The 243,793-nt window shown below is 41.7% G+C and overlaps 4 protein-coding genes across 13 annotated transcripts; 2 read left to right on the top strand and 2 right to left on the bottom strand.

The window, feature by feature from the left end:
* Positions 1–407: 407 nt before the first annotated feature.
* Positions 408–33,057, top strand: PRG4 (proteoglycan 4). Its single transcript, XM_024103781.3, has 10 exons — positions 408–615; positions 9,885–10,013; positions 12,457–12,621; positions 14,903–18,604; positions 20,234–20,317; positions 22,753–22,892; positions 30,104–30,260; positions 31,082–31,276; positions 31,495–31,620; positions 32,920–33,057. The coding sequence occupies exons 1-10, from the start codon at positions 408–410 to the stop codon at positions 33,027–33,029; spliced, it is 5,016 nt and encodes a 1,671-aa protein (XP_023959549.3). The 3' UTR covers positions 33,030–33,057.
* A 3-nt stretch (positions 33,058–33,060) lies between these two features.
* On the bottom strand, positions 33,061–115,722 carry TPR (translocated promoter region, nuclear basket protein). 2 transcript variants are annotated; one of them, XM_005290696.3, is made up of 51 exons: positions 115,379–115,722; positions 111,388–111,492; positions 107,889–107,962; positions 106,557–106,653; positions 106,091–106,194; positions 103,734–103,898; positions 102,763–102,855; positions 100,725–100,805; positions 94,027–94,114; positions 93,354–93,494; positions 92,543–92,634; positions 91,839–92,036; positions 91,041–91,148; positions 90,180–90,406; positions 85,115–85,278; positions 84,722–84,861; positions 84,480–84,628; positions 83,535–83,697; positions 82,839–82,973; positions 81,791–81,931; positions 81,451–81,619; positions 79,412–79,578; positions 75,094–75,246; positions 74,287–74,403; positions 72,523–72,726; positions 72,225–72,409; positions 71,604–71,751; positions 70,664–70,801; positions 69,280–69,411; positions 67,782–67,912; positions 67,192–67,402; positions 66,360–66,506; positions 65,865–66,063; positions 64,995–65,200; positions 64,097–64,158; positions 58,530–58,738; positions 57,967–58,239; positions 56,852–57,000; positions 55,788–55,871; positions 51,156–51,356; positions 49,406–49,537; positions 48,810–48,900; positions 47,948–48,132; positions 45,599–45,667; positions 45,028–45,122; positions 44,153–44,259; positions 38,673–38,768; positions 38,303–38,459; positions 36,513–36,631; positions 34,255–34,353; positions 33,061–33,271 (listed from the first exon to the last, which is right to left on the bottom strand). In XM_005290696.3, exons 1-51 carry the CDS (start codon positions 115,527–115,529, stop codon positions 33,216–33,218), a joined length of 7,107 nt encoding a protein of 2,368 aa, XP_005290753.2. In that variant the 5' UTR covers positions 115,530–115,722; the 3' UTR covers positions 33,061–33,215. The 2 variants fall into 2 exon arrangements, with proteins under 2 accessions (XP_005290753.2, XP_023959547.2); XM_024103779.3 differs by having other exon boundaries at positions 45,028–45,119.
* Positions 115,723–115,972: 250 nt separating this feature from the next.
* Positions 115,973–154,556, top strand: ODR4 (odr-4 GPCR localization factor homolog). Of its 9 annotated transcripts, none has more exons than XR_010589767.1 (15): positions 115,973–116,112; positions 117,212–117,336; positions 125,029–125,163; positions 125,592–125,687; positions 127,121–127,227; positions 128,614–128,650; positions 128,779–128,919; positions 129,676–129,771; positions 130,710–130,778; positions 132,850–132,978; positions 138,749–138,839; positions 141,037–141,222; positions 144,003–144,247; positions 147,583–147,675; positions 154,199–154,556. XR_010589767.1 is itself a non-coding variant. In XM_065554456.1 (15 exons), the coding sequence occupies exons 2-14, from the start codon at positions 117,238–117,240 to the stop codon at positions 148,195–148,197; spliced, it is 1,359 nt and encodes a 452-aa protein (XP_065410528.1). In that variant the 5' UTR covers positions 115,973–116,112; positions 117,212–117,237; the 3' UTR covers positions 148,198–148,237; positions 150,447–152,799. The 9 variants fall into 9 exon arrangements, 5 of the variants coding, with proteins under 5 accessions (XP_065410528.1, XP_042707203.2, XP_005290751.2 ...); XR_006174693.2 differs by lacking the exon at positions 154,199–154,556 and adding an exon at positions 150,447–151,522; XM_065554456.1 differs by lacking the exons at positions 144,003–144,247; positions 154,199–154,556 and adding exons at positions 148,118–148,237; positions 150,447–152,799.
* A 3,949-nt stretch (positions 154,557–158,505) lies between these two features.
* PDC (phosducin) lies at positions 158,506–162,778 on the bottom strand. Its single transcript, XM_005290693.3, has 3 exons — positions 162,718–162,778; positions 160,910–161,070; positions 158,506–159,172 (listed from the first exon to the last, which is right to left on the bottom strand). The coding sequence occupies exons 1-3, from the start codon at positions 162,776–162,778 to the stop codon at positions 158,645–158,647; spliced, it is 750 nt and encodes a 249-aa protein (XP_005290750.3). The 3' UTR covers positions 158,506–158,644.
* Between the last annotated feature and the right edge of the window lie 81,015 nt (positions 162,779–243,793).

Below are 243,793 nucleotides of genomic sequence, written 5' to 3'. Positions count from 1 at the left end.
TGACACAAATAATTGCTCATGCAAAATGGTGTAGAGATTGAGGGGCCCATTTGAAAATCTGGCCCAGTATAACTTTTTTGTTAAATCTAAATTCAGTCCCTCTTTGAAACATTTTACATCTGGCCCAATATTTCACAGACATCACCTCTGACTAGGGGGAAGGAAATCCTATTCAAAGGAACCTTCTTATAGTGAACTCTGAGATAATGAAACAGCTTCTAGTGAAGCAGAATGTAAATCCTAAATTGTTTCAGTACACCACAATGTGCAAACTGCAGTTCCAGTTACAGCGCATGATTCCCAACCCACTGAAAGCAATGGGAGTCTTTACATTGATTTAAATGGGCTTTAGATCAAACTCAGAGTGACTACGTGCTTATAAGAAGTTGTTCTTTATAGCAACAAAAATGAATGACTTCACTATAAAAGGGTTCCACTGTAGAACAACAACAAAAGCAGGCAATAATGCTGAACCTCTTGCTTTGCCTTGTGCAGAACTCTCCTGTAAAGGACGCTGCTTTGAAACTTTTGTAAGAGGGAGAGAATGTGACTGTGATGCAGACTGCGAAAAATTTGGGAAATGCTGTCCAGACTATCAGAAACATTGTGAAGAAGGTGAGTGTACTTTCCTTATAAATGGCTTTCTGTATTTTATGTATTTAATATAGCTGCCTAAGTGTTGTAGCAGATTAAGAGCGCCACATATGTTGTACTTAATAACGCTCACATTAAAGGAATTTTGCCATTAACTTCAATGGAAATAGGATCAATCATTCCCTTTCATTAACAGAACCCTCGCATATGGAAAACAGGAACTATGAGGAGGTGATTAAATGAATGGTCTGGTTACATTCCTTTATTTGAACATAGATGCTCTGAAATACCTACTGGCATTCTTCTCTGAATTAACTGCTCTGAGCTACCTTCTGAGTCTTCTAACTGCTAATGCTTTCATACAGTCCTTAACTAGTGATAAAAAAATTCTTTAACAAAACAGACTCTCTCAAGAGTAGGAGCTTTATTATGAACAGGAACTGCTGAAATCACCAGAAAGAAAAGAATTTGTAGGGAATGATTTTTTAAATTTGTTTTTTTTTTTTTTTTAATCTTTATATGGAACATCCACACCCCACAATTCTAGGCCCATGATTTATAATACTACTTTCAAGCCTAGATTCTTTGCAGGTATAACTCCACTGACTTCAATGTCATTACATGCAAATGTAGAATTTGAAGGTTTAAGTGTGGGGAACTGGATGGCTCAGAGTACTGGTAATGGGATATAGTCTGAAATTTACTCTACCTGCAGAGAATCTGACTCTATGCACGTAGGGTACAGAGAGGTTAGACAAGGAAAATTCACACCCCCACTCCCCATGAAGGTGTTCCCTGTAGGTTAGGGTTGATATGTATATGTATATGGCAGGGTAGTGTGACAAACCATGTCTTGCTGCTTTCGAAGCTGCACCTGTACTATGGATAAAGGCAGAACTTCATTCTCCAGGGAGATCTCTTCTAAAGCTTTCAGTAGCACTAAGACATGGCTTCAAAGCATGGAAGCACATTCTTAACTTTAATCATGTAAGCAATCCCATCCTATTCTGCAAAGCACTTAAACATACACTTTAAGCATCTGCTTAAGTGCTTTGCTGAATCTGTGCCTTAATAACCTTATCTGCATGAAACTGATATATGCAGCTGGCACTGAGATACTACCTTCTGAGATCACAGGATCTCCAGGGCATTATTGTAGCCAATTTTAAAGTCAGCAGTTCAACAATCAACATGAACATTGTGGAAAAAAAAATTAATTACCATCCCAAATGTTATTCTGTTCACAGAACATTTTTAACCAACCACTACTAGGTTTTTTGTTTTACTTTGTGTGAAAAAGTGAAAACATCTAATTAAAGTCTTGGGAATATTGTACTAACTCATGAACATCACATGAATTTAAGGTCTAAACTACCAGGCTGCTGCCTTTAAATGCTTCCCTCTGTCCATTTGAACTGCTAGGAAGATTCTGTGCATCAGGTGACACTGTCTGATTTTCATCACTGATTTGGGTTCCCTACCCTTTTTGCTTTCTGCTTTCTCAGACCTCTGCTTCAACACTGACTCTTTTCAGTTGGTGCTTAAAATAAGAGAGTTGTTATTAACGGTTCCCAATCCTGCTGGAAAGGCATAACGAGTGGGGTACCGCAGGGTTCTGTTTTGGGACCGGCGCTGTTCAATATCTTCATCAACGACTTAGATATTGGCATAGAAAGTACGCTTATTAAGTTTGCGGATGATACCAAACTGGGAGGGATTGCAACTGCTTTGGAGGAAAGGGTCATAATTCAAAATGATCTGGACAAATTGGAGAAATGGGCTGAGGTAAACATGATGAAGTTTAACAAAGACAAATGCAAAGTGCTCCACTTAGGAAGGAAAAATCAGTTTCATACATACAGAATGGGAAGAGACTGTCTAGGAAGGAGTACGGCAGAAAGGGATCTAGGGGTTATAGTGGACCACAAGCTAAATATGAGTCAACAGTGTGATGCTGTTGCAAAAAAAGCAAACATGATTCTGGGATGTATTAACAGGTGTGTTGTGAGCAAGACACGAGAAGTCATTCTTCCGCTCTACTCTGCTCTGGTTAGGCCTCAGCTGGAGTATTGTGTCCAGTTCTGGGCACCGCATTTTAAAAAAGATGTGGAGAAATTGGAAAGGGTCCAGAGAAGAGCAACAAGAATGATTAAAGGTCTTGAGAACATGACCTATGAAGGAAGGCTGAAAGAATTGGGTTTGTTTAGTTTGGAAAAGAGAAGACTGAGAGGGGACATGATAGCAGTTTTCAGGTATTTAAAAGGGTGTCATAAGGAGGAGGGAGAAAACTTGTTCACCTTAGCCTCTAAGGATAGAACCAGAAGCAATGGGTTTAAACTGCAGCAAGGGAGGTCTAGGTTGGACATTAGGAAAAAGTTCCTAACTGTCAGGGTGGTTAAACACTGGAATAAATTGCCTAGGGAGGTTGTGGAATCTCCATCTCTTGAGATATTTAAGAGTAGGTTAGATAAATGTCTATCAGGGATGGTCTAGATGGTATTTGGTCCTGCCATGCGGGCAGGGGACTGGACTCGATGACCTCTCGAGGTCCCTTCCAGTCCTAGAATCTATGAATCTATGAATCTATGAAAAGAACTAGAATAAAAATACTATGTTCTTCTGCAGAATTATTGCCTACAAAAATATTTAAATTATTTGCTCATTTCTAAACTATCTAAGCAAAGTTTTGTTTATAGTGAATACTTTCACTCCACCTCCCCTAATTTCCAAGAGAAAGCAATTGCATCATAGATTTGCAAGTAACATTAGCATTGCATAGCAAAGGAGAAAAATAGGGAGGCAACCACATTTTGCTGCAAAGCTTAGGTGTGTATCTGCTATTCAATGTTTAAATTGGAGGAAATCCATACGAATGGCACCTCTTTTGCTTTCACTGCTCAGTCTGTGAACACTCTTTAAATAGCAAGCAAGCAAGGTTACTTAAGAATAGTTGACCTAACAAAGGTGGATTTTTTTAATGTCTTACCAAAGTTTAATGAATATCATATTGTACCATGTTAAAAATGTCATAACACACATTGCCAAGTCGCATTTTGTAGCGGCAATGGAAAAAGTGACAGAAAATGTACAGAATTGTCTAAAATGAAATTCAGTCAAATTGTTATCTTGGGCTGCAAGTCCCCTAAGAGTTTGACAAGTGGTCAGGGTTATTTGCAAAGGAGCAAAATCAATGACCAATTTAGAGCCACTTTAAGGCCCCTGTACTGTACACTTCCAGCATGATGGGTAAAAGGGTCTTAGTGTTAACAAAAATCAGACCTGACTTTTTTTTTATTAAGAGCACAATCATCTTCATCTGTAGGAAGAAAAATGAAATTCACATTTTTATTTTATTGTATTTCATTGAATTCCCTAAAGCTGTAGCAATAAACTATTTTTGAATGGCTGAAGCTAACTGGCAGTTAGACCAGTTAACATTTATTTGTTTACTTTTTAAAAAGATTTTAGGGGACACCTTGCAGAGTTGGCTATCCTGACCTTGTCGTGGCTGTTGAAATTCAAGCTGCCATGCATGTTGCTCCTGTCTCCTCTCTGCAATGTTGATTCCAATCACTTCAGTCTCTACTAGGCTCTGATGCATTGCTGGGGTGGAGCTCAATAAACAGTTCACACTTCAAACAAATCAGTGTTAATATAGCACTCCCATGTAAAAAAAGATTTTAAAAAAATGTACAACTTCTGAAGTAATTTTTTGTCCTACATCCTCCTCTTTATTTTTTTTTCCCATGAAAAGTCACCTGCCTGGACCTGATCCAACTCTTGCTGATTTCACTAGGAGTTGATCCAGGCCCCAAAGCATTTTCATTCAATAATTGCATACATTCCTCAATATAAATTATGGGCTCTATTCTCCCAGTCTTATTCACCTTGAATACTAGCTTAATGTGTCACCGAGGGAAACGGTGGGGGCGACGGACCTGTCTGGTTTTAAGATAAAGTTAGATAAGTTTATGGAGGGAATGGTTTAATGGTAAAACATAGTAGTCAAGGAAAGCCAAGCAATGGTGGGTAAATAGTATAATGGCTAACGCGGTCGGGCTGGAGACTCTTGCCTATATGCTCGGGGTCTTACTGATCGCCACATTTGGGGTCGGGAAGGAATTTTCCTCCAGGGCAGATTGGCTGAGCCTCTGGAGGTTTTTCGCCTTCCTCCGCAGCATGGGGCAGGGATCTCTAGCAGGAGGGTCTCTGCCGATTGCAGTCACTAAAAACAGGATTGGGGACTTCAACAGCAGAGTCCAGGGAAGGGGTAGGGACGGTTTCATGGCCTGCAGCATGCAGGGGGTCAGACCAGATGATCATAATGGTCCCTTCTGACCTTAAAGTCTATGAGTCTATGAGTCACTAGCCCCGTTGGTTTCCATGGGACTACTTGGGGAGAAAGGGACTACTCAATGAGTGTAAGGATGATCACATGAAAGTTCTAATAGTTAAAAATGCATAAACCACATTTATTTCTCTTATGATATTTATGAGTGTCTTTGATTGCAACAAAAAAAGCTTGTAAATCTTCTGAGCTCTAGCTATTTCTTTCATGCAATTTACACGGGCTCTTATAAGGGCTCCCCTTCAATGGGTGGGGAGAGGTGGAGGAAAGGTTACAGGGATGGACAGGAGGCAGTTGGGTTGATGTCAAGAGAAGGTCACTGCACTGCCCTTCCTGCTGACCAGAAGAGTGGTACGCAAGTGCGCGCATTTATACCCTATGCATACGCAGTGAAGCCATCTTTTACCGACCCTCCCACCTATGAACCTGGCAAAAGGACTGACTCTCTCTTGACAGACTGTGGGAATTACACTAGTTGACCATTTCCTTGAGGAACTGGGAAGGAATTTTTCTCTCTTTGCCAGATTGGCCAAGCAGGGTGGTTTTTTCCACCTTCCCCACAGGAGGTCTGGGGTCCACTGGGGTGGAGTAGGTTATAATTAAGGCTACGTTTTAGTCACGGGTATTTTTTTGTAAAAAGTCAAGGACAGGTCATGGGCAGTAAACAAAAGTTCATGGCCCGTGACCTGTCCATAACTTTTACTATATACCTGATTAAAACTTGGGGAGGGGGCATGGCTGCTGCGGGGGTCATGGCCCGGGGGATGCCATGGGTGCTTGGGGGTGCCGCGGATGCTTGGGAGGGTGCAGCCCAGGAGAGCACTGCGGGTGCTGGGGAGGAGCGGTTGGTGGGGCTGGAGCAGGCTCCCTACTTGGCTTCTGGGAAGCGGTGACCTCCAGCTCCTAGCTCCATATGCTGCCTCCACTCTGCCCCAAGCCCCAGTTCTGCAGCTACCATTGGCTGGGAACCAAGGCCAATGGGAGCTGCAGGGGCAGTGCCTGCAGGCAGAGGAAGCATGTGGAGCTAGGAGCTGAGGGAGGGGAGTTCCTATTGCCTTTCTGGGGAGCCCCCTCCCCCCCAGGTAAGCACTGCCCTGCACCCCAACCCACAGCCCCCCCACAGCCAAACTACTGCTGCTGGAGGATAGGAGAAGGGGAGGGAGAGGGCGAGACTGCCCCAGCAGCAGCTGGTACGACTAGCCCGGGACTGCCCAAGCTGCTCAGGTGGCTCTCGGGCCATCCATACTGGCCACTGCAGAAGTCACAGAGGTCAGGGACAGTCATGGAATCCATGACTTCCGTGACCTCCATGACAAACACGAAGCCCTAATTATAATGTTGCAACTTAGCATGTAAAACTTGTGGTAGATGTCTAGTGCAGGTACTTGGTATAGAAGGGATACGGTTATCGAATAAAGTGGATTGGGAAAGGATTTGAAGGAAAGCAACCCTTAAGAGAGTCGAGTAAGGGAGATTTGATGCGCCTACATCTGGAGCAATGGTGAGCCAACTCCTCTGCTTTTATAGTCCCTTTTCACCTCATATGAGGAGAGGGTGGTAGAATCCTCGCAGCAGGATAGCTGGGACATGGTTGGGGATTATGACGGGGTTGGGACTCACCACCTGGCTCCTCCTACTGGTTGTCTCAGGAATTAGCTCTGTCCAGTGGAGCACCCCCTCCTGGTGGTGTCCCGTCCATCGTCTCGCCCTCGGTTGGCGTATCCGGACCCGCTTTGCTCCCAAGCTCGCGGCGTCCTCTTCGAACCACTGCCCTCGGGCAGTGCCCCTTAGTCCATCCTCGCCCCCTTCCGGGGGGGGTCAATCAGCTGCCTCTCTGCGTCCTGGCCGATGTGGCCAACTGCACCCTCAGTCACTCCCCTCTTGGCAGGGGGTTGGTGCAGCTCTAGATGGCCGCTCCGTCAGCCGGGTGCAAGGCAAGGGGGGAAAAGGTGGGGGGACCCAGGCCCACCCACTACTCTGGGTCCCAACCCAGGGACCCTCTAGTGGCAGCCGTCCTGCCCTCCTTCTCTCCCTCCGCCTGTCCACGTCCCTGGGCCGCTTCCCCTTCGGCCCCTTGCACTGCCTAGGCCCTTCCCTTCAGGGCCTGCAGCCTGAGAGACTCCGGGCTGGAGTTACCCTCTGCTCCCCTGGGCCTGCCCAGCACTGCGCTGTCCCGGGTGCTAGTCTCCCAGCCTGGAGACAGACCTTCCCCTGTCAAAGGCCTGGGACAGACCGCCTGCTCCTGTCCTGAGCAACCTTCTTATAGGGCTGAGCCTGGCCCTGACTGGCTCCCTCCAATCTGGGTCCTGATTGGCTCCCTATAAGGCCTTCCCTGATTGGTTCCCTGTCTGCGCAGGCCCACTGGCTTGTGCAGCCCCAAATTCAGGGAGTGGGGCAGCTGCCCCACTACACACCCCCCCCCTTAAGAACCCTCTCAGGGGGGATTCCCTAGCGCCCCTGTGCTCCTCGCAGCTGGGCCCTCAGGGAATCTTTCAAAGCGCAGGCCCTCCACTAACTGGAGCAACCTGCCTCCTTCCTCTATTGTCTGGGTCCCCACCGTAGACCTCCCTGGTCCTACGTGGGTTCCCAGCTCCGTTTGGGTTCCCACATCAGCCCTCCCGGCCCCTATGCGGGTTCCCTTTTTAAGGTGGGGCCTCCCTACCCCAGACCCCTTCTCTTTGGGGGCCTCAGCCTGGACTACCCCTTCCTGGCGGCTAGTCCCAGACTGAGCCTTGGCTTCAGGCACTCCCCCTTTCTGCCTCAGGGGGCAATGCCTCTTTATGTGGCCCTTGGTGTGGCAGTGGAAGCACCCTTGGCGCTTTCCCCCTGCCACGGCCCTATCCCTACTTGTTCAGGCCCTAGCCCTTCCTTCTGGGCTGGCCCGGGCCTTGGGAGCCCTGTAGGGGCACTCTCTCCTTAAGTGGCCTTGCTCCCCACAGACCCAACAAGCTGGGGTCCCCCCTGTTACTCTCACTGGGGGCGCCTTCTCTGGGTGGGGCCTCTTTGCTCCCTCCCAGTAGGGACACTCCTGGTTGAAGTGGCCCTTTCGCCCATAGGTGAAACATTGCTTGAGCCCAGGCCCAGCCCTGGCCTCTCGCCCTTGGCACCTGGTCCCCTGTAGGGTCTGGATGCCCACCCCCGCAGCAGCCAGAGCACCTCGCTCTGCTGCTCGGCAAGCGGAGCCACCCAAGCCCTCCAATAAAAGTCTTGATTCTCCACCATTTTGTCTGTGTCTTAGTCTCTCGCTGTGGCACAAACTGCCTAGTCCTTTGCTCTGTCCCTTGTGTCAGGGGCGGATCGCTATGCCCACGTTCTTCACCACGTGTGACGGTGTTGGGACTCACCACCTGGCGCCTCCTACTGGTTGTCTCGGGAATTAGCTCTGTCCAGTGGAGCGCCCCCTCCTGGTGGTGTCCCATCCGTCATCTCGCCCTCAGTTGGCGTGTCCGGACCGGCGTTGCTCCCAAGCTCACGGCATCCTCTTTGAGCCACTGCCCTCCGGCAGTGCCCCTTAGTTCATCCTCGCCTCCTTCCGGGGGGGAGATCAATCAGCTGCCTCTCTGCGTCCTGGCCAATGTGGCAGCCTCTAGTGGCAGCCGTCCTGCCCTCCTTCTCTCCCTCCGCCTGTCCACGTCCCTGGGCCGCTTCCCCTTCAGCCCCTCACACCGCCTAGGCCCTTCCCTTCAGGGCCTGCAGCCTGACAGACTCCGGACTAGAGTTACCCTCTGCTCCCCCGGGCCTACCCAGCACTGCGCTGTCCCGGGTGCTAGTCTCCCAGCCTGGAGACAGACCTTCCCCTGTCGAAGGCCTGGGACAGACCGCCTGCTCCTGTCCTGAGCAGCCTTCTTATAGGGCTGAGCCTGGCCCGGATTGGCTCCCTATAAGGCCTTCCCTGATTGGCTCCCTGTCTGCGCAGGCCCACTGGCCTGCTGCAGCCCCAAATTCAGTTTAGATTCACTGCTGGATCCCAAATTATTTTCTGGTTCTGGTTTGAACACAGCTGAAATCTCATGAGATTTCAGTGACAATATATCTGAACCCAAACCCTAATTTAGTCTCAAAATTGAACCTAAGGGGACTAATCTAATATCTGGATCTGACCAGTGGCGGCTCCAGGCACCAGCGCTCCAAGCGTGTGACTGGGGCGGCAAGCCCCGGGGGGGCAGCCTGCCGGTTGCTGTGAGGGCGGCAGTCAGGCAGCCTTCAGCGGCATGCCTGTGGGAGGTCCGCTAGTGCCGCGGATTAGGCAGCAATTCGGCGGCAGGTACGCCGAAACCACGGGACTGGGGACCTTCCGCAGGCAAGCCGCCGAAGGCGGCCTGCCTGCCGTGCTTGGGGCGGCATAAAAGCTAGAGCCGCCCCTGGATCTGACTTTGCCCACTTGCTCCATGTCTACTCTCTCTCAAGGAATTATTAATTCTTGAAGGCCACCTCTCCTGGAAATTGTCATATGTATGGAGAATGAACTAAATAACTAAAAAATGTTTAGGGCCTCTCAAAAGATAACACTCTGACTATAAGTTAGTTCTCATGGAGGACCAATGTGAAAAACATGTTCAAAGTTTGTAGCCCAAGACATTTTTTAGCTAGAGTAAGTGGACATAAAAGTTAAACAAAATTTTAAAAAGCGAACACCCTCCCTACCCCAAAATCCCATTAGTGAAAAGTGTTCAACTGATCTCAATCTTTCAGAAAAAAAAGGCCTTTTCTGGCCTTAGATTAAGCATGAGAAGCTTCAGGCTGAAAATGAACTTGTGTGTGGGGGGGGGGGAGAGGAGGGGGGGGGTTTGCAAAAGTTTGGGAGAATAAAGGGAGTGGAGCAAAATTAGACTTATAATGGAAATGTATTGCAACTGTTCCATATCATTTGCTAATGATTATATGTTTGATGCTGAATGAGAATGGAACTCCCATTAACACACAGTATTTTTCTTGGCTTCAGCACTTACTACGAAATCATCATCATCCAGAACAGCTCCTTTGGTCACCAAAACAACAGCCAAACGGTCATCTAAAAATTCAAAGAAGAGGAAGCCAAAGAAAATAGTACAATCCCATGAAGTTATGGAAGGTAGGAAAGAATACAAATGCAATGGAACTGGGCATTACCTGAATGAATATTAAAGGTCATTCCACAGTTCTGGATATAGAAAGCTAATATGAGACATTACCAGACAGCTACCAGACTTATTTATAAAACTTATTACATCATCTACTTCTTAGAGAAGAGCTTATTGGCTTTTAAGATCTATCCCTGCTAATATAAATGTTAGAAAAGTGTGGTGATCTCTTTTCGGTCCCTAGTGGATTTTCATTCACCTCTCAATAAAGATTATATGAACAATTGGCAATTTCAGGAAGAGTCCAGGACTGTAAAAACAGAAGCACAATAGTTCAGGACAGCAGTGTGTTGACAGAGCTGAGAGGGGAAACTTACACAGCAAGGGTCTGATGCTCCAGTTAAGCCAGGCTGCATAAAATTTCAGAAAATACCCATAACTTTGTGGAAGGTGCAAAATACCTTTTTTTCCTAGCGTTGTTATAGTATATTATAACTTGTTAGATTATAGGGTGACCTTGAAGTTCATATGCTTATATTGACTGGGACAGATTCAAACTTGACGTAACTCTATTCACTACAATAGTAACACCAGGGGTCAATTATGGCAAATGTATGAGGGTTTTTAAACAGATAAACCTTTAAAACTCCTGCAAAGTGGAGTTTGCAATAATGGCAATAATTTCCCATAGAGAGATAATACAGTGGATCAAAGGTAAAGAAATTACATTCATTTTAACTTTTTAAAAGGCAGCGAGAATCTTTAACAAGGATCCAAATCCATTTATTGTATATTGCAGATGTTAAACGGGAGAAAGACCTAATCTATAATGCTTTGCCAATACAGTATTGTTCCTACAGTACGTTTACAAGTGCAGCGTTTCTCAGACAGTGGTCTGTAGAGCACTTCTAGGTGATCTACAGAGAGACAGATCTGTCAGTGTTGTCTAACACTCGTTAAGCAGCAATGCTTGCTGTTAGCAATAGCCCAGATCTAAAGATTTCCAGTGGCTTTTTTGAGAAGCTAAATGAGCATTGCTCTGAATCACATGCAGACGTTGCATGTCTGTCAGGTTTTTGGAAAAATAGGTGTGTAAACTTAGGTCGGATAGTGGATAACACCAAAATTGAAGCAAATCATATAAAAGGACAGAACAAAACTGTACAATATTTTGGAGATACGATACAATGAAAGATTAGGCATTTATACACTTAAGGCCAATTCCTGATCAATTTAGATATGCAAGTATAATCTGACTAAAGTCAATGGGACTAGTAACAAAGAGTAAGGCAAGCAGGTTTTGATCTAAGTTCATGGAGAGGAAATAAAGCGCAGGATACAAAATGGGAGGACTTGTAACCAAGATGTTACCATGCAGTTGCAGTAAAGTGAGCTAATTTTCCTTTTGTCGCCTTACTATTCTCCTATTAATACTTGTCAGATAACCAAGCTTTATCATAACAACAGGGAAGGTGTGCAGTCGGGATTAGGAGATTCAGAGGGAAGCAGATCCTCCCAGGGATCATAAATTTTATGAAGTGGTCCACTATATGAGAAAGATTGAAAAGCTCTGTACTAGAGTGTTTTCCTGTTTATTAGTTTTAAAGATCTCCAGTAAAGTTTACAAAAAAACTTCTAAGCCAATTTTTCTCAGGTATGGGAGACTCCTTTGAAATGCCTTTAGGCCACAGGGTTTCTGGTTATGTACCACTTATATCTCAAAGGTGTATATTACAAACAATTCTAAAATCAGAAGATAGGGATAAATGTATGTTTAAATATGATTAAAAATTTAAGGGCCAAGCTTTTCAAATGACCCCCTTTTAATATATAGTCTGAAATAAGTTATTGGTTGACAAATATTATGGGCCTGATTCTCCTCTCACAGAATAAATCTGAAGTAACTCCACTGGCATGAATTAGAGGAGGATCAGGCCCTATATCTTTCCCGTGTCCCCATTTTTTTTTCCTCCAAAGGCAGAAAGTCTGAATTTGAACTCTTAGGACTTTCCCTTTTTAGTCTATTCTGCAGGTCCTGTACACTCTTTGTTAGAATCCTGAGCTTTTTCTGATTTTAAACCCCTTTACAGCTGATCTGTCACTGCCTTTACATAGACAACAGCCACCAACTCAGCCATACACACATGAAATGGGGAATAAACCTCAGAACTTTCTGCTCTAAAATCAGTCTTCCAATATTAAAGGAGGCTGCCATGGGGTCATATTTTCATGCAATATGATCACAAGATTTGGCAGCACTGCTACTGCCTGAGTGTTGCTTCCATTCATTGATGGTTAAGGAGGCAAAAAATTTCAAATTACACCTCACATCTTCATCTTATTTACTCCAAATCTTTATCTTTTGAGAGCAATTTTGTTTTAAACTGTGCATTAGTTTCTTACACATCTTATTTTGCATGACTTTCTGTTTTCACCAATTTTACTTGGCTGCAGAACATTCAGAATCTGAGAAACAGAAATCTTCCTCCTCATCGTCTTCCTCGTTGTCATCCACAACAATTCGGAAAACAAAGGCTTCAGCAAGAAACCCCAGTGAAAAAAACCAAACAAATAAAATTAAAAACAAAAACAATAGAAAAGTGAAGGATACGATGAAAGGTATGGATTGTGATCAAATAGCCTAATACAGAAATGAAATTTAAACTGTATATACAGTGGTATAATAGAAGCTGATGCTTAGCAGTGCATGCTTGTCTTTCTGTGTTGAAGGAATTCTTAAGGATTTACCACAAACTCTCCTCTTTGCTAAATTTTTGAATTTAGCATCTGATTAAATTCTTTATGTATTGATCCTCCAAGATGTTCTGCATGGGCAGACCATTAAACCCACATGGAGCTCCACTGAGGTCATGGGGTTCTGTACAGGTATTTGGAACAGGTTGCCAGATCAGGACCTTAGAGAGGACATGTGGGGCAAAGATTTTCAAAGGTTAATGTATTGGAAGCACATTAATGAATGAATCAATGAACTATACCTGTAAAGTCCCATATTTGTGTGTGCATCAGGTTCAACTGATACACATACAGTTTTGGTGAATAAGTTTTGAAAATTTGGCCCATTACACATGAGCAGTAGTATATGGTGAAGCAGCTTCTGAGCAGATTTGCTGTTGGCGTAAGGGACAGCAGGTCAGTTATGGGAATAGCTTTTATATACTGTGCAATACAGTACAAAACAATGCATGTTCAGATTGAACCTTTATTACTGGCAATGTACCTAGCTTGAATCTCAGCGCCTAGGCTTAGTTTTCAGGTCTGGAAGGCAGACAACATACCTAATTTTACTTGTAAGCTGAGAACATTTGATACAGAACTCATTAAGGGACAATAAACATAGAACCTCATGTTGCCATTCCTACAGGGTCACTTTTCAGAGCAGAGCCACCATTTATGGTTCACACAGAAAGAGACCAAAATTAATATATTTCCATGGAAGAATCGGAATATCCTAAGCAGCATGCAGAAGTCTGCTTTTAGCTAATGCAGCATCTCTTCCTTTTCAGATCTTCAATGTGCACCAATAGCTCTATCCCCTTTTTTAAAAATGAAAAACAATCTCCTTCATATATAATAAAGCAGCTGAAGCCAAAAAAATAAATAATAAAAGCCCACCAAAACTACATATAACCAGAGTCAACCCAAAATTTTGTAAAAAAACTTACATAGTAAGTCAGTCACTAGGCAGGCTTAGGTAATCCATATTGAACTTTGGTAGGAGGGAGATTAGACAGTGTGGCACATTGAAATCTCTTTTCTGAAGAAGGATGTGAGTGGGTTTGTCAGGGGAATGGTTTGGAGTGTTTGCTACCCTGACTGAGGAAGGTCACGCCCCTGGAAGGGCCATAGCAGGCTCTCACGCTGGGGTTGACTGCAGGTACATACAGGATAGAATTGCAGACACAGTGTTGCTCTCAAAATTGCTGGGCCCTGTGTCTTTTATATTACAAGTATAATATGTCATTAACCCAGTGAGGCCAGAAGCTGGGGTTTTCTAGAACACATCCTTTTTCCAGCCCAGCACCATCTACATTTACCATTTGTGTATTTAACAACTAGAAAAGGTAAAAAAAATCTAACCTGTCTCCACCAGAACATCTGGTCGAAAAAGGACCTTTCCCTGCCCAGTGAAAATGAGAGAATGAGTGAGGGTGGGGGAGAGCCAGCGATGGAGGGAGGGGGTATGGAGTGAGCGTGGCAAGGCCTCAGAGAAGGGGCAGGACAAGGGTGTTCGGTTTTGTGCAGTTAGAAAGTTGGCAACCCTAGAGAGACTTCCCATTTCCTCACACCGTTTGTTATTACAGTTAGAGAACCAACTGGCATTGGAAGAACACAACATAGTGCATCACTGCATGTCACAATATTAGGATAGTTTCATAAGGACATAAAAATGTAGATGGCATAAGTCTGTGATAATTAAAATAACTTAGGCCTTTCTATTTTCAAAGGTGCACTTACTTAACTAAAGGTGTAATTTTAAACCAATTTAGTTAGACCAATGTAAAATCTTGCATGGACAGTCTTAACACAGTTTAAACCTGGCTTTTATCATTTAGCTTAACTCAATTTCTTTTCTCCTGATGAATTAAACTAAACTGATAAAAGATACGTTTAAATTGAATTAAGATGTCCACAGAGTTTTGCACCAACCACATAGGGTTCTAAACTTATTTAAGTTAAAACAGTGCAACTTTACAGAAAAAAAAAAAAAAAAAGAAAGAGGTATTGGTACAAGTCACAAGAGTTGCAACTATTTCCATCTGTGTTTACAAAAAAAATATGAGTGGTTACTGTGTCAAATCCAAAAGAACAAATGCTAGAATGCTGCATAAATACGAGAAAATAAAAAGTGGTGCTTTAACTTGATATGCACTTCTTGTAGAGCAAGACTCAAAAAACAGAAGAACTTCATCCAGGACTTCTACATCTGATGAAATAAGAGAGATTTCTGAGGAGATTGGCAGTGGATTGGACAATGTGGGTACCAGGCCTGCTCCTACTGCAAAGCGCCCTGACAGAAAAATTTCAAGACAAGGAAATAAAGGTACAACAGCAGCTCCTTTGTCAGAAGAAAGTTTTAGCCAGACCCCTGCCTCCCAGCCAGATCAAGTTACTATGGCCTTCAAAATGAATACTACAAAGACATTAAGTCCGAAGACCAACATGCAACCTACAACTACAAGTATGGCTAAGATCTCAGCATTAACTAATTCAGCTCATGTCACTAAAGCTAAAGACACAAGTACTACAGCTATGAAAAATGCCACAACTACTACAGCTAAAGGGATGACCACAGCTAAGAAAGACAAAACTACTGTAGTGATAGAGACAACAACATCATCTAAGAAATACACTACAAAAACAGCTGAAGAGCCAACAGCTAAAAGTGACACAACTACTGTAGCTATGAAGATAACAACAGCTAAAACAGACATGACTACAACAGCTAGGAAAGCAACAACAGCTAAAAGTGACAGAACTAGTACTGCTAAAATGGCAATGACAACAGGTAAAAGAGTCACACCCACAGCAGTCACAGAGAAGACAAGAGGTAAAAGAATCACACCCACAACAGTCATAGAGAAGACAACAGATAAAAATGATATGACTACTGCAGCTAAAGAGACTATAACAACAACAACAACAGAAAAGCAAGGCACGACGACAGATAAAACAATACGCAGAAAAGACACAACTACTCTAGCTAAAGATACTGTAATGAAAACAGATGAAAGAGACCTAACTACTCTGGGCAAAGAGACTGTAACAACAACAGAAAAGAAAGACACAACAACTGCAACAGCTGGAGAAACAATAACCACAACAGATAAAAAAGTCACAACTATTGCTGAGAGAGAGACTGTAACACCTAAAATAGTCACAGCTGCAGCTAAAGACACTATAAAAACAACAGATAAAAAAGACACAACCACAGCAAATAACGAGATTATACTGACTCCAGATGAAAAAGACTTAATAACTAAAAAAGACACAACTACTGCAGTGAGGAAGACTGTAACAAAAGCACCTAGAACAGACACAACTGCAGAAATTCAAGACACTGTAACAACAGCAGACAAAAAAGATACAACTACTGTGGACAAAGAAAATGTGTTAACAGATGAAAAAGACACAACCACAGCAAATAACGAGATTATACTGACTCCAGATGAAAAAGACTTAATAACTAAAAAAGGCACAACTACTGCAGCGAGGAAGACTGTAACAAGAGCACCTAGAACTGACACAACTGCAGAAATTCAAGACACTGTAACAACAGCAGGCAAAAAAGCTACAACTACTGTGGACAAAGAAAACATGCCAACAGATGAAAGAGAGAAAACAACCACAGGTAAAAAAGACACAACGACCATAGGCACAGAGATTGTGATGACTATAGCAGAAAGAGACACAACAGATAAAAAAGACACAATTACTGCAGAGAGAGAGACTGTAACAACAACAGCTAAAACAGCCACAACTGCTGCAGTTAAAGACACTGTAACATCAGCAGCTAAAAAAGACACAACTACAGTAGGTGAAGAGATTATATTGAGTCCAGATGAAAAATACTTAACAACTAAAAAAGACACAACGACTGCATTTAGAGAGATTGTAATATCGGCTACAACAGCCACAACTGCAGCAGCTAGGGAGACTGTAACAAGAGCACCTCAAACAGACACAACTACAGAAACTAAAGATACTCTAGCCACCACAGGTAAAAAAGACACAACTACCGTGGACAAAGAGACTGTAATGACAATAGATGAAAAAAACAAAACAGCAGATAAAAAAGACGTAACTACTATAGCTACAGTCAATATAATAACAGATGAAAAAGACACAATAGATAAAGCCACAACTACTGCATCCAGAGCTACTGCAGCTAAAAAATCTGTAATGACAACAGCTAAACTGGACACAACAGCAGCAGCTAAAAAGACACAAACTACCACTAAACAGACACCTACTGCTGCTGAAGTAACAACTGTGGCTATAGAACTGATAACTGCAGATAAAGAAGAGACTGTAGATAACAGACAGAAAACTACAGCTACCGAAGAAACAACAACTGAAGAGAAAAAAGAGTTAACTACTGTTATCAAAGAGAGAACTACAGAGGACTCAAAGGGCATGACTACTGCAGCCAAAGAAAAAACCATGAATGAAAAAAGAGAGATAAATACTGTTCTCCAAGAGACAACTACAAGTGATGCAACAGAAATAACTGCTGCTGATAAAGAGATAACTATAGTTGATAAAAGAGAGATAACCACTGTTACCAGAGAGACAACTATGGCAAATAAAAAAGAAACAGATGCTGTCACTAGAGACGCCTCTACTACCAATAAAAAAGAGGTAACAACTGCTACCAAAGAGACAGCTACAGTGGATAAAAAAGAAAAAGCTTCTGATGATAAACAGGCAACTACAACACGTAAAATGGATACAACTGCCAGTACTGTCACTAAAGCAACACTGACTGTCTCTGAAGAGGTGTCCACTACAGCTAAAGGCTCCCAGGGAAGACCTGTGTCACCAACAGAAGATAAACCTGGTACCACTATCACTCAAATCCCACCAGTAAAAGCGACTGCCAAACCCACCATTGAACCTGAAAAAAACACTAAATCTGCGATACAAATTACTGCTACTCCACCCATAAACCTTTCTACCTCTCAACCTAAAGACCTCCCTGAAACAAAAGTCCATTTTGAAACCACAAAAGAAACTTCTACTGTTACTAAAAGATCTACAGCAACTTCCATTTCCAAGGAGACTACTGAAACCAACGACATCTCTGAAAATACATACACTACAGATCCAACCACCCAGAAAAACACAACACAGTTTCCAACTGAAAAATTACAAACTTCCAAGATCATCATCAGTCCTTCTTTGGCTCAGAAACCAGCTACCCACCCAGTCACTCCTGAGCAGGAGAAACATATAGATAATTCAAGCCCCACTGCAATTAATCCAATGACTCTTCCAGACAGTAATTTCCCTCGCAGAAACACAGAAAACCCTAAAGAAACTCCTGTTCCTTATGAGGGACCCAATCAAAATCCTACCTCTTCCAAACAAGTTAACTCTATAGACTACCCAGCAATCTCATTCACAGCTTCTATTGTTCCACTGAGAGGTACACCTAATCCTAATGGCAATGATGAAAACAACAGGTTGGAAACCATTACGAAAATAACATGGACAACAACAAAATCTAATTCAGCTATCCCTCAAAAACAGGAAACAACATCACATGGCATTACAACTAATACCAGCATTGATCTTGTTTCAGATAAAGAAATTACCAAGGAAAGTCCAATAGCTATGAACACAAATACGTCAGTAAAACATTCAATAGTGTCTTCAACCTTTACAGCTGAGAAGGATATGCATCATACCTCCATCTTGCCAAGCGGATTCGTAACCACAAGGCCTGAAGAAAGAAGAGAAGTCACACATTTCCCCACTAAAACATACTCATCAATATCTTATTCAACTAAAGCTCCTGAAAGAAGCCCCACTATACACACAGACTCCAAACTACAGGACAAGATCAACACAACTTACAAAGGTATATTTCTTTACAATTGTAACATTTATATTTATAGGGATGAACAAATGAAATTTCTCAGATAGCCAGAGCATGTCTCCATTTCAGGAACCATATGTTTCACAAGAGATTACTTGGAACATTGACTGTAAGTACCAGGGAACATATGAATCAAAACAGGGTCAAGGAATAAGGATAGAGGGAGATTTCCAAGTCTCATGAAAGTATTCCAGCAAGTCATTGGCTAGAGTTCAACTATTAGTCATGTGACCTAATTTGGCAGCCATTTTGCACTGATACCCACAATAAAAAACAAGACACATCCCACCCCTCAGGACTCCTTCCAGCTGCAATATTGTTCTTGCCCTCACTATCCATTATATTTTAATTAAATTTTAGCCCTATTATTTTCCTTTGACAGTTTTCCAAATTCACATATTCCTGAATATTTTGCTACAAGTAGGCACCACTAGATCTAATATTTAAATACTAGAGTAGAGAATTCTAGAGTATCATAGAGTATCCATCCTTTATGATTACATAACTTAAACCACGCATATACTCATTCTTAAGAAAAAAAAGAGCTACAGGAAACATTACATGGTGTCTGTTTCATTCACACTTATGAGTGGAGAATTCTGATGTGGTTTTGCATCCACTTTTAATTGGTGTGAATGACAGCATGAGGTGCAAGCCAATGGAGAGTTGACATCAATGGGAGTTAGATGCCTAAATACATTCGAGGATCTGAGCCTAAATCTATATCTGCTCTATCTATGTGAATGAAAGAGGAGACAAGAAAAATATGTTCAGGTCCTCTTGGTTTGAGACAGCTCAGATATACTATGAAGGATTGAAAATTTCCTGCGGTTTTTTTGTTTCCCAGCTAAAACCCAGAGTACAGAGAACTGTGAAAAGTTGATTAAAACAAAACAGAAGAGGTAAATTCTTTTTTCAAATTTCTACAAGAGATTTCTGGACAATTTGACTCAGTTCTTATCAGACCTAAATCCATTTACCCAATGCACAATATTTCAGCCCTTTTAGACTTTTTCAAATAAGCATTGTTTTTAAAGATAGTATTTAAACAAAGAAGAGCAATCCACTAAATAGGCAGGAAATGGATACAAAATTAAATATGCGTTTTATGTGAGAGCTAATTAATTTGGTTATTTATTATGGTATACTTAGAATTCTACCCAAATTTTTTTCTGAAATGCAGGTACTCAAAATATTAACAAAAGAAAACTATAGATTTCTATAAAAGTATCGGAGTTTATATTCTTTGGTAACAAATATCAAGGTTAAAACTTTGGATAACATATGTCAAATGAACAATAGCTATTACTTGTAACATAAATATAGGAATCAGAACCCTGGTTCCTGAATAGTCTCAAACACTAGGAAGGAATGGTGCTTGTCTGCAGCATTCCTATTCAAAGTTTTACTTTTATGCTTTTTTATAGTGTAATAAGTTGATGAATACAAAGTATAGGTTTCCCTGTGCACACTCCAATAAATAATGGAACTAAGAGTCTGTTCCATTACCAAGAGGTTTATTTTACCTGACAATCCCAAGGCATTTTAAACTATTCTTTGAGCTTCAACTTCATTTAAATAAAAAACTATACACTAATTATTTTGTACCAGATGAACGAGATAAGAATTTGTGTAACGGAAAGCCAGCAGATGGAATAGTTGCTTTACCAAATGGAACATTGGCTGTATTCCGAGGTGAGTGGTCGACTGGATTTTTATCATTTTCATGCCTTCACTTATGTTTTAATTAAGTACTTACTTTTTAGCCTTTCCTAATGATCAGATAATATATATTTGGCTATTGTCCTTTTAAGTCCCACTTCCTGATGCCAAAAGGAGGCAACAGCTCAATAGTACTTCCAGGGCCTCACAATTAGTGTGGCAGAGGACATGGCATAGTATTTGCCTTTGTGAGTGGTGCTCTGTCCAAATCACTACCAGGAGTGTAATGTAAACATATAATGAAAATGCCATGTGATGCATTTTGCGTGTGTTACAAACAATTGATTGACTCTCAAAAAGTTCAACTTCCACAGGTTCATTTTAGAGTATGTGTTACAGACAGGGACCCAATATAATGTAATTACCGGATACTTATTTTGGTGCATATGGCACATTATTGTTAAATTATTGCAATGTTTATGCTCCAGAATCTAAGATTTCATTCAAAAAATTCTCTAGCCCTTGTAGTGATGAAGTAAACCTTCCAAATGTAACGGAGGGCTTGTCTACACTTACTGAGGGATCAACAAGCAATAATCGACCGCAGATCGCTCTCCCGTCGACTCCTATACTCCACCGGATCGAGAAGAGTAGGGGGAGTCGATGGCAGAGCATCTCTCGTTGACATCACGTAGTGTGGACCCCGCGGTAAGTAGATCTAAGCTACGTCGATTTGAGTTACGCTATTCGTGTAACTCAAATTGCGTAGCTTAGATCGAATTTCCTCTGTAGTGCAAGACAAGGCCTGATACAGGAATGTCTACTTGAGTCTGAAGACTACCTGTAATACCAGCTCTGGGATCAGTGTAAAAAATAAACCGCTTAACAAAATAAACACACATAGGCATTACTGTACTGGATGGGAGCTGGCATAACGATGCATAACTTTGGGGACAACTACACATAAGTTAGTTTTATTGTGCTAAGTAGGATATGGGCTACAGAAAAGCCATGGAAATTTCTCTTTGCAGGAACCCCAGAACACCAATTCATGCCTTTACCCATCCCAATTTCCATCCTCCACTAATAACTTCTCCACTCCCACTGCTGCTCCCTTCTCTAATTTTTTAATTCTGCCTGCGCCTAGTGTTTGATGAATACATGAACATACAGCCCCATTAACAATTATTAAAACTTTGTAGGAAGCAAGGACGAGATGACTTTAAGAAACTAACAGAGAAAAAGGTAGTTAAAATAAGGGGTATAGATAGGAGCCAGAGATGGAAAAGGCATAGAAATCAAAGGAAATTAATATTCAAATAAATTACTCTACAGCAGACACTCTATCCCTCAAAATAATCATATCTCCTCTAATAATTAGATGTGACTGGCGTCCCACAAACAGAACAAAATAATAAAAAGTGAGAGCAGCCCACGAGTTTACCCATAGCCCTTGGAGTGAACCTCTGCGTACTACTACGTGGGTGCTTGGGGTCACCAACCCGAACTATTGACCTCACATGAGCCTGATGGGCTCCAGACTAGCCCTTCACTCACCCCTGATCCCTTTTGTATGTAACACTATATGTAGCATAGCCAGTACTCAGTGTTGTGGTATCATCTCATTTCAGTGCAGATAGTTCGCCTTCTGGAGTGGACCTAGGTTGCTCAAAGCCAGGTGCCTTGATGAGGCCTAATAGGGGAGGTGGGGAATTAGGCCTCCCCTGCTGAATAGTGGAATGTGAGAGTTCCTTGTTGATCGTAATGTGTAGCTTGATGAGTGTGAGGGGTGAAGGGAAGGGCTGGCTCTTCTCCCCACTCAAAGCCTTCTGTACTTCAGCTGTTTGGGGACAGCTAGCTTGGGATGAAGCCTCCCTGTGAAGCTGGGTCTACAGGATGGCACGGTTTCTCTTTCTGGGAACAAAGGGGCTTTGCACCATCTATGCCCTTTTCCCAAACAGCGTGTTTGTGCAGGCTTCATGCATGTGGCTAGGTGATCACAGCCATAGAAAGGATATTCTGAGGTTGTGGTTGGCTGTTCTGTCAAGTCAGTCAAACTCCTCCTCCTCTTTTCTGTCCCAGCAGCATTGCACAGATTTTGCTGCCCTCAGCCACTTAGGTTAGGCAGACTTCCCATGTCCTCCTCCTCCCCCAAGCTTGCTGAATATTACTGTTCCAGCAGATGCTTCTGGGCTCCAGGCACTGCAATTACATGGAGGGTCTGATCCTGCTAAGTGCTGAGCCACCTCTGTTACCTTGGGCACTCAGCCTTGCAGGACTGAGCACTTAGAGAGGATGTTATGCCATTTCAAAGAGGGTGGCTCTGTTGTCCTTGCTTCTACTATTTAGAATTCTTCTATATGTGGCATTGTCTGTACTATTATTTAAAAAAATAAAAGTTTAAGTAGGGGCAAAATGGTGCACATCAGTGAGATTTTTCAGGGCTAGAACTATTATTTATTTTGCAGGTCATTACTACTGGCTGCTGGATTCAGCTAGGCAGCCAACAGTGTCCCCTCGTAAAATCACTGAGGGTTGGGGTATTCCATCCCCCATCGATACTGTCTTTTCCAGATGCAACTGTGATGGCAAAACCTTCTTCTTTAAGGTAGGGAAGTTATCTTGCTTAGTTTGAGTGTTTTAAAAGATTTAATTTCACAGATGCCTCTACAAATGGAAAAAACAAAACAATGAAGGGCTGTATAGCAAAGGGTAATAGTAAAGAAATAGGTTCATGAGCTCAGCTGTCTAATTGCCCAGTTTGCCTTAACAAGTATTCCTGTTGGCATTCTCATGAAAAAGGTCAAGGACTGAAGGGACATGCAGTCTGAATTAACCCTTCTACGGCAGTTAGAGAGGATGCTGGTGAGCCCACAAAGGGTAGCTTTCGCTGCAGAGGCCTGTATTGTATGCATTCTATAGCCAGAGAATATCAGTTCTCAGAGTTGTCAAGCTGGATCCTTTCCTGTGCTCAAACGCTCATTATATAGATGTAAAACGGACTACCGAAACCATGGCAACAATATACTAGAATTAACAAGCTGCAGCTGTATGGGGGCTGTGACACTCAGGCTCCCACTGATGCCTTAACATGGTTTCCTTTCCTATTGCCATGTTGTATGTCTGAGGTAAGAACCTGCAACAGGCAGAATGATCCCAAGTACTATGACAAGACAAAAATCCTCTTTGCAGCAGAGAATGCAGTGCTCTATGATTTGTAAGTTATACAGTACACAGTCCTTCAAGTGCACCGAGCCGGGAAAGAGAATTTCTAAGAAGGGTGCTGAGGTGTGCACATTTTTAGTACCACCTGAGGAAAAACCCTTTCTGAATGGCTGCTTTCTCCATTTGCCTGCCTCCTGAAGTACAGCAGCCTGGTAGAGCTCTCCATCCTCTCACACCAACTTTCATAGGAGAGAAAGGCAACCAGAAAGAGCCCAGCAGCTCAGGGCACCTCCTCCCTTCCTGCGAGCAAGGAAAAGATGGCTCCTCAGCAACACTGAGCCAGGGAAGGTGAAAGAAGGGATCCGGCTACAGGCCCAGGCCAGGGAGGGCTGGCGGTGAAGAACCTCAGGATTGATGGGAGGGTTGGGGGCAGAATTAATTGATGGGGGTGGGGGGTGAATTCAGACCACTTCAAGTACTGGTTATATGTGAACAAACAATGGATATGGGTGGGGGATGCCTGCTCTTTAAGCCATCTGCAGTGTAACAAGCACAGCTATGTAAAGTCCAGTCTCGGTACTTTTAACTGCTCCTAACAGGAAAGGAGTGTTAACGTATTCAAGTGTTGTTTGATGCAATTCCCACTGGAGGATAAGAAATTCCTACAAAACAAGTAGAAAGAGTAAGGCTGACTGTACTACGAACAGAAGCTGCTTACTCAACAAATTGGCTAATTTGTATTCAGAATCTTCTGTTTACTGCAGCAACAAAACAAAGGCTATGGCTACACTGGCGCTTTACAGCGCTGCAACTTTCTCGCTCAGGGGTGTGAAAAAACACCCCCCTGAGCACAGCAAGTTACAGCGCTGTAAAGCACCAGTGTAAACAGTGCCCCAGCGCTGGCAGCCGTGCTCCCAGTGCTGTAAGCTAATCCCCTCGGGGAGGTGGAGTACTTACAGCGACCACACTCTCACTTCAAAGCGCTTCCGCGGGAGCACTCCCGCAGCAGCGCTTTGGAGTTTCGAGTGTAGCCATGCCCTGAGGCTATGTCTACACTACACAGCTTTTAGCAACACAGCTGTATTGCTAAAAGTCACACAGTGTAGCCTGTTTATCGGCTTTCCTGACGATAAAAAACTTGCACCTCCAACAAGCAGAGTTAGTTTTGTTGGCAGGAGAGTGCTCCTGCAGACAAAGTGCTGTTCACACTGGTGCTTGTTGTTGGCAAAACTTCTGTCTTTCAGGGGTGGGGGTTAACATGTCTGAAAGACAAAAGTTTTGTCTTTCAATTGCCAGTGTAGACAAAGCCTTTCTACTTTTTAATCTTGCTGGCTCTGCAGTACCAATGCAGCTATGGGAGTGAGTCCGCTTGTGAATCAACAGAACTTTTAAATATGACCAAACTGCAGCCTTCAGTGAAGCCTCAGGCCTTGGCTACACTTGGGGATTCACAGCTCTCCGAGGGGAATAGCTTGCAGCGCTGTGAGGGAGCGTGCCGCGCTGCGAGGGAGCGTGCCGCGCTGCAGGTGCTGATTACACTGGCGCTTTACAGCGCTGCACTCGCTGCGCTCGAGGGGGGCGCGTTTTCACACCCCTGAGCGCAGCAAGTTGCAGCGCTGTACAGCACCAGTGTAGCCAAGGCCTCAGTAACTTGACTGATATAGTTGCACAGGTGTTACAGGGCATAATTTGAAAGCACTATGGTTACACTCTGGCATACACCCGTGCAATTTGAACCAAAGTTCTTTATTGGTGATGAACAAGCAGGAAAACACACAAACCCAACTTGACTTTTATAGCCTAGAATGAGGCTAGGACTGGCAGTTAAGAAAAACATTACTTGTCAAATGAGCAAATTTGAGCTGGAGATTAAATACAAATATAAAATTTCAAAGATGGAGCCCTACAATGCCTTTTTTAAAGAGGCATTTTTTTCATAACAAAATCACACGAAGGCTCCAAGACCATACTGCTCTTCTTATACAGGACAAGTCAATAGTTTTGAGAAACTGAATAACTGACAAATATTTCAGCATAGGGACTAAAGACCTCACAAGAAGATATGCATAGGTTCATTCTTGTGAAAATATTATTTTGATATTCTTATCGATAAACGAGGCAAATACAACTTAGATGAGGCTACTATAAGGTGGGTGCATAACTGGCTGGATAACCGTACTCAGAGAGTAGTTATTAATGGTTCCCAATCCTGCTGGAAAGGTATAACAAGTGGGGTTCCGCAGGGGTCTGTTTTGGGTACGGCTCTGTTCAATATCTTCATCAACGACTTAGATATTGGCATAGAAAGTACGCTTCTTAAGTTTACAGATGATACCAAACTGGGAGGGATTGCAACTGCTTTGGAGGATGTCATAATTCAAAAGGATCTGAACAAATTGGAGAAATGGTCTGAGGTAAACAGGGTGAAGTTTAACAAAGACAAATGCAAAGTGCTCCACTTAGGAAGGAACAATCAGTTTCACACATACAGAATGGGAAGAGACTGTCTAGGAAGGAGTACGGCAGAAAGGGATCTAGGGGTTATAGTGGACCACAAGCTAAATATGAGTCAACAGTGTGATGCTGTTGGAAAAAAAGCAAATGTGATTCTGGGATGCATTAACAGGTGTGTTGTGAGCAAGACACGAGAAGTCATTCTTCCGCTCTACTCTGCACTGGTTAGGCCTCAACTGGAGTATTGTGTCCAGTTCTGGGCACTGCATTTCAAGAAAGTTGTGGAGAAATTGGAAAGGGTCCAGAGAAGAGCAACAAGAATGATTAAAGGTTTTGAGAACATGACCTATGAAGGAAGGCTGAAAGAATTGGGTTTGTTTAGTCTGGAAAAGAGAAGACTGAGAGGGGACATGAGAGCAGTTTTCAGGTATCTAAGGCTTGGTCTACACTAAACCCCCAAATCGAACTAAGGTACGCAACTTCAGCTACGTGAATAACATAGCTGAAGTCGACGTACCTTAGTTCGAACTTACCGCGGTCCAGACCCGGCAGGCAGGCAGGCTCCCCCGTCGACTCCACGTACTCCTCGCGGCGAGCAGGATTACCGGAGTCGACGGGGAGCACTTCTGAGTTCGATTTATCGCGTCCAGCGCGTAAGTATAGACAAGCCCTAAAAGGGTGTCATAAGGAGGAGGGAAAAAACTTGTTCACCTTAGCCTCTAAGGATAGAACAAGAAGCAATGGGCTTAAACTGCAGCAAGGGAGGTTTAGGTTGGACATTAGGAAAAAGTTCCTAACTGTCAGGGTGGTTAAACACTGGAATAAATTGCCTAGGGAGGTTGTGGAATCTCCATCTCTGGAAATATTTAAGAGTAGGTTAGATAAATGTCTGTCAGGAATGGTCTGGACAGTATTTGGTCCTGCCATGAGGGCAGGGGACTGGACTCGATGACCTCTCGAGGTCCCTTCCAGTCCTAGAATCTATGACACACTTTATTGATCAAAAAGCTTGAATTTTGCATACCGCTGGTTTGGATGGCCAAGGCATTAGTGCATGCTCTGGAAACCTGCAATAACCATTTGGCAATTATTGACAGGATTCTATTGATATAGACATTTGTATTTATCAGTTTGAATTTTTCTCATCCTTTCTCCTAGTCCTTTATTTTTATATTACTGTTTATAATGAAAATTAAATAGTTTATTTCTGGAAATATTGATGATTTTTTTTATTGTTTTACATGGGGGGGGGGGGGGGGGAATTAGCAATGGCTCCTCTGTGACTGGGAGTCCGTAGTCACGAAGTCCACAGTTGGGAATAAAACAGTGGAGGAGAGAGCAGAATACCTATCTAATTCTTGATACATTTCTGCTTTCCAAGGGTCCAGACTTAGGGCCTGAGAAAAGGATGGGCTCGTTTGAAAGCTGAAATCTCTCCTATGAGCTATTCAAGGAAAAATTCTGGTCTGAAATTGTTTGGTCAAAATGTTGGTTTTCAGCAGAAAACTTCAAAAGCAAATAAAAGCTTTATTTCGTTTTTAACAATGTTTGTTTTTGGAATCAGCAAATTGGGGTTCCCATTTTCAATTTAAGGATTTTCAAGATCCCTCCCTCCATTTTTTTAGCTAATGCAAAAGGAAGAAATATGTTAGTGTGAGTAAGTGGGGGGAGATTATTCCAAAAAACAAAATGGAAATCTAAACAAGTTTTTCACGGTTTCAAAATGTCAATTTGAAATAAAGACTTATTTAAAAATTTACTCCAGTAAAATCCACATTTGTGGGTATCAAAGCTTCCTGCTAAAAAGCTTCAGTTTTGATTTAAACTTTTTGGAGGGAAAATTTCTCTCACACACGATTCTGACCAGAGCTCTAATTGAAGGCATAGGACATGTCCATGGATCAGTCTTGAACTCTTTCAGGTCACCTTATGATGCAAGTGAAGGGAAAGCAGCAGCTGCTGTGTTTCAGTTTCCAACTCCCTGCACCGTTAACAGTCAGGGGACATAAATAATAGAGCAGGAAAAATGTTATTGATGCCATGAACCACCCTTCATCCCCCCTCCCCCAGCCCGCACATGTTTTATCAGAAGAGTAATTTATCTGGCACAGTTGACAGCCCCCAGCACCCTTTTGGAAATATACTGCATGTAATGATTACAGCAGTGCTAACCATTGGTGTTTGTTTCCTTAAGCAGAGTAATTTAAAATACTGAGTTAAACATAAAATCTGAATTCATTGGTACATTCTCTCCTTATTTTGCTGGAAGGCACAATGCTGTATGAAAGAGAGCAAAAATTAGTTGTACAAAGTTCCTACTTAATAACATGTAATTGTTTATTCTTTTTTTTTTTCCCCCTCCATCTCAAGCTCTCTGGGATCCCTGCAAGTTCTTAATTGCACCCCCTATCCCTGAAAATCTGCATTACGTATACCTAACAAAGTTATACTAATTTTTCACTGTATTCAGATGCTTTTATATTATATCCCCATCCCTTCATCTGTTTGTGCCTTTAGTATTGTGATTAGCATCCCAGGGGAGCCAATTGAGGTCACTCAATTAGGGTGAACTACAAAGAATAGGGCAGACAATCCCCAAAGTTGGTGGACCTTCCAATACTTAGATTTACCAAGCCAGCACAAAATAGCTTCTATAATACCTCATAGGTTACCCAGAACCCAACAGCACAGTTCCCTTGAAGTAACCCAGGGTTGGGCCTCCACCCAGACACCCAAGTCAAATATGATGAGGATTACTGAAAATCTTAGTCATCATATAAAAAAGTTCTACCATTCCCAAAGGATCAGACACATTACCTCCCAGGTTAATGAATATTTCAGATCTTACCCAAATACATGCTTACAGGCAATCCTTATTAACTAAACTAAAATTTATTAAAAAAGAAAAGAGTATTGGTTAAAAGATCAATATACATACAGACATGAGTACAATTCTTAAGATTCAGATTCATAGCCGAGACGGTGAGCTTTTTAGTTGCAAAGAGTTCTTTCAGAATTAGTTCATAGGTTATAGTCCAATATTTATATTCAGGGTGGTCCAGTCAGGACTGGGATCTCAGCCTTGTGGCTTAAGCTTTCACTGCATGAAGCTTCAAGCAGAGCAGAGATAAAAAGGATTGGGACTCTAGGGTCTTTTATACAGTTTTCTAGAAGCCACTTGATCATACAGTCCTGGGTGAACAATAGGCTTTTGATGTAACCTTCTGTTTCCTAAACCTCACCGGTAATTAACTACATGGATTAACATAAGATCATTTATCCATTAAGCACTTTACCACAAACTTTAAAGAGATATATAGACAATGACATTATTGCACCCAAGATTCATCTAAATATTAATATTCCCTTTTGATCTCTGAATCAATAGCTATAGTGACAAACTTTCTGTTTACATGGCTAACATTTATGAGTGTACACATACAATTAGTATCACCCCTAACTTCTAACAATATAGGTTTGCATTTTCAAAGTTCTAGCCTATTTACCATGGAATGGCCCTAATTACCATTTCTAACATATCTCTACAGGTTGACTCTGGGTCAATTAGCCTGCAGGATGCTTAACCCCACGCATCACACTTCGTGTAAGATTCGTTGCAATTATGTAACAGTGGTAGCAACAATGATTTGCATTATTTTAATTAGCTAATGTCACACGTGTGTAACCCCTTCAGGGAGGCAATTGTCCTTTTTTCTGTGTTGTACAATACCCAGCACAATAAGGTTCTAATCTTGATTGGGGCCTTTAGACATTACTGTAATATAAATATTTACTAAGAGTCTAGAAGCAGTTTTCAGCCTACCATGCCAGGCTAAAATATGCAGACCTTGCAAACAGATTAGTCTGGTAGTTTGGGTGGGAGTGATTTTGAGTGTCAAATAGCAGCTGTGAAACATGGATTCTCTAGAAAGCCCAGCACTTAGCTTTAGCTGAGATAGAGGGAACTCTCTCTATCACAAAAGTAAAGTGGCTGCTGGTAGGTGAAAAGGTTTGTGCGCTAATGGAGGTTTAAGGAGCCTGCAGAGTAATCTCTTGAACATAAGCAACATTAATTTTTCATTTTGACGGACAACAGTAATTAGATGTGGATTTCATAATCACCTGTGTAGTCTACACTGAAACCTATCAGAAATGGACATTTTTTTCTCCTTAAGTAAAAGTTTCTGTTTAAATCCTCAGGGTTCCCAATACTGGCGTTTCACTAACGATGTGAAGGATGTGGGATATCCCAAACAAATTGCAAAAGGATTTGCAGGACTAAGTGGGAAAATAGTAGCAGTTCTTTCGGTAGCACAACACAACAAAAGGCCAGAATCTGTGTATTTTTTCAAGAGAGGTATGTTTCATGTCTACAAATGTTATAAGTATTCAGCTTATTTCTTTTGGGAATAAAACTCCGCTCCATTTTCAAGTAAGACTGCATGTCTGGCAACAGATAAGTGATGACAACAGTACATAGCACCAGAAGATCCTGAGCTAACCTGAGGCTTCAGAGATAGCCTTTGAATGCCAAAGTGATCATGGAAGTTTACTTTTCAGGATAGGGTTATGAGGAGGAGTTTTACCATCATTTGAACGCTATTCCATTCACAAGTTAATGGGGCATGGTAAGGTCTAAAATAGAGCAATCACCACATATCTAGGTATGGAATTGTTTCTCAGTCATGGTTTCTTTCCTTGTAAAGCACTGGATTTATCTTATTTGAATGGTATAGCATCTACACAGGAACATTTGAAGGAGCTATTCAGATTAAAACAGCTAGACAAGTAAAATAGACCCAATCCTGCAATCCTTTCCCTTGAGGAATGGGAATTGTGTAAGCAGAAAACCTGCAGCATCAGGCTAGTGCCCTACAATTTCACCTTTTCTTCTCAAGGGTATTGATCCCATTCACGCTACTCAGAATAGTGCTTACTACCATGGATAGTCTCATTGACTTTAACAGAACTACTCACAGAAGTAAACAAATGTTAGGACCAGGTCCTGTTAGCATCATACTTCCAAGTTATATATGTAATTTTGAGGCATTTCAAGCTGAAAAAGTTTCCTCAATAGCCTTTGGACTCTTATCTTCCCAGCCTAGCAAGTTCATATTAGGGTACTAATGACATTTCTGATTCAACTGTTTTCACAACTGGAACAAACTTCTGCTTCAGGTGGCAGCGTTCAACGTTATATCTACAATCAAGAACCAGCCAAAAAGTGCAAAAAGAAAGCATATGTTAGATACCCAGCTTATACACCCAGAGCTGTGATCAAGAGAAGACGCTTTGAACGTGCAATAAGATCAGCAATCGAGTACCGCACACCAGTCATGTACCACACTCTCAGAATCAACCATAATCCATCTGGTCAGTTATATTTAATGTTAAATGATTTTTATCTTCATTTTAAAATTAATAGTTTCTGAAGGACAGCATTTTTCATCTGTTCAATTTCTTGAATGTTTGCTTTTAAATCTCTTCATCCTAGCAGCTGTTCTCTCTCAGCTTCTCTTCCCAAGTTATAGCTTTGCACAGCCCATGTTTTAATATATTTTCCTAACTTAAAGCAATTTTCTTGTCTGCAGGAATATTACATCATGAGGTTAAAATAAATTCTTACTGGAGAGGATTTCCAAAAGTAGTTCACTCAGCTATATCAATACCTAACTACCGAAGGCCAGATGGCTATGATTACTATGTTTTCTCTAAAGGTAAGTTAAAACTAAAACATGTTAATTCAAATCTCAAAGGCAAGTGTAGTTTTCTGAAATGTGAAGTTACCTACCCTTTTCACTGCAAGAGAACTGCCAAGATGAAGTTAATGAGTACTAGGGTTTAGGCTTAAAAAAAAATGACAATAACTCAAGCTTCGCCCATAATCCCTGAATAAATGGATGTTTCTACTTAAAATGATCAGCAGAGAAATAGCTAGCCTGTGAAACTCAGTGCCACAAGATGTCAAGCAGACAGGATTAAAAAAGGATTGGACATTTATAGGGATAACAAGACTATCTGGAGTGGTCATTGTAATGACAAACCATTCAAGAATGAAATCCTCACACCACTGAAGTGGTAGGAGTTTTGCCACTGACTGAGTGAAATCCTGACTTAACTGAAAACACTTCAGGATTTAAATCCCTGTGCTTCAGGGCATAAGTCAACCTCTAATGGGGTTAAGGAGAAACTTTCCCTTTGGGCAGCATCCCGTAACGGCATAGTGAAAGATTTTGTTGTTACACCTACCTCTAAAGCACTGGATGCTGGACTAGGATCACCACTGCTCTGATCCACTATGACAATTCCTATCATGCCTATAAAATAAGTGAGACAATGCACACCTGTGGATAAGAAGGTGCCACTTTTACAGTTTTAAGAAAAGGCTTAAACTCTTTAGACCCTTCAGAGAAGTGCTGGCACAGAATTCAACTGAGCATGAGATAGCAGAGACAAAGAACATTCTCCCCTTAACTCTCAAGTCTTTAGCTGAGGGACATTCAGTTGTTTAAAACACTATCTTCTGGGATTTTTGAGTGTATCTGAATCAGCTGTGTTTGGGTTTCAAAAAAAGTTCATATTTCACAGGAGACCTTTGAACAGCGTGAAAGCTTCAAAGTAGTATTTGTCAAGAGACTTGACAAGCTGCCAGTATCTTTTTAAAAAGGGAACTGCTTTTATAAAAATGGGGTACTGTGACTCGACTAAGTGGCACTGTTTTCCAGGTGCTAGCTGGCTATAACTGTTATAGGGTAAGATTAGATAATTGCCAATACTCAAATTTGGGTGACTAAAAAAAGTAAATGTCCGAATGAAATGTTTTGTCTGGAAACCGATATTAAAGCCTCTCTCTCAACTACATGTGCATCAAGTGTGATATATGCCAACGTGACAATAAAAAGGGAAAGAGGCATCTGATGTTAACTCAGCACATTAATCAGAGAGCTTTTTATTACTAAAGACTTCCTACATCTGGAATTTTAATTTCCATTCAAACTGCACTTTTCTCATTGCAGATCAGTACTACAATGTGAATGTGGCCAGCAGAATAGCAAGATCAGTTACCTCTCAGACTGGGCAGACAGTATCCAAGGACTGGTATAAGTGTCCTAAAGATGATTTGTAAGACAGGATTTTAAAGAAAGAAGCCATTTTACTTTGAGTTTGTCTAATTTTATTAATAAAGACATTGAAATGTGCGCACATCAATCTACGTACAAAATGCTGCTTTTAGCGCTGCAATCATTACACTTAAGCAACAGTAGCCAATCTGACAGTCTGTATACACAGCTTCAATTACTTTACAGAACTTTTAACTAATATTGCCTCTGTTTAGGCCTCCTCTGCCTCCCATTGCATGAGTTACACCTGTGTAGGGAAAGAGAAGAGTATTAATGCAAGTACTTTTCCCCACTCCAATAATCAAACATTGTCAGTTTGGTACTTTGTTTGGTGATGAGATGAGTGTGCAGTGGAAAATTCTGTTAGCAATCTCTCTCTCTCTCTCTGTGATGGCCTAGCTCAAGGAGGTACTACTGTGGACTTTCATTCCAGGGGCCAGAAGAGTCACAATCACAGCATGCTGAATTACGGGTCGAGTGGGTTACCCTCCTTTTTCAACAGCCAGCCTTTTGGTTAATGTGTGACAATAGATGGGATTGTAATGGAAATTCCTTCTAGTTCTTTAAGTGCATTTTTTTATGGTTAGATCCACAGCATCTGAATGTTAACAGATGTATCTGCACTAGCACAAGTGTATGCAGAATATTTAATATTTATGTTGATGAATAAATTTAATCTGGGTAGGGTTTTTTTTTAAAATGCGGGGGTTGTTATAGTTAAAAATCATTAGTAGCAATCAAAGTAAAATCTGGAGAATACTAACATAATAAGCTTCTGTAATTGCAATCATTTAATTTTCTTTAAAAAGCAGCATAATGATTCCAGACATCATGTCACAAAAATCTTAAATTTGAAATAGGAAAATTGTGTTGGGAGTAATCTTAAAGATCAGAATTGTATCATATCAAGCTTATGTCCAAGCGATAAATTGCCAAAAAAAAAAGTAAGTTTAAAATCGACTGCAATTTATATGCCTTCTAAAATCAGAGCCAGGAGCTACAGAAGGAGGAAGTTTTCTGTAGTTTTTTTGCTTGTCAGCCAAATAAATGCTTTGGATAATATATATTGAAAGCTCTGTGGGGCAGGGACCCTGCATTATTCAATGTCTCATCATGTATACTTCTGGTGGCATTATAGATATCCAGTTTCAAAAGGGTTAAGAAAATTAAGAGGTCATTTGAAAGAGTACAGACATAGTCACAGTAATTATAACATTGACAGCCACTTACCCCTCTGTCTGTTAAACTGACGACCACGGACACCAGTTCTTAATGTTGGTGGCTGAAGTCTGACACGCCGGAAAGGCTTTGGCTGATTACTGCTTGTGTCTGTAGAGAAGGAAGAGTTTCAGAAAGAATATATAAGATTGTTACTGCAGTATAATTTGTAACTGTTAGTGAGTCCATTGCTTAATTAACATACAGCTGTACTTGTCTTTCATATTTTAAAAACTTGAGGGTGCAACATATTTCATTAACATGTTCTCAAATAATAATAAAGCCTCAGATTGAACAAGTATGTTTGTTTTCCTTTGATTTTTTTTTTTTTTTTTACTCACTAGCTGGGTTAAATTACTTGCAGCTAAGACCAAATGCATCTAATTACAATCTTGCCTTTTTACTTTTGCATTGCTTACATCACATCCCTTTAAAAAATTCCACTGGGACTAAATTTTGAATCCTATACTCACAAGAGTAGTCCCACTGAAGTACATAATCAACTCCAGGAAGGGATTCCCAATCTGACCCTAACATTTTCTTTTGAAGTGAGTATCCTTCAAGATATTTTAAAAAGTTCTATTTCCATTAGTTACTGATGACAAAAATATGGTCCAGATACTCACAGTCTGTTGCCCTCACCAAATGGAAAAGGAAATTAAATAGATGAAAAAATGTCAAACTCTCCAAAGATTCTCATGTCCATTTTATTTCAAAATGGAGCGACAGACTAATGGTTGGTAGACCAATGGATTAACAAAAGAACAAAGCTTTGCATCTATGAATACTCATATGCCCATCATGTTACTTGTAATTTGTCACTTAGTAAAGGGATATTTTAACACAGTGGCTCCCAACCTTTCCAAACTACTGTACGTCTTTCAGGAGTTTGATTTGTCGTGCATATCCCCAAGTTTCACCTCACTTCACTACTTGCTTACAAAATGAGAAAAACATGAGAAAGTGAGGAATTTTTTAGTAATAGTGACACTTTTTTATTTTTACCATATAATTATAAAATAAATTAATTGGAATATATTGTACTTACATTTCAGTGTATAGCAAAGGTGAAAGTAAGCCGGTGTGCTGTACCGGGGTGGCCCGGCTTCCCCAGGTGGCAATTTAAAGGGCCTGGGGCAACAGCTGGAGCCCCAGGCTCTTTAAATTGCCACCAGAGCCCTGCTGCCGGAGCTCTGGAGTAGCAGCGGGGCTCCGGGGGTTATTTAAACGGCTAGGGCTGCCGCTGCCTCTACTGCCCTGTCGCTACCCCAGGGCTCCGGGGGCTATTTAAAGGGCTGGGGTGGTAGAAGCAGGGGAGTCCTGGGCCCTTTAAATAGCAGTGGCAACTGGGGGCTCCGGCAGCGGTTTAAAGGGCCCGGGGCAGTAGCGACGGCCAAGCTCTGGGCCCTTTAAACTGCTGCCGAAGCCCCTGGTTGCCGCTGCTACCCTGGCGGGGCAGGGCACTTACTGGTACAGGGTGGGCCGGGGTTGGCTCTGACCCCCCCCCCCATTCCTTCCCCTTCCGCCCGAGGCCCCGCCCTTTCCGGGGGCCAGAGCCAGCCCCAACCCAGCCCCGTACCGTTAAGTCCCTATTTTTACTTTCACCCCTGGTGTATAGTATACAGAAGAGTATAAACTAGTCATTGTATGAAATTTTAGTTTGTACTGACTTCACTGGCTAGTGCTTTTTATGTAGCCTGTTGTAAAATTAGGCAAATATCTAGATGAGTTGATGTACCCACTGGAAGACCTCTGCGTACTCCCAGAGGTACGAGTATCCTTGTTGAGAACCACTGTTCTGGCAAACCTGTGATTATTTATAAGCAACCCAGATGTCTTAGAGGTTTATCCATGTTATCAACTGACACAAAACAAAAATCAATACAAGTTTAAGCACTTACGGTGGAAGAAGTTCCAGATTCAGGATATATGCCACTCATTTGCTTACAAATTGCCACCCTATCTTACACAATGCTGCCATAATGATTAGAATTCACTCATAATTCAATCTGTCAACACACCGGGTGAGAAAGTTGAGTGTATTCTCAATGATGGCCACACCACTAACCTAAGTTTCCTTTTGACCCATTACGGAGACAACAATAAGTATAAATAAAGTGATGCTTCAGAAGGGACATTAAATGTTCAAAATAGTTGGTCTTAGTTTGGTCTCCACTGCCAACAATGTGTATTGCACTGGGGAAAGGCTTGAGGTACAAGCATCCTACAAAAGAGCATGAAGCAATCTGTATTAGGAAGGGAGCCAATACCTGCTGATGAGCTGGAAGGAGGATCCTGACTGGTGGAAGGGAGGTCTGACTCATCAGATGCTTGAACAGATTCTTCTTCTTGCTGGCTATCAATTTCTAGACCAGCTTCTGATGTAATTCTGGAACATAAAAATTCAGGTGTCGAACAATGGTGATAAAACTCAAGAAAAATCAATAATCCCCTGTGAGCACAGATAATTCTGTAATTTAACAGGAAATTGATTTTTGTTTTACCATGGGTATTTTCATACATACACTTCACTTTTTTTCTACCTTGTTACCAGAAATTAGAGATATTAGTATTTTAAAAATAAAGGCAGACAAATCCTCTTTGGCACTCATCTACCCATCCACTGCACACCACCAGGGTGACTGCCTGATCAGAAAAATGAGGAAGAAAAAAATGTTTATTTGGGTGCACTTGAGTAAAAACCATGTGGCATGGAAGAATTTATACACCAATCTGCTCCCCATATTACAGAGGTCAGTGGGTAGGGGGGAAGTAAATATTTAATTTAAATGGAACCCATTAAGACTATGCAGTATGATCCAGTATATGAAATGTAAAGGCTGGGAAAAAGAGATGGTTCCTAGGGTTTTGCCCAAAATGTCCTTTTCAATGCAATATCTAAAAGGCTTGGATGAATGATTTTTCAAAAAGCCAGTGCCAAGACAGTGAAAGACAATAACAAAGCTATCTTAAAGAGCACTCTACAGAGTCCAATGGAAGGACAACTAGATCAGTTGATTACATGGAAATCTGAGGGCAGAATTAACAAAATAAAAATAAAATAATTTTAAACAATCTATGGGGCTGTTTGGTTGTATTTTCTCCTCTTAACTCCCCATTTGTGCTGTTTTATTTCCCCTGCCCGGGTGCAGGACTTTACATTTGTTAATATCAAATTCTACCCTCTGCCAAAAGCCCCACAGCTCTCCAGGTCACTCTTAGTTTGTTTTTGTCCCATATGTGTCTACTTCTGGTGGTGTTCCAAATTTTGCTGACACTTGAACTTCAAACAACACACACAAAAGAAAAAAGCATTTAGCAGTTGAGCAGAGAGATGCTTTTAAAAAAAAAAATTAGACAGGCTTCTGGAAAGCCTGACAGTCCCAGAGTGGACTCCAACTATCACTGAATAAAGCCTGACGGATACTTCACTACTGTTATAGTAACAGATCCACAAGTTAATTGAAGTGCTCAGCAGACCAGTTTTGAGAGCCATTGCATCAATCCATTTATCAAGGAAATGCATGCTCAACTCACTCATGATCTGGGTGTCCAGAAAGGGTTTATATTCTTTTAAAAGATTTACATTTTGTTTCTGTTATTTCTGCAAAGTAGTAAATTAAGTTGTTCGGAAAAAAGGAAATCGGACACTGATCTGTGACCATTTTGAGATGTCTAGAAATTCTAGATCCCACTACCAGCGCCAGAGGTTGAATAAGCCTCTGATTCAGAGTTTAATTCTTGTTTTCCACTGCAAGCGGATTAGCTTGTGAACATCTTCCACCATAAAGTGGAAGCCACGCTAATCCTGTTTTGAAGATGAATATAGTTAAATACAGGGAGACCAAAAGAAGAAGTTGGTATTGAAGGAGGCAAAAGGTCACCAGATTCATTTTACAACTAATTTAGGAAACCACGCAGTGCTTCCCAGCGATGGACCAAATAGAGCTAAGATTTAACAGACAACAGACACACTCAAACAATGAAATGCAATGAAAGCATGTAAAACTAAATCTCAAATACAAAATTAAATCTTTATCCACTGAGTAGTGTATCTTACCCTTCAGATTCTGCCTCCACAAAAACCTCATCCCCATCATCACCCACTCCAGATTCAGTAGTAGTGGATAAACTGCCAGTGGATGTTGTCACCATTGGAACAGACTGAGAAGCATGCTCTGAAGGATCAGCTGAGGTACTTTCAGTAAAAACAGTCACTTTAAAAAACAAAATCAGGAAAAGCAGTTAAGAGAGAAGGTTGTTTTGTACTTATACATACCCAATTTATTAAAATATTGGGTACTACAAGAACTCCATCTGCAGTAATATTTTCATCACAGCAATAAACAACATAACAGTAATATTATGCATTTTGTTAGGAAGTCAAAGCATCTAATATTATCATTACACTTTGCAATACTGATTCTCACCTGGTGCTGCAACTTGCAGCGGAGTTGTTGGGACACTGCGGCCACCAGATTCTTCTTCATGGGCAAGGAAGAGTGGTGTTTCATACATTCCTAAACCTACAACAAACAACTCTTGGTATTAAGGATGTAGTGAAAGCCTGTTAGACAGCAGAAAAGTATACGATTATCTGAAGGCAAACTCGTTACAGTACAATACTAGTCCTAGTACAACCCCGATGTAATCTATTGGTTTGTATTTAAATATTGAGACTGAGTAATTGAGATTACTCAAGAGTAAACCTAGTTTGCACTTATGTAGAACCTTCAGCCCAAAGTTCTTCAGTATTAATGAAAAAGTACACTCTCACTTTAAATAAAATATCTCTATTTTAAAGACAGGGAAATAGATGCAGACGAATTAAGTGACTTGTCTAAGGTTATACAGGGAATCAGTGAGAGCTAAGAACCAAACCTAAATCTTCTGATGACTGACCTGAGCTTTAACCATTAGATAATGCTTCCTTTGACCAACTTGGAATTTTTTTTTCAATTCTATGAGTGAAAATCCTATTAATTGTACATATGCAACTTAGTTTAAGCTACTTAAAACAAAGATAAGTTATTTCCAAAATAAATGTGTCACTCAGTAATGGGAAATTTATTTTACAGAATTTAAGGTTGAACAGTAGTCTGGGCCTTCGAGCAATCTAAATATTTTTTACTCTATTTTTTTTAAAACAGCCCATCCTTTAAGCTTTGGTTCACTCCCACTCGATTAAAGGTCATATCCTTTTCAGATTAATATTGGAAGATCCCATGATATTTACGGTTTACTTGAAATCTGTCAGACTTTTACTACTGCAAGAGAATCTTAACCAGGATCGATTTATGTTAGAGCCAAGTCTTGCCAAAAAGGCCAGAAAGTAATATTGTGCTGCTAAGTACCCAGGTTCGTTAACATGAGATAATTTCCCCTAAATTTATTGAAACCTATGAAAAGAGACAGGCGTTAGGTAATTATGCAATTATGAAAATGTCTCATTTGGCAAGCTTGTGAAAGCCTTACACTTAACTTGATGGCATTTCTGCATGCATGCATGCAATGCAGTAACTTTTAAACTCTGAATCCAATCAATTCCAGGGAATGTTCTCGGCATCAATGGCCACCCTCTTGATTTTGGATAGAACTGAAAAACTCAACGGGTGAAAACTGTGGATACATGAAGCCACTGCCAACTCTTTAGCACAAACCAGAGACCCTGAACACCTCTGCAGTTGTCTGAAGATCAAACTAGTTGACACCACCCATTTATGCCTTCCAGCACAATAATACTCCTATCTCATCTCTGTCTATCCTCTCAGTTCAGTTTAACATGTTGACACACTAAATGACTGATCTTCCAGTCAGGAAAAAAAATAAAGGTGGTGAGGTAGGGGCATACACACAGATCCTGCCATGATGGAAATAGTGTGGGGGGAAACTGGGAAAGCTGTAATAGGGGGCACACAGAACTCTTAGTGGGAGAAAGTTTGGGGACCCTGGTATGGTGGGAGGGGAAAAGAGGGCATAGGGGCGCATACAGAGCCCATGCCATGGGGGAGGGTAAGAAAGGGAGACCCTGGAATGGGAGAGGAGGACAGTATTTGGCACACAAAACTCCTGAATGGTGGGAGGCTGGGGGATCCGGATACGGGTGGTGATGAACACAGATCTTCTATCATAGGAAATGGGAGGCATAGGGGAAGTGAGAATGGGCATGCACATAGAGCAGCTGGTAGGGAGGAGAAAGGAGAAGTCTGGTATGAGAGAAAGAGGAATGCAGGGCACACAGAACACCTGTCTGGGGGAGATTGAGGGAACTGCAGGGAGTCCCTGGATATGAGGGATGAGACAGTGGCACACAGGAGGCTTATAGGAAGATTGGAGGAATGCAGGGAGCCCTTCGTGTGTGCAATAAGATCTGCCTATACAAGCTATAAAATGTGCAATCCCCTAGCAATTTTTCTTTTTCCAAAGCTTATCTTAGTGATGGTGCTATACTTCTCAACAAAATATTACTGCCCTCAGTTCTTGATCTTCTCTCCGTTTTGCTTTTCTGACTCTTCTCAATCCACTACTTTGCTCAGTGCCACCCCTACAATGAGTGCTTTAGCAAATCTCTTACAGTTGCGTCTGTGCTGCCAGGAAGGCATGGAAGGGAGACCGTTTGCTGCACAACAGCAGCAAGGACAAGGATGAGCAATTGCCTGCCCACCATCATAGTAGACAAGGGCATATCTATCTCAAAGACTTGCTCTCTTCTGTACTCTACCACAGCAGCTCTGATCATAAGGAATGCACTGACGCTGGATTTCCCCAGGTTCAAGCTCATAGGAATTGAAAGCATTTTCAGTGGACTATCATATTCAGTCACAGCTTCAGGCTCATCTTTATCTAGCTACCTTCAAGAACACAATGCCAGCCCTATTCCTTTGCTTTGCAATAATGAAGTTAGAGCACAGCTTACCCGACCAGGGGTATTCTATTTGCTACCCAAGATCCATAAACCTGGAAATCCTGGACGCCCCATCATCTCAGGCATTGGCACCCTAACATCAGGCTTGTCTGGTTATGTGGACTCTCTCCTCAGACCCTACGCTACCAGCACTCCCAGCTATCTTTGAGACACCACTGACTTCCTGAGGAAACTACAATCCATCAGTGATCTTCCAGAAAACACCATCCTGGCCACTATGGACGTAGAAGCCCTCTACACCAATATTCCACACAAAGATGGACTACAAGCTATCAGGAACAGTATCCCCGATAATGTCACAGCTAACCTGGTGGCTGAATTTTGTGACTTTGTCCTCACCCACAACTATTACACATTTGGGGACAATATATACCTTCAAGTCAGTGGCACTGCTATGGGTACCCGCATGGCCCCACAGTATGCCAACATTTTTATGGCTGACTTAGAACAATGCTTCCTTAGCACTCGTCCCCTAACGCCCCTACTCTACTTGCGCTACATTGATGACATCTTCATCATCTGGACCCATGGAAAAGAAGCCCTTGAGGAATTCCACCATGATTTCAATAATTTCAATCCCACCATCAACCTCAGCCTAGATCAATCCACACAAGCGGTCCATTTCCTGGACACTACTGTGCTAATAAGCAATGGTCACATAAATACGACCCTATACCGGAAACCTACTGACCGCTACACTTACCTACATGCCTCCAGCTTCCATCCAGGACACACCACACGATCCATTGTCTATAGCCAAGCTCTAAGATATAACCGCATTTGCTCCAATCCCTCAGATAGAGACAAGCACCTACAAGATCTCTATCAAGCATTCTTAAAACTACAATACCCACCTGCTGAAGTGAAAAAACAGATTGACAGAGCCAGACGAGTACCTAGAAGTCACCTCCTACAAGACGGGCCCAACAAAGAAAATAACAGAACACCACTAGCTGTCAACTTCAGCCCCCAACTAAAACCTCTCCAGCGCATCATCAGAGATCTACAACCTATCCTGAAAGATGATCCTTTACTCTCACAGATCTTGGGAGACAGACCTGTCCTCGCTTACAGACAACCCCCCAACCTAAAGCAAATACTCACCGGCAACCACACATCACTGAACAAAAACACTGACCAAGGAACCTATCCTTGTAACAAAGCCCGATGCCAACTCTGTCCACATATCTATTCAAGTGACATCATCATAGGACCTAATCACATCAGCCATACCATCAGGGGCTCGTTCACCTGCACATCTACCAATGTGATATATGCCATCATGTGCCAGCAATGCCCCTCTGCCATGTACATTGGCCAAACCGGACAGTCTCTACGCAAAAGAATTAATGGACACAAATCTGACATCAGGAATCATAATACTCAAAAACCAGTGGGAGAACACTTTAACCTGTCTGGCCATTCAATGACAGACCTGCGGGTGGCTATCTTACAACAGAAAAACTTCAAAAACAGACTCCAACGAGAGACTGCTGAGCTGGAATTGATATGCAAACTAGATACAATCAACTCAGGATTGAATAAAGACTGGGAATGGCTGAGCCATTAGATTCCATGTTTGTAACTCCCCTTGTAAGTATTCTCACACTTCTTATCAAACTGTCTGTACTGGGCTAGCTTGATTATCACTTCAAAAGTTTTTTTCTCTTACTTAATTGGCCTCTCAGAGTTGGTAAGACAACTCCCACCTGTTCATGCTCTCTGTATATATATCTCCTCAATATTGTTCCATTCTATGCATCCAAAGAAGTGGGCTATAGCCCACGAAAGCTTATGCTCTAATAAATTTGTTAATCTCTAAGGTGCCACAAGTACTCCTGTTCTTTTTGAGGATACAGACTAACACGGCTGCTACTCTGACACACAGCTTAACAGTATCCCTCCTGGAAGGGGACTAATCCAATTGGGAAATAGTTTAAAGTGAGACAGGGGAGTAGAGATTTGGTCTTTGGAACAGATTAATGTTTCGTATGTTATGCATGGAAGGCCCATATATAGCAATGTCACTCTCGTGTGTGAGTGAGAGTAACAAAAACTTTCTTGTGGGACATCGAGGCTAATCTACTGAGTACAATAGATCTCGACACACATTAACCAATGGTGAGAAGATCAACAGAGACTCACATCAAGACATGCTAGAGAACTGTATGCTGTGCAATTTGAAAGCATCTGTTATATTTTGTGTGTTTTAATTTTGCTTGAGTGAAATCAAATTTCAATTTGTCACATACGGTGACGCAGGCAGTCTCTGCCTGACAACACAATGGCTCAACAAGCTACCTACTTCACTGCGTTAGTGTTGGTTTTCCCAATACTTGTACATGCTATTCTAAATGGCTAAACATAGGCTTAGCAGAATTAATTTTATAACTTTAACAGATAATATCCATGTTTATTTAAGCAACTTTTTATTTGTATCTATTTATATTTTCACAGTTGCTGGAAATTATTGAGGTGGAGGGTAAGAATTATTTAACGACAATAGATGTTGAGATTCAGAAAAGTTAAAGCTTTATAAGCATGAAATCACAAAAAGTTGTCAACATCACACGTCAAAATATACAAAGTAAACATCCTTAAAACAAACTAAGTTCTCCAAGTAAGAAAAATGCTGCTTATCTTTAAATTTCAGTTATCATCAATTAAAATATTTTTTCATCGGTTTGTGTATGTATGGTGAAATTGACATTTACCTACATTTACTAATAAAAATCGAGTCTTTCCAAGCCTAAACTGTCAATCATCCTTACATTAATAGTAGTTACAAATGACAAAGCTAACAGTACTAGATAAGCAAAACATCTTCTCTGCCTCCTTAGTCCTTTTACCCTTCCTACAACTACACAGAAGTACAGACAAGGATATAGTTGGAATGGAGGTGACAATTACTCAAGCTTGATTAGTTTCTCAAGCTGTTTACATTTTTTCTAACAATCATAAAACAAAGGTATTACACAGATTTACCTCCTTGTGATGCAAGTTGGCCAAGATCGGAGTGGCTGGAACTAGTCTGTGGCATATCTTCTGGAGGCCCAAACCTGAATCTGGGAACTCCAGCAACCTGGGGGGAACTACAAAGATGCATAATGTGCTGTAAACAGTTTAATAAACTAAAAACTATAATAAAATTATTTTAATTGAATAAGGAAAACAAATTATCTATGATACAAATAAGATTAGTATCCAAACATAGATAACACTTAGTTTTATCAGCATTATCCAAAGGAATTAGTTTCTCCATTATGGCTGCATCAAAATGATAGGGTCAAAAAATACTCCACTAGTAAGAAAATAGTAAAATTGCTTTCAATGAATACTGTAACATTTAAATAGCTCCTATGGCTTTACACAACTAATTTGTAAGTGGCCTGCTGAGCATGTCCTCTACTCTCCTCTATCCAAAGTTGGGATAAGCAACTATTCTCCACAGCAGCTTGCTAGTGTATTTTAACTGATCTTTATAGTCAATATTGAGAAAACATGCTTTTGTCACTTCTAGCATTAATGTGAATGTGCAAAAGAGGGGCTCAAAGTAGCATGATAACCCACTGTTGCCCTAGTAATTTAATTGTATGACTTTTTAAACAAATAGGTTACACTACATTAGAATGAGATCAGAAACTTACTTTTCTGAACCCCGTTTTATGATGTACGGTTCAAACATCTCAATATTTGTGACTTTCTCTTAACCATCTAGTAGATGGAATGCTATTTAGTATCTTACTACACAATCATTAAATCATTATATTTTCATTTACCTTTAAGCAAAGAACCATTCAACTGTTATAAAAGGAAAATATACAAGAGCACTTGCTTTTATTATTATGACTTCTACGTACTGAATTGCTTCTGCAAATCCATCTGTACGATGTGGTACCACAAGAGTTGGGGTGCTTGGAACTGTCCTGTCTTCATCATCAAAAAAGTGTTGCTGCTGAAAAAAATATTAAGATCAGAAGCTAAAATATATTCATTATTCCTACTCTGCTTGCTTCTAAATAAAACTCATCTACAAAGGTTGTTCCCTCCCAAAAAAATAGATGCATCAGCTTTAACTATTATTTGTCTAGTCAACAGTGTGAAGGGAACCAATGTCAAAATAAAAAAGTATTTTAAAAGATTTATTCCTAAAAAATAGTAATAAATATTGGCTGTGTCTAAACTGACCCAGATTCTTAAGCGTTTTTAGCTTCATCTTATACTTAACACACCTTGCCTGGTATTCACATTTGGAATAAGTTAAGGGATGGAAGTCCCATTAACACGAAAACCAGAGCTTGACTAAACCAATCTGCAATGTTACACAAACACCCAAGGAATTCTTTACTGCTCTGGTAGTCTTATAAGACTACAAAGTTCAGAGTGCTCTCTCAATAAAGGTTTTTTAGGAGCAGACTGCCATTTACTTACCATGCCCCCTATACCAGGAGTTAGCTGAAGCCCACGTCCCACTGACTGCCTCCGAGTCATCTGGATTCTCTTTATAGTAAAAGGAGGAATAAAAGTGCTATAAATGTTTCCTGGGGATTCTAGCAACATGCAAATATCGTCAGGAATAAAGTTTAGTGATAAAAGATAAATTATTTTGGCTTTCTACCAAAAGCATGACTTGAGTAACAAAACCAGCTAGCATATTTTTGTTTATTGGTGAAAGCCATATTCCAGATATATTTAATCATGCACTTAATTCCTATAGTTAAAGCAATCCTGAATCAGGTGGAATCAACTATTTTACAAAATGAGACAATATTACACCCAAAAGGGGGGAAATTAATATAGGAACTCTGAGTAAAGAGGAAATAGTGAGTGTATCAATGGCATTTAAATCATTTTCACAAGACACAATTTTAGTATAATCTAAACAAATGGTTCAGTGGTTTAGCATTTAGTGTAAAGTGCTCAAAGCGGGTTTTTTGTGCACTTCATCACACACAGAAAGGCTTTAGAAAATAAACAAAATATTATAAACCATATTATAATCTCTTGAAAGAGCACAATAAACCAAATGAAAAATTTATGAACAATTATAATTGTGTTTAAGTTAGAACTATTAAGGTCAGCTTAATTTTTTTCCTAAAAAACTTAAAAAATTTCAAGTTCTGAGCACGGAACTGTCAAAACTTCTGGCATTCATTCTTCCACTCTCTCTTGGTGCTCACTGTACTGTGGAGGAAGCATGCTCAGCATAGCTCACCACTTAAATTCTCAAACCAATTAAGCAGCAGTGCAGACCAACTCTCAATGAGACCTAGTCAAGGCAGACGGAGTAGAAGCCTACTGACAGCTGCATTCAACATTTCTCGGTGTAATAAAGTATGCAAGGTCCCATACAGATTCAGGCCACAGAATTTCCCCAAAATAATTCCTAAAGCATCTCTCTTACAAAAATTAAATCTTGTTTTTAAAATTGCCAGTGATGGAGACTCCATCACAACTTTTGGTAAATGGTTCCAATGATGAATTGCTCTTATTAAAAATGTATGCCTTATTTCCAGCCTGAATTTGTCTAGCTTCAACTTCCAACCGTGATCAATGTGGTTTCTGGTCTTTGTCTTCTTTCTCCATTCTTTCCCCATTCTCCTATCTATCCCACCTCTTTTATCCCATCCTTCCTTGTGTGCTACCTTTTTTCTCTCTGCACTTTGTTTTTTTGATCTTTATTTTTTCTCTATTCTTCTTTTCTATCTGTTCTTTCTTGGGGCAGAGATGATTTGAAATTTGGCAGGTGTTGTTACATGTACTAGCTGAGCACAGGCCTTGCTCCTCTTCCCACTCTGCAATTTGTGCTTCCAATTCAGCTCCCCATCAGGCTACACTGAGGAAAAGAACCCTGATTTTCAAGAGAGGACGAAAGTACAGGGAAAATCATTCTCTCTGTCCTCACTAGCTGCAACATTTTCCACACCTCATACATGGGGCGGGCTCATACACTGAAGTCAAGGAGAGATCCCGTGACACTGCAGGACTCATCTGTGTAGCACTATGCTTTTAAAAACAGCCGCTTTCCAACCTTCCTTACCCACTGCTAGGTCCAACCATGAAATATAAGCATGCTAGCTGAAGTTTCTGGTAAAGTGGAATAGTTAATGTTGACATGTAATCTATCACTAGGGTTCAGAGATAAACACCCCATAGAAATAAACTGGAACAGCGCGCACCTCTCAGAACAAGGGGACTGTAAAGAATAAGCTCACAATCACATCTTTTTGCAACCATAAGGATAAGACTTCTTTTTTTTTTTAAAGTGAAAGCTTAAAATTCTGTAGAATCTTAAGATGTCACGTACAGCTTAAAGGCAAGGCATTGGGCACAAAAAGGTTAGCTGAGACGACAGTGGGAGTTTCCTTATGCCACACCTGCATCCGGGCAAAAAATATTTAACAAAAATCTGAATCAGATCTTGTTGAGTTACAGCCTGCTCAAAAACTGCTTTTAGAGTGGAAATACTGACAAGTATTGACTAGAACAGTGCTGGTATAATCATTTCAAGATACACACCCATCACTATTGCCTTACTGCTTGTAATGGTCATTTCACTTGTACAGCTAGTAAGTAAAATCACTGCCATATTTCAAGAGATGAGAAATTTAAGTTAATTTGCTCAGCTGTTTCAATTAATATCTGTATGTTTCCTTTTTGTAAGATACCATATAAAAGTAATACAGTTGGACCAAATACACAGGACTAACACCTTATTTACAAAAAGCTACATAGTTAAGTAGTTTCCTTAATTTTCTAAAGCGTTGAGTGATTTCCTACCTGTACTGGTGGTCCCAGTTCCTGGGGTGGAGCATGAATAGTCAGTCGTGGAGGTAGAGGATGTGGTGGTCTGCGTGGTGACTGAGGTGGCCGAGGAGCCTGCCTTTCTGAGGCAGATGTTGGCTGCTGTTCTCTTGAACTTTCATGGGAGAAAGTGGACTCTGCAGCACTTGTACTTCCTTCGCCTAAAATGCAAGGAAATATCACACAATAAAAACACTGTACTCCACAAATCTATGACCAGAGTAATTCAGGCAATACTTCTTTTAATTTACTGTCCTTAGTTGCAATGATAGAAGTATGACAACTTAAAAAAATTGATGTACACTGTAATATTTTCTAAAGAATATGGGGTCACTTCACCCATCACCCAAATGGAATCACGAGTAGTTTGAGATGAAGCTGCAATAAAAACTTACAGAACATATACCAAAACTGAAAATAGATTAACATGCTAAAGCAGACATTTCTACGCGTGCAAAAAGCAGTAATTGACCAACAGTGACAATTGAACAGTGCCCGGATTTAAAAAGTCATTTGAAAGACAGCATGTCTACATGTTAAAGAAACAATTAGCACCATGATAGGCAACTGTTCACCAATGACTCAGAGGGAAGAGGATCATCTACTGAATCATCAACAGCTCTTTCTGCAAGTAATGTTTTCCATACAAATATTGAATACACCCAGTGCTAGTTAGCTTATAGAATTTTACTGGAGCACACCTCAAAGTGTGCTCCAGTAAATCTATCTTTTCCACCTCAAATTCAAAAATACATGTTTTAACAGAAAGAGCTCAAAATGCTTGCACACGTCCCCCCTCATAACCAGAGACTTTAGAGATAGCACAGATTAATTGTACCACTGTTTTGAGAGTCTGCTGCTCTCTGGTTGCTTTCTCCACCTCCCATGCTCTCTTCAGTTTCTGTACAAGGATCTGTACCATCAGCACCCTAAAAATACATAAAACAGTGATTCAGTGCAAAACTCCACCCAGGCCAATAATTGAAAGAGAATAGAAAAAGCTCATATAGGAAAGATGAAAACTTAAGAGATTTTATATACCGTACATAGTTGTAAAGAACAACTATGTATACATTTACACAAGTTTTAAAACCTATCAAAATATCATTTATTCAATGTTTCAACTAATAAACATTTGTTGTTAAGAGTTACACTTGGCTAGCTTCACAGCTACCATATTTTAGTATTATAAAGCTTATGCTGTGTCCTGTACTTTGTATTATCCAACCTTTCCACACATTGAAAAGTTTTTTACTGAAGAAAACCAGTTGCAACATGAACTATATTTATCACCTAACCACAAAATCCAATTTACCTGGATCAGTTCAAATTAAGGTTTTCCTTTCTCAACATGTGGATTACAATAGGAACAAGCTGTAACATCACAATTACCTCAAGAGATCTCATATGTCTACAAAAGGTTGCTACTCTTACCTCAGCATCATCTGCTTCATATCCATCATTGCCATCAGCACTCCCAGTTCCTTCATTACTATCATCACCTTCATCCCCCATTCCTGTATCTTCATCATCATCTTCATCCTCCTCTTCCTCATCTTCATAATCCTACAAATGTAGCATAACACAGCTTTAGGAAGAGCCCAAAAGGATAATATCTAGCTCTTATATAGTACTTTTCATCTATAGATCTCAAAGCCCTTTACAAAGGAGGTTAGTATCATTATCGCCATTTTAGAGAATGGCTAAATCATTTTGTAGTGTGCAATGAACAGATAGATTTTCTCTGAAGGTCTCTTTCTAGAGATGTTCAGAATTCATTTTTAGGCATATACAAACTTCAAATGTAGTAGGTCAAGTGAAAAATTTGATTGTCATCTGGAGTAATGTGCAGTGACAGAGATGCATGAAAAAGTTTATATAGTGACTAATTAAAATATGCCTGCTTTAAGCTAGTTCTCTTGGGTTCTCTCAGATTGTGTCATTGTATATATTTGTATAGGATCTGGCATAATGAGGCTGGGATCCTAACTGGAGTCTCAGGGGATCAGGTTGAACCTCGCTAATCCGGCACTCCCTGGTCTGGCAACGTCCATGGTTTGGCATAGGCGCCGACTTAGTGGGTGCTCCAGCCCCGGAGCACCCATGGGGAAAAATTAGTGGTGTGGCACATCCACCGGTGCAAAGCTCCCCCTCTCCCCGCGCCTCTCATGCGCCGGCGGCCCCGCGCTTACCAACTCCACCTCCTCCCTCCCAGCGCTTCCGGAGTACCACAAACAGCTGATTCGTGGCGTTCAAGCTCCAGGAGGGAAGAGGAGGAACTGGGGCCGGCGGCTGGGACCCCAGGCAGGGGGCCAATGGCTGGGACCTAGGGCCGGCATCGGAACTCCCAGGCGGGGGGCCAGTGGCCGGGACGGCAGGTGGCAGTGGGGCACCCGGGCAGGGGGCCATGTTAGGTGCAAAGCCTGGGGGTGCTGCAGCATCCACTCCCCCCCCCCCCACCTCTACTTCCCACGCCTATGGAGACCCACTGGCACTCTGCATTGACCTCCTGTGGTTCAGCAAATTCTCTGGTTCGGCACCGGTCAGGTCCCGAGGGTGCCGGACTAGACGGGTTTAACCTGTATAAATAAGTTACATTAATAACAGAAAAACTCAAGGTATTTGGTAATGTCAGTGTGATATATTCTGGGGGTTGGTTGATTTTTTTTTTTTTTTTTTGTGAAGCAAGAAATACTGAGGATTTCACTTAAGGATAGGAATTTTTTTTTAAAAGCTACTTCAAACTTATTTCTGTGCTGAAAACCTCTCCACAACCTGGCTAGCAGAGACATTTCATTATATAAATAAGTGCTTCAGTCAACTTCACAACAGTTCAAAAAATCAAGCTGAGTTGAGTAAATAAATTTAAATGTCCAGCTGTATGAATAAGTGCAGAATTCCTATTAACAGGAATTGTGTGCTTAGTTTTTCCTGCATCAATGAGAAAATGTATTGTTTTAATTCTGCTCAGGCCAGGTAAATGGATGCGCAGAACTTCTAAGAGTGCATATGCTTTTCTATGTTTATTGCTAAACAGCAGAAGTTTGTAAATTGTGAGTTCGTCTTTACAAAGAAAAAAACAAAACAAAACAATTTAATTGCTTTTTGGTAGCCACCTGCAGGATGAGCTGTTTATTTGCACAAAGACATTGAAGATCACAAACTACAAATAAGCCAGACATACTTCTTGCTCGCCTTCATTTTCCTCATCATCATCCTCTTCGTCATCGCTGTCAATCACAATGACATCATCTCTCTTGGACTGGCCATCCTGGGACGATGAGGTATTCTGTTGATCGGACTGAAGAGGTCCAAGATCTATTGGGAGGGACTGAGACGTTTCTTCACTGTCTTCCATGGGAGCGTACTCTCCCTGGGTGACCCCCTTTCAAAGATAAAGGAAAGTTACTAAAATAAAAGTGATACTTCATATATGTGTTTTTAAAAATGTTTGCCACAGGAGAGATTAAGTCAATTTCCAATTCCATTTAACTTTTAAAGCCCTCCATGAGTGCAGCTAAAAGCAGCTGTGTCACCACTTGTGGTTCAGAACCTAGATCAGATTTGGGTCCACTCTACACTACAGCTGTGTTGTTGTAATCTGTTTGTGACACTCATCTTAACTGGTTGCAACAACCACATTTTTGTTGTGTCCACTCAGTAGCTTTTTGCTGGGTCCACAAACTATGCTACTACATGAATTCACACCTACCAAAGATGGCAATTATATTTGTATTGATGCATTCTGGGACAATCTGGGCATAGTGCCTGAATAAGGAGAAGTGCCCAGAGAATATGTAAAGAGAGCCTCGCTGGTAGCATATGCGTAATGTACTCTGGTTTGCCCTAATACACATACAGCTGGGAGAAAGGAGAACTGGCCAAATCAATTACAACAGCTCTGTTAGAGGAGCCCATCAACATGCAAAAGAGTAGTATGTCAAACTGGTGGTGAGATGACAAGGAATCTGTCTCTAAATAAATACAAAGGAAAGTCTAAGGTACTGAACAGAACTAATGACATTGTCTTCACTGCCTATACCCTTTTGTGACCACCCCCCCCCCCCCCCCCCCCAGTTCCTTGCTGATTGAAACATGCTCAACTATTTGTCACAGAATCTTTCTGCAACATAAAGCCAAAAAAATGAAAAAAAGCAGTGTAGTCTGCAGGAACAAAGCAAGAAATTTAAGAATTTAGAACTCACAAACTCCAATCCTGGCTCTGATGTGACTCCTTTAATCCTTATCTCTCAGTTTCCCCCAAAAGTAAAATTATTACATAATTCAGTGGCAGTACTTAATGTTTATATAGTTCTTTGAAAACTCCACCAGAGTCTCCTTTGGGGCCATCTGCCTGTCCCAGGTCAGGATAAAGGAGGAGGGTTGGGCGTGGGGCTAGCAACTCCACCCCGTAAAAAATTAATTTGCTACAGAAACGCCAACAATAGAGATAACAGAGACTTTTAGCCTGGAAAAAGAAGGGTCTTCAACTCGAAGAAGCATGACGCTGGGTGGTGAAAGTCGTGAGGAAGCCACTAAGCCGATTACTCTTCTTGCAACTAGGAGGATTACCATCGGTACATGGAACGTGAGGACCATGTACGAGTCAAGAAAGACGGCGCAGGTCGCAGCAGAGATGAGGAGCAACAATCTGACCCTACTAGGCATTAGCGAGACAAGATGGACGCAAGCTGGACAGAGACGATTGTTGACAGGAGAGCTGTTGCTGTATTCCAGACATGAAGAGAGCGACGCACCCCACACACAGGGAGTAGGCTTCATGTTGTCCAAGCAGGCACAGAGAGCACTGATTGGTTGGGAGGCACATGGTTCCAGGATCATCACAGCATCCTTCAGAACTAAAATGAAGAGGATTAAGATGAATGTTGTACAGTGCTATGCTCCAACCAATGACAGTGAAGAGGGGGACAAAGACTATTTTTACAACAGACTTCAGAAAATATTAGAGACTCCCCCAGACAAAGACATTACTATCCTTATGGGAGACTTTAATGCCAAAATTGGACCTGACAACACAGGATATGAACTAGTCATGGGGACCCATGCTCTGGGAGAGATGAGTGAGAATGGAGAGAGATTTGTGTGCACTTAACAACCTGGTCATAGGAGGTAGCATCTTTCCTCACAAGCGGATCCACAAGAGTACCTGGGTATTGCCAGCAGGCACGACAGAAAACCAGATCGATCATGTCTGTATTAGTAAGAAGTTCAGAAGATCTTTAGACGTTAGAGTTAGAAGAGGAGCAGACGTAGTGTCCGACCATCACTTAGTGGTGGCCAGATTGAAGCTGAAGAACTGGATAGACGTGTCAGATAGAAGAGCGAAGTACAACGTCAGCCTTTTGAAGGATCATAAGATCAAAGAAGATTTTGGACTGACGCTGAAGAATAAGTTTTCAGTACTACAGGATCGGTCTGAGGAAGAGGAAGACAGTGCATCCAACAGATGGCAGAAAGTGAGAGAGACACTTAGGTCAGCATGCCAGGAAGTGCTTGGAATCAAGAAATACCAGCAGAAAGAGTGGATCACAGCAGAGACCTTGACTAAGATAGACGATAGAAAGAAGAAGAAGGCAGTAGTTAATAACAGCAGGACTAGAGCAGCAAAGGCTAAAGCGCAAGAAGAGTATGCTGAAGCCCATAAAGTAGTGAAGAGGAATATTAGGAAGGATAAGAGAGATTATGTGGATGGACTGGCAGCAGAAGCGGAACAGGCAGCATACAATGGTAATATGAAACAGCTGTATGACATCACCAAGCGACAGTGTGGAAAGTTCAGCAAGCCAGAACGTCCTGTCAAAGACAAGCAGGGAAAGTCTATAACAGAAATAGAACAACAGATGAATAGATGGGCGGAGCACTTTGAGGAACTCCTAAATAGACCAGCACCACTAAATCCACCAGACATTGACGCAGCCAACGAAGACCTTCCAATCAATTGTGATAGACCTACCAGAGATGAGATCAGAAAATCCATCACTATGATGAAGAACAGGAAGGCGGCTGGACCTGACGATATTCCAGCAGAGGCCCTGAAAGTAGATCTGGATGCTTCAGTGGAAATGCTGTACTCCCTTTTTGAGAAGATATGGGAAGAAGTGATTCCGGCAGACTGGAAAGAGGGATACCTTATTAAAATCCCCAAGAAAGGAGACCTCAGCAATTGTGCCAACTACAGAGGAATCCCACTTCTGTCGGTGCCAGGGAAGATCTTCAACCGAGTTCTCTTAGAGAGAATGAAGGATGCCGTCGATCCACAGCTACGAGATGAGCAGGCAGGTTTCCGGCAAAATAGATCATGCACGGACCAGATAGCAACGCTCTGCATCATAGTCAAGCAGTCTATGGAATGGAACTCCACGTTGTACATCAACTTTGTTGACTATGAGAAAGCATTCGATAGCGTTGATTGAGAGACTCTCTGGAAGCTCCTTCGGCACTATGGCATCCCAGTAAAGGTGGTTAACTTGATTAGAACTTATATGACGGCATACGCTGTAGAGTGATCCATGGAGGGCAGCTTACAAACAGCTTCCAGGTGCAAACCGGAGTCAGACAAGGATATTTGTTGTCATCATTTCTCTTTCTCCTTGTCATTGATTGGATTATGAAGACATCCACTTATGAGCTCAGGAACGGAATCCAGTGGACGTTGTGGACCCAGCTTGATGACCTGGACTTTGCCGACGACCTTGCACTCCTTTCGCATAGCAAACAGCAGATGCAAGAGAAGACTAACGTGGCAGCCACATCATCACAGGTTGGCCTCAACATCCACAAGGACAAGACCAAGATCCTCAAGATTAACTCCATCAGTAATGACCCCGTCACACTGAATGGAAGCCCTCTGGAATAAGTGCAGTCCTTCATCTACCTAGGCAGCATCATCGACCAACAGGGTGGCACGGACACAGACATCAAAAGCAAGGATCAGTAAGGCAAGAGCAGCTTTCTTACAGCTCAAGAACATCTGGAGCTCCAGAGAGCTGTCTTTGGCAACAAAGATTGGACTGTTCAATTCCAACGTGAAATCAGTCTTATTGTATGGAGCTGAAACCTGGAGGACAACTGAAAAACCACCAGGAAGATCCAGACCTTCATAAATAGTTGCCTTAGAAGAATTCTCCAGATCTGCTGGCCAGACACCATCAGCAACATCTACCTCTTGGAGAGGACCCGTCAACTTCCAGCAGAGGAAGAAATTAGAAGGAGAAGGTGGGACTGGATAGAACACACTATACGTACGCAAGCAGCCAACCAACATCACTAGGCAGGCATTGCGGTGGAACCCCCAAGGCAAGCGGAAAAGAGGCCGTCCAAGAAACACCTGGTGACGCGACCTTCAGGCTGATAGCATAAAAATGGGCTATACCTGGAACCACCTACAGCAAATGGCCTAGGATAGAGGACTCTGGAGATCTGTGGTTGGCGGCCCATACCCTGATTGGGGTGAAGGGCATGAGTGAGTGAGTTCTTTGAAAATGTGAAGTTATATATACATGCCAACTACTATCTATGGAGGTATGTGAAAATCGCAATCAAAATTAAATATACACTGAACGAAACTTCTAGCCCTAAAAATTGTTATAATCTATACAAACTGATTTCCATTACAAATCTCTAAATTATGACTGACATTTCACAAAGATGTTACCATCAACGGACGCTTTTCTAATAGCGACTAGATTGATATACAATGCTAACTTCCGCAATTGTTAAAATACAAAAGTGGTATTTGCAGGGAAGGGCTGTTCATGCTACAATTAAAATTAAGATTTTTTTTTTTTTTGCTTACTTCTCCAATGGAGTCTTGAGAATCTTGATTGTAAATTTGAGTTTCTACCTCACCGTCAGTGCTTTCTTCTGCCGTGACTTCCTCCTGAAAAAGCATGTATTTTTCATAGTGAGAGCGCCAGTCAAACAGACAACTACCATTTCTACATCAATGAACAATACCTATCTTGTGACTGTTGACTAGCCTCTCTCCATCCAATCTCATATTTCTGCTTTTCTGACATCTCCTCATAAGTGTCATATGAGATTCCATTTTCTCTCTACATCTGAATATCCAGACCATGTCCAAATATTATTGCTGCTTCTTTCTCCATAACTCAAAGACCTGGCCTTCTCTCTATCCACACTGCTAAAACTCTTGCCCACAGCCTTATTTCTCATTTTCAATTTCTGCATCTCCTGCCTTCCTGACACCCACCTCATTCCTTTCAAGGCATATTCAAAATACTGCTAAGCTCAACTGCATGGATTTCAAATTAACAGTGTTTTCCTTAAACTAATAAAAATTCTACTCTTTAACACAAAGCCCCTGCCATTAAATGCTATAACTTTTGCTTTATTTGGAAGTTCAAGGTGTAGCCTATTCTAATGGTATAGAGCAGGGGTTTGCAATCTTTTTCTTTCTGAGCCCGCCCCCCAACATGCTATAAAAACTCCATGGCCCACCTGTGCCACAAAAACTGGTTTTCTGCATATAAAAGCCAGGGGCGGCATTAGGAAGTAGCAAGCAGGGCAATTGCCTGGGGCCCCTATAAAGCTGTTGCTCAGGCTTCAGCTTCAGCCCCAAGTGGTGGGGATTCGGCTTTCTGCCTTGGGCCCCAGCAAGTCTAATGCCAGCCCTGCTTGTCGGACCCCCTGAAATCTGCTCTCGGTCTCCTTGGATCCCTGGTTGAGAACCACAGGAAAAGAGTTTGTCAATTATCATTTTCACAAAAGGTTCCTGACTTTGCCAGCAACAGAATTTTAAAAGCTTTTGAAACAGGATCCTTGTCAAAAGCTTATTCCAATCTCAAATCCTGGGCGGGGTAAAATTATTCACTGGAAGTATTTTCCCTTCTTACAAACCTCAGGTCCAACTCTCTGTACGCTTCTCAGTTTCTTTGGAAGAGGTATATCCACGGTTTCCTCTGAAATTTGTTCCGAGTTTTCTACTGTGCTATCCTCTTCCTCCTCTCGTGGACGCTTGGGCAAGGAAGAACTTGGGGTAGCTGAAACTTGAAACAGCCCTCGGTGTTATTTTCAAGAGCATTATGGCACACAAAAAGGGTTTAGGAAACTGGCAGAAAGCCAGATGATTTCAGATTTTTCTCTGAGGGACTGCCTCTTGCTCTATACTCAACCATGGCACTTGGGACTGGATAGGAGCGTCTTGCTGTTCGCTCCTGGGGATGAACACACTAGTGCTGGCAGCAGAGCTTTCTGAGCTGCAGGCCCCCCTCTGTGAAACTGGCCCCTATTCAAAGTCCACCAGAACCCAGATTTGCTTCAGCTTTTTTGTTTGTTTTTCAGTAGTCTTGTTCCTGACAAAACGTGGTCGCTAACATTTCCGTGCATAGCAGCAAAGACAATTAAAAATAGTCACAATGGGTAATTTTGGGGGTAAATTTTGCAAATAACAGAAGCATCTATAATGACAGATGCTCAATGCAGCAGTAAGATCTAATTTTTTTTATATTGCCACCTAAGGCCTAGATGGGGGGTTTGAAGAAAGTACAGGTACAATCACAGAATATATGTTCAGTTCAGTTGATTTAGTTTGCTTTCCTACAGTAGTCATTTATAAAGTTTAGACCCAAACCTTTATATTAAATTCTGAATCTTCATACCAAAGCAAGATTGAGGAAATTGAGAAGCGAATGAGGGGAGATCCTGCTTTTTTCTGGAGCAAACAAGATTTAACATCCAGCATTAGTTTGAATAGACATGTGAACATTCACTTCTTGTTTCAGCTAGGATACCGTTTAGAAGTGTGCTAGGTCACATTTTTTAAAAGGTAACACTTTGGCAGGTGCAAGAAGGTAGGCCAGAGCTCAGTCTTTTTGAAAGCCTACCCCACAATTTGAGCACGAAGCCATCAGCTGCTATTATATGCATTATGGCCTGATTCAATGAGGATCTGTAGTGGTTTGGGCACACCATGAGATTAGGTCCTGTATATTTATTTAGAGAATGAAACCAACCTGTACCAAACACTGCTGTGGAAGTGGAGGGCCTTTCTATCTGTGAGCTCTGTACGACCTCTACAATGGTGGGGGGTGGCTCTTGAGTTGCTGGCTCAATCTGAGGATGACTTTGCTGAGTGGGCTGCACAAAAGCTGTAGCTTGAGTCTGTTGCTGAACAGTTAAGATGGGTTGAGAGAGAGATGTCTGGACATTAGGACTGGTGGAGCGTACAGATCCACTTGTGCTTCCAAAGACCGGAACATGCTCTACTGGTCCTTCTGACTGCATAGCTGGAAAGCAAATGGTAGCACATTTTAATTGGCTTATAATTATCTAGTACAGTTCACATTACTTTTCACTTGAGAAAGCAGTGGATAGTGAGATTTAATGTTTCTCATGTATGTTAACTGATTTAAAGGTATAAAAACTGTAAAAGCACAAAAAAATTAGCAAGGGGATTCAAGGTCAGGTAGAATAACAGAAGTTATATTTAACCCTGAAATTGACTAGATTTCAAGGTAAAGGAGCCCCTTTAAGGTTATTTTAATTTAGATAGTTGCCCTTTATTTAGAACACTTACCTTCTTGGGTTTCCACCTGTGTTGTAGGCATAACTGTGGCTGTTGGAGTAGTGGTTGGATTTGTAACTGTAGCAGGAGTAACCATTGGACGGATACTTGCTCTTGGAGTAGATTTACTCCCAGGTATGGCAGTAGCAGTCACTTTACTTGGAGTTGACACAACAGGTGTTGGCTTAATGTTTGCTGTTGGTGGATCTGAAGTGCTAGCACTGGAAATAGGACACTGGTTTTATTTGTGCTAACAAAGTCAGGGTCAGACTTACAAGTGTATCAAATTCAGTTTTCTAACAACATATCAAATGTTGATTTAAAAAAGTTTCACAACAACATTTAAAACAGATCATGGCATAGTACTAGTATCCAAGCTAAATTATTATTTAATTGGCATCACAGAGACTTGGTGGGATGCCCACATGGGTGAAAGTGATCATGAAATGATAGATTTCATGATTCTATGGAAAGGAAGGAGTGAGAGTAGCAGAATAAGAACTGTGGACTTCAAAAAGACGACTGACAAATACAGAGAACTGGAAGGCAGGGTCCCATGGGAAGAAAATCTAAGGGATACAGGAGAGTTGGCAACTTCTAGAGGTCACAACATTAAAGGCAGAATGGCAAACTATCCTGATGCAAAGGAAGATAGGAAGAATAGTAAGACGCCAATGTGTCTCCATTAGGAGCTCTTTTATGAACTGAAAAATCAAAAAGGAATCCTACAAAAAGCGAAAACATGGACAAATTGCTCAGGAGTTCAAAAGAATAGCATAAGCAAGTACGAACAAATTCTGAAAAGTTAAAGCACAAAACAAGTTACAGCTAATAAGGGACATAAAAGGTAATAAGAGGCTCTTCAAATACATTTACAGCAAGAGAAAGATGAAAGTGTAGGCTTCTACTTAGTGGGGAAGGAGACCAAGTAAGAGATGACATTTGGAAGACTAAGGTTTTTAATGTCTATTCTGCTTCAGTCTTCACTAAAAAAAGAAGAGTAGTAACCAGATACTCACTACAATTAATATTAACAACAAGAAGGGAAGAATGCAAGTCAAAATAGGGAAAGATTGGGTTAAAGAATATTTGTATAAGTTAGATGTATTAAATTCAACAGGGCCAAAAGAAATACATCTTAGGGTACTTAAGGAACTAGCTGAAGCCATCTTGGAACTGTTAGCAATTATTATCTGAGAACTCAAGGAGGATGAGTGAGGTCCCAAAGGACTGGAGAAAGGCAAGGAGAGTACTTATCTTTAAAAAAAGGGAACAAAGAGGATGCGGGGAATTATAGACCAGACAGCCTAACTTCAGTACCTGGAAAGATACTGGGACAAATCATTAAATAATTTGTAAGCACTTAGGGGATAAGAGGGTCATAAAGAACAGACAGCATGAATCTGTCAAGAACAAATCATGCCAAACCAACCTAATTTCCTTCTTTCACAGGATTACTGGCCTTAGGGTGACCAGATGATAACTCCAAAATATCAGGACCACCATATGGGGAATGCCTTTTCAATTGTTACACTCACCTGGCACGTCTGGGTCTTCGGCGGCACTCCAGCGGCGGGTCCTTCAGTCGCTGACGGTCCTTGGCGGCATTTCGGTGGCGGGTAATAAATCTTGCCACCGAAGAAAGAAGTACCCGCCGCCGGAGTGCCGCCAAAGACCTGGACGTGCCGGGTGAGTGTAACAATTGAAAAGTCACTCCCCCCTGCCTGTCACCGCCGCCTAAGCAAAAAAAGGGCCGCTGCGCCCGAAACAAAATATCAGGAGAAATGGCGTCCCGACCATACTTTGGTCGGTACATGGGACAAACTGTTCAATGTCTGGTCACCCTAATTGGACTAGTGAATTGGGGGAACCAGCAGATGTGATGTGTCTTGATTTTAATAAGGCTTTTGACACTGTCACCACAACATTCTCATAAGCAAACTCAGGAAATGTAGTCTATATGAAATTTCTTTAGGGTGAGAGCATAACTGGTTGAAAGACTATACTAAAGCTGGGAGGGCATATCTTTAGGGGTCCTGCAGGCCTGAGTCTGGTACTATTCAAAATTAGAAGAATAGAATATTAGAAGGATTAGAATTCAAAACCAACCTTGAAAAAATTAGAGAATTGGACTGAAATCAAGATGAAATTCAATAAAGACAAGTGCAAAGTACCACACTTAGGAAGTAAAAAAAAAACCAAATAATGAACTGTGACAAAGTTCCAACTCTATCTTGGTGGGTCCTGCGCTTATTGACGGATTTTCTTGCCTCAGAGATTCACCATGTGGGTTGGGGAACAGCCCAGAGACCTTCCCCTCTGGAAGAACCTACAGTCCAGGTCAATTGGGAGGTTTGGGGGGAACCCGGGCCCGCCCTCTACTCCGGGTTCCAGCCTAGGGCCCTGTGGACTGCAGCTGTCTATAGTGCCTCCTGTAACAGCTGCATGACAGCTATAACTCCCTGGGCTACTTCCCCATGGCCTCCTCCAAACACCTTCCTTATTCTCACCACAGGACCTTCCTCCTGGTGTCTGATAACGCTTGTGCTCCTCAGTCCTCCAGCAGCACACCCTCTCACTCTCAGCTCCTTGCGCCTCTTGCTCCCAGCTCCTCACATTCCCACCACAAACTGAAGTGAGCTCCTTTTAAAACCCAGGTGCCCTGATTAGCCTGCTTTAATTGATTCTAGCAGCTTCTTCTTAATTGGCTCCAGGTGTCCTAATTAGCCTGCCTGCCTTAACTGGTTCTAGCAGGTTCCTGATTTCTCTAGTTCAGCCCCTGTTCTGATCACTCAGGGAACAGAAAATTAGTCATCCAGTGACCAGTATATTTGCCCTCTACCAGACTCCTGTACCCCACTGGTCTGGGTCTGTCACAGAACACAAAATGGGAAATAACTAGCTAGGTGGTAGTTCTGCTGAAAAGTATCTGGAAATTATAGTGGATCACAAATTGAAAATCAACAATGGCTGCAGTTGCAAAAAAAAGCTTATATCATTCTGGGGTGTATTAACAGGAGTGCTGTATGTAAGACATAGTAAGTAATTGTCCCGCTCTACTCGGCATTGGTTAGGCCTGAGATAGAGTAGTATCCAGTTCTGGGCGCCACACTTTAGAAAAGATGTTTATAATTGAAGAGACCAGAGGAGAGCAACAACTGGGTGATGGGGTAACAAAATGGCAGATGAAATTCAATTTTGATAAATGCAAAGTAATGCACATTGGAAAACATAATCCCAACTATACATATAAAATCATGGGGTCTAAATTAGCTGTTACCACGAGAGAGAGAGATATCTTGGCATCATTGTGGATAGTTCTCTGAAAACATCCACTCAACATGTAGCAGCAGTCAAAAAAGCTAAGAGAATGTTGGCAATAATTTAGAAAGGGATAAATAAGATGACAAAAATATCATATTGCCTCTATATAAATCCATGGTATGCCCACATCTTGAATACTGCATGCAGATATGGTCACCCCATCTCAAAAAAGATATATTGGAATTGGAAAAGGTTCAGAAAAGGGCAACAAAATTGATTAGGGGCATGGAACAGCTTCCGTATGAGGAGAGATTAATAAGAGTCATCTCTTTTCCAAGCTGAAAAGTCTGAATAAGGGGGGATATGATACAGGTCTATAAAATCATGACTGGTGTGGAGAAAGTAAATAAGGAAGTGTTATTTACTCCCTCTCATAACACAAGAGCTAGGGGTCACCAAATGAAATTAATAGGCAGCAGGAAGTATTCGAACAAAAGGAAGTATTTCTTCACACAACACAGTCAACCTGTGGAACTCTTTGCCAGAGGATGTTGTGAAGGCCAAGACTATAACAGGGTCCAAAAAAGAACTAGATAAGTTCATTGATGATAAGTCCATCAATGGCTATTAGCCATGATTGGCAGGGATGGTGTCTCAAGCCTCTGTTTGCCAGAAGCTGGGAATAGGTAACAGGGGATGGATTACTTGTTCTGTTCATTCCCTCTGGGGTACCTGGCATTGGCCACTGTTGGAAGACAGGTTACTGGGCTAGATGGACCTTTGGTCTGAGCCAGTATGGCCGTTCTTATGTTCTAACAATAATGATAAGAACGGCCGTACCGGGTCAGACCAAAGGTCCATCTAGCCCAGTATCCTATCTACTGACAGTGGCCAATGCCAGGTGCCCCAGAGGGAGTGGACCAACAGGCAATGATCAAGTGATCTCTCTCCTGCCATCCATCTCCATCCTCTGACAGACAGAGGCTAAGGACACCATTCCTTACCCATCCTGGCTAATAGCCATTAATGGACTTAACCACCATGAATTTATCCAGTTCTCTTTTAAACGCCGTTATAGTCCTAGCCTAGGATAAAATGTTTAGAAATTCTGACCTATGAGGAAAGGTTTAACAAAACTGGGTAGGTTTAAGTCTAGCGAAAAGACAACCGGGGGGGGGAGGGCATGATAAACCGTCTTCAAATACGTTAATGGCTGTTATAAAGAGGATGGTGTTAGTTCTCCATGTCCACTGAAGGTGAGACAAGATACAGTGGCTTAATCTGCAGAAAGGGAGATTTAGGTTACATATTAGGAAAAACTACAAGGGTAGTTAAATTAAGAAGAGGTTACCAAGTGAAGTTGTAAATCCCCATCACTGGATGTTTTCAAAATCAGCTTGGACAAACATCTGTCAGGGATGGTCTAGCTTTACCTGGTCCTGCCTTAGTGCAGGTGGCTGGACTTAACGACCTCTCGGGGTCCTTTCCAGCACTACATATTTATGATTCCATAATCAACAGCTACCTTCAAAGTTTTGTTCACAATTATCATTCTTGCGTATCTCCGCTAGAAAAGATTCTGCAGGGCAAATTATGCTCGGTGCACAACCCCATAGCCTTGATAGATGTGATTAACTAGAAATCTGCCTGGCTCCAGGTGATAAAGCGCTGTCTATACTGGCGCTTTTTAGCACTAAAACTTTTGTCTCACAGGGGTGTGTTTTTCACACTCCTGAACAACTAAAGTTTTAGCGCTGAAAGTGGCAGTGTAGACACAGGCTTATAATTGTCACTGAAGTCAACTGATATGGCTTAATACAGAGGGAGAATATGTGCTGAATAAGAATGATGTGAGTGATTTTTACAGTCACTTCTCAAGTTCAGAACTTTATTTTAAAGAGATACCAGGATTTTAAAAATCAAAGATGTGTATCATTGTTACAAGAACACCCGGGGTCAAAACTGTTCCAAGAACAGAAATGTCAGATTATAAAGCCATAAAGATTATACATCTTCACAGCCTGGCGTAGTATTTGAAACGGCTTATAATTTTTCAAATGGACTAGATTTCAAGTTCACGGTGTACCTAAATGTGACAGTTTAGCAGTAAATGACTTAACTGGTTAGATTTGCCTCAGGAGGCAGACAGTTCAGTTAGTCCATAGCTCAGTATTAGCATTAAGCAGTCAGTAACTTCCAAAAGCTGTTCAAAAATTCTTAAATGCAAAAGCCTTTAATTCATTTTAATTCATTCCTACAGTTCAAAACAAAAAATATAGACATAGCAACTGGACAAAAAAGAACCTGCAACTTACATTCCTCTTTCACCTGAAGCTGGAGTAGATTTGAGTGTAATCTGCCTCTGCTGTTCCGGAACCTATTAGACATAAGTGTTTCTGTACATTATATGATTCCATAGCCAAACATTAAGCCAGCAGGCTCTATAAAATAATCCAAAAATGCAATTCTGATTACTGCTTCAGTAGACAGATCTCCTTAATTACAATTGTTTCAACTATGGATTTGGCAGAATACCAGGTGAAGTTCCATGCTTACTCTCAAATATTCTGAGCTTGCTGAAGCAAGTCAAGTATTTTCTGGGATACCCATGATAATGCAGTTTTTTCAGTCAGCCCAAAAGAGTACTGATTAATTCTGTTCTATTGGAAAGAATCATATTTAATGTTGGACCAGGATGCAAGCTCAAAGTGTTAGCACCATAGTCCTGTGATATTGTATGTGCATATAAGACTGCAGACAGAATCAATGAGAGGAGCACTGTTCGAATGCTCCTCTGGTGAAACCTAGTCAGTAAAACAATTATATGCTTTTGTTAGCAAGGGAAAGTTTGAATCCCACCAGAACGAATTTTTTGTTATTAACGTCTAATGCACCGAAGAGCTGTTTCCCTTCCTTCCAAGGCCAACTGGCTTTGGGACACTGGAGGTGGTATTTACTGTTTTGGGTTTCCAGCCACATTATTCTGGGTATTAAAAAGACTGGAAGCACCATTGGAAGAGGTTGTGTCTGTTGAATTTCCACCTGCTATCAGAGATATGGTATTAGGGAAGGGGCACCACACAGGAACTATTCTAATTCACAACTGCTCCGTTACTGTGAACTCAAACCCCACACATTGTTAGACACAAACCATTCTGTTTCACTACATATGCTAATACAGCTAACAAAAGCTTCACATATCTTGTACCTTACCTTATTAGTAGACTCTGGAGGCTCATCTCGCTGTTCATGGTGCCTCTCTTGTTGCTCTCTTAGCTCTCTCTCCAGGCGGCAAATGCGACCTTCATACTGTGATTTGAGTGCACTCATCCGCACCTCCAACTCAGTCTTTTGCTCTTCTAATGCACTACTCTTTTGTTTCCACTCGTCATTTTCTTTTGTCAGCTGTTCTTTCGTACCTAATCAAGTAACAAAGCATTCCGTTTTTTCACTGTAAAACTGCCTACCAAATATTTGTGCACTGAAAGTCTGTTTGCTTTTATAAGTTAATGAAGTTCTTTAAGCAGAGACCTATGTGTACTAACACATTGTAAGTGATAAAACTATCTCTTAGTGATAGCTTGTGTGATTTTTTTTGAAAACATAGTTAGCAATTGTAAATTTGAAATATCAAAGGACTGTATGTTTTCTCCAACCCTCAGAAAGCAGGCACTAGTAATGTCATTCCTTCCTGATTAACACTGAACTTGCGGAAAGAAAGGAATGTCCTTTGTGCGGGTAACTTATGTGGGATAAATACCTGGGTGATAAGCAAGGACAATATCCTCTGACTCATCTGAAATAACTCTCAGATTAGTTATTGGCCTCTTAACTGATACCAAGTCAAACATTTTTACAGATTCCAACACTGCATAACTAACTGTATATAGCTGAAAAACACGCCCAATGAACAGCTACATTCAAAGTTTAATTTTAGAAACTTACAGTTTACATCATAGTTAATTTCTGGCTGAAGTTTACCCAAGAAGACCACATTTTTCTCCAGGGTTTCAGCCCAGAAAGTTTCTCCATAAAACCAATGAAAAAAATGGAAAACCCTTAAGACAGAGTAGGGTAACTTACCAGCTAACTGTGCAATTTTCTGCTTGGCAGCCAGCAAGGTCTTCCTAGTCTTCTCCTCCTTCTCAGTTATCTGTTGCCTGAGCTGTTCTTCCTGTGTTGTTCTCTCTTGCAAATCTTGATGAAGACGAGAAAGTTCTGACTGTAGCTGAGATATCTGTTCCTGAAGACTTCTGGCTTCACTTTCTTTCTCTGCTATAGTCTGCAGAAAAGAAAAAAAAGAGATAATTTAGCTACCAGCTATAATAAGATACCTTAAAACTAGGTGGTGAGTGCGTCAGACACAAAACACAGCCAATGAGCTGAGGTACTAACTAATCATTTTAGTTAAGATAGTAAAAGTTCTCAGTGGTATAATATTCCAGCTCCTCCAACACAGAGAGAGAGAGAGAGAGAGAGAGAGAGAGAACACACATACTTCACAGGGTACAGTGAAAATTTGTTTGTAAAGTGCTTTTAAAACATATGTAGAAACTAACAATATTGCTCTCTTCTTACCTTCTGTAAATTTTCAATCTGATTCTCCAGGGCTTTTGTCTTTACCTCAGCCTGGCTGAGAGACTCTTTCAGTTCTTGTATTTCCTGGACAGAAGCTTGCTGTTCTTGTTCTTCTGCATAAGACTGTGTTGATGTCTCAGCAACCACCTGAAACATTGCAAATTGGTCAGGTCTGGGTTGTGGGTTTTTTGTTTTGTTTTTTAAAAGGGAGCCATCAGATGTGTATAAAAGTGATAGCTTTCTACAACACTACCAGATGGGCACTGATCATCAGAAATGGTCTAAGCAGGATACAGGCCTGGTCCACACTAACCCCCCATTTCGAACTAAGGTACGCAAATTCAGCTACGTTAATAACATAGCTGAATTCGAAGTACCTTAGTTTGAACTTACCACGGGTCCAGAAGCGGCAGGCAGGCTCTCCCGTCGATGCCGCGAACTCCTCTCGCCGAGCTGGAGTACCGGCGTTGACGGCGAGCACTTCCGGGATCGATTTATCGCGTCTACAGAAGACGCGATAAATCGATCCCAGAAGATCGATTGCTTACCGCCGGACCCAGAGGTAAGTGTAGACCTACCCACAGAAAGGAATTATGATGCTCTCTTAAGAGCTGTTTCATACATCACACATTCAAACAACATACAGCATATTATTCTTTGGACATTTCAAAGTTAAAGCCAGAATTTCATAAGCAAGTTTCTGTATCAGAAGTAATGTTAGGCACGTTTTTAGTTTTTAAAACTAATTCAGATATTATAAACAGTAATACATATGAAGACTCTGCTGAAAATGTACTGTTCAATTTCTTAAATAATCAGAATTTACATCTACCTTGTCATATTGTGCTTTCAGCTCTTCATACTGAGTCTTGTATCGTCGTCCAATTTTCTTGACCTGTGTTATAGTTTTGACTTTTTCTTGTATGTCAGCCACTTTATTCTCTAACTCCTTCTGAAGAGTGTCCTTTTCAGTTCTTATTTTAGATAGCTCATCTCTGAGGGTCTGGACCAGATTCTGGCTTGTAGTCAGAGATGCATTAGATCTAAATACCAAAATTGGATGAAGAGATGCATGAGATCTTGCCAAGAGATAAACAAAGTCAATACATTTTGATATTGCTATATTTTTGTACTGTCATAGTCACCATGAGTGAATATATATTCAAAGTAAAGTACTCATATTGAATCAAATTATAAAAGTTAAATTTGGAGTCATTTGGCTACTTATTTTAAATGTCCTGTTTCCAAATAAATTAACACTTCACTTTTTATAACTAGAAGTATAAAAAGGAGTTAAATTGCTGAACAAACACCAAAGGCTTAACGCTTATATAGGGACATTTAGGAGTTTCATTTTAAATATTACATAGTAAAACAGACTTTTAGTATGCAGAACTTTCCACAAGTTTCCTTATACCGTACCTTGCTATTTCTGCTTTAAGCCTGCCGGTTTCTTCACTCATCTGTTGTATGCGTTTGGTATTTGCCTCCTTCTCTGAAAGGAGTTTCCGATATTCTTCAAGATCAGTGTCTTTCTGTTGGCTCAGTAAATGCTGAAAGATATTTGTAATCTGAATAGTCTTGATTCTTGCAAAAAGAAAACATATTAGAATTCTACAGAATCTATACATGTTGGTGATTGTTGCTTTTGTGCTCTGTCAATGATGGTTTAGAACTGCACTCTAAGTTAGACATGTGATATTGTATAAAAAAAAGATGACCATGTTTACACTAAGGTATCACCACTAATGTATCACCACTGTTGCACAATTGTGATAAATCTCAAACAAAATATACCTTGTAATTTATCATTGGAAAAGTGGTAAGCTGTTGAACAATGTTATCCTGTTTATATGCGTGTAGTATCATTGCATACGAAGTTATGAATCTTTGCTATGTGTTTGTATCTCAAACATGTTGTGTTCCTGGGTAACACACACAAGACAGATTTAAATCAAGACCAGTCAGCTATGGTTGATGGACCATTAAGGAGAATCAACTCTTCCAGTGGACCCCTTCCAACTATGCCTCAGAGAGCATGTAGACAATTGATGCCTCATGAATCGGCAAGGACACGTAGAACATGTGATTCATGACTCATGTTTGAGACTAACTTTCCATGCACATGGACAGAATATAAATGTAGACTGTGACATTATCCTTTTGCCTCTTTCTTGCTCCTCATCTCTGGACTATGATTTCTATAACAAAGGGAAGCTTTAAACAATGGACTGAGGATTCCCAATCATTTGGATGACCCAGAGAGACTTATTACAAACTGGCTGATTTAACATCACTGCTATTATCCTGATCTACAAACTCTGAAATCAACTGTAACGTATATGATTCATTTTAATCTTTTAATCACTCTTCTTTTCCAAATTAATAAATCTTTAGTTACTAAAGATTGGCTGAAGCATGTTTTTTGGGTGAGATCATGAAGTATATTTTGATCTGTGGGTAAGTGGCTGGTTCTTTGGAACAGGAAAAATCTAATATATGTTATTTCTGGTTTTAATAATCATTTATCACAGATAAATGATTTGTCTGGGCAATGCATGAGGGCCTGACGGGGACTGTCTGTGGCTCCATAATAACTAGTATGGTAATTTGGAAGCACACATTTTTACCGGTTTGGTGAAGACTTAGGATAGACTACACCACCAGCCTGGGGTATATGCCCTGTATTCTGGCAATCTGACCTGAGATTGGTGCTCTTAGCTGTGTCCCATATCAGGCAGAGTGACAAGGCAAACTCATGGTATCCTAACAAATTCAAGCTTTATAAATACATATTAATTGGTGATGTTTCACAAATCAAATTCATTTCAGTCTTCCACCACTTTTTCAGGAAATGGGGTTGATCTACGAACATTTGAGTTCTTTTATTTGGATTTCCTCTGTGAAAAGACGCACTCACCTGGGTCCGGGCTTTCCAACGTTTGACATCCTCTTCCAACAGCTTCTTTTCTGCCTGAAGCATTCCACTTTTTTCACTTAGCTCAGCATTAGACTCTTGTAAAGGTAGGATGTCTGCCTCTAGCTTACGCACCTGGGAAATCATCAGGTATTAAAATATACCCCCATCTCACTGGGGGAGCAGCGGGGATGTTGGTCAGACTGGCAGAGTGATGTACAGCCCAGAAGGAGAGATGGGAGAGCGCATGCCTGAGAATGCCATGGCTAGGTCCCTCCTCCTCCTCGGGTTCTCCGCCTCCCACTGGCCAGTCAGGGGAGAAGTGGGAAAGCTGATTGATGGTGGAGCACAAAGGCCAATTTAAACCCCTTTCCATGCTTTCAGGGGTGTCTCCACTGGCTAGCGCAGATAAAGGCTAAAAGGTGCAGCACTCCCAGAAGTAAATGACACTTAAGATTTCACTGGTGGACCTTGTGCCTGTAAAAGAGGAGGCCTGAAGCCTTCACAAGTTGAGGTCCCCCTTAATATCCTCTACTCATCTTGTGTGTGTATGGGGGGAAGTGGGTGGGGAAGAGGAGGAGAAGATTCAGAAGTGAGCTGAGTTCTAGGGGTAGACTGAGGAGGGTCAACCCTGAGTTACTGGTTATATGATGGGAGTGGGAGGCCTGTAAATCACAATGGACACCATTAAATTCCTGGTGTGTGAGATAGCACTCATGCCCAGTGTTATATGTGGCTTAAGTTAATAAAATTACGGCCCACCACTTCAGTCCATCCCTTTATCTTCCTTTTATTTTAATGAGAATCCTGATCAAAGCGTATTGTTAACCAAGAGTATCTACAAAAAGAACAGGAGTACTTGTGGCACCTTAGAGACTAACAAATTCATTTGAGAATGGAACATATAGTAAGGAGATAGATACAACTCCCACCTTTTCATGTTCTCTGTATGTGTATATATATCTCCTTACTATATGTTCCATTCTATGCATCCGATGAAGTGGGCTGTAGCCCACAAAATCTTATGCTCAAATAAATGGGTTAGTCTCTAAGGTGCTACAAGTACTCCTGTTCTTTTTGCGGATACAGACTAACACGGCTGCTACTCTGAAACAAGAGTATCTACTGATTTTTCTACTTTATTTAAAGCTGCCTGAAACTTTTTGCACAGAAAACAGGGCCTTGTCCTCAGACATCTTAATTATATTGAAAATCCTCTCAGTTGTGTCTGAAGTGATTGTCCCCCACTTTATAATCAAGTTTTAAGCATACAGTTACTGCAATTAGTGATATTTTATATGTCTAACAAACCCAGATGATGATTCATTCAAGTTCTCCTTCAAATACCGAGTGTCTGAGAACTCTGTGCATAAGTCTCATCACTAACCTTTGCCTGCATTTGTTGTAGTTCTTGTTCTAGCCTCTCTTTCTCTTCTCTCAGCATCTTGTTGGTTTCTATCAACACATTCATGGTTTCCGTCTTTTTCATTAGTTCTTCATGCTGAGCAATTGTTTTTGCTGTTATCTGTTAGGTCAAAGAAAATCATCCAAACTGGTTTAGCTTTCTTTAGACATAAACATTCAAACAACATTCACTGGCATTCCATTTTAGAAAACTATCACTGTGTACATAAACTCATGTAAACACTTTAAAAAGAGTTAAATGAAGAAATTAATATATGGTTTAAAAACCTTGAAAATAGCAGGCTTCCCCATTTGATTCTCTGTACCATTTCTCCAAACATTTCTTTTGACTGCTTCCTAAATATCTATTCTGCACAACTATACATGTTAAAACAAGTTCTCGAAGCATAATTGCTATCCTGCTTTTGAGAGCAAGTTCATCGGGCTAGGAGCAAAGTTAGTGCAACTGGACAAATATCAATCCCAATCCAAATACAATGGACTCTTGCACAATTCTTAGCTTTTAGCTTATGTTTCCGCCGCAGATGAGAGACATGCTTCCCAACTCAGGTAGACACATGCTAGCTCAAACAGAGCTCTAAAAATACTGCTCTAAATAGCAGCATAGCTGAGGATAGCACAGATGGGTGGCTCAGGCTAGCTGCCTAAGTACATACTCAGGGGGTCTGGCTGGCTTCAGACTCTGACTGGTAGCCTGAGCCGCCTCCTGTGCTATCATCGGCTACGCTGCTATTTTTAGCGAGCTAGCTTGAGCTAAGCTAGTACTTCTGTCTATCCAAGCTCAGAAACACACTCCCAGCTGCAGCATAGATGTATGCAGTTGAAGTAGGAAAAGACTTGAATAAGGAGGAAGACATTTCAGCCAGTTTGTTGAAAGTGTAACCAACAGTTCATGTACACACCTGCACCTTTTCTCTCTCTGCGTTCAGACTATCGTGCAACTCCTGGAGCTCCCTTTCCAGGTGATCCACCCTTTGACGATAACGCAAGCTCTCCACCTGGGCCACCTCAAACCTTGTTTCCGCAATCTCCTTCTCTCGGCGTATAAATCTATAAGAAAAGGGGTCATTTGAACTCAAGCGTAAAAAGGAATTTTAAATCTAGACACCCATATCAGAATGACGCCTGCTGCTAAAAGAAAATAAAAATGGCAGTTGACTGAAGAGACTCAAAAGCAAATCCTAATATCTACCAATAAATAAAGGAAACAAGAACACTTGATCCTACTGTGGAATGTTCTTGCCACCAACATTTACCAGGAGATACCAAGCCCTTCAGACAAGTCTCTGCTTACATCTTTTACATATGATACTTGGGACCATTCAGCAGTTGCAATTCCACCTATCTCAGCTACTACTGAAGCAGGGCAAAAGGCTGTCACCATAGCTAATATCAGTTAAAAATTAATCCACTTTAATTTTGAAATTTTTTGTGTTTTCCAAAAAAGAAAATGAAGGTGAACTAACCAGTTCAGCAACTGAAATTACTCACGACTAAGGAAAATAGTTTAGGATTAAATTTACCTGAGAATTTCTAAGATTTGTTCTTGTGATTTGCCTTCTTCATTGAGAGAAACATTCAATGCACTTGGCATGGATTCCTTCACAGAGGTCACCATCTTGTCACTTAGATTTTCCAGTTGCTCATGTAATAATCGGTTTTGTTTTTCTAAGTCGTCACAGCGAGACCCAAGCTTTGAAGCTTCATCCTACGACAGAAATATTTTTCTGTTTGGTCATGATGAATTTTAATTTGCATGGGTCTGAACACTACAGATATCTATACACTTCAGAAAAGTCACTGAAGCCAGAAAAATCTTACCTTTAACATTCTCTCCCGCTCCTCCCATGAGGCTTTACACTCCAGAAGTGTAGATTCAGCTTTCTGAGTAGCTTCCTCTAACTGCTGCCTTATTGCTGAATTCTTAGCAACTTGACTTTTAGCAGCCTGCAAGGCCTCAACATCAGCTGCATGAAGCATCAATTCCCGTTCATACTTATTTTGAGCTTCTGAAGCTATCTTTGCCTGTGAGAAGCAGTGTACTTTGTTATTTCTTCAAGTATATCACATACCCTCCATAGCTCGTTCAAAAGTTACATGAATACAAAAAGGGAAATTTCCCAATATTAGACTTGTCTTCTCTTGTATATCAATCCTGATAAACAAAATAAGCCACTAATAATAAAATCTAAGCCACCTCTTCAAAGTGTCCCTATCCCTTAACCCATGTGATTCTCAAAAGCCTGAGAAAACAGATATGCAGATTTGAATATATCCCTAAATATTAACGCTCTGGCAGCCAGCTGGATGAAATCCACTTTTTATATGCCCTATTACCAGCCCTCTTCCTTTAAATTCTGCATTGAGAGGGATAGGAGCTTGTTCAAGTATTTCTGCTGATTGCAACTATGGAGAGAAATAAATACAAAAAGGGGGGAAAGGACCAGCAAAAGATTGATTAAATCTTATTATCTGACACATGAAAATCCCTGGCAATTAAACACTCAATCTACATAAGCTACACAATGGAGTTTTCTGAAAGAGTTATTGGAATTCTCAGATGCAGAAAAATAAGTGTGACTAGGATTCACTGTAAAAACCAGCAGTTACTTGACATCAAACTTATCTTCTCAGAGTACTGGCAAAAATGTTTTGCTACAGTTATTGCTGCTAGCATGCACTTTAAGTAATTGTCAAAATTGGGTTTGGAAATAAATTTTCCCCTAATATATACTGGCGAGAACTTTAGTTTTCACCTTCTTCTGGAGAGTTAAGTAAGAATCCATTAAGATCAGTTAAGTACATCCCACAATCAGTGTTCCCTCTAATTTTTTACGTCCATTTGTGGAATGAATTTTGTTATGTGCACCAATATGGAGGTGATGTTTGACACATCACCTTCATATTGGTGCATATAACAAAATTCATGTGGTGGCGGTGGGGCTGAGGGGTTTGGAGTGTGAGAGGGGGCTAAGGGCTGGGGCAAAGGGTTAGGGTGGGGGGGATGAGGGCTCTGGCTGGGGGGTGCGGGCTCTGGGGTGGGGCTGGATATGAGGGGTTGGGAGGCTCAGGGCTGGGGCAGAGGGTTGGGGTGTGGGCTTTGGGGTGGGGACGGGGATGAGGGGTTTGGGGTACAGGCTGCCCCAGGGCTGCGGTGGGAAGAGAGGACTCTCCCAGACCTCTTGTGCCGCGGAAGTTCGGGGCTGGGGAAGAGGCACCTCTTCGCGGCTGCGGCAGCTCCAGCAGGGCTGGGCCACGCCAAGGGAGGGGCGCCTCTCCCTGCCGCGGCAGGTTGATACTGGGGCCTTATACAAGTGCAGGATTTTATATTCAAAGTCTATTTAATTAACACTCTAGTTATTTAAAATTTAGATTACATCAAGGCAATAACGCACCAGGAAATACAGTCTAGGAAACAATCATGTCATAGGAATGGACGAACTGCTCCTGTATTACTCTTCTATTTCCACTAATTTCTCTGACCAACTGCACTGAAAGTTAAACTTGTCCTTGGCTCCAGACAGAGACAAAACTATCAAACAAACAATCTGCATCTGGCCATTTATAGCTAAAACCAAAACTTACTTGTTCCTGACAGTCACGCCTGGCTTGCTGTTCATTATTTATTGCTGTGCTTGCTCTTTGAAGAGCTTCCTGGACTTCAGATTGCACATTAGAGAGACTCTTCTTCAGTTCAGATAGCTATAGGAAGGAAATAAAATTGAATATGACAATGTAATTTATTAAGTACTATAACACAGTGTTTAAAAGAAGGAACATGAAGAGGTACAAGATATGAATAATTTAGAGCCAAAGGAGGAATTTTAAATGGTTATAATCTGGTGAGATTTAGATTTTGGTTTATTAATGTAATAGAGCCATTTTTGTGAGAATTCAGGTCTTCTGAACTCCCTTTTCAGAGATAGTTAACTATGCTTTCCCAGCTGAGTTCCCATCAGTGATGCTGGTTGCACAGCAGTCTTGTTAATTTCAACTCCAAGAGGAAGGAAATCAGCCATTTTCCAAATATAAAACGGAAAATTAAAGGGCCTGGATGCCCTAATTTTGGCACACATACAAAACACCGCAGCTTGGTTTTGCTAGTGTGCCAACGCTATTTCCTTCAAGCACTGATTAAAGTATAAGATAAGAGAAACAGTGAAGGACTGAGTGGATAAGAGTTTAATATATGTATTCATATATTTTAATATAGCATCCTTTTAATTGAGTTACACTCCTGTAAAACCTTTTGTGAAAGGTACAACAAATTAGCATTGAAGACTGCATTGCTTTCCTTTTCTGCATAGAAGTTAAAATGAAAACTACAATTAAAGACTAACTGCAAACATATTCTTGTAGACACAAGGAAGGTGAACATTCAGCACTCTATACCTGTTGCTCCATGTTCTCTATAGCTTTACGTTTCTCATCCTGAAGTTCTTGCTTTTCCTTCTCTGCCTCCATCAACTTCTTTTCTAGCTGGGCTTGATACTCAGAAGAATCCTTCAAACGGGCTTCAACAGTTGCACGAACTTCCTCGGTCACCTTTACAAAAAAAAAAAAATAATGACAAAAGGTCAAGCTGTCAGTAAAAATTTAGATCCACACACACTACAAGGTACATGAGATCTGCTTGTGTTCCATACTTTCCTTATAAAGATTTACATTTTATGTTTCACATTTATGCAATACTCATTTTAAGCCAAAAAATGGATTCTCAATCTCAGATAGCCAAATGTCATGGGGACATTGGAAAGTATAGCTAATGGTATTTTTGAATAACTCGGGATATTTTCAACATCCCACTGGGGGCATTTTTGAAGAGCAGTTTCAGATAAGGGAGATGTCATGCTAGGAGTCTACTACAGGCCACCTAACCAAGTGGAAGAGGTGGATGAGGCTTTTTTTAAGCAACTAACAAAATCATCCAAAGCCCAAGATTTGGTGGTGATGGGGGACTTCAACTATCCGGATATATGTTGGGAAAATAACACAGCGAGGCACAGACTATCCAACAAATTCTTGGACTGCATTGCAGACAACTTTTTATTTCAGAAGGTTGAAAAAGCTACTAGGGGGGGAAGCTGTTCTAGACTTGATTTTAACAAATAGGGAGGAACTCGTTGAGAATTTGAAAGCAGAAGGCAGCCTGGGTGAAAATGATCATGAAATCATAGAGTTTGCAATTCTAAGGAAGGGTAGAAGGGAGAACAGCAAAATAGAGACAATGGATTTCAGGAAGGCAGATTTTGGTAAGCTCAGAGAGCTGATAGGTAAGGTCCCATGGGAATCAAGACTGAGGGGAAAAACAACTGAGGAGAGTTGGCAGTTTTTCAAAGGGACACTATTAAGGGCCCAAAAGCAAGCTATTCCGCTGGTTAGGAAAGATAGAAAATGTGGCAAAAGACCACCTTGGCTTAACCACGAGATCTTGCATGATCTAAAAAATAAAAAGGAGTCATATAAAAAATGGAAACTAGGACAGATTACAAAGGATGAAAATAGGCAAACAACACAGGAATGCAGGGGCAAGATTAGAAAGGCAAAGGCACAAAATGAGCTCAAACTAGCTACGGGAATAAAGGGAAACAAGAAGACTTTTTATCAATACATTAGAAGCAAGAGGAAGACCAAAGACAGGGTAGGCCCACTGCTTAGTGAAGAGGGAGAAACAGTAACAGGAAACTTGGAAATGGCAGAGATGCTTAATGACTTCTTTGTTTCGGGTCTTCACCGAGAAGTCTGAAGGAATGCCTAACATAGTGAATGCTAATGGGAAGGGGGTAGGTTTAGCAGATAAAATAAAAAAAGAACAAGTTAAAAATCACTTAGAAAAGTTAGATGCCTGCAAGTCACCAGGGCCTGATGAAATGCATCCTAGAATACTCAAGGAGCTAATAGAGGAGGTATCTGAGCCTCTAGCTATTATCTTTGGAAAATCATGGGAGACGGGAGAGATTCCAGAAGACTGGAAAAGGGCAAATATAGTGCCCATCTATAAAAAGGGAAATAAAAACAACCCAGGAAACTACACACCAGTTAGTTTAACTTCTGTGCCAGGGAAGATAATGGAGCAAGTAATTAAGGAAATCATCTGCAAACACTTGGAAGGTGGTAAGGTGATAGGGAACAGCCAGCATGGATTTGTGAAGAACAAATCATGTCAAACCAATCTGATAGCTTTCTTTGATAAGATAACGAGCCTTGTGGATAAGGGTGAAGCTGTGGATGTGGTATACCTAGACTTTAGTAAGGCATTTGATACGGTCTTGCATGATATTCTTATCGATAAACTAGGCAAATACAATTTAGATGGGGCTACTATAAGGTGGGTGCATAACTGGCTGGATAACCGTACTCAGAGAGTTGTTGTTAATGGTTCCCAATCCTGCTGGAAAGGCATAACGAGTGGGGTACCGCAGGGGTCTGTTTTGGGACCGGCTCTGTTCAATATCTTCATCAACGACTTAGATATTGGCATAGAAAGTACGCTTATTAAGTTTGCAGATGATACCAAACTGGGAGGGATTGCAACTGCTTTGGAGGACAGAGTCATAATTCAAAATGATCTGGACAAATTGGAGAAATGGTCTGAGTTAAACAGGATGAAGTTTAACAAAGACAAATGCAAAGTGCTCCACTTAGGAAGAAAAAATCAGTTTCACACATACAGAATGGGAAGAGACTGTCTAGGAAGGAGTACGGCAGAAAGGGATCTAGGGGTTATAGTGGACCACAAGCTAAATATGAGTCAACAGTGTGATGCTGTTGCAAAAAAAGCAAACATGATTCTGGGATGTATTAACAGGTGTGTTGTGAGCAAGACACGAGAAGTCATTCTTCCGCTCTACTCTGCTCTGGTTAGGCCTCAGCTGGAGTATTGTGTCCAGTTCTGGGCACCGCATTTTAAAAAAGATGTGGAGAAATTGGAAAGGGTCCAGAGAAGAGCAACAAGAATGATTAAAGGTCTTGAGAACATGACCTATGAAGGAAGGCTGAAAGAATTGGGTTTGTTTAGTTTGGAAAAGAGAAGACTGAGAGGGGACATGATAGCAGTTTTCAGGTATTTAAAAGGGTGTCATAAGGAGGAGGGAGAAAACTTGTTCACCTTAGCCTCTAAGGATAGAACAAGAAGCAATGGGTTTAAACTGCAGCAAGGGAGGTTTAGGTTGGACATTAGGAAAAAGTTCCTAACTGTCAAGGTGGTTAAACACTGGAATAAATTGCCTAGGGAGGTTGTGGAATCTCCATCTCTGGAGATATTTAAGAGTAGGTTAGATAAATGTCTATCAGGGATAGTCTAGACAGTATTTGGTCCTGCCATGCGGGCAGGGGACTGGACTCGATGACCTCTCGAGGTCCCTTCCAGTCCTAGAATCTATGAATAACTAGGTTGGGATATATATCAGCTGAAATATCTTATTACATATTAAAGTTTGTACAATGTATAAAACTCATGCCTCAATGAAATGTTTGCAATAACTATTGGAGGGGAAGAGGACTGGATGCTGGATACAGAGCAACATGTACTTGATCTGTTGGATGCCACAATTTTAGTAAAAATGATACATTTTGTCTGGTGATCAAAGTTCTATTTGGGTATTCTCTACTTTGACAAATCAAGAATCTAAAAGACATACTGACAACTTATAACATTGGGCTGCATTTGCAGTTTAGGCAGTGATGTTTCTTACAAATAGGATGTGGATATTTGCCTTCACGCTTGAAGTGTGCCTAGAAAGTATTCTTTCGCATATTTGAAAAGTTTACTCCGTTAGGATAAAAGTGATTCTATAGAATGTCTGACAGAAATTAGATCTGATTCATATGCGATGCCTACATTTCCAAAGGTCCTGTGAGGGCTGAGGCCACTTTCTTGAACTTAAAAAGAAGAACAGGAGTACTTGTGGCACCTTAGAGACTAACAAATTTATTAGAGCATAAGCTTTCGTGGACTGCAGCCCACTTCTTCGGATGCATATATGCTCTAATAAATTTGTTAGTCTCGAAGGTGCCACAAATACTCCTGTTCTTCTTTTTGCGGATACAGACTAACACGGCTGCTACTCTGAAACCTTTCTTGAACTTGGAGACAGTCAGGCAAGGAGTCAGCCTTTCCTCAAATTTACAGTTCAGTTATATTAACAGGGGTAGGCAACCTGCGGCACATGAGCTGATTTTCAGTGGCACTCACACTCCCTGGGTCCTGGCCACTGGTCCGGGGAGCTCTGCATTTTAATTTAATTTTAAATGAAGCTTCTTAAAACATTTAAAAAAACCTTATTTACTTTACATACAATAATAGTTTAGTTATATATTATAGACTTACAGAAAGGGACCTTCTAAAAACGTTAAAATGTATTACTGGCACGCAAAACCTTAAATTAGAGTGAATAAATGAAGACTCGGCACACCACTTCTGAAAGGTTGCCGACCCTTGTATTAGCATATGGGCATTAAAGTATGCAGGAAGCCTGAATGTGCAGTTTGCTTGAAAGTCTATTGACAGTAAGTACTGAAAAGAAATGGTATAATTTCACAAGACTAACAGGCACTGCAAAATACTTGCTTCTGATTGTGACATCCCATGAAACACAGGCTGCAGAACTCCTCATAAGTCGGCGTACTAATACAGTGAAAAATATGACCAAGATGTACACTGTTATATTTAGCAAGTAATGTTAATGGCTAAATACATATTGACACTTACCTGTTTTTCTTTATTAAGGGATTCTTCTAGACTAAGAACCATAGCTCTGTACTGTTCCACATTACTAGTAGTAGTCTTCAGTCTTTCCTTCAGGTCATTAACTTGTTCCTCAGCTTGTCTTAGTCGACTAACAAGATCATCCACATCCTCATTTGCACTAGACTGTCCTAAGATATAAAAATGCATAAATTTAATAAACTAGAACTCAGTCTTTAAGATGTAAATTATGTCCAAGTTATACCTTCTGAAGATAAGATAAGCAGTGGCATTGCTTTGTGATTTTCACAGGAAGCAACTTAATTTCATTAGATATTACCCTGGCTGTACATATTAATTTTTGTAGTGCTGCAAGGGAGAAGTGAGATGAGACAGTACACACGAGGGTAGTCTGGTAAGACTAGCCTTATAATTAGAGCCCTGTGATTTTCGCAAATATGAAGTCACATAAAATAAAATGAAAAACGTATACAAAACAGAATAAAGCAACTGTGCCCTCCTGCCCCAATACCTCACCCTGCAGGGGTGCACCTGCCCCACAGGGCTGGGCCCAGTTCCCTGCATTGTGACCTGGTGCATGGGGTCGCAGTGCTGCCAGGCTTGGCCCAGCCATCTCTCTATCATGACGTGATGCGGTCTCCAGGCCAAATCTGAGTGAGTGGTGTTGCAACCAAAATTTGCAGTACTATTTGCTCAAATTTGGCCCAACTGCCCTCCTACTGTCATGATGGCCAGGTAAAACTTGAGTGGTGTTGTAACCCTGTCCACCAGGTCACAATGCCTGGAACGGGAAGCTGGACTCAGCCTCATGGGGCAAAAACCACTGCTGCAGCAGAGCAAATGTTGGGTGGGCTCACCCTGAAACCCCACAAGGCCTCCCACCTCCCATGGGACATGAGAACCTTCTCAGCCTCTTACCGCCCCATGGAAGGATCCTCTGCTACTCCTGCTGGGATGGATAAAACAAAGTAACACAAAATTTCCCAAAACTAAATGAAAAACTATAAAAAGTTTTAACAAATGTCATGGGTCTCTACTTATAATCTTACTATCTCTGTAAATGTTTCTTTTTAAAAGATAAAGTGCCCTTTCATATTTGGAGGAAAATGTACACATTAAATTTGAATATTTTTTAAAAACGTAGAATTTTTGGGATATTATAGGAATAAAAAAGTTTTTTTTTTTTTAAAGTAAGAAGTTTCAAGGTTCATAAATTTCTTAAAAACCCAGTCAAACCAAATTATTTTCCAATGATTAGAAGTTTTCCTTTAAGGCTCAGAACAAACATGAGAAATTTCAAGCCAAAAGGATTTTTTTTTTAGAAAATCCTAAGCACTAAAAAAAAAGTAATAGCTCATGAGCTAAGTCCTTTCTCATCTGTAACTATTGCTAAAATAAGAATATATAGATCTAAATGTTGCACAGTGGAACAAATTAAAATAAATTCATAACCAAAACATCATAAAATCCTGTATCTTAAACACACAACTAAAGCATACATGAAAACAGGACTTTTAAAAAAGTTAGTTGCTATCTGTTGAAAGTATACATCACAAAATCTGCCGCTTTTAAAGATATAAGGTAAAACACTGGCCCTAGTGAAGTCAATGGAAGTTCTGCCATGAACTTCTGCGGAACCAGGATTTCACCCACAATCTTACATTGCAATTATGACATAAAATGCAAGTTCAGAAATTTCCACCCATTACCCTAAGCAATTAATTAGGATGGTGAGGATGAGGAATTAGAAGATCAGATGTATTTAAAAAATAGCATTTCACATAAAGGTAAGCTTTCAAGTCTACGTAGGAGACCTATTGATTTGTCCTGTTTTTAAGTATGGTCCATCTGAATTCTTTTAGATCTCACATTGGTCAAACTGTATCTGAACATGTTGGAGTAATCAGAATGAGGTTTTCTGATTTCAGAGACTGTGTGTAAATCTAGGAATACAACACTGGACATAAATCAGTCTAGTCTCCTCCTTCATCAGGCAGCTTTCAAACTGGTAAATGTTTCAATAAGTCACTGTTTCACTTTACCTTTCCCAGGAGCCTGCTGCGATGTCTGGGAGGCTAACTGAGCTTCAGTATTATTCAGCTGCTGTTTCAATGTGGCAATCTCTTTTTGGGCATTCTTCAGCAGTTCCTTTGTGTTAAGGTGACGGTTCATTTCAGTCTCAAGTTGTCTCTTAGTATCCAACAGATGAACCTGTAAAGGCAATGTTCTTGAGTCTGCAATACCTGACACATTGCATAAAAATCCAACATAATTAATACAAGACAAAAATATAATGATTAAGCAGATCTTGTAAGCTGGTAAGCAATTTCATTTATTTTTCTCTTAAACATCAATTAGAAAAAATTGCTTACAAGTACTCACATCTTGGTTTTTGGTAAGCACGTGCCTTTGTTCCACCTCATTCTCTAGTTTCTTCTTTAGTTGAGATATCTCACGCTCTAGTTTCTCTACCTGGTTGTTGAGTCTTTGTTTAGTCTCTGTCTCGGACCTCTCCAATATCACCTGATAAAAGCACAAAATGCAATTGCTACCATGTGGAACAATTCAGACAAGTAAATAAATCCTAATCACTTAGTAGGAGTTAACTCCACACCATTCCCGTTACCGTCACCCCCCACAAAAAATTACTCACCACACAGTATGCTGTATCAAGTATCAAGATGTTACAACTAACACAGCAGAACTTGTTACCACCATGAAAAATGAATTTTTACTGCCTGCCAAATTTTTCTCTAGTAAAATTTCTTGTAACTACACAAATCAAACGGCATGTATTTTAAAAAAGATGTGTCATTAAAGAAGCATTCAGTCATCATTAATGAAGAATTTGTTAAGAATGTTATCTTAAGCAATTATTTATGAACGAAGTATTAAACACATCACAGCGTAACAGGAAAACAAAATTAGTAGGTCAGGCAGTGACCAGAATCAAGTTTGTCAGAGTTAATGAAACAAGTAATCACTTTTTTGATCTGATCCACAATTTATAGTCACTTGCATTTTAATGGTTATATCATCAATGGAAGGAGAATAATTTCTTGTCTTTTGAAAAGTGCATAAAAACGATGCCCATACTGAAAACAGTATTATTGCTCACTGATGAAATTGCTAAGTAACATATTCAAGTAATGAATGTTTATTTATGACTTGAAACAATGATTGCTGTTTAATGGCCTGATCCAATGCTTATTGAAGTCAATGATTTCATCAGGCATTGGATAATATCTTGAAACATGCTATTTTCATCAGTATTTTTAAAGCCTTGAATATAACATGCCAAGTCATTATACTAATGCTTGAAAAATCTGACAAAGGAAGTGTTACACATTTAGTGTTATCAGTTGAAAAGACTCTGTCTCCAGTTCACATGGTTTTTGCATCCAACAAAAAGGATGGCATTTGATTATACCTGAATAGTTCGCAGATTAGTAAGCAGTAAATTTTGTCCCCTTTGCTCAGCTAATAAAGATTCTCGTTGCTGGGTCAGACGAACTTCAGCCATCTTCAAGATATCCTTCTCTTTTTTCAAGTTGTCTGCTCTCACCTTTAAAAGAGCAGATTACAAATCAAAATTTAGCATTTTAACAGCAAATCTGTGCATTAGTTAATTTGGGCAAAATTTACCTACTGTATAACTTCTTGAAAAACAATCAAGATAAGTAACCAAAGCCAGTCAAGTACTCTTCTAAATGTTAAATTTCTGAAATTTAAGCCAAATTACAATCTAAGTAAATAAGGCTGGAATTACAAAACTTTAGCTTGCTGACTAACATTAGCCAAAAGCAAAAGCTTCACTCTATTCATCAGTTGAAGAAAACAGCCCTTAGAACAGTTTACTGAATCTCTCACTATTTGTGATGGTAAATAAAATATCTCACATATACATGTTCCAACACTGACATGATTTTAACAACCAGTGTTTTCACAAGGCATGAAGTTAAGAGATTTAGTACTAGATTCCACTGAATTAAAAATTTCAGGTAGTGAGAAGCACTGGTTCAAATTCTAACCGTTTTCAAGACAATGGAATAGAAATTTACTGTGTCATTATACTAAATTTGAAGTGTACACGAATACAGGTTGCATGAAAATGTTGTACAATCACCTCTGCCATAGCCAGCTTTTCATTAGCTCCTCTTAAGTCCTGGGTCATGGTGTTAATTATCTGTTCCTGTTTTTGAGTTGTTGCTGTGAGCTTTTGAGTTCTCTCCTGAAGGGATGTTATTTCTCGACGATATCCCTCAACATTATCCTGCAGCATCTCATAACTTTAAATGAAACAAACAAAAAAAAAAGGTCGTTTATATTCCTGAGTTAAATGACTTGCACTGAATTACAAGGTGGGTGCATACACTCACATGAACATGCTATGTTTTCATGTACCAGTTTGAAGCATGATTTACAGAGATATTAGCCTTGTAAAAGGTTGGAAAAGAGAATGCAAATTAAATAGGTTTTTCTAAAGCACTGCTCCATTTCATATCAAGTTTCTGAATATGATGCATGGTATTAACTCAAATATTCAAGTATGGCTAGTTCTTAACAAATAACGACCAATTAACAGAGGCTAAACAGACCCTTCTCTTCCACTTACTAAAGCTCCTATGGCTTTAAATAATGTAAGGTTTCTCTCGCTCTTTAGCTTTAATCCAGTAAATTGTATTTCAAATAAAGGATCCAAAGTTTCATGTTTGGGTTGTTCCCTTGCTGGATTTCTTGGTTTTTGTTTTTAAATAAAGAATTTATTAGGGGCTCCCACTTTGGATTAAGTAACACTGGTACTTTTTTATTTTTTTTATTTTTTTGAAGTAGCCCAAAACGGATAGCATGTTGCTTTTTGTGGAATTATAAAGTTGCCATGTAACAATGCACCTACATTTGCCTGTGTGTGGCCACTGCATTCTCACTCAATTGGAAACATGGGTATTTTATTGGCAGTTCATATCAACAAACATACTATATAGTCTAACACCAAGCAATTAGCTTGTTTTCTCACATGTAAGACAGGAAAATGGAGTTCTACTTGGAAATGTAATAATCACCAACTTACCGTTTGGAGGCAAATTCAAGTTGGGTGGACATCTTAGCATTCTGTGACCGCAAGTCTGTGACTTGCTCCTGAAGTTTTTCATTTTGTTCATTTAGCAGTTTGTCATTCTCTGCCTTTTCTTTTCTGTAGTTCTCAAAAACTTCCCGCAACTACAGCAAGCATTAAGGAACAGTCGTTAAGAAGATTACAAGGTGAAAAAAAACCAAATTATTTGAAATGTTTATTAAAAAACCACAGTGTACCTGTTTAAGTGCAGCCTTAGCCTCTACTGCCTCTGCTGACTCAGTCATTGATACTGGAGCAGGAGTTGACATGGCCTGAGGCATACTTGAACGTTTTGGGGTTGATGTAAAAGAAATCTCCTCTGGCAACATACTTGAAGCTTTATAAAAATTAAAGCTACATTTTAAAATCACCAAATATACAAACAGAAGATTGAATATCAGTCACTTGGTGTTGGGCAGGCTAGTTCTTAGAGCAAAAAACTTATATATTTCATATTTTCCATATGCCATCTAATGATAAACACTGAACAACATAGACCAACTAAAAAAAGGTTCCAATCCTCTCCATAAATCATTTTAGAAAGCTATCAACTACTGTGGAAACTTATGAGTTGCTAACACAAGCCTAACCTTGCACTGGAATGACAACTCCAGTTGTCTGAGCTAACAGTACGCGGTACATATCACGCTGACGAACTATAGAGTCTACAAGCTGCAGTTGAACATGACGTGCTTCACGCAGTTTCTCTAACTCATGGATGGCTTCCTCAAGTTGACTCTGCAGCTCAGAAATTCTGAAACAGAGAAAAGACAGGATTTTGTTTTCTTTTTAACTGTATTTAGACAGCAACGATTATTAGCCAAGGTGGCATTTTTACAGAGGCATTTAAACTACGTAATCACAAGAGGCCTTCAAAACTGTTTATTCCATCCTTGGAACTTTAATTAGTATCACTGGGAGTTCTGAGCAAAGATACAGGGACTGGACAAGGCCCGGACAAGGCCCTTGGACTTTAACAAATATTCTTTTAAAACGTGAGCAAACATAACTCAGAGTCACATATCTGCAGATAACCTATTGCTCATCTTATCTGAGCTCTCAGTTGTTTTAACTTTTAGGTACAATTATAGTACCTTGTTAAACTGACAACACAGAAACATGTTCCGCTATGCCACTGATTAATCTGACTGGGGAAATAGAGATTCCCTCCTCTTAAGCAGGGGGAAGGCTATATGCCAGTCAATTGGCTGGCTACCTCTTCCCCACATATATTGACGGGATAAATTGGATACTACAAGGAAATAAATTCTTGCACTCTGCTTGCAAGAGGATCTTCCTATCCCCTGGCAATGCTTTTAGGCTTTGACTTTATTGCAGCACAGCTGGACTAGTATTTGGTGGCCAGGGTGCCAAGTCTCTGTCACATTTCCTGCCATGCTCTAGGCCAGTGGTGAGCAACATGCATCCCACAGGCCGCATGGGGCCCATCAGGGTAAGCTGATTGTGGGCTGCGTGACATTTTGCGGATGTTGACCGTCTGCAGGCATGGCCCCCCGCAGCTCCCAGTGGCCACAGTTTGCCGTTCTGGCCAATGGGAGCTGTGGGAAGCAATGGGCTGCAGGGATGTGCTGGCCGCTGCTTCCCACAGCTCTTATTGGCCGGCAATAGCGAACCACGGCCACTGAGAGCTGCGGGGGGCCGTGCCTATGGACAGTCAATGTCCGTAAAATGCATCGTGACCTGCAATCAGCTTACCCTGATGGGCCGCATGCGACCCACAGGTTGCCCGCCACTGCTCTAGGCTATGGCTGATTGGCATTGATCCCCATATCACGGACCCGCTTAAGAGATGGGATTTTTTCACCTTCCATGAGCATCCACTATGTGTACGCCACAGGTTCATAGGTTTTGCTATTATTTAGGTTTTCTTCACATAGTTTCAAAGTACCTGTAACTTTATGGAGGCAAGAGACATTATTAGTGGCATCAGAGCAAACTATCCCACTGCGTAGGAAAGATTGGAAGTATGTCAAGAGACCACCCTGGCTTAACCAGGAAATCAAAGAGTCCTACAAAAAGTGAAAACTAGGTCAAATTACAAAGGATGAATATAAACAAACAACACAAGTATGTAGAGGCAAAACTAGAAAGGCCAAGCCACAAAACGAGATCAAACTAACTAGAGACATAAAGAGTAACAAGACAACATTCTACAAATACATTAGAAGCAAGAGGAAGACCAAGGACAAGGTAGGCCCATTACTTAATGACGGGGGTGTGGGAGGGAACAATAACAGAAAATGTGGAAATGGCAGAGGTGCTTAATGACTTCTTTGTTTTGGTTTTTACCAAGGTTGGTGGTGATTGGACATCTAACATAGTGAATGCCAGTGAAAATGAGGAAGGATCAGAGGCTAAAATAGGGAAAGAACAAGTTAAAAATTACTTAGACACGTTAGATGTCTTCAAGTAACCAGGGCCTGATTAAATGCATCCTAGAGTACTCAAGGAGCTGACTGAGGTGATATCTGAGCCATTAGCGATTATCTTTGAAAAGTCATGGAAGATAGAAGAGATTCCAGAAGACTGGAAGAGGGCAAATATAGTGCCCATCTATAAAAAGGAAAATAAGGACAACCTGGGGAATTACAGACCAGTCAGCTTAACTTCAGTACCCGGAAAGATAATGGAGCAAACAATTAAGCAATCAATTTGCAAACATCTAGAAGATAATAAGGTGATAAGTAACAGGCAGCATGGATTTGTGTCAAGAACAAATCATGTCAAACCAACCTACTAGCTTTCTTTGACAGGGCAACAAGCCTTGTGGATGGGGGGAAGCAGTAGACGTTGTATATCTTGACTTTTGTAAAGCTTTTGATATGGTCTCACATGACCTTCTCATAAACAAACTAGGGAAATGCAATCTAGATGGAGCTACTATAAGGTGGGTGCATAACTGGTTGGAAAACCGTTCCCAGAGTAGTTATGAGCAGTTCACAGTCATGCTGGAAGGGCATAATGAGTGGGGTCCTGCAGGGATCAGTTCTGGGTCTGGTTCTGTTCAATATCTTCATCAATGATTTAGATAATGGCATACAGAGTATACTTATAAAGTTTGCAGACGATACCAAGCTGGGAGGGGTTGCAAGTGCTTTAGAGAATAGGATTATAATTCAAAATGATCTTGACAAACTGGAGAAATGGTCTGAAGTAAACAGGGTGAAATTCAATAAGGATAAATGCAAAGTACTCCACTTAGCAAGGAACAATCAGTTCCACACTTACAAAATGGGAAAAAGCTGCCTAGGAAGGAGTACTGCAGAAACAGCTCTGGGGGTCATGGTGGACCACAAGCTAAATATGAGTCAACAGTGTAACACTGTCGTAAAAAAAGCAAACATCATTTTGGAGTATATTAACAGGAGTGTGGGCAAGACATGAGAAGTAATTCTTCTGCTAACTCCGCGCTGATTAGGCCTCAACTGGAGTATTGTACCCAGTTCTGGGCGCCACACTTCAAGAAAGATGTGGACAAATTGGAGAGTCCAGAGAAGAGCAACAAAAATGATTAAAGGCTAGAAAACATGACCTAAGAGTGAAAAAATTGGGTTTGTTTAATCTGGAAAAAAGAAGACAGAGGGTACATGATAACAGTTTTCAAGTTCATAAAAGGTTGTTACAAGGAGGAGGGAGAAAAATTGTTCTTCTTAACCGCTGAGGATAGGACAAGAAGCAGTGGGCTTAAATTGCAGCAAGAGAGGTTTAGGCTAGACATCAGGAAAAGCTTCCTAACTGTCAGTGTGATTAAGCACTGGAATAAACTGCCCAGGGAGGTTGTGGAATCGCCATCATAGGAGATTTTAAGAGCAGGTTAGACCAATACCTGTCAGGGATGGTCTAGATCAGGGGTAAATTACAATCATTTGGACACGTATGTAGGATTTTTTTTTGCAGACTCAATAATAAAAATAATGTACAGTTGTCTCTATTCTTTACTGGACCTAAACAGAATAGAAACACAAATAAGGTGCTTTGCACGTTCTTGTATTTCTTCTTATTGTTTCTTTTGCTTTTTTGGTTGCTTTTTTATTTAGACTTGCTAGCTCCTAAGTCTGCTGTGAAAAGTGATATTAACGAACACACAAATATCACTTTTCTCAGCAGACTTACTCAGCCCAGGCAATCTGGGGACAAACTGAGCCCTGGATGGGGAGGTGGGTACGGAGGCAACGGGAGCCAGGGGCAATGGGGCACTAGGAGAGACAGCAAGGGTCAGAGGTGATAGGAGGGGTGGTGAGCTCGGAGAACAGAGCCCAAGGCCCCAGGGCTGGAGCCTGCCACCTCTCACCCCAGAGCTAAAGCCTGACCCCACCACCCCTGGGAAGGTGGGGAACTCACTGGCTGCCTGTTTTTCCAGCTTTCGTGTCTTCAGAGAGGGGCCACTGCTTTGCCCCCCAATCAATAACCACCCAGAAGGCTGTGACTGCAAGAAAAGCCCCCAGTGGCCGCATCTGAGAAACGATGGTTTAGATAATACTTAGTCATGAGATGAATGCAGGGGACTGGACTAGATGACCTCTCGAGGTCCCTTCCTGTCCTATGATTCTATGAATGGCAAGATGGGCAAGGGCCTTTTCCACCAAGAACAATTTAGAGGCAGCCCCTTATTCATGCACATTTCTTCAAACAAAAATTGGGATAGGTTGGGGGGGAATTTAGTTGCAAATGTATTGCACAAAGTGGAGTCTGCTAGGAAACTTGTCTGTTATGGTCATAGTTTGAGGACATAAGCACATTGGACCAGCTTTAATTCCAGTAATGGGTTTTGCTATTTCAAATTTAGCCCAACGAATGAAGTTGCAGCCACTCACTTGAGCCATAATATAACTGTGTGCAATCTTTATTCACCGATCATTTGGTGACAATACAAATCAACTATTAGTCATCAATTATGAAGAGTAACTATTAAAAGTAAAGTACTTATTAAGGGGACACTATCACCCCAAAAATCTTAAACTCACTTTGCCTAAATAGATTAATAAGGAAATCCTTAGGCAAAGTAAAAAACCTAGCATTCAATGCAACTCCTATTACATAAATGTAAGGCACAAATTAAGACCGTGGGCTTGGTATATGTTTTCATCCATCAACATATTTATCTGTTTGGAAAATGTGAAGCACCATTTCAAGAAGTTATAAAAGTGCCAAAGTTTTGGAAGAATATATAGAAAGTGGCAAGGTTTGTGTGGGTTGAACTGAAAAATAGTGGAAAAAAGAAGAGATGCAATATGAAGCCTCACAACAATTTTAATCTGCAGCCTAAATTTTGGCTGATGCTTTTGAAAATAATTATCGCTTTTGCAAGTAAATTAATAGGAACCTCAACATGAAAATTCTTCTGCTTAACGTACAACCATAGAAATGTAGGGCTGGAAGGGACCTCAAGAAGTTCAGCTCCCCGTTTTCCAGGGACAATCCCTAACAGGTGTTTGTCCAACCTGATTTTAAAAACCTGCCAATGATGGGAATTTCACAACCTCCCTTGGAACTTATTCCAGAGTTTAACTATCATCAAGTTAGAAAGTTTTTCCTAATAACTGACCTAAATCTACCTTGCTGCAGATTAAACCCTTTACTTTCATGTTCTGTTACTGGCAAGTATGAAAACTTTGCTGAAGGAGGAAAGTTTACCTAGATGAAGTTGTTTCTTGTTCCTCTTTTTCTCTAGCCTCCCCAAGCTCCCGAAGAGCCACCAAGAGACGCTGATTCTGCTGCTGAAGTTCCTCAATATTTCTGTAGGACACTAGATGCTGGGATATTACTTCAGAAGAGCTACTTATGTCAGCAGAGCTCACTTCTTCATCACGAATTACATGATTGCCTCTGGCTTCCTCAAGTTCCATTAAAAGCACTCTCACCTGAAAAAGAACATTCAGGTTATAAAACTATAACTTACATTTGGTTTTCAAAATTTATTTTTACAGACAAACTCTTCAGAAGCAAAACACTTGAGTTCTGTATTTTCTAACTTTCTATAAAGTATTCTGTCTAGAATTAAAATTGACTGGCACAGTTTTCTTTACAAATATGAATTAAATTTCACTGAAACCCTCTGAGGTTAATAGGAGTTATCCCTTTACAGTGAGACAGAGGTTCAGTCCTTTGTCCAAGGTCACAGAATCCATGTTAGAGTCAGAACTTGAACTCAGGTATTCCTGGCTCACGATCCTGTGCTCAGATCAGTGGACTTTCCACTTCCACAAAAACAAAATCTAATTCATATCGCAATTTTCTATGTCAGACATGCATCATGTTCTCCCAAAGATGACTTAAGCTTTTGATAAATTGAACTTAATCTAATTTTATAAGCAGAAACGGAAATAGGACATTGCCCCAGGGAAATGCTTTTAAGGACATCAGCAACATCAGAGGTGTACTTCACACAAAGCCAATCTCAGAATGTACAATACAGCAACTGACCACTGAGTTAACGAGAGTGAGAGCATTCCACTACTGTATTAGGAAAAATAAATGAGTAATATTTGTTCTAACCTGCTGTGAAAGGTCTTTCACTTGTATTTCCAGTCTTTGGTTCTCTCTTTCCAGTACAGAAGCATGCTTATTGGCTTTATCAGTGTCCTCTTGCAATCGCTGAATTTCCTATAAAAAACAAATTTTTATATAAAACATCTACAAACTCAGAATTGATCAACACTTCCTGCTTCAGTGATCATGCCAAATATGGTGACATTTTTTTCTGAATAACTGTAGTAAAAATACAGCTATTGTGCCTCAAAACAACCAAGTATTTGTTTACTCCTTTGAGGCTGGAGTCTGAGTGTCTTTTTCCACAATCAAAACTAAAAGAAACCAGATAATTACTTTTGCAAATTATACTTTAATTACTTTGGGTAACGCCACACAGTAAAATTATACGATTGTATTCTTCAAAGCTGCCTAAAGGATTTGGAAACCCAATTTCCATGATAATTAATTGGAATTGGAAATCTAAATCCCATTTTGTTTAGTTACTCAATCCTCTATTTTTGGTGCCCCCTTTCAAATTAAGATCAACTATGTAAAGCCTTAATTATAAACTTGTTTTCTTCTCACAGAAGGTCACAAGACTACAGGTAAAACACACTGTTCTAGAACCGTAACAGAGATCATGAACAATCTTGTCCATAACCGCTCAAGAACTGGAAAGCACAAAACAGTTTCTTTTGCACAACACATCATTTACTAGAATCCATTCACTATGTTTACAAATTTAGGGGATTAGCACAATAAATCTTCTGCATGCTCTGTACAAGTCATTTCCTGTCTTTCTTTTTTAATATCCATACTGACCTTCATAGCTTGTTCAAGCTTAGCAGACAAACTGGCTACAGCTTTTTGTGATCGTTCATACTCTTCACGTTGCCGTTTTAAAATTGGTGCTTTGGCTTCCACTTCCTGTACTATTTCATCCAAATACTTATTAATTCTCTTATTTTCCCGCTTCTCCAGAAGTAGCTGATCCTGTGTTTCCACATACGCATTGTAAAGCTGTGTCAAGAAAACATTTTTTGAAAAATGTAACCAACCACCTCAAAAAACACTTATCTAAAAGAGCAGTGAATCTGATATGGTTTGTGAGTGCTACAGTGAGCGGAGCTGAGTAGTACAAAGGAGACTGTTCCATGGAGACTCAGGACTGGAAGAGCCTTGGTGACATCCTGCAAGGAGTAACCAGGCAGGTGGAAGTCAGGGTAAGGTCACTATGCTGTAAGCAGGCTGATGGTGTCAGCACTCTGAGCTAAAGCCGCAGAGCACAGAGGCACCCAGGGTTACAGGGAAGGCAGTGACACAACCCATACTGTTCTGAGCGAACCTCTAAACCTCTAGAGCGAACCTCCAGGAGCGATCAAGTGCTTTGCTGGATTAGGGCCATGCACACTTGAGTAAATACTTTGTATCCATGTTGTTAATGTTATAAGAAAGATTTTAGTCAAAGACCCAAATAGATAAATGGATTTTGAGTCATCAATTTATAATAAACTAATTCCACCTACCTCGGTTAACTTCATTCCAGGTTTCACCACTTTGGCTACTGCTGCAGCAGTAGGAGACATAGCTGTCAGCTCTTCCTCAGACAGTATAGCTCCTGGATAGGTTAAAACCCCAAAACATATGTCAAATCATACATAAAATAGAAAGAAATAAAATGTAAGCATCTGTGGAATACTATCTAGTACACAAATACTATGCACATATGCTCAAAGACAAACACATACTGTACATAGACAACAATCACTACAAATAAGGTCTTATCAACCTCCTCAAAAATAACAACTAGGAAAAAATTTCATTTGGTTCTAAAATCTTAGAAATTAGAAATAAAATACACCTAATTCTAGAGTAAAATTGTTCTTTATAATATATAGTGCTTTGTCCAGTCTAATTATAAGTGTTCAAACAATCTCAATGTCAGATTCTTGAGCCTTCAATCACAAAAAATAAACAAACAATTTAAATAGCAGGGATGCCCCGAAATATAATGGCTGGCAGAGCTCAACTGTGCCAAACTACAAGTGACACTCTAGCAGAGTGAAAGAAGAAAAAGAAAAAAAAAAAAAGTGCTGCCTTCCACATTTTATAAAATTAAAACAAAACACAACAGTAATTGGTTTTCTCTGGTATTTGGACTCTAGCAGATATATTTAGATTGATCGCTACTACATAATATTGTCCCATCTATACATAATATTGTATAGATGAAGATTTAGTGCACTTATTTGCTTTAGAAATTGCAATGCAAAACCCCTTTTTGAAAATTACTTAATATATAAAATCTGGCACTTAAAAGTTCAAGTGTTATCCTACCTTTACGTTTTGTAGCAGAAAGTAAATCATTAGCATTCTCCAGTTCTTTCTCTAACTTGCTAATCTTCTCTCTGAGTTCTTTTTCCATTGCAGTTTTAGACTCCTCCATCTCAGCCAAATGATCCTCTGTTGCTTTGTTAGCTAAAAATACATATGTTTTTTTTTCTCTCTTTAAAAAGAGTGAAGTATACAAAAGTATCTTTAAAGAGATTTCTTAAATGTCTTCTACGAAGGACATTAAATCATTCATCTTAGAAAGAAAGCATTAACTGGTATTCTGCTGAATGCAGAAGAGGGCTAAAAATTAAACAGCAAGATTAGGACAAGCCAATCTAAAATAATGAGACAGACAGACATGAAGACACAGGTCAAATTTCTTTAAAGACATTCTGCAGAAATTATATCTTCTCAAAATCACAATAACGTTAAGAAAATTCTACAAGTACATTCAGACATCATGGGAATGTACAAAGATTTTTTTAAAGTTTTTTTATAACTATAACAAGACAATTCAACACAACATTTAAATAACATTTCCCACAGATGAATAGTGAAAAAATTCCCTTCACAACTGCCATTGTTTTGGGGGTGTTTTTATTCAAACTGTTTAACTAAAAAGGAACAGAAAACAAAACCATTAAAAACTATGCAATTTTTATAAGTAGCTTCTCACCTTCACCTGCTTCTTGCAAAAGTTTGTGCAGCTCCTCTACTGCTCGTGTCAGCTCATTGCTCTTTGCTTCTGAATCATCTGCAGCACTCTAAATAGAAGTGTATTATTTAATCTTTTATTACTGAACAGTTACAAATAAGGTAGCTCCTCAGAGGCCAGGAATCAACAAGACGTTGGTATAAATATGTAACATACACCAACGTATTACTCTAATTGGAAACAGTTGTCCCTTAGTGTAAGTCCCAGCAACAGTGTTATTAAGGGTCTTGAAATTCAGGTGCTAACTCCCCATTTTAGAGGAAAATGGTCAGTTATTGACATAACCAAAGTTATTTAATATGTTTGCATGGCTGTATTTCGGCAGTATTTTTAGGCACCCAGCTGTCTATAAAAATAATCAAATTTATAAACTTTTTCTAAAGTGTGAGGTTTTCGTTCTTAAATATAAATGCTTTTGGCAAGTTAGCATTTATACTATACTTTTCACTTGAATAGCTCCTTCTTTTGAGAATCTCAGTGTGATTGGCTGTACAAACAATAGAATTACTGCTTTGAAACACTCCCGTGAAAAAACATTATCCTCCATATTAAAGGGAGAGCAACTGAAGCAGAAAGAAGTTAAGGCCCACACCTCTCTAGAACTTGCCTCTAATTTTGGGTGCCCAGATTTAGACTGCTAGGATCTGATTTTCAGAAATGATGAGAAACCACAATTCGTGCTGAAGTCTATAGACACTGCAGATGCTCAGCAACTCTGCAAATCGGCCCTATATAAGATGGACGCTCAAAAACTGTGGCACAAAAATTAGAGGCCAATTACATTTTTTGTAGATTTTTTCTTATAAACAAAATTTGTTTTAATAAAAACCTCATGCATAATGAACCTTGTTAAGCAAATATTTATTTTTTATACTTAAAAATAGCAGCAAACTTCTATTTATATATTATTAAATATAAGCATACATACACATACGTATAATTCAGAGAATCATAGGCCTGGAAGTGACCTTGAGAGGTCATCTAGTCCAGTTCCCCTACACTCATGGCAGGACTTATTATTTAGATCATTCCTGACAGGTATTTGTCTAACTTGCTCTTTAAAATCTCCAATGACTGAGATTCCACAACCTCCCTGGGCAATTTATTCTAGTGCTTAACCACCCTGACAGTTAGGAAGCTTTTCCTAATGTCCAACCTAAATTGCAGCAAGGGCAGTTTAAGCCCATTGCTTCTTGTCCTATTCTCAGAGGTTAAGGAGAATAATTTTTCTCCCTCCTCATTGTAACAGCCTTTTATGTACTTGAAAACTGTTATGTCCCCTCTCAGTCGTCTCTTCTCCACGCTAAACAAACCACATCTTTCCTGAAATGTGGCACCCAGAACTGGACACAATACTCTAGTTGAGGCCTAATCAGTGTGGAGTAGAGTGGAAAAATTACTTCTCATGTCTTGCGTACAAAATCCTGCTAATACATCCCAGAATGATGTTTGCTTTTTTGCAACTGTGTTAACACTGTTGACGACCGCTTCCCCCCCCATCCACAAGGCTTGTTACCCCGTCAAAAAAAGGCATTAGATTGGTTTGACACAGTTTGTTCTTGACAAATCCATGCTGACTTTACTTATCACCTTATTATCCTCTAAGTGTTTGGAAATTACCGTATATACTCGTTCATTAGCCCGTTCGCTTATAAGCCGACCCCCAAAATCGTTAGGTAAAAATTGCAAAAACTGTATGACCCTTTCATAAGCCAACCCTGTATTTCAGGGGTTGGCAAACGTTGGCTCCTGGACCATTAGAGTAAGCCGCTAGCGGGCCTGGACGTTTTGTTTACCTGGCGCGTTCACAGGCACAGAGCCCCTCGGCTCCCAGTGTCTGTGGTTTGCCATTCCCACTTCCCGCAGCTCCCATTGGCTGGGAACGGCAAACCGCGCACACTGGGAGCTGAGGGGCTCCGTGCCTGTGAATGCTCCAGGTAAACAAAATGTCCCGACCTGCCAGCGGCTTACCCTAACGGGCTGGGAGCCAAAGTTTGCCAACCCCTGCTATATTTTAAAAGCTGGCATCACAAGAAACACTCAAAAGTTTTGCTAGAATTATTTTAATGTAATCTAATGAAAAACCTGTTATAATAACTGAACAAATATGTATTCACCTTCAAAATTACAGTCAATATTTAAAATCAGTAAATGGATATTTAAAACAAGTAATGTAAAACAATGAGAGACTTTAAAAAGTCTTAAAATCCTTCAAAGTCTGAATCAGTCTCTGATTCACCAAACAGTTCATTAAACTCTGATTCAGTCACAGTTGCACCTGCATTGTCATCGTAGATGTCCGCAGTGTCGTCTTCAGACTCAGATTCCTTCTCATCATCAGCCTCTGTTGTGTCATCATCAAATACGGCATCATCTTCTGACCCGTCGAGTGTATTGCTGATACTGCATTTCCTAAATGATTTTTCTATCATTTCCGAGGGAATGGACATCCACGTGTCCTTGATCTACTGGGCGACCAGATTGATTTCGGGCTTCATAAGATTCCTGCCTTTTGTCAACTTCGCCATGCCTGAGTACATCCATTCAGACCACATTTTGCGTAGCTTGTCTTTAAAGGGTTTGTTCAGGCAGACATCAAGCAGCTGTAGAACTGAAGTTAAGCCTCCAGGTATTACAGACAAAGTAGTTTTCATATTTTTGGCCACATTTTTCACCTCATCCGTCATAGCAGGTTTCTTGAAAACTGCTCCTGGTCTCTTATTCCACACTTTTTCCAGCCATTCAACAGTCCCATTTTCATCCATCCATCCCTTTTTGTGTGCATGTACGATGACACCAGCAGGAAATTGCATGTTTTTAGGCAAGATTTTTCTTTTAAAAATAACAGGAAGAAGCTTTGATCCATTTGCCAAACATGCTAAAACCACCGTAAAATGGATTTTTTCATGGCCAGTGGTTTTAATTAAAACTGTTTTTTCACCAACACCAGTTACCGTTCTGTTACTTGTGAGATCGAATGTCATTGGTGTTTTGTCCATATTTCCTATTTATGACAGTTCAAATGTATATTCCTTTCGATATTTTATAATAAACCTTTGGAAAGATTCGATTTTTATTTCCAGATCTGTTGGCAGCTTTTGATCTATCTTTGTTCGCTGACGAAGACAGAAACCATGATGGTTCATGAAGCGAGTACACCAACCCGCTGATGCGACAAACATTGATGGTTTTACTGACTTGTATTTGTCGTCTTTCGACATTTGCAGATCACGCAGACGAATTCCAGTTCTAGTGATAAAGTACCTATTTTGTTGACAGTCAACAACCCAATTATTGAGATCTTTCTCTAGCTCAGGAAATGAAGCACACCTCATTGGACATTTTTTCTTGGCATGTCTTTTACTGTTATTTTTTCGCCATTCTCTTACTTGCTTCTCATTGATACAGAATTCACGAGAGAAAACAGCAGTACTTTGTGTATCCAGTCTGCAGACCAAGCAAGAGAGCAACAACCTTCAAATCGCCACAAAGCTGCCACTGATGTTGGTCATAGTTTATGCACCTCAAAAGTTGTTTCATGTTGTCATAGGTTTCCTTCATATGGACTGCATGACCAACTGGAATTGATGGCAAAACATTGTCATTATGCGGTAAAACAGCTTTAAGACTCGTCTTCGATGAATCAATGAACAGTCTCCACTCATCTGGATCGTGAACGATGTTGAGGGCTGCCATCACACCATCGATGTTGTTGCAGGCTACAAAATCACCTTCCATGAAGAAGAATGGGACAAGATCCTTTTGACGGTCATGGAACATGGAAACCCTAACGTCACCTGCCAGGAGAGCCCACTGCTGTAGTCTGGAGCCCAACAGCTCTGCCTTACTCTTGGGTAGTTCCAAATCCCTGACAAGGTCATTCAGTTCACCTTGTGTTATGAGGTTTGGTTCAGAAGAGGAGGATGGGAGAAAATGTGGGTCCTGTGACATTGATGGTCCAGGACCAGAAGTTTCATCCTCTTCCTCTGACTCAAGTGAGAATGATTCTGGTGCATCAGGAACCAGCAGTCCTCCTCCGTGGGGTACTGAGCGTATAGCTGATGGAATGTTTGGATAATGCACAGTCCACTTTTTCTTCTTTGACACACCTTTCCCAACTGGAGGCACCATGCAGAAGTAACAATTGCTGGTATGATCTGTTGGCTCTCTCCAAATCATTGGCACTGTAAAAGGCATAGATTTCCTTTTCCTGTTCAACCACTGGCGAAGATTTGTTGCACAAGTGTTGCAGCATATGTGTGGGGCCCACCTCTTGTCCTGAGCTCCAATTTTGCAGCCAAAATAAAGGTGATAGGCTTTCTTAACCATAGTGGTTATACTACGCTTTTGTGATGCAAAAGGCACTTCATCACAAACATAGCAGAAGTTATCTGCACTGTTCACACAAGTACGAGGATCTCTGCTCACTTTGGCTAAACAGAAATGTGTCCCTTTGCAAAAATCAAACACTGACAAATAAGAGAGCACGACACTGTATGATTTCTAGAGCTGATATAGGGCAATTTGTTCAGCAGAGTGATGTAAGCTTCGTTATGATTGCATCATCCATGACGTCTAGGAATAACATGATGCAATTCCTATTATGTATGACGCAATACCAGCTTCAGATTGCACCATTCATTGTTTTGCCTAAAAAGCAAGTACTGTCCAAACCCAGTCAGATTTATTCATAGATCCAGTCAAAGATGTATTTTAGTCAATACTGGTTTAAATTGAGATCCCTTCCCTTTATAACTCACTTATCCTACGCCATTCCCAAGTCAAGGGTCGTATATACAGACCCAATAGCATACCTTGAAAACTAGAGCCAATCAACAATTTTAAGCATCATTTTCGTTCTCAGTGACCCAGAATTAGTAAAGTTTGACTACATTTATTTCAGAGGCATTTTGGCTGTAGAGCAGTGTTATTATTGTTCTTTGTTTATTTCAAAGCAGCCCTGTAGACTGGCATGTCAGTGGGGATAACAGACTCTTTTAGTATTCCTTTCAAGCCAATCTAGTCCACTAAACAAAGCCTTTGCAACTTTAAAAGGCTGCAGTATTGACATCAATAAATGGGTCGGCAAACTTTGTCTCCCAGGCTGTCAGGGTAAGCCACTGGCGGGACGTTTTGTTTACTTGGAATGTCTGCAGGCATGGAGCCCCTCAGTTCCCTGGGGCTGTGGGTCGCCGTTCCCAGCCAATGGGAGCTGCGGGAAGAGGCGCGCTACTTCCTGCAGCTCCCATTGGCTGGGAACAGCGAACGGGAGCTGCAGGAAGTAGCATGCCTCTTCCCGCAACTCCCATTGGCTGGGAACGGCGAACCGTGGCCACAGGGAGCTGAGGGGCTTCCTGCCTGCAGACGCTCCAGGTAAACAAAACGATAATGTATTAGATATTCACTTCAATTATTCCATAGAGTTTAAAATCATCAAATTTTGGTGTAGACCTGTTTATAAGCCGACCCCCGCAGTTTGAGGCATCATTTTTTTACCAAAAATATTCAGCTTATGAATGAGTATATACGGTAATTGCTTAATTATTTGCTCCATTATCATTCCAGGTACTGAAGTTAAACTGACTAGTCTGTAATTCCTTGGGATTGACATTATTTCCCTTTTTATAGATTGACACTATATTTGCCCCTTTCCAGTCTTCTGGAATCTCTACCAACTTCCATGACTTTTTGAAGATAATCACTAATGGGTCAGATACCTCCTCAGTCAGCTCTTTGACTAATTACATGTGTAGAATGGTAATCCAGTAGATTACAAAAAGGTTATTGGTAACTCTACTATTATTTGCAGGTACTTCAGCTTACATTTATCATACTGAAATTCTAGTTGAATGTTTTTGTAAGACATTAATTTTTATCACATTCAATTTTACGTAGGTAAAACTTTAAACCCTGACTGTGATAGCTTTTCAGCCTATTACTGAATTATTCCAGGCTAATACAGCACCAGCTTGCTCACTTCCCAACTATACCATTAATTCTTGGCACTATTAATTTCAGTGGACTTTTAGGAGCCACACAGAAGAATATTGCAAGACTACAAAATAAGTTGCACAGGCATTGATTAAGACCATTATTAGTGAGCACTGCACTTTATCATGATTAACACATTTACAATACAAGGAAATTCCATACAGGAGGTAAGATACTTCCTCTATCATTTTAAATGCAGTTTTGCTTAATCTGTAGAATGAAGTAAAATAGTAAAAATCTGAGTTGAGCAATGTAAGATTTTAAATGCATTGTGAAATAACACCATCATTACCACACCTACAAAGTTAGGGTCATTTCAAGCATTTGGCCATATCAACTGCCCAACCCAAGCTTATTCTCCCATATCCATTTTTCAACATGTCAGAGTAAATCTATGCTTAGTGTCCTATGCGGTCTATGAAGTTTTTGAGATATCTGTTCCTTTTAATGAAAATGTATGTGATAAAAGTCACTATCTTCTTGGCCAGAAGAAACTAAACAGGACTTTGGAGGATTAAGGAAGAGAACCATCCCCCCATCTCACATTAACACTTTATATAGGCAGAAATATAGCTCTGGGGAAATAGTCTGACTTGTACCACACCCCAAACCCTGGACCTACTTCCATATAATTCTAATATGAATGTATCCAACATTCCCAAACTTACCTTGTACAAGTTAGATAACTTTATGTGGGCATTTAGTTCATTATGGAATCTTTCTTCCATACCAGCTTGCTGTTCTTTTGCCTGATGAATAAAAAACATGAATTCATAGCACTGGTTCTGTTTCAATTGAAAGCCAGTGAGGTGACAAAGTTTGCAGACAATATTAAATTACTCAAGATTGCCATCAGCTTTAGATTTAACTAAGAGTTACAAAGGGATCTCACAAAACTGGGTGATGGGAGAACAAAATGGCAAACAAAATTCAGTGTTGGTAAGTGCAAAGTAATGCACATTGGAAAACATAATCCCAATTATACATACAAAATGATGGATTCTAAATTAGTTATTGCCACTCAAGAAAGATCTTAGAGTCATCGTGACTAGTTCTCTGACAACATCTTCTCAATGTGCAGCAGCAGTCAAAAAAGCTAAAGGAACATCAGGAACCATTAGGAAAGGGATAAAATAAAAGCAGAAAATATAAGGCCACTGTATAAATCCACGGTATGCCTACAACTTGAATACTGTGTGTGCAGTTCTGGTCGTCCCATTTCAAGAAAGGTATATCAGAATAGGAAAAGGTACAGAGAATGGCAACAAAAACGATTAAGGGGATGGAACAACTTCCACATGAGGAGAGATTAAAAAGATAGACTGTTCATCTTAGAGAAGCAATGACGAAGGGATATGATAGAAGTCTATAAAATCATGAATGGTGGGGATAAAGTAAATAAGGACATAAAACAGGAACCAAGGGTTACCCAATGAAATTAATAAGCAGCAAGTTTAAAACAAACATAAGGAAGTAGGCCTTCACACAATGCAGTCAGCCTGTAGAACTTGTTGCCAGGGGTTGTTGTGAAGGCTGAAAGTATAACTGGGTTAAAAAAAAATTAGATAAGTTGATGGAGGAAAGGTCCATAAACGGCTCTTGGCCAAGATGGTCAGCAGTGCAACCCCACATTCTGGGCTTCCCTAAACCTCTGACTGCCAGAAACAAGGACTGAACAACAGGGGATAGATCACTCAATAATTGCCTGGTTCTGTCCATTTCCTCTGAAGAATTGGCACTGCCACTGTCGGAAGACAGGATACTGTGATAGATGGACCATTTGTCTGACTCAGCACGGGAGTTCTTATGTTCAAAGTGAGGTTTTTATAAGTTTAAGAATTATACTGTGGCTGTCAGAATACACAGAAGTTCAAAAACAATAATGTTTTCTCAGATATACAGTACTACAGACCACACAATGTGGAAAAGGGCAAGTTACTGAATGAAATTTTTTTCCCCCCCCTCTCAGAAGTTTGACTTTTTTCCAAAACCAGCCATTTTAATTTACATTTGAGAAAACATGATTCATCACATAAATGGATACATTCAAATGGAAAAGCAAAAATCAGGTTGGGGGAAAAACGATTAAAAGAACACTTTTACATTTCTTTATCAAAGTTTCAATCATATGTACCATTGGCTTATTACAACAGAATCGAGAGATCTAGTTTGTTCTACGTTTCTTTTCCAGTTTTACTCTTTGCACTTCTCTCAGAATGGATATGAAAATATGCCAGTCCATTTCATTTTTAGGCTTTCATACACTTCCAAAAAGCTGTAACATTTGAGTGGCAAATATTACAGGAGAATATTTGTTGTTCCCTCCCCCTTTCCCCCCAAAAAACTGTCTGGAACTTTTGTAAAAGTTGGAAGCTGTTGGCCCTAAGTAAAAGCTTTCTTAAACTCCTACCTCCTCCCACCCACCTTTGCTCACAGTTGCTTTATAAGAAAGAGAGTAGTAAGTTAAAACTATACTCTTCCCCCTATCAGAGTCCTTCCTGCTTTGCCTGGACACTGCAGCCTGCAATGTAAACTCCCTCCCCTCTATAGATTGGCAATCCCAACAATACCTCGGTACAATGGGGCAGATTAGGGTAGTATTGTACTTAATTCTATTAGATACAGGAGATAATTTTTCTAGTTAAAATACTGAAGCTATCTTAAATGCTGCCACACTAGATTACAGTTTAGAAAAGGTTTTCTTACCTCCTTCAATTTAGTCAAAAGATCTTCCACATGTTTCTGTAAATTTTCATTTGACAATTTTAAGCTGTTTACCTGCTCCTCCATTCTGGAAACCTGTGTGAACAACAGGTATTAAACATAAGATGATTATTTTTCATTTACAACTACATATATTTTTCAAATGGTATTTCAACAGAAATGCAGTATCTGATTATTGACCAAAATATACATTTCAAAGTTTCTAATTTCACAAGCGATAGTATAAAGGCCATTTTTTCTAAAGAATTTTGTCTCTGTGCAGATATCTAAAAGCAGCCAGATTTTCAAAGGTGCTTTGCATCCAGGCGCTTATGACAACTGAAAAAACAGAAAATCTGGCTGCCTCACTTACTTGCCTAACAGGAGCTGACCACTTAAGTAGAGGTCTAAATAGGAGCTGATTAGTGACGAGCTATTTTGAAAATAAAGCCCCATGTTTTTCCCCCACCCAAAAAAATACATGCTAAAATGAGGCTGCATTACCAGTACAATTTTTTTGTACATATTTAAAAAAAACAGTCTTTTTAGCAAGAAATTGTATTTCTGTATATTTTCACTAGCACCGTTGTATTACACCTTGTGCTTTTAGCTACTTCCAATTTATTATCAGTAATCTTACAAAAATAATCTTCAATTGCTCTACCTTACTTTAGATGTCCATACCAATATATTCATTCCCTGAAAACTATAAGTGACCAAAGCACATAATGGAAAAAAAGCACAATTCCCTACCTTAAAACATAACATCACCCAAAACTTCAAGAATGTACATGAAAATTTGCCCCTTTACATGGAATTGAATCCATAGTGAAGAGTGTCAGTGCTATAAAAATTCCTCACTCAAGTAGTCAAGGGGTATTAGACTCCAGATAATTGTTATCGTATCTTGACTAAATTTTGTTTTCTTTTTTAAAATTACTTAGAAAAAATATGTATATTATTTACTACTTTACCTCTTCTTTCTTGTTCTCCAGACTACATTTAAGCTCAAGGATTTCATTTCCCTTTTCCCTGGCAATAAGCAGGAGTTCATCTGTTTTGGCTTTCAACTCAGTGTGCAGCCACGTGTTCTGATTCTGTAATAATTCCTTTTCTTGCTCCAACCTTTTCTCACGATACTAAAAATAAAATTGTGAAAGACAGCATGATAAAACTAAATAAATTGGCACTTGTAACAAGAATACTTTCTATGCAAAACTTTTTCACAAATTGCATGTGAGTGTGTTAGTGGCTAGCTCAGGTTTGGGGTTAATGATGCACCCATGCATAGCCATGCATCCAGGAGCCTCAGCAAGTTAGAATGGTCTTTTTCCTGTCTTCAAGCTCGGCTGAGGTATTAGTGTCTAACTCCTTTTCAGGTACAAGACAGAAAGCACATTAAAGGAAAAAAAAAAAAAAAAAAAAGTGTCCAACATTATGGAAAGATATTATTTACCATTTAAGTTTAAATAGGGGCCAAAGGCCATAATTAGCCTTGGGGCCCCATTGTGCTATGCTTGACACAAACATAAAAAGATATGACCCAGCCTTTAAAAAACAGGAATTACAGACGTGGAAAAAGAAAATTGAAATAGAGTGCTATAACAGATCCCCACTTCTGGAGACTTAAAAGCTTGATGAATATGTCTAAGGAGAGACTAGGTTAAACACCATGTATAAGCCTCAAAGTATCAAAAGGGTCAGTGTGCCAATACTATAGTCATAACAAAACAACAATAGTTTGCTTACTTGTTTGACTATATGAAGGCAACGCTGCCTCAAACAAACACTCAGAGACAAAATGATACTGAGGAAGAGTGAGTCAGGTTTCATAACTTCAGTAAGCCAAATACAGATTCATGCCATTTGGCTGAACCCATGTGTAACAGGTTCCTGGGGAGTGAACCGGGGATCTCTTGACCTAGAAACACAACTGTCTGAGCTAAAAGACCAAGCCCATTTACTTGCAAGTAGTAGCATATTCAAACCTCTGTAAGAGTTCCAACTACTAGAATGGAACAAAAAGCTATATTGTGTTAGTTAGGGACAGTCAAGGAATAATGTTTTCCAGAAATATCTAGGAAACTCCACATGGTTACCCTACAAATCTCCTGGAAACGAACTGATACAGATGCCAATGTAGCGCTGCACAAGCGTAAGTTAACATGACCTTGAACTACTAAAGAGAAGCAATGTGAAATGCCGACAGATAATATTTTGACATGGCTCTCTATTTAACTGACTGTTCCAGTTTCATATGAAATAAAAAAACTGAATGTATGTTATGAGGACTCTAGTCTGATACAAATAAAAGATAAGGGACCTTCTAACATTAAGCTCAAAGTTATTGATGGGATGAGCAAGGAAAATATATTAGCAAGATAAATGACTACGGTCATTTGACCAAGGTCAAACTTCCTAGCACCGCCTTTGGAAGTTAATTTAGAATTCTGTAGGACTATTGTTTCCTTGAGAAAATGAATACAGGTTTGATCAGCTACTAGAGCAGGGATCTCAAACTCAAATGTTCAGGAGGGTCACATGAGGACTAGTACATTGGCACGAGGGCCGCATCACTGACACCCCCACCCCCGCTGCCCCCGGACCCACCCCCACTCCACCCCTTCCATGAGGCCCCACCCCTACCCCGCCTCTTCCCACCCATTCCCCGCCCCCATTCCAACCCCTTCCCCAAAGTCCCCACCCCAACTCCACCCCCTCCCTGCCCCTATTCCACCCCCTTCCCCAAATCCCCGCTCCTGCCCTGCCTCTTCTCCGCCTCCTCCCATGAGCTCGTGGCTCCCCGCTCCCGCCCCCCCCCCCGAAAGTGTTAAGTGCCGCCAAACAGGTGTTTGGTGGCGGGAAGCACCTGGAGGCAGGCAGAGGAGTGGGGATGCGGTGTGCTGGGGGTGAAGGGAGCTTGGCGGCCTCAGGAAATGGCTCGGGGGCGGGGGGGGGGGGGGAAGAAGCTTGGCAGGCTGCAGCTAATAACTCCGCAGGCCACGTGTTTGAGACCCCTGCACTAGAGCGTTATCACTACAACCAGGAATGAAGTCTAGAAAGTTGATTTCATGGATATTGGCAGCCCTAGAGTAAGACCAGTTTGCATGAATTACAGAAAACAATTGAACAGTTTAACCTTATTGGAAGGTTACAAATGACATTTTCCTGCTATGACAAAGACGTTTGCCTGCGTCCTTTGAAAGAAGACCTGTTTTTATACCACATGTAGTTATCTTCTTATTGATACATTGCAAAGACATCAATTAAGTAGGTAAGTCACTGGAACTCTCACTACTGACAAGGGTAATCCATGTAAAACACTACTTACCTTGACAGAGACATCCGATGTTTGAAGCTCATCCAGCTTTAATTGTAGCTCCACTTTTGCTGTGTTTGCTTCTGTGAGTTTCTCATTTAGACGTTTAACATCCTCTAGAAAATCAGAGACAATGTAAGATGCCAAACATTCAAAACAGTATCAGTTATTACTGTAAATAAATCAGATTTAGTACCTTAGAAATGAAGGCTACCTGTTTATGAGAAGACGTAATTGTCAATATGTGTCTCCGTACAATTAAATATCACCTAGAATGCTGTTGGGCTTTTCCCCTGACTTGCACTTACATTTCCCCCACCACTTTCCTCTACCAATCTGACTCCTATTCCTTTCTGATCTATTAATGGGAGTTACCCATACAAATTTGGATAATGAACCATTATTGAGTTTAGGTTTAAGTCTGACTCCCAAAGCAGGTGTAAATCAGTTATGGTTTTAGCGTATTTACTAATCATACCATTTAAGTGTTCAATTTCTTGAGAGCGTCTCTCACTCGTTCGAACCAAATCTCTCTTTTCACCTTCCAATTCTTCTTTTGCTCTAGTAAGCTGACTCTTCAATTAAAAAAAAAAAAAGTATCAGTTTTATGTTAAAAGTCGTGGTCATTTTTTAAACTTACTATCATACAGGGAAAATGCTGTAGTAAGCAGAGGTTATCATCCTAACCATTTGTAATGTATGTGTGAAAGCAATCCTATTATTTAGTACACAGGAAGGTGTTTAACTGCTCAAGCAAGTCAGTTACTGAAACAAACTGGAATCTTGTGTCTGCCTTTGATTTCCACTACCATGCTGGGCATCTGTTCAGTTCTGACACAGAGGGAAAAATCAACATAACTTCATGCAACACCCTGAAGTTTTCTTGGAGGTTTCATCCCATGCCCCTGATTAGTTTATGAAATGTAATCTCAATCTGAGATGGTACAGGATATCAACTTCTTTACCTTTAAATGTAAATTGAGAGTACTCTAAAAGGGTACCCTATGTCCAAGAAAAAAAAAAAAAAAAGAATAGAGGTATCAGCCACTCTAGGAGAACTGTTTATTGAACAGTGATGTTTTCTTACTCCTACTTTTACTACTCAACTGCTATAGAGATTTCCTCACAAGTGCAAGATAGACAGATTTCCTCTGGACTCCAGTAAGCATAGTCAGCTCTTCTTTGTTAGAAAAGCAGAAGAAACAGCTCAGAGTCCTAATGGGTTTCCAAACTCACAAATAAAACTTGTTCCGAATGTGCCTAAGGATAAAGCCTAGAACCAGAACTGTGGTATCAACAAAAGGTACTCTAGTCACAGAGTTAGTTCTCTGAATTGGTTTTATTTGGTGAACAAATTAGACTACACGCTATTAACCACAGACTAATCAAAGGGCCAGAGGGGAAAAAAGAAATTGCGAAGAAAGCCATCAGTAGCATGGGCTTGTCTACACAAGACAGTTGCACTGATTGAACCAAGAATATCAATTTGAAACCAATTTTGTTAAACTGGTGTAAACCCCTGTGCAGAAACTTATTTCAGTTAAAGTAAGGCTTCTGAGGTTTAATGTAATTTGTTTGGGAACACTTTTAAGCTATGCTAAAATAAGTCACTCTTAATCAGAAATAGGAGTGCCCACAGTGGAGCTTGAACCGGGACTTGAAGAGCACAACTTTCCTGAATAGACAAGGCATTATTTGCATATCTAGCTTTTGATTGTCAAGAGTCCAAACAAAATATGCACCCTAAATTCTAAAGCCTTTCAACTATCTATTGCTACATTTGCATACTGCATACTCAGTGATTCTATACCTGTATGGCTGTATTGCGATCATGAGCCGCTTCAAGTTCTTTGTTTTTCTCATTCAATGACTTCAACTGCTCATCTGTGGGAGGAGAGGGACAAGGAGGGAAAATTAAGGAAACATTTTAATATTACCAGAACATGTGCATTAGTTATACCCAGTTGGTAAATTCATGTTCCTGCTTTAGAATAATACAAAATTAAGAAGAGAAAAATTTCCCCAAAAATTAAAAATCCAATATACAAGCCATTGACCAAATTGGTACTCTTGTGATTAAAAACAAAAGTAGTTTTATCCCTACTCATCTGCTTTCTGGAAACCACTGACATATCAGCGTCTCAGGCCTGATCCTGCAACCTGACCCTTATGGGCATATGTGTGCATTGCACAAATCAGTTTGTAGAATCTAACCCCTAGTTCCTTGAGTAGAATGTAAATAAGATGTTTACTCCAGTAAAACAGACTGAAAGCCTGTAGAAAGCAAAAACAACAAGGAGTCTGGTGGCACCTTAAAGACTAACAGAATTATTTGGGCATAAGCTTTCGTGAGTAAAAACCTCACTTCTTCGGATGCATAGAGTGAAAGTTACAGATGCAGGCATTATATACTGACACATGGAGAGCAGGGAGTTACTTCACAAGTGGAGAACCAGTGTTGACAGGGCCAATTCAATCAGGGTGGATGTAGTCCACTCCCAATAATAGATGAGGAGGTGTCAATTCCAGGAGAGGAAAAGCTGCTTCTGTAGTGAGCCAGCCACTCCCAGTCCCTATTCAAGCCCAGATTAATGGTGTTGAATTTGCAAATGAATTTTAGTTCTGCTGTTTCTCTTTGAAGTCTGTTTCTGAAGTTTTTTTGTTCAATGATAGTGACTTTTAAATCTGTAATAGAATGACCAGGGAGATTGAAGTGTTCACTTACTGGCTTATGTATGTTACCATTCCTGATGTCCGATTTGTGTCCATTTATTCTTTTGCGGAGGGACTGTCCGGTTTGGCCAATGTACATGGCAGAGGGGCATTGCTGGCACATGATGGCATATATGACATTAGTGGATGTGCAGGTGAATGAGCCCCTGATTGTGTGGCTGATGTGGTTGGGTCCTCTGATGCTGTTGCCAGAGTAGATATGGGGACAGAGTAGGCAACGAGGTTTGCTACAGGGATAGGTTCCTGGGTTGGTGTTTCTGTGGTGTGGTGTGTAGTTGCTGGTGAGTATTTGCTTCAGGTTGGGGGGTTGTCTGTAAGCGAGGACTGGCCTGCCTCCCAAGATCTGTGAGAGTGAGGGATCATTTTCCAGGATAGGTTGTAGATCGTGGATAATGCGCTGGAGAGGTTTTAGCTGGGGGCTGTATGTGATGGCCAGTGGTGTTCTGTTATTGTCCTTGTTGGGCCTGTCCTGCAGTAGGTGATTTCTGGGTACCCGTCTTGCTCTGTCAATCTGTTTCCTCACTTCCCCAGGTGGGTATTGTAGTTTTACGAATGCTTGATAAAGATCTTGTAGGTGTTTGTCTCTGTCTGAGGGGTTGGAGCAAATTCGGTTGTATCTTAGGGCTTGGCTGTAGACAATGGATCGTGTGATGTGTCTTGGATGGAAGCTGGAGGCATGGAGGTACGTATAGCGGTCAGTAGGTTTCCGGTATAGGGTGGTGTTTATGTGACCATCAATTATTTGTACTGTAGTGTCCAGGAAGTGGATCTCTTGTGTGGACTGGTCCAGGCTGAGCTTGATGGTGGGGTGGAAATTGTTGAAGTCCAGGTGGAATTCTTCAAGGGCCTCCTTTCCGTGGGTCCATATGATGAAGATGTCATCAATATAGCGCAAGTAGAGGAGGGGCATTAGGGGACGAGAGCTGAGGAAGCGTTGTTCTAAGTCAGCCATAAAAATGTTGGCATACTGTGGGGCCATGCGAGTACCCATAGCAGTGCCACTGACTTGAAGGTATAAGTTGTCCCCAAATCTGAAGTGGTTGTGGGTGAGGACAAAGTCACAAAGCTCAGCCACCAGGCTTGCTGTGGCCTCATCAGGGATACTGTTCCTGACAGCTTGTAGTCCATCCTCATGTGGAATATTGGTGTAAAGTGCTTCTACATCCATGGTGGCCAGGATGGTGTTTTCAGGAAGAACATCAATGCATTGTAGTTTCCTCAGGAAGTCGGTGGTGTCTCGAAGATAGCTGGGAGTGCTGGTAGCATAGGGTCTGAGGAGAGAGTCCAAATAGCCAGATAATCCTGCTGTCAGAGTGCCAATGCCTGAGATGATGGGGCGTCCAGTGTTTCCGGGTTTATGGATCTTGGGTAGCAGATAGAATACCCCTGGTCGGGGTTCTGCAGGTGTGTCCATGTAGATTTGTTCCCGTACTGTAGCTGGGAGTTTCTTGAGCATATGATGTAGTTTCTTTTGTTATTCCTCAGTGGGATCAGAGGATAGTGGCCTGTAGAATGTGGTCTTGGAGAGTTGCCTGGCAGCCTCCTGTTCATAATCTGACCTGTTCATTATGACTACAGCACCTCCTTTGTCAGCCCCTTTGATGATAATGTCAGAGTTGTTTCTGAGGCTGTGGATGGCATTGCGTTCTGTACGGGTGAGGTTATGGGACAAGTGATGTTGTTTGTCCACAATTTCAGCCTGTGCACGTCTGCGGAAACACTCTATGTAGAGGTCCAGTCTGTCATTTCGACCGTCAGGAGGAGTCCAGGCAGAGGAGTTCTTCTTGTAGTGTTGGTAGGAGGGTTCCTGTGGGTCAGTGCACTGTTCAGTGGTGCGTTGAAAATATTCCTTGAGTCGGAGACGACGAAAGTAGGCTTCCAGATCACCGCAGAACTGTATCATGTTCGTGGGGATGGTGGGACAGAAAGAGAGTCCCCGAGATAGGACAGACTCTTCTGCTGGGCTAAGTGTGTGGTTGGAAAGATTGACAATGTTGTTAGATGAGTTGAGGGTACCATTGTTATAGCCCCCAGTGGCAGGTATTAGTTTAGATAGCTTACAGTCCTTTTTCCTCTGTAGAGAAGTGAAGTGTGCATTGTAAATGGCTTGTCTCATTTTTGTAAAGTCCAGCCACGTGGAAGTTTGTGTAGAAGGCTGGTATTGTATGAGAGCCTCCAGTTCTGAGAGCTCATTCTTGATCTTCTCCTGTCTGCTGTACAGGATGCTGATCAGGTGGTTCCTCAGTTTCTTTGAGAGTGTGTGGCACAGTCTCTCACCATACTCAGTGTAGTATGTTGATTGCAATGGATTTTTTACCTTCAGTCCTTTTGGTATGATGTCCATCTGTTTGCATTTGGAGAGGAAGATGATGTCTGTCTGTATCTGTGCAAGTTTTTTGTTGAGGTAGAAAGCAGGGACTTGAACCAAAAATATCAATTAACTTCTGTGAAAGAAGTTTGGTTGACAGATTTTTCTCTCTTATTTAGATTAATTTCAAAATAAGTTCAAAAGATGTAATTATTATAAACAGAAAAACAACTTTCCAATCTGCTAATCAACGTGTGGTTATACTTACTAAGTTTGTTTAGCTCCTGACGGAGAGTCTGACATTCCTGTGTCTCGTTTACAAGTCTCTCTTGACTTTGAGCCAGACGCTTTTCCACTTCAAAATACTGTTGTTCTGCAGAACACCACATTATATTAACACTACTTCATAATCAGCTTTTATTAGAGAACCATATCTAGCAGAAAGTGCAACTAGAAACAATGCTCTTTCAGTAGACCCTGAAGAGAAAACATTTTTTTAAGCCAAGTGCTATATTGCTACCTACTTTTAAGCACTGTTTAAATAATTTTGTTACTATGTTCAGTTCTGTTTTACATTTCTCCACGTGCATTGCCCTAAAGCAGTGGTCTCCAACCTTCTTACGCACAAGATCACTTTTTGAATTTAAGATCAACACAGGATCTACCCCAACCCCTCCCCGAGGCCCTGACCGTTCCCCAAGGCCCTGCCCTACTCACTCTATTCCCCTCTCCCTCCGTTACTTGCTCTACCCCACCCTCACTCACTTTCACTGGGATGGGTCAGAGGGAAAATGTGCAGGCTCTGGGCTGGGGCCAAGGGGTTGGGAGTGCGGGAAGGGGCTCCGGGCCGAGCCTGGGGCAAGGTGTTGGGATGCAAGAGTGAGGGGTGCAAGCTCTGGAAGCGAGTTTGGGTGCAGGGGTCATATGGTCACACTGCACCTGATCTGATAGAATCCACTGGACATTTAATGAGTTTTACTTTTTATTAGTGTCATTTGTGGTTTATAGATCAAAAATCTTTCAGGGATTGTCACAAATCAGTGTAACATTCTCAACTGTGGGGTGTGCATTGGCTGAGCCTGGGGCAGGGAGTTGGGGTGCAGGAGTGCGGGGTGCAAGCTCTGGGAGAGAGTTTGGTGCAGGAGGGGGCTCTGGGCTGGTGCAGGGGATTGGGATGCAGGAAGGGGTAAGGGCTGCAAGCTCTGGGAGGGAGTTGGGGTGCAGGAGGGTGCTCTAGATTGGGGCAACATGTTGGGGCACAGGAGAGGTGAGGGGTGCAGGCTCTGGGAGGGAGTTTGGTGGGATGTAGGCTCCGGCCAGGAGGCACTTACCATAGGCGGCTCCCTGCAGGCGGTGCAGTGGGGCTCACCACACTACACCTGGAAGCGGCTGGCTGCTGACACGTCTCTGCGGCCCCTGGTGGGTGGGTGGGGGGAGAGCGGGTCTCTGTGCGCTGCCCACGCCCACAAGCGCTGCTCCTACTTCCCGCCCAATGGGAGTTGCGGGGATGGTGCTGGGGTAGCGTGCGGAGCCACCTTCCATTCAGGGGCCGCAGAGACGTGCCAGCAGCCAGCTGCTTCCGAGAGCGGCATGGGGCCAGGGCAGGCAGGCAGCCTGCCTGAGCCCCGCTGCGCCACCGGACTTTTAGTGGCCTGGAGATTGCGATCGACTTGCAGAGGCTCCAGGATCGACCAGTTGATCACGATCGACAGGTTGGTGACTACTGCACTAAAGTCTAGTCTACTCCAGTTTTTGGATTGATTTCACTATATTAATTTAGCATATAGCTAAATTAGTGCAATTCCCTATGGTGGTCAGTTATACTAGTATATAAGTGCTTATGACACCACAGCTTATTTCTAAACCAATATAATTAAATCAGTATAAAACTGGGTGTAAATTTGCCCTTACAACCTTAACTTGGAAAACTGTTAACAACAATGATTTCTGGTAAAGAACCTTTTTGTATGGGTACATCACTATGGACTTTGAAAATATCACAACCAGAAGTAACACTGATATGTAAAGGTTATTGCTTTATAACTGAAATAAAAGTCACACTTCAGATTTTCTATAGTGTTTAAGAATGCTTTGTAAATATTTGAGATAATATTTCTGGTGATGCTACTATTTTCTTGGAATAACAGCAAGAAAGATTAGCGCTGTTTTCTTAACATGTACTATAAACCTTTTAGATAAGTGCTGTTTTCTTAACATGTACTATAAACCTTTCTCATCTGTATAAACTACATCAGTTTCATATAATGATATACCACCAGCATGTATATGAGAATCTTGAAGTTTACAGACAACCACTAACCTACTTAAACTGATAAATTCCACTATAAACACTTGGACGATTAAAAGTTTTGCTTGAGTAAGATTGTTTATGAAAATGATAATAAATAATACTTCTATAGTCTTCCAATAAAGCATCACAAAACATTTTCAACCAGTAATGATTTAAGTTCAAAAATACCACTATAGGGCAGGAATATTATCCCTATTATAAGATTGCAAAACTGAGGTATAGAGAGGTTAAGGGCAAGTTTACAGAGGCAATCTATGGCAGAGCTGAGAAATGAACTCCTGACTCTACACACAGTTTCACCTATGCTCAATTATTAAATAATGCTCTTGCCCCCCACTTCAATACCCTAATAATACTTAGCTCTTAGACAGCACTTTTCATTGTCAGATTTCTAATTGCTCTACAAAGATCAGTATCATTAATGTCATTTTACAAACAAGGAAACTGAGTCACAGGGAAGGGAAGTATCTTGCCTAAAGTTACCCAGTCACAGATATTAAATCAAGGTATCCGGGGTCCCATTCCTCTGTTCTAACCACTAAGATATGTTGCCTTCCTGAGTGGGCCCAGGGCAATAAGATTATATCAATAATGTCATTGTCTCTAAGATGTAATGCCAGATGGGACCACTGGCTAGCCCAAAACCCTGGATTAGTATAACAGCCCTCAGGAAACGAAAGTGTTGCAAGGATCATCTCCAACCCATCCTTTAAAAGCCTTGCTTCAAGCAATGGCAGATTATCTGGAAAGGTTCAAGCCTCAAACATTGAGTTTATTGGAAGTGTTGCTAGATTGGGCCCACTCAAAGTATGTCTAGACTGCAAAAAACAACTACAAAAACAAAACACAGCAGTGAGTCTCAGAGCCTGGGTCTACAGACTCAGACTTGTACTACGGCATTAAAAATAGCCATGTGTACGTTCCCACTAGAGCTCAGGCTCTGAAACCCACTCCCTCCCTAGGGCTCAGACCCAAAATGGGAATATCTGCATGGCTATTTTTAGTGCCATAGGCCTGAAGACCCACTGCAGCAGGTGCTTTTTGCAGTGTAGACCAAACAAACCTCTGATGCTCTTCCTCAAGCATCTGGCTAACTCGGGGAGCAGGTAAAGAATCTCACTCAGTAGGACGTGCATCCCCCTTGACTTTACATTATTTTAAGAGTTTTAATGTAAAGTAATAATTTGTAACTTCACACTAAGAACAGAGAGTCCTGTTCCTTTAAGTCTAACAGATGTACTGGAGCATAAGCTTTCGTGGGTGAATGCCCACTTCGCTGGATGCTTATGCTCCAACACATCTGTTAGTCTTAAAGGTGCCACAGGACTCTCTGTTGCTTTTTACAGATCCAGACTAACATGGCTACCCTCTGATACTTGACACTAAGAACAGACTCCTATTGTGGTATACAAACACTGCGACCCAGAACTTAAGTGGAAAACAAGAGTGTAAAAATTCAAGGAATCCGCCTCACAGAACAAATGCATAACATTCAGCCACTGCAGTTATACAGATGTAAAAGCCGTGGGGGATATTTTATACGCCCATGTCAGCAACATGAGACCTCCACACAGCATTGCCTCTGGCACTGTCCCTTTGCTTCTTGGCTCGGGCTCTGTGATGACGATTAGCCAGTGCCCACTGTAGCCCACCTCCTGCCAAACAGGAGACTCGGTCCCTCCGGTACTCAGTGGTGGTGAACCTCGGTGCGGGGCAACATCATGCGCCCAGCGCCGGGGGAGGACCGCCTGTCCTCGCCCCGGCCCGTGACACCTATGAGGGCCCCGGCCCACCCGCCTGGCAGCAGACTCAGGTCCGGACCCTGCAGCAGGAGCAGCCCAGGAGGGACAGCACCGTACAAATATCACCCCTCTCTCCCATGCCCTCCCCAACCCCTCCACTGTCCCTTCCCACCACCTCATGCCCTGCTCCCCGCCCCGCCACTCACCGCTGTCCACCTTAAAGCGCTCGTGCCTGGCTCGGAGCCCGTCGATCTCGCTCTGCTGATCGGCCAGGAAGCGCTCCAGCTTCCCCTGCACCGGCTTGGGCAGCTTGGCCAGCTCGGCCCGCTCCAGGAGCTGCTGCAGTACCGCCGCCATCTTGGGAGGGAGCCTCTCCAACCTCTCTCTGCCGCCTTCCGGCCCCGCGGGGAAGGGACACAGCGCGGCGACCTCACCTCCCAGCAAGCACAGAGCATGCGCATTAGCCGCCCTCCAGAGGGCGCCATGGGAAACGTAGTGTTCAACCTCCACCGGAAGCCGAACTCCTGTGCGAAAGCTTCCGGAGGTAGCGTTCTGTCCGCCATGTTGAGTGAGGCACTGCGTCCCAGCCTGTCTGATTAGACCGCGTGAACTCACAAAGAGGAGTCTTTGTTGGTTAGCAATGCAGCGTTCGTCTTCTCGCAGAGACTGGATCGGCAAGGAAGAGGTGCTGCTACGTCCGCCACACAGAACATGGCGGACCCTGATGGGCAGTAACACTCGGCGCCCATCCTCCCGCCATTAGGTTTGTCTCCTGTTGGGCCCAGTGATTCGTCTACGTCATCAACCTACGCTTTGAGAGAGAGTTCACTCGTTGAGACGAGAGGAGAGGCGCAGCCTGGTGATGTGGACATGTGGGACACATCTGTGCTGGGCGTGGAGGGAGCTGTGAGAGAAGCTGGTGCCACTGCCCAGTAAGCAGGTGAGGTTGCTGTGGCCGTGGGTAGAGGAGGAGGCGGCTGTCTGGTCGGCCGGCCGGCCCCGCCGAGGGTGCCCGGCCCTTGGAGATAGGAATCTGACCTGGCTGGGGGAGAGGAAAATGTGTCTGAAGGGCGGGTGTCTGACGTAGCTGAGGGAGGCCGAATTGCGGGAGGGAATGGTGGGAAATGTCTCCCCTCTGTGGCACTAGCTGGCGGCTCTCGCTGTGGCTCAGTTAAGAGAGGTGGATCCCGTTGTAACCCCGTATCTGCTTGCACCTTGTACTCTTTGGGGGCTGGAACGTCGCCCCTCAGCTCTGTCGTGTAGATCTGAACTTTTTAGTTAGTGCCTTTGGAAGGAGCGAGTCAAATTGATTGAGGTACGTTAGCATGGCGGGAGGGGGAAAGAGAGAGCGAGAGAATCGCCTGAGTTCTTCCCATATGTCCAGATCCTACATTTTGCGTTCAGGGATTTTTTTTTTAAATCTGCAAATGGAAAGTGTAAAACGGGCCTGTTTGACAGACTTCACAGTGACTTAAAAAACAAGTCATGTCTGAAGAAGGGAAATAAGAATGTTTGCAAAATACAAATATTGTAGAATGTAACTGAGCAGGACTGTTCTTTCATTTTTCTAGGCAGCAGGTGTTTGCTGCTATTTTGATTATAGGTTAGCGATAGTGGTCTGACTGTGTGAGAATTGTGAATGTGTGAGTGAACAAATGGAAGTGAACTACTCCTAAAACATTAAGAGTTGAAGGTTGTTTCATAGATCACTTGTAAATTATTTTTTCCTAGATTTTAATTTGATATTTGATTTGATATGTCAATTTCACATATGTTAACATATTTAAAATACCTCTTTTTCATACAAGTATGTTAAGAATAAAAGAATACACTTTCCTCTGCCATAGAGAGACTTTTAGAACTTCAGTGAAGCTATTACAGGTATAAAGCTCATTGTAACTTTGATAATGGTCACTGTCATACTAACACATTCAGGGTGTTTTTCTGACACTTTTTATTTCTGTACACTTACCATGCTATGCCTTATGTCCTCGGATTAAGTACCTGAAAAGGTAGAATAATATATTCTCTTTTTATAGATGGAAATTAGACTAAGCTCGCAGTAATGGGCAGAAGCTATTTTGTGGAAGAAGCTGTTGGACAGTATCTTTCAGACTTCAGCACCAAGCCAAAGGGTTGTGTCACTGGCCTGTTGATAGGGCAGGTAAGTGTTCAAATCTATATGAAAGTGAATAGGCTTCTGTGTTGTGGATGTGTAACTCAGATTAACATTATGTTCATGTACGGTTTATAATCTATATTCAAAGGTAACACTTCTTTATGTAGCTGCTAGGGTAAAGATCCTGTGTTAGTGACTTGAGCAACTTTGCATCCCACATCAATATCAAGCTACAGACTCGATCCTGCTCTCATTGACTTTAATGGTGTAGGATCAAACTCGTAACCGTAATGTTGAACTTGTATGAGACAGGAAGGGGATATTTTGACAAAGGACAAAACCATACTTTTATAAAAGCTGCCATGGTACCCGCTGAGCACTTAGATACTTGGTTTTTGAAATCTTGTCTGAAAGATACAGTAAATGGCATGGAACTACATTTATGCACCTCCAAAAAGATGCACCCCTCACACCAAATGGGAGGTGCCCAGGTAAGCGCTCCACACCCAAACCTCCTGCCCCAACTCTGAGCCCCCTCCTTCATTCTAGCTCCTGGCCAGACCCTACAGCCCAACCCCCAGCCCTGTGCTCAGTGCACTCTCACCCTCAGCTCAGTGCAGAGAGAGAGAGAGAAAGAGAATGGGCTAAAACCAGGGACAAGGTACCCACTCTATGTGGGCAGGGCCGGGACCCCAGACTGGCAGCGGGCTGAGTGGGGCCAGCAGCCAGGACCCTGGCTGGTAGGAGCCGGCAGACGGAACCCTCGAACGGCAGCGGGCTGAGCGGCAGCGGGCTGAGACGCTCAGCCCATTGCTGGTCTGGGGTCCCGGCCGCCGGTCCCGTTCAGCCTGCTGCCGGCCTAGGTGGATGGAACCCCAGGCCGGCAGTGGGCTGAGCGGGCCGGCGGCGTAAGATCAGCATTTTAATTTAATTTTAAATGAAGCTTCTTAAACATTTTGAAAACCTTGTTTACTTTACATACAACAATAGTTTAGTTATATAATATATAGGCTTAGAGAGAGAGAGACCTTCTAAAAAACGTTAAAAGGTATTACTGGCACACGAATCCTTAAATTAAAGTGAATAAATGAAGACTCGGCACACCACTTCTGAAAGGTTGCCGACCCCTGGTCTAGCACAATGGGGCGTTTCTCTGACTGTATCCTCTAGCTCAGTGGTTTTCAAACGTTTTTTTTCTGGTGACCCAGTTGAAGAAAACTATTGATGCCCGTGACCCAACAGAACTGGGATGAGGGGTTTGGTCTGTGGGAGGGGCTCAGGACTGGGGCAGAGGGTGAGGGCTGCGGGGTAGGGCCGGGAATGAGGGATTCAGGGTGTAGAAGGCTTGTGCAGAGGGTTGGGGCACTGGAGGGAGTCAGGGCTCTGGGCTGGGGGGGGGTTGGTGTAGGAGGGGGCTTCAGGTTTGGGGGGGTTCAGGGCTGGGGCAGAGGGTTGGGGTGCAGGCAGAGGTCAGATCTCTGGGCTGGGGCCAGGGATGAGGGGTTTGGGGTGCAGGAAGGAGCTCTCGGTTTGGGGGGGGCTCAGGGCTGGGGCAGGGAATTGGGGCATGGGCTTACCTCGGGCGGCTCCTCGTCAGCGGTGCAGCGGGGGTGCTAAGGCAGGCTTCCTTCCTGTCCTGGCACCGCAGACTGCATTGCACCCAGAAGCGGCCAACAGCAGGTCTTGCTCCTAGGCGGAGGCGCTGTGCTCAGGACGGGGACAGCGCACAGAGCCCCGTGGCCTCCCCGCCTAGGAGCCGGACCTGCTACTGGCTGCTTCCGAGGCGCAGCGCGGTGTCAGAACAGGTAGGGACTAGCTTGCCTTATCCAGGCAGCACCGCCAATGGGACCTTTAACGGCCAGGTCAGAGGTGCTGAGCGGAGCCACAGCGACCTAGTGTCTTACATTCCGCAACCCAGTACTGGGTCACGACCCGTAGGTTGAAAACCACTGCTCTAGCTGCCATTTCAATCCAATTATTAGCTGCTGCTATTTGAGTTATATGCTGTAGATTATTTCTTCTTTCTGGCTCTCGGGTCAGTGGTGGTGGTCATTGTCTTCATGGAACAAATCAGAATCATCTTGGAAAAAAATTGCAGCCCTCAAAGTTGTGTTGTTTGCTAGCTTCTGGTTGTTCTGATGTCCTAATGCTTTACAGTCTTTACACTAGTGCTTTTAAGGACCCCGCATGTCTGCTCACCTTTAGGAAAAGTGTTCCAATCTGTATCCATTTCTGTCCCACTTGAAGTTCATATACTGCAGAGGATTCAGCAATAAAGCTGATAACTATTGAGGATATTATATATAAATCTTCATTACAGACTTATGTGAAGGATAGACTGCATCAAATTTGCAGGTCATTGTGTGTATTATGCTGGGAGAGGCAGCAACTGCCATTGTTAAATTTGAATAATCAGGTATAATCTGAGGGTATGTCTACACGGTGAAATTAGGTCGGTTTTTATAGAAGTCGATCTTTAGAAAGCGATTTTATACAGTCGATCGTGTATGTCCCACTAAGTGCAGTAGGTTGGCGGAGTGCATCCTCAATACCGTTTTAGCATCGATTCACGGAGTGGTGCACTGTGAGTAGCTATCCCATAATCACCGCTGCCCATTGGCATTCTTGGTTAAACTCCCAGTGCCTGATGGGGCAAAAACATTGTCGCGGGTGGTTTTGGGTACATAGATTCATAGATTCTAGGACTGGCAGGGACCTCCAGAGGTCATCGAGTCCAGTCCCCTGCCCGCATGGCAGGACCAAATACTGTCTAGACCATCCCTGATAGACATTTATCTAACCTACTCTTAAATATCTCCAGAGATGGAGATTCCACAACCTCCCTAGGCAATTTATTCCAGTGTTTAACCACCCTGACAGTTAGGAACTTTTTCCTAATGTCCAACCTAGACCTCCCTTGCTGCAGTTTAAACCCATTGCTTCTTGTTCTATCCTTAGAGGCTAAGGTGAACAAGTTTTCTCCCTCCTCCTTATGACACCCTTTTAGATACCTGAAAACTGCTATCATGTCCCCTCTCAGTCTTCTCTTTTCCAAACTAAACAAACCCAATTCTTTCAGCCTTCCTTCATAGGTCATGTCGTCAGTCTCCCCTCCCTTCCTTTCTCCCTCTTTGAAAGCAACGGCAAACAATCGTTTCGTGCTTTTTTTTCCTGGGTTACATGTGCAGACGCCATTGCACGGCAAGCATGGAGCCCGCTCAGCTCAGCTCTGCTGTTGTGAGCATTGTAAACACCTTGCATGTTATCCTGCCGTATGTGCAGACCGTGGCTAGGAGCGACTAGCACAAGGATGATTGTGAGGTGGACATGGACACAGATGTTTCTGAAAGCACGGGATGTGGCAGTTGGGATATCATGGCAGCAGTTGGGCAGGTTGATACAGTGGAATACTGATTCTGGACCTGGCAAACAAGCACAGACTGGTGGGGCTGCATAGTGTTGCAGGTATGGGATGATTCCCAGTGGCTGCAAAACTTTTGCATGCGTAAGGCCACTTCCATGGAACTGTGTGAGTTGCTTTCCCCTGCCCTGAAGCGCAGGAATACCAAGATGAGAGCTGACCTGACAGTTGAGAAGCGAGTGGCGATAGCCCTGTGGAAGCTTGCAACGCCTGACTGCTACCGATCAGTCGGGAATCACTTTGGAGTGGGCAAATCTACTGTGGGGGCTGCTGTGATCCAAGTAGCCAAGGCAATCAGTAACCTCCTGCTAACAAGGGTAGTGACTCTGGGAAATGTGTAGGTCATAGTGGATGGCTTTGCTGCAATGGGGTTCCCTAACTGTGGTGGGGGGGATAGATGGAATGCATATCCCTATCTTGGTACCGGACCACCTTGCCAAACAGTACATAAACCACAAGGGATACTTCTCAATGGTGTTGCAAGCACTGGTGGATCACAAGTGACTTTTCATCGACATCCACTTGGGATGGTCGGGAAAGGTGCATGACGCTCACATCTTTAGGAACTCCGGGCTGTTCGAAAAGCTGCAAGAAGGGACTTTCTTCCCAGACCAGAAAATTACCACTGGGGATGTTGAAATGTAATAGTTATCCTTGGGGACCCAGCCTACCCCTTGCTCCCATGGCTTATGAAGCCATACACAGGCACCCTGGACAGTAGTAAAGAGCAGTTCAACTACAGGCTGAGCAAGTTCAGAATGATGGTAGAATGTGCCTTTGGATGTTTAAAAGCTCGCTGGCGCTGTTTTCTGACTAGGTTAGACCTCAGCGCAACTAATATTCCCATTGTTATTGCTGCTTGCTGTGTGCTCCATAATATCTGTAAGAGTAAAGGGGAGATGTTTATGGTGGGGTGGAAGGTTGAGGCAAATCGCCTGGCTGCCAATTTTGAACAGCCAGACACCAGGTTGATTAGAAGAGCACAGCTAGGCGCGCTGCTCATCAGAGAGGCTTTGAAAACCAGTTTCATGACTGACCAGGCTATGGTGTGACAGTTGTGTGTGTTTCTCCTTGATACAAAACCGCCCCCTTTGTTGAATGTACTTCCCTGTAAGCCAGTCCCCCTCCCCCCTTCGACTACAGCTGGAAAAGGAAATAAAATTCCTATGGTCTTGAATCGATTTATTCTTTATTAAAAAAAAAGGGGGGGGAGGAGGAGGGAAGGACAAGGCCGCATTGCTTATTGTAGCCACGCTACAAATTAAAGCTGTTTGAATAACAACCTTCTGTTGCTTGGGCCATCCTTTGGAGCTGAGTGGCTGGGTGCCCGGAGCCTTCACACACACACCCCCTCCCCCCCCCCCCCCCCCCTCCCCGTTCTTGGGCGTCTGGATGAGGAGGATATGGAACTTGGCGAGGAGGGCAGGCAGTTATACAATGGATGCAGTGGGGGTCTGTGCTCTGGTTGCCTTTCCTGCAGCTCCACCAGACACTGATCATGTCCGTTTGCTTCCCCATTAGCCTCAGCATCTCCTCCCGCGTGTTCTGATCACGCTTACTGAGTGCTTTCCTGGCCTCTGCCACCGAATGCTTCCATGCATTAGGCTGTGCCCTATCAGTGCGGGAGGACTGCATGAGCTCTAAAAACATGTCATCGCGAGTGTGTTTTTTCCGCCTTGTAATCTGCGATAACCTCATGGACGGAGTTGATGCGGGGAGCATAGAAACATTTGCACTTGCTGGGGGGATAAAAGGGGAGAGTAAAACTTAAGAAGTTCCATAGGGAGACTCTTTCACAGTGAATCAAGCAATTCACATCAAACAGCACATGTGTTTTAGGTAGAAGGTCGCATTTTGCCTTTTATATTGAGTGCCTGCCAGTATGGTGACACACCACACATGGCTGAGCAACAGAATTCTATTTCCAGGGAGCCATGGTAAGCCACCTCTCCCCCACTGCATGGCTATTCTCCCGGATGATTTCTTGGCATGGTAAAGTGTCCTACCATGGAGGACAAAATAAGGCAGCCCTCCCCAGAAACCTTCTGCAAAGGCTTTCAGAGTATCTCCAGGAGAGCTTCATGGAGATGTCCCCAGAAGATTCACGCTCCATCCCCAGACACATTAACAGACTTTTCCAGTAGCTGAACTGGTCGCGAATGCATCCCAATTCTTCAGGGCAAATCAAACATTAAACACAATTGCTTTTAACCCCTGGAGTGTAGTTACAAATGTGCACTCACCAGAGGTGCCTTCTCCGCCTTCAGGGTCTGTGAACAATTCGCCCTGGGAGGTTATTGGCTCCAGAGTGATGAAAAGGTCCTGGCTGCTGGGGAGAACGAATTCTCCACTTGCCTGCTGGGCATTCTCCTTCTCATCTGCAAAATCCTCCTCCGTGTTGTGTGAGACTCCCCCCTTGCAGGTGTCCACGGACAGTGGTGAGGTACTGGTAGCGTCCCCCCTCCCCCCCCGAATGGCATGCAGGTGATCATAGAAGCGGCATTTATGGGGCTGTGACCCGAAGCAACCGTTTGCCTCCTTTGTCTTGTGGTAGGCTTGCTGAGCTCCTTAACTTTCACACGGCGCTGCTGGTGTTGCCTCTCTCCACTATGCCCTGTGTGATTTTGGCATATATATCAGCATTTCTTCTGCTGGTTCGGAGTTCTGCCTGCACAGATTCTTCTCCCCATACAGCAATCAGATCCAGTGTCTCCTGTTCGCTCCATGCTGGAGCTCGTTTGTGATTCTTGGGGGACTGCATAGTCACCTGTGCTGCTGAGCTCGCCACGCTGACCAAACAGGAAATGAAATTCAAAATTTCCCAGGGCTTTTCCTGTGTACCTGGCTAGTGCATTGGAATTGAAAATGCTGTCCGGAGCCGTCACATTGGAGCATGCTGGGATTGCTCCTGGAGGCCAATATCATCAAATTGCACAGCGCTGCGTCTGCACTACCCCAAATTTGACCCAGGAAGGTTTGATTTTTAGCGCTACTCCCCTCGTCGGGGAGGAGTACAACAGTGGATTTTGAGAGCCCTTTAGGTCGGCAGGACGGGGTTGGTTGTGTAGCCGCATTGCTTATAAAACCTAACGCGGCTAAATTCGACCTAACCTCGTAGTGTAGACCAGGCCTACACCTCTGTTCTCACTTGCTCCGATCTCTCTGAAACTTACAATTCTTGATTTCTAGCCAAAGATAACCTTATTTTGTCTCTTGAAGTTTGTGGGGAAATGGTATAGTAGTTTTAGGATATGTCTATATCGGTATCATGGGTTTTGATTGCAACTCGTGTGGACATACCCGAGCTTTAATCTAGCTAGCTCAGGTACCAGAGCAGTGAAACTGTGACAGCACAGGCTTCAGCGCAGGATAGCCACTCTAGGAATTACCCATACTGCTATGGCTTCACTGCTCTGGTACCTGAACTAGCTAGATTAAAGCTCGGGTATGTCCACATGAGTTGCAGTCACACCCCATGATTGTAGTGTAGACATACCCATAGAACACAAGGAGAGTATTTGGGTGAGCAAGGGTATTCATTTCCCATTATACAAATTTTTGTGTGAACTGTGTTTTGAATAGCCTTGCAGGTAAATAGGTGAGGTGTTGAAAGATGAGGAAACTAGAGCTTTGAGACTTTTAAAATGATGCACCAAGCATAATAGTCTTTAATTACATGACATGTTGCTTCTCAAGTAATATTACTTATTTCTACAACTTTTTACTATCACCAGTTACTCTTTAGATTATTAAAAATGAAGAGTTTAAAAAAAAACCACATACTACTACTTACACTGTTGACTTTATTTATTTATTTATTTATTTTTTACTTCTCTAGGTTTGGAAAATGTTAATGAAAGTGAAATTTAATAGTCTATTTTCAACTTAGTAAATTTCACTTACAGGTTCTCCTGCACTAGCACAGTACTGCAGTGCTTGGGTTGCAAGTTCTGCAAGGGCGTGTTTTTGTTTGGGGAGGGGGGAACCCCCAAAACCAAAATGATTTCAACAAGAATTAAAAAAAAAAAAAAGCCAAACCTCTATTAGACTTATGTTTTCTAAATAATGTTGTTTGGGGCTAAATTTTACCTCCTTTGAGTATATTTAAGAGTTAAAGACAAGGGAGAAAAAATATTTCCATGTGTGATTTTTAAACCCTCTTTCTCCTCCCTCCCCCCCCCCCCCCCCCAACCTGGAGTATTATAGAGATGAACTACAGAGCAACTCAAAAGGTGCTTTATATTACATTGTGATTATCTTTAAAAATCAATACCAACCTCATAGTCTTTTGTGCTTTGTTTTTTTTCCCCCTAAAGTGTTCCCCACAAAGAGATTACGTGATTCTCGCTATTCGAACACCTCCAAGAGAAGAGCAAAATGAAAGCAACAAAAATTATCATCCAAAATTGGCTGACATTGATGAAGAATGGGTAACAGGACATGCTAGTCAGGTAAACCACTTTCAGAAGATGTATAGTTAGTGTAAGAAATAAGTTTGAAATTCTTAACTTCAAATCTTAATTTTATGCATAAAAGAGTCTTCTCAAGAGTCCTTTGATGGCACTGAATTTGTTAATTGAGCAAAACTTACACAACTACAACCAATATTAAAAGTAGTATATTTACGTCTTTTCTGCAAAGCAGGTGGCACTGTAGTTTTTGGGCACAAAACTTGCATGAAATATATGATGATAAAATGCAAGAATAGAGTATTTTTAAGTTAAGAGAATGTGAAGGTGAGAAATAGCCTTGCAGTTTATTTTACATCTGGGTTCTGATACCTCTTAAAAAAAATCCATAGTAAACCAAGTGATGTAGTTTATAGAACTTTATAATCATAATAGTAATTAATAATTTGTTTTTCTGTTTATTTGGTAAGTTGTCTAGAATGCTCCCTGGAGGACTGCTAGTTCTTGGTGTATTTATTGTTGCAGCTCCAGAGCTGGCAAAAGACATCCAAAATGCTTTGCGCAAGGTAAGTGCATAGATAATGTCCACAGGAAGGAGCTGGATTTTTTTTTTTTTTTTAATTTGTGCAGCAGAGTAATTTTTTACCACTGCGGTCTTAGCTGTATTTATTAATTGGGTTCACTAAAACAGAAATCAAAAATATCCCAGATAAATGGTTTGCAGTAAAAGGTTGCCTGAAGTTTTCAACATGGGCAAAACAATATATGTTTCTACAACATTATTCTTGGAAACATCTGTAACCATTTTGACTAAAATTTTCCAAAAAAAAAAAACCACAAACAAAAATCAGCCTGAGGCAGACACCTGGCATATAAAATTACAGTCCCAGTGATTAAAGTTTGACAAAGCGCAACTGAAAAGAAGCTCTTATAATGGGAAGTGTGGGGCAGCTTTTATATTTGGCAGTGCTACCAGTCACACCAGTAACCTATATATCAGTGGAAGCATTATGATTGTTACTCAATATTGGGACAGATACTTCTGTAGATAACTTACCCAAGATGTGGCAAAGAACAAAATTTAAGTGATTCTTTCTTCTGTATTATTGTTATATAACTTTATTTGATGTATTGTCTTTTTCATACCAACTGTCTTCCAAATTGTCTGACAGAGTTAAATGGTTGAAGTGGGAACAGGAAATGTGGAGGCAAATGAGACTTTAAGTTTTCAGGTGTGGTCTGAAGAGACAGTTGATGAGATGGAGAGATATGAGAAAGCTGTTGCAAATATCAGAAGCTGCAGGGAAGGCAGTCAGATTGTATTGAGAAACTGAGAGAAGAGGAAGGTGAAGAAAGAAACCAGGTCTATGAGCGGGGCATGAGCAAGTCTATGAAGAGTTTTTTAAAACGTGCAAAATGAATTCAGTCAGTAGATTGTATTGTTTTGAAGATTTGTATGATAGTGATTGTGCTGCTTTGTACTGTAGCATGTACAGAAAGCTGCTGTTCAATGTAAAGTCTGCATATTAGATATTTTCATTAACATCATCTCCAGCTCTTGAGTCTTTCATATGTGATGGTGCAGCCGTTAAACGTCTGAAACAACCTAACTAAAACCACGTATTTTTAGTTCATGTACCATCTGAAAATGGGATGATCTGAGACGAGCCAACCTTCAGACTGTCCGATTTCATGTTAAATTATAATTTAAAAGCCATAAAGCCCTTGGAAAATGGATGCTGGCATCGGAGTGGCAGTTCCCAAGGGTTTGCACTAATCTTTCCATCAGTTTCAGTTTGTATATTTGCAGCCTGTGCATTTGCAAATATTCAAGTTTTGATTCTATTACAAAGTGTTATACAGCTGAGAAACTGACCTATAGCGAAAATGACATGCTATTTTGCTTTAAAACTGAAATACAGGGCTGTATTATAACTACTTGCTTAAATTTTTGTTTGTGCTATGAAGAAAAATCCTTTAACATTTTTTTCTTCTTCAGCTAGTTTTTTCAGTAGAAAAGTCTATAATTAAAAAGAGGCTCTGGAATTTTACTGAGGAGGAGGTCTCTGACAGAGTGGCTCTTCACGTTTGTTCTGCTACAAAGAAGTATCCTTCTATAGCAAAAATATAATGTAGTCTTTTGATACAGTGTATTGAAATTTAATATAGGGCAGGATCTGTCTAATCTGTCTGGTCTAATTGTATACTTATTGCCTCCCAAAAACTTTATTATCTTTGTGTCAAGGGTTGCTAGGATGGATATTCCATTAACACAAATCATAAAAAGCAAGGCATCTGCTCTGCACTCAATTTATCAGTTCCCCTCCTCCTGTCCTTCCACCATTCACAGCCCACATTTCCACCCTCACTCTGCTCAACCGATGTGCAGCCATAACTTTTGAGCATGTTTACTAGTTATATGGTCATGCATTTTGATTGATTTTAGGGTTGGTGTGGCCTTGGTAAATTACATTATATTAATTTTTGTATGATGCATGTAAATAGGTGGGTATAGTGTCCGATTGCAAATAGTAAATGCAGGATGTTTTTCTGTTACATTTTATATGAAAGGGTAATCTCTATTTGGTAGTAATTTTCATGTAGAAGTTACACTAGTGCACACAGATTTCTATTCTATGTTACATTTATTGTCGGAGTTGAAGGCTATACACTGGTTGTTCAGAATGAGGATAAAGATATTGGGGTTTCTACTGGTGGAAGGAAGTTGAGGAAAAAGAGAGTGGTCAGCAGGGAGGGGCCTGGATGTGGAAGCACAAGGGAGTAGAGATCTCTTTTAATAAACCACTTATGGCTCATCAGAAAGGAGAGCCTCTTCCCAGCAACATCTTCAGGTTTTCCCTTGCACTCTCTATGCATATTGCTACTTCTCACCTGCTCCGCTACTTCACTCCCACATTCAGTTTGTAAAAGTGATGTTCTTGTTTTAAATATCAAAGGCAACCAAAATAACATCTGATGTCTTTCTATGTGGCACTGTAATAATCAATCTTTAAACTATTTTTTATTATGGTGGGGAAATAACAGGCATGGTTGGAAGAATGTTGTGGGTCAGTGAAATAGCTGTGCAGGTGAGGATCATGGGGAAGAACTGAGGCTCAACAGATTTATGGGGGAGAAGTGTTGCTCTGGAGGAGGCCAGGAGAGAAAGCACAATTGTAGAGAAGTATGGGAGACATCAGGGCTTGCAGGTGAAAATACATATCACCATTGGTAGCTATCTATGTGAATAGCTATCAGTGTTGATACATATTTGAAAAGCAGTTACATCATTCCTGTAGTACTTGTAGTTTACAAGTGAAACTTTTTTTTATTCCCATCAATGTGAGAACATTCTCTACAATATTAAAAACTTGGTTCTGAAAAATAAGAAGATAGTAAACATAGATGATAAACTACAAGTTAATTTAAAATATTTGTTTATTTGTTCCTTTTAAGCATATTTCATTGAATTTTTTTCCTTAATTAGTAAAGGATACTTTGTCGAACCTATGATATGCAAGATCCAAAGGTAAGATTGACTACTGTATTCAAGACTTATAAAGTTCAGAAGAAATGGATTTTATTTCAGATTTGTAACATTGTATTAAGCCATATATTTGTTACATTTTAAAAATAAAACCCTGCTTTTCCTCCCAGAGTTCAGCGAAGCCAGCAGACTGGAAGTACCAAAGTGGCCTGTCTGCCTTCTGGCTGTCTTTGGAATGCACAATTAATGTTAATATCCACATCCCACTTTCTGCTACATCAGTCAACTATGAACTAGAGAAAAATACAAGGGTAACTAAACAATAACAATACAGTATTTCTTACTCCTTTAATATTGTACATACTATTGTACTGCTTAGAAATGAATAATGTGTTATGAAAATATGGAGTAGATAGGGGAATAGAATTAATGATTTGTTACTGGTAGTTAAATCTATAAGGTAATAAGTTCCTTATGCACAACTCACTTGCTGCATTAAGCATAAAAAAGCATAAGGAGATGAATCTTTCAAGATTTTTATTTTCCTGTGTCTATTTAATTTAAATTATTCAGAAACATTATTAGGAATGTGTAAAGAAGATAGCAGCTTTCCTTTTTCTCTTCATTCAGTGCAGGATCTGGTTTTGATAAGATTTGAAAATGGGGTGCTCTCATTGCCCATTCACTATTAATAGGCCCCACCCCTATCTTATGGAAAAATAAAATCCAGGTGTCATGTCCTCAGTATAGGTGGTTATGCAAATTAGCTTTATTTTTAGGCCAATAAAGATTAAAATTAATATTTCTATTTACTTTAGGAAATGTAGATTAAGAGGTGTCTTGTGAGTAGTATGTTGTCCATCAGTATGATACAGATGGATGAGAGGTCTGAAATTTGGTTAGGATTTGTTAATGTCTTTCTTTGGCTAATGATTTAAATATGCATTACAGTAGTTTTGGAGTGTTGGTGGGGTTTGTGGCAATATTCAAAAGTGTAGTTTATTTTTAGAGATGCTTTCTTCCCAAAATATATACTTACAATCTTTCTGTGTTTTTGGTTTTTAAAGAACGGATTAACCCGGTGGGCAAAACAGATAGAGGAAGGTGTTTTTCTGATCAACGGGCAAGCTAAAGACGATGACACAGAGCTATTGGAAGGGCAGGTGTGTGCTGTATAGCATGGAATTAATATCCAGGTGTCACTCAAAATGTCTGGTATGGTAATATTAGTGGCTGAAAGGTCTTCTGTAGAATATTTTACTTCTAACTGGCATGTGCCATGTACTTAATGTAAAGGATTGCTTTTCTCTTACATAAAAATGGCCATACTGGGTCAGACGAAAGGTCTTTCTAGCCCAGTATCCTGTCTTCCAACAGTGGCCAATGCCAGGTGCTTCAGAGGGAATGAACAGAATAAGTAATCATCATGTGATCCATCCCCTGTCGCCCATTCCTGGCTTCTGGCAAACAGAGGCTAGGGACACCATCCCTGCCCATCCTGGCTAATAGCCATTGATGGACCTATCCTCCATGAACTTATCTAGTTCTTTTTTGAACCCTGTTATTGTCTTGGCCTTCACAACATCCTCTGGCAAAGAGTTCCACAGGTTGACTGTTTATTGTGTGAAGAGATGCTTGCTTTTGTTTGTTTTAAACCTGCTGCCTATTCCCCACCCGTCCTTGAAGCAAAAAAGAGATGATTCTAGCAGTAGTGAAAAGAAGGATAAGTTAGGGAGGACTGGTGCATAAGAACTCTGCCCATATGCTGAAGATTAGATTGACTTTTATGGGTGACTTCAACAGCTTTATTGCTGTTGCAGTTTTTGGAGGTAAAGAGCGAGCCACTCAAGAAGATTCTCATGAGATCATCTAAAACTATGCAGTTGTTTTGGTACTAAAACCACTACTAATAATTTTTTCCCAAAGATTCCTAACATTTAGTTAACTGTGTCCTTAAGGTTGTTTCGATATCTCAATTTTCTTTCGAAAATCTACAAACGGGTACTACAGTGCTACGGGCCAGTGGAGCACCTAGATATGGTAGATACAGATAAATGCTCTATATATTTCATATACCATTTTTTCCTTTCTTTTATCTCAGAAAAAGTCTTCAAGAGGAAATATTCAACACAGTATTCAACCCTTTGATGTGAAGGTTCTGACGCAATTGGTAAGCATTGTGTGTGGAAAATGCCAGTAAAGTTAAGTGCAGTATTTCAAAAAGCTGTATTCTCAGATGCCTAATCTAAAAAAGGGACATGAAATAAAAATTGAAAATGTGTTTTTTTTTTTTTTTTTTTTAAATAACTACTTCCCACTATAGGGAGTAATTCTTGTTCATATTAATATAATCCTGGTACTTAGGGACTTATCCAAGTTATTGACTTCAGTGGGAGTATCGGGTCCTGATAGAGCACCTAACATTTGAGGATGGTGTAGTATAGTTGGAGGGGAGGGAAATTGAGGCCTAGAGATGTCAAATTCTGTAAACTGCTCATCTTGGACAGAATCCTGCACCTACAAGGCTCCATTTACTTCAGTGGAGCTTTGTGTGGCGGTATGGGATAACATGCACGAAAAAGGTTTATAGATCTTAAGGCCAGAAGGGAACATTGTGCTCCTCTAGTCTGACCTTCTATATAACACAGACCATAGCATTTTTATCAAGTGGTTTCTGATTCAAGCCCATACCTTCTGGTTGAGCTAGAGCATATATCTTTTAGAACACTGGCTCTCAACCTTTTCAGTCTACTGTACCCCTTTCAGGAGTCTGATTTGTCTTGTGTACACCCAAGTTTCACCTCACTTAAAAACTACTTGCTTACAAAATCAGACATAAAAATGGAAAAGTGTTGCAGCGCACTATTACTGACAAATTGCTTACTTTCTTTTTGCCATATAATTACAATATTTACGTTCCTATTGATTTATTTTATATTGAGCAGTATAAACAAGTCATTATATGAAATTTTAGTTTATACTGACTTTGCTAGTGCTTTTTATGTAGCCTGTTGTAAAAGTAGGCAAATATCTAGATGAGTTGATGTACTCCCAGAAGACCTCTGAGTACCCTCAGGGGTACACATACCTCTGGTTGAGAACCACTGTTTTAGAAGACAGTCATACAGTCTGATTTTAAAGACTTCAGGTGATGAAGAATCCATTACGTTCCTAGTTAAGTTGTTTCAGTGGTTAATTTACTCTCCTTTCCAAAAAAAAAAAAAAAAAAAAAAAAAAAAATGCCAAAAAGTGCCTTATTTCAAATAGCTTGTGTGATCAGGGCCCAAGTGGCCTGTTGAAGGTTACACACAATTCATGACATCTTTAAATTTAATCAAAATAGTAATAATGCAAGTTATTTTTCTTGTGAGACATGCCTATTTATGCTCTATACAAAGGGAAGATGTTTACAGTCAAGCTATCAGTCTCCAACAATATTGTTTATACTGGAATCACTAACTGTTCTGTGAACGTCTTTGGGGTAGTCAAGGGAGAGCATCTGACTGTAGGGATTTTCATAATGGTCTCCCTCTTGCCACAGAAACATTATAGTTTGCCCTAAAATAGGTTAAGGACTCCATGGATATTAGCTTTGATATGACCAGATAAAATATCTCTTCCTAATTAATTCTAGGACTGGTGGATGACTCTGCTTTAAGAAAAATACTCAAACACCACAACGTAGATATTCTAGATTATACTTACTAATACAGTAAGTAGACAAACTTTCTGTCACTTAAAAAAAGGCTTCAAAAAGTAGTGTACGAGGGAGGCTACTGGGAAGATACTGTATTAATATTAGCAATAAGCTGTTTGAAAATAAAATTAATTCTATAGCCCTAATATGTGCAAAATGCTTACATTTTTTAGTTGAAACAGTAGTGATCAAACTTCAAAAACAAGCAGAGGGAGCTATTTTCACAACCTTGCTAGTATCACTATTGATGTATATTTGCATGCTGATGAGAAGTAAACATAAAATACATTAATTGCAAGAAAGTATAGGTTCCTGGAAAAGCAAATTTTAAAGAGTTTACCAACTGGAAAAGGACAAAACTGTTAAGACAGATCTTCATATTTACATTACTTGCTAAAAGGTATAAACTGTGAGGGGGAAATAACACATTTTACCAAGTACTTAACATTTTAAGTGCTGTTAATTGAAATATGTTGTGGCTTCATGACTGACCATATTGCAGATGCATAGCTAACATTATGATTGAAATGTGTTTATCTTTCAGTCCCAGAGTTCAGGCCATAGATCTACAGCAACAGTGCAAGTCTGCAGTGGTTTCATAAATCTTAAAGGTGCTGTGAAATGCAGAGCTTACATCCATAATAACAAGCCAAAAGTTAAAGATGCTATTCAGGTATTGAATGTAGTGATCACTCTCCTTCATTGCTTTTCCCAAATATTTTACTGGAACCATAAAATTATTGTTCTACCTTTGCCTTTGGTAGGATAATAGAGGTCCAAATTGGGCTCCAAAAATTCTGAACTCCAGACAGCTAGAGTGATAGTTTGGAATTTTTGGAAGTCCTTTTTATTGTGCAAGAAAATAAATTTTTCAAAAGTTTAATTTTATTTAGAAGCAGTTCATTTTAGGTCTCTTCTAGTGGTTTTTTTGTCCTCCTAAGAAATCCTAACTTACTCTTAGTCTAGTGGTGGTAATGCTTGGTGTAAAGTTTTCTTAAAATTAAAGGAATGACTTTTGTATGTTACGTATTTTTGTACTTACTGTAGGCAGATTAGATATTCCAGCTACTGTCTTCAAATGTACTTAAAGGATTAGTACTTCTAAATCAAAGTGATCTTTTCTGTTGTCCTGCTACACTTCTAATATTGTCCAAAAAAGTACTGAACATGACAGTCAGTATTTTTCCATGTTGCAACCTTCTGCGTGGTAACAGATCACATGTTTTGAAATCATACATATAATCTCCTACTTCTGTTTGTAGTTGCTATATGCCGATGGGAGAAAGCTGTCCCATTGACATAATTAAATCTCCCCCAACAAGGGGCAGTAGCTATGTCAGTGGGAGAGTGTGTCCCGCTGACACAGTGCTGTCCACACTGGCGCTTCTGTTGGTGTAACTTATGTCGCTCAGGGGGGTGTTTTTTCATACCCCTGAGTTACGTAACTTATACCGACAAAAGGTGCTAGTGTAGACATAGCCAAACTAAAGACAAAGGATAAAATTCAAGCCCCATTGGACACTGCACCCACAAAGTGTGTAAGAGTTTTGCCATAATCTTGTCCCCATTAATGTTCATAATTAAAATACATTAAAATCAATAATACAACACAGAGAATATTGTGACTTGATGAAGCAGGTTTTATAAATTTAACATTACTAACTTTTGACTAGAAACACCTTTTTAAAATCAAACTAGCATTCCGAATAACTAAAAAGCACTATAAACAGTTAACTTCTATTTCGTTTAACAAAAGGAAACCCCCTAACCACATAAAACAGTTTTATTTAACATACCAGTTACAGTAACAGTCTATATTGTACTCTAATTGGTTTTGATGGAGTGAGTGGTTTTAATGCAGGAGGCGCGTATGTGAGAGCAGTATTTGTCTCGATAGCCTAATTATTCTATCACAGCTTTCTGTGTGGAGTGCCAAGCACTTCGGACATTAATGAATTAAGGCTGTCTACACTATGAAATTAGGTTGATTTTATAGAAGTCAATTTTTAGGAATCGATTTTATACAGTCGATTGTGTATGTCCGCACTAAGCGCAATAAGTCGGCGGAGTGCGTCCTCACTACCGTGGCTAGCATCGACTCACGGAGCGGTGCACTGTGGGAAGCTATCCCATAGTTCCCGCGGTCTCTGCTGCCCATTGGAATTATGGGTAAGCTCCCAATGCCTGATAAGGCAAAAACATTGTCGTGGGTAGTTTTGGGTTCATGTCGTCACTCTCTCCCTCCCTCTGTGAAAGCAGCTGCAGACCATCATTTCGCGCCTTTTTTCCTGTGTTACCCGTGCAGACGCCATAGCACGGTAAGCATGGAGCCCGCTCAGCTCACCGCTGTTGTTGCAAGCATTGTAAACACTTTGCTCGTTATACTGCAGTATGTGCAGAACCTGGCTAAGAGACGGCAGCACGAGGATGATTGTGATGAGGACATGGTAACAGATGTTCCTGAAAGCACGGCTGTGGCAATTGGGACATCATGGCAGAAGTGGGGCTGGTTGATACAGTACAATGCTGATTCTGGGCCCGGCAAACAAGCACAGACGGGGGGACCACATAGTGTGCAGGTATGGGATGATTCCCAGTGGCTGCGAAACTTGCGCATGCCTAAGGCCACTTTCCTGGAACTCCGAGTTGTTTTCCCCCACCCTGAAGCGCCAGAATACCAAGATGAGAGCTGCCATAACTGTTGAGAAGCGAGTGGCGATAGCTCTGTGGAAGCTTGCAATGCCTAACTGCTACCGGTCAGCTGGGAATCAATTTGGAGTAGGCAAATCTACTGTGGGGACTGCTGTGATTCAAGTAGCCAATGCAATCACTGACGTTCTGCTATCAAGGGTAGTGACTCTGGGAAATGTGCAGGCCATAGTGGATGGCTTTGCTGCAATGGGATTCCCTAACTGTGGTGGAGCGATAGATGGAACGCATATCCCTATCTTGGCACCGGACCACCTTGCCAAACAGTACGTAAGCCACAAGGGGTACTTCTCAATGGTGCTGCAAGCACTGGTGGATCACAAGGGACGTTTCATCCACATCAACGTGGGATGGTTGGGAAAGGTGCATGACGCTCGCATCTTTAGGAACTCCGGGCTGTTCGAAAAGCTGCAAGAAGGGACTTTGTTCCCAGACCAGAAAATTACCACTGGGGATGTTGAAATGCCAATAGTTATCCTTGGGGACCAAACCTACCCCTTGCTCCCATGGCTTATGAAGCCATACACAGGCACCCTGGACAGTAGTAAAGAGCAGTTCAACTACAGGCTGAGCAAGTTCAGAATGGTGGTAGAATGTGCCTTTGGATGTTTAAAAGTTTGCTGGCGCTGTTTTCTGACTAGGTTAGACCTCAGCGCAACTAATATTCCCATTGTTATTGCTGCTTGCTGTGTGCTCCATAATATCTGTAAGAGTAAAGGGGAGACGTTTATGGCAGGGTGGGAGGTTGAGGCAAATCACCTGGCTGCCAACTTTGAACAGCCAGACATCAGGGCGATTAGAAGAGCACAGGTTGCTGCACTGCGCATGAGAGAGGCTTTGAAAACCAGTTTCATGATTGACCAGGCTACGGTGTGACAGTTGTGTGTGTTTCTCCTTGATGCAAACCCGCCCCCTTTGTTGATTTTAAGTCCCTGTAAGCCAACCACCCTCCCCCCGTTCGATCACAGCTGGCAAAGGAAATAGTCACTATTGTTTTGAAACCATTCTTTCTTTATTAATTAAAAAAAAAAAAAAAGGGAGATAACTGATAAGGTTTCCAGGGTGGAATGGGGGAGGAGGGAAGGACAAGGCCACATTGCTTATTGTAGCCACACTACAAATCAAAACTGTTTGAATGACAGCCTTCTGTTGCTTGGGCCATCCTCTGGGGTGCAGTGGCTGGGTGCCCGGAGCTTCCCTCCCCGCGTTCTTAGGCGTCTGGGTGAGGGGATATCCAACTTGGGGAGGAGGGCAGGCGGTGGTACAGTGGATGCAGCGGCGGTCTGTGCTCTTGTTGGCTTTCCTGCAGCTCCACCTGATGCCTGAGCATGTCTGTTTGCTCCTCCATTAGCCTCAGAATTGCATCCTGCCTCTGCTCATCGCGCTCTTAATGCTTTCCTGGACTCTGCCACTGAATGCCTCCATGCATTCAGTTGTGCCCTATCAATGCGGGAGGACTGCATGAGCTCGGAAAACATGTCCTCGCAAGTGCGGTTTTTTTCGCCTTCTAATCTGCGATAAATTCGGGGATGGAGATGTTACGGGGAGCATAGAAACATTTGCACCTGCAGGGGGGATAAAAAGGGAGAGTAAAAGTTAAGATGAGAACATTTCTGAGAACAGAAGGGAGACTCTTTCACAGTGAAACAAGCAATTCACAGCAGACAGCACATGTGCTTTAGGTAGAAGGTCGCATTTTGCCTTTTATATTGAGTGCCTGCCGGTGTGGTGACACATCACACATGGCTGGGCAACAGAATTTGGTTTCCAGGCAGCCATGGTAAGCCAAAGGGTATGCTGGGTTGGCTTCTTCCGCCTTCATAACATGTGGGAATGGTTTCAAACTGCAGTGCCCTCCTTTCCCATAGCAAGCAATGCCGGTTGGGTTTGCCGTTTAAAAGGAGGGGCTGTGGTTTTCAGGTGCATGTGCAGCACACGCTTCTTCCCACCCCTCCGCGTGACTATTTGGGATGATCCCTTCATCCCTCCCCCCACCGCGTGGCTATTCTCAGGGATGATCCCTCTTAGCCAAGCGCAAACAGCCCAGCATGAACGGGGTCCTTTTACTGTTCCCTTACAAAAATTCCCCTATTTCAACCAGGTGGCCATGAATGATATCACTTTCCTAAGGCTAACACAGAAAGATACAGACTGAACGTTGCTTGAATGCGACCAAAACCCAGGACCATTTGCTGCCATGCTTTGTTCTGCAATGATTCCAGGCTACTTGCTACTGGCCTGGTGTGGTAAAGTGTCCTACTGTGGAGGATGAAATAAGGCAGCCCTTCACAGAAACCTTCTGCAAAGTTTTCAGAGTACCTCCAGAAGAGCTTCATGGAGATGTCCCTGGAGGATTCCCGCTCCCTCCCCAGACACGTTAACAGACTTTTCCAGTAGCTGTACTGGCCGCAAACGCATCCCAAGTCTTCAGGGCAAATCAAACATTTAAACACTATTGCTTTTAAACCCTGTAGTGTAGTTACAAATGTGCACTCACCTTCTCCGCCTTCAGGGTCAGGGATCCTGCCTTGGGGGATTTGGCTCCAGAGTGATGAAAAGGTCCTGGCTGCCGGGGAGAAGAGATTCACCGCTTGCCTGCTGCATATTCTCCTCCTCCTCCTCTTCCTCATCCACAAAATCCTCCTCCATGTTGTGTGAGACTCCCCCCTTGCAGGTGTCCATGGACAGTGGTGGGGTAGTGGTAGGGTCCCCCCCTAGAATGCAATGCAACTGATCATAGAAGTGGCATGTATGGGGCTCTGACCCAGAGTGACAGTTTGCCTCCTTTGTTTTTTGGTAGGCTTGCCTGCCCTGTGCGATTTTTGGCATATGTATTAGCATTTCTTCTTTTTGATCGGAGTTCTGCCTGCACAGATTCTTCTCCCCATACAGCAATCAGATCCGGTGTCTCCTGTTCGCTCCATGCTGGAGCTCGTTTGTGATTCTTGGGGGACTGCATGGTCACCTGTGCTGCTGAGGTCGCCACACTGACCAAACAGGAAATGAAATTCAAAAGTTCCTGGGACTTTTCCTGTGTACCTGGGCTAGTGCATCGGAGTTGAAAGTGCTGTCCAGAGTGGTCACATTGAAGCACTCTGGGATCGCTCCCGGAGGACAATAATGCCCATTTGTTTCCGCACTACCACAGATTCGACCCAGCAAGGTCGATTTTAGCGCTACTCCCCTCGCTGCGGAGGAGTACGGAAGTCAATTTTAAGAGCCCTTTATGTCGATGTACGGGGCTGCTTGTGTAGACGCGTTCATTATAAAATCGACCTAACTCTGTAGTGTAGACCAGGGCTAAGTTTCTCAAAATCATTGTGGAAATAGGCAAGTTTTAAAGAGAGCCTGTAACTTGGCTAAGAGGACACAGGAAATCTGTGGTAGAGCCAAGAATATAACCCAGTCTCCTGAGTTTGGTCATATGCTTGAATTTCAATATTTAAGCTTATTTAAAGAGATAATAACAAAGCCACACTTCTTGATGATTTGTTGTTATGTTAGGAAAACTGAAAGGGAAAAAATATTTTTTTTTTTTGGTCAGGCTTTTTTTTTTTATTCCTGTTTTTTATATTTTGATTTTGTTAATACATATCACTGTTAAGTTGGCCTAAATGCATAGGACAAACTGAGACTTTTTTTTTTTATACACACTGTTTGTTTCTTGATAATCACAAATACCTTGCAAACTGGCTGGCATGGTGTTTATTGTGTTTTTTGTTTTGTCCTTGCAGGCTTTAAAGAGGGATATAATAAACACACTCTCTGATCGTTGTGCAATATTGTTTGAAGATCTGCTTATAAATGAGGCACCCGACAAAAAAAGTAAGAGCCTAGAGAAGAAAGCAAATTATCTTTTTCTAATGTAATTTGCCTTTTGATTTCCTGGAGTTCCTTACTGATAGTCATCAGGATTCAATCTGCAGTACTGAAATCTGGGTGTAGTTAGAGGGAAACAAAAGTGTATCAGGCAACACAAATTCTATTTGTCACTCCTTTGCCTCTTTTTTTCAGCTGTCCAGTTCAGAAGGATTTTCATTCAACTTCAGGCATTGTTTTTTCGGCCTGCATTTTCCCCCCTATAACCTATAATGTTTATTAAATGCCTTCTTGCCCTGAGTGTAAATTAAACTTCCACTTTATTCCCTTCTTGGCATAACTGACCCTGAGTACAGTAAGGTTTACCCCATAGTCTTGGACGCAGCATCAAGATCTCTAATACAGAAGGGCTTTGATACTTAGTCAGAATCAGCCAATTATTTTTGTGATGTCCCCACCCAATAAACAATATACTGAACATGGCAAGTTTCAAAAAGGAATTATCCATATCCTAACTATTAGAGATCTGGAGGAAACCTAATATGCGGAACAGACCATACCACATTTGCCTGCAACAGGAGTCTTACACCTTACTCTAAAGGAGGGGTGGGCAAATTTTTTGGCCTGAGAGCCACATCAGGGTTGCGCAATTGTATGGAGGGCTGGGTAGGGAAGGCTGTGCCTCCCCAAACAGCCTGGCCCCTGCCCCCTATCTGCCCCCTCCCACTTCCCGCCCCCTGACTGTCCCCCTCAGAACCCGCAACCCTCCCTGCTCCTTGTCCCCTCACCACCCCCTCCCGAGACCCCCGCCCCCTATCCAACCCCCCTGTCCCTTGATTGCCCTGACCCCTATCCACACCTCCACCCCCTGAAAGCCCCCCCCACCCCCCCCCGGGACTCCCACCGCCTATCCAACCGCCCTCTGCTCCTCGTCCCCTGACCACCGCCCCCCGGGATCCCACCCCCTTATCCAACCCCCCTGCTCCCTGTCCCCTGACTGCCTTCCCGACCCCATCCACATCCCCGCCCCCTGACAGGCCCCCGACAGGCCCCCCGGGACTCCCACTCCCAACCCTCCCTGTTCCCCATTCCCTGACCGACCCCCCCCCCCAGAACCTCCGCCCCATCCAACCACCCCCTCCTCCCTGACTGGCCCCCCAGGACCTCCTGCTCCCCTCCCCCTTACCAGCAGCAGGAGTTCGCAGCCGCGACACCCCGCCAGAGCCAGCCGGGAGCTATGGGGTCGGGCAGGATGTGGCCCGTGGGCCGTAGTTTGCCCACGTCTGCTTTTAAGCATCTTATGTTGACCACTGTTAGAGACCGGATACTAGACTAGATTGACCTCCGGTCTGATCCAGTATGGGAATTGTTATGCTCCTATCCAGATTTACAAATGTAGCCCATGTGGTGTTAAAGTCTCCAGTATTTCACCCCTGAGGTTTCCTATATATATAATATACAAAATTCACTTTACATTTAAATAAAAAGGTATATATTTTGTTTGTTTGTTTGTTTGTTTTAAATAGTAACTGTTTGACTAGCCAAAAGGAAAATGGAATGCTGCCAAATAGTCTTCATCATCTACTTTAGGATGACATTAAGTTATGTTTATGGTGCTATGTGTAATGAGAAATAATCTCATTGTAAGTATTATTTTAGCTAACATTATCCAAAATGGGGAATGTAGCAGTAGTAGATTTTATCATTTGCATGCAGTTTTCCATTCTCTCTTTAGGTGGCACTTGTACTCCATGGCTGCTAACTACATAAAACAATAACTAATTGTTTGCTATCCTTTATGATGCTGAAATTGTGTACTGTTTGGCACATGCATCAACTCCTTTATCTCCAGCCTTCATGAGAGTGCTCTTTGTATCATTTCTAAAGGGCCTGTCAACATTCTCAATTCATAATCATTTTTAAGGTCCTTTGCCTGTTTCTAAGGACCACCAAAGAGAGGTTATATGAAAAATATATGAAAAGTTTTAGTTAGTAGGAATATAATTTCCATTTACAAATATAAGTGGCTAGAACTTACATGAAACAGTAACAATTAAGCTGGAAATGTTTGAAATCAGACTTTTACATGATGCCTTGAACAGTCCTTTTTACAACAGCTTGTATAATGTATGCTGATTATTGAAAAGTCTTTACCATAGCTATACAAGTACTTGTATAGTATTTCCTTTCCCTTTCTTTCTAGATTCTGAGAGAGAATATCATGTCTTGCCTCACAGAGTGTTTGCCTCTATTGCTGGATCAAATGTGATGCTGTGTGATTATAAATTTGGAGATGAAACGGCTGGCGAAATCCAAGAGCGTTTTTTTGAGATGTTGGATCAAGTTGTGCACGGGGAAGCTATACAGATAGCCGAGGAAATAAACACAGGTAAATATACCATCTGAGTAAAGAACCAAATTAGACTACAACAGGGATTATGGATAAATTAACCAACAGCACAAACAGACTTTATTCATTTCATTACATTACGCTGAAAGCCAGATTTAAGCTTTGATGCAAACTTCATATCTTGTAGCTCTTGTGTATACTAGTGTAATTACACTTTTAAATATACTTACTTAAATTACAGACTAAGATGCTTAAGGCTGTCATATCTTCATATATAAAAAGTTACTTGATATGTTATTGCTTTCTCATGGGTTGTGTCATAGATCAGCACTTCAGCTATCTAGAGCTTTGTTCAAGGTAAGATGGCAAAAATGTTGGTATTAGTCACAATCCACAAAAATGCAAAAATAATCTTAAATCTTTTATTGCAGCAATGTACAAATATACATGGCTTCCATCAAGAAAGTAATCTAATTTAATTTAAAACTCCATGATTTCAGTGTGTCTGAGTTATTGGTGACCTTATTTCATGAGGCATTTATAAATAATTTTCTTAAAGCCTAAGAGACAAAAACTGCACCACATATGAACTTTCTGACCTCTTATATTTTAGTCAAGAACTTGCTCAGTAGCTCAATATTTTAACTAGAACAATGTTTTCATCAAAACAAATGTTTTCACAGTAAATGTAAAAATGTATTTCCAGCATTTTTCTTGGGAGTTTTGTTTAGGGTTTTTATCTCATTATTCTGAGTTTGAATTTGTCTGTGTCAAGTGTATTGTGCAAGACTTTTTTGGGGTGGGGGGAGTGCTCTCTATTTAAGGTAATTAACATGGAATTTCATTGCATGCTAAATAAATCTTTTTTCATCATAATTAACACTCATAATCACTTTTGTATTCCAGTTATGAGTTGTTGTTTTTTCATACTTTTCTATTTTTAAATTAGAAGTATTTTGTGGTATAGTTAGCTATATAGAGTTTCACTCCTATATCACCTGACTGCAGTTGCTGGCTGGCTAACTCATAAGGAAAAAATAGCCCTTTCCAGGTGAGACAGTCAAATGTTGTGGTTTGGAGAATACAGCCCATAATATATCTTAATATCTGAGGCATGCTCTCTCTCTCTCTCTCTCTCTCCCCTCTTCCCCCCAATATGGTTAGAAGAGTTTTATTCTATAGTTTTGTAATGTCTTAAGTCAAAAACATTTTAATACTTTTCTAGTTTTATCATAGCTAGTATCACTTTCATTGCTTCAAACCTGCATATTTTTGAAGAGGAAAATGTGAAATGTTGCTGTAGAGTTGACTGTGTAGGTTGGAATGAGATTTCTTGTGCTCATTTATTGTGATGAGTTCCATATTTCTGTTCAGAATTACATAGTTCTGCTGGTCACAAAAGCGTTTTTACTATATCTTTTCATTTGGCTCCTGCTAATGACCCACTGCAGTGGGTCAGTCTTTAACATTTTAAAACGGAAAATAGTAAGAAGTAACCAGTCATATCTGAAAAGTACAAGCAACTCTCAGATTGTAGTTCCAAGGTACTTCAGTGCTTTGACCATGAACAACTGAAAGCTTTGCATTAGCGATTGGCTTCACTAAATCCTAGCTCCTGGCACCAACGGATTAAATACGTTGAGTAGGTTAACACAAATACAGTTTTAGTAGCTGTAATCTCTTATCGTTCACTTGTTCTTTGTAAGAAACTTTGCCTTCGCTAGATCTTAAAGGACAGAGAGTATTGGCATTAGAAAGCGTCTGCACTAGGTAATTGTACACAGCATTATATCAATTGTGCTTTAGACTTTGGGCATTGTGTGTGCTAGGCTTTAATCTTCTTTGGGTTACTATGAAGAACAGATATTTTATTTATTTTCTAATCCATCCTGTGAACCATGTTCATTAATGTCCTTCTCAAGAGTAACAGCTCCCAAAGTGATAGCATTCCTACAAGCAGAGTTATCACAGAGCCATATAAACCTGATGGGTTTTTTCCCCCTCCCCAGCAACATTACCCTGACCAGAGTTATGAAGATTTTTTAAATGCTGACTGAGAGAGGTTGTTCTTTCTGAATGCAAAATTCTGAACTTTATTATGAAATTGAAACCATTATTAAAATATATATTTAGAAAGATCACAATGTTTCTACCTTTTCTTTCTAATAGGTTCTTAAATATCAAATTATTTTTTGCACTGTAATATTTGAACTGCAGATCTACACACACACTGTAAACCGATGAGCATATGTATTTTTTCTGTGGAAAAACATGGTATTTTTGATACTCAAATCTTCTGGTAACTGTAGTTGTAGTAAATGAACATATTACCCAAGTTTTATTCTTGATTAGCCCTTGAAACCTCTGCATCCCATTAAATAAGTTGCTAAGCAATTGTATTCATTAGTTGCTATGCTGAAATACATCCAGTTGAAGGCTATTGGTTTCTGGAGTAAAAACATGTAGAAACGTGCTTTCACAAAGGGAGGCAGCTTGGTTGATTTTTAAATGATGTAATTTGTGTGTAAGTTATATGGAATTAGAATTTCATAAGCTAGCCATACATCAGTCATCTCAGATGATACACCAGCCACCCACCTGATCAACCCAGATCCAGTTTAAACTTACTCCAATAGCTGATGATATAATGGTGAAAGTACTTCTGGAAGTGTGGCAATTTCTGTAATGAGTGCGTGAGACAGAGGGCACTGCCTTGTATTGCTCAACAGTGATTTCTCTAGATTAATGAATGGGTCTGGCAGCCTCACTTATGAGGAGTTCTGTTTATATTTAGATAAAGTAAAACTTCCCTTATCTAGATTCTACTTCTGCAAAATGTATGGACTTAATCGAAAAAGTAACTTCTAACAGTCAAGATATAATACTGCAGCATAACATAATACTGCAAGTGGTGCCTCCATATCCTGCTATGATACGATGGTGCAGTGAAACCTGAATGAAAAAACACTCCTTTAGGCAAAGCATGTCTTACAAGACAACCCCAGAGTATCTCCAAACATACAAAGTACAATTCTTCTCTACCTGTGTTGAATTGCTACCTACAGTGAGTATTGACTTTGGTCCCTTGAGTGGTTGCTTAAGACAGATTTCCCTGTATAATTTCCCTTGTCATGTTCATAATATATTAATTTGATGCAGGCTAGAATCCTACTGGCATTATTTTGTTCCTCCAACTCAACAATACATTTTCATCTTCCTCATGCTATTAACTTGAATGCTATACCCTCTTTAATGGTCAATAAATTTCAGATATTTACCCAGCAACTGACCGGTTGTATTATGATTTTTAGATTCCAGTCTCCATTTCCTTACATTTGCTGATAATTGGCTGTAAATTCTTTTTTTGTTCTTCTTCTTTCATTAAAAGATGAAGTTACTAAGTTAGAGTATATTACTTAGAAATGTGAAATCACTTGGTGCTCAAAGTTCCTCCTTAATAGAAGTGGTTTTAAAAATTATTATTATTAGTTGCTGGGTAGAAAATCTTTAGAAAAAGATTAGAACAAAGCCAGCCTTTAGGGATTCTGGTGCAAGAACACATTGAAACGTACTTGCAGGGAGAGGGACACTTAGGCATAACTTTTCCCAGATTAAATCCAGTGGAACTTCACTTTTACAGAAAATGCCAATAGAAGCCCCTGCTTGCACCATTGGCAGATTAGTATTAATAGATTCACCCCATGTAGTCACTTATTTATTGCACACCTGAAGCAGTCTGGGTGAATTTTTATGTGTATGCTTCAAGTATAAAACAGTTTTATGATTTACTTTAAGGGGAAAATTCACATATTCTGAAAGTATCATTAAATGGCTGGGATACAGAGCCCTTCAACTTTAGATCAGTGGTTTATTTCCAGTCTAAGTCAACAGTGGCCAATGTGTTTTCCTCTATGTATGAAATCAATTAGTGAGCTCAATCTAATTATAACTGGACGAGTGTCCACCAAACCATTGGTACTTTTAGTACAGACACAGGACTGGATTCTAAATTTATTCTCCTGGTCTCAAAAATTGGCCAGAATTGAAGTACACAGACAAAGAGGTGTACAGAAATGTTTATATCCACTGTCTGGACTGTACTTGTTATATGGAAAAATTTAAGGACTTCAGTGTTTGGGAACCCTATGTGCCATATTTTTGCATTGGTTAATGGATGCTTTGTTCAATGTGTGTGTCTAACTAATATTACTTGTTAAATATATACACATAGTCTCAATGTGTTTACAGGAGGGCAGTGCATCAGGAGCCATTGTCAACTTGAAACCCACCCAATATTTAAAAAATAAGTGAAAAGTACTTTCAGTCATTACATTGCCCCTGAGCACCGCCTCCCATTCCCATCTTTAATGGAAATTTTACAATCCGATTTCAATCTTACAATCAATTTAAAATTTGTCTCTCCTATATTTTGGAGTTTTTCTACACAGTGATAAGAGATATCCAGCTGGGGATGGGTGAAACTAACTACACATGAGGTTCTGTCAAACGCACAAAATAAACCAAAAAAATATATTCCCCCCCCCCCCCCCATCCAATCTCTTTATTATGTAATCTTAGATATTACCTGTAACAATAATAGATTAAATATGTTCACATCTAAATGGTGGTTTCTATGGTCTCCTTTAACTATTTCTAGTCATGATTTAAAAAAAAAGTACTCTATGCAGCCTTGCATTTCAGCTACTGCCAAAAGCACAAGGACACGAAGTGCAGTAACACAAACAAAACTGAATGTTTGTTTTTCATTCTAAGAAAAAATAATTTAGTTTCTTCTTGTAAAGCCCCAGTTTAGGACCCAATCCTATGGACCATTATGTACCTGAGTAACTACTTATGTCAGTTTTCCTAGTTGTTCCATTGACTTAAATGGAACCACTTAAGTGAGTAATGTTATGTGCTTAAATCTTAGCTTCTAGCCCCTGAGCTTCTAAACTTCTTGGAGTGAAGGTTCTGGGAAAAATTGTGAAAAATGACTTCGGCTCTAAGTGTCAAAGTGACTGTTGAAAATGGGCCTTAGGAATGTAAGTCACTTAAGTGCTTTTTCACAGTTTTACCTTTTTGTCTCTTTAACTGGTTTGTAAAGCACTTAGCATTCTGTTGGTGCTATGCTGCTGCTACTATTATTACTAATAAGAACATAAGAGCTGCCATAGTAGAACTGGTCCATTTTTCCCAGTATCCTGTCTCCAACAGTGGCCTCTACCAGAGCTTCAGGGGGAGTGTACAGAACGGCAATTATGGAGTTATCCATACCTGTTTTTTCACTCCCCGCTCCTGGTCATCAGAGGTATAGGATTGCCTTGAGCATGGGGTTGAGTGCTTAATGATCTTGACTAATAGCCATTGATGGACCTATCCTCCATGAACTTATCAAGGTCCTTTTTGAACCCAGTTATAGTTTTGGCCATCACAACATCATAGCAATGAGTGCCACAAGTTGGTTGTGCATTATGTGAAAAAGTACTTCCTCTTGTTTATATTAAACCTGGTGCCCATTTCATTGGGTGATTCCTGGTTTTTGTGTGTGTGACCGGGTAAATAATTCCCACACACACACACACACTATTCATGATTTTAAAGACTTCTATCTCCCCCATATTCCCCCAGTTGTCTCTTTTCTAAGCTGAACAACCCTAATCTTTTAGACTCTCCTCCTATAGAAGCCATTCTGTACTTTTGATCATCTTTCTTGCCCTTCTCTGGACCTTTTCCATTTCCTGTGTATCCTTCTTGAGATTGGGTGACCAGAATTGGAACCAGTAATCAAGGTGCAGGAGCACCATGCATTTATATAGTAGCGTGATATTTTCTGTCTTATTTTCTATTCCTTTCATAATAATTCTTGACATACAATAGTATGTCTCTTTGACCACTGCTTCACTTCGAGCAGAAGTTTTCAGATAACTATCCACAGTGACTCCAAGATCTCTTTCCTGGGTGATAACAGCTATTTTAGCACCCATCATTGTATATTTCTGTGTTTTTTCATATGTGCATTACTTTGCACATATCTAGGTTAAATTTAATCTACCATTTTGTTGCCCAGTCACCCAGTTTTGTTAGATCCCTTTGTAATTCCTTGCAGTCTGCTTTGGAGTTAACTATCTTGAATAATTTTGTATTGTCTGCAAACTTTGCCACTTCACTGTTCACCCCTTTTTCCAGATAATGAATAGGTTGAACAGCTCAAGTTCCAATACAGATGCTTCATTACTCCTGATAATACAAAATGGTAAATATAGTCCACTGGTAGAGCAGATCAGGAATTATAAACTTAATGTCCTTTTTAAATTATTGTGATTGCAAAATATAGGTGTGTTTTTATAAACTTTGAAAGAATACTTGGTTTTGCTAAACTTGTCTTTCAATTTCGTGCAGTTGATATAAAGCCACCTGTCGACAACACAGATGACACGCAACAGATGCAATTGACAAAAGCAACACTGCTATTGAAACTTCAACAAAACATGGGTATGTTACCTCCAATAAACCCATTAAGGCACTGTAGAACTGATATGTATAGGCTTTCACTGTCATTTGCTCCCACAATATTGATAGTAATTTCAGGATGTGAGGACATAGTAAACGGCATAATTTAGTTTAGAGTTTAAAGCATAGGTTTAGTAAATGGGAAAAAAAGTGACTTGTTCTTCAGTGGGCTTAAGCCAAATAGTTATGTGCTTGCTAAAAGATCAGAGATTTAGGCCAAAAAAAAAAAGCTATTTGGTTGACTCTTCAAAGGCTTCGTTTTGCTATTTATTTTATTTATTTATTTATTTAGTGTTTGCATATTCGCTGAGCCAAGCAATAGCATTCTTAGTGGCCAAGTGGTGCTTTTGGAGCCCACCACTGAATTTGGTTAGTGGACACTCCTCTACGATGTGTATCATTGTTTGTTTGATCTGCCACACAGCTGCAGCTTCGGTTGTCTCGAAGACCCCAGCGGTGCTAGTTGGCTGCACCAGAGGCCTTGCCCAGTCCAGAATCAGTTAAGAAGGGCCCATTGGTGATGTGGCAGGTCAAAGCCAGGCAGGTGAGCAGTAGGGTCTGTGACGAGGAACTGATTGGTGTTTGATAGATATTGAGCACCAGTCTTCCCGCCACAGGGACTCCACTGTCACGTTCTGGCATGGCAGCGTCAAACACAGTGGGTGCCGTGAGGAAAGATGTATAGCTGGTGGGTTAAAAAGGTTGTTGAACAAAGGCAAGCTTGGTTGGCACGTACCTTATCAGGCAGCTTACCAGCTGCAATCTCCCTCCTGATGTGAGGGGGAACAATGTGGCTCAGAACTGGAAGCCATGGAAGATGAGTCAGTGAGAGACTTCCTGTGATGATGCACATAGTTGAGAGGAGTTTCACGTCAACAAGTTTGGTGCATGCCAACCGTCTCCATACTGGTGCGCAGTACTCTGCTATTGAGTACGAGATGGCAAGGGCTGAGGTCCTTAGGGTTGGAGCATCTACTCCCTATGAAGAACCTGCCAGTTTGCTGAGAAGGTTGTTGCGTGTCTTGACCTTCACTGCTTTCTTGCTCAGGTGTCAGTGTTCGGTTAAGGGTCACACCTAAGTAAACTAGATATGCTTCAGCTTCTGGCCTTTCATTATGATGTTCAATTCCCTCTTAATGTTGGCATTTGGAGGTGGAATATGTTAGAGACTATTGCTGATGCTAGACTGAAGGCATGCCATGTCTTGCAGTAGTTGGCCAGCTTTTCAGCATCGTTACTCAGGATCTTTTCCAGCACAGAGAAGGTCAGAGCCTGTAGCCTGCAGCAGATGTTGTCTGCATAGATGAACTTCTATGACTGGATTGGTGGCACTCAGGCCCTGATCTAGCCATGCACTTAAGATCATACTTTAAGGATGTGAGTAGTCCTGTTGGCATCTGACTCTCATGCTTAAAGTTAAACACGTACTTATGTGCTTTGCTACATCAGGACCAAAGTGTTCAGCATTTTGTAGGATAAAGTCCAAAGCAAATAATGAAATATTGATGGGGCAGCATGGGGGGTTTGTGATGAGAGAAACAATATAGTAGCGGTGATTTTAAATATAACATCAGTAGCCTTTTAAAAATATTTCCACAGATGGGAGTTGTAGGTGATCAGCATATCTCAGAATCAGAACCAGATCTAAGTTCCACAAAACAGATAATAAGGAAACCTGCCCTTAAAACAAATAGCTGAGGTAGCCCTATTGCTTTCTGGGAAGCCACCATTTTAATATCCTCTCTTTTGACAATTAAGAAAGAGAGAGAGAGAGAGCAGGCAAGTGGCTTCTTCCAAGGTGCATTGAATGAATATATGAATTAGCTTGTATCAGTGCTCATGCAGCTATCACTATGCTGCTTGCAAGGATGAGCTATGCTACCTTGGTAATGAATTCCAGCCATCATAGAAGTTTTTCCTCAATCAATATTGTATGATAGTCTCTGGTGCAGACATCACGCTGGTGAGCAAAGAAATTGTAGTAAGTCTTTAGGAAAATGTTTCCTTTTTAAAATGTGACTAGATAGACTGTGTCTATCTTGATTTATACTTGGTATTTGATTAGTCAGTGGAACAACTACAACACCAACTTAAAGCCTACTTATACCTGACCTTTGTTTTATTTAATATTTTTAGAAGTAATATCTACATTTCTGTAATTTGGAGGTTAAAATTTTTTTGTTTGTTTGTGCATATGACAGTCCTTTCCTCTCAATAGTCAGCCAGTTTGCCCTGCTTGTGTTTATGTATCTTCTGCATAACAAAACTGGGGAGAAACATTTTAAAACAATAGGAAAATGTGATTTGTAAAACTACAAAAATTGACCATGGAACTTGGGGCAAGTGCAGTATCTGAAACAACATTTAATTCATGTATTGGAATTGTTTAAGTTTCAACTTGTTTGTGTCCCTTTTATCTGAAACCTTTAATCTGAGAGTCAGTTTGCTATCAAGAAGCCATAAGGTAGAGTTGATGTGTTAGATTTTTGGTGATCTGGCCCATAAGAGTAGAGTTTATGATTAATTGAATCTCTGAAGAACTTTGCACTTTGAAAAATAATTTATGTAGATTGTCTTGTAAAATGAATTTATATGACTAACGATATAAGCTGATATTTAGGCATTGTAGTGCTACTCAGCAATGTTAAAAATGACTCTTATTGTTCCCACTTTTCCTTTTCTTCACACCCTGACTTGCGGTGATTGTACTCTCCTCTTCACTCACAGAAGTTATATTTCCTTTGTCGTTTTAGGTGTGGTAATAGCGGCTGCAGTTGCAATCTTTGCAGTAGCTTTCTTCTTTAATTACTTCAGTGACTAGACTCCAAGCAAAAGAAGCAGTCTAATCATCATGGGAACATTGATCAATATTCACATTAATAAAAAGTGGAAGCTTTGCAAATTTCATATATTAGCAAATATATGTTGCCTAAAATACACCAGTTCGGTGTGTTCTAAATTGTAGTGATATATTCATCTTGTTTCAACATGCAAATACTGTAGGTGGATCAGATTTCCAGGAAACTAAAGGTATATATCTTTGATGGAAATTACCTGTAAAATAACATTATTTTCCAGGAAGAATTGTTTTAAAAAAATAAATAAATAAAAATTCCCTTTTCCCTGCTACTTCATTACAATTTTATTGTTAAAAACTTTACTACTATATTTTTCAAGAGACATTTTCAAGGTTGTTGGATCTTAACATTTGCTCTTTTTTAATTACCCACTATGACAGGTCTTGCCTTAAGGAATCCTTTAACACTGATATGAGCTAAAGTGCTGTTAAGTATTTAAAAAAAAAATAAAGAGACAAGGATTGAAATCCTGATTTCAGTGGCATCAGAATTTCACTCCATATATTCTTTTTGTTAAAGCATGTGTATCAGGTTGGTTAACGGATGTAGTAAAATATGCAAATAGTTTGTAGCAGCCTCAAAATCCCATTTTAGGCCAACACACACAATATAAATATTTTAGCTCAAGTATCATAAACAGAAATAATGAAATAATCAAACCTCTAAGATGTATGATGAATTTATATATGCTTCCTTTTTCATCATGATTTGACTTATCCATCCAATCCTGATTGACTCAATTCCCGTCTTTCCCTGAAGAAAGATCTATCAGATAATTCCCCAGATATTCAAATCCCAAATATGCAGACAGACATGAATAATTTTATAAATTTTTAGAGGCTGATAAATAATTAAAATCTTTGGGATATGAATAAGAGAGGTAAGTCTATGCTGTCTTTAAAGTATATTATTGCTTTCCCCCAAGGAAAAATGTTTGAAACAAGGTTAATAAATGTCACTTTTATACAAAAGTTGTTGGCATTCATATAGTTCCGAATTACTATATAAACAGATATGTACCAGATTAAACAGTATTTAACCTATGTAACTGCAGCTTAATGAGTTTAGATGCAAAGGTACTGGAACTGCAGGAAAAAATCGGAAAGCTTTGAGCCTACAGCATAATCAAGCATACAATATCAAAAAACTTTGAATAAAAGGTTACTTGCAGATGAAATAATGTGAAAATTCATAGCCTCTTTGTCTGATTTTTGTATTCTGGAAACAGTAAACCCAGTAAAAGAAAATTTGATGTACAGATTTGTACAATTACTGCTGACTTGCTAAGGATCAAGAAAAGCTTAGACTGCCTTTTAGAGCAAATTGAAGCTATAAAAAGCATTGTCTTCATTAAGCATTAGTAACACACCAAATTTGAACATTATAGGAATCTTTTTAATTGTTGGCCAAAGGCTAAATTTCAGACTTGGAACATGGTTGAGGCCTGTATTAGGCAATGGTGGCATCTCTGATGTCCTCTCTTTCCTTCTCGCTGCATTGTTTGAATGGAGCAACTTGAAGGGCGAAGAAGGAAACAAGGCCCCTATAGCAGAGTGCAGGGATGCCCTCCTGCAGCAAATTTATTTTGCAAATATGTGCTATTTGACATAAATCTGATGGATTCCACAGGCAAAATAGAATGATCACAAAGTACCTTCTTAATGAGCCAGGGACAAATCAATAATGGCAGGAATGGTTCAGCAATATCCAGAGGTGGAGATGAATTCCCCATCCCATCTCAAGCCTTTTAATTTTAAAAACTGCTCCTCACACAGTCTGCTCCTGTCTCCTGAGAGAATGGTAGGAAGAAGTCAGTCTGTCGTCTTAGTTATGAGTAGGTACTTTATTCCTTCCCCACTTCTGGCTGCTAAAAGAAGGTGGACCTTGAACTTTGGTACCAAAGTCCATCTCAACTGAGAGACCGAGGGGAGAAAAGAGAACATAGTGGTGGCACTCAAGAAAGGGAAAGAGTGGCCGCCAGCGCATTCTCCTGTAGGGGCTCCTTGACTTTGGCATTTGATTTCTCACTTGCCAAAAATAAATCTCTTGGTCGGCCAAAGCCCAAGTTTGTTAATAAAGAGCTGTGTGTGTGTGTTTTTGGGATAAGTCATATTGCAAAGGTTAATTCTTTTAAAATAGTAATCTGTGAAATTTGTTAATTGTTGACTGGCTGGTATTGTGATGACTTGGTCAAAATATAGCATTTTAAATAAAGAGAGATCTGAACTTTTCAGAATTCTTATTCTCACAGTGCCTAATTCTAATATTTTATTACTGTTGTTTTTACTGTGTGTATGTATAAACAAGTCTGCTCCATACTTGTCATAACTGCCCATTTGCATGCTTTGTATGTTGTTCTCATCCACGTTTGTTAGTATTTTGCCTACATAGATAGTGAACTCTGAGACTGGTAAACGGTTGTTTCATGTAGAATGCCAAACAAAGCTTTAGTGAGTGATTTAATAAGTGCTCCTCACAAACATCTGTCTGAAGTATACAAGTAACTCTACCCCCATTTTTAAATGTGGAGAAATTGAGCCTGACACCTCACAAGGAGTCACTATTGGAGTTGGGATTAGAATTTGTGAGTTCATGGCTCCTGTTTGTCTACTCAGATCAACCGTCTCTCCTTAACTCTATTTAATGTCACCATACTTTTTTATTAGGGCACATCTACACTAGGAGCACTTTACCAGTATAAGAAAACTAGTATAGTGTACAAGCAAAGTGCTTCTTTGAGTCCCACCACTCCTTCCCCCCCCCCCTTCCCCCAACCCATGAGCAAAACAAACTACACCAGTAAAAGTGCAGTTTTGCTGATATAACTGCATCTGCCCTACGGGCTTCAACATAGCAGTGCCAGCCAGTCTGGGATCACATGTCTTCATGTCCCTGACTGACCTAGCGAAATCTAGTCAGAGCATTTAAATAAATTCTTTATAGACTTTGAAGTTCACGCCTCTCCTGCGCCTAAAAAAAACTAAATTGCAACTCTCTATTACTTCCCCCTCAAATTGTTACCTTTATCCCACACAGATTTGCATGTAAATCTTCTTTATACGGAATTGTGAAGGATTCAATTAATTCAGTCGTATGAAAAGTTTCCTGTATCAATAACCTTCTCCTTGGTACCATAGGTTGAGAGATATGATCAGTATTGTGATTTAGGATTTTATGGAAGTTGTCTAGTGAAATTGCATTTATTGAAGGATAGTTCTGAAAATAATGAAGCAATAGATGATCTACTCTAGGGAATAATCATGCAGTGGCAGGGATAGGTGGCTGTTTCTGTATCTACTTTTTTTGTTCTTTGGGATTTCTTGTACTCCAGATCTGCCTCAAATTAACATGGCTAGTGCAGCATATTCTGCATTGTGATTGCCTTTTGAAAGTAATATTTCAAATAAGAAATAATAAAAGGAGTGCTCCATTTTGAAAAAAAAATCCATATCTGAAACTGGTGAAGTATGAGGTCAAAGGATTGTTTCTGAAAAAAATGAAGCACCTCCTCTCTCTCTTTATAAAAGTGAATGTTATTAAGTTCAAAATTTCTAATGTGCCTTCATACGTGCACCCAGACATACTAATGTTTATCTTTAGTGGGGAAAAGTCTAAGAGGTAATTATTCTCTGCTCATTTATTTTCAGAATCCAGCCATTAAAAGTGAGGTGGGGGAAGTAGAAAGCCTTAGAATATGGCATTTGAGGATATCACAGTATCATTCAACAGAGGAGTATTTTATTGAGCCAAGAACTCACATTATTATGCAACATTCCGATAGTGGCTCTGCAATCTGACTGCCAGCCACCACTTGTAACGTAAATTGGAGTTTAGCCATATTTGCTATTCCATGGATTCTTGGAAGTGGACCATGTTTTATCCCCATGTTTATTTCTTATTTAATAAATCACCTAGATCTGTTTTATTTTATGCAGAGCGTGCTGACAATGTGCTTGGTGTTGTCAGATGAAGAATTATTTTAATAAAAGTGTGCATAATGGATTATCAAAGCCTAACTCATATGTTTAAGATTTGGGAGTGGACACTGAGGAATTGAAATAGTCTAAGGTGAAACGCCAGGTGTAACGCAAGGCTAACTGTAGCGAGGTGGTGGGATACCCCACAACCCTGCGGAGGGACGAGCGTCCCTAGCACCAACATGGGCGGAGCCAGTGGATCCTGCGCCCCAGAGGTCACGGCGCAGGACAGAAAGTATAAAAGCCCACCTGCAGAGCTCACTTGAAAGACAGCCGCTGGGGAGGCCAGATGCCTGTGGCCTAGCTCTGGGTTGGGAGACGCTGGCAGGCTGCGGCCGACCCCAGCCTACCCCTGTCCAGGTACCCAGAGGAACCGATGGTGCTGGAAACCTCCAAGGACACCGCCCTAACCCAGGTACCTTACAAGGAGGGGTCCGGAAGTAGCCCGGGGGCAGCCGACCCTGGTCTGGCCGCAGCACGGCCAGAACCAATGTCAGTGTGTTGCGGTCAGGATCCCCACTGACACAGCAGCGAGTCTTCTGCCGCTGCTAGGGCCCCGGGCTGGGACGCAGAGGAGTGGGTGGGCCTGCGTCCCCCCTGCCACTCCCCTCACGGGTGGCAGTCTCCCCCTCGCACCAGACGCTCAGAACCATAAGCTCCTGCTTGTTTGCTGCACTGCCCTGACCCAGGGCCTGGGCTCATATTGAACTATTGGCTTAGCCCCAGCCTAAGGCCCTGAGATCCTGACTGTTTGTTTGCTGCCCCACCCTGACCCAGGGCTTGGGCCCATAGCGAACTATTGCGAGGTGGTGGGATACCCCACAGCCCCGTGGAGGGACGAGCCCTTCTACACTAACCTTGAAGTTTTTTTCTTTCTTTATCAGAAATGGGCAGGGAAGACCTAATACTTTGCTCCTTGGCAAGTGAATGGAAGTAAATTAATAAAAACCTGTCCAAAGAACATTGCAAATTCATTTAACATCTCCACAAGAACTGAGCCCAGCAAACATCCTACCCTTAGGAAACAGTGGGTGAAGTAAGAAACAGGAACTTGCCTGCCTCTCTGTGTGGGCCACCTGCAACTCTCACTACAGAAAGGTGGAATGTGATGTGGGAACTGTGGGGACAAGGGAAGGGAGATTGCTTAGCTTTTTAGCATTAACAGTACACTTGCCTCACTAACTGTAGTAGCCTAGGAAAATAGGGAAACGCGCATTTTTAAAAAGAGGAAGAAGTCAGGACTGCGAATAAACAAAAACGATAGGGACTATTTATTAGTGGTTCCCTATCTCTCTCTCACGTCTACACCCTTGCAAGATCTAACCTTTCACTATGAAGCATATAGTATTTCTGAAGGATCCAGTTGAAATCTGATGTCCCCCTCTCACTTGAATTATAAGAGAGATTTTCAGACCTACATATTCATTTGCTTGTCTCCACTGACATATCTGGAAAGAAAAATCTAGTATTAAGACCTCAGTTGGAACTGCTGGGTGTTCCACACTTACAAAAACTTGGCCAATTATTGTACTGAGATGTGTAAGTTTAGGCACTGCAGGTTTGAAAACCTTGGTCCACACTCCTACATAAATCTTGTATGTGACAGGCAAGGAAAATAAATACTAATCTTCATTGGTTTGGCAGTTTTGCTTTAAATATAGTGGCTTCAAATTATTGTATATTTTATAGCTGTTGGCTGAATTTTGTGCTAAACTACCTGGGTAACTACTGAAATAACAAAGTTAAACTGGTGAAACCTAGAGAAGAACTTGATGAAACGTAAACTAGGTTGGTAAATGTGTACGTCTTAATAACCTGAGGAGTTGTCAGAACTATCAAACCACTCTGCCTCAAACCATGCCAATGAGTGATATCAAAATGTGACAAATGAGCAACTTGTGTTTCGTTGTATTTTGTACCATAATTGATGTTCTTAAGTGGTTTTAATTATAAAACTTAAGGAAGTTTTCTCAGTGAAAGAGAGAACAAATCTTTCAGTGCATTGCCCTTGCATTCCTTTACTCCAAACAGCCTCTTTATTCCCCACATGTCACTTTTAATATGTTTCAAAATTTGAGTTTGGTCAACTCTTTTTTTTTTCTAATGAGTTGGAAACCTTTTTGGTACTTCCTTATAAGGGTCATTAAGGTGCATTCTATGAATGATTTTCACATTTTTTATTGAAGTTTTGGTTCTTTGTTCAGCTTTATTCAGATTAATTACATAAACACAAAATATAATTGCTCAGGAATCACAAATGTTTTAAATAAGCAACATCAATGGTCAGAACATGGTACACCACCATACTGGAAAGTAGCTGATAAAGGTTGCATTAACAAAGAGGTTAAAGTATCTGTGATATTATTTTCTCAAGAGGAGATCTTGTTTTAGCAATGAACTAATCCATATTTTCACAATTATTAAAAGTTAAATACAAAACCAAATATTTAACAATGTGACCTATATTTCTTATGTATGTAACTTGTGAACATTCACAGCCCAGATACTGATTTATCTTCATTTATTGGGTGAAATTCTGGCCCCACTGAAATCAATGGGAGTTTTGCAAGTGACTTCTTTCAGGTGATAATCTTCGTATAGTCCCTTCTTTGCTGTAGATGTGTAGGGTGGTTTTTTCCCCCCACATACTACTCCTGAGGGCATTCTGTGCCAAAAAATTAAAAATTCTGCCAATGTTATTTGTTAAACAAATTTGGAGGTTTCAGCATGGCATTGGAAAGCACAGATCACTGGCTGCACGGAGGTGGGAGATCACTCTGCAGCTCCCCCTGGAACGTGGACTCAGCGGTGAGGCTGCACCCAACCCTCATACAGCGCAAGGACCAGGCCTGCCCTAGAAACAACCCAGGGCCTGCCCCTCTGTGCTAGATGCAGGCAGGCTCAGCCCTGCAGAGTCCAAGGGTGAAGGGGCTTAATGTGGGGGGATCCAGGTGTGCATTGAGAGGGTTCTGTGTGGGGCAATCTGGGTGTGGGCAGCTCACTGGGGGATCTGCGTGTGTGTGTGGGATCTGGCTGCATCAGGGCTTGTTGGGGTTCTGGGTGCAATGGTAATGGGATGCTCCAGGTGAAGGTGGTTGGAGCTCAGTGGGGGGGGTCTTGGTGTGGGGAGAGTAGAGCTTGGCAGAGGGGGCTGGGAGGCTCAGTGGAGGAATCCAGATGCTGGGGGAGAGGGGTGAGGATACAGTTGCAGTTCCTTGGGGCTCAGAGGGGTGTGAATCCTGGTGCAGGTGGTCCAGGTAGAGGGGAAGTGGGGCTCGTCAGGAAGGGTTCTGGGTCGGGGGGGGGGAGAGGGGAGGCTCTGCAGGAGGGTCTGGGTATGAGGGGGTCTGGGTGTATAGGGGTTGGGCGGATGGGGGAGCTGCTCCTGCAGCTGAGGAGTGATGGGTGCAGGAAGCGCAGGCGGGGGATGGAATTTGCAGAGCTTCCTACAGCCTGAGGAGAAATCGGGGCGGGCCTGACCCAGGCCCGGATGCCAACCGGGACTAGCAGCTGACCCCAGCACAGGGTAGGAGCCACCAACTGGGTCTTCCCCAGTCCCGACACCCAGTGATTTACCTCTCTGTCAGCACCTGAAACATACTATGGGGGAGGGTCATGTGACCGCACTTGTGACTTCCCCGTTAGAAAATCATTTTTCTGTGGGGAAGCAAACAAATCTGCAGTGATGTAAATTCTGCACATAGGCATTGGTGCAGAATTCCCCCAGGAGTAACATACACTGAGGAAGGAGTTTAGAAGGGCCTGATTAGATGCTAACCTTTTGGTTTTAGTGGGTACAGGATTAGGGCCTAACTTTACCTTTTAAGACCTGTGTCTAATTTAAAACCTACTACTAATTTTATAAAGATCATCACCTGCATTTTCTCCTAATTTTGTTATTACTGTAGATTCCATAGAAACAAATATGTAGAGGGCTGTTAGATGTGTTTTAAATAAAGTTCACATACTGACAGTTAAGAAATATTTATATATGTATCTCTTACATATAAAGTAATGAGTACACACAGGCTTCTCTAAACGATCAGAGGTTCTGCTGAGATCCAACTGAATAATATGGAGAAATAGGAGATAATGAAGGGCTATATCCCTCTCTAATTATTCAATATCTTGATCATCTGTATTTCCATTTCCAAGTGCTGGAATCTCCTTTTCGGGTAGCAGCCCATACTCATGTAGGAAAGATTCCACATCCACAGCAAAAAATTCCTCACTGAAGTGTTCAGTAACACTAATAAAATTGCTCAAAAGCTCCCCACCCTTGTAGACAAGCAGGGTTGGGAGCACATCAGTTGAAAAGCGGTCTCCAGCACCTGTGTTAGATGCCTTTATCTTACAAAATCTCATTGTGGAGTATTCTGCAGCAAGACAAGTTAAGCTATTGTTTAGCGCCTCACAGCCCTTGATGCCATCTTCGTAAATGTGAACAATGACCATGACGGTTTTTCGCTCTTTCTCAATGACTTCCAAGAACTGTTCTCCATTCTGCAGCTCATAAAGATAGCCATATCTGGGCCCAAAGCTCAGCCTCTGATGCATATCCTGCATGCAGCGTTTGCGGTATTTTCGTAGGCAGCTTTCGTCCTCTTGCTCCTCATGGATGAGCTCATACTCCTGCATACTCATCTGTGAATATTAATGGAGCATTATATTACTGAGAGTGTGTGTGTGTGTGTGTGTGTGTGTATATATATATATATATATTAGGGTTACCATACGTCCGGTTTTTCCCGGACATGTCTGGCTTTTTGGTAATCAAACCCCCGTCCGGGGGGAATTTTCAAAAAGCCGAACATGTCCGGGAAAAATACTCCCAGCTTTGCCAGCATCCCTGACTTACCTTAGAGCGGGCTCCGGTGACAGCTACTGCTCCCTGACTCTTCAGCTCTGTAAGAGCCGAGCTGCCCTAGGCTACTGGCTTCGGGCAGCCCCCATACCTCCGGACCCTGCGCCCCCCGGAGCCTAGGAGGGGAAGTGCCCGGCACAGGGTCCGGAGGTATGGGGGCTGCCCGGCAAACCGTGAAGCCGGGGTAGCGCTCGGGCAGCTCTACTCTTACAGAGCTGAGGAATCAGGGAGCAGCTGCCTCCGCCGGAGACCGAGAGGGGAAGTGCCAGGCCGGGGGTGCAGGGTCCAGAGGTATGGGGGCTGCCTGGCAAACCATGAAGCCGGTAGCGCTCGGGCAGCTGTTTCGCGTGGCTGGGAGGGAGGAGGAGGGGGAATGCAGGGCGCTCAGGGGAGGGGGCGGAGTTGGGGCGGGGATGTTGGGGAAGGGGTTGGAATGGGGGCAGAGTTGGGGCGGGGGTTGGAGTGTCCTCTTTTTAAAATGTTTTAATATGGTACGTACGTACGTACGTACACACACACTCTCTCTCTGTCTCTCTCTTACTCTGTATTCACTGAACAAGGAGGGAAACAAGATGTTGTCTGTGGAACCCCACATAAAACCCTTGGGCAGAAGAATAATTGTGCAAAACTGCCCTGTGGGGAATCTTGGAGAGAGAGGAAATAAGACATTTAATGGAAACCCCATCTCTCTTTACTTGGGTACAGGTGAATGGTATTGAAGGCAACTGATATATCTAACAATATCAGCAAGGACACAATGGGTGAAATCCTGGCCCCACTAAAGTCAGTTGGAGTTTTGCCAGTGACTTCAATGGGGTCAGAATTTCACCCCTGGTCATTATCTGTTTTCGGGAGGAAATAATTTACCCAGATTGACAAGATTGAAGGAGATCTAAGGCAGCTAGATACTGTGATAATTATCTCACCACAGTCTTCTCATTAACCTTTATTGAGGGTAGAAGATTCAGCACTGGTCAACAGTTGGCCAGATTGTCATGATCAAGTGGTGTGTTCTATTTCATGTGTGTTTTGGGTCAGATGCTTCCATCTTTCTACTAAGTAGTTCTTTATTCTGTGAGTAGTCTCATTTTCTTCAGTGGGACTTCTTGCAAAGCAAAATACCACTCAGTGTGAGCAAGAATAGCATAATCTACCGCTTCACGATCTCTCTGTATTTTATTTATAATAATCCAAGTGCCTTGTAGCTTTCAATAGGCCTCAAGCTACATTTCAGCAACTAATGCTAACATGTATCACTCACTGCCCTTCTCACCTTCAACATACTTTATAAACATTGACTTCACATTGTCACTTTGAGGTAGTTCAGTATTGTCCCAATTTGCAGCCGAGGAAAACTGAGATGGAGATGTTAAGTGATTTGTACAAGGACAGAAAGGAAGTGGGAATCGGTGGCAATTAAATTCAGTAGTTTCTGGCTTCTCCTCCTGTGCTTATACCACATTTTTTTTTCATGTTTTATATAGAATCATTTATTCACTTGTGTTTTCTCTTGTTACCTTACGACTGAATCTCTCTCTGGTGTCTTTATCATCTTTACTGAGAGATCTGTGTGGTGAAGACATTTGTCTGAGGATCTCTTTCTTGCTCAAAGGAAGGGAATCTCTGTCTTCACTTTCTAATTTAAACTTTCTCCAGTCATTGATCACGCCTTTGGGCCCTAGGAGAGATAAAGATCCATAATTATTTGATTTTGTTTGTTAGTTTCAGAAAGACAGTGTCTTTGACCACAGGGCACATTTAAAGACCTTATACACACTGCAGAACAAGAGGTCAGAACACGGACTTTATAGCCCATATCTATGTCTCAGTCAATGCTGAAAAGTTTCTGATTACAGAACTAAAATCAAATCCTACTCTCTAGAGCTGGTTGATTAAACAGTAAAACATTTTGCAAAAATATTTTGAAAATGTTACTGGTTCAAAATGTCAAACGGTTCCAAAAACTGCATCTATAGTTAGTTGAAAAAAATATTGTAGGAAAACTTGTCAAATTTTCAGGGTGGTGATATCGGGTGGTTGGTCAATGAAATTTGAACTTGCACCAAAAATTAAAAAATGTCAAGCATTCTCCCTTCAGAGCTACTAAACTGCTAGTTGGTGGGGTCTTTTTGCATTCGGTGAGTATGTTGCTTTATAATTGTGAATTAAACAATTAACTTCATAATCTTTGAGGACAAAGGCTCTAAATATCATCATATTAAAGAGCCACATGTAAAAAGAGAGAATGTGCCACCCAATAAGATGGGGAAAAGATCTAGGCTAAACATTTCCAAAAACAGGAACCAAAAATTAGGAGTCTAAATAAATGCCCTAAATTTCAAAAGTGTTGGGCACCCAGAAACTCCTAATATATCAATGGATGATCTTGAATGCTCAGCACATTTGACATTCAGGTTACTTATTTAGGCTACTAAATCCCTATTAGGCTTCTAACTTTAGGGTCCTTTTTTGAAATCTCAGCCCAGGTCAACAGTGCTGATTTGGGAAGTAATTGAAGGAAGAGGTGTTGCATGGGGTAGGGCTGGAGGAAAGGGCACAGGAACATCTGGGGCACAGAGAGAAAAATGAGCTGTTTAGAACATATGCTTCCATGCTCCCTGGGTAGGGAGCATGCTGCCTGTCTGTTCTGTACATCACTGAATACAGTGACAGCACTCACATAAACAATAGCCAGTAGAAAATAAGAATGGATCCAACCAAAGATGGTTTAAAGTCATTATGCTTTGACAAAACCATTTGTGGATTAATTTTTAGCAGTGATTTCTCCTCCAAACAAAATGAGAGCTTTAAGATTTCACTTTTGCTTGTCAGACTAGGAGGCATTAATGTCTCTGGCAAAGACATATAGGAAGCAAGATGCCCAGATTTCGGCCTTTGTGACTGAAAACTTATAGCCCAGTGCTAATGGGTTACAGTTGTTTTCAGGTTTCAGAGTAACAGCCGTGTTAGTCTGTATCCGCAAAAAGTTGTTTTCAGTACAAAGGAATAAAGGAGATTTGTTAATGACTGAGGCAAAGTAGCCTACATCAAATTTGCACTGAACAATGCCACTGCTGCTTTGGTGTCCCATGCAGCCATTTGCTTCAAGCACCAATAAGGCTGGCTCTGAATTCAACCCTGCGTAACCTGTCCAGTCAAGAGGGGTGTGAATTAGTCATAAAAATGTTTTCAATGGATCCTGAGTATACCTGAATATACCTGTGTAAGGCATTCTGAATTCCAGTCAGCAAATTAAAATTACAGGCTTCCACACTGATTAATTTTTAACAATGAGCTAAAATGTCCCTTAATTTTGTTTCTTTACCTGTATGTGTAGCCTGCCCTTCAAAATCTTGTTCCAAACTGGCACTTTTTTGCTCTTCCATAACTGTTACTTAGTTGGCTAAAACGACAAAGTCAACACACATAATGAATACTGTAACATGACAGATGAGCAGTACATTTTACAGTTGGTTATAGTACAATGTATAATTTCCTGCTGCTTTTAGATATCAGTGCAGCTCCAAGTCTGTAATTAAAGCTTATGCAATCTTAATTTAATTATAGTTCTCTTAACCTCATAAAAAGCAATTAGGACAACATATCAGTCTGCATTATTAAAGGTGTCTGAACCAAGGCTAATTTAAAATACGAGGGTGTTCCTTTTCCTAAATCTTATTGTGTCCTATAGGTCAGCAAGAAATATGAGTAATCTAGTGAAGAAAAGAGCTAGTAAAATTTGCAGGAATTATACTCCTTGCAAATTTCTCCCATTTTTGTTTGAAAACCATTTAGTAACGGATCCTGATTCAAAGGCCTTGGCTACACTTACCGGCAAGTTCGACGGCTGGAAATCGAACTTCTGGGTTCGACTTATCGCGTCTAGTCTGGACGCGATAAGTCGAACCCGGAAGTGCTCGCCGTCGACTGCGGTACTCCAGCTCGCCGAGAGGAGTACCGCGGAGTCGACGGGGGAGCCTGCCTGCCGAGTGTGGACCAAGGTAAGTTTGAACTAATTCGAAATAAGGTACTTCGAACTTCAGCTACGTTATTCACGTAGCTGAAGTTGCGTACCTTAGTTCGAATTAGGGGGGGTAGTGTAGACCAAGCCCTACAATCATATTTATTATTCTGAATTATTCACCAAATAGCTCCTATGCAATACATTCTCCATCCTGCACTTTCAGAGTTTATTAGAGGTGACTGAGCCAAACCTCAATACCTTGTGTCTGTACTGATATATCCTCTGACCTGGCTGGGTTGCACTTGTTGCATGCTGGGAAAGATGAGGCAAAGGTGGCTTTAAGCCACTTTTATGCTCCTTCAATCATGGAGCTGTCAGGGGACCTGGCTGGTTCCTGCTGTAAATTAAAGCAGCTTCAGGGGCCCTATGGTCAGCTGGGAATCAGTGAGGTAACCTAGCAATGTCCCCTAAACTTGGTTTTGTGTGTGTATGTGTGTGTGTAGAAGCACTATGATGACTCTATACCATGCAAGGATTCTCCTTTCCCTGGAGAATTCTCAGACAGGCTGATATTACGCTAATTTGCACTTCCTGAGTGGTACAAGGTAACTGGATCAGACTGGGGCATTGGGGTTGCAAAATGAGCTGATTTGGGCAGTATTCTTTTTTTCCAAAAAGGCAATTTTTTTTTAACAGAATGTTGTGACTTTTGTGAACACTGAGAACCTACTAGCACTTTGACATAGGAATAGTGACAAAGATACCAATTACTAATTCATCTGTTTATGTACCCAATGCTGACAAGGCATATTATTCAACCTAATCACTACTATGTGCTTGAGGTGAACCTTTTCATCTTCCCGCTAGTAGAAACGTCATACATTGCACCCTTCTGTTCAAAAACTGTAAATGGAGTTTAAACTACAAGCATTTTCCACATAAAAGACCAATGTCAGAAACTCAGAGAAATGAAGATGCCATTCTGTTTAGTCTTACTTCCCACTTTTTCTCTGCAGATATAACTTGGTACTTGATACTTTGCCCTCTACTTGTGTCCTATGAGAATATTTTTATCTGGCTTTTGCTACAAAGTCACTGTCAAGTAAATGTTATTAAATTTTGACCAGATAATTAATGCCAGAGTTAAAAAGCTGATGGTAAGTAAGAACTGAGTGATTTTTATTTTAGATAGTGTTTGTAAAGAAATGCACCTTAATTTTTGCCAACTCCAATGTTTCTGTAACAAATCTGTGCTTTTCATGATAAACTAGCATAGTGTAATACCTCCTAAGGTGGATACTCTGCTGCTTGTATGTGTGAGTTTCAAGTGGAGGTAATTAGCAAACATGGTGATAAATTCTTCAGGGCAAAAATTCTTGGTGCAAATAATTAATCCAAACTGGTACCTGGGCAACATTCTGATTCTGTGTTGAAGGGGAGCGGATAATGAAGTACCAGTATATGATATTACTAAAATACTACCTATAGTATGTGATATAGCTATGCAGATACAAACTACTGTGAAATTGATTCCTTTTCTGTATTTCTACTGTAGTTCACTTTATTTGCCAAATTCTGTGGTGAACTATGTAGGTCCAAAAGTAGCATAAATACTGTGGTCAGCTGTTCACAGGACCCTATGAAAGTGAATTCAACATCCTGTTGAATGCCCTCCAGTAGAACAGAGAATAGTGAATATATCAGAGATATATGACTATTGTGTAGATCCACTGAGCCATAAAGGGGTAGTAGTGAAATGCATCTATAACTCCCTCCCAGGACTGGCATTAGAGACTGCAAATGACTATGTCAGCAGCTACACTACTGGAGCCAAGGTTTCATCCTTGGCTCCATTAGAAAAATATGAGGGTTTTTATGTGGATCCCTTTCATATAGGTTTTGCTTTTCTATTGCTTTTGGCCCTAAATGCATCTAAAAATATACATGGTAAGCAAATAGTACAGTTAAGTGGATTTCCTGGTTGCTGCAGGTTTGAATCTGAGAAAGCTGACCACAACAAGAGTAAAGCAGCTTGAGTGGAAACATTGCATAACAGTATCAAAGTATGCTGGGTTTTTTAGAAAGTATATTTTATTGGGCTGAATCACTGTAGTACTGCAAAAAGTATTTTCACATAATTTGGTTGTAAAACAATGAACAACATAACACAGAAGTCTAGTGAGCTGAGCCTGGAATGGGGGGGGGGCAAGAACTCCTGAGGTGTAATCCTGGCTCTGCTACTGACTCACTCTGAGAGCTTGGGACCTTGGTGCACTGTGGGAAAACTTTACTTGCCTATCTTAACCAGGTAGTGTGAGAATGAATTAGTTAAGGGCAGATTTCACATTTAGGCACCTAAGTGAGGTGGTTAGATTTTTCTAAGGTACTGAGAACTCTACAGCTCCAATAAGAACAACTCTGCAGGAGGGTGTGGAAATGCTGGATGTGGACGCTTTTGAAAATCTGGCCACTTAGGGTATGTCTACGCTGCAATGTAACCCCAGGGTTAGTGGAACTCGAGTCAGCTGACACTGGGTTAGAGAACCCGGGGCTTGAACATCTATACTGATTGTTAACCTTATATTAAGAATTTCCTAACCCGGGCTCAAATCTCAAGCTCTGCTATCCACACTGCAGCACTCAGACCTGAGTCAAACCAACCATATCCCAGATTCCCTAGTGGCAACCTGAAGCTCTAGCCCTTTGACCATGATGCACTGTGGGAAAACTTGACTATCCACCCTGTACATTACAGGAAGTTTGAATGGCCTGCCTGGAGTCATTTTGGTCAGTGCACTCCCAGTACTGGGGGGAGGGATAGCTCAGTGGTTTGCACATTGGCCTGCTAAACCCAGGGTTGTGAGTTCAATCCTTGAGGGGGCCACTTAGGGATCTGGGGCAAAATCAGTACTTGATCCTGCTAGTGAAGGCAGGGGGCTGGACTTGATGACCTTTCAAGGTCCTTTCCAGTTCTAGGAGATGGGATATCTCCATTAATTTAATTTGAGCTAGCAATGTGGAGGAGGAACCTTTTGAAGAATTTCTCTGGCTTGCACTTGCACTCTTGGGTCAGGAAATGGGCAGAGCTTCCATGAGGTGCTGATGGACATTTCAATGGCATTTTCTGAACCACCAAAGACACCTGACATAGCTTATGATGGAACTGGAGGAGGAGGAAGCAGAGGAATAAGAGTACCCAAGCATGGCAGATTTGAACTGGCTGATGCTTCTCAGTACACATGATACAGCCTCTGATGCACTCGATGTAGACCAGTGCTTCTGAAGCAAGGCCATAGGCTGGTGGGATCACATTGTCATGCAGACCTGGGATGACCAGCAGTGGGTCTAGAACTTTAGCATGAAGAAAGCTACATAGCTAGAGCTTTGTGAGCAGCATAAAGAAACACGCATGCAGCCACCCCTGCTGATCTAGAAGCGGATTGGCATAGCTGTTTGGAAGCTGGCTACCCCAGACTGCTACAGGTCCATTGCAAACCAGTTTAGTGTTGGAAAGTCAACTGTGGGTGAAGTGGTGGCAGAGGTTTCTGAGGTGATCAGGCATGTGGTTTACCCCCAAGGTGGTGGGCATAAAAGATATTCCTGAAGTAATTACTGGCTTTGAGAGAATGCTGTTTCCAAACTGCGCTAGGGCCAATGATGGGACTCATGTGCCCATAGTTTACTCTCCTCCAGGAGCACATAACCGCAAAGGATCCTACCCCACTGTTATGCAGGCCCTTGTGCACCACAGAGGGCAATTTATGAACATCAGCATGGGTTGCACTGGAGAAGTTCATGATGCCGGAGTTTTCTACCAATCAGGAGTCTACATTCGTGGACAGGCTAAAACACTATTCCCACCAAAAGGCTGCCCACACTGTTATTCTGGGGGACCCTGCATATCTCCTTGTGCCTTGGCTTATGAAACCATATCCTAATTTCAGAGATCCTGGCAAAATTATACAGTTTAATTACACTCTCAGCAGGTGCAGAATGGTTGTTGAATGTGCTTTTGGCAGCTCGAAGTCCCATTTGAGATGTTTACAGACCCATTTGCATGCTGGTGTCATTGATGCTGTCTGTATTACTATGGCTTGCTGTGCTCTTCACAATCTTTGTGAAGCCAGAGTTGAGCCATTTCTCCCTGAATGGGCCCATGACAGTGAGGGGCTGCTGAATCTGTACACTCAACCAGAAAGTGCAGCTACCACAGCTGGGGCTGGATGTGCCTGGGCAACAGAAGTCAGGCATGCTTTGTTCTTCCACATTATGGACTTGCATGGTCCAGTGGAAGAGGGGGAATAGTACCTATATGAATGTTCTTGGGGGTGAGGATGGTATGGGAGTCATTGATTGTGTGGGGGTGATGGGGTGCAGAATTTAGGTACCATGCTGTACTTTTGAATGATATGATCACTTATGAAATAGGGGGAAAGGGGTTATTCACAGTATGGATTGATGTAAGGAAGTGATTGAAGTATGGATTGCAATAGATAAACGGTATTGAGCAATACTAATTCCCAATGGTCCCTGATCATGTGTATTTTGAACACACACTATATGATGTGAAGCAGTGATAGAAATAAGCTTTCTAGAGGAAATAAAAACCCCTTTGTTTATAAATATGTATTAGAAAAGTACAACATTCACCCATTGCCAGGCAGGCCAGCTGCCATTACCACACTAATACACCAGTGACAACACAAACTTACAGGGAAAAAAACCCCACAACAAAATAAAGTGCAGCAACAAGTGAAACCAGTTACAAGACAGAACTCCCTACCACAGCATGGCCCCTGGCCACCAGTTGTCCTTTCCCTTCTTTCCCCCATTTGCCAGGCACATGTTGCTGTGGGGCGAAGGTGGAGAGGGTCAATAGGGAGGGCTGCAGGGGCAAAGTTGCCCTGTCCAGCCACTCATGGGGCCCACTCGCGTGCGCCACCCAGCAATGGAGACGTCCAAGTTGCTTCTGGACTGCAGCACAGGGTAGCGTGCAGGGGAATCAGTCCGTGATGTGGGTGATGCAACAGGAGCTGCTATTCTTGCGGTCATTAGTGATATGAGCTTCTCAAACAGCTCTTTCTGCTGAGCTCTGCCCTCCTCCCTTAAGCACCCTTCCTGTTCCAGGAACTATGAAGAAAGTGCCTGCTCCTATGCTGAAACCCTGTCCTCAAGCTGTGCAGCCAGCCTAAGCCTTTCCTCTTGCCTTGCTGCATGCCTTTCCTCTAGCCCCAAATCCTTCTGTCTTTGGTACTGGACCTGCTTGTTGGCCTTCTCCAGAAGGTCAATCATAAGTTCATCATGGAAATGCTTCCTTTTGGAACAGTCCATGAACGTATGTTGGCCCAACCTTTTGCTGCAGTGTGGGCAAGCTGTGGAGGTCCTAGAGCCAGTAGAGATTGAGTGGCCTGGAACCCGGACAAGACACAGAGGGTTAATGTCTCAAATAGCTCACTGCAGTAGCACAAAAAAAATCCTTGTGGAATTTCAAGGACAGAAAATGATACTTTTACAAATGGAACTTCACTATATTGCAAGAAGGATGCTTCAAACAACAGAAGATCCCTGAACACAGCTTAGTTAATTGGCAGCAAAAGCATTGCAGGCACAATGGTACGTTAAAAATGCAAAACTACTTTTTTTATTTTTTGCAAAACGTAGGTTTTTTGAGGGGATGGGGTGAGGCTTCCATCAGTGGCCATGCTACCAAAACTATTTCTGTCATTTCAGGCTTTCCACATTTTGGAAGACATAAGAGTTCTTGTGGTGCCCTATTGGCAAAGGGAGATGATATCCAAGCTGCTGGTGGCAAACCTGCAGTTTATGCAACAGAAGTATTCAAATGTATAGTGATTGAACAGCACATTGATGAATGGTGTGGGCTGGTCAGCTATTGAGCTGGCCCTGGAAAATAGGTCCTTCCCCAAAAAACTCCTATCTGGAATTCCTGCTTGAAGCTATTACCACCCACTGTTTCTAGGTGGCTCAATACACTGTAGAATGGTTACAGAGCAGCATACTTACAGGTATGGTAATTATTTTTAAGGAACAGGAATGGTCCTAGCAAAAATCTGTGCCTTTCCAGTAAAAATACACTTTAAAAGTGTTTGTTACTGTTTGCATTTCCCGGTCACCTTTTTGAACTCCATGTGGTAGTGGAAGGAGAGTCACACCGCTGGCATGTAATCCGCCATTAGTGTATACATGCTGCTAGCTGAGGCTTCTCATAACTTTTGCATTGAGTCATAGAGTGGAAATCCCTCCCGTTACTGTATTAATAAATATTTTAAATGGAGCCAGAATCTGAGCCAGGCTCAGGGGTGACATCTGTCCTGTCTATGTCTGTTGCGAGGTTCACAGTGGGCTGTTTCTTGGCAGGGTACTACACCTCTACCTCGATATAACGCGACCCGATATAACATGAATTCGGATATAACGCGGTAAAGCAGCGCTCCAGGGCGGCGGGGCTGTGCACTCCGGTGGATCAAAGCAAGTTCAATATAACGCGGTTTCACCTATAATGCGGTAAGATTTTTTGGCTCCCGATGACAGCGTTATATCGAGGTAGAAGTGTATCAGTTCCTCCGAGTATGGACCCAGGATGTGCTGCTGCTGCTACTGTTCCAAAGTCTGTTCTGGAAGCAGTTTCAGCAATAGAGCGACTCCATTGTGCCCACTCAGTGCCTGCTGCTGGCTCCCGTCAGTCCCCATGCTGGATTCTGAGCCCAGCAGGGCACCATCCTGGCTGAAGTCATCATGCACCATGGTTGGCTCAGTGCTGGGTGCAGTGCCCAGCACCTGGCCAAACTCCTCATAAAACAAGCATGATTTTAGGAAGCTGCTTGAGGTGAGGTTCTGGTCCCTGGTTTTTCATTACTCACTCTTGAGACACTTAATTCTCTCCCCATGCCACAATGCCATACCACATTTTTTAGCATGCTAGCTTGACTAGTGCATGTCGGTCTACACTGGCTGGGAGACATGTTCCCAGCTGCAGTCTAAACATACACAGTAAGACCATGCAGTCTGGAGAGACAATGTGGAGTTACAGGGTTTCCCAGGTTTCAGACTCCAGGATTGGAACATAGTTGTGTGTTAAGCATTCAGAAGATAGAGTTGTTGTTTTAGTTCCTGGAAGGAATCAGTTTTTGTTCGGCTTTGAGCCTGAGAGCCCTGGAGAGAAAATAGCAGCTTCTTGACACAAAGCAATGGTTCTTTGCCGGGGATTCCTTAAAAATGTGCTGTCTGCATACAGTTTATTCCTACCACTGTTCAGGGAAATGGGACTGGTGTACATCTTGTAAATAAACAAATTTCACTAAGAAAATACCTGACTTTGTCACTGATTTCTGCTCCAAATTGGAGACTGACCTGTGAGTTCTTGAATTGATGCTGCTGCTCAGCCAAAGAGGGGCTAAAATTGTTTTTATTAATTATTATTATTATTACTCTTCTGAAAGTAGATAAATAGATTCTAATGTTCCTGATACATCACTGCTTCCTGAATATCAATAGTACTTGATGTTTATTTTCTTTATATACCTGATTTTATCTTTAAATAAATTTTAACTAAGAAATTTCTTTTCTGACCTGCCTGTCTCTCTGGTGGTCTCTTTGGTGACTTTCATAATAGGTATAGATTTATATTTCAATAATATTAAATCTTGTACATAAAGCATGATTCAATTCCTGCCATATATTCTTTGAAAGAATGCTTATTTGTAAATTAGTTCAAAGATGCTTAATAGAAATTTAAACATTATTTTAAGTACTTGTTAGATTAATATATATTCCTTTGTCCCTTTTTTGACATCAAATCTAATAATCTCTCTGCCTTTAAAATACAGAGGACCAAATGTTAACTTTATATTTCAACTGTGTATCAGAATATATTTCTACAGCAATTTACCTTTCTTATGGCCCATCAATGTTGCAGAGTAATTGGGTGTTTAAATATGTAGCAGAAGATTTGCTTTAGTTATGTTTATGTTTAGTAATGTTAGAAACTTCTTTGATGGGATTAGAACGTGATGGTAATGGAAGGTGAGTGGCCCATTGTGGGTAGGTGTCCTGATACACAGGTAGGTGTCCAATGGTTAGGGCGCTAGCCTGGGAGATCTAGGTTCAATTCCTTTTTGCCATCACATCCTTCCTGTGTGACTTTGGGCAAGTCACTGAGCCTCTGTCACGGACTCACATATTGTGCCCACTCTTGGCCCCGTGCGGTCCGTGGAGGGTTCCCCTTTCAGTGAGACAGCCCTTCTCGGGGGTCCACTCTCTCTCGGGGTCATGCCCCTCCACCTCCTGGAGCCGCACCTCTCTGAGCTTTAACACATCTGTCTCTGCCGTGGGCCCCCTCAGGGAGTCCACTCGCTCTGGCCCCCCCGGGGCCTCCCCCCCTGAAGGGGTTGATGCAACCCTGTTCTCTAGACCAGAGTGACTCTCAGCCAGCATAAAACAGGAGGATTTATTGAGAGTTGAACACAGCACAGGAAACTCTCAGGGCCTCAGGCCTGGCCTCCCTCAGCCCAGCACATCCCAGTTTCTCTGCATCCAGGTGGGTTCTGCCTGCTCCCCCTCTCCAGCCCAGAGCCCCCCTGCTTCCCAGCCGGGCATCTGAGATCCCTGGCCCCAAGCCCCGCCTCTGTCCATTGTCTTCTCTCCAGGTAAACAGGGCCGTAAACTGGGGCCTCCTCTCCTCGTTTCTGTCCTCTGTCTGGAACCGGCTGGTTAGGTCACTCCTCACTCTGCAGGCCATTGTCCTCGCACTGGCCAGAACCGGCTGCGACTCCTGAGCTGGGTCTCCGGGTCGGGGTCTCAGGGCACCGGTCGCTGGGGTATCCATCCTCCAGGCCATTGGCTGGGGTCCCACTGGCCAGAACCGGCTGCGACTCCTGAGCTGGGTCTCCGGGTCGGGGTCTCAGGGCACCGGTCGCTGGGGTATCCATCCTCCAGGCCATTGGCTGGGGTCCCACGTTCCCTCTCCGGTCCTCTGTAACAACAAACTCCCTCTCCCCTCACCTCGTTAAACCAGTAACACCCAGGGAAACTGAGTCCCACCCCCTCCGCATGCAAACCATTGAAACCCCACCGAAAACAAGAAAACAAGCAAGAAAATCCCCCGCTTTGTCACAGCCTCTCTGGGCCTCATTTCTCCCTCTGTAAAATAGGGAAAATATAAAACAGTATATTCCTACTTCACAGGGTGTTGTGAGGATAAACACATTAAAGACTGTGAGGTACTCAGATACTATGGTGATGGAGCACCTAAAATAGACAGCAGGAACTACATTCCAGGAAAGTGATATGATCGTTTCAAGTCATCTTTCTAAATAAAGTTTATACAGGAATTAAGACAGATGCTTTCAGATACTGCAAGGCCAGTATGCACACATAACTGAAGAGATGTAATGTAAATATTGAAAAGCCTATTTTTACTAGTTAAGGGCCTGATTTTGTCACCCTTACTCATTGAAGTGTACTTTACCATGCAGAGACAAGGGATGTGAGGTAACATCTTTTATTGGACCAACGTTTGTTGGTTAAAGAGACAAGCTTTTGAGTTGCACAGAGCTCTTCACTGGTCCAATATAAGATATTATCTCACCCACTTAGTCTCTCTAATAGTCTGGGACCAGCACAGCTAAAACACCACTGCAAACAACTTTACAATGCAAGTAGTTTCACTGGAACTGCTTATTTACTACTCAGCATGGAAAAGGGACCTATATTAACATAAACACTGAAGCTTTTACAGTAGCACTGTCTGTTTATTCAATGGCAATATAAGTCCTAGGATGAACATCCTTATGCCGTGGTCCCCAAACTGTAGGGTGGGACCCCATGGGGGGCACAGTGGAACATTTGGGGTGGGGTGCATGGTGGGGCCTGGGCCAGTCCTCATGGAGGGAGGGAGGGAGGGCTATGCTTCCAGCCCAGCTCCACCCCCAGCCCAGCTCCATCCTAGTCTCACTGTTCCCCGAACCCAATTCAGCCCTTGGTCCTGCTCTGCCTCCAGGCCTGGGCGAGCCCCAATGAGAGGTGGTGAGGGAGCACCAGGCTTCCAGTCCTGCTCTGCCCTCAGACCAGCTCTACCCACACCCCGTTCAGGCCCCAATTCTGCTCTGCTTCCAAGCCCTGCTCTGCATCCAGGCCAGATCTGACCCCAGTCCCACTCTACCCCCAACCTCACTCCACCCCCAGCTACACTCTGCCCCCAGCCCAGCTCTTCCCTCATTCCCTTTTGGCTCCAGCCCTGCTCTGCTTCTAGCTCCAACTCCTCTCCAATCCCCAATTTTGCCCCCATCTCTGCTTCTAGCCCCAGCTCCTCCCCCCATCCCCAACTCCACCCCAAGCTTTTTCTTCAGCCCAAGCTCTGCTGCTGAGGAAGCCGTGACTGGGCAGTAATGGAGGGAGGGTGTGGACAGACTCTGTTAACGGTCAGAGTGTGTGTGACTGGAAACGTTTGCATACCACTGCCCTAACCGCATTTTTTATACCAATTATTGAAGTAAACATAGTAGCTTTCAATATTATATTTAAATTATCAGCAGCACTGTAGCAAAGACTGCAGTAACTGACAATTCCAGTTAATGGACTAAATGGGTTATCATTAAGGCTACATTTTAGTCAAGGGTATTTTTAGTAAAAGTCATGGACAGGTCACGGGCAGTAAACAAAAATTCATGGCCCGTGACCAGTCCATGACTTTTACTATATACCCCTGACTAAAACTTGGGGGGTGGGGAAGCTTGGGAGGGTGTCCTGGGGAGCTCTGTGGAAGGTGGGGGGCATGGTCGGGGGGGGCGCAGCAGGAGCTGGGGAGGAGAGTTGTGGTCCGGGGGGGAGGCACCACTGGTACTTGGAGGGCTGGTTGGTGGGACTGGGGCAGGCTCCCTACCTGGCTCCTGGGAAGCGGGGACCCTAGCTCCATGTCCTACCTCCACATTGCCCCCAAGCCCTGGTTCTGCAGCTCCCATTGGCTGGGAACCATGGCCAATGGGAACTGTGGGGGCGGTGCCTGTGAGCGGAGCTAGGAGCTGAGGAGCCCTTCTGAGGAGCCCTTCTGAGGAGCCCCCCAAGGTAAGCACCACCCTGCACCTGAACCCCCAGCCCTGACCCCCTCCAAACCCAAACTCCTGCTGCTGGGGTGTAGGGGGGTATTCCTCCCCCCTCTTCTTTTTTTAAACAAAATCTGAGAGTGAAGCCAATGCTATTGAAAATGAAGAAGTGTGTAAGAACACCATTTAAACTATGTATAGTGTAGACTGTGCCTGTGCACCTGGACTCGGGACCTGTAACAGCAGTATCTTGGTTTCTTTCATATATCTACCAAATATGATGAAGTGTAAGGTGTCTTTGTGCTGTGACAAATAAGGAGAATGGTGAGACCACTATTCTTGATTTCACTCATCAACTCTTAAAAGAATTTGATTCATATCTCCAGTGAATCCACTGTATTATCAAGCTTCCTTGTTTCTGTCTTTCCTAGTTTGTGGTCATATTTCACTAGGAGGGTGGTGAAGCACTGGAATGCGTTACCTAGGGAGGTTGTGGAATCTCCTTCCTTGGAGGTTTTTAAGGCCCAGCTTGACAAAGCCCTGGCTGGGATGATTTAGTTGGGAATTGGTCCTGCTTTGAGTAGGGGGTTGGACTAGATGACCTCCTGAGGTCCCTTCCAACCCTGATATTCTATGATTTTATGACTTTACATGACACCCCGACTTCATCAATTTATCAAGACCACCCTAACCAGAGGTGAATTATCTATACTCCTCAAGGGACTGAACTTCTGTCCCAACCTAGAACCTGACTCCACCTCAAAGAATTCTTTCACAACAATGATGACATCACTCACAATTACCACATACTCACTGACAGTCATAAGAAAAAAGAATCATCTGACTGGACACCCTACAGCAGACAAAACCACACTCTTCATCATTACATTGATTGCTTCAGAAAAAGATTGACTGTGAAATCCTTAACAAACATCACATCTACCACGCTCTCTCCACTGCTGGGAGGACAGCTATACAGTCCCTGACATACAAGTACCAGATAGTGATCAAACGAGCAGACAAATGGAGTACCATCATAGGCTTCAACCATGATGATTAGGTTAACAAGGTCAACTGACAATTCTCTGTCATCACTTACTATAAAGAGCTCAGAGAAGACCCCACACCACAAATTACCCAGGAATTTAAGGATAGCAGCAAATCCTTCCCCAAAAATTTCAAGAGAAACTGTACAACTTCATCCCCTCACGAACTCACCCCAGGGACCTGCCACATGCTTCCCAGGATATACAAACAAAGGAACCCAGGCAGACCCATCATATCTGGCCACGCACATGACATTGTGACCATCACACATGAGTATCAGGATTCATAGAAAACATCCTCAAATCACTCACCACACAATGTGCCAGCTTCCTCCAGAAACTCCACAACATTAACAACCTCCCTTAGAACACCATTCTTGCCACCATGGATGTCACCTCCCTATACATTAACATTCCTTCCCATAATGGCATTGCTGCCTGCCTTAATTATCTACATGACAACGGACAACACTCAGATATCCACCCAAAACTCATCATCCAACTCATGCATTTCATCCTCACACATAATTTTACATCCAACAACAAATACTTTGTCCAAACCATGGTAACAGCCATGGGTACTAGGATGATTCTCCAATATGCCAATCTCTTCATGGGCCGCCTTGAGAAAGAATTTCTGGACAAACACACCAGAAAATCAATGATATACATTGATGATGTTTTCGTCCTCTGGACAGATGACCTAAACTCCCTTTCAGATTTCCACTGCAACTTCAACAATGTACCACTCATCCATTAAACTCTCTCTAGAACACTCCCACACTAGCATCAACTTCCTGGACACCAATATCAACTTCAGCACTGGAACCCTACAGGCAACAATGTACAAGAAACCCACGGATCACCACACCTACCTTCACAGATCCAATAACCACCCAAAACACACCAAATAATCTGATATCTACAGCCAGGCACTCAGATACCAAAGAATATGCTCCAAGGAGAAAGTCCGTGGTTATATACCTTAATACACTTAGAACAGCCTTCACCAAACAAGGACACTTCACCAGAGAAGTAAATCACACCACGGAATGGGCTACCCAAATACCTGAAAGAATCTGCTTCAATACAGAAATAAAACTCCCTCTGACTACACACCCCTTGTTGTCATGTACCACCCCAAACTGGAATCCATACTGGGTATCGTTATGCAATTACAACCCATTCTCAAAGGGGACCACATCCTGAAATAAATCTTTCCTGAACCCCCTCTTCTGGCCTTCAAACAACCCCCCCAAACTTGCATCATCAGAAGCAAGCTCTCCACAGTCCAGCACACATCAACTCGAAGTGGCATCAGACCCTTCCAGAACAACAGATGCAAAAGCTGCAGACATATCTCCACTGCTATGATGATCAACACTCCCACAGAACACCTTTCAAGGTCTAGGGGTCCTACACATGCCTATCACAACATATGGTGTACCTCATCCAGGGTACTAAATGACTCAATAACAACTGCGGGGGTGGATGCTGTGGGGACAGGGAGGAGAAATCCTTCCCACAGGCCATGGAGCAGCAGCAGAAACAGTACATGATCACTGCTCCAGCACTGAGGTTGGATCTACTACAATGGTCTTTACACCTCTCCCCTACATGGAACAGTGGCTATTGCCTCTGTCCCCAGTGGTCAACCATCCCTTATCTTCAGGGCCATCCCTAGGGGGATGTGGGGCCTGGGGCAGAAGTGACGAATCAATCACTTCAGGGATGGACCCGTCACTTCCAGGAATGATCGTGCTGGCCAATCGCGCGGGCCTGCAGGGCCCAACAAAGCGCATGGCCTGGAGCGGTCACCCTGATTCGCCATACCCAAGGGATGGCTCTGCCTATCTTGCCCCCAAGGAGTCCCTCTTAAGAGACCTAGTATAGAGTTAAATTCCACAGGGTATCATGGACTCAGTGTGTGGACAACTAAAATCTGATTTTTCTCCTCCCCTCCCAATACAGCAGAACCACTAGATTACTCTGTGTCTGAGACCTTTTGCACCCAATGACAAGATTGGAGGGAGGATACACTTCATAGTGCTGCCATTAATATTATAACTTCCAGCGGGCCTGCTCCAAAACCTACTGATGTCATTGAATTCTATGGGCTTTGGATTAGACTGATCTACAAGGTGCTGAGCGCAAGTTACATGCTTAAAGTTGAGATGTGCTTGAATGCTTTGCTGATTCATGGAGAGAGTGCTCAGCCCATGCAGGAGCCATCCTGTAGTTACTACCATGACAACTATGACAACTTACAGCTAACTCATTATTTTACTTGCTGTAGTGGCTAGTAAAACCACAAGCTTTTTAGCAAGAGACCAATGACAAAATAAATAAATACATATTATATGACCCAAAACCACATGAGCCAAATTTTCAAATAGGGACACTCCTAGTCAATACTGAATTGCACACACATTTCCTATTGTGCATGCATGTATTATTATCATAATTACATATGCAAATAGTATTTAGGGAGATAAGGTTAACAATTTCAGACCTGGGTGACTAATGATATACTCCTACCTACATGCCTGATATTCCAAGGACAGACCACCTGCAGCTTCCATCGACTTCAGTGACAATCAGACCACTTATATTTAGGAGCCTAAATATGCATTTAGTAGCATAACTTCAGGAACTCAGGTTTGAAAACATTGCCCCAAATACTCATTTCTGTATTAACAAGTGAAATGCATCCATGTGAGGCATGAAATTGCATGTGCTTTTTTTGTACACACAAGTAGCCCAAACTATAATCATGTTCATACAGAATGTAGTCTGCAGACCACCACATCTAAAAATGTTGCAAAATGCAGTGGCACAGGAGTTTATGCCAGTTTAAAGAAATGGTCATGTCGCAGGAAGAAAATAAATAAACCTGGATGGGCTGACGTAGAAAGCTGTCATCTTCACTACAGATCACTGGGGTGATGAGAGGGTTAGTGGATTACTCAGTCTATCCGGTTTAGAAGAATTATGTAATTCCTCATATGGTGAGATGGAAACATTTTAAATAGACGCAGTTCAAAGTTTCACTGATCCTTAAAGCTATGTCAAGTCAATTTAAGCATTTTGTTGAGGGACAGTGTTAGAGTTCCAGGGATTCTACTAGGTTAAAAATCATATAGTTAAAAAAAAAATCTTTATCTGTGGTACTCTTACACCTTTAGGACCAAACCTTCAAAACTTGGCCTACAATTATACACACAAAATTGTGTGTGCATTGTCAAGTGCATATACATGTTTGATCATTTGCCTGTACAGTATAAAATCTAATTTGGTCTTCACTATTTATGTATGTGTACTTTCTGCATTTTGCTCAGATTGAAAAGTTAAACTAGCTTGAGATTTTATCAGTCAGTTTCACTTTCTGGAGATCATGTCCTGGAACAATGCTATTGTGTCTGGGTTGTGCACCTAGAACAGAATGTTGATATTTAAAAATACTTGTTTTATCTCCGAGAAACATTTTGGTAAATATTAATAGGGATGTTTTTAATCTTGATTTAATAAAACCACATGCTGTGCATTAAACGGTATCCCTTAAAATTAAAGGAGTTAAATTTTGGAGACCAGGGCTCCAATATAATGTTTATTACCATAGTGGTGATATATTCATTTATTTGGATATTCTGATCCCTTATTCTTTCAGGAAATCTAGTTTTTATTTATCAACTCCTTACTCTGAACTGCTTTTATTTGCATTTTTTTAAAAAGCTGTGGTTGTACTGGGAAACGATATGGTTGGAGGTGAGAAAATGTCTAGTCATTGCAAAAAGAGAATGCCCAAAAGTTTCAAACTTAGGTGTTTAAAGACAGGAACCAAAATCCATATTTAACCTAAATTCCTGGCTTGATTTTCAGATGTGTTGAGCACTTGCCACTTCAGGGAAGTGCTCTGAAAATCAGGCCAAACTTTTCTGTAGATGCCTAAATATGAGTTTATTTGCTTAACTTTAGGCAATCAAGTTGGAAAAATATGGTCAGAACTCTTAACTCACCCTCTCCAGAGCACTATCTGCTTTCCCCTGTTCAGGTTGTCCAGCAGAGTGTTGGAGAAGGCATCAGGAAAGGAATATCCCCCTGCACTTGTAGGAATGACCAAACCATATTTTATATATATAATTTTTAAAGAAGATGACTGATTTCTGCAATGGATGGTTTATGCAACAGTTGTATATTTTGTGTTTGAGTCAAGAGACACAGCTAGCCATTGCTAACTAGGCTTAAGCAGTCCTGGAATCAATCAGCATACACAACAAGAACAAGGGGGAAAAGGGGAATCTTCTTTCTTGACCTGTCAAGCTGCCGACAGCGGCCATGTGCATGTCCTTATAACAAAACATTTCTAGTAACTTTTTGCTGCATTAGAGCAACATGGCACAGAAATAAATGATCAAATTACAGACATGTAAGTTGCATTCTATGCTACAGTAGCCCCTCAAGCTTCCTCCCTGGTGTCTGCTACATGAAGTGGCTTCTTCCTCTCTTTGCATTGGTTGGGTCCTGGCCTGGGTTCCTTTGTGTGATGCCTGCGGCCGCTACCCAAGGTAACTCCTCACTGTGCCTGGGACACATGGGGTGCTGTCCCTTTGGAAAATAAATAATGCTACCCGGGCTGGAAAGGATTATAAAACTCAGTACACAAGAAATAATAAAGTACATCAACACAAACCGCAGCAACAAAATTACACATCCCAAAATAACAATTTGACAAAGGGGGGGTTTACTGGGAGCAGGAAAATGAGATCTGGGGAAGGAAAGGGTTAGGTTTAACTAATAGGCTAAATATTAACAAATCAATGAACTTCCCACCTCACAACACTCATGACTCTTCCTAACTCCCAGCTCTCTGCCAGGCAGATGGTCTGATGAGGATGAGTCTAGAGATGAGTGCTCCAGCACTGTGAATGTTAGCAGGCTTAAACAAAAGAAAGGGGTCCCCTTACTAAGTCTTTGATCCTGACTGGGGGAGGTTCCTCTCCTGGCTCCCTGGACTGGAGTCTCTGCCATCTTGGTTGCTCCTTTCCCCAGGGTTGGGGGGAGGGATAGCTCAGTGGTTTGAGCATTGGCCTGCTAAACCCAGGGTTGTGAGTTCAATCCTTGAGGGGGCCAATTAGGGATCTGGGGCAAAATCAGTACTTGGTCCTGCTAGTGAAGGCAGGGGGCTGGACTCAATGACCTTTCAAGGTCCCTTCCAGTTCTAGGAGATAGGATATCTCCATTAATTTATAATTAAATTAAATTTAATTTAATTTACCTGATCCATGAACTAGATCCCACAGCAGTTCAAAAACTCCCTTTGTGGGGAGAGCGAGTTAATCAGAGATTCCCTGACCTGTTCCAGTTCTCTCTCAACTCCCAAACTCAATGCTTAAAACTGAACCTAGTCTTTTTCTTTCTGGGTGAGGCTGTGCCCTCCCACTGAAGGTATGTCTAAACAGTATCTTGAAGCAAGCCTCTCAGTACATGTCAAAAGACATAGGCTAGCAAGACATGCACTAGCACTTTAAAAATAGCCATAGAGACAGTGATTTGAAGTTGTGACTTGGGCTCTGAAGCCTAGGAAGGAGGGCAGGCTTCAGAGCCTGAGCTTCATCCTGGCTCATCGTTGGCCCAGCAAACTACTTGTCCAGATCATCCCATGAAAAAGCCTCCCTACTGGCCTCCACAGGAGTTTCAAGTCCATTCTTTCCCCACCCTTGATTCCAAGCATACTGGGAAATGGTGTCAGAGGTATCTGGTAGCCATTCTTGTTATAATCATAGGGTAGGATCTGCTAGAGGCTCAGTTCAGAGTTCCGGGAGCTGGCAGACTTCAAGTGGGGGTTACCATACCTTCACAACATTCCTTCATCCGGGGTCTCAGGGTGTGGGCTACATCTGAGTACACCTCCCACATGCAATAGGAGAAATCACCTTCTTTCCCATTTATGATCACATGACATCTCTGTGGCCACCACAACAACTGTTTACAAGGAAATGTAACATTGGGAAGGTATTTAATATATTTCTAGCTTCTTATAATGTGACTTTGCAGCTGGAAACATAGAAGAGAATCAGTACCATGTGATTGGCCAACTCGCTGCAGACCACCAACAAATGATACGTGGACTACCACCAAAACATGAGTTTGGAACCATTGGCCTATCCCACAGGTAATAATTCTAGGCTCTCTGCCCCTTCTGGGTGAAGATCAAGATTTTCAAAAATAGGTGCCTAAACATTAAGCTCCTAAATCCATAATTAAACATCTATATAAGTGGCCAGATTTTCAAAAGTATAGCTGCTCATCCAAAAGCCCATTGAAGCGAAGGGGTGTCCTTCCACTGACTTCAGTGGGCTTTGGATCAGATCTGGCCCTTAATTTGAACAAAAGATAATAGTCATGACAAAGAATTCAGTCTCTTGAAATCCCACAGTCACATCCCAGGGAGGATGCTGAACTCACTGTGAGAGAAACCTCAGGTGCTTCTGAATCAATTCTTCTTTATTATAGTTTGTGAAGCTGCTCCATTGTTAAGGTTGCAACTGAGTTTCTATTATAAGCATGTTGCTCCATTTAAAGCTCCACCCCCCAAAACCCCAGAAACCCTCAATATTACTCAGTTAAGTTGCACCTCAGCTCCACTTCTGTCTGTTCAATTTTGTTGATTAAAATTAATGCAAAAAGTTGTCAATTGGAAATGGCCCCGATCTCCCTCTCTGCAGATGCAGTTATCACCCATTGTCATCTGCCTCCTGCTGTACTTCAGAGCTGTTTTTGAATGCCTCATCCTAAACAGGTTTCATCTATCCCTTGCAGCCCCTCATATCCCCAGTAAAGTCTGTCTGCTTTTGCCCCTCCAACTACCACTCTCCAGTGACCCATCTTCCCCATGGCTCCCCCGTCCAGAGGCTCAATTATTTTGGAGAGCTGAAGAGCAGCTGTGCTAGAGCACAGATGCAAGAGAAGAAGGCAGAAAAGAAACACTAGTGCTTCTCTCCCTTATTTATCCAGCAAACCCCACTTTTGAAACTTTCATTGACTCTACGTAGTTCCTAGTACAGAGGAGCAGCTAAAATGTTAGTTTTCTAGTGAGTGTTAAAAGTTCTCATGAACTCTGCTCTTAAGGAAGGAAAAAACTACAGATACTAATTTTGAGTTTGCTTCCCTTTAAATAGGAGAAAAGGGCAGTGGAGTGAATAGGTGCCTTCCCACCATGCTACAAAACTTACCCCATTCCTGCAACTGGACTTTATTTACAAAGAAACCATTCATAAGAGAACACCAATTCCAGGCAAGTCTTTTCCCCAGGATTGTCTCTCCTCCTAGAGGACTGTTCAGTCCAGAGCCTTTCAGGCTGGTGAACTGGTTCTAACACCCTTATATCCTGGTGGGAGTCAATAAATAATAGCATGGTTATTAATGGGCCACTCCTGCTGCAGTGAATTAGCAAGAATCCATCAGTATCCTCCCCCCACCCTGTGAACAGGAGGGAGGTCAAAAGAAGGGGCTTGACACCTTGTTATGGGATGCTAGCAGGTGAAGACTGTTTACCCTATTCTTTCTTAAGCTAAGTGAGGAGGAAAAGAAAGGAACACAGGAAAGGGGTGGGGAAAGGGAAGGTCTCTACACTATTACTGTGAGCATCTTTGGGGATGGGTCATTTCATTCTCTCAGATGTGGCACACCAGTACAATAGACACTAGTACTTAGATGTGAATTTCCTTCTAGTCACTGATTTTTGAACAAACCTCAAGTAGATTATTAGTGTAATCAGTACAATGTAAAGATAAACAATACAACTACATTGCAGGAACAATCTTGGCCTCTTGATTCCTGAGGCACTGACCTCTGAGATCAACGAAAAAATTTCATGGCATTGTGAGATTTAGTGAGGCACACTCATGTTTCTAGTGAACATACGTGCTGGATAAAATGTCATCCCCTGGAAACTTCTGATTTGGAACATTTACCCAGGCATCTTATGCTGCCTCAGAAAATTAAATTTCCATCAGAATGCAGTATTGCTGCAATAGAGACATCACAGGATCTTGCTCCAGAATTTGGCTCCCTTCTCTTGGGTGCTAGGATTGGAAAAAAGCAGTTTTGTTTCCTCCTCTTATTGCTGATCTGGGGGGAGTGCAGAGCATTACTTTCTTCTGGTCGCAGGGGCATGTCTGTTTCCTCCCTTCTCTCCTTTGCTCTCTCCCAAACCATGTGTTCCAGAGGCAACAGAATTGTTTTCAGAGGCAGCAGAGCTGGTTTCAGTGACTTTTCTGCCCTCCACTAGTGGATAAGAGGGGTTGGCAGATAATGTCACTGAGCCATGCAGCAGAGAGTAGTGCACTGTGTTGATCCAGCACTCGCCATAGTCCATTGTTACACCTGGCCATTGAGAGCTCAGGGGAGGAGATTTCAACAGCTGAGTTTGAGCCATTGATACTGCAGTAAGTTTTGCAGCTGTAGAATTGTGGCAGTCATGGAACCTGATTATAGAATGTATCAGTATGTTGTATTTACCAAGAAAAAGGTTATTGATAGAAACAGGGACAAAGGGCCCAATCCTACAGCATGAGAAGCACCTTGAAGCTCCCACTTAAGTTAATGGTAACTGTGGGTGGTGACCTTCTCTCAGGATTAGAATAGTGTAGGTAGTCTTCACATCAGGGTAAAGTTCACTCCAGTGCTGAGGGCCAGCATGTCCTATTTTAAGAACTTAAATGTGACCTAAGTGGTGTACAGTCGTGTGCTGGCCCTCTGCCCAGGAGTGAATTTTACCCATCGTTGTGTGACAGAAGTACATGACTAATATAATTAATAGAACTGGTTGAAAAAATTTTGTTGAAACTTTTGTTTGATGGAAAATTGGGGTTTTGATTAAACATAATTTCAAAGGTTTCTGTTTCTTGAAAGTTTTTGATTTGTAATTGAAAAAAACAAAAACTTGAACACTGAAACTTTTCATTTTTTTGATGAAAAGTTGAAGATTTTGTGGAGCAGGAAAAAAATTCCAACTAATGCTACTATTTAATATGTCTGATTTATTAGATTTTTTTTGACCAGCTCTAGTATTCAGTATGCCTGAATTATAAAGATAATACATATAGCAATGCTAAGATCAACAGATAGCCACAAGTAATTATTCAGCCACAAGTAATTATTCAGTCACAAGCTAAACTTCCGAACACAGGGCTTTTTGGATATATATTTTGGCACAGAGTCAAATGGAAACACCAAACATGCAACTACAGTATAATTACAGTGTACCTGCATTATGAAATCTGTCCAGATTCTGATTTCAGTTACATAGGCATACATCCAGAGTAACCAATTGCATGTTTAAATCTCTGTTAAATTCAATACATGGTTAATAATCATCAACAAAAAAGCATCAGACTTACTTGTTCAATAGGAAGAAAATTGAAAGTTAGGACTAACCATATTTGACATTTATATACCATCTTTTATGGTCCTCATTAGGATTTCTTGACTAAAAAGCTGAGGAGTAGTAGGTAGTAAAGAAAGGATCAACATCTTTCAGTTTTCAGGTTCTCAGATTAATTTTATAATATGTGCACATCCAGTGGAACCTATTTAGAGTGAAACTGTTTTCTGGTGAAGTAGAATGAAAATCACAAATTATTTCAATGCATATGTAATGTGAAAATGGTGCTACCTCTTTGCTTAGAATAAAGTTCAGTGAGAACAGACTCCACTATAAGAGGGCTCTATGGGAAACCAAGCATGTACTAGATCATTCCATTCTCTGTATGGACCATTTAAGTGGAACAATGAGGAGAACAAATTTGAGCCCTGGCAGGTTAATCTATGAAGAAGAATCCTTTAATAAATCCACTTGGGAGGATTGTCCAGCACTAGAGGTCAGTCCTTGTTAATAGCATCTATTAAGACATTTATTGTACGAGTTAGAATTTATACATACGTATGTGTATAATATATATATTGTGTATGTATTTTAAACAGATAATGTGGGTGAGGTAATATCTTTTATTGGACCAACTTCTGTTGGTGAGAGAGACAAGCTTTTGAGCTAAGCTCTGTGTAAGCTTGAAAGTTTGTCTTTCTCACCAACAGAAGTTGGTCCAATAAAAGATATTACCTCACCCACCTTTTCTCTCTAATGTCCTGGGACCAACATGGCTATAACAACACTCAGTTTATAAAAGACAACCAAACTGCATTAACCCAAATGTAAAAACAAAAACAATAATATTCCAAAGACTTTATATTTCCCACTTATTCATATTTTCATATATTGTAGAATAAAAGTGTATCTGATTCACATTATTTTCATATTTAGCAGAAATTTTTAATCATTATCACTTCAATCATTCAATTTTACTTGGTCATATGAACTACTCTATTGGGATGGTTAACATTCTGGACAATCAAACATGTAGCTAATATGTAACAGTTTAATTGTGTGTTTAAATAAGACCCTTAAAAGGTATCAGGTGTGAAGTCATGTAACAGTTTAAATAATACACAAATAGCTGGGAATGAGACTTGGAACTGGCAAGGATGAGGTTTATCTGCAGATTAGTAACTTTAAGTTGACCACACACTTAAACATTGTATTGCAGGGTAGTTCTTAAACGATAGACATCTGCTTTCGTACCACATCAGATGATTTATTGAGGAATATTGTTATTAAAAGGAAATACCAAATAAAGTTATTAGTGACTAATGGTCAATTAATTTATTTTAAATCATTATCCTAATTTTTATTTTTAGAATGACCTATATTTTGATTTTTATATATGAGTTTCAAGGAAAAGCCTATTACTGTCTAATGCAGATTATGTCCAAAGGCTGAAGTTCATGGACATTTCTGACTACACAACCGTTTGTAGTCATTGGCTCTTCGAAATTATGACCTGAGGCTCTGGAAAAAAATATATGGGTCGTATGGCACTATGATCTTGTGCACCAGCTTTTAATACTGGGTGAGTGTGGGGTGGACTCTCTCTCCAGCCCACCACCAATGACCCTTTGCCTCTCTGTTGCAAAACTATGCTCCACCACTGGAGCCACTGAAGAACTACTACCAACTATAGCTGAAAATCATGAACATATCAACAAAGCTCTGCGGTCAATGATATCAAAATTTGTTCAAAGATTTAAAATATTATCACAGGCATTTTATCATTATGCATAGCTTGTAAAAGAGCAAACACCACAGCAAGTGTGTGGCCTACAACTGATTTATTTGAAGTCAAGAAAATATGAGGACTTCATAAACTGCTACAACATTCCCCATGAAGGATACATTAGCTAATCTCAACTACTGGTAGGCCTAGTCTTCTCTACTGACCTTCACCAGACAGGAAGGACAGGGGTCCAACTGACAACTTGTGGTTAGAAGCACTCATGCCTCCAGGACCTAAGTGAATGACACTTTCTGAAAGTCAAGCACTGAGGACTTAGCATTTGTCCTTTCAAGATATTACTATGTCTCATTGGAGGCAGAAAGTTGACTACATAAAAAGAAAAGTAATGAAAATTCTTCACAAGGAGACTAAATCAACTCTATGACCAAGCGTAGGGAAGCTGTACTAACCATGCTATCGACCACCCCGAACAACTCCACCCAGCCTAGTTCAAGACCTATTAGGAACAGATCTTGCATTTAGCTTCATGAAGTGAAGAGATGGATCTTTGTGTGGCCTCCATTTCTGGAACAAAATATACATTTTCTAACTTTGCTGAGCTCTCATCTCCCCAGCATACTACATGCCAAACCAGCTGTCATCCAACACCAAAACAATCTGGTCCCACAGAATATCATGATTTCAAGTCCTACCCAATTATCAAGTGGACAAAATAAAAGGAGGCAGGAGAAAAAGGGATGTAGACGAGTAATTCACATTGCCAATCAGGTTTCACTAAAAAACATAGTTACAGTTGTCTGTTCATAAAAGCTAAATTGATTGTTATAAAAATCTGAGGGTGGCTTGAGGATTTTTTTTATGCCTTCTCAATACCACTGACCATCTGTAAATAGTCTGAGTGGACCATTTGCCTAAACGACAGGGAGGAAAGTGAAAAACCATTTTTTTCATGCAGTATTTCTCTGTCTTCCAGGTCTTGACGTGGACATCATCTTGAGATCTGACAGTAAATACAGCAGTGTCCTTTGGACAAATGAATTACAATCTTCTATAATGTTAGTTATCTGGACAAGCAAATTGACCTGTCTGTGTAGTTGTTGGCACAACTGGTATTGAAAACTACCCTATTACAGAGCTGGGCCATGCAGGTAACGACTAACTTTTTTTCTTAACAGGATGTCAATTTTTTTTTAAAATAGTGCAATTCAGCCTTCAGGACAAGAAAACCCTTGCGACACACATGAAGATAAAAATAAATCAGGATTTCTAAGATGTGAAGCACTGCCAGAGGCTTTGTCAGCACTCTGTAAATAAATATATAAATAAAATAAATGTATTCAGTCCTGTACCAGTGATAAAAACAGTATTGTCAGGCAGAGGAAACAGTGATGATTTCAAGATCCATTGCAGCTAGAGATGAATGCTATATATGACTGGAAACCAGGGAATGGCATATGCTGCTATGCAGCAATTATCTTTAATTATCTTTAGCAATTTACCTTTAAACCACATCATTCATTTACCACTCCATTCTTTCATTCAGCACTCTATTTCAGAATGATATTAGCAGTGAGTGGATTTATAGAAGTGGAAATTAATACTTTCTAACATATGAAATCAGCTTAACATCCCAGTTTTGAAATGGGAAGGAGGATTAATCTGTAACTCTAGCAGGGTGTGAGCAATTAGCTGCTAATAGTTGACAATTGAAGTGGGTGGAAAAAATTCAAGATGGTAACTGACATGATTTTAAGTTCTGATCTTGTTCAACTTGTCCAAACTAGAAAACTCTGCACAAATACTTTTAGGAGCAGTAAACATTTCAAAACACTTGATTGCAAGGTTCTTGATGATAAAGAAGATTACTATCGCTGTTGCTGATGCATGAAAGAGAATAAACTGAGCATAATGAAGCAAATATTCTAACAGGTACATTTACCTCCAAATTTCCTGGCTCATAGGAGTGTTTGGAATAATCTGATTATTCATTCAAATGGAATTCATAGTCTAGGGACTCCAGCTAGAGAGAATTGTATCATGAAATTATACTATGTAGAAAACTGTATTGCAAGGGAATCTTTATATAGTCTAATTTTCCTTTGATTGCTTTTTGACATAAGTAACTAATATTTTTACTTGGGATTAACATTTTATGCACATTTTCTGTTTGTTTTTACTTGATGTCCATCACCATCACTTGCCTTACCAAGTTTTATCAATACTAATGAGTTATGTATCAAGACATATGAATTTTCTTTCCATTGGCAAGACAAAACTTTGAATGCGTCACTGATCTTGTAACTTTATTCAAATTCTTCTCTTACTCTTCTCCCACCAAGCTGCAGCAGGCAGAGGAATTACATTTAAAATGTATTTCTCCTTCGTGCTTTGGGAATGCTACGGCAAAGCAGTAAATTCCATAAATTGTGCTGAATGCAAGGATTGTGGTTATCCAAAGCTCTTGTGGAAAGAAGTTCCATTGACCTGCGATTGTGCTTCTGCTTAGAACAAGAGCTTTGGGTTTTACATGTTAGTTCCGTGTGAGAAGATTCCTTTTCCCTCTGTTCACAAACCACCCCGACTCCAGGATGGATTTGATTGTACTGATTTAAAGGGGCTGTGTATGTCCTTTGCATACAGATTCAGTAGATGCTGCTTGATATCCAAGTTATTTTGATTGTGGATAGAAATTCCCACAGTGGTCTATATAAATTTAAAAACTTGTTAAGTTTGTATATTTTATGTGGATACTGTATTGTCAAAAGTTGCACATTAAGGAGAAAAACAACAATGCTATATCAGATTACATCTTGTGAAACAACAGTACACAATGTTAATAATTAGTTACATGTCAATTAGAAAAAGCAGATCTGTACTTTACATACATCTAGAGAGACATTAGAAAATGATGAATTGTACAGCAATGGAGCCATACAAAAATATGGGCCAGGTGCTGTTCCCACAGGAGTCAATGGCAAAACTCCCATTAACATGTGCAGGAGCATGTACTTAATCTGAGACATGTTCTTTATCATTATGTACAATGGCTCATATGCTTCAGTTACACTCTCGTAGCCCCATTAATGTTAATGGTGTAGCAGGGGGTATGCTCGAGGGCAAAATTTAGCCCAATGTGTTTTGTCTGTCATGAGTTTACAGCAAAATAAAACAAGAATAATTAATGTTACTAAATTGTGAGCATAGGACCCACACTTTCAAACCTGGATGCCTAAAGTTAAATGCCTAAATTTGTATTTAGGCACCTAAATAGAAGTGACCTAATTTGCAGTCATGGGAGCTGCAGGTGCTCAGACCTAAGACAAGGATTTAGGAGCCTAACGTTCAGACCCAGGTTTGAAAATTTTGGTCTGAAAACATTCTGGCGACAAAAACAAAGAGCTCCCCCCAAACAGAAGAGCCCCTAAAGGATCATGGGGTTATATATACATGTGGGTAAAAGAATGACATGTATTCACTCTTCTGTAGCTCATTTTAAAGTAGTGTGGAGTTAAGGCCAGTCAAACACAATGAGTGGAATCCTAGCCATACTGAAGTCAATGTCAAAATTCCCATTGACTTCAATAGGGCCAGGATTTCACCCCAGGAACATAAAAGGTATTAAAAATCAGGGAGACATAGGAGTCAATCCTGCTCCCACTGATAGATGCACAGCTACTCCCAGGACATAGCCGGCATCGCACAGAGTCAAGTCAATAGATTTATTCCTTGCTAAAATTGTTCCATCAAGAACTTATCCTGAACAATTTGTCACAGCCCATGCTGTAAGCAAGGCCAATGTTTGTTCACTGCACAACTTGTGACAGTCTATACTATACAACAAGCTTGTATACTGTACATTCAATGTATGAAAAAACCTGGTAATTGAATAAGTAAAAATCTAGTATTACTTTTGATATCAGTAGCTTTACCTTATTCTGATACCGAACTTAAACTTTTTCTGAGTGACAAAGTTCTATAGCAATTATCTTTTGCAAAATGTTTAGCATAATGTTAATACACCTCTACAGCTACTGCAAAGTATTGTAAAATCATATCTTGCTCCCCTGTTAACATTATCTCTAAAAAATATCAACATGTAAAAGACTTCACCTGATAAGATCAGCTGCTCAGCTCCACTTTTCCAATGTGACCAGTGTCCTTGATCGCTTGTAGCGGAGAAGAATGTGACTCACTGGTGGGATTGCACTTGAGGATAGATAGATCTGGAGTCAGATTTAGGCTTCTGGATAATGATGACCCTTGTAGAAATAGCTCTTGACAGGTAATAGGATTACCATAAGGGAATTAGCAAATTCTGCTCATTAGACTGGGCCAATGAAATTGCAGGCTTGAGATGGATTTAAAGGTTTTAGTATATAGATATAATTGGGAAGGAAAAAACAACCCAGGCTAAAGAAGAGCTACAGATGGCAGTTTGATACTGCCGTGATAGGTGTATTATAAATGTCTAAGGCAGACATCTACTGTATGGGGCGCAATACCAGCAGCTTCTATCACAACAATGATTAGGTTTCAAATAGGTTTGAATTATTATCTGAACCCTGTTCATAAATAAGATAAAACCATCTGCAGAAGTCATGCTATAGTAATACATTCCTAGGTGTTAATTTTTAAAAAACTGAGAACTCCAAGTCTGAAAAAGAGAATTTTTACATCATGCAAAATGAAGTATCATCTCTTATGTGGTATAAATGAAAAGTGAAGTGTAAGAATAACTTTCACTGAAAATCTAGACTGTGGTACCTATTAAAGAGCAGGGACCCTGACCCTTACATGGTGCATGGGGGTGGGTAGGAGGTATCCCAAAAAGACCCTCTTCCCACATGGGACCCATGTAAGGATCAACCACAATTGCAGACTCTGTGCTTAGGGGCTGCCTCTGTGCAACCTAATGGGAGGAGGCAGGGGCATAGCTTATTCTCCCCTTCATACAGGCCTCTGGGAGCTCAGTCCCCCCACAAACTCCCTTGTGCTTCTGACCCCAATGCAGGGCTGTGCCTTAACAACATGGATCACCAGTGGGCCACCAGTGGGTTTATTTGTGGCCATGACAGCCTCCAAAGCATGGGCTGATATTGGGGTGGGGGGAAAGCAGTGGCCTCTCCCTGCAGAATAGATGTTACCAAAGGCAGCGAGATGTGCTGCCTTCATGTTTGCACTGGTGCCACTAGCAGGGATTGGCACCCTGCACCATGCAGCCTCCTTAGGAGCTCTGGGCAGCACCTCTGGAGACATATGGGGCTGGTGTGCATGGCGCTGCAGACGGTTCTTATCAGTGGAGGCGGCTGCAGTGTTTGGTCTCTGGGGCAATCCCTTAGGCAGCTCCCCTGCTCCCACCTGGCCAGGGCACGGGGAGCCTGGGACTCTGCATGCATCTAGTGAGTTCCCAACCCACTTTCCCTGGGGCAGGCTCTCACTGAAGGACCGTGGGGGGCAGGGACAGAGAGACAGATTTGTCAAAGCTGCCACCAGCAAGAGTTGGTGGCCGCACTCTGAGGCCACCAAAAAATCTGTTGTGAAAACCCATTCCTTCATCTCATTTTTTATTGTGTAGTTCAGGAGATGGCATATTTAAAAACACTCTGGAGAAATCTGGACAGGTTTCTATTTAGCCAGAAAAAAGTGGTTTCTTGAGGGCAAGTCACTACCATGTGTGAAATGAATTCATGGGCTGTCTCTTTTACAAAACATATTGTAGTATCCTGCTTTAAAAGTCCAAAACACTGGGAGCTAGATTTTAATGGGACTGGTACCTGGGTAAGGACTGCAATACCATGCCTTTTAGCAACACTATTGTAAGATGCAGCATTTTGAAGCATTACTGTAAAAAGCTTAAGAGCTGTTTGTTTGTCTGGGATTGCCTAAGGTGCACATATGACTGGGGCAGGACCTGTTTGGCTGTATGGTACTTCCGAATGTCACTTGGAGGGCATAAAGATCGTTCAACACAGTTTACCATGGTTTACTGATGTCCATATCCAGGAGTGGCGCCAGGGTTTTTGGCGCCCTAGGCAGGGGTCCTTCCGCAATCCCGGTTGTCGTCGGCAATTCTGCGGCGGGGGGTCCTTCCGCGCTCCCAGTCTTTGGGGCACTTTGGCGGCTGGTCCCGGAGCGAGTGAAGGACCCCCCCGCCGCCGAATTGCTGCCAAGGGCGGCAAAATGCTGCCCCCCCCCCAAATCCTGGTGCCCTAGGCGACCGCCTAGGTTGCCTAAATGGAAGCGCCAGCCCTGTCCATATCCATTGAGAACAGTGGGAGCTGTTGGGTGCTGAGCTTTTTGGAAAATCTGGTTGGTGTCTTATTTGGAGAATGCTTATGGAGTGCTTTGTAAATGTTGGTGGTTCCCTTTCTTCTCTTCTGTTCTCTCTACGTGTACTTCACAAAACTGGGCAACAAAATGGCGGATGAAATTCAGCATTGATAAGTGCAAAGTAATGCAGAAGGGATTATTTTTTTCCAAACTATAATATACAGTGAAGGGTTCTAAATTAGCTGTTACCACCCAAGATAGAGATCTTGGAGTCACCATGGATAGTTCTCTGAAAACATCCATTCAATGTGCAGCAGAGGTCAAAAAGGCTAACAGTATGTGAGGAACTATTAGGAAAGGAATAGAAAATAAGAAAGAAAATATCATAATGCCACTATATAAATTCATGGTATGCCCAAACCTTGAATACTGTGTCCAGTTCTGGTTCATCTTAGAAAAGAGACAACTAAGAGGGAATATGATAGAGGTCTATAAAATCATGAATGGTGTGGAATAAGTGAATGGAGAAGAGTTATTTACCACTTCATACGATACAAACACTAGGGGTCACTTGAGGAAATCGATAGGCAGCAGATTTACCACAAATAAGAGGAAGTACTTTTTCACACAATGCACAACTAATGTATGGAATTCATTGCTCTGAGATGTCGTGATGGCCAAAAATAGAACTGGGTTCAAAAAAAGAGCTGGATAAATTCATGGAGGACTAGTCTATCAATGACTACTAGCCAAGATGCTCAGGGATGCAACCCTATGCTTAGGGCAACCCCAACCTTATGATTACCAGAAGCCAGGAGTGGAAGACAGGGCTGGATCGCTTCATACTTGCTTTGTTCTGTACACTCCCCCTGAAACTCTGATATGGGCCACTGTCAGAAGACAGGATACTGGGCAAGATGGACCGTGGTCTGACCTAGTATGGCTGTTCTTATGTTCTTACACTGACATAGTGTGGTGTCAATCACTATGTAATTTTACTAATGTCTGCCCAGATTAAAGTGACCCAAATAATTAATGCAAACTGAATTAGTTTTACAGTAAGACCAGTTTAATTCTATTGTTCCAGGTTAAATCTTTAGGCATAGCACACCCAAACTACTACTTTGCACTGTCAGAATCCTTCTCCAACATTTGCAGTTTCAGCCCCAGTCACTCCTGTGCTTTCCCTCACTGCTCTTCTTTCTACTTCCTCTCTCTCTATTCCCAGTCTGTTCTCTTTTTCTTTAAAGGCACAGACCCATAAATTATCACTCTGTGGCACTAACAACTATGTGTAGGCCCTAGCACAAACAACTGGTTTCCTCATCTCCTGCAGCAGTGGCTTCTGGTGACCCCAAGATGCCACTCCACACTAAGTTTGAGGGCCCCCAAGAATCATCCCACAGTCTGTGCTCTGTATCTTAAAGTTGGTCCTGTGTGATAATGATGGACAGGAATCAATTAAAATTGGGGAAGTCCTGTACAATTGTTCCACAGGCTAACCCCAGAGTACTAACGGTGAGTTTGTGGGACAAACTGGTTTAAACAATTTAAGCCCTCTGCCCACGTGGTGGTAAAATAATCCCCTAGGGGATGTTAATGTGTCTGGGGTTACAAGGAATTACATGCTGTGTTAGCTGGTAGTGGTTAGGTTCAGTCTTAATGTACTTATTCCCCATAGAGATATCAATGTAATTATTTTAGCATTGCATTACTTTCTTTGTGTGGGCTGTCGCATTATTTTCTTTATATGGGTTGTAGTGTGGAAGATATCACCTGCTCTGGTTTCTCTGTAATTCTATCTGTTTTCAGGAAAATTCAGAAGTGCTGCAGCCATGTCCTGTTGTTCCCTCCCAGATGCCCTGAGAGACTCCAGATGCTTCATTTATTCCACTTTTTTTGTGAGAGATTTTACTTCTGTGGAAAGTTATTGAACTTAAATGGAAGATCATATTAAAAAGCAGAGGAACACAGACATTACTAGACCAATTCCAAAGGCAAAAGCAAGACAAACAACAGCGTAGATAAAGAGGCAGTTCTTCTACCTGATGAAAGTTTGTCATAACGTAAGCTACTTTCAGCCTCTGTTCAATGCAACATACAGATAGACACTTAATTTGGAGGACAAACACTTAATATTACTGAAGAATATCACTTCTCCCTCATTCCATAACATAAAAAAATCACCTACATATTCATTCTGTTGTTGTTCCAAAATTATTACTGAATAGAAAGCCAGGCAATTTCTGGGCTGCATAATAACCTTAATGTTGCAACTTTTTTTGGAGCTCTGTCAGGCAGACAGGTCTTAATTCATTTAATATGGGCTTTATTAATATGGGACAGTATGCTAATTTTTCAATCAAAATTAGAGCTGGGCAATTTTTTTCAGATGAATAGTTTATTTGCCAAAAAATGCAATTTCAGTCATTCTGAAATGATTTGCAAATTTTACCTGATTAGTTTCAGCTGGGGAAAATTTTTCAGGTCCAGCTTTAGAAAATGGCGTGCATCTCTCCCTTTAGTATAGGGCCTTTGCTCAAGGGTCCCAGGATGGAATCCCCATTGTGGAGGAGGAACTGGAACTCAGCACTTCCCCAGTACAAGGGGAGGGCTTTAACCCTCATGCTACAAGTTATTTTCAGTGGTGGCTGTTGAAATTGTTTCACATTGTATAAATTCTTAAATAGTCATTGGAGCATGAACTTGAACTCAGGTCTTCTGCCACATGCAGGCAAGCCTCTTGGCCAGGAGGTTATAAGCTATTCTGTTCTTATGGTCTGCTCTTGAAGTTGCTGCACTTTGTATCAGTACATAGTTATTCACTAGGCCGAAGAAAGCACCCAAGCACAAGAATGGCTCTATAGCCTGCCAATTAAGGCCCTCACAATCCTTTTGCTGACTCACATAGAGATGCCACCCTGTGATTTTCTGAAGCGGACCTGAAATTGATTTTTTCCATTTGTTGACAAATTATAAACATTTTCAGAACTGAACCAAATATTTTCCCTGATTTTCTGTTTTCCTGACCAAACAAAATAATATATATATATATTTCCAGCACTAATCAAAAAGTTGTGTGGCATTAAGTCAAGTGCCTTACACAAACGTAACTATACGACATCTACACTGTTACCTTTATCAACCAAATCTGTAACTTCATCAAAGAATGAAATCAGGTTGGTAAAACCATGTTGTTTGCTATAATTTTAATCCTATCCAGGAATTCATTACCAACTGAATCCCCAAAACCATTACACTTATCCAAATACATTTCTGCCTACAAAAGGAAATTGAAAGGAAAACTTTAACAGAGTAGAAATGTAGTTTCAAGGTGGCACACAGTAGATATGAATTGATTTTTTATTTGCCTGGGTTGTTTTTAACTTTAAAGGCTAAGAACATCTTCACTGCAATCACAGAGTGCAATTGCAGCTAGACATATCTGAGCTAGCTCAGGTACTGGCACCGTGATGTTGTGATAACACAGGCTTCAGCATGGGGTAGCTGTCCTAGCAATTACCTACCATTCTGGGCCTGTTTGTACAGCTCATGCTGCTGCATCTCACCTTCTAGAGCAGACCTGGAAATGAAAGAGGTGGAGAAGACAGCATAAAGAGATGGCAGCCTGGGATTTTGGGAAGCGAGGAGCTGGTCCAGAACCTTGCCCTCTTCTTTCCCATTAGAGAGATCAGGACTGGTCAGGACCTTTCCTCTCCCACCAGAAAGACTGGGACCTCTGCCCCCCCTCCCCTCTATTCCCACTAGAGAGATTTGGACTGTGAATTTTAGTAACATCAGTCGATGGCCAAGAGGGGTGAGGCTGGGCCTTCTGAGAACATCCCACCCCCCATTTATTGCACCTCTGGCAGGGCCGGGTCCAGGTTTTCTGCCTCCCCAAGTGTGTGTGGGGGGAACCGATTGGCGGCACTTCGGCGGCAGCTCAATCATGCCGCTCTATTCTTCGGCGGCAGTTTGGCAGAGGGCCCTTTACTCCCTCTCTTCCTCTTTGGCAGCACTTTGGCGGCAGCTCAAAGAGGAAGAGAGGGACTGAGGGACCCACTGCCAAATTACCGCCGAAGACCTGGACGTGCTGCCCCAATAGCGGACGGAGTGCCGCCCCTTTGTATTGGCCGCCCCAAGCACCTGCTTCCTTAGCTGGTGCCTGGAGCCGGCCCTGACCTCTGGTGTAGGGATCTGCCCACCCAGTTTGAGGATCAAGGCCTAACTATGTTTTCAATGGCAGTAAAAACAAGATTAGCTTAACCTGTGGTTAATTATTTTGGTCAAAACCAAAAGAGATTTATGTACAACATCTGAAAACAACAAAATAAAACTTCATGCTGGTTTTGTCAAGCAGAAGTTGTGGGGAGGTAGTTGCAGCCCTTCTGAGTTTTACTGCACAGTAGTACATGGAGCTATTAAACCAATACTTCTCAATTTAAAACCGCATTTTTTAAAAAGCAAATGTCTTCACTAGTATTACTAAAACACTTGAAGCTGGACACATTTTTAATATAAAATGTACTTGTTTTCATTTATACTGTTAACTTATTTTTTGATTTTTACTTATCTTGGGCAAGGGAAATAAGCTAGTTACTTTTACTTTGTGGTGTAATAATTAGTGCTGGTAATTGACTTAAAACTGCAACCACAAAATGAGAAACTGAACTAAGACACTTTTAACATAGAAGCCATACGCAGCAGGCGCACCTTCTTTAGTAATCACCTACTTCATACTAACTCTTCTTAGGGAAGGATTGGCATCTTATAGGAACTTTTTTTCCCTGCATGCTTTTCTGTGGCTGGTCCTTTAAATTTGGCATAATGAAACAGCTGTAGCCCTAAAGAGGCCATTTTGTAGGCTACAGCTCACTACCTCTTTGCTAGCTGGTAAGTACTCTTAATTCCTGCGGTGTTTTATCTAGTTTGATCTTTCTTATTACTGAGGAGACTGCAATATTTCTGATAAAGGACAGTCTTAATATCAATCAGTTCTATTAATGAGTATGGCTATCAATGTGGAGTATGCTTGGCACACTCACAGAGAAATGCTTATTACAAGAACTGATCTCAGGCTGTGCTTTTTAATGGATGTTTTCCTTCTCATGTTGAGATAGTTGCTACTTGTAAGAACACTTTGAAAACTGTAGCTGTCTATCTTTAGCCCAGATAGTCCTTTGTTTCAATAAGGGTGGATTGAAGCTTGTCATAGAAGCTGACATTGAGCCAACCAGGAAAATTCAGTCTGTTCTGGTCTTTGTCATTTGGATAAAAATGAGGAACAAACAGAACAAAGTTGCTTACATGTCTGATTTCATCACAGTGCTGCCCTGTCTCACTCCGCCACAGCACAGTGCTGCCTCAGATGGACAGCCAGCTTTAGAAGTTTTGGTGGGTCTGTGAAGCAATTTCACTCAAGTTGACAGACTTCCCACAGTGGTGATGGTGGTACTGTAAACATCATCTGCCCTTCTGAGGAGTTCATTATCTCCTGTGGTAAAGAGGGGGTGCAATTTACTGGCACAAGCAAATCAAATGCACTAGTTTTTTTTTTTAACATCACTGCCTCTGAGTACTGCCAGTTCTTTTCAGACTGAAATACCTCTGATTGTAATCAAACCCATTGCAGTGAGATACGCTGCTGCTGCTGCTGCTAAAGTTTGCAAAATGCTGCTGAGCATGTTTGATTTTGATGATGGCTCTTGTCTTCAGATTTGAACAGATGATTATATAAAGTATATTTTTGTCTCCTAGGATGTGTATTAGCCATTGTATTCAGTAATTTTACATGTATAAACCTATTGTCTACAGAGGTCAGTGTTTGTCTTTTAAATGGACAATTCAGGAACACTGTAGTCATGTGCCTCACAAGGAGTGTAATGTAAGTTTCAGAATATTTTATTTGTTTTCATATCCCCTTCTGCTGACTTCTGAATCACAATTTTCCTATTTAAATTATGTTGATCAAATTTTCAAAGTTCTACAAAAGTGACTACATGAAAAATGTGGGACTTTGTTATTGACAAATGATTTGGTTTTGATTTTTATGATCTTTAAAATATCAAATCTACCTTTATTTTGGAAAAAAGACTCTAAAATTGAAATGCAATGCATGGAATTCTTCTTGATAGTTCACCATACTTTTCTAAAGAGGAATGCAAAGTATTATATTGTATAAGTAGTATAAATATCTATAGTATAAGTGCTTATAATACTATAGTGGATACAGCATTGGATTGGGACTCAGGAGGAGACCTGCATTCTAGTCCCAGCTCTGCCACTGGATTGCTGGTCACTTCACTCTCTGTGCCTCAGTTTCTCCATTTGTAAAATTGGGGGGGAATGATACTTGCTTCCTTTGTAAAGTTCTTTGATATTTACTGATGAAAGTACTTGGTACTGTAAGTAGCGTAAATACTTGTCAGTGATTTTCGAAGATGCTTTAATAAAATAAAATCCGTATACACTTGGCATTTATTTTGACAATGTGCTTGATTTGATTGTCCCAGAAGTAGCATGAGCAATCACTCAAGGCTGTCAAGAAAAGAGAATATAAACTACGTATTCTAAGAGTCTCTCTCAAGTGAATCCACATGTTCCGTAGAATCTCTATGGATAGTAATTTCATGCTCTAATAAGAATATAACATTCGGGATCTATTATCGACTACCTGACCAGGACAGTGATAGTGATGATGAAATGCTAAGGGAAATTAGAGAGGCCGTCAAAATTAAGAACTCAATAATAGTGGGGGATTTTAATTATCCCCATATTGACTGGGAACATGTCACCTCAGGACAAAATGCAGAGACAAAATTTCTCGATACTTTAAATGACTGCTTCTTGAAGCAGCTGGTACGGGAACCCACAAGGGGAGAGGCAACTGTCGATTTAGTCCTGAGTGGAGCACAGGAGCTGGTCCAAGAGGTAACTATAACAGGACCGCTTGGAAATAGTGACCATAATATAGCAACATTTAACATCCCTGTGGTGGGAAGAACATCTCAACAGCCCACCACTGTGGCATTTAATTTCAAAAAGGGGAACTATGTAAAAAATGAGGGGGTTAGTTAAACAAAAATTAAAAAGTATAGTGACTAAAGTGAAATCCCTGCAAGCTGCATGGGCACCATAATAGAGGTCCAACTTAAATGTATACCCCAAATTAAGAAACACAGTAAAAGAACTAAAAAAGAGTCACTATGGCTTAACAACCATGTAAAAGAAGCAGCGAGAGATAAAAAGACTTCCTTTTAAAAAGTGGAAGTCAAATCCTAGTGAGGTAAATAGAAAGGAGCATAAACACTGCCAAATTAAGTGTAAAAATGTAATAAGAAAAGCCAAAGAGGAGTTTTAAGAATGGCTAGCCAAAAACTCAAAAGGTAATAACAAAATGTTTTTTAAGTACATCAGAAGCCGGAAGCATGCTAAACAACCAGTGGGGGCCCTGGATGATCGAGATACAAAAGGAGTGCTTAAAGACGATAAAGTCATTGCGGAGAAACTAAATGGATTCTTTGTTTCAGTCTTCACAGCTGAGGATGTTAGGGAGATTCCCAAACCTGAGCTGGCTTTTGTAGGTGACAAATCTGAGGAACCGTCACAGATTGAAGTGTCACTAGAGGAGGTTTTGGAATTAATTGATAAACTTAACATTAACAAGTCACCGGAACCAGATGGCATTCACCCAAGAGTTCTGAAAGAACTCAAATGTGAAGATGCGGAACTATTAACTAGGGTTTGTAACCTGTCTTTTAAATCGGCTTCTGTACCCAACGACTGGAAGATAGCTAATGTAACGCCAATATTTAAAAAGGGCTCTAGAGGTGATCCTGGCAATTACAGACCAGTAAGTCTAATGTCAGTACTGGGCAAATTAGTCGAAACAATAGTAAAGAATAAAATTGTCAGACACATAGAAGAACATAAATTGTTGGGCAAAAGTCAATAGACTCATAGACTTTAAGGTCAGAAGGGACCATTATGATCATCTGGTCTGACCCCCTGCATGCTGCAGGCCATAAAACCGTCCCTACCCCTTCCCTGGACTCTGCTGTTGGAGTCCCCAATCCTGTTTTTAGTGACTTCAATCGACAGAGACCCTCCTGCTAGAGATCCCTGCCCCATGCTGCGGAGGAAGGCGAAAAACCTCCAGAGGCTCAGCCAATCTGCCCTGGAGGAAAATTCCTTCCCGACCCCAAATGTGGCGATCAGTAAGACCCCGAGCATATAGGCAAGAGTCTCCAGCCCGACCCCGTTAGCCATTATACTATTTACCCACCATTGCTTGGCTTTCCTTGACTACTATGTTTTACCATTAAACCATTCCCTCCATAAACTTATCTAACTTTATCTTAAAACCAGACAGGTCCGTCGCCCCCACCGTTTCCCTCGGTAGGCCGTTCCAATATTTCACCCCTCTGACGGTCAGAAACCTTCGTCTAATTTCAAGTCTGAACTTCCCCACGGCCAGTTTGTATCCATTCGTTCTGGTATCCACGTTAGTACTAAGCTGGAATAACTCTTCTCCCTCCCTTGTATTAATCCCTCTAATATATTTAAAGATAGCAATCATATCCCCTCTCAGCCTTCGCTTTGTCAGACTAAACAACCCAAGCTCCTCTAGTCTCCTTTCGTACGACAGCTTTTCCATTCCTCTGATCATCCTAGTGGCCCTTCTCTGCACCCGTTCCAGTTTGAGTTCATCTTTTTTAAACATGGGAGACCAGAACTGCACACAGTACTCCAAATGAGGTCTCACCAGCGCCTTGTACAACAGAAGCAGGACCTCCTTATCCCTACTAGATATACCTCGCCTAATGCACCCCAAGACAGCATTGGCTTTTTTCACCGCCACGTCACATTGTCGACTCATAGTCATCCTGCGGTCTACAAGAACCCCTAGGTCCTTCTCCTCTTCCGTTACTTCTAACCGATGCGTCCCCATCTTGTAACTAAAATTGTTATTAGTCATCCCCAAATGCATCACCTTACACTTTTCACTATTAAATTTCATCTTATTTCTGATACTCCAATTCACAAGCTCATTCAAGTCTCCCTGCAGGATATCCCTGTCCTCCTCCGAATTTACAACGCCTCCCACCTTCGTATCATCCGCAAATTTTATCAGCCCACTCCTGCAATCGGTTCCGAGGTCAGTTATAAATAGATTAAATAAAATGGGTCCCAAAACCGAACCTTGAGGCACTCCACTAGTAACCTCCCTCCAACCTGACAGTTCACCCTTTAATACAACCCGCTGCATTCTCCCCAGTAACCAATTCCTTATCCACTTCTGGATTTTCATATCGATCCCCATGTTTTTCAGTTTAACCAATAATTCCTCATGGGGTACAGTATCAAACGCTTTACTGAAATCCAGGTATATTAGGTCCACCGCATTTCCCTTATCTAATAAATCCGTTACTTTCTCAAAGAAGGAGATCAGATTCGTTTGGCACGATCTGCCCTTCGTAAAACCATGTTGTAATTTATCGCAATTGCCACTACCCTCCAGGTTCTCAACTAGTTTCTCTTTCAGAATTTTCTCTAACACCTTGCACACTACAGATGTTAGACTAACAGGCCTGTAGTTACCCGGATCACTTTTTTTCCCTTTCTTGAAAATAGGAACCACATTAGCTATTCTCCAGTCTAACGGGACCACCCCCGAGTTTACAGATTCATTAAATATTATCGCTAACGGGCCTGCTATTTCCCACGCCAGTTCCTTCAATATTCTTGGATGTAGATCGTCCGGTCCTCCCGACTTAGCCCCATTAAGGCGTTCAAGTTTTGTTTCTACCTCGGATACGGTAATCCCCCATCCCGAATGCCCCTCTATAGTGGTGCTAGTATCCCTAATACCTTCATTGGCCTCATTGAACACTGATGCAAAATATTCATTAAGATATTGCGCCATGCCTAGATTGTCTTTAATCTCCTCTCCGGCAATAGACTTCAGCGGTCCCACTTCTTCTTTCTTTGCTTTCTTCCTATTTATGTGGCTGTAAAACCTCTTACTATTGCTTTTAATTCCCCTCGCTAGGTCCAACTCTACACGGCCTTTGGCCTTTCTCACTCTATCTCTACATTCCCTGACTTCACTTAGGTACATTTCCTTACTGATCCCTCCCCTCTTCCACTCTTTATACGCTTTCTGTTTTTTCCTAATCGCCCCTTTGAGTCGGTCGCTCATCCAGCTCGGTCTAAATCTCTTGCTTAGTAATCTTTTTCCCTTTTTTGGAATACAGGCCTCCGACAGCTCATGCATCTTTAACTTAAAGTAATCCCAGGCTTCTTCTGCTTTTAAATCCATTAATACGTTTGCCCAATCCACTTCCCTTACCAGTCCCCTTAGTTTGTTAAAATTGGCCTTTTTAAAATTATAAACCCTAGTCTTTGATTTAATTCTGTTACTCCTTCCATGTATTTTAAACCGAATTAGCTCATGATCACTGGAGCCCAAATTGTCCCCTACTACCACTTCCTCAACAAGGTCCTCACTACTTGCCAGAATCAAATCTAAAATGGCCTCCCCCCTCGTCGGTTCAGTTACCATTTGATGGAGGAATTGATCAGCAAGCACTTCTAGGAACATCTGAGCCCTGTTATTGCTACTAGCGTTTGTTCCCCAATCTATATCCGGGAAGTTAAAGTCCCCCATAATTACACAGTTTCTGTTAGTAATTACTTCTCTAAACACATTAAATAGTTCCTTATCCATATCCTGGGTCGATCCCGGCGGTCTATAGCACACTCCAAGCACTATCCCCGGAGAGGCTCTAGTAGTCCTATTACCCAGTGTGAGTATTGCCCAGACAGACTCTGTGTTATCTAATCCATCCACTATTATTTCTTTACAGTTTATTTCACTATTGACATACAAGGCCACCCCCCCACCTTTACATTTGTTCCGGTCTTTCCTAAACAGCGCATACCCCTCCATACCTGTGTTCCAGTCGTGACTGCCATTCCACCAAGTTTCCGTTATTCCTACGATATCCGGTTTCAGTTCCTGGATCAAGAGCTCCAATTCCTCCATTTTATTACCTAGGCTTCTGGCATTGGTGTATAAACACCCTAATGTATGTCGTTTAGCCCGTCTCCCATTAGCAGCACTATATGTTGCGGGCCTCCTTGTGTCTGTCCCCCCTGTCCTTCCTATGTCCAATCTCATCTCCCCGGCTATGTCTCCTCTCCTTTTACTTCACCTTCTCCATACTGGAATCTGGCGTGGAGATTAACTGTGCATCTCCCAACCGTCTCCCCAAACTTCCTAGTTTAAAGCTCTTTTGATTAGATGAGCCAGCCTCCCTCCCAGAAGTCTATTTCCTTCCCTACTCAGGTGAAGCCCATCCCGCGAGAACAGGTGTCTGTCCCCGAAAGCCTCCCAGTGGCCATACATCCCAAAGCCCTCCTTATAGCACCACTCCCTTAGCCAACTATTTATTCTCACAATCCTATCAGCCCTTTGCTGCCCTTCCCTCGGAACGGGCAGAATCCCACTAAAGATAATCTGAGCCTCTATCTCCTTAAGTGTCTTCCCCAGCCTGGCATAATCTCCCTTGATCCTCTCTAACGAGAACCTAGCCGTGTCATTCGTTCCCACATGAAGGATTATCAAGGGGTTCTTACCTGCTCCTTTTAGGATCCTTTTCAACCGCAGGTCCACATCTTGTATCTTTGCGCCCGGGAGACAGCACACCCTTCTGTTCTCTGGGTCCGCCCTGGTCACAGGCCTGTCCAATCTCCTCAGTAAAGAGTCTCCAATCACATACACCTGCCGTTGCCTGGCAACAGTGCGATCTAGTAATCTAGTCTCCGATCCCTCTAGTCCTGACCTGTGCCTGTTCCTATCTTCCATTATGCTCCCCCTTATGCCTTCCTGCATCCTCCCGGGGCCCAGAATTGGTGCTGTCTCCATCAACTCCTCCCCTCTCTCTCTCGGACTAGCTGCTCTTCTCTTCTTTCTCACCCTTCCACCTTCAGTCGCCACCTGCTGCCCCTCTACCTCGCTATCCAAACACTCGAACCTATTCCTGAGTTCTATTCCCCCCTCACTGGCCCTTCTTTTCCTTGGCCTACTTCTCACAGTCACATGCTTCCACCTCCCATGTTCTCCCCTCTCACCGTCCTCTACCTCTGCCTCTACCTCCGCCACAGGGCATTCTCCTTCAGCCCCCCCTTGCCTTTCCTCCATCAGCTGCTCAAACCCCCGCCTAAACTCCACCAGGGTTTCTACCTGCATCTCCAGCCCCTTAATCTTTTCCTCCAGTAACACTATCAGGCGACACTTCATACACACATACCTTTGTTCCAGGTCTCCTGCTAGGACTATATACATACCACAGCTTCCACATGTCGCCATCTGCATTCTGTCTGCTGCTGCTGCTTGGCTCATGGCTGCTGCGGTCTCTGCCACCAACACCTGGGGGAATGGGGCACAGAACACACCGCCTCCCCCTGCAAACTCCCTCTCAAACTCCCCTGTTAGCCACCCTGTTTGCTGCCGCTGCTCTGGTTTCTGAAAGGGAAATCGTGTCTTACTAATCTATTAGAGTTCTTTGAAGGGGTCAACAAACATGTGGACAAGGGGGATCCAGTGGACATAATGTACTTAGATTTCCAGAAAGCCTTTGACAAGGTCCCTCACCAAAAGCTCTTACGTAAATTAAGCTGTCATGGGATAAAAGGGAAGGTCTTTTCATGGATTGAGAACTGGTTAAAAGACAGGGAACAAAGGGTAGGAATAAATGGTAAATTCTCAGAATGGAGAGGGGTAACTAGTGGTATTCCCCAAGGGTCAGTCCTAGGACCAATCCTATTCAACTTATTCATAAATGATCTGGAGAAAGGGGTAAAAAATGAGGTGGCAAAGTTTGCAGATGATACTAAACTGCTCAAGATAGTTAAGACCAAAGCAGACTGTGAAGAGCTTCGAAAAGATCTCACAAAACTAAGTGATTGGGCAACAAAATGGCAAATGAAATTTAATGTGGATAAATGTAAAGTAATGCACATTGGAAAAAATAACCCCAACTATACATACAATATGATGGGGGCTAATTTTGCTACAACGAATCAGGAGAAAGATCTTGGAGTCATTGTGGATAGTTCTCTGAAGACGTCCACGCAGTGTGCAGAGGTGGTCAAAAAAGCAAACAGGATGTTAGGAATCATTAAAAAGGGGATAGAGAATAAAAAGGAGACTATATTATTGCCCTTATATAAATCGATGGTACGCCCACATCTTGAATACTGCATACAGATGTGGTCTCCTCATCTCAAAAAAGATATACTGGCACTAGAAAAGGTTCATAGAAGGGCAACTAAAATGATTAGGGGTTTGGAATGGGTCCCATCTGAGGAGAGATTAAAGAGACTAGGACTTTTCAGCTTGGAAAAAAGGAGACTAAGGGGGGATGTGATAGAGGTATATAAAATCATGAGTAATGTGGAGAAAGTAGATAAGGATAAGTTATTTACTTATTCCCATAATACAAGAACTAGGGGTCACCAAATGAAATTAATAGGCAGCAGGTTTAAAACAAATAAAAGGAAGTTCTTCTTCACACAGCGCACAGTCAACTTGTGGAACTCCTTACCTGAGGAGGTTGTGAAGGCTAGGACTAGAACAGCGTTTAAAAGAGAACTGGATACGTTCATGGAGATTAAGTTCATTAATGGCTATTAGCCACGATGGGTAAGGAATGGTGTCCCTAGCCTCTGTTTGTCAGAGGGTGGAGATGGATGTCAGGAGAGAGATCACTTGATCATTACCTGTTAGGTTCACTCCCTCTGGGGCACCTGGCATTGGCCACTGTCGGTAGACAGGATACTGGGCTAGATGGATCTTTGGTCTGACCCGGTACGGCCATTCTTATTACGTTAAGTGTCTTTTAAATGATGTTTGAAATGAACGATGGCTGGCCTGACCTGAACACAGTTTTAGTACTAAGAAATATGTTTTTTTGATTAAGGCTCTTTCTGGTTGTTCTGCTGCAGTAAGTGACATCAGAACCTGGTGGATTTCCCTCTTTCAATCCTCACCCAAATGGGTTTTTAAATCATCAGTCACTATGCCTGTAGCAGTTCAGCTAACAATGTAAAATGATTTTAAACTGAAATTTGAAGTGCATGTAGCACTCGGATGAAGCACTACATTATCAGTTCTGGAAACTGAAGCCATCTGGTTAACACAAGGGCAATAGCTCACTCAAACTTGGTGTTTGGCATCATTCTATGCAGCATGGCTGGTTACAGTGTAGTGTGAGATGTCATGCTGAAGGGTTAAACTCCTGAAAATAGGGTATGTCTATACTCCAATTAAACATACATAGCTGGCCCATACCAGCTGAAGTGGTGTCATAGGGCTCAGGCTGTGGGGCTGTAAAATTTGGTTTAGAGTCTACACTGTAGACAATTGAGCTCAGAATGGAGCCCAAGCTCTGGGACCCTGCAAGTGGGGAGGGTCCCAGACCTTGGGCTCCAGCCCAAGCTTGAAAGTCTACATTGCAATTTTACAGCCCCATAGCACGAGCCCTGAAAGCCTGAGTCAGCTGACATGGGCCAGTTGCGGGTGTTTAATTGCAGTGTAGACGTACTCCATAAGGGCTGGCTTCTGCCCTGGGACAACTCTGAAGTCATTGGCCCAAGGTCTGTTGATAAAATGAAAACTTTTCCAGTAATATCTGAATGTGCATTGGGAGTTGGCTGAATCCTGCCCAAAAATATTCATGAAAACTTTCAAATAAAAGCTGTGAACTTGCTTTGATGATATTTTCATTAATTTCCTCTGAATTTTCTATGAATGACCATTTGTTCCATAAGAATGTTTGCAGAAAGCAGAGTGCACTAAATGATTTTGGAGAAATATTAGTGGGAAGGTTCATACCAGAAGTGCTTGTGCAGCCATCTCTATATCTTTTATTTCCCTCCTTTATTTATAGATGTTTCAGCATTCCAATCAGATAACAGGAACAAAATGTGATTTAAGTGACCAGTCACACAACACTAACTAAATGAATAGTTAATAGTCAAAGAAAAGTGGACATGAAAGATCGCAAACCATCCATAGGATGAAATGTGTTCACATAAAATATTCAAATGATTTAAAATAATAAATAAATCAATGAAAAACAAAGTCTACTAAACATTTTCACAAACAGAAAAAGTAGTAAAAACATTTTTTCCTTTGAATAGTTAGTCCTTGTAAAACCTTTTGCAATAATATGTGCACAGGGGAGATTTAGATAAGTTTTTATGTCTGGACATACGGCACCTCATTCACTTCAATTTTTTTTTATTCAGCTTTATTAGTTGTAAGGGGGCACTCTTAGTAAGATGTATGGACTTTTTCTTAATTTGTTACATAGGCGTCTACTGACCTCTGTAATTAGGAGCAAATCTATGGTTCACTTTGGTCCTCACGTAAACTGGCACCAGGTTATTTCCTGACAGTGGGCAAGAGTGAAGCCCAGTAACCTCTATGACACAATCATAGTCTCTCTACAGTTTCCAAGTATTAAAAATCACTGCCCTTCACATGAACAGTGAGGGAGTGTTGTCTAGCAGTTAGAGCAGGGAACTAGGAATTAGATTCCTAAATCTACTCTGACTTCTGCTAGTGATTTACTGTATCTACTTGGCCAAATCAGTCAACATCTCTGTCTCTAACTTTATTCATCCTCAGATGGTAGGTACTTAGATATTATGGTGATGGACGCATCATAAACAGGTTAGATAGGAGTATTATGAGGCTTAATATCTGTAAAATGCTTTGAGATCCTTGAATAAATAATACTATATAAGTGCAAGGGACAGTATTATTGTTGGACCAAAGATGCTGGCAATGCAGCTAGATCAATACAATTGTCAGTAATCTCCCAAGTGCTATCAGCCAGGCATTTACAGTATATGCACCATAAACAGTAAATTACCAAAGTCAGCTGTGCAATTGTGGGTGAGATAAAAATACTTTCTTTTAGGGGTATTCCTAGACAAAGGAAAAAGGTTCTTTTTGAAACCGAGTTAGCTCAATAACTAGCTTCACTGTATCATGATTCAGAAGCCTGCTGGTAACTATTTACACCTTTTTTCATCATGTATACAGAGACTAGGTGGCATTACAAGCAGGGCTGGGTGAGGAGTTCAGAAACAAATTATAACCAGTGCTTTCTGAACCTTCTCAGCAGAACTCAATGCAGGGAGTTTTCAGTAGACTTTAAAATCATGATGTACACATAGATTTATTATGTTGCTTGTTATAATTGTAGGTGCTGAATGGATGAATGAGCACAGGATAATATGGTCCCTGGCCCAAAGATCTCACAAAGAAAGAATAATTATACTAAGGAAAGAACAATTAAATCAAAGGCAGTAACTTGTAAAGGGGATGTAATGCAACATGGGTTTACCACAGGTAGTTCATGCCAGTCTAACCTGTGCATTAGATCTAATATAGTTGGACTTCAGTAAAGCATTTGACACCATGCCATAGTTCAGTTAAGGAAGATGAGGATCAGTACAAGAATTGTAAGGCGGATAAGAAACCAGCTAAAGGGGAGAAGGTAAAGGGTTGTGCTGAAAGGTGAATTATCAGACTGGAGGGAGGTTACTAGTGGAGTTACTCAAAGATTGGTCTTGGGACTGATCTTATTCAGTGTTTTTATTAACGACCTTGGCACAAAAAGTAGGAATGTGTGCTAATGAAATTTGCTGATAATGCAAAGTTGGGTGGCATTGTCAATTCAGAAGAGGATCAGAACATTATACAGAAAGATCTGGACCATCTTGAAGACTGGGGTGACAGAAATGGGATGAAATTCAATAGCACACTGTGCAAAGTCTTGCGCTTAGGGTCTAGTTATACACATTTCTGCTACAATCTGGAGGCTCATCAGTTGGAAGTGACAGAGGAGGAGAGAGATCTGAGGGTGTGGGTTGATCACAGGATGACACAAAAGCCACCAAAGCCATGTGGTGGTTAAAACGGCAAATGTGACCAGAGGATGTATCAGGAGAGGCATTTCCAGTAGATACAGAGAAATATTAACACCATCGTACAAGGCACTGGGAATATTCTGTACAATTCTGGTCACCAATGTTCCAAAAGATGATTTCTAACTGGAACAGGTGCAGAGAAGAGCTACTAGGATGATCAGGGGAATAGTGGGCTCATCTTATGAGAGGAGATTGGAAGAACTTGGCTTGTTTAGTCTAACAAAAAGGTGGAGCGGGAATATGGTTGCCTTAAATACATTTTTTTTTTGGGGGGGGGAAGTAAACACCAGGGTGATGAGCTATTTAAATTAAAGGATAGTGTTGGCACAACAACAAATATTACATAGACTGGCCATGAACAAATTCAGGCTAGAAATTAAAAGAAGGTTTCCAACCATCAGAGGGCTGAGGTTCTGGAACAGCTTCCCAATAAGAGTCTCTGGGGCAAACAACTTAATTATTTTTAAGAGAGATCTGGAAAAATGTCTGAGTGCAGTTGTATGATGGGGCTGCTTGTGATGGCAAAGGGCAGGGCTCAACAGCCCTGGGGCTCACTTCTGGTTTATGTTTTATGTTCCTAAAAGTTCGTGCTTCAGGGTTTCAGCCAACCACCTGCAAGGGTCAGGACAGGATGTTTCCTCCCAATATATTCTGTTTGTTCATTTTGTTTTTTATCTCCTTCCTCTGAAGAATCAGGGATGGCCCTGGCTAGAGATGGGATATTGGATGGGGAGGGCCAGGGCTCTGAGGTGACTCCGAGCATTCTCTTTCTCAGGTGTTGGTTCTTGCTTACATGCTCAGGGTTTAACTGACCACCGTATGTGGGGTTGGGAAGGAACTAAGCCTTAGGTCAGATTGGCAGCAGCTTTAGAGGATTTTTGCCTTCATCTGCAGCAGGTCACTTGCCAGGATTATCTAGTTGTATCTAGCTTAATCATTTCCCTGCCACTGGGGGGAGGGGGGATGGGACTCAGGCACTGGTGCACTTAAGTCCTTCTGTGGCCCATACTATCTAGTCTCCTGTGAGCTGTAATGCTTTGGTCTAGTTTCAGTTGTTGGGTTTAGTGTGCGAGAGTTGGATGATGTTGGCAGCCTGTGATATACAGAAGATCAGACTAGATGATCTGGGAGTCCCTTTTGGCCTTAAACTCTATGACAAGTAACTGGAAACAAGACAGCAGTGAGTGTAGCAAATAATAGGTAGGAAGGGATGATGAGAATAATATGATTATGTGGTTGCACAGGTTGGTTGTGTGCACAACTTGGTTTCAGATCATTTGAGAACTTTTTTTCTTTTGCAAATAATGAATAAAATTAACTACCTGTGATTGCTGCTCCACATAGCTATCACTGGGTTGTCTGATGTCTCTAAGGTGTCACAACAGAAATGGATCTTACAGACTGATTCAGGGAGAGTCGTGTCTGTTGTAATAATTGTCCAGTTTTTAAGTATCATCTTCAGTTACCAGACATCTTTTAGATTCTAACTTATCTGCTGTATTTTCTAATCAGATCATTCATGCTGATTCATGGATTTTGCATGAATGATGCTCTTTACAGATTGCTTTTTAATGATTGGGCATTATAGACAGTGGAACCTGGCTGAGGGGAAAAAAGTATAAAGGTTTTAGATTTAGATTGAGGTTTAGATACAGACATTAAAGGGATAGTTATGCATAGCTACTGTTTTAGTGGTGTATGTCATAACGTGATTCAGATCCAAGTCTGCTAGGAGGATTTTGAATGCAAATCGGAAAAAACTGGCAATACACACAGATATCTTTAAATATATAATCACAGACTCATTTCCATAGGAAGGAAATCCTAATGGGTCAACAAGTCTATCCCCTTGTATCATGGAATGTTTTCATATCCTTAAGTCGCTGCTTTTCAAAACACAAAATACCATGAGGTTCTCCCACCCCAAAAACACAGGAGTAGTAGCACACAGGAGAAGTAGCAAACTCTTTGGAGCTGGGACAATTTCTTCATACATGACTTTAAAATATAGATGATTTTTTAAAAGAAAATTCAAGGACTTTTAAATTTTTTTCTCAAACTTTTTCAGTTTGGGGATTTCCGTTTCTTTTCAACAGTCTTGGGCACATCACAATCTGTGTTTCAGGGCTTGCCTATGCTTTGCGTCAATATGCATGAGGTGGGGTACAAATTCTAGTGCACACCAACATGTCACGCACTAACTGGCTCTGGGGACTCTGCTGTACACACTACAGTTCCCTAGGGTCCTTTGATGTCAATGTTCACTAACAAAATTTAATGTGTGCCAGTGGGGGCCACGTGGCTACTTAGTGCATGACATGCTTGTGCACTAGAATTTACACCCTGCTTGGTGCGCACTAATGCACTGTGTACAGAAGCCCTTTCTTTCTCCAGCTGTACAATGGGGATGACATTATAGTATTTATCTATCTCACTGGTGTTGAAGCTAAAATTCATTGTTTAAGATGAGCCATGGGATCTTTGGATGGAAGTTGTTATATAAATGCAAAATGTGTGTGTCCTGTACAAGACTCAAGAGGGACAGTCAGGATCCACAGACAAGCATGCTGCTGTCTGAGCCAAAAAGGTGCAATAGCTGAGATAAACCTTCATAGAAGTGGTTCCTTTCTTCATGTTGTACATGTCTTGCAAAGGATACAGTCCATTTTTGTCAGCAAAGCAGATTTAAAAAAATAGGGCAAGAAGTACTTCATGGTATCAACAAAATATATATGAAAATAAAGGACAAGACTCCCAGCTAGTGTAAATTGGTGTAGCTCGCCAACTTAGACCAGCTGAGAATGTGGCTGTAATGACATGGCCAGCCCCTTTTAAAGGCCAGGTGGCCTAGGGGCCAATCAGCCCTGTTCTGCTACACCTGTGCTAAGTAGTGATAGTGGACTTGAGACGAGGCAAGCCCAGCAGTTAAAGGTTGACTGAGGAGGACAGTGGGCAGATTGCTCCTACCTGGTTGAGGGCCAGGAGCTGTCTGAGGACTATGACTGGCCAGGACCCTTTATAAAAGGGTGGGCATGGACTGGTTTGTTGGGTAGACCTAAGCCCAGGTGCCTGCTGGTGGGTGTTGACACAGGCTGTTGCAGCTGGGGCCTGCGTATAAGGAAGGGGGCTGGATGCTAAGCCTGGCTGGGATGTAGATTAATTTGTTTTGTGTTTTTTGGTTATCCACGGACTCCGTTGCCATGGAAAAGGCTGAAGTCTTTAAAGTGGGTTGGCCAGAAGGCTGAGTCATATCTATGGTTGGAGTAGGTCAAAGAGCTTGGTCGGGAAGCTGAGGTAGAATGGCTGCAATGCCATAGTGTACCATGATGGGGGGTGCTCTAGGATGGCAAGTTTTGTACAGTGGCCTAATGTTTTTCACTTAAAAGTTATTTCTGAGCCCTATTCTGGTGGCAGACCTCTAAAAAGTGACTTTGCTTGTGACTCCTGCAGTATGAGAACTCAGTCTCTAAGACTGTGTAAACTCTTTCCTGTGTTGTTTTTAGGATGGTTTTAATATGAGGAGAAAGTATTTTGTTGTGTAAACACTAAGCATAGCAGAACAGGAATCTTCCTATCGAAATGATTAAACCTGAAGCCATATGAGAAAGGGATAAAAGCTTTCACTGCAACATTATATTGAATTTCTCATCAATTCAGTTCACAACTGAATTTCAAGTCTTCTGACTTTGAATCAAAAACATTGCTTATGAAATAGCAGTGTTGTATTGTATAATAGGATCCTAACAGCCATACAATGGTCTAAATTATCACCAGGATTACATGAGTCAATCATTTTAATCTTAGCAATTAGTTAATTTACTGAGTAATATTATCAATGCCAATACTAATCCCCTGGTCATAATTATAGGGTGGTATTAAAATAAGACTTTTTTCCCAGAGGAAGAACATTCTATATTTAGACTTTGATTCTGCAGTCGATCTACTAGCATAGACACCTGAACCTAGAATGAACCCCATTGCATCCAATGAGTCTTTATGCAGATGCAGGGGGTCAGTGCTACTAGATTCTACTGCAGGACTGGGGACCTAAAAACTAGACGCGGCTCAACAAGTGATGTTAGCGAACAATAGGGAGGGGTGGAAATAGGAGAAAGGAAGGACCAGTGAACAATAAAAGTACGGTTACTCTAGTTTGTCAGGTGAATGTCATGTGAACGTCCACAGTATAAACACAAGCTTTACATAATTCTCTCATTTCTTTATATTCCTTTTTCTCCTTCCACCAGCTCATTTGGATCTAAATTCCCATCCTTCCCCAGCCACTGACCACCCCTTATTTTTATATATTTATACAATTTTGTTACATTTTAACATTTCATTTTTTTGAAAAAATTGTTTCAGCAAATGATTTTCTTTGTAGTTAAATGCCCTAAATTATTTCTTCTGTTTTCCCTCCAACTCACTTTTCCTCTCCACCTATGGTGGCAGCCAGCCAATATTCTAGGGTCCTTATTTTCCTTCCTAAATCTACATCTGTGCAGCTCATGGTAGAGTGACATGAAGACATGATAGCGCATCTCTGGCAGCAGACCTGAGTGTCTCTGCTTAACCATGGCTCAGGCTTTACCTCTGGAGTTATGGCTCCTGGGCTGGGACTTGGGAGGAGAGGGGGGCTACATAAAACTCTCCCTGCACTCCTCACACTAGTTAGTGTTTAGTCCAGGAACTGGCATGTGGGGGGTATGGGGAGGAGGGGAGGTGGAAAATAGTCCTCAGGCTAACCTACTTCCTCTCTAGTATTGCTGTGTCTCCAGCAGAGGCCTCTTGCATTCTCCTAAGACTCAGGCTGGGGGTGATGGCTGGGCTGCTGGTGGTTACTGTCTATCTTGATTTGGAGCCCTGGAAACATTATCTGCTGTGCAATTTGGGGCCCAGGAAAATGGGGTGGTGAGTCTAGCACAACCCTCTGCTACTGCTGCAGCATCTCCAGCCTATAAAACTAATTTTCTCTCTTGAGAAAGACCTTCATTTTAGTCATTGCAGTGTAAATCAATTTCTTTCTTAGAGCAAAAGTGCTTGTGCTCTTTTCTAATGTGGATCACATCTTATTTTTACACTTTTCAGTTTGTCCTGTATAAGGCTAAGATTTTGTTATGGTTATTTTTAGTAAAAGTCACGGACAGGTCATGGGCAATAAACAAAAATTAATTGAAGCCATGACCTGTCTGTGACTTTTGCTGCTGCTGCTCCATGGTTTCCCGCACCACCATGGTGGCTGGGAGCTGTGGGGTTCCCCCTCTGCCCGCGGCAGCTGGAAGCTGCGCGGGTGAGGGGGGTAGGAGAGGCTCTCCAGTTCATTTGCAAATTTGACACCATCAGCTCAGGATTAAACAAAGACTGTGAATGGCTATCCAACTACAGAAGCAGTTTATCCTCCCTTGGTGTTCACACCTCAACTGCTAGCAGAGCACCTCACCCTCCCTGATTGAACTAACCTCGTTATCTCCATACTGATTTATACCTGCCTCTGGAGATTTCCATTACTTGCATCTGAAGAAGTGAGGTTCTTACCCATAAAAGCTTATGCTCCCAATACTTCTGTTAGTCTTAAAGGTGCCACAGGGCTCTCTGTTGCTTTTTACAGATTCAGACTAACACGGCTACCCCTCTGATACTCTCCATCCATGGTGTCTGGGAGCTGCAGGTTGACCGTATTTCCCAAAGAGAAAACAGGACACCCCCAGATGCTTGCCCAAGATGCCCCCGACCCAATCCTTCCTGAACCCTGAGGAGGACCCCCTGAGGAGGCTGTCGCCTGTTGCTGGAACCTTGCAGGGGACCCCATGAGAAGGCTGTTGCCTGTCGCTGGAACCATGACGGGACCCTGCTGGCTGCCAGCCCCAGTTCCTCGGCCCTTGAGACTGAAGCAGAGAATGTCACTGAGGTCTCTGAAAGTCACGGATTCCGTGAGTTCCATGACCTCTGTGATATAAACGTAACCTTGCTTATAATAAAATGGCATAAGGGTGTCCGGTTCTTAGCAAGCGTTCTCTGAGTCATCTAACCCCACTGAAGATATTTCAGGACTTATTCCAAAACAAAAACAATGATAAACCACTATCTGGTATTGGAATAAATGAACCATTACCATGTTCCAATGTTTTAATTGTGAACCCTGTCCAGCAGTATGTTTTGGTTTCTACTTGTTTTCTTGCTGTGGTAGGGAGAGATTTAAGAAGTGGAATTGGTTATCTCCAGTTGCAAGGTTTTTAGTGTATACACTTACATTTCAGCAGGTTATTTCAATATAAATATTTAAAGGATAAGAAAAACTCCCCAAACTGATTGTATGGCTATTTTCAAAGAAGCCACTTCACAACTTGCGGAACTTCTGTGTAATGAAAGCTCCCAGCTGTGAAGCGTTGGAGTACAGCATGCTATCAAAAGATAATTGCTAGGCAAAATAATCAAATTGACTAGTGCAATGTCTTGTGTTCTGTCTTTGTTAGATTGCTGCGTGGCTGGGCAGAAATCTTCTAAACCACTCTCTCCCCTCCCTGCTCCCCAAAATGTCAAATGTTAGACATACTTTCCTTTGAGTTTTTTTTGTACCGCATGCACTGACCTTTATTTTAAAGAGTGAGTGCATAGAGCACCGCATTGTACAGTCATGTCTACGTGGCTTGTCTGTCTCCAAATGATGTATCATTCTGCAGTTACTAATTGAAGGTGTGTGGACTAACAAAAGAGCAGGCCATGTCGGCACAATATTCCTCTTTGCAGATTTTGTGTCTACTCCATTGCAGGGATTTTAACTCGTGTGAACTATTGCAAACCCTGTGCAGAGAGTAAGACTTCCAATTTTAGAAAGAAGCCACTTCTATTTTTTCCATAATGCTTATGTATGAATGTTGAACAATACAAAGAAGCACCATGTAATATATTGAGTAAAATTCTTTGATGTGACTCTCTAGTTGTAAATGGGGTCGCCTCCAATAAAGACACTCTTCTCTCTGCTAATTAAGAAAAGGGGAGTCATTATATTAGCTTTGAAATTCAATATATGGAAAATAACAATGTCTATTTTTACATTTGTCAGTACTTGCTAACCTACTATGACTTCGATCTGTGAAATAAGAGTAGGGTGACCAGACGTCCCGATTTTATTGGGACTGTCCCGATATTTCCTTGTTTGTCCCGCGTCCCGACTGACGTGCGGTCGGGACACTGGACAAACAAGGAAATGCGCTGGAGCCTTCCTCCCACCGCGGCAGTGGGAGCTGCAGCAGCGGCTGCTCCAGAGTCCCGCTGCCCGGGGGGGAGAACAGCCACTGCCTGGCCCCGCGGGTCGCCCCCTCCTCTCCCTACCACCCAACTGAGTCCTGCCTGCTCGGGACCAGGCCGGACTCTTACTCACCCCGGCTCCGCGCTTCCTCTGAGTCTCCCGGGCCTCCCTCCAGCGCTTGTGGAGGAAGGTTATTTCCCCCCCCCCCCCCGCGTCACCCTCTCCCCCTTCCCCCCGCGTCCCGATATTTGACTTGGGTGATCTGGTCACCCTAAATAAGAGAAACATTTAAATGGTTTGAAAACCTAACAGTTACACCTTTTTCTTTTTGCTTAGCATGAGTACTCTTCTAGCTCTGTTAGCTTTTTAGACTGGGAGTCAGATTCTCAGATTTGTAAATTAACATAGCTTCAATGAAGTCAAGACAGCTATGACAAATTATCCCAACTGAGAATCTAGCCCTGAATAGCTAAATGATTTCCTGAATAAATACTATCAACATTTGGGCACTTAGTTTAAGAAGACAACTTTTCCCTCTTATAATCTGACATCTTGAGCTCTTATATATTAAAATCAGAGAGTTGCAATTGTTTTTGGAGGAAAAGTGTGTGCTGATCCTTGACCCCTGTTTTAATTTGCTCGAGTACTTCTTGTTCAATATGTGAACTATGCAGGATCGTTCTGTATTGACTTTTTTTTTTAAATTGTCTGGTTTATTACCTGTGGCTTGTTTGATTTTTTTGGCAAAGAAGCATTTGATTGTTTGGGATTAAGGGCTCTTTGTTGTGCTGTTACACAAGCAATGGTAAGAGCAGGCAAAGAGAGGCTTAGGGGTAGACATAGGGCTTAGGGATCCTGCAGGGTAGAATTGCATTATAGTGTGCCAGCCATGTACACTATGTCTTCCAAGGTTGTGATGTCTGGTTTAAATGGAGCATCTGGCCCTCTAAACTGCTAGTGTGAATGTTAACATATGCAACACATAGCCAGGAACTGCGGAAGCAGAGAAAACTCCTTCTGGCAACATGTCCCATGTGCTGGTTTCATGGCTGTGTACCTGCTACTTTCACCCTCCAGGCAGTGCTGGATTTGACCCTAGACCTCCACAGCAAGTTAGCAATTGAAACCATCCATTGGTTACACAGAAGAATCAACTTCTGCTGTTCATATGTGCTTCATGATCTGGCTATGGTTTGAAGCAGCAATTGAAAGAGAACAGAACAACATGTCAGGATATGAATGTCACTTCATCTTAGTCCGTTCAGCACAATCTGTTTAATTGAAGTAACATTTGGTCCAATTCGGTCTTTTAGGGTGCATTTCACTATGGACATTTCATCTTGTTGTCCTATCCCAATTATTATACCTGGGCCTTGAGTTAGTGAGATTGTATCATCAGACACCTATGTAAAATGCTTATGGGCAATATGTATCTTGAAAAAATCTACTTTTATCAAACAAAGCCATTTTGGGGGATTATAAAAGCGGGAAAGATGTTAAATTTGCATTTAGTTTAGTTTAATTTTTGATAACTTTAACAACCAAGCTGATTTTTTTTTTTTTAGCACAATTATAAATCCTGATTTTTTTTTAATGGAAAAAAACAATCCTGGTGCTCAAATTTCAATGTGGACCATTGTTTGTCTAGTGGTTAGAACAGGGGAATGCATTCCCAGGTACCCAGATTCTGTTTCTGGCTCTGTCACTGCCTTATGGTGTCACTCATCCTTGCCACACCTCTGTTTTAACTATCAGTAAAATAGGGATAATACTTGCTTCCCTCGTATTTTGTGTGAGGCTTAATTAACTTTAATTTTAAATGCAACCTTTTGTATACCCAGTGGTCATGATTATATTGTGGTTATATAGATAGTATGATTACTTTTTAAAAAAAAGCTATAAAATATTTTACATTTGTACACTTTTAGTGATGAAAATTGAAATAAATTTGGAAGTTCAGTTGTACATTTACACTTTTCTGAATGTAAAGATTAACTTCTGCAGGAAGCTACTCGTAATATATGATTTAGGGTTTTTTTAAATCTTAAAGTAGATTGGATCTATGTGTTCTACTGGAGTTTACTGATATACCCTTAAATGAGCTGTGTCTAAGCAACTGAAAAAGGCAACATCCTACACTTTCCAATTAACACCCGAAGAACTCCAGAGTACATAGGTATGCTGGACTGCATGATATTTTGCTGTTGTTATGTAGAGGTAAAAGTCCTAAGGCCATCTTGGATCCTCTAAAGGACAAGTAGGCATCCATTTTGTAAACCCTTCTTGTCCCCTCCTCATTCTGAATTTGGCGCCTTTTCATGTTTAGGCAGGAAAAGATGATTACTGTCATTGGCTAATCTGCCTAGCAACCCTATGTCTATATAAGGGTGGTGCTCAGATTAGATCAGCGCTGCCCGCCAGAGTGGCAGAGTCTTGTTGCTGTTTGAGGTAGAGCAAGTGGCTGAGGGTTAATAGGGTAGGCCATTCACCCCACAAGGGACATCTTAAACAGGGAATATACTTACCTACACACACCTAATCCATCTCTTATAGTGACTGCTTGTCCCACGCACGACGACGCAGGTAAAGGGGGGGGGGATTTACTTACCTGAATACTCTCAAGTTACCCATGAAGGTGCTCATCTGGTTCTGCCTTGAGGTCCTGTCTCCATCTGAGGGATCTGACCGTCCTGTCGTGCTGCGTCTATCCTGAAGAGGAGAAGACACCATCAAATCAAACTGCCAGGGATGGTAGTGTCATTGTCGTTTTGATCCCCGTATATAGATCCCTATTGATATAGCCTGCCTTGTTTTATTATCCGTCTCACCTTGTTACCTGGGGAGTCCTTGCCACCGCATTAATAAATCTTGTTGTACTGTTATCCTGTCTGAGTCATATCTGGGAGCACAAACCCCGGTGATAGATATGGGAAGGGAGGCGAACCAGAGACCGAGACTCCTGACCTCTTGTTTCGGTTAACAGTTACAATTACATGTTTTTCCTAGCTAAGATACAATAATGTTGCATTTTGCTTTCAAGAGCCCTGGAATGTCTGTGGAGCAAATATTATAGACTCAATTCACTTTTTAAGGGTGCATCTGTTGAGGATAGCTAAAAAATTCATAACTAGCCTAGGCTTATAGCATGAAAAGCTTGTCTAGGTAGTTATAATGCTAGACTATGTTCTGAGGGTACAGGTCAAATTCAGTCCTATTGTAAGCAAGTGTAATTTTGGTGAGTTCAGTGGAGTTGTCCCTATTTACATCACAACTGATTTGGGTCCAGGCACTCAAATGAAGGCCTTCCCTGCTATAGCCCAATACTTTTTATGTCCCGAAGGACCCATTTTAATACCCCCACCAGTAGCCCTGAAGATGTTTACTGAACACACATTGAATGATGAGCAGTATGGGTAGCTCAGACATTTTTGCAAGAATTCACAGCAGACCATGACTACTTAGTTCCTAATACAGTAATGGTGGAATCCTTGTCCACCATTACTGTCCTTTCATCATAAAAATATTCATCCAGATTCCACATGCAGACACTGAATTTACCTGGATGATGGCAAACTTGGATGCTGGGTAAACTCAGAAATGGTGAAGCCATTGCATGTTAGCAGGGTTTTGTTGTTGCTGCTGGTGTAAATGATTTTTTGTACAGTAGCATTTTTCTTTATGTTCCCTATCTGTTCGCTACCCTGGGGACAGCTCCAGAGGTAGCAATGGTATGAGTGCTAGGGTAGCCTGGAAGAGCAGCCCTTTCATTTCAGGGATGGGTCTCCTCAGGTGGCTATGCAATTCCTCCATCTGGTGCATCTCTTTATGTCTCATATCTAGCTGGCCAGCACAACGCTTCTCCACCATGACAAGTCAATGCATAGCTGCAGCTCCCCTTTTAGGCTAAGCTGTCCATCTACCTGGCTGTTCCAAATGGCACCCACAAAATCTCTATACCCAATACCTGGGTTTAATGGTTAATGTGATCCTGAAGGGAGAAGACTAGAAAAAAAGATTTCTGTGACCAAGAGGTGACTTATCCAGTAACTATTTCTATTACATCATCCTTTTCTTATTCAAGTTTTCCTACCACTCTCATTGCCCTGGTGCCTGAGCACTTCTGTGGAATAATGGAACTCAGAGCCTCGATGGATGTCACATTGTAACAAATGTTTTTGACATAAAATGAACATAAATCTTCACAGCTTATTTTAGTGAGCTAAAACATACCAAATGATGAATTTTATGAGTCTCTTATTATGACTGGGCAATACTCTTCATCATATTGTGCACTTTATAATGGCTTTAAATAAACAGTGCCACTTAGTAACGTAAGCTGTGAATCACAACCTATTGTAGTATATTTTCAGACTTATTGTTCATTTTCCATAAAACTGATTATTTCCTCCAGGATACGTTTCCCTGGTGAAATTCAAGGTGTAAAAACTTCCATACCAAGAACTTCGTGTTTGACTATCTTGGCTGACGTGATTTCCTTTCTAAAATATTTTGACTGGAAACAATTATAGTGGGTTTAATGTTAAGATGACTTGTTTCCATGGCTTGTGTAAAGGAGGCTTTATTTCAAAATACTGTACTGGTGGTCTGATGTGATAAAGTGATATTGGCAATGGTTTTATATAAGCAAACCGGAGGGTGGTCACATCCTTATGAAAAGGTGTGGAACAGAAGAGCCTTGAACTTTACTTCAGGGTAATAGTGTGGCCAGAGTCTGGAGACCCCATACTAAATGAATGGATCTTCACTTGGTGGTAACTAATAACATAAAATAAGAGTAGAACTGAGTGAAACTATTTGACCAAAACATTTTTCGGTACAAAATGCAGATTTCGTGACACTGAAATATTTTGCGAATTTGTATAACTTTTGGCAAATTGTTTCAGCTAACTCCCACAACCTCTTCCCTCCCCCCCCCACAAAATCAGAAAAAAATTGAAATGTTTTCTTTCAACATTTTTCAAACTGTGTTCTGATTTATTTATTTATTTTTGGTTCAAAACAATTTTTTGTTTAGAAATTTCCTTCAGTTTAATTTAAAATTTCAAAAATGTTAAAAAAAAAAAGTTTGAAAACAAAACATTTAGAGGAGGCTTGAATGAAACATTTGCTTCAATCCAAAAGTGAATTTTTTGTACTTTATGATTTCCCAAAATTAAAAAACAATTGATTTGTGATTTGTCCCAAAGCAATTTTCTTCCTATTTTCTGGAATTGCCAGTGAACTGAAACATTCATTCTTCACACAGCTCTAGTTAAGAGCTCATACAACTGTGGATATTTACATGCAGACCATTCTCTCCAATTTGTATTCCTTTGCTCCTCTCCTCACTTTGTGGTACAAAAGAGCATTTGGTTCTTGTTGGGGGATTGCTCCAGAAAAGGTTTTATTGATGCTCACCTGGCTTCTGTAAATCATTCACTCCCATTTAAGATTATAGGACACCTTTCAAAGGGTCTCTTTTAAAGCAAGAGGAAAGTTGATAAGGTGGCAGGGTCTTTCTGGGCACAAACCCCAATTTTAAAAGTTGTTTTAAAAAATTCTTTGAAGTGATTCAATTTACTTCAATGGTCACCCTTAGATTTTTACTTCTACTCTTCAAACAGCCTTAATTAAGACTTCAGTAGTTTAAATAGTTATCCGATATCAAGTCTTTGCTGGCTAAACTGTTAGTCAGAAAGGTTGGGAACCACCAATATAGAAAATAGCTGTCTCTTTAGTCATTCCTTTTATGCAGCCTAATGGGTGTTTGACTCTTGGCATAGGGCTATTAATTATAGGCCTTAATTGATAGTAAAACAGCCAATTTATGCATGTAGGGGGTGGAAGATGGAAATTCCCGTATCTTCCTCAGACTGCTTTATTACAAAATCCATAATTAAACATTGTGTTCTTAAACTCCTTTTTTATTAGCAATTCAGTACTTCCGTTTCAATAATTGCATTGAAGGCACTTTTAGTTTATTAACCCATTCAACCCCCATCCCACCCACATATTTATCAAATACAGCCATCTGTTTCCTTTGATCAAACATTTTTCTGTTTATCTCATAACTAGGTAACAACAAGGAGTTTTCGCTTGCCCTGACACCCACTCTCCCCTGACAAGACACTCCTTTGCATTTTTTAATCTTTGCGTAAATTTATTTTATGCATTCCAAGTTTGGGGTATGGCTTCCTGAAGTGAGTCATATCAAGATTGTCAGATGTATCCAAACACAATATACTGGTCAGACTGCACACCATCTTCACTTTATCACCGATTACTTAAGGATAACCCTTGCAAAACAAAATTCAATGATAATTGAGCATCATTGTCAGCTTGTAAGTTTCTGACTTGCATAGCATTCTATACAGTGTAGATGATGCCCTTGGTAGGGTTGTCAGTGAAGACTGAACCCAGGACTGAGCGATCCAGAAACATGAGTCTTTGCTACTTGAGCTAGAGAATCATTTTTAGTTACTTAGAAACTGTATCAGACTCCTAAACCTCTCTGTGATTTAGCTTCTAGAAGGGGAGAGAGCCACACATAGCTAGTATGGGTTGACATGTCCAGTACTGAGAACTCAAAAGGTACGTCTACACTTTGAGCTGGAGGTGTAATTTCCAACTTGACTAGACACGTGCGCTAGCTTTGATTGAGCTAGTGTGCTAAAAATAGAAGTGTAGCTATGGTCGAATGGGCTAGCTGCTCTGAGAATATGCCTAGGGTCCCAGGCAGGATTATACCTGGGGTCTAGCCCATCCTGCTGCTTGTGCTGCTACAGCCTACACTTCTATTTCCAGTGCACTAGCTCGATCAAAGTTAGTGTGGGTATGTCCACCTGAGCTGGAAATTATGCCTCCAGCTAAAAGTGCAGACATACCCTTAGTTGTGTAGCGTAAAGGACAATCAAGGCAATGCCAAGTTTATGAAACTTGGTTTTTGACTCAGTGCAATTTTTACATTTCATCCTCCGCCTGAGAGTGCTAGCCTGAGTATACTCAGGCTGGTCCTGGGGGCAGGCGAGCACACACTAACTTCCAGACGGTGTTGGGGCTGAAAATGTTTTCCAGCATGGTTGGCAAAATTACTAGGGCTGTTCCTGAGAACTTGCCAGTCTGTGTTTCATTAAATTCAGAATTTTGTTCCTCATTGTCACTCTTATGTGTCAAATGAACAATACTAGGGTTTGGGGAAACAGTATCTTCCCAATAGGCATTCTGCTGGTGGAAATGGCTTATCACAGGGTTCTGTTGGGTTAGGTCTTTCCCAACAGCTCTTGGATCTTCTGTGTGCCTAAGCACCCCAATAAATTATCAAGTTTTAATTTTTAGAATGAGAGTTTTCAAGAGAACCGAGTCTATTTACCATTGCTTTGTTAGCCCATCTAAAGCTTTGTCTATACTGTTTTTGTTTTTGTTGTTTTTTTTAGCCACTCATGTAGCTACATGAATGGAAACCCCAGATGTAGATGTACACTGGTCTAAACTGACTTGGTGCATTGCTTTTCCTCTTTGAAATTGGGGAAACTGCACTGGTACAAGTCATGGGTACTACAGGTAGAGAAGGCCTATATCCAGAAAGTGAACTTTTTAGATCATTTTATGCCTTTTAATTTTTCTTAGCACCCCTTGTAGTGCCTGGGTTGATTGTGCAGCATGTTGAACTCTGAGTGGCCACTGGCATGAAATATGTAAACTGCTACTCAGTCTGTCTAAGGAGGAAATTGGCTCCCATCAGTCTTTGTTTCCCAATGTGCATGTTTTAAATGCCCTCAGAGGCCTTTGATTGTCTTTCCTTGAGTGTCTGCCAGAGGCATTTCCCTTTTCAGTCCCTGTCTGAAATAATTTCTCCACAAACTTACTGTTTTCCTTAACTTCAGTCTACAATCTCCTTTTAGACCTAACTGCAAAGCTTGGCTCTTGATCCAAATTCAAGAGTCCTTGAGTTTGGGGTTTTGGTTCAAAACCCTTCTTAAATCTTAGCACAGACTTTGGCAAATAGGGATATGGGAGTTTCTCCAGGAGACTGCAGCAAAGCAGTTATGAATAATACCTGCGAAGGAGGAAATGGACTAGTCAGAACAAGAAAACTTCAGTTGAATAGTAATAAAGAAAAAAATTCAAGATCACATGAACTTTAATTGCTTGGGTGGAGTCAACTCAGACTCTCTGAATAACACTTTTCTCATGTTGAATGTTTGTTTAAAGTATAGAACGTGTCATGTCAAACAACACTTAGATTCTTTTGATGAAAGTGTCACAATGGTAGTTATTTGTACTTGAATTAAAAATGGATGAGGGAAAAAATCTTCTGAATTAAAATATTCAGTAATTTCTAAGTTACCTGAACAAAATATAAGCATATACATATATATTCTGATTTTTTTTCAAACCCTTTTATTCTGATCCGTTTCAGTTCCCCAGAACCAGCATAGGCATAGAGAAGATCTTGTATCAGCTAGAATTGGCCAGAAGTGAAAGTAGCTGACAAAAGGATTAGACAAATTACAGGAAGACCATGTCTCCGACTAGAACAGAATGTATGGAATTTAAAGGGGCAAGGTTAACAGCTACAATGTCTTTCCCAATACTGAAACATATACCAGATCTTCAGGACAAGGCTACACAGTCATTAAAGTCATAGTTTATCAGCAAGGTGAACCACCAAAAGAAAGGTTTCAGAGTAGCAGCCGTGTTAGTCTGTATCCACAAAAAAAAAAAAAAAAAAACAGGAGTACTTGTGGCACCTTAGAGACTAACAAATTTATTAGAGCATAAGCTTTCGTGGACTACAGCATCCAAAGAAGTGGGCTGTAGTCCACGAAAGCTTATGCTCTAATAAATTTGTTAGTCTCTAAGGTGCCACAAGTACTCCTGTTTTTTTTTCACCAAAACAAAGTACGGGGATTTCACATGTGCCTATGAACATCAAGCCATTCTTGCTCTCTCTCACCCTGCCTGCCCCACAGTTGCTAAAGGTCCTCAGGCCTGAAAATGATGCACACCCTGCCTTTTTTTTTTTTTTTGGAAGTAGTAATTGAATAGACAAGGGCCCAGGGAAATTGCACACTGGTCAGTTTTTTGACTCCTCTTTGCTAAACGAGCTATATAAGTAATTCTGAATATGAATGCATAGTTGCCAGTACATGAAAGATGCACTTCTTAGAGTGAATATGAATATAATACAACTCAATTTATAGAAAAGTACTGTTTTCTGATGACAAATGCCACTCTGTTGAAACCAAAATGTTTTAGAAAATGTATCTATTTTGATCAACATTCTCACAGAAAAAATAATAAAGCAAACAAAAACTTTGAAATAAAAAAATGGTTTAATTACAACACACTGGAGATACTTTGATCTAGAAAACATTGTTGATCTAGAAAAGATGTTAAAAACAGTTTGTTTTTTTTCAACTGTGAAATTTTTTTACTGTTTTTCTGACCAGCTTGATTTTTTTGTAACATTTCTGTCAGAGCTATAACATATCACTGGAAAACTACATTTTATAGCTTTGTTGCTGACAGGTTAAGTGAAGCTAGGGTGACCAGACAGCAAATGTGAAAAATCGGGATGGGGTTGGGAGTAATAGGAACCTATATAAGAAAAAGACCCAAAAATCAGGACTGTCCCTATAAAATCAGAACATCTGGTCACCCTAAGTGAAGTTATCAGATGTGTTTATTTTATATCCCTTTCCACTTGCAGATTTGTGTAAATGGAAGTTTTCCATTGACTGTGGAAGCAGAGTTGAGCACTTTGGAAAATCTCACCTTACATTCTGCCATATATTTCATGTTATAGCAGTTTCAGATGATGACCCAGCACATGTTCATTTTAAGAACACTTTCACTGCAGATTTGACAAAATTCAAAGAAGGTACCAATGTGAAATTTCTAAAGGTAGCTATAGTACGCGACCCAGAGTTTAAGAATCTGAAGTGCCTTCCAAAATCTGAGAGGGACAAAGTGCGGAGCATGCTTTCAGAAGTCTTAAAAGCACAACACTTTGATGCGGAAATTACAGAATCTGAATCACCAAAAAGGAAAATCAACCCTTTGCTAGTGGCATCTGACTCAGATGACGAAAATGAACCTGCGTTGGTCCGCACTGCTTTGGATCATTATCTAGCAGAACCTGTCATCAGTATGGACGCATGTTCTCTGGAATGGCAGCTGAAGCACGAAGGGACTTATGAATTGTTAGCATATCTGGCATGTAAATATCTTGCAACACTGGATATAATAGTAATTGTAACTGAAACCAAAATATTTGAAAATGTAGAAAACATCCAAAATATGTAAATAGTTTTCTATTATTGCTTAACAGCGTGATTAATCACGATTAATATTTAATCACATGATTAATTGTGATTAATTTTAATAGCTTGACAGCCCTAATTTAAATCTAGATGGAAATCAAAATATATTGTTTGTTTTCTTCCACAAACCAATCTCTAATTGAGGAGATTGGGAAGAAACTTCTCATATGGATGAGTTTTTTTCATAGTTGCCCACATCAGAGTTTTCCTTTCTCTAAAACAGTCAATACTGGCCACTATCAAACAGGGGACTAGATGGGCAATTGGTATGATTCAGTGTGGCAATTCCTATATTCCTCTTTTGAAAATGCCAAAGTTCTTGATGCTGACACTTCAAGAGGAAATATAATGGGTATCAGTAATATTATAGCCACTCATCTCTTCTGTTTAGCGAGCTCAAGGTTGACATTTTATTCTTGTGTAACACTAATGTGTAAACCATGTCTAGGCTGAAATTCTTACACACTTAACCCTCATGGTCTTGAATGTACAATCCTGATGAGTACATATGTTAGTAGTTCCATTGGAAGTACTCATCAGTATCAGTGAATATTACACCATTTCCCCCTTTAATTATTTCAGTGATGTGAATGGTCTTGCACAGACCTTGTTCATTATATGGCTTTCATCCATATTGAACATTGAAAGAGCATTATGTTATGGATGCAGTCATTAAAGTTCCATAGTTAAGACTGAATTTTACCCTTAGTTAAGCTGCTGAATCTCTGCACTATGTATGAAAAATACAGCACATTGTCCTCAAAAGTACAGCACTTTTTGAGTACCAAATGTATTTCCTGCAAATTTAAAAGAAAATCCATTAATTACTTTGAGTTAAATTAATTTAAAATATGGGTTATTTAAGAAATCTAGCACTCTGTGTTAGACTATTTTTTTGCCCAAATTACAAAATAACACTGTTCAAATTTTCTTTTGAGTTAAAATTCATAGCTATCTTTGGCATTGTCTACACATGAAAACACTTTTTTAGCTTAATGATCCTTTTTGCTATTATGCTTCATAACTGGAAGGTTAACATCTGCTGAAGAAGGAGGAGTAATGTTATTTCACAGAGAGTTCAATGAAGAGAGTTTCCTTTGTCACAATAGCCATCATCTCCTATTGTTTCTAATGGGCATGAAGCCAAGTTGGCAAAACAACCTTAACTCTGCCCTGCAATGATACCACAAGGGGAAAAATGTGGAAAATATAATTTCTTTATAAATTAGTTTAATCTAATCTGGGTCTAAAACACACAGTATTATGCTTCAATCATGATTGTATGGTTATTTTAGGGCAGAATTAAAGTTGTTTGGGTGCATAAACTGTGTATTTCTATACCTTAAAATGTTAGGATTCTTTTAAAGTTAATCTTAACTCCGAGTTTATAATGTGTGTTTTGGAGATAATATATCTGTAATGTATTTTATCCCATAATACTGCTATGTACTCTTAACCTTAACATAGGGAATACAATTTTAATCTTCTTTACTCTCTGTTTTCATTTGTACAGAGCTGGAACTCCTGTTATGAGTTCATATGTAGTTATCACTGTCAGAGAGAGTGATATTGCTTTGTGAATATTATATAGTTTTTATTTTAAAATTTGAAATTTCTTTTTTAAAAATTCAGAAAAAATAAACAAAGATGTCTCCATAGGAGATTGACATATTTTTAAAGTTTTCTCTACACAACTGTAAAAGATGCATTAAAATAAAATGAGACTAAATCATGTAATTTTTTTCTATGTGGAATCTTTATTATGAAACCATTTAGATGCAAAATAATCTGAAAGAAATTATGAAATCTTCCCAGGAAATTTTTTTGTATGGGCTCCATATTCATATGTGAATAAAAACCATTCTCATCTGACTGAGATGTGAACATATTTCCATATTATGTGTCAGAACAGTAATTATGAGAGATGCTGAGTAAGAATGCTTTAAAGTTGGTTTCATGAGGTTCACGGAATTAAAGAAATGATAATGTTGACGAATAACTAAAACTACATGAATTACAAGGACTTTAATTATGAATCTTCTGACTTCTGGTTCCTTGACCACTGTAGCAGGGCAGTCACCCCGCTCCCTGTCTAAGAGGGGTTAAAAGCAGCCCTGGAGAGGGCTGCAGCTGAGAAAGGTAGGCTGATTGGGGAAACAGCCACACCTGGGGCCATGCCCCAATTGAGCCACAGCTGGCCCTATAAAAGGGCTGTGAGGCAGCAGCTCAGACTCTCTCTCCAGCCTTGGAGGGAGAAGGACCAGTCTGTCTGGGAGCTCAGGGTACAGGGAACGGAGTAGGGCTGGGGAAAAGCAGAAGGAGCTGGGGAGCTCCAGCCTGGCAACTCCCCAGGCTGCAGGTCTTGTACAAGGCCAAAGCTGGTACAGGGGTTGCAGAGGTGCAGCCTGAGCTTAGGCAAAGGCAGCAGGTCCAACCCCCCCTTGCCAATGATGAGTGGCCTTTACAGACTGCAGTTTGCCCCAGTGAGCGGGGGCTAGATGATGACTGGCAGTAGTCACTGAGGTGAGGTGGGGATAGAGGGTTGAGGGTTCCCCTGGGTGGGGAGACCCCGAGAGTGGGAGTACTGTTAGGGGGCAGCACCCAAGGTAAAGGGGCACCGGGGTCTGGGAGGGACATGGGGGCCAGTGGCAAGCAGGACATCGGCCAGCAGAGGGCGATCCAGAGCTGGAGAGCTAATTCCCAGGATGCAGCAAGTGGCACCACACCAGTGAATCGTCGCTTTGCTACACCACAAAAGAAGAGGTTTGGTAGAAAAGAAATCTTGCATGCTGAAGAAATAGCTTAAGCTGCTTATAGTGTAAATGCAATACCTGCCCCAAAACACACAAATGTTTCATGGTGCTATTTTTAGATGTTGGTTTAACCAAGCTCAGGTGAACATTTCAGTAGTGATATAGCAGAAGATGCAAACTGCTTTAAAGAAAGCTTTCCCTTCTTATCTCCTACTTAACAATGTGTGGTTTGGGCTAGCATCAAATATAGCTATATTATGTGGGTTTTTTCCTCATTAAATCCAAATAATTGAAATAGACATAATATATCTTGGGCAGATCACTTTGCAAAATGAAAGGTTATTCTCATTGACTTTTCCTGATGAAGTAAAGGTTTCATCAGTATTAATTTGTTTTTTAAAACACAAAATAGCTATTTTTTTATAATGTTCTGGTCATAGCATAGACTTAGAATTGATTAGCAGAGGAATAAATCAATCCCATTCTCAACATAAATCAGCATGTAAAAACAATAGACAGCTCAGGGTGTTGATAGTGAATTACGGTACCCTTTTTACTTTTAATTAACCAGTATAGTGATGAAAAATCATTACCCTCTTTTGGCATTTTTCTGGCCTACGTGAAATAAATTCACAGTCCATTTACTAAAGGATAAAGGTAAACAGCACAAAATCTGCCACCATAGTAATATGCTTCTTGCTGGTCGCAGAGGACCAAGGAGTGAATGGATATGGAGAATGAGCCGAAAAGGAGTGGTCCGCTTTAGGTCAGTGTGTGGGTGGTTTGAATTATTCTCACTCTGTAGAAGTTCATAGGATAAACAAAACTTTGGGGTGGGATTAACAAGGGGTGACAAATTGATGTGAAAGTCAGTAGGAGTTGGGTGTCTAACTCCTTTGCCTCTCTGAAGAGCCCAGCCTTAATTTTCAGTACAGTAACTCCTCGCTTAACATTGTAGTTATGTTCTTGAAAAATGCTACTTTAAGCGAAATGATGTTAAGCAAATCCAATTCCCCATAAGAATTAATGTAAATGGGAGTGCGGGGGTGTCATAACTATAAAGGGATGGGTAACAGCTCTCCTGTGTACAGTACTGTAAATCCCTCCTGGCCAGAGACTCCAAAATCCTTTTACCTGTAAAGGGTTAAGAAGCTCAGGTAACCTGGCTGACACCTGATCCAAAGGACCAATAAGGGGACAAGATACTTTCAAATCTTGGAGGGGGAGAAGGCTTTTGTTTGTGCTCTTTGTTTTGGGGGTTGTTCGCTCTTGGGACTGAGAGGGACCAGACATCAATCCAGGTTCTCCAAATGTTTCTGAACAAGTCTCTCATATTTCAGACTTGTAAGTAAACAGCCAAGCAAGGCGTGTTAGTTTATCTTTGTTTTCTCAACTTGTAAATGTACCTTTTGCTAGAGTGTTTATCTCTGTTTGCTGTACTTTGAACCTAAGGCTAGAGGGGGGTCCTCTGAGCTCTTTAAGTTTGATTACCCTGTAAAGTTATTTTTCCATCCTGATTTTACAGAGAGGATTTTTACCTTTTTCTTTAATTAAAAGCCTTCTTTTTAAGAACCTGATTGATTTTTCCTTGTTTTTAGATCCAAGGGGGTTGGATCTTGATCCACCAGGAGTTGGTGGGAGGAAGAAGGGGGGATGGTTAATTTCTCCTTGTTTTAAGATCCAGGGGGGTTTGGATTCACCAGGGAATTGGTGAAGGTCTCTCAAGGCTACCCAGGGAAGGGAATTAGCTTTGGGATGGTGGCAGCGGACCAGATCTAAGCTGGTAGTTAAGCTTAGAAGTTTTCATGCAGGCCCCCACATTTGTACCCTAAAGTTCAAAGTGGGGAAGCAGCCTTGACATGGTGGCAGCGCTGTGGGATCATTTTAAACCAAAAGCCGGTAAGATTTTTTTTTCTCCTTTCTAACTGTTTGGAAAGCAGAGCTGAAGGTAGATGCATATCTTATCTCTCCTTGCCTGAAGGCAGAGGTGTTAAGTTTTTTTTTAACAAGGGTCTTTGTTAAGAGAAGGGTTCAATCAGTGAGCAAACAACTGGTAAAAGGAATTTACAAGCTGAATTGTTTTTTTTTCTTTCTACTCGGGGATAGCCAGTTAGAAAATCTCTGTTACCTCAGCAGCAGCCTGAGCTGAGTGCATCCCAATTTGTCAACAGCAGAGGGGTGTGGCCCAGCACAAGAAAACAGGAAAATGACTACCAAAGAAGTAGCTAACAAAATAGAACTGGCCAGACTAGAAGCAGAAGAAAATGAAAAAAAAATCAGAGACTGCTTCAATTAAAAAAACTCGAGAAAGAGCAGAGAGAAAGAGAAGAGAAAGCCAAAGAGGAGGCCCATGAAAGAGAAGAAAAAGCCAAAGAGGAGGTCCACAAGAGAGCTATGGAGCTGAGAGAAAAAGAGATGAAGCATGTACTGGAATTAGCACGGGCTAGGCCGATACAACAGCCAATCCTAACAATCCCTTTCCAGGTACCACTTCCCATCCCAGAAAATTCCCCACCTACAAGGCAGGCGATGATACTGAGGCCTTCTTAGAAAATTTTGAAAGGGCCTGCCTTGGATACAGCATCACTACAGACCAGTACATGGTAGAGCTGAGGCCACAGCTCAGTGGACCCTTAGCAGAGGTGGCTGCTGAAATGCCTAAGGAACACATGAACAGTTATGAACTTTTTAAAAACAAGGCCAGAATCAGAATGGGGCTAACACCTGAGCATGCCCATCGGCGGTTCAGAGCCCTAAGGTGGAAACCAGACTGGTCATTTACCCGACATGCCTACCACATTGACAAAAATTGTGATGCCTGGGTATCAGGAGCAAATGTTAAATCTCTGGAAGATCTGGTTTCCCTAGTAAAAATGGAACAGTTTTTAGAGGGTGTTCCTGAGGAAATAGAAAGGTACATCCTAGATGGGAAGCCCAAAACTGTAACCGAGGCGGGGGAGATTGGAGCTAAATGGGTGGAGGTGGCAGAAAAGAAAAAAACTAGTAGCAGTTGGAGCGAATATCAGAAGGGCCAAGCCGAAACAAAACCATACCACCGGGGACACCCCAAGGCCCCACCTACATCCCAAGGGAAACCCCAGACGCCTTCTCACCCCACCACACCAGTCTCCACCAACCAACATCGCCCCGGTGATATCTTAGCAGGGCGATGTTTTAAATGTAATGCACTGGGACATATAAAGGCTCACTGCCCCAAGAACCCCAACCGATTATAGTTCATTACACCCCAATCACACCAAAGATCCCCAGACTCAGATGCCTCTCTCATACCCTCGGAGCGAAGGGAAACCTTGCGAGTGGGCGGAAAGAAGGTTATTGCTTGGAGAGACACTGGGGCACAAGTGTCAACTATCCACCAATCCCTAGTGGACCCCAAACTCATCAACCCGGAGGCTCCAGTGACAATTCAACCCTTCATGTCACAGTCTGTAACCTTGCCTACAGCCAAGTTGCATGTCCAGTACAAGGGCTGGTCAGGAATGTGGACTTTTGCCGTCTATGACAATTATCCCATCCCCATGCTGCTGGGGAAAGACTTGGCCAACCATGTGAAGCTAGCCAAGAGGGTGGGAATGGCCACCTGCAGCCAGGCTAAGCAAACCTTCACACCTAGCTCCGTTCCTGAGCCTTCTACAAGGACCCAGTCTGTGTTACCTGAGACCCAAACTGAGGTGATGGAACCGGACTCTAGACTCATGTCTGTGGCAGCAGTAGTGGATCCAGTCACAGAGACCCAGACAGAGTCAGTCCCAGAACCGGAACTGGCGGAGCAACCAGCACCAGAACCATTGCCAGCACTGAATCCAGCACTTGCAACCCCGTCTACAACTCCAATGCCAGAGTGCACCAGCGAGCCTGCACTGGCAGCAGCAGATAATCCTACGCAAGAGGCTCAGCAGGAGCCTGAAATACAACATAGTGCACCAGCGGAGAGCGGTTCATAGTCCACGAAAACAGCCCAATCACATACATCGCTTCCAGAGGGACCAAGCCCAAGTCCACAATTCAATGAGGAACTGATGTCTCCAGCATCAAGGGAACAGTTCCAGGCCAAGCAGGAAGCAGATGACAGTCTCCAGGGAGCTTGGAAGGTGACACGGAGCAACCCACCGCCTCTCAGCTCTTCTAATAGATACAGGTCTGTTGTAGAAAGAGGACTTTTCTACACGGAAACTCTTTCTGGTGGACACCAGGAAGACTAGCATCCTCAAAAACAGTTGGTAGTTCCAACTAAGTACCAGGGAAAACTCTTGAGCTTAGCCCACGATCATCCTAATGGACATGCTGGGGCGAACAGAACCAAAGACCATTTGGGGAAGTCCTTCCACTGGGAGGGAATGGGCAAGGATGTTTCTACTTATGTCCGGTCTTCTGACATGTACCAAAAAGTGGGAAAACCCCAAGACCAGGTCAAAGCCCCTCTCCAGCCACTCCCCATAATTGAGGTTCCATTTCAGCGAGTAGCTGTAGATATTCTGGGTCCTTTCCCAAAGAAGACTCCCAGAGGAAAGCAGTACATACTGACTTTCATGGATTTTGCTACCCGATGGCCGGAAGCAGTACCCTTAAGCAACACCAGGGCTAAAAGTGTGTGCCTGGCATTAGCAGACATTTTTGCCAGGGTAGGTTGGCCCTCCGACATCCTTACCGATTCGGGAACTAATTTCCTGGCAGGGACCATGAAAAACCTGTGGGAAGCTCATGGGGTGAGTCACTTGGTTGCCACCCCTTACCACCATCAAACCAATGGCGTGGTGGAGAGGTTTAATGGAACTTTGGGGGCCATGATACGTAAATTCGTAAATGAGCACTCCAATGATTGGGACCTAATGTTGCAGCAGTTGCTTTTTGCCTACAGGGCTGTACCACATCCCAGTTTAGGGTTTTCACCATTTGAACTTGTGTATGGCCACGAGGTTAAGGGGCCATTACAGTTGGTGAAGCAGCAATGGGAGGGGTTTATGCCTTCTCCAGGAACTAACATTCTAGACTTTGTAAGCAACCTACAAAGCACCCTCCGACACTCTTTAGCCCTTGCTAAAGAAAACCTAAGCAGGAAGAGCAAAAGGCCTGGTATGATAAACATTCCAGAGAACGGTCCTTCAAAGTAGGAGACCAAGTCATGGTCTTAAAGGAGCTCCAGGCCCATAAAATGGAAGCGTCGTGGGAAGGACCATTCACGGTCCAGGAGCGCCTAGGAGCTGTTAACTATCTCATAGCCTCCCCCACCTCCAACATAAAGCCTAAGGTATACCATGTTAATTCTCTTAAGACCTTTTATTCCAGAGAATTAAACGTTTGCCAGTTTACAGCCCAGGAAACAGATGACGCGGAGTGGCCTGAAGGTGTCCACTACGAAGGAAAAAGCAATGGTGGCGTGGAAGAGGTAAACCTCTCCGCAACCCTTGGATGTCTGCAGCGACAGCAGATCAAGGAGCTGTGCACAAGCTTTGCACCAATTTTCTCAGCCACTCCAGTACGGACCGAACGGGCATACCACTCCATTGACACAGGTAATGCTCACCCAATTAGAACCCCACCCTACCAGGAGTCACCTCATGCCCAAACTGCTATACAAAGAGAGATCCAGGTCATGCTACAGATGGGTATAATCCGCCCCTCTAATAGTGCATGGGCATCTCCAGTGGTTCTAGTTCCCAAACCAGATGGTGAAATACGCTTTTGCGTGGACTACCGTAAGCTAAATGCTGTAACTCGTCCTGACAACTATCCAATGCCACGCACAGATGAGCTATTGGAGAAATTGGGACATGCCCAATTCATCTCTACTTTAGACTTAACCAAAGGGTACTGGCAAGTACCACTAGATGAACCCGCTAAGGAAAGGTCAGCCTTCGTCACCCAGGCAGGGGTGTTTGAATTCAATGTACTCCCTTTCGGGTTGCGAAATGCACCCGCCACCTTCCAAAGACTTATAGATGGTCTCCTAGCGGGATTGGGAGAATCTGCAGTTGCCTACCTCGATGATGTGGCCATTTTTTCTGATTCATGGGCAGAACACCTGGAGCACCTGGAAAAAGTCTTCGAGCGCATCTGGCAGGCAGGACTAACTGTTAAGGCTAAAAGGTGTCAAATAGGCCAAAACAGAGAGACTTACCTGGGGCACCAGTTGGGTAAAAGAACTATAAATCCCCTACAGGCCAAAGTGGATGCTATCCAAAAGTGGCCGGTTCCAAAGTCAAAGAAACAGGTGCAATCCTTCTTAGGCTTGGCCGGATATTATAGGTGATTTGTACCACACTACAGCCAAATCGCCGCCCCGCTGACAGACCTAACCAGAAAGAAACAGCCAAATGCAGTTCAGTGGACTGATGAGTGTCAGAAGGCCTTTCACCAGCTTAAGGCGACACTCATGTCTGACCCTGTGCTAAGGGCCCCAGACTTTGACAAACCGTTCCTAGTAACCACACCTGCGTCTGAGCGGGGCGTAGGAGCAGTTTTAATGCAGGAAGGACCGGATCAAGAATTCCATCCTGTCGTGTTTCTCAGCAAGAAACTGTCTGAGGGGGAAAGCCACTGGTCAATCAGCGAAAAGGAATGCTACGCCATTGTGTACGTGCTGGAAAAGCTATGCCCATATGTTTGGGGACGGCGTTTCCAACTACAAACAGACCATGCTGCGCTACAGTGGCTTCATACCGCCAAGGGGAATAACAAAAAACTTCTTTTGTGGAATTTAGCTCTCCAAGATTTTGATTTTGAAATACAACACATTTCAGGGGCTTCCAACAAAGTGGCTGATGCACTCTCCCGGAAAGTTTCCCAGAATCAACTGGTTAAAAATTGTTCTTGGAATGTGGGACATATTGTTAGTTTCTATATAATCAGTAGTATGTCTAAAGGTGCATGGGTCTTATTAACTCTGTTTTCTCCTAGAGCTCCAGGAAGAAATCACAGCCAGTGTGGAACCGGCTGTCCAACACTATCTGTGATTTGGGGGGCGTGTCATAACTATAAAGGGAAGGGTAACGGCTCTCCTGTGTACAGTACTATAAAATCCCTCCTGGCCAGAGACTCCAAAATCCTTTTACCTGTAAAGGGTTAAGAAGCTCAGGTAACCTGGCTGACACCTGACCCAAAGGACCAATAAGGGGACAAGATACTTTCAAATCTTGGAGTGGGAGAAGGCTTTTGTTTGTGCTCTTTGTTTTGGGGTTTTTTGCTCTTGGGACTGAGAGGGACCAGACATCAATCCAGGTTCTCCAAATGTTTCTGAACAAGTCTCTCATATTTCAAACTTGTAAGTAAACAGCCAAGCAAGGCGTGTTAGTTTATCTTTGTTTTCTCAACTTGTAAATGTACCTTTTGCTAGAGTGTTTATCTCTGTTTGCTGTACTTTGAACCTAAGGCTAGAGGGGGGTCCTCTGAGCTCTTTAAGTTTGATTACCCTGTAAAGTTATTTTTCCATCCTGATTTTACAGAGAGGATTTTTACCTTTTTCTTTAATTAAAAGCCTTCTTTTTAAGAACCTGATTGATTTTTCCTTGTTTTTAGATCCAAGGGGGTTGGATCTTGATCCACCAGGAGTTGGTGGGAGGAAGGAGGGGGGATGGTTAATTTCTCCTTGTTTTAAGATCCAAGTGGGTTTGGATCTGTAATCACCAGGGAATTGGTGAAGGTCTCTCAAGGCTACCCAGGGAAGGGAATTAGCTTTGGGATGGTGGCAGCAGATCAGATCTAAGCTGGTAGTTAAGCTTAGAAGTTTTCATGCAGGCCCCCACATTTGTACCCTAAAGTTCAAAGTGGGGAAGCAGCCTTGACAGGGGGCAGGGAATTTTTTTCAACAGACAAAAGACTATCTATCTATCTACACACACACAGTATAAGTTTTAAACAAACAATTTAATACTGTACACAGCAATGATGATTGTGAAGTTTGGTTGAGGTGGTGAAGTCAGAGGGTCGAAGAGGGTGGGATATGGGATATTTCCCAGAGAATGCCTTATTGCTAAATGATGAACTAGCTCTCGGCTGAACCCTCAAGGGTTAACACATTGTTAATGTAGCGTCACACTCTACAAGGCAGCATGAATGGAGGGAGAGGAGAGATCATGGCAGAGAGAGACAGACACACACACCGTGTGTGTGGGAGAGTGGCGTATATTGCCCCTTTAAGTACACTGACCCCACTCTAAGTACATTGCCCTTTTAAGTAGATCAGCAAGTTGAGACAGCAGCTGCTGCCAGCAAGCTCCCTCCATCCTGAGCCCTGTCGTGTCCCCCACCCTGCTGTGTGGAGATGGGGTAAAGAAGCAGGGAACAGGAGCGGGGGGGGGGAACCCTGACATTAGCACCCCTCTTCCCCCCTGTCCCCACACACAGAAAGCAGGAGGCTCCCGGGAGAAGCTACAAGGCAGAGGGCAGGAGCAGCACACTGCAGTGGGGGAAGGGACAGCTGAACTGTCCGGCAATTGATAGCCTGCTCGGCAGCTGCTGCATAGCGAACTTAGGGGAGCTACCAGTCAACCCTGGTTCCAAGCCCCCACCAGCTAGCTCCAATGGGCTGCTCTTTCTGCAAGCAGTGAACAAAGCAGGTGGCTGCCAAACAATGTTACAAGGGAGCATTGTGCATGTCAGGGTTCCCTCCCCACTCTGAACTTTAGGGTACAGACATGGGGACCCGCATGAAGACCCTTAAACTTATTTCTACCAGCTTAGGTTAAAAATTCCCCAAGGCACAAATCCTTCCTTGTACCTTGGATTATGTAACGCTGCCACCACTGTTTAAGTGATTTAAACAAACATTCAGGGAGGGCCACTTGGAGCCCTATTTTCCCCAAATATCCCCCAAGCTCCTAGATCCCTTTTCCTGGACAGGCTTGAGAATAATATCCTCAACAATTGGTACAGGTGAACACAGACCCAAACCCTTGGATCTTAAAACAATGAAAAATCAATCAGGTTCCTAAAAGAAGGATTTTAATTAAAGAAAAGGTAAAAGAATTACCTCTGTAAAATCGGGATGGTAAGTACTTTACAAAATAACAAAAGACTCAAGAACACAGAGGATTTCCCCCACCAGGCAAAACTTTAAAGTTACAAAACCAGGTATAAACCTCCCTCTTAGACAAAGGAAATCACAAGCCAGAATAAAAGAAAGCTAACACATTCCTTCGCTAGTACTTATTAATACTAATGGAGTTGGATTGCTTGCTTTCTTGATCTGTCTCCGGCAAGCACACAGAACAGACAGACAAAGAACAGACAAAACAAAGCCTTTTCCCCGTCCCCAGATTTGAAAGTGTCTTGTCCCCCTTATTGGTCCTTTTGGTCAGGTGCCAGCTAGGTTATCTGAGCTTCTTAACCCTTTACAGGTAAAAGGATTTTGTGCCTCTGGCCAGGAGGGATTTTATAGTACTGTATACAGAAAGGTGGTTACCCTTCCCTTTATATTTATGACACGCCCCCCCCCACCAAATCACAGATAGTGTTGGACAGCCGGTTCCACACTGGCTGTGATTTCTTCCTGGAGCTCTAGGAGAAAACAGAGTTAATAAGACACATGTACCTTTAGATATCCTACTGACTATATAAAAACTAACAATATTTTCCACATTTCAAGGATGATTTTAACCAGTTGATTCTGAGAAACTTTCATGGGAGAGTGCATCAGCCACTTTGTTAGAAGCTCCCGAAATGTGTTGTATTTCAAAATCAAAATCTTGGAGAGTTAAACTCCACTGGAGAAGTTTTTTGTTATTGTCCTTGATGGTGTGAAGCCACTTCAGCACAGCATGGTCGGTTTTTAGTTGAAAACGTCGTCCCCAAACTTATGGGCATAGCTTTTCCAGCGCATACACAATGGCATAGCATTCCTTTTTGCTGATTGACCAATGGCTTTCCCTTTCTTGCTGAGAAACACGACAGGATGGAATTCTTGAGCTGGTCCTTCCTGCATTAAAACTGCTCCCACACCCCGCTCAGACGCATGTGTGGTTACTAGGAATGGTTTGTCAAAGTCTGGGGCCCTTAGCACAGGATCAGACATGAGTGTCACTTTAAGCTGGTTAAAGGCCTTCTGACATTCTTTAGTCCACTGAACTGCATTTGGCTGTTTCTTTTTGGTTAGGTCTGTCAGTGGGTTGGCGATTTGGCTGTAGTGTGGTACAAAACGCCTGTAATATCCAGCCAAACCTAAGAAGGATTGGACCTGTTTCTTTGACTTTGGGACAGTTCACTTTTGGATAGCATCCACTTTGGCCTATAGGGGGTTGATAGTTCTTTGACCCACCTGGTGTCCAAGGTAAGTCACTCTGTTTAGCCCTATTTGACACTTTTTAGCCTTAACAGTTAGTCCTGCCTCCCTTATCCGCTCAAAGACTTGTTGTAGATGCTCCAGGTGTTCTGCCCATGAATTAGAAAAGATGACCACATCGTCAAGGTAGGCGATGGCAGATTCTCCCAATCCCGCTAGGAGACCATCTATAAGTTTTTGGAAGGTGGCAGGTGCATTTCGCAGCCTGAAAGGGAGCACATTAAATTCATACATCCCTGCATGGGTGATGAAGACTGACCTTTCCTTGGCGGGTTCATCTAGCGGTACTTGCCAGTACCCCTTAGTTAAGTCTAAGGTAGAGATGAACTGGGCATGTTCCAGTTTCTCCAATAGCTCATCTGTGCATGGCATTGGATAGTTGTCTGGGCAAGTTACAGCATTTAGTTTACGATAGTCCACACAAAAGCGTATCTCCCCATCTGGTTTGGGAACTAGAACCACTGGAGATGCCCATGCACTGTTAGAGGGGTGGATTACACGCATCTGTAGCATGTCCTGGATCTCCTGTTCTATAGCAGTTTTGGCTTGAGGAGACACCCGGTAGGGTTGGGCTCTAACTGGGCGAGCATTACCTGTGTCAAAGGAGTGGTATACCTGTTTCGTCCATCCTGGGGTGGCTGAGAACATTGGCACGAAGCTAGTGCACAGCTCCTTGATTTGCTGTCACTGCATACGTCCAAGGGTCATTGAGAGGTTCACCTCTTCCACGCCACCATCACTTTTTTCTTCGTAGTAGATACCTTCAGGCCACTCAGTGTCATCTCCTCCCTGGGCTGTAAACTGGCAAACCTTTAACTCTCTGGAATAGAAGGGCTTTAGAGAATTAACATGATACATTTTAGGCTTGAGGTTTGAGGTGGGGGGTGCTATGAGATAGTTAACAGCTCCCAGGCGCTCTTGGACCGTGAATGGCCCTTCCTATGATGCTTCCATCTTATAGGCCTGGAGCGCCTTCAAGACCATGACCTGGTCCCCTACTTTGACGGACCGTTCTCTGGAATGTTTATCATACCAGGCTTTTTGCTCTTCCTGAGCATCTTGTAGGTTTTCTCTAGCAAGGGTTAAAGAGGTTCAGAGGTTGTTTTGTAGGTTGTTTATAAAGTCCAGAATGTTAGTTCCTCGAGAAGGTGTAAACCCCTCCCACTGTTGCTTCACCAACTGTAATGGCCCCTTAACCTTGCGGCCATACACAAGTTCAAATGGTGATAACCCTAAACTGGGATGTGGTATAGCCCTGTAGGCAAAAAGCAACTGCTGTAACACTAGGTCCCAATCATTGGAGTGCTCATTTACGAATTTATGTATCATGGCCCCCAAAGGTCCATTAAACTTCTCCACCAGGCCATTGGCTTGAAGGTGGTAAGGGGTGGCAACCAAGTGATTCACCCCATGAGCTTCCCACAGGCTTTTCATAGTCCCAGCCAGGAAATTAGTTCCTGAATCTGTAAGGATGTCAGAGGGCCAATCTACCCTGGCAAAAATCTCAGTTAATCCCTGGCACACACTTTTAGCTTAGAGCTACTGCTTCTCGCCATCGGGCGGCAAAATCCATGAAAGTCAGTATGTAATGCTTTGCTCTAGGTGTCTGTTTCAGGAAAGGACCCAGAATATCCTCAGCTACTCACTGAAATGGAACCTCAATTATGGGGAGTAGCTGGAGAGGAGCTTTGACCTGGTCTTGGGGTTTTCCCACTCTTTGGCACTCGTCAGAAGACCGGACATAAGTAGAAACATCCTTGCCCATTCCCTCCCAGTGGAAGGACTTCCGCAAATGGTCTTTGGTTCTGTTCACCCCAGCATGGCCACTAGGATGATCGTGGGCTAAGCTCAAGAGCTTTCCCTGGTACTTAGTTGGAACTACCAACTGTCTTTGAGGATGTCAGTCTTCCTGGTGTCCACCAGAAAGAGTTTCCGTGTACAAAAGTCCTCTTTCTACAACAGACCTGTATCGATTAGAAGAGCTGAGAGGCGGTGGGTTGCTCCGTGTCACCGTCCAAGCTCCCTGGAGACCGTCATCTGCTTCCTGCTTGGCCTGGAACTGTTCCCTTGATGCTGGACACATAAGTTCCTCACTGGATTGTGGACTTGGTCCCTCTGGAAGCGATGTATGTGATTGGGCTGTTTTCATGGACTATGAACCGCTCTCCGCTGGTGCACTATGTTGTATTTCAGGCTCCTGCTGAGCCTCTAGTGTAGGATTATCTGCTGCTGCCAGTGCAGGCTCGCTGGTGCACTCTGGTATTGGAGTTGTAGATGGGGTTGCAAGTGCTGGATTCAGTGCTGGCAATGGTTCTGGTGCTGGTTGCTCCGCCAGTTCCGGTTCTGGGACTGCCTCTGTCTGGGTCTCTGTGACTGGATCCACTACTGCTGCCACAGACATGAGCCTGGGGTCTGGTTCCATCACCTCAGTTTGGGTCTCGGGTAACACAGACTGGGTCCTTGTAGAAGGCTCAGGAACGGAGCTAGGTGTGAAGGTTTGCTTAGCCTGGCTGCAGGTGACCATTCCTACCCTCTTGGCTAGCTTCACATGGTTGGCCAAGTCTTCCCCCAGCAACATGGGAATGGGATAATCATCATGGACTGCAAAAGTCCACATTCCTGACCAGCCCTTGTACTGGACAGGCAACTTGGCTGTAGGCAAGTTTAAAGAGTTTGACATGAAGGGTTGAATTGTCACTGGGGCCTCTGGGTTGTTGAATTTGGGGTCCACTAAGGATTGGTGGATAGCTGACACTTGTGCTCCAGTGTCTCTGCACCCAATAACCTTCTTCCCACCTACACTCACGGTTTCCCTTCGCTCTAAGGGTATCTGGGAGGCATCTGGGCCTGGGCATCTTTGGTGTGACTCTGGTGTAATGATCTGAAATCTGTTGGGGTTCTTGGGGCAGTTGGCCTTTATATGCCCCAGCTCATTACATTTAAAACATCGCCCAGCAGACTGGTCACTGGGGTGAGGTGGGTTGCTGGAGACTGGTGTGGTGGGACGAAAAGGGGTTTGGGATGTAGGTGGGGCCTTGGGCTGCCCCCGGTGATATGGTTTTGTTTCAGGTTGCCCCTTCTGATATTCGCTCCAACTGCTAATGTTTTTTTCTTTTCTGCCACCTCCACCCATTTAGCTCCAATCTCCCCCACCTCAATTACAGTTTTGGGCTTCCCATCTAGGATGTACCTTTCTATTTCCTCAGGAACACCCTCTAAGAACTGCTCCATTTGCATTAGGAAGGGCAACTCTTCCGGAGATTTGCTCCTGATATGCAGGCATCCCAATTTTTCACAATGT

Source organism: Chrysemys picta, chromosome 8, assembly GCF_011386835.1.
Source record: "Chrysemys picta bellii isolate R12L10 chromosome 8, ASM1138683v2, whole genome shotgun sequence".
In the NCBI taxonomy this organism is placed as follows: Eukaryota; Metazoa; Chordata; order Testudines; family Emydidae; genus Chrysemys; species Chrysemys picta.
This window is presented reverse-complemented; position numbering and strand designations above follow the sequence as displayed.

Bases quoted from the DNA above. Each gene is read 5' to 3' on its own strand.
- PDC (XM_005290693.3), bottom strand. From the start codon at position 162,778: ATGGAAGAGCAAAAAAGTGCCAGTTTGGAACAAGATTTTGAAGGGCAG. The intron at 161,071-162,717 runs GTAAAGAAACAA...TATCTCTCCTAG, and splicing joins AGGGCAGGCTACACATACAG to GGCCCAAAGGCGTGATCAAT. The intron at 159,173-160,909 runs GTAACAAGAGAA...TAATATTCACAG, and splicing joins GAGAGAGATTCAGTCGTAAG to ATGAGTATGCAGGAGTATGA.
- TPR (XM_005290696.3), bottom strand. From the start codon at position 115,529: ATGGCGGCGGTACTGCAGCAGCTCCTGGAGCGGGCCGAGCTGGCCAAG. The intron at 79,579-81,450 runs GTAAAGTGAAAC...TTTATATCTTAG, and splicing joins GCAGCAGGCTCCTGGGAAAG to GACAGTCTAGTGCAAATGAG. The intron at 66,064-66,359 runs GTAAGAAGAGAG...TCTTTTCTGCAG, and splicing joins AGATTGAAAATTTACAGAAG to ACTATAGCAGAGAAAGAAAG.
- PRG4 (XM_024103781.3), top strand. From the start codon at position 408: ATGAATGACTTCACTATAAAAGGGTTCCACTGTAGAACAACAACAAAA. The intron at 20,318-22,752 runs GTGAGTGGTCGA...TTTATTTTGCAG, and splicing joins AACATTGGCTGTATTCCGAG to GTCATTACTACTGGCTGCTG. The intron at 22,893-30,103 runs GTAGGGAAGTTA...TTAAATCCTCAG, and splicing joins GCAAAACCTTCTTCTTTAAG to GGTTCCCAATACTGGCGTTT.
- ODR4 (XM_065554456.1), top strand. From the start codon at position 117,238: ATGGGCAGAAGCTATTTTGTGGAAGAAGCTGTTGGACAGTATCTTTCA. The intron at 117,337-125,028 runs GTAAGTGTTCAA...TTCCCCCTAAAG, and splicing joins CTGGCCTGTTGATAGGGCAG to TGTTCCCCACAAAGAGATTA. The intron at 125,688-127,120 runs GTAAGTGCATAG...TTTCTTCTTCAG, and splicing joins TCCAAAATGCTTTGCGCAAG to CTAGTTTTTTCAGTAGAAAA.